Raw genomic sequence first — 216305 nt, 5'->3', positions numbered from 1 at the left:
AATAAATGCGTAAAATAAATAAAACCAATCATATATTATATGATTGGTGATGTTGGGGATTATTGAAAATATGATTTCCTCCAGAAACTAACGCGTCTGTTGTTGGATGTTTTGGGGACAACATCTTTTTGAGTTTTTGATTCAGTGATCATTGAACCTCATAGAGCATCACTCCACACGATTTGCTCTGGCTCGCGCAACCAAAATGAGATCATTTGAATATTTGAAAAACCAGGCAGCTATCGGGAAACGTGTCTACTTGACCGAAATATTTATAAGGAGAGTCGAAGTAATCCGATCCATATTGTCCGCGAGGTCGATAGCCCTAGAATATGATTTCTATATTTTTGAACAGTTGGAATATTACCCCGGTTGTCATGGAGTCTAACTAATAGTTTTTCACGACGTCGGGGCACGCGTCATGACGACCTTGACAGTTTGAAATCGACATTTTTACGCAGCCGATTGACGTTAGACATGTGTTTCAGAAACGTGATAACGATGCGACCGATCAAAGACTACCGAAAATAATTCTCTTTCTTGAGAGAAAGGAGATAAAAAGTAGTAATGTGGCGAAATATAAAGTATTTCGAAATTATCGATAAAGAATCAGTCAAAATTTCTCAAATGCTACAATTATCTATGATCCATGGATGGAGGTATAAACTCAAGCTGAATAAAATGCCAGCTTTACCTCGGGTTATGCCAAACTCACCCGGTGACATAACATTTCTATGAAATTTGAATATGAATAAGGCGACACGTTTCATATTTGTTACATGATCCAGCATTATAGAAGCCTAACCTTGCGCGTTTTTTTTTATTTAGGTGGTTTAGTGTGTTGAATAGACCGCCGTCGCATTTGGTAAACCAGCTGCCAAATCGTCATCGCAATATTTTATGAGAAAATTCAATGAATTTTACACAATGTCATGAGACAGTTTTTTGACGCCGTAAAACCGTTGATATAATCATAGATTTATACATGGATAACTAGTATGCATTATTTAAGGGATCCGTGTGAGTGGATGTACACTACGTCATCAATATTGGCGTTTCTAGATAGCAATTACAATTGTGAATTGTGAATGACGTTGATAGATATATTTCATGGCGCTTTTTTCTACCAGATAGATTTTCGTGTCTTTTTGATAACAGATACATTTGCGTGATGGGTGGAATTACAGAATTTTTTGTTTAGATCGAAGCACCTGGACATTTCGGTTCCGATCTTCCGACCAGCCTGAACCGGCAAGTGACTGGTTGAGGTTAATTTGGCTGCTTAATTCAATAGTACATCGAAATTTTGGAAATAACTACAAAACAAGGTTGAAGATCATTTTCTATATTTTTGGGCGTTTTCCACGTGTAAATAGTCCGATGATAGTTTCGTAACTGTAATTTTCTTTTGGCCGTTATAATTATGTTGATGTAGAAGAAGTCCTCTAAGTTAATAATGCCCCGTAACGAGGAAGCGAAAGATAGGCCTGCGTGAATACGCAACGATGCGTTAAATCACTGATAATTGATACCGCTACCAATGTCGTAAATTTGGCAAGTCGTCCTGAAAGAAAAACTTGGGGAAAATGTTTATCTGTTTGACTTCGTTCAGGTATATTCATAACCAAAGACCCTAGAATTAGTATGATGTAATTCTGAGAAGTAAGTCTATTATAATCTGTTCAACTTTTGCTAGAGGTTTGAAACTGTGTTTCTTTCTAGTGGAAACACGGTTGAATAGAAACTCGTCATGGAAATATCTTGAGAATAGCTGAATTGTATGATTTATGAACCGAATAATTCCTACTTAATTCAGAATTGTAATGATATATTCAATGATATTTTCCGTTGCACTTATAGTTATCGTTGTTTTATAATCTGTTTGCGACGTTTATTATCCTGCTTTGCATTCCTATTTATGTCAGCATATATCAAAATATATACTTATTCATTTCGTCATTTAAATTTACAATAGAGTCACAGGAACCTTATCATGTATTATATTGTATATTTTATATACGTAGATTAAACTTGAACATACTATTTATCATTGTGTCGAGCTACTAATTTTGATCCTTATGATCCGATTTTTACATTCATCCGATGTCAAAACAAACGATCATGATTACTGAAACGGCAAAACATACAGCTGGTGGATCAGACAATGCCAGTGTGTCTGTCAAAATAGGATCTTTGTATAAGTGTTTATAACGATGAGTTATACGCGGGTAGCAGTTTATGCGATAGTTGAACATTTGATCTGAAGACGTGTATAGTAACATTTCTTGAAAATGGAACGGGTGAATCTTCTTGCAAACTCGTGTCAGTAAATGTCAGGATACTATTAGATATTCTTCGGTGCCATGACAAAATAAGACACTTTTTCTTTGTGATCTAATCGCGTTTTCCCGGAATTCTGATGCTAGGAGAAAATAACGAATACCACTTCGAGTGACACGACTTTTACGAAGGGAAAATGTGAAGGACACGAAGTGAATATATTTACAAACGATTGTATTGTGTTTCATTTTCTCAGTAGTCCCACGCGCGTCCTAGGGTTTGATCCACACAAGGAAACTCGACCAATTGAATTTCAACATGAAGTCGATCCTATACATAACTTGATATAATAGTATCTGATCCACGAGGATTTTTAAAACAGCGGACAAGAGAGTCTCGTTTTTGGAATTTCCTCTATATGAAAAAAAACTTTCGATTCAATGATTTATTCGTCATGCCATAATCATACCGTGTAACAGAATGTATACAAGCAAAGTATGATAAAACATCGAGCTATCAAATTCATCAGATATTCATTCTTAAACAGTATTCTGTGATAGCTCAGACTAATATGCTGATTAATGTTTAATGAATCGAAGCAGGCTTGATATTGTAAATATATACTGAATGTAATGACTTTTCATCGCTTAAAAAGTGAATGTCTGCAAGCAGACTTTGAATTTTTTTGTGTATCAATTCTGTGTCACCTGAAAGCAGACGAGATTCCAGGAAACAGACGGTTTACCTTCAAACGTCTCGGTACAATCTCGATCGCAGAGCCTGCGTAAGCTTGCGGGGATGTATTTTCTAAGCCGCATTATTCAACGAAAAGGCGCGACAGCGCAACCGTAAAAATATCTCGAGCTGTCAGTCTCGCATGAAATGATCAACAAAGCATCAACAAGAAAAATATCTCCTATCATCGCGCTCACTATTCATTAATCAACTAAAGATAAAAAATGTGTTTACGTATAGGTTTAATTGATGAACACGTGTCTAACATTTCTGTCGCTGATTAGTGCCATATGAAAGAGAGGCGAAACGAAATTACCCGTTTGATAATCATCAACAATATTTCAATAAATACAGGGTTATGAATTTCTGAAACCGCGTTGAAACAGTCAAGGATTTTTCTATGGTTTCGGCGTGCAAAAAATAGAAAGTGATCTTATGATATAAATGTCTGAATATATTTGGATTAATGGCGACCGTATAATTATTGTCGGGTCGTGGAACGCTACATGTCATTGCAAGGTCACAATGAAAGGTCACGGAGATGAGGTGCTCTTGTCGAGTAATCACCACGCCCTTTAATGCGTGTCTTTATCTTAGACATTCTTTTTCTCCATGTTCATTACCTACATACATAAAATCTAAATGTCACGAAACTATCATGATATATTGTCACGATTTGCAGTACTCTCATATATATTCATCGTCATCGCTGCATGTTCGCCTGCGGTTTAGATACAGGGTCTTACAGATTATGGTGTACGGTGAAATATCCTATGATAAAAAATCCTTAATCTTTTATTTCAAACTCAGACACACCGTCTCGTCTGGGTGGAGAGCGCGTCTGTCTGACCGTCGGTGTAAAGTTATCGTTAGAAACTGTCGTCTTAAAAGGTTCGGGAAAACCTTCATTTCAAGTCATCATGAATCGCAGTTTCGAATATTCATAGACTGACCAGGGGTGTATCTAAATTTGCGTGTCACGACACTTTTCGATGCTATCAAAAATACATAACGTATCTTGATGCTATGTAATGTAGAAAAAGCTCCATCGAGCACGTCGAACGTATTTTCTCAACGTGGCGGTGAACGACATCATTTTTTTGTTGACCCGAGAGAATATTGTCACTGCACCAGATGAACCATCACTCAATCACACGCGCCCGTCGACTTATTCACGGAAACACTCGAATCCAATCTCGGTACTCCAAATAACCGCCGTCGTCATCACAAGCGTCGCGCGCGTTCTTGCGTCCTTGACGCAAATCCGAGGGAAAAAACCAAACGACAGTAATGTAGTTACCATGGAAACACGTTTTGGTACACAGGGGTGGTATTGATTTACAAATCGAAGGTGAAACGATACACTTCTCTAAATAATGTTATGTAACCATCCTCTGTTAGGGACCCTGTCGGCATTTCAGATAGAGGAATGTTGTCGGCGATTGGCCGAAAACGAAGCACCATGTTTTTTTTTCTTACTTTTCATAGATGATATAACATATCAACATTAAAGAGGCACAACTAGAAAGAAACTTTGATTCATCGCTAGGAAAATAAAATCAAACTATTGATCAACTATTTGATATAGCCGTGATATTGAGTTATTGATTGATCTTTATTTTATAAATAATTATTTGTGAATAACCTCGACCTTATACCCTGAATAAATCTATGGCAAAGATCTACGCGCTAATATATATTTTCTCCATGATTTGCATCGAATTTTACTTTGCATTTATTTTTTGCGATGTAGGTCAGCTATGATTTTTTCATTTCAAAAATCTGTCGTGTTTTTCTAACAACGAGGACACAGCAGCTAGATAGCAGTCGAATCCGTCATCCGCCATATTCTGGATTTGCATAACACCGAGACAGCATTAGGAATAAAAAACAAAAAATATCCCCTATTATGCGTACTTTTTGCCTGCATTTATTTTCTTTTTTCCTTTATCCATCGTGGCTGGCTCGTGTCTGCAGAATCCTGACAGATCCGCCGGGTAATATATCATGGAAGCCATTAGGGAGGCATTATATTGCTGAATAGTTTTTTCTATTACGCAATTTTGCGAAGCAATTGCCTGGCGTACTCCCGCTAGGCGATGGACGAGGGGAATTTTCGAGCAGGTTTTTTTATTGGCAAATCCTTTTCGACGTGCCCGCTGCCGCGTTGGCAGCTAGCGACAAATACGAGCAGTTTTAAGATACATCAATTATATGAGTTAACAAGATGTAGACGAGCCCGATAGCTGTCAATACTAAGGAAAGATTGCAAACGACAAAAATTGCCATTCAAGCAAACTATAAAAAGTGACCTTGCGTATGCGCGCGATTGCGTCTGCGTCTGACCTCAAAAGCGACTGTGAAGGTCGTCGGTAATGCATTCAGATGAGATTGATGGCGTTCGATCGTAATAACACTGAGGTAGAGAAACCGAGCTGAAAACTAGCTGGCGTCGAGTCAATGGGCGTACAACTCGATCGTATTGACGTCACATAGCGCGAAAAATGACTGCACTAACGTGTAGTACGTATTTTTGTTTTGTTTTTTTTCCGTCGAAAACGCTTAGAACTAAGTAGGCCTAAGTTTGGCAAAAAATCAAAGAGATTAGTCTTAATGAAGTTTTGGTCACAATAGAAGTTTATACGTATATCCACCTGGTCAATGCCATATTTGGATGCAGCAACGTATCGTACGTATACAGAGAAGAAAATTACTCCTAAAAATACTATTCATGATTGCGAATAATGTATAAGCAATGTACTTGTATAGCCTTAAAAACTACTGAGATGAATTGATTCATTCAGCGCGACTAGAAATAGATTTTCACATCAGATTGATCTATTGGATGTTAGGAGATCAATATAATACGGCTTGTTGGTGAATGTGCACCTCGCGTCTGCTCGTATCGACGACTATCAACTCAATAATACCCGTCGCTATGATACGTTACACCCATTGATGATATACGTCTGATAAAAAAGACCAACGCCAATGAGCCCCGTGTTGGGCTTAGCTACAATCCTCCCAGAAATTCATTACCTACACTATGAGTTCTATCGTGACCTCATAAGTTCCATGCATCACGATAATATGCAATGATACATTTTAATTCACGATCACCACACTTACCTTGAGAACAATTATCATCATTATTTCTGAAATTCGTTGTTATCGTCATCATTGAATTTACATCACAAGAATACACTCTAAGTCTTTTACGTTTATTAATTCATGTCGATTATTCAAAAATCTTACGGGCATTGGTCCGAGATTAGTAACTGAATATCGCGTCTTGAACGCTAACTGTTTGTATCTTCAAGTGTATGTAGTTATTTACTCGCAATTTCCATTCTGTGTTGTAAGTTCTCCATGTCATTTAATTATTCTCTGGTAAATTGATTTCAACCTACATGATTTGGAGAACACAAACTGTCTGTCTCCGATTAATTATGATATTATGTTAATTTTGTCATAAAAGTTGTTGTAATACTTCGACAATAAAGTTTATATATATATATATGTATATATATATATATATATATATATATATATATATATATATATATATATATATATATATATATATATATATATATATATACAACAATCAGAAGCGACAACAACAAATACTGATGATGCCGTGCGCGATGCAACAACGCATGTTGGTCGCATAACACGTGAGTGTGAAGAAACTAGAAGTTCATCTGCCGATCCCTTAAGAATATGAAATGTAATAACACTCTATACATATACTAATATTTCATTTTGTGAAATACCCAACATGCGTTTTCACTTTTTTCATCTACGTATACATTGCACAAGACTTTGCGTGCGACAAACGTTCAAGGGTAGGTAAGCACGTGTCGCTACTAATCGTCCTTGTCATTGAACCAGACGTTCATATCAGCTGAAGAATCAATAATGGAATAACAGTTGGACAATATAGGACGGGAATCTATGGAGATATGTGCGAAAACTCAATAACAAACAAATGAAAAAATATATATATTTCATATTCATTAATTATTGAATTCACACGACTTGCTTGCGCGTTGAAAAAAATTTTTGTATATATTTCTAAACCGGATGTGTTTATATAAGAACTGAAAAACGCTTCACTTTTGTTGACCGCAAAACTATTGATGGCCAAGACGGTTCCAAAGGACTGAAAATGTCAAGGCGAGTTCAACATCGGGGATACAACAAAATAGGAATGTCATACGGCACGCCTTTGGTACGATTTAACCTGCCAGTAACCTCATCTTGAAATAGCTGCAACAAGGATTCATCTAAAACTAGTTAATTCAATAAAACTGCATAAGGACAAGCTTAATTATTGATCCCATGTATTTATACATTTATTTGATAAACTGTTCTTATTGCACTACACAATGTGGAATTGAAGCCGTTTGCACATAGACTTGATAAGATTTATACACGTGGAAAAAGACAAAAAAACGAATAGAAAGATATAAAAACGGACAATATGATCTTAACCTTCTATAAATGCAGTTATTTCCAAATCTCGATATGTATTTCGTCAGACAACAGAAGTAGAAATGATAATCCGAACCTGTTAAACGTTTGTCGGTTAAAAAGAGAAATACATCTTTGTCGATTCGATCGACTATTGTACGTCGATTTCCGATTCCAAATCGATCCGCTTCCGGGCAGGTATGGGTCACACCAAGTAGGAATCGATCAAATCAAATGATTCAGAGGGACAATCGTTCTTATTTCAATATTCAAAAGAACAACTGTTACTGTTAGACAGATGACTGCAATATGGCATTAGATAACAAACACCATACACATCTATCACTTCCGTATACCTAGTTTATAGAGATAGGTAGAATCACTGGATCTGAACAAAAACCAATATGGATATATTTATTCGAATGCTGCCAATGAACAAGGAACGTGACTTGAATGTTTTTTGACGCCTTGAAAAATAACGCATATATTGTTTTGTCGACAATGAATAATATCATACTATGAATTACATAAGTAACAAAGAAGTAACCTTGGATTGCACGGCAACCAGTCTAGATAATTAAATGATTATTAATTAATCAGTTAGATAATTATTACATTTATCCAACAACAAAATGGGACTTATGAAATATATATATCTAATTACAAAATAAACGCCAAAATTCACAATTGTAATTGTTATTATGAAACGCATATATCGACGGCGTAATGCACATCCACCCACAAAGAACCCCTTAAATAACGTGTACTAGGTATCACGGTTTTTACGGTTTTCAAATCATACTTTCGCATTCGTATTGGTAAGACCTGGTTTATGACCGACAAGCGATCCCTGGCCGTTCGCTGATTTTTTTTCTATGCCGCGAATGTCTTATTTTGCAATAGAGCGAGCAAAAATCCCTTCTGCGACTCAACCACTTCGTCGCGACTCAACCACAATCCGTTTACTTGAGAATTTATTTGTGACCCTGACAGTGTAAAACAGATGAAAATGTTTTTTTGTTTGCGAGAATCGTTTTGATCTTTTTTCTAAAAAGTTATTTTCTTAAGGAGAGACCAGATCGTAGCTATGACCTTGTTTGCAATACAATTTACCAAGAAAAGCCAGTTCGACTTGAAATCGTAGTATGCGTAAACAACAAAAAATTAAGGTGCGGTCAAGGGCACCATATCTACAATTGAATAGTCCTTTATGTAAGGTATTCCTAACTACCCAGATACTAACAAAACCTAGTGTCATCATATACTTTCATTGACTGGTGTTTACAACCCGAAAACTTTCAAATACCAGATATTCTTCAACGAACTTTTGAACACAGGAAAGATATGTGTAAAAATTTAATTCCCTTAGTTGACAGAATTTATCTTCAGACCTATGTTATAGGGGAAATCCCAGTATAGGCCTGACATTGATAATACGTATTCTGATTTCTGACGACATATGAATACACCTATCAAACGTCAAAACATAGGCCACATAATTTATCACGGATCTCTTGAAAATGATCATTCAATTGAAGTGATAATATTTGATAGTATTTGATTTGATTTTGATAAGTGACCTCGCGATGACACCATGTAGATCGAGGTTGAATTATACACACACATATATGTGTCTGTCTTTTAATCACACGGGTGCTGTTATGAAATTCCTGGGTCATCCACCGGCTACTGAACGATTAATTACTTCACCAAGCCTTTCATACATATATGCGTACATGCATTATGATGGTCAAGGCTGGTACACGCAGCACTGCTGTATGTCACCTTTCGGAGGTCATCGATCGCGGGGACATCTCACATTAGGGTTACTTTTTGGTCATTTCTGTGGCATAATCGCAATGAAACAAGTGTAATCTTAATTGTTTCAGTCACGGAAACGTTTCGATCTTCCATTAGTTGAAGTTCGACAGTCATCGCGTTTCAGTATCGAACCAGCGAATAACAAAAACTATTATGCGCGCATGCGGCTGACTCGCAACTGAGTCAAAATCTGCCTAGTATTTTATCGCAGGTTTACAAAAACTAACCTTGACATAAATGCTTTTATGGAGTCATTCGGCAGACAACACCCCGATGTCATCTAGTGCGCTTCATCGACATTTCACTAGCATTTTGTGCGCAAGTAATTGATGTAAAAGTTACGATATCCGTATTATGATTTTTACGATACGTTCTGTGGTCAACGAACACTCGATCTCGGTGCGTCTATCGCCGTTGGTTCATCGAGTACTCTTACTCTCAGATTGCCTGGGACCTTGAGAGAATTTTCCGATGGAAAATGGTAGAGTTAGTGTTGGATCAAGAAAGCAATGCACTGCCAGACATACGTACAAGGTCGACGAATCCAATAAAAGGCGATGTAAATTTTAGTTTTGTGTTTGAGGGTTGCGCAATGTTGACGTGATCAAGATGCAACCGAGTGATGTGGCTACAAAAATGAATGATGATGGATGCACATATCGTGTGTCTGGCACAGTTTACTTCGACGTCAACTATTTTTAAGCTGACTAATGTATCTAAGATTAATTGAGTTATGCAATGTCGTCTGCAATGGAACATCAGACGATATATTGCCACACAGACTAAGGTCACGTATGACCTTGTCGATCGCTTGACAAACAGCCGCGGTGGCGTCGTTAAAAAGTCTACTCATTCTTAGTCTTCAATAACATATTTTGACGAAAACAACTTGTATTCTTATATTCTCTGCGGGATGAGGCATGGTGACCTTGGCTTGGATAAGCAAATAAGTGACTGGGTTTTGAATTTTGTCTTGATGATCTGACATTGTTATTTTCAAATTATATTTGCATGGATAGCAAATCTCTGACTCAAATTCTATCCATAAAGCCTGCTGTCCCATAATAACATACCGCCCTATAACTAGACGTCAAGATGTCGCAGGCTAATATGGAAAGCAATATATATGTACATTATAAATATGGGTCTAGTGCACTATTTAAATGTAACGTGAACAATAGTTTTATTGATAAGCTGGTATGATGAAAGTAGATCAAAATAGATATCCTGTTTTTAATTCTTTTGGCAACGCGACTTATTTGTGCTGCATAGAATTCTAGTTCAGGTTTTTCAAGGCTGTATACATGAATTTGTGACATATTTTTCATTCAGAATTGTTATTGATTCGGTGAACAGGTTTTTAGTCTGTGTCGAACTATATAGGCCCTATAGTTCGGCACAGACTTAAATGCTATAAAAAGGCCGGGTCGTCTGATTAGATCTATGTGCCCTTTCATTTTTAATCCGAGGGGCCGCCTACATATTCACACGTTCGGTCATGATGCGGTGGCAAATTTCTCAGTAAGTACCATGGACACCATCGGTCAAGCGCTTATTTCCATTGTCCATTTTGACCAAGTACGCCGATGTCAATGCGCGGTCAGGAAAGTTCTGACCCCTAAGGTCGAACAACACTCTGGTTATTAACTCCTCCTCAGTTTGAATGTCGTATACACGTATATTGCGGTGGCAAGTGTGTTTGAGTGCATATATTTTCGCTTTGTTCTGCGGCCTTAGTTCCTGTGATTCAGATAGATAGATTTATGTACAATCTATCGTATATGAATATATCTAAGTACGTAATACCATACGCCAAAACAAGTTTCATGACTTCATTTGCTTGCGAAGCTGTCCCATTTTTACGCCAAGGTGAAACAAACGACGATTGATCTTTTTCATAAAGTCGCGCGTGTGTCTGTTATCTAGTCGCCCGCGTCTGCAGACAGAAAGAAAAAAGAGAATGATCTATGGTGTACTTTTTATACAAAAATTGTTTATTTATTTACACGAACAACTACGATAGAGATCCATAAACGAAGTATGTTTTTTTTCACCAACATTCGACAAATCACATCATTATTACAATCGTCAAATTCCGTTAAATCGTTATACAATATACACACACACACAAGTTCTTATTTATTGACGCGTTGATCTGCACTTCATCGAATGTAATAACAAGCCTAACCCTGCTTCCGTTAGATGACACTCACGCTTCAAATGAATTATAATCATCATAATCATAATTATCACCCTTACTATTAGTGTCGACTTTTTGACCATTTCATGGACAATTCTATAACGAACAACGAAAAAATGAAATGTTGTTTTAAGCGGTCGGTTGCCTATAAAACCACAGATAAACTTACTTTTCGCTATCCTTATATATAATATGTAATGCATACAAAATGCGTATATACAATTAGTCGATGATTCCCAAGCAGCATCACGTCTAGAGTTTTCTTAAGCTAAATGACAATCTCGTAGCCAAGACAATAAATCTTTAGAAAACGAATTTACAAGCAAAATTACTGCACGAAGCCAACTTCGTCGGCCATTTTATTGTAAAATAAAAAACGAGGCAACCGACCCTCAATAATTTCGACTTAGTCGCAGTGCACTTTTACACATTTCATCCCCAGTAAATACAAAAATGCTGAAATGTTTCAAGTAACATTTGATTAGAAATTGGTTCAATACATTTGTGAGAAAACACCGCAACGATTAGATCGTTTTGGATAGCGCGAGATTTCCAGTTCATTTTTTTGTCTCCATCTTAGATACCGTATTATATACAACAGCATATGCAACACGAAGCTTGGCTATAGACAAATCGACAGAACCGATACGAAGGTTATGCGGTATCAAATACCGACGCGCTCTGAATCACCGAGAACCACGCGATGTAACATTTACCCGGAACCCGCCGGATATCCTCGAAAAATTGAGCTGACCGAATTTCATCGTACATGTACAACTCGTATACTTTTTTTTCGGTAAAGCCCGCTACGTGCATTTCATAAATTAAATTCATATATGTACATATTGGTCGATCACTTAGCATTCTTCAATAAACTCAAATTCGCTCGACTTCTTTTCATAATTGATAATGAATGAATGTCATCGTATTTTTATTGTGTTTTATTTGCTTTCAGAACAGTGGGCTGGTGGCCAACACTTTCAAATCAACGACGCAAAGTTAACCTAAATTACGCACAAGCTGTCGTTTAAGCAGTACAGACCTTGGCCGTTTACAGTCGAAACCTGAAATGTTGGCTTATCGCGTTTATATATTTACTCTGCAGAATCGATTGTAAAAACAAAAAAAAATCCTATTCGTAAATACGGATATAATTCACTGACTAAAAATAGGCGCAACAAGAAGCCGCACGTATAATATTTTACCGGGAGAAGCATTTCATTAAAAATGATCTTTAGCACTTCTTAGAATTACACGCACGAGACGCTTCTCAAAGAAGAGATTAACAAACTCTTTGCTCGACATCTCTCTCTCCCCCCTCTCTCTCCTCCCCCCTCTCTCTCTCTCTCTTTACAAATGTATTCAAAATAAACATTGCACATGAGCAATGTTACCGTTTACAGGGCCTTAAATATCACCGGAGAGACGCATTTTATATCAATCTATAAAAAATATTCTTTTCGCCACAGACGCCTGTCACCGTGTGTAGAGCCATTAGGGATCATTCCGAAAAGCATCTTTACAATATTCAATATTACGATATCGCTTTGACGAGGCGTCGATTATACGTTGTACGTTTAAACAGTTGAAAAATTGTGAAGTCAAAGTCAAATCTTGTTCACTGCCAGATTTCTTTGCGGTTAAATGAAATGCTGGCTAATCTATAAAACATATTATTTACATTACGTCTAAGAAAATTGCGAAGCAATCAAACCTTTTTTTACATCGGTCGTTTCAACTATGCAAATATGCGTATAACTGACCGATCGATAACATAAGCATCTAATTTTGGAAATGATTTTTATAATGCCCTTCGCTTCATGTAAGCAGAAATGCGTGCACCTGTGCAGTTTTTTCCTTGTTTGACAATGTATCGTCATTTTCTCTACGACAAAAATCACCACCGTTCACGCCACATTATTCTAGGATTGTGGAATGTATAAGGCTGCAGGCGTGATACATTTTTTAACAATTTCATTGTCATAATATTGTCATATAAACGTGCGCGCACGAGCAACGTGCCTCGCTATGAACGCTGTTTCCGTAGCGCTTGGAAATGTTCATTCATTTGGCCCATTCTGGACCCATTTTGAATGGACCAGCTATAACCTCAGAACTGTCGCTATGTGTAAACTATAAACTTTTCAACATTTCTTTGATAAAAACGGCTACATCCATATTGCCGGTTATGTGTCGACAGAACAAGTGCTCGACCATTTTCGGTTCTATACTGTAGAGGGTGGGCAGTGACATCAAGAGTTTAGAATAATGCATGACGTCATCGCGTCGGGCAGCATTGGCATGTCGTTCTAAGCATCCCAAGGCGTTACGTCTTACGCGCTCGATCAGGTCCAGATTCTCTAAAAATGCGGCATCTGAAAATATAGGAAATTCGACATGCGATAAACAAGGCGAAGTCAACGCACCATTGTGACGCGTACATCTGACCCAATGGCCTTCGAATCAACTGACCGCTCATAACCGAACGGTTTTCAATGACATCTATATCTATCTACAAACACATGGGTCAAGCAGGGTACATGACCCTGCTGGCTGAAATATACCAGCGACAATAGCCAACGACTAGACATGCTATTAACAATCGCATCGAAATTCAATACGGTCACCTATGGTCATTTGTGGCAGCAGCTTTTGTCGCCAAAGTACGGATAAACTGGCTATACCGCGAGTTGCAACAGTCAATCGATGTTATTGAACGCCGGCTGATATTGGCGAGGTTTACCGCATGCTCGCCGTGAACTCGGTGAACTTTTGAATTCGCCAGAAACACACGATCTGCATGAGGTGGGGTAGAGGGCAGGTCGAGTTGATATATATTTATATATATATATAATATATGCAAGATATTTGTTTCAATGAGTACCTTGTGCATGACGTCATTAGTGGGGAGGTGAACCCGCAAAAATTTCCGTGACATGATATGACTTTTATACATTATATATTATTTCAAGAAAGCTCAATCGAGCAAAAGTTAGAAACACTTACCATTATGGAATAAAATGGAAATTCTCATGAGTTCGTATTCTTGACTGTCCAAGCCCATGCTTTGGTACTTTCTAATAAGCCCTTGTAGAACTTCGACAGATCTCATGGTCGGTACTGTATTGGGTATGTGAGTACTTTGTGATGGTGACTGGGCGCGAGGATGATCTGGTGACTCTGGTCGCGGAGACTCCACCGATTCTGGACTGACGACGAAGTGGAAATTGTTCTCGGCCATGTACAACAACAGTAATCTGGACCAAGAACCGAGGATCAATGTCACCCGATCATTTTGCGTCAGTAACTTATACTCGGGAATCGAATCGGCAAATTGCACAATTTTCACTAACCAGTCGCTGACGCGTGCGCTTACTGGAAACAAGTTCTTCTTCGCCAGACGAACCTTAGCGTTCGGATTCGGGAACGAATCTCCGATCGAGTCACTGCGTTTTTTATCTCGGCTGCGCAGCAAAAGTCCTCGTAGTAAAGAGTTTGAATTGTTATCTTCATCTTCGGGCGGGAAGGATGACTCCCGATAGCCTTCTCGGCTGCATTCGGGCGACGGGCCGCGCGGCTTACACGACAGGTCCATCGGTTCGTCCTGTTCGGAATCCGTGCATATTCCACTATCGGCGTCTGTTTTGTCGGGACTAGGATTTTCTCCGCGACTAGCCGTTCTCACTTCGAACGAGTCCGATTCCAAGGCCGCCCGTTGATGGTAACTGATAGGAGGGGATACCTGCGACTGATTATTATTCCTTAAAGACATGTACATACAAACAGCGTTGGACATGTACATTTCATTCGACGCTAAGATACTACCATCCACCATTTGAATGTTATTCGTATTCCTTTTAGAGGGCAAATGTTCAAAAGGTCGTTGGTGTCCCGGTGATTGCAGCTGATAGCCGTCGCTTGGTTTCATTAATTGCGAGTGCATCCTAGTATTGTCTGTCATTTCGATGTCCTGGGAAACGATTCCCCGGGATGAATACGACCGACACGTGTACGGTCCATAGTTCGACGGTATCATGGGCCAGCCTTGATAGGGAAGGCGCCCGTCCACAGCAGTAGTCGGGACCGGTCCCGGGTATCTTTGCGAATTATACTCGATACTATTCTGAAATCCATTTTGCGGTTGGGGAGGTGTTGTCGACTGGTTTTTTCCTCTATTGAGCAGGTCGGAGAGTATGTTTGTTCCACAGTTCACCCCGCCTCGGTTCGATGACGGGTCCATGGCGATTTTGCTCTTTGGAAAACCTATCTTGACCTAAAATATACAAAGAATTAGACGGTGGTTAAAGTTAACACGGATGCGAAGGGACAACGCACTTTCGGCGATATTTGTTTTACGCGTAAATATCTTTTAGCTTTTTGGAATGCCATCGGCAGACAGGATGATTAATGCATCGCCTGGCCTCGGCTCAAGCGCAGCCAACACGTGTGATGCAATACTGCGCTATATTTTTCGCAAGGTTACTCGCAAATAAAACAAACTATTTCTCAACCTAGTTCAGTAACAGGATACGTTTGTAAACAGTCTGTGTATAAAAGGCCGACCTTGATTCTGCAAACGACCTCTTCGTTCACGGAGTAAACAACGATATAGCATAACTCGCAGGGGTGCATAAAGGACGGTCGAGAAAAATTCGACGTCGAGTTATTACTCTATTCAACGGTTTCGCTAAGTTTAGTTATGCGGAGTAGTTTATGAACTACATCCACGGCCTCATTATAGCGAACAATCAGATATAGAAAATATCGTCTAAAATACATTGCGTTGTATTGGTTTGTTTTCGTGCTATTTTCAGCTTAATTCCGGGAAAATATCCCGGACTTTAGAAAACGTACCACGTGTATTTGTGTGGCTTGGCGTTCAATCGTAGCGTTCAATCTATCCCAATCTAGTTCTCGACCAAGGTCATTGGGCGGGTGTCATATTGTAATCTTTCATACGAGTATCAAATCATGAGAAATGGAGGCATAAGGCAAGCCCTATTTTTGGTTGGATTGCATTTAATAATAAACTTCCGTATCATAAAAAACTTATCTACGAGTGAAATTCGTAGAACCCAGACGACATTCCTGACGCATGATACATCGCGGAAGTGGTTTTTCCGAGAGAGTTGCGCCCACGAAGTTCTGAGATTGTACACTCATGCGAAATGATTGCTTTATATATATATATACATATGAATATAGAATTTTGTATCAGGGTTATAATCAATTAACGGTGCTCTCATTCTTGTTCAAGTGCACAGGCTACAATGACCTAGGTAAAGTGCGAACCGCAATATCGATTCTGTTGCAAAACACTTCAAGAGTCGCTAACCTTTCCAAGGCCATAGGATAATGCAATTAGAATTTCGCATTAATATTTCCGATATATTTTGAGCTGCATATAATCATATGAATTTCGTATACGAGTAATAAAAACATTTCTCAAAAACTGCACATATACTGAAAGAGATTGAATGAAAAAAAACAATTAAACGAAACTGCCTGCGGCGCACTTTTCGGGAGGGGTATTCGAAATATTTTTAGAAACACAGAAAAGACGCGTGGCATATTACAATGAAATGGGGAGAGGTCGCCTGGGTCACAGAGGTTAACTGTTGAAGGGCACGAACACAAAGATCCCACACAAAAACGATAATCATTGTTCGCAAGATGGGAGGCAACCTTACACAAATTTCACATTGTCCTATTGAATAAAGATGTCATACGTACGCCCGGAGTGAAGCGCAAAACAGACGGTGTTCGAGAAAAGGTGAATCATCATATATGATCATCGAAAGATAGAAATGAAAATACGATCGGTTCCATTTTTGAACTCCATTGATACACATGTCAAACTGACTAAAGAATATTTCTATAGGCGCATTATAAACTGCAGATCTCGAATGCGATATGATAAGAAAAAACAATCAACTTCAGATTATTAGTTCACAGGCTTACTAGTTTATCTGTTAATAGTGTAGCATACACGGGGAAAACAAAGATTTTGTACGAGGAAAATTGTTAGCACCTTTATATATGATAGAATTTGATATCTTAACTTATCCAAATATTAGATTAGAACAAAATCATAATTCATTGCTATTGGTAAAGATAGAATTTTACGTTTATATTATGCCATTTTATTTTGGGCCCTTAATTTACTGATAATTTCAAAAGTAGAACACAACAAAGTCCAGCGACTGAATTTGAGACATAGAGGTCATCCAAATAAAAAAGTACACTTACCGATGAAGCAATTTGATACACTTCTGAATAAAATAATCTATCCTGAATCCTATTAATCCGTTTAGGAGTATGTGATTAATTGACAGTAGCCAGCGTCAGTGTTATCGACCTTTACACATTATTTACTCGTTTAGGTCTGGCTTGAAAACAATGGATCCCATGTTTCTAGTTCCTATAAGAAAAGGCAGCCAATCCGGCACCGTCATGAATATGTATTCCGTGACGTCAACAATCGTGCCGAGGACATTGAATTGGTAGGGTGAGTGACCTTGGGAGAGCGAACAGACTGAAGCGGCTCACTATTAATAGTCCACGGCGTCGGAGCGACTCGTACCAATCAGCGCGTAGACAACCATTTCCGTCGCGGGGACCATCTCAGCACGGTCGGCTTATTCACGCCGTAGTATTAATCGAAAATTATTGCATAAGTATTTATCTCGTAATAGGGAACTTCAAACATATCAGAATTTGACGCATAAATCATCGAAACTTTTCAGAATAATTAATATAACGGAAAACAGGTCGATAGATGCTTGGATTTTCGTTCGTTCGATGGAGTTTTAAAATCAAAGTTATTGATACTCGACGAAAATTAGGATTTTGGTTTATTTCTAATTTTCTAGGTTTCCCCAAAACCTGTTTGACCCAAATTATCATTTTTTTCAAATAACCGATTTACAAAATTCTGTTTACGATTATGTACGATTATTCAAAAATAACAATCTTTTCATAAAGAAATTCAGACCAGTGACGTATTGTCAGTTACCGAATCGTCAGGAAAAAATCTTTATTTCTAGAGAATTGTCGAATTGTTTCATATAAATTTCGAAAATGAGTAACCGGAAAGAAAAAAAGTCTAGAAGTTTAACTTTGTTTTCGTTTAAGTAACATAAGTATGAATGAAATATATCAACAGCGTTTGATTAATTTCCCTGGTTTGAATAAATACACTTACTTGCGACGAAAAAGTTGTATTGCGCGCGTCTTCGTTTGTGTAAGAAAAACATGATTTGAATGTTTCTGACTGCCAGGTGAATGAGAATGGAAAATTATTATCACGGTCACAATCCATCATGTTGATGTCGTTGATATGTCTCTGATGAATCAGCGCGCATGCAGGTCGTGCTCGGTGCTCGGGCTAAGATTCAAATGTTTTTGATTATAGTTGCTTTGTACATATATATATATATATATATATATATAAGTATGTTTGCATACGGATTTTAAGACTAAACGTTGTCGTCGGAGTTATAGTTAGTACTGTTGTAACAGCAGAAGCGTTTCTGAGTTCGACGACACCAGTGCGAGGGTGTTGTTGGGATATACTAATATATAAATATGTATATATCATAACATTTCCGCATACTAAAAAAAGTTCAAAAATGGCACTTTTAAATTGTTCCTATCTCAACAGTCGTGTTGAAATTGTTCTGATAAGTTTTTAGTGTTTATTCTCAATAAAGCGCAATCTAAAGGTTTTCATATGGATATTCATTCTGCGTCACAATTTCTTGCCACGTGTTTCCCTTTGGCAACCGCATGGCTGAGGGTAATGCCCGACGCGATGAGAGGGAAAAATACATCTACGCTGCTATATCGATCAAGATGGCGCCACTTTTCGAAAAAAAAATTTTCCACGTTATTCGTTAAGGATCAGTTACAGCTTTGAGAAAAGCTTTTCGGAAATATTTAGATTACACAATATATAGACTTAATATTGTTAGACCCAGGAAAAATCCAGTACAAACTTAGACATATCGGTACAGATCTCCCTAGTAAGTTACGATATCAAGTTTGATAAACTCAAATCAAAAATATTTGATAAAATTGTGCGGTAAATTATATCCAATGCGACGATCACTGGGTTATAGCGGTTTTCATTCGAACCATCCAAGCAGTGTGAGTTTGCTGTTGGTGATATATGATGCCGTTTTATTTGCATTTTAACACGATTTCAGGCGTAATGTTCGATTTTTAAACAGGAATTAGTGCGGATTTCTGTATAAGACAAAACATTCATTTCCAGCGAATCTCACAGTCTTCTGTCGTCTGTCTTTAAACGAAAAATATTTCATTCACATACTTTTTGGGCCTATTACAGATCTGCGAGACTCGATATTTTATAAGTTTATAAAAAATACGTATATTAAAATCTCACTAGGTTACCTGACTATATCATATGTACCCATATGCATCACGCCATTAGAACGCTAATCAAATACTCGTTTCAAGGGTATCGACCCGACTTTCCGAGATCGAATTGTATTGATCGAAAAAAGACATTGACCCTTGAATAGCAAATAAGCGTAAGCCTGTATATATATATATATATATAAATACCAACCTTTTCGCGAATTTTGTGATTAGCGTATAGCAATAGATACGCTTCGTTGGAATCCGCTGTGAGTTCTTTTAATGTTGTGAAAAGGAAAGTAGTATCTCATCATAAATTGCCCTTGGAAATAATTCAGTTCAGACTCAGATAAGCGAGACACAAGTGGCCTTGATTTGTATGTCACGTGTGCCACTCAATGCACTGAATATAGCCTCGATTTCGATGTGTTCTAGGATAAAAATACGTTCTGAGAAGAGTAAAAAATTGCCCTCTATGACGTAATTTGTCCTTGAATCATTGGTATGATAATTTATGGTAAGCGGGTTTTTGTGGCCATTTCAGAGACCAACTGGGTCAACGGTGATCGGTCTTTGTTCGGACGGAAAAAAAGCAGAAGCTAGGCCATATAACGTGTTTTTATTGATGTCCCGTGTTACATCATAACAGAATAAAGGCGACATATGCCCCCCAAAACCTGCAAAAACTAAGGGGAACAATGACTAAAGGACACACATTTTGCTCCACATAACCAAAATGACAATACGAGCTTAAAACTAGCAGCTGCCGTGTCGTCAAAGAGTAGCTTTTGGCTAAAACGAAAAAAATAATAACTCGAAAACAGCTTGATGTGCCACGTGATGTAATGTAATTTATCAATAGCCTTAGTAGGCCTGGCCTACTTGAACGCAGTCAAGGGTAAATAGGGTAATTAATTATTTAATCCTCAGATTAAATCCATCTAATTTTTGTTTTGTAGCATTTCTTCATAGTTAATTCTCTAACCCCGAAAGAAATGAATTCGGCAAGAGCTACAAGGGTCCGCTATAAGCCTCATTCTGTTGGCACCGTACCCAAATATTTGATTTGCCTATTGAAATAGATATGTAAAATGTAATATACAATGTAGATTAATCAAACGCAATTTTCCGCCAAACAGTTGTTTTTTCATTCACGCACGTTCGCGGCGACATCTAAACAAATTTGAATTGAAACGGCTAAAGCATACACATCGCCATCTATACGTTTCCAAGCTAAATATGTTGTCACGTAGAATTACGGTATCAGGCTACGTAACGTCCGCGGAATGAATCTGTCAAGTGGGCTCAAAAAGTGTTATCTATGTATACATTTTTTGCCGCCTGATTAATTAAGAATTCCTATCATCAAACGTCATATAGGTTATTCGATAAAAATTCGGCTTTCGAAATTTTTTTCAATTTTGTAGTGGTGTTTTGACTCTCTTGATCCAGATATGAATTCATAAACGAAACAATTCAAAAGTTTGGTTCGTGAAGTTCAATTGACGAGTGACGAATTGACGAAATTTCTAAGGTAAGTTGTTTGACGAATGGACGAAATAGACGAGTTATGAAATCGTATTTGGGGGTTTTCTGAGGCACTACAGGCGGGGCCTGTTAGGAAATGAAATACGTGCTTTAAACGTATGACTGAGTGCGGGCCCGGTGATGACAGCAATTCAAGAACTTACGTCAAAATAAATAGGCCGGCAGTGAGTTAAGTTATTGAAAATGAAGAAAATAAAGACCACAGGCCTGAATTTTACAAGAACCTTAGCGACTGATATACCACAGGTTACACTAGGATCGTAGAGCGACGGAGATCTCTGTGGAGACAACCACTGCCACTAGTGAAAGGCCTGAAAAGTTATGTAAGAATACCACTCGTTTCTATTAGCAACTAAAAATCGGTTGCTTTTATCGTAATTTCTGGATGTTTTAAACACTTACAAAAATGATTTGAAATGATAAAAATTGCCGGAATAAACAAATAGGATAATGGAACAAAAACGTTGTTTGGAATTACAAGTGACGGAGCAAGGTCGGAACAAATTATGCATCGCTTTCATAGTTTTCAATGGATTCGGCTGCGCTGCCTCTATAGGGCTGTTGGCTATGGGAACATACATAAAATTAGCACTGGAAGAAAAGATAAATTTAGTGGATAAGTACAATAGCGACACGCTTCCTTGGATGGTCATTGCAGTTGCGTTGGCTTCATTGATTATCAATGCGTTGGGATTCGTTTTGGGAATATTGACACAAAACCCCGAAAGACGCAACACGATAAAACAATTTCTGTTGCCGTTTATTTGTGTCGACATCGTGCTGGCAATTTTCATATTCGCATCAGGAATGTTAGCCTTCGCGCACATCCAGCACCTTCATCATTCATTTACCCACGGAATTCTGGATGCGATGAAGAAATACAAGACGACGAAACATATCAAAATCGTAATTGACCAGACGCAGATGGATTACGAATGCTGTGGCGGTGAGTTCTATACCGATTGGTTCAACGTACCGTGGGTCAGCGAGGTGTACGTCGACATGCTGTCAACTTATGCGAAGAGCAAGATGGCCGATGGAAAGTTTTTGCCGGATGACGTGCCTTTCAGTTGCTGTAGCGTGAAATCTAGACGTCCGTGCATTCACCATCGAGTACAAGAGAACAAGTATCACCACAATTACGACTATCGAAAACAGACAACGTTACACATGAGGGGATGCCGCGATGCGATTATGACTTATTTCGAGCAAATGTTGCTGACCGCCGGCGGAATAATCGTCGGCATATTCGTTATTCGTGTAATCGGAATATTTGTGGCTAGATTCTTGCAAACCGCCGTCGTCTCGGCGCTGGAAAAAGGTGATCCAGAATGTCCGTCTACAGCTTGGCTCTTCGGAGCGTGTCCGACCAAAAGTACCCCGTCAACCGAAGAAAGAGAATTAGACGAGCAACGCAAGGGATTGTTTGACGACATCGATGAGATAGACAGCGAGTCATCATTCGAAGTGTACGAAAAGCCATCGCAATCAGCTTCGAGCAGTAGGCGCATCAGTTACAAACCGATATCGGTCGGGTTCGATTTAAACCGAGAATCAGCGAAGAGTTTGAGCCCTAAACGATCGAGTAGCATTCCAACCACACCACCTCCACCACCACCACCACCAGCAGCAGCGAGCATACGCCGAGCTAGTAATGCCGCAAACGGTGGCTGGAATTAGATTTTCTGAAAAGATCAAGGTGTAAACAAATTGTCGAGTTTCTGTCCGAAATAAGATGTAATTATCGGATGAAGCAGAAATTAATAAATCATTTTACTTCGAATTAACAGGTTTTTTTCCGTGAACTGTGAAGATAAGCTTTCAGGTGTGATTTGAAAGATTCGAATGTACGACAGATAAAAGCTGAATATTCTGTAAGTGCAGGAGCAAGGTCGTTTCACTAGTTGATTATATGAAGAATATTTGAGATAAGACGATAATTCTTTAGAACCTGGTGGTCAATTAGTTACACCTTCAAGCCAACCGATATTGGTTCTTTAGGAATGTGCAATTGTCATGTTAGAGCTGGGAATGCGCCAGGTGTTAGGTGAAAGCAACCAGTTAGTCCGGATCACACCTGAGTCCGCCTTCATACGTAAACCACTCGCTTGATACAACGCTGTGACAAAGCGAGCTGACCAAACTAGATGAGGATCAGTACGATTTTAACAAAGCCGTAAGGTCCAAAGAGCAGGATTTTTTTAGACATTGTACCTATGATGGAACCAAGTTCACACGATCTTAAGTATAGTCATTAGTTACAGCTAAAGCTACTCAAAATTGGCGGACCTCTATCCCTAGCCTGAAATCAACTATTCAATCAAATCTATTTGTTTATTTGTGACACTTCAGACCAGACATATGCAGTTCAATGATTGAACTGCATACGTAATGAGTTATATACATTCACATTAGAAATTCATAACGCAATCTGAATTAAAATCTTTTCAATCATATATTTTCAAGTCATGCATATTTGTCTTGACGAACATCGGGCTGGTGGGAGTTGTTTGCTGATGCACTATCTTCGTCAGGAGTTCGTCGGTACCAGGTTTATGAATATAAAACCAATCGATCTTTTAAAGTGTCACAAAACTAATTGCGATAATGATTCAAATATCATTTGGGATTGTGAACAGCGAACTTAAGACACAATCATGTCTAATACCGGTTGGATTGTTTGTATACTCACATTGTTTATCGTATCGTCCAGCGCCGATAAGTTGGACGATGAAATAGATACAATCGGCGACACCGCCTTAGCAAAATCACAATCGGCAGACGACAAGGAAGTTATAGTTGTTGGTAGATTAACGATCGATTGTGGTATCATAAAAAAAGCCTTCGACGATGATGATGATGACGACGACGATGATGATGATGATGATTTCGATGAAGATGATGTCGATGATGATGTGTTGTTCGTAGGAGAGCGTTCGTTGCGCAAATTCCACGTTAAAGGTAAAACGAAGAAAGGCAAAGATATATCAGTCGTGGGGACTTTCGCGATCGCTTGCAAGAAAGCGAAAAAAATCAAAGTTCACCGAATATTGAAACCCGGTGTCAAGACGCAGTGCAAACCCGGAAAACCATGTCCGGCCATTGCTGTAATAAAACCATGTAAACCGGGGAAGCCATGTCCATCAATTCTACCAATCGTTAAACCAGAGGTTGTCCCTGTGACAAAACCAGGAATCGCACCAGGAATCGTACCAGCAACTAAACCAGAAGCAAAACCAGCAAATGTATCAGCGACTAAACCAGCAGTTGTACCAGCAACAGAACCAGCACTTGCGCCTGAAACTAAACCAGGAATTAAACCAGCAACTACACCAGCAGACGTACTAGCAACTAAACCAGTAGTTATACCGGCAACTAAACCAGCGGTTGTACCAGTTGTACCAGCAACTGGAGCAGAAATCGTAACAGGAACTAAACCAGTATCAGCAACTAAACCAGCAGTTGTACCATTTGTACCAGCAACTAAACCAGGAACTGTACCAGCAACTAAACCAGCAGTTGTCCCGGTTGTACCGACGACTAAACCAGCAGTTCTACCAGTTGTACCAGCAACTAAACCAGGAACTGTACCAGCAACTAAACCAGCAGTTCTACCGGTTGTACCAGCAACTAAACCAGCAGTTCTACCAGTTGTACCAGCAACTAAACCAGCAGTTCTACCAGTTGTACCAGCAACTAAACCAGTAACTGTACCAGCAACTAAACCAGCAGTTCTACCGGTTGTACCAGCAACTAAACCAGCAGTTCTACCGGTTGTACCAGCGACTAAACCAGTAAATGTATCAGTTTCTAAACCAGCAGTTGCATCAGCAACAGAACAAGCACTTGCACCAGAAACTAAACCAGGAATTAAACCAGCAACTACACCAGCAGGTGAACTAGCAACTAAACCAGAAGGTGTACCAGCAACCAAACCAGCGGTTCTACCAGTTGTACCAGCAACTAAACCAGTAGTTGTACCGGTTGTACCAGCGACTAAACCAGCAGTTGTACCGGTTGTACCAGCAACAAAACCAGCAGTTGTACCGGTTGTACCAGCAACTAAACCAGCAGTTGTACCGTTTGTACCAGCAACTAAACCAGCAGTTGTACCGGTTGTACCAGCAACCAAACCAGCAGTCGTACCGGTTGTATCAGCAACCAAACCAGCAGTTGTACCGGTTGTACCAGCAACTAAACCAGCAGTTGTACCGGTTGTACCAGCAACCAAACCAGCAGTGGTACTGGTTGTACCAGCAACTAAACCAGCAGTTGTACCAGTTGTACCAGCAACTAAACCAGTAGTTGTACCGGTTGTACCAGCAACTAAACCAGCAGTTGAACCGGTTGTACCAGCAACTAAACCAGGAATCTTACCAGCAACGAACGCAATCAAGCCAGGAATCAAACCTGGCACGTCAACAGTTGAACCATTTACCACAGCAGAACCTTGCCAGCCTATTCTGGGAACACCGTGTCCACAGAATGCGGCAACAACCACACCACGACCAACTGGGGGACCAATCGTCCTCGGAACGACACCCGGTCCCAACGGCAAAATCAGAAATTGAAATGGCGAGGCAGAAATACCGAGAGGTAATTATATTCATATAGGAATTAAAGTGAGGTATAAATTTACCTCTCTATTTAGAATGCATTGTATTCCTCTAGTCGTTATGTATGTCAATGATACTTGACATTCATTTGCCGCCGTTTGGTTTGTCGACCCGAAAATACCCACACCCTCAAAGCGTATAGAGACTCCGTACGTACTCGAGATATTGATCACGGCATTGTTGTACCTGCGGCTCCTTGAAAATAACGTGTCTGATATATCGAGCGAAAATGATAATTGACACCGTTTTGAAAAACACACGAGAGGTTCCCCATGGGATAGATACATATATATGCAAAATACGTGACTAGATAGAATGAAGCTTATCTCATAATTTATAGAAACGACTTAATCCTCATTAGCAGGTTTTTTCTATCATCTAATTTGCCCTGTTCTCTTTTTATCCCCGCAGGTAATGAAGAATGAAATATACTAGAGCATATTCGAACGCGCAATAAACCAGTGATAAACCTGTTATATGTACGGTGTATCAATAAAGCAGTAACAACCTACGGATTTAAGTTCATTGTTTTCAGTATGCTCAGGATCCATGGACCTTCGCCCCATATATTACCAGGGGCGGATACAAGGGGGGGATCCGAGGATACTGGTACAATACCAGCCTCGTGAGGTCCTCATACACACGCACGCCACTCGAATCAAATTCAAGAGAATTCGTGAAGTTCTGATTTGTATTTGTATATATACTTTATTTAATAAACGACTAAAGCTTGGAAATGTATAAGTATCAATGTATCAAAAAGAAAACAACTGCACACAAAATGTATGTATACATCCCCTGACCCCCGACCCTCCGTATCCCTTTCATCAGCCCTAAATACTTAACACACGGTATATTTCATATACATTAGTAACAAAAACTTTATCATGGCATCCGATGAAATAAATAGTTCACAATGGGTAATGTATTCCGTGTATTTCTTAAGGTGCTACATTTGGTAATGTATTCCGTGTATTTCTCAAGATGATACATAAATCAACATCGGAAACCAAACAAGAGCAGTTGCACAATATTCTGAAACTACGAGAAAAAAGAAAGTAGATCTGCACGAATTGACATCGCTGGCAGGCTACCGACATCCGCACAGTTCTATCATCGGTAACAAGACGTTACAAGAATATTCGTATTAATGGGCGTATTAATCGAGGGGAACTCTTTCTTCGCTATTTTCAATTACAGTGGAATCTCGTTATAAACGAATTTCGGCGAACCAGAATATATGTTCGTAAGTTTGAAATTATTAGAATATTGTCATATTTGGGACGAGATTCTAACTTCTAATAATCGTTATATCCAAGGTTCCACTGTATATCCGACTTAGTAATCCACTGTGTATCCGACTTAGTTAGTCAACAGAAACCCACGATATCAATTTAAACAACTGCTATTGATTTTTTCTTACGTTTCGGATGAAATCCTTCCACCCATCATCAGAGTTTATTTGAAATTTTCAACGAAAAAATCAATAACAGTCGTTTTAATTGATATTGTGGGTTTCTCTAAACGATATTCATCAAGACTGGAAATAGACTCAACTATTTACAAATCTACTCGAATCAAATTCTATGAACTCGGTCCCAAGGTTTAATGAACTGCGTCAGTGAATACGTTATCAAAAAGTCTCACATGTTCATCAGCGCTCTGCGGCTTTTTTTTAATCAGTGCAATGCCCTCATGTTCACACGAGAAAAGTTGAAATCATTTTTACCGAAGCACATTGTCTCGATACCCGGACGATAGAACATTTCATCCACCAATCAAAACTGTTTTATTGCTATATGAATACTGTATTTACACAACCGAACAGGACCCAAACTCCGCCAAACTGCAGAGGATGCACAACCGAAAATGATTCATCAATCAGGACAGCTTAAAAATACACGTCTGCCATTGAAATACTCCCTCCGTGCCCTTACCCTATATCCGAAGCCTGTCCCAGACAAATCCTCAGGGAGGTCGAACATAATTTTGATAAATACACATAATACCTGCCTTCAATTGACGCAATAATTACAACTAATATTAGAACTAAGTGTTACATAGTTAGAATTAGTCGAGATATTATTGCTCGATATTTTTCAGAATTTCTCGAAATGATGATTTGTGAAGAAACGACATTAAATACAACACGTATAATAACGTATAATAATCGAGGCAGAATTTTTACAGCACTTATTATCACATAAACCAGGATCGGTCAGGGCGTATTGCCAACAGAATATTATAACACAGTAAACACTCTATCTAGTGAAAAGGAGAAAGTCAATTTTACATATCACCTCATGTTTACTGAAGCATCCCGACAACAATTATATTTATTTTCTTTTTTTTTGTAGCTCCCAAAAACATAAATATTTTACAAGAAATTAATTTTCCGTATGAAAGAAAATCACACAGAAAAATAATCAATATTCATCTTTATCATTTTTCTGGATGCCGGCCATTTTTTTCTGTGCGATTTTTTTTCACACAGAAAATTAATTTCTTTTAAAATGATTACGTTTTTGTAGCTACAAAAAAAAAAACAATTGTTGTTGTGATGCTTCTGTAAATGTTGGCTATTTAATGCGGTTTAACAGCAGTTCTTTCGGCAAATCATTTGTTAATGATCCAGATAAAACTAGGATCTTAATTATTTCTACTAAATTCAAATGTTTTAACAACGGTTTTATAGTCTCAAAAACAAAATACTGCGATAATCAACTGTGATTCAATTATACAGTGGAACCTCGTTAAAACGAACTCGGATTCATCGGATATGACAAATATAGAATTGTGTCCCGAGTAAGGAAAATTTCATTAATTTCATACTGGATACAACGTTCAATCGGTTAGAACGAACATATTTTTTGGTTTTTTTTTGGTCCGGTGAAGTTCGTTGTAACAAGGTTCCGCTGCATTTCATTCTTCTCAAGCTCAAATCTGATCCCGATTTATAGCGATTATGACTGGAATAGAGGAGCGAGATACGCACTGCTCTATACTTGAAAAAGATATACTCACATACACACTCTCTCTCCACTCTCTTTCCGGCACAAGTGTCAGACAGATCAAATATTCAAAAAAAAAATATTCACCACAACCGACTGGCTGTTTGTATACACAAACCAAACAGTTTATGCTTTCATATCAATGATACAATGCAGAAAAATATATTATCATCATCTCGAAAACGGATGGAAAGAGTCGTAATATCTTCTAGTGCTATAGACCTTTATCAATACAGAACGCAAGCTTTACATTAGTTCCTGCCTAATCCAGTTCCAAATCTGAAAGAATTCTCAACACTGAAGAGCATAGACTGGCCTCGAACTAATTTGGCTTAAATCTTCAGACTAGTCTTACATCGCGAAGTTAATCGAACTAATAGAAATTGTTGTAAAATTGGGCTTTTGCGCTCAACTCGTGGATCAGATAAAAAGACGCACGTTTTTTTTAAAGGTGACTGCTCGATCATTCACACTGTACTGTAACCTGATAAAACCTATAACTACAGAGGACGACAGGCTTCAGCCGTGAGTGAATGTTATCTCACCTTACATCAATCATGACGAAATAAAAACGTTCACGTTTTACAGACTTCACCACGTTAAGTCATGTCATAGTCAGAAGCAAATTTCAAATGATGAATCTATGGAATTGGTACAATTTTGTTCAAGATATAAAGCATCGCTTTGAAATTACGTAACGTCACATCCTTGCCTGACTCGTATAGTAGAGTAATGAATAATTACAATGGCCTTTTATTGAGATCACCGAGTTTTACGATATTTTTTTCTCACATTCTCGTACTGCGTTGACTTGAGCGGGCTGTTAAACATTGCATTCAGTAGAAACACGCAGCAATCAATTGAACAAATATACGTCAATAACACTTGATGTAGATCAAGAGGGTTTTGTTCCGATTGATCTGAACTGTAGGTTGATGACATTGCAAGGCCATTCGCGATTAGGGACCATCCACAAATAATCAAAATTGTGAAAATACATGTTGCTTTGGAAAATGCGGTTCTTCCGTGATTGGAAATCGTTTTCGTCGGATATAGTCGAATTCTTTTTAGAAATCCGATCATTTCTGAGATAATCAAATCTGATAATTTCGTGAGAACCATCTTCTTAACGTCTGAATCAGAATTCATTTCGTAGGATTTAACTCATTGACTTGTTTTGTGCGCGTATATTACTGGGTTAAATAGAGAGATAATATCTGATGTAGTACACAGTGAGTTTTCATGAATCATTCTACAAATTATGAAGAATTTTGTTCTATGATAATAAATAATAAGTTTCATATAGCTCAGGTATCCTAACAAAACAGTTCAGATTTGCCTCACCAGATAGTGATGTCTGAATAGAAGTGTCTTTAGATGAGTGTTGAACTGCTTTTGAGAAAATGAATTAATATCAGTGAAACTATTAGGAGTTCAATTAGCATAACGGGATAACGCTCTAATGCCAAAGGTTTGAACAGGGGTACACAATTTTTGCGTTGATGAGCTGAACAAAGATTTCGAGCAGGTTTGTATACATCCAGAAGTTCAACGAGGTAATTTAGAGTCAGTCCTGTTAAAGATTTTAAGGTAAATAGCAGAATACGTACGCATTAGTCGGGCACTAGAGTTTTCAAGACGTTTGAGTCTTTAAAATGTCTTGCGTAGGTTTATCATCGAGTTACAATTATTGCAAACGTGATAGAACCAAGAGACTGGAGATAAGTGTTATATAATATAGGAATATAATACGACGTTATCACAATATTCGATAATATTACAACTAGATTTAACGACATAAACAACGAAGAAACATATTCATTAAAAAAAAAACGCATACAAAATTATGAAAAATTTCAGAGCGAGTTTAAAATCAATAATGAAGATCTAAAATGCATCCAGTCCGCTTCAAGAGACCATATATATTCCAGCTTTCTTCCGATGAAGTATAGATATCATCATTATCATCGTAGGGAAAGAAGGAGCATTTCTCGCTAGCTTCGTTAGAAAAATCTTCAATTTGTCGATGAAAACTAAGTATCTAGTAGACATTGATAAGCACCATTAATTAGTCGATCAGAAAAAACTTGAATTGATAGTCATCGATCGTACAGAACTTTCCGTATGGAAGAAATTTTTTGACGAACTACGGAAATTAATTGAATACCTTGAGGTAGACTGTCTGCTACTAAATATAGAAGGTATATACGATTACTTCATTGATTGATATTTTTATAACCTTTTAAGTAGATTTTAAGTAGAAGGCATTGATCAATATCTACAGCTACGCAACTATAAAAACATATCACTTCTACGTCAGATATTGCATGACTGTTACTTTTGATCAACACCCATAGATTCCTAATCATAAGTTCAATAATAGATACAGTAGAACTCGCTTAATCCGGTTAACCCTTTCAGTGCGTCTACAACGCAGTGCGGTGTATAAAGCAGTGATAGATTTTGCTAGTACACCGCACTGCGGTGTATTGATGTAATTAGTAATTATCTCTCTTGAAAAATGGCAGCACCTGTCAAACATAGTGAAATACTAGTAACTAACGATACACCGCGCCGCGGTGTAGACGCACTATAGTGCTATTCCTGTTATTCAACACACTAGGGTAGAATTTTTTTAAATTTTCAAATTATCTCCAGCACTATAGGGTGTTGATAAGTCAGCACTGAAATGGTTAACCTGTAACCAACTATCGTTAAATAATTCAGATTCTGAGAAATCTGGGCAGTAATCCGAATTAAGTGACTTCTACTGTATTTTGATTAATTTCAGATCTAAATTATTTATGGGTTTGGCATTATCAAATAAATTCCCATTAAGCTGTAGAACTGGGCCTAGTTGCACACCGGTATTTGCTACTAGTCTTAAGTCTTGAGACTTAGTCTCTAATTGTTCGATTGGCTATTGAACTAAGATGGTTTTTAGACCATTCGTAAATGTTAACCTGGACTATGCAACTGGCTCCATTTGAAAGCTGCGATCACACTGGGCATAAACTACTCACTCGATACAATAGAACCCGCTTAATTCGGATCATTTGGGACCAAAAAAATTCACCAATTTTAATCTCGATTAATAGTAATCTTCTTGTATGGTAATGAACAATTAGACTGCAAATAATGTCCCGATTAGAACGAAATCCGAATTAAGCGGGATTAACTGAATAGATAATTGTGTGACAAAGCGAGGTGCGTCACTTCTGGAACCGCAGCAAGCGCGCACGTGCAGTTATTTGACCCATGCTAAAATTTGGCTCAGGCCTGGTCTGACGTTTTTGGACGGTCCTAATTGGACCCCGAGTCAAACGGACGCGCGCCCATTCGATGCTTAGTCTAGCGCGGGATCGCGGCTATAATATTCACTGAGATTCATTATTCATTTACGAAACCGACAAATGAATTTCATTACAACCCCCAACAGACACATTTCTTCGAAACTCACACGCGCGCTCCGTATCAATCTTTGATGAACCGATAATGCTCCGTAGAATCGATGATTTTATTTTCGACGGCGTGCATCGTTCGTAGGTGGCGCTTATAGTTACTGGCGTGAGTGAAGAATCGATGGCATATTTGACACTCGTACGGTTTGATGCCGAGGTGAATGCGTTCGTGGATCACTTTGTTCTGATTGGTCGAGAACGGTTTGTCGCAGTACGCGCATTTGACGATTTTCGCGCCGCACAACAGCGGCGTCGTCTTTTCCATTTTATTGTGCGAGTTTTCTAAAATGAACTCGGAGACCAGTTTGAAACCGTTTTTGTCTTTCGACGGAAGTGGTGGTGGGAGCGGCGGCGGCGACCGTTTGGCGTTCACCCTCCGCCGCGCCGGCCGCAGTTTCGCCATCGATGACGACAATGTTCGACAACGTCGCGGTCGCGTAGAGGTCGGCAGATCTTCATCCTCTGAAAAAATCAATGATGAAAATATAATATAGCTGCGAAGCAGCGATAACGGGTTTTCTGCCTTGCTCGTTTAACGGGGTTATATTGGACCCGCTTTTTAGCTGACTATTTATTCCCTGACATCTACGTTGTTTTCCCTGACTTGATCAGTAAAGAATCCAATCAATTAAGACAGTCAAATACGTAAGACATGAACAGAAACTGTTTGAATTTACTCATGATCTAGCTTTCTCACCAAATTTAACAAACAGTTAGTACTAGGTATACTATGCCTGATGTGTGATGTACTACTGCATGTGTGATGAATGTGGTGTGGATGCTTCTGGGTGATACGGCTTAGATAGACTGTTTCAGTCTCTCCGTGTAGCCCCATTATCCTGTTACATTTTTCTTCGTCTAATCATACTTATTATATCGTTCAATAATGTAACATCGTAAATGAAAATAAATTTCAATTTCAATTACTACACTATGAGTAAAAAGTTCCAGAAAAGAGACGTTCTTTAACAAACAGGTGAATAAAAAAAGAGGTTTTCCGCCAAAATGGTCAGAAAACCCTAATTTTCAAATTCTTGGTGTGTATGCATCAAAGAAATGGAGTCTCTTTTAACTTGTTTAATAGAAATCACATCATTCGGTTTTTCTCCTCAAAGGTAAAGATATTCATCGAATTTTTGATGCGAGAAAATGAAAACGTATAGCCCTAAGAAATAAACATTTCATAGCGTGATATACATCTTTAGCATCAAACCGATCCATAATACATCACTGGCTCGGAATAAAATAATCGGAGAAGTCAATAAAATTGAGTAGCAATGCTTACTTATGGATGGAAAGAATATTGAAATATTCATCGAAACCATTACATAGCCTGTCAGATTCGTACTGAATTTGATAGTAAAATGTCGTATGAATCATGCTGTGGACTGTGTACTGACTCTACTATACGACAGACACACGTCTGCTGACTGACTGCGTTCGCTGCATCTAATGCCACGTCGTTTCACAAGTAAACCCTTTATCATCATTCATTACAGATTCAAGTGTGAGACGAAGCGTATTGAGTGAAACATTAGAGGAGCAGCCATCGGAACAAATCACTAATCAATGACACCGAAGAGAGGATGTATATGCGCGTCGTGTGACGTGGAGAAAACTGCGTCGAAGCCGCTTGACTTTTGATCAACTAAGAGATCCGAGCTGTACTGGTACACAGCAGGCGGCATCACGCTGGGCCGTACTTATGTCCGGTAACCCGGACATATTCCCAATCCAAAGCTAATTAATTTTTCCCAATTTGACAAAAAAATTCCCAATGAACTGTTTAAAGAAATTATTTCTATTTGTTATGATGTTGTAAGCATCGATTTTCCCCAATTACGCTAATAACGGACATAAAAAATCTTTTCCAGCGTGATGCCAGTGTACAATATGTATAAAGGCACAAAACAGTGCGAAGAATTTGTAATTTGACTCCATTAAAACCATTACAATAATGCTTATATACATTGATACCTAGTTTGCATTATTTAAGGGATTCTGTGTGAGTCAATGTGCACTTATGTCATCCATATTAGCATTTAGAAATAATAATTACAATTGTAAATTTTGGCGTTTATTTTGTAATTGGATATATATCATAACTCTCATTTCATTTCATAGTTATTTTTGAGAGGATGTGCGCTACTTCATCCATTGAAGAAACCCTCCAAAGCACTAATCTTATATGAATTGAAATAGCCTAATTGAAGTCTGCTTTACTTGTCCCGGCAGGATTAAGACCTAAATGGGCTTTTTATCGTTATCAACAAATATGCCCGGGAAAAAAAGACGTAAAAAGCCTGCAAAGCGCTGCCATTATTTCAGCTTACGACATAATCAGTAAACAGACAATTAACGAATTCCACCCGTCCATTACATACAGCAAACAGTTGGTCCGTATACTGGCAGTCAATTAGCTAGGCATGTAAACTTTTCCCCCGGCAAAAATATGCCGGCTGGGGGGGAAAAAGGATGCAATATGTTGCACTTAGTCTGGTAAAACAGCCCACTCATCATTTCTCTTCTAAACATCCAGAATAACTACGAATTATAGGAACTGTTAGCATCGGAGTCTTATCATAGCAGATCCCGTATCAAGGTTTCATACTTGATGTACGTAATCTGGATGATGGATAACGACGGAATAGATCTACAAGGAAGAAAGAAATAACGATATGAAGATGGAAAAATGAATAAACCTCAGAAAACCAGTTCAGAAGTTTCAGGCGAACTCCCGAAGACTTCGACCGATCTCAATTCAAAGCCAGGAACGGATCTAGGAAAATCGGAAAGCCAGGCCCAGACGGAATTAAAGGCTAAAGCAACCACTAGCGGGGTCCCACCCGCGTCGTAAATATATTTTCGAACAATTAATCCTAAGAGATGCAGATTCCGAGAATAGGACGAGCATCGAATTTTTCAACAATTTCTGCATGACGAAACGGGCCCGAGACCGCCCCTGAAAACCTCTCACTGATTTATGAACGCCGATACGAGCTAATGATGAAAACAATACTCGATAAATAGGGTCGTAAACGATCGTAATGAATTCTCAGGCGAAACAAAGTCCGACGCGATAATACAGCATTCATACATACATACACTAGAGACCAGTCATTTGTGAACGTAATTAACTAATTTTCATACACGCAAATTAGCCGCCGTAATCGGCGACAATTTGATTACGAGATGGAATAATAGCGCTTTAGTGATCACGTTATCAGCTGACACCACGCGTGATCGAGTTTCACTGCGGCTCTCTCGCGGTAACGCCGGTTGAGAGAGTGAACAGGTATTCTCCGCTGTCAACACTCCCCACTGTCTACTCTATTGGTGCATACAAGACGACAAATTCGCCGTTCAATTCAGATATTTCTGCAGTGAAGATGCATCTGACTTTTAAGCCACATCGAAGTTGGACGGTGCATACTTCATCAGTGCGGCCACTTTCCGCCTATTTTCAAATCCCCTGATTTTTCCACACGATTAAACACAAATTATCTGAGAAATCAGCGAAATTTCTATGTCTAAATTGTTACATTGATAAAGAAACATGTGGTCAATAACAATAATCATATTCCCTGAGTTCTCCAGGTTTTTGTAAAATTTGTAAATTCCTCAAGTTTTCCTTGATTTTTTAATAGTTTTCCAGGTCAGTGGCCAACCTGTAGCCTGCATATATAAATTTTTAGATTCAACCTACAAACAGAGATTCAACCTACACACGCAGACTCAACCTACAAACAATGATTCAACCTACAGAGATTCAACCTACAGAGATTTACCCTACAAACAGATATTCAACCTACAAACAGTGATTCAACCTACAGTGATTCAACTTACAAACAGTGATTCAACCTATAGAGACTCAACCTACAAACAGAGACTCAACCTACTAACAGATATTCAACCTACTGATTCAACCTACAGATATTCAACCTACAAACAGATATTTAACCTACAATGATTCAACCTACAAACAATGATTCAACCTACAGAGATTCAACCTACAGATATTCAACCTACTGATTCAACCTACAGAGATTTACCCTACAAACAGATATTCAACCTACAGAGATTCAACCTTAACATGATTCAACCTACAAACAATGATTCAACCTACAGGGATTCAACCTACAAACAGATATTCAACCTACTGATTCAACCTACAGAGATTTACCCTACAAACAGATATTCAACCTACAGAGACTCAACCTACCTGCTTGTGTCCAATGCATACTGTTGCTGGTCGGTGATAACTGTGGCATAGGCGACTGCTGTAAAGCACCTTCGATGATCTCCTGACCGATGTACTGTTCTTGTCCGATATTCTCGTATAAAAAATCGCTATTTTCGTCGTCGCTGAGACTCGCGGCGACCGACGGTTCCTGTTTAACGTCAACGATCGTATCTCCGACGTTTAACTCGGGAACGTTCGCCGCGATCAACGCCGAATTGTCATCGTCGTCGTCCTCATCGTCGTCGTCAGCGCAAAAATTCGCGTACGATTTCAAACGCGTTTCCGACATGGTGAAATCGTCGCGGAGAAGCGGACGATCGACCGATAAACTCGGTTCGTCCGTCGTCGTCGCCGCCGGCGAGGTTACCGTGGCAGACGGACGTCGGCGGCGTTTATTTTGCGAATGGTGGCTCGGGAATGACGATTCTCCGCTGGCGTTCGAGTCGGTTTTTAAGTTCGATTCGGAATAAACGTTCGGTAAATCGGTATCGGCGTCGCGAGGTTCAGCCGTCGTTACAGCCGAATCGTTTAACGTTTTTCGCGATTTTTTCTTTTTCGCGTATTTTCGTCGTTTTCGACATTCGCCGTTGCTATTTTTCTCGTCTATAACGAGTCCGTTTTCCTCGCCCGTGAAATCATCGTTCCCTAGAAAGAAAATTTTAATTTAAGAAATCAATTATCATCATTTTTGATAGACAGGGTCCCTGCTGATCGGTTATTCCTGGATATGAGAAGTTTTCAAGGAGTTTTAAAGGAGAAAATTTATGAGGAAGTGTCTGCATCACTTTCATATCCCAATTACTGTAGACTCCTCCTAAATCGCCACTGTTTATCTCAGTTAACTGTTGATTTGGTGGTTTTGTAAGCAATTTTTTTTTCCTTAACACTACAAAACTCCGTTTTTAATTTGGTAAAAACAATCCTGGTCTGAAATTTAGCGATTTAGGGGTTGCTTACTATACAACTACAAACTAGACTAAAATTTCTAATGGCCTATCAAAATTGAAGTCTTAAAGGAGTTTCGTGCATTTTGCTCCAATTAAAAGAGTTTCAAGCACCTTAAAAGCATTTTATGTTTAGAAGGAGTTTTAAATAATCAAGGAGTCATAGAGACCCTTATCCAAAGAAAATTGGAAATAACTTCCGATACTTACTGGTTTGATTTCGTCTGGCCTGCCATTCCAACCAGATCGGCTCGTCAACACTGATCACAATGTCGGAAATAACATCAAGACGCTTTTTCAAACATTCCCTCAAATCTTCGTCGTCGACTTGGAAAGGAATGGCTGATCAATTAGAAAGAATTAGAATTACATGACTCATCGACACTTAATTATACAGGACTAATGTGTGCAGCACTATTCCCATTGAGCGTTATACTTACTGAGTAACATTTTCCTCAACAGTATGAGAGCCACTGCGTTCAATGAAAACCTATTAAAAGAATTTTACTAAAATCTGAAATTTGGTCCCAACAGGTTTTCAAACTTCCAATTTCTTGTGATCCCAACATAAATAAAGACAGGAATTTGTCTGAATCAATCAAAAATTTCAATACATTTTTAGAATTGCTAAAAAAACTTGTTGTTAAATAAGTAGGCTGATACAATTTATGACACTTGATTAATCACAGGCCTGCTGCAATGGGTCCTTTTCTACTTCCTACAGCCGCACTAAGGGCCACCTATCTTTATATGAAAAATACAATTAATCCTAACGGGATTCGCAATTCTAAGTTCTAATTACCTCTAGCAGATATCAAAAACTTAACACGGACTAGGTTTTACTAAGTTTGAATAGTCCCTAATGCTAAAGCGTAGGTAAGCGTAGTGCAGCCAGACTAACTGTCAAACATTTTACTTAAGTTTTCGTATATATCAGCGGTAACAGCAGCGACAGGTAACTTTCAGACAAAATAAGCCATACCAGTTACTCGAGCAAAATATCACATACACATGCGAAAAAGAGAAAAATGATTTCAGTCGAGAAATAATACTTTTTCTGAGAATTTCTTACCCGCAAAAAATTCCTTGAATTTCGCCATTGTCCACGGTAGTTCACCGATTTAACAACGGTGGCAGCACCATACGGTTGGAGAAATTTTTAAAGCCTGTACATTTGGCATCTTTTCTGCATTATGATGTATGACCTTTTTATACCCAATTGTTCTCTCATTTTTTTGTCAGAATAAAGTAATATCTCATCTTTTCCTATACTCTAACCTTTACCCTCCGCAACTATGGTAATGATAGGAGAGTAATAACATTATCTAGAAATAAATCGCAAATTTTCTTAAACTAAGGAAATAACTCCTATAATGTTTGGTTACAGCAATAATCATAAGTACTCATCCCTTCAAAGAATATCAAATATCAATACCTTTCAGCCCTCAGTGGTGGAGAAATCAGTCTGATCAAATTGAAGTCATGAACATTTCAAACGATTTCCAGGAAAAACCAAAACAATAAAGGTTAGTTAATTATAAGTTTAAAAAAAAAATTTATTTCAAATTTCATTAACATGCATTACTGTTGTCAGAAAACATAAAAATAAGAGTATGTCTAAACGAAAATATACACTTATATAATATGCTGGCTTTGACATAAACACATTTAGTTTTTGAAATTTAGACCTACAAATTCTCAGGTAAATCAGGCCAACACAGACGAATCTATCATCCAAGGTGTTTTAACTTCCGAGTGTTTGGCTTGATACAAATTACGGCTTTTTTCGTGAACATGTACATATTGCATATACAAAAATAGAAAACATATCTTCTATGTACAAAATAAAGGAAATAAACCAAAAAAGATTCACAACATTGTAGAACACAATTTTTACAAAAGTTTCGAGTAAACTGCTAAGACACCAGCTGGATAGAATATTTCTTAATCATAAATATAACAGTCACACATAGATGCACGGACTAGCACCAAACACTACTTAACACGTATCCATTTTACGTTTTATGACAAAAGTTTCATCTCGCAGAAAATAAACGAAGGTACAATAATGAATTTGAAACATGAAGACCAGCTACTCAATGACTTTTCATTGACACATGAACTATTGTTTAAACACAATTTTATTTGCCAGATTTCTATTCACATAATTCAATTCTTACACTGTGAGACAACTGTACTGTTGATAGTAAAATTCAGTGGTTCAGTAAGCAAATTTGTTACATTTACACTATCACTACAGGATCTTGTTACACTAACCAAACTCAGCTTCTAATTCAGTAACCGCCTAATTGGGTAAAAAAAATCCTGGTCCTAAGAGTGTAACGATTTACAAACCAGACAAAAATTTCTAATTACCCGTTTCTCAAAATTGAAGGAGTTTTAACCAATTTGTTCAAATCAATGCAGTTTCAAGCGTCTTTAAAAGCATTTTCCATTTATTAGAAGTTTCTAAGGGATCAAGTAGTTATAGGGACCCTGTAAATTAAAACAATGAGATGCCACGCACGAGAGATTGACTTCTGAGTCGATGGAGCTGCTTAAAATGTCAATTTACATCAATGCTAAGCCATGATGAGTTGATAAATCTCTTTCGAGTTCACCGTTTTCGGTTCGACGCCGTGTTTGAGACGTAGGTGGCGCCTGTAGCTGCTCGATTGGTTGAAACGACGGAAACAGATCTTACACTGAAACGGTTTAACGCCGAGGTGAATTCGCTCGTGTACGATACGATTCTGATTGCTCGTGTGCATCTTCGAACAGAACCGACACTCGTACTTTCGCGCGGCTTTTTTACCGACTTTCAGCGTGAGCGTCTGCCGCGGCGTCGTCGTTGAATTTGAAGCTGAAAATATAAGACACATCCGTCGTTGTAAGAAAAAGGATTTCTCACTGAACAGAAGATTAATCCTGGGCAGAATCCCCTAAAGTCCAGAAAATATCTGCACTTTTCACATGTAAGACATATTTCTCAATCAAAAGAAGTTTGATCGATTGAAAGAAAATTTCAAACAAACCCAATAGTCATAGAAATGAACCGATTATAAATGTAAATGCAGTTGGGCCAATTTAAAAAGAAACAAGGTATGATTTTTTTAAAACTTCAGGCCCAGCTTCAATCATCCGAACCATCCATGAATTAATTAACACGCGGGATGCCTCTGGGATGGAATGGCTGGTCGCTGTATCGAATGATTTCTGATCTACTGAAACTTCGTAACACAGATTTCTAAAAACCCAATGAAAATTCAAATACCTGATTGATGAGTAGGTTGTGGTTGTTGATGTTGTTGATGATTTGAATAAGATGGCATTGCTTTCAACGCGGGCATCGATCTACGCTGTTTCGGTTTCGGTGGTTTGATCGGTTGTCGACATTCGTAGTTAAACGCCGCGACGTTATTGAACACTGGCTGCTGTTCGGTGAAATGAATCATTTGTCGTTCGCCGGTATCGCCGTAAACGAAACTACCGAACGTCTTATTCGCGTCGTCTTCATCAGCGGCAGCAGCTCCACTTTTATCATCGTCGTCGTCATCATCGTCGCCGCTGAGATCGATTACTTCGTGTTTCATGTCGATCATTTGAGCGGTCGGGAATGCGGAATCGGAACCGATCTGAACGCCACCGCCGATGAGAAACGCCTGCTGCTGATCGAACACAGTTCGCGATGGTGGCGCCACTGTCTGATGATAGAGTGGATAGTTTTGATCGATTATCTGAGTAGAAGAATGCGCGCCGTCGGTCGACATCAAATGATAATTGTTTTCGCTACAATGAGGAACATTACGGTTATTGTCGCCAGTAACCGAAGCAGACGTCGTCGCGCGTCGACGTTTTCGTTTCGTACGAAGTCGACGACTCGTAAACAACTGCGGATGTTTGATAGATTTGTCACTAGGTGGGGTCGGTGTTGTTGTCGATTTGACAGTATCGGTGGCGGGATCGTTTTGTAAATCGGAAACTAAAACAGATTGATGACCGAGCGCCTGATTAGAGATATTCGATTCCGATGTTTGTCCAGTAATGAGAATCCCTGATTCAACTGTTGATTCATTAAATGTGTTGATACACAACTCATCAGTTTGCGATTGCTGCTGCTGCTGCTGCTGGTGTTGCTCTAATACTTTGCACGTGTTGAAATCTAATCCCTCTTCAGATTTTACAATTCCAGTCATGAAACCTGGAATTAAATACGCTTTCAAAGTAAACATCGCAATTTTAACTATCGACTTCATCGGCCCATTCTTTGCAGTTATACTCATATCAGTAAAGGACGCAAGACTCAGTTCCACAGTTTAGACTTGACTAATCGGTCATCTTTTTCAGGTACAAAATAGTCCTACCTACAGATATCTTTAATTGTAGTAGCTTCTAAAGGAGTTATTTCACACAAGAAATAGCCTAGTACTTTTAATTGGAAATGAACTAGACATAGGGCCTATTTCTAATTTTATGAGTATTTCGATATTTTTGGGAGTAATTGAGGTCTTAATTCTAAAAAGAGTAGAAAATAGCTACTCTAAAAAATAGTAGCCATAACCAAATCAAGATTGAGGGCCGTACCTAGCGGAGGCAGTTGGATATATTCAAAACATTGAAAATAAATCGTTAACATTTTCTTTCTGAGAACTCAGGAACTGGCTTCAGATAAAATACTCAATCTCTGACAGAGCATCACTAATTGCCCAATATTCTTACCTGGTGAATGTCTGGCGCGTCGATCCTGCCATTCTAACCACGTCGGTTCATCTACCTCGACGACTATATCGGCTATCACATCCAGACGACTTTTCAAACATTCTTTCAAGTCAGCCTCATTCACTTGGAATGGTATGTCTGTAAGGAATTAAATTTTAGAGATGTAAAAAATCTTAATTGTACGTTAAAACTAATCGTAAGGCCCAGGTATATTCTCTTATTCAATTGTACAAATAGTCTTTTTACCTAAAAGCATCGTAAGCTATAGTGAGATTATCAATCATCTAAAATCTGAAAAAAGAGAAAAGTGCGTCAGTTTGATTTCGTTATTTATTTTACGACATTGTGGATAACTCAAATTGCACCATAGGGGTAAAAGTGCAGATCCGCACCTCTCGTGATTGACGCAATCTGCTGAATGATAGAATCCAGGCTAAAATCTTTCTAGTGAAGATATCTAAAATTAACTAATGGCAATGTACTGAATTTTGAATCTGAAACATTGATATTTAATGTAATTGATTGAACCGTTTACGCGGAGAGGTGCGGATCTGCAATTTTACCCACCATAACATCATTTATACATTATAGGATTAAATATGCAATATTTTAACAAAACAAAACATTGATAAATATATTCAATTCTCTCTCTCTGACACGACGGGCTGAAGAAAAGAATTAATATTCAGAAAGAGGATAGGGCTCTAGAGTCAGAGAGGAGTTAAAATGAACTCGACCATGACAAATTAGCCACAGTTCCATGCCCATATTGCAATTATGATTTACATTGCCAACACTCAATAAATATAAATATAATGACAAACGAATAATACTTGAGTCTTGATTGATTTAAATTTGGTTGAATTGATAGAAAATTAGGGCCTAATGATGTCATTTTCGACAGAAAATTATGCTTTTTGAGGGCAAACATGGCAAATGCGAGATCGTACCGGTTAAACAGAACCTTGAAAAGGATCCCACCAGGTTACAATCAATTAAACACTCCAGAAAACATGTAAATTATCATCGTTCTTGTGGATTTATCGCTTGTTTTGCTTTTATTTTATTCGGTTATTTCCGTATATAATACGGAAATTGCCGAACTTGTCCAGCAATTCAATTAAGATTTATTACTTTCTGGGTTCCAACCCCTTTAGACTTGGACCCTCGACTCGTCATCGCAATACAAGTCATCATCATCGGTATCATCATTAGTTCTAACGGATAGAACTCCGAAAACCCTTAGTTATCACTCGTAATCGCGGAAATCGTGAATGAACCCGAAAAAGTGGTGCTGCCCCCATCGGGAATCGAGCGAACTAATTGATTAGGACAAAGAATCTGACGCGGCGCGGTGACGTCCTCTAACATAATTAAAACTGCTGGTAATGTCTTTTAAAATTTACTTTATTCGAAAATAATATCACCGTGAACTAGAAAAATGTGTACAGAGTTCGACGGACGACGAATTCTCTAAATTGATCGCTAAACGTGGCTGTAATTTGATGTTGATCCGAGCGAAAAATCCTGGCGTCCCTCCGCGTACCCACCGCCATCATCGACGCCATTTTGTTACACGCATCTCGTAGTAGAGAGAGAGGTGGCGTCATTTATTTCTCACGAATTTATGTAAATTGTTTTTCGTTGTAGATTGATTAAATGAGTATTAAACACTACCATGATGCTTCTTGGTAAGTTTTCTTAACCATTTGACTCGTTAATTGTCTTTTATTAGTCAAAAAATGTTTTAAAACGAGCATCATTTTTTGGATTTTAAAGTGAAAGATCACAAACAGAGGCTTGTAAACTGGCTCGTTACATTTTACTTCCTGGTTGTTGATGATCTCCCTAGAATACAAGCCAGTTTACGAATTCTATTCTTTATGAAGCAGAGTATTCCGCTTCAGTTTCACTATCATTTTAATCAACTTGTGAAAATACTAAAATTAAATCTACCTGATAATGAAAAAACAATGAATGCTCGTTTTTGTTGCAAATAGACATGGGCCCAGTTTCACAAAAAAAGTTAAACTCAAATATTTGGTGTAATTGCCATTGGTTACTTCATGTTTTCAATGAGGACAACAATTCAAACTTAACCGATTTAAGCTTAAACTTTTTTGTGAAACCGGGCCCTGATGATTAGTTTTAATCTACGATTTAGATTTTTTGCATCTCTAAAATTTAATTTCTTACAGACATACCATTCCAAGTGAATGAGGCTGACTTGAAAGAATGTTTGAAAAGTCGCCTGGATGTGATAGCCGATATAGTCGTCGAGGTAGATGAACCGACGTGGTTAGAATGGCAGGATCGACGTGCCAGACATTCACCCGGTAAGAACGTTTCATTTCACGTAAAGTTTTTTATTGAAACAGGTCATGGATAGAAAAACATTAATGTTGAAAAAGTAAAAGAGCCGATGAATTTGACGCTTCACTCTGAATGTATAACCTGCTTATATAGAAATAGAAAATAAAATGTCAAAAAAATATTTGGGGATTTGCGAGATTAAAACCTCAGGGAATTTTGTGTGGTAAAGCATGAACAAAATTAGGGAAACAACGCAGATCAGACAAATCTAGAATATATTGGGGAAAGGTCGAAAAATGAATACTTTGACATATTTTGTCCAAAAAAAAGTATCGACAAACTTGGAGGATTCATATGATGCTATTGGCCAGGCTTTATCAATATGTGTTTCATGAGATACGAATCAGTTGTAGTTTGTGCGTTCGTAAAGAGAGACATTTTTCAAATTTTGTGCCCCAACATAAAAAGTGGGGGAAAATTCAGGGAATATGACAAATTTTTGCCAAAACTCAGAAAATTTGGAAATGCCATTGCCATTTCATCATCAATGTGTGATTCATAGAAATGTATTAATTAATAGGTTTTTATATTTTAATCCCAGAAATATTCTTGAAAGTGTTAACTCATGTTTCATTCTGATTCAGGGCGTTCGTTACGACGGAATGTGAAATCCGAACCGGAGATTAATAATCACGAACGGGCGCTGTTAAAACGTCGTCTCAGCGACCCGACACACGAACTCTACCACCAGGAAATGGAGACGAGCGTCTCCGCGTTCAGCGACAGCGATACTAAAGCTCTGCAGGAGTCGGAGTTCGCTGCCGGTGCCGATTTATCCGAACACGACGATAACGCGTTCGAACAGGACGAACCGAACGTCGGCGAAAATAATGAAAACGATCTGACAATGCCCGTGGCCGAACACGGCGATGGCGAACACGACAACCAGGCGCCACCTGGTGGTGATTTATCAAACGCGTACGACGAACAATTAACGTCTGCGGTGCCGAAAACACCTCGTCAGTCATTCCCTCACCAACAATTGCATTCGAAGCGTAAACGTCGACGAGCGTCGGCAACGATTACGTCTCAACAAAATCAAAATCTCATTGACGCGGAGAACGTCGTGTCATCGCTGAGCTTCCAGGGTCGCGTGCCGTCGAATTCGGGTAGTCACAGCAGCGGCGGCTACGCGATGTCGGACGTCGACCCGAATTCCGGACTTTACCTGTCGCAGTACGATAATCAACAGATGCTAGCGGCGTCGGTCGGCAGCGTTCACGTGAAACCGGAGGTGATCAGTCTCAGCGACGACGACGAGGAAGACGAGGGCGCCGATTACAACAATTACATGTACGACGAAACGGGGCAGCTGCTGCAACAGCAGCAACAACATCAGATGCAGCAACAGCAGCAGCAATATTCGGAGCAGATGATGCAGAATGCCGCTCTGTATAATCCAGCGATGACGCAGCGTACGCCGAGACAATACACCGCACCGAAACGACCGAAACAAACCAGCGCCAGACGTCCGAGACAACCTCACGCCAATAATCCTATGCCTTCCACGTCGTCCGGTATTCAACCACCACCTAATCAAGCCGGTAGGTTTCGAATTTTCATCCTTTACTTTCATTATTAAATACAGATTTCAGAACAAGCAGATTTTCTTATTTTTGTCCAGTATGAAATAGTGACAGTTTTACGCAATGGAATCTATGAGGGGGTCTTTAAAATGCGTATCCATTGGATTTGGACATGGTCCCCACAGAACAGGGAAATTGGGAAAAATTTGGGAATTTTGAAATAATAATTCCCGGTTTGGAAATAATTGGGAATTTGAAAAATTTTCCTCAAATCAGGGAAATATTTGGGAAATTCATTACATTTCATACATTGCATTTGCCAAGGGCAACTTTCTTCAGCAGTTTCACTTCAAAATCACCTTTATCAACCAGTCACCAGTAAAATATAGACTGTTGAATGACGATGTGTTCATTTCCATTTGGGAAAATTGAAAAATCACCCATGAAATACTTGGGAAAAACTTGGGAATTTTGAATTCATACTACTGTGGGAACCATGTTTGGAGTTTCAAAATACTAGGGCCATATCCACTTAAAATGAGTTTGTTCGATGAGTGCAGTGGAAAGTCTAATCTTTAAACATTGCGCAGAAGTTTGTTACCGTAAGAATGTTTCACACAGCTGAGACCATTGATGGAATTCCATGGAGCTGAAATTGTAAATGACATGACACTCAGTGGGATTGAAATCTGATCTTAAGGTTGTTCTGGAATCTGTACGATATGGTCTGGTGTACGCCTATCAGATAATTGAAAATGCATCCATTCCATGAGAATCAATCTTATGGTCGGAACAAGCGCGAATCTTCTGATATTGCATATTTTGCTCGAATGATCGAAAGAAAGTAATTCTATTAAATATCATTTTGTCTGATTCTGGATAAGCGTACAAGAGCCGTATAGCGGTCTATCAGAAAGCAATATCTGTTCGGTATCTAAAAGAAAATCGAAATCCAAAATTGATTCGCATCTCGGGAACTAAGACTTAATTGACGTGGTATTTTCATTAATGCGATTTCACCGAGCTGGTATTTTCGATAAAGCGCAAATATTGCTGTCGTAGACCCTTTTTTAAGCGAACCATCAGCTATCAAGATATTAACTTACATACGTGATTACTCCTACTGTGTGATGAATAAACTGGAGGAAAAACTTAAGCATTAGACAAATATTTTTATAATAATCACCAGTTTACAATTAGTTATCGCGAGTAAGAACGCTGTATGTTTGATGGCGCTCACACTATCCTATCTCGGAAGTCTTAATCTCAGTTTAATGGGAAATGTTTCGATCTCTCTGTTTTACGTGTGCGCGCGGGAAGGTGAGTATTTGATAGCTGATCGTTCGATCGACAAATCGTTATATATCGTTCTCTGCTGATTTAATAGTGATGATTTGTCATGGTGAAAAATCATGCGTTTTCGTCATTATCATCTGAACCTCGATCGTATCGGCGGATAAAAATTGCAACAAACCGGACGCAGGCCGCGGACGCGGGTCGTTTTAGTGTTATCGGGTTCGATGAAACGCCGTTGAAAAAATTTGGAATATTACATTAGAAATCGACCATCGATTTGGAGGAGAAAACGTCTTGAGCCTGTGGGTCGAATTATGGATTTGAATTCCCTGGTTCGATTCTCAACATCGTTTATAGAATCGCGCCTCGTACAATTTTTATCCCCGATACGAGGAACACATATTTATTATTATGCAGTAGTTTTGATTTTCTTGTTTTTGTTCCTGCTGGAAATGAATTTGAATTTTCAGTGCGTGCGTCGAATAGTAAACAATCGTATCCCACGCGCGTCTCATTCGTAGATTAAAAAAAAAAAAACAAACCGAATAAGTGAATTTTTAGCGGTGACAGTTCGCGATACCGTACGGATATTAGTGAAAGCCGCGTGAGAATCTGGAATACAGCATCAGATTATTATTAGAGCGGCGAAAGGATTAACGAACGGAAAAAACTCGCGGCGTATTATACACTAGCTTCGACTTAGTTGTTGTTGCCATGGCGATCGTTAAGTATCCGTAAGAACGTCATTCTCGGGTGATAAGAAGTCAGTCGCGTTTTCGCGTATAACTAGGGTTTCAACCTGCACGTACGGATCGGGTCACGGTTTTAGTAAACGACTTTCTTCGGGATTTTCTACTTTCCCTCGATCCCTCCCGGTTGTGGTTGTTTTACGTATCTAGGGTTGATTTTTGTATCCGAGGAGTTGGTGTTGGTGTTTGCCGTGTGTGATGGTGATAAGAATGATGATGATGATGACGATGATGATGATGATTTTTTTCGGTGGTCAAGAGAATCGGATGATCGGATGTATCTTGTAATCATCGAAATTTTTCTTCTGATCGTTGCAGGAGGCAAACTGCTGCGATTCTACACGCAGGTGACGTACATCGTCTGCTCGATTTGCCACAAGACGGTACGGAAAACGAACGCGACGCGGCACATGGCGACGCACTTCGACTCGAAGCAACACCAGTGCAGCATTTGCTGTAAGAAATTCCGCCAGAGCAGCGACCTGAAGCGCCACCTGTTGATCCACATCGGCTTGAAGAACTACCAGTGCGATATATGCGCGAAACGGTTCAGTCAGCCGGGCACGCTTTATCGACATCGGCGCACCGTTCATCGATAAACATTGAGGGACCGTTTGGCAGATTTTTCGTCTTTGGTTTTATTTTGTATGCGGAGAGTTTTTCGACGGATGAAGCGTCCGCGCCGCTGCCCATCGGCGTAACTCGTGAAGATCGCGGCGTCCGTTGGTTTTTTAGGTGTCGGTCGTTTCGTTGTATTTTGTTTCATTTTTTGTCATCTGAGATTCTATAAATAAAAAGATTAGAAAATGTCTCTCATATTCTGGTCGTTGCTGTAATTTACGCGTTTAGGTAAACTTTAGGAAATGGCATCTGCATAATTTATGGAGTCTAGAGAATGTCGACCTGAAAGCCCGTATTTTGAGTTAATAGTTATAAAGATTTTATCCGTTTTACCAGAAGGTGAAACTGATTTTCTAAACGTTACTTTTATAACATACGACTCCGAAAATTCACGATTTAACTAATTTGACAAATGACGCGGAGTTAATTTTGTTGACGGAATAGATATATACGTGTAGCGAATGTTTTAAGTGCCGAGTCATAGTAAGACACTAAACTATCCACTTGAGGAATGTTTTCTAATTAAGAATATTGTATTTCGAGTTATCGGTGGATAAGATGTATTCAACTTTGACTATTTCTAGGTCAAGATATTCTCGACGTGTTCGACAATTTCCAGCCGTTCGGTAAAAAGCGCGGCCGGCCGGCGCTGCTCGCCGAGCACGAAGACCCGCGGCGTCGACACGCGTGCACGATCTGCGGCCAGAGGTTTCATCGTCGCGCCGGTTTGCAGAATCACCTGTCGATGCATTTAGGCTTGCGTTTGCATCGTTGCGAATTGTGCGGCAAATCGTATTCGCAAACGAGCACGCTTTATCGGCACAAACGGAAGGACCATCGACTGGAATTGCATTTCCTAAAGTAACTCGTTTGGCTGCGGAGAAACCGAAAGAAAAAAACATTCCTATCAGTTTTAGTTCGTTCTCTTTCGGATGTAACTTGATCGAACACTTGAGCATATAGATGGCGCCACATTCGTCAATGTCCCTCTTCCTGAAAATAAAATCCCAACAACCGGTACAAACGGCAATCAACTGTAATGTACTCATCAAGAGTCTCGTTTCCTTGCAGGGTACATATTCGTGAACCCTGCTACGGCTGCTGCTGCTGCTGTTTTGGCTAAGAAGAGACCGCACGGCTGTCAGATCTGCGGCAAGCACTTTCATCGTCGTACGGGATTGCGTAATCATCTATCGATGCATCTCGGCTTGCGGCCGTACGCGTGTACGGTGTGCAGTCGAACGTTTAGTCAAACCAGTCATTTATACCAGCACCGACGCAAGGAACACGGCCTAGTTTTTTAAACGCTCTGCGTGCTGCGCTGATTGTATAGTTTTATTAAACGCTCTGCGTGCTGCGCTGATTGTATAGTTATTATCGATGTCGCGGTGTTACTTTAAACAAAAAAGAAATATCGAGGATACCGGTTCAAACATTTCGCAAACTCTTAAGGCGATTACATTTTGGGAGAATGTGAGAAAGAAATAACAGTTGAACCTGTCATTTATACCAACACGGATATAAAGGACGCATCTAGTTTATTTGAACGGTGCCTTCTAGGTGCTACTTTGATTGAATAGTTTGAATTTAATTGATGTCGACGTTGCGATGTAATTTTCAGTAAAAAGATATCGTGGATGAAATTTCAAACAATTTACAAACTGGAGGCAAAATCCGACTTGGAAGAATGCGTCGAGGAATAACGATCTTTTCTATAAAATTCAATAAAATGTTAGCGTTTTTTAACTGATCTTTGTTGATTTAATCGATTACGATCAATTTATGTATATCGTTCGCTATAAGGAGGTCTTGTCCGTGACACGATTACACATTTTTACCATCTGCCCCATGAATATACCATAAACTAGGGGAAGTTGTATCCTTAGCCTTATTGCAGTGATTGGATGATAAGACATCCGCCTTAATCCCATTTATTCATTGCAAACAGAAGGCTGGCTGTGAAATTTGCGGCTGCCAATTTCGTGACAAAACTAGATACGGTAATTATTTGGTTTTGTATCTAGGTGTATAAGTGCAATATTTAAGAGGAGACATTTTGACACACATCGCGACGACATTGAACTCTATACAAAAATATACTGTTTCAAACATGAGATATAATTGATTTAAAAAAAACAACCTTAAAACTCTAATAAAACTAGTGCAGGGAGCTTGAAAGGTGTGACATTTTTCGAATTTCGTCTTTCGAATATAATAAGGTTGTTCACTTTGGCTTGTTACAGGAATTGGACGACCGTCGAGCAGCGCCGCTGAAGATTCACGTCGCGATATCGCTCCTAATCCGATATATTCGATGGAACGTAAATTCGGCTGCGAAATTTGCGGCCACCGATTTCGTTACAGTTCGAATTTGCGCGATCACATGAATTCGCATTTGGGCGTGCGGCCGTATCAATGCGATATCTGCGAAATGTGGTTCGGACAGTCCGGTACGATGTCGCGTCATCGTAGGAGACATTTTAAAGACCGATCATGATTTGAAAATGAACTTCTTGCGATTGGTGGAAATTTTGATTTTTTTTTTCGGTCTATTAATAAGTGTAGCATGCTCAATACATCGACGCCAAAACTTAAACCGAGATCTGTTTTCAATAAGTGAGATGAACTGAAAACGTCTTTGTGGTATCACGTATAATAAGGTTGTTTGACTTGTTACAGGAAATGGACGTTCGGTGACCAGTGCGGAGGATTCGCGGCGTATTATCGGTCCAAATCCGATATACTCGATGCAACGGAAATTCGGCTGCGAAATTTGCGGCCGTCGGTTTCTTTACAGTTCGCATTTGCACGATCACATGAACTCGCATCTCGGCGTGCGGCCGTATCGGTGCGACATTTGTCAAATGTCTTTCGGACAGTCGGGTACGATGTCGCGGCATCGTAAGCTTCATTTCGACGATAAACCGGCGAAGAGGCGAACTTCGCGTAAATAATGACGATGTAGCGGATTTGCGCGTCGGAACCAGCTAGCGACACTTTAAGAAGAAAGCGGTGCTTAATAACGTTTCGAACGATAAAACTAAAATTTTTGCTCGGGTTGTTTTAGACAAACATAGTACAACGAAGGAACTAAAGCCTAGCGCACATCGACACTGCGATTGGAGACAACTAGTTGCTACCGAACGATTACCCCGCGCACGTCGAAATCTAGTTACAACCGGTCAGTTGCAGCAACTGCATGGCGCGTGTCGATCGTCGAGATCCAGAGCGCGCACATCGACGGATATGACTGCGATTGAGTACAACCAGTTGCTCAAAAGTAGAACATGGGCAACTGGCTGGAACTGGAGATAGATCGACGCTTACCAATCGTAAGCTCGCTCACATCGACACATCCAAGGAACTGATCGTATCCAGCCAGTTCCTCTCATGCGCCGAAAACTGCCTTGCAACTAGTTGTCTCCAATCGCAGTGTCGATGTGCGCTAGGCTTAAAGATGCCTGCCTGGCTTGGATAGTTGTTTATTCTGCTGGCTTACGAACTGAGATTCGCATAATCGTATCTGACCGAACCAGATCTATTCTTAGGCGCAGATATATGGTGGCAGAATTTGTTATTCTCAATTTTACACTACATGCGGATCAGTTTGTTGCCCATGTTTATGACATATGGTACATTTTTGCGGGGCTCATCAACTAGCCGCGTGGAACATTTATGTCTGTTCGTCGAACCAGTTGACGATCTATACGAGACACTTCATTCGTTCTGCTTTAAATATACATCTGTGTAAATTAAATGTACCAAGTTTGCGTTTAATATTAATAATCAATCTCGGTTAATTATGTCTTAGTCTTTTGTCATTATGGAGTTAGCAAAGCTTAAGTATGGAGAGAACACGGGGACGAGATATCTTTCTAATTGCCTTTTGTTCAACGTTGATGATCTAACAGGTTGTTCACTTTGGCTTGTTACAGGAAATGGAGGATCGGCGAGCAGTGAGGGAGACTCGCAGTACGGAATAATTCCCAATCCGAATCCGATATATTCGATGGAACGCAAGTTTGGCTGCGAAATGTGCGGCAAGCGGTTCCGCGACAAATGTGGATTGCGCAATCACATGAATATACACCTCGGATTGCGGCCGCATGTATGCGACATTTGTAAAAAGTCGTTCAGTCAATCGAGCGCGATGTTGCGCCACCGCAAAGGACATTTTAAGTTCGCGTTAGTCCAGTGAGAACCTCCGTGAGATAGATAGATTGTTCGTATTTTTTTTCTACGGAAAGGAAGTTTGTGAAATGAGCTGCATGAAAAAAATGAAGTGCGCACTCATATCTCCGGAATATCGTTCAATACTGAAAGCAGCTTAGATCCCCCTGAATGAATCGGAATGCTCGTGCGAAACTTGACGATTATTAATTCAGATATTCATCGTTTACCCCTTGTTGTTGTAGGATACGGTTTGATGATCGGTACGTTGGGCGATTCGACCGCGCAAGAGGGCCTTGTCGGTCCTAATCCGATTTATTCGATGGAACGCAAGTTTGGTTGTGAGGTTTGCGGCCGACGATTCCGCCATTCGAATGGGTTAAACAACCACATGAATATACATCTCGGATTGCGTCCTTATATATGTGACATTTGCCAAAAAACGTTCAGTCAATCGAGCGCGATGAAACGTCATCGTAAAGGACATTTTAAATCGGTGCCGTTTCAATCTCCGTGAGAAATTTCATTTGTCCTTTTGTAAATATTACAATATAGATACATTTTAAAAAAACATATATACCGGTATTGTATAAAACTCCTAGTTCTGCTGGTGAGTTCAACATAAAATAACACGTTTATGAGTTCACAAAAAAAATTTTGACTTCGTAATTTATGGCAGTCTTGTTGCGTATTGAGTATACATGAAATCATCGGAGACCGAAGCCTATTGTCGCGAATAGCTCTTTCTTCAAGGGGAAATGTCGGGAGTCATTTTAACTGTGATCTGATGCCTATTGCATACTGCATGGTATAAATATGAAACAGAAACTTCTCGCCGGCCTTGTAACTGCCTGGTGTTGTGAAACATGAATTGCTGTGCGCGATGTCATGGTAACTAAAGAAACATATGCGTGCGTGGGCAAGATCTAATTCTTGTTTCGATGTTTTTCTTGTTACTATCGTGTGCACTAGATTTGACATCTTTCACTTTGACTTGTTACAGGAATTGGAGGACCGTCAGGGAGGGCCGGGGATTCGCCGTATGACACGAGTCCTAATCCGATATATTCTATGGAACGCAAGTTCGGCTGCGAAATGTGCGGCAAGCGATTTCCCGACCGAACAAAATTGCGCAATCACATGAACATACACCTCGGCTTACGGCCGTATCAGTGCGATATTTGTCAGATGACGTTTACAGAATCGGGCAACATGCGTTGTCATCGGCGACGACATTTTAAGGATAAATCTAATCAATAACAACATCGAACTTAATTATACGACTGGTAATTAAGCGATCGCGATTACGATAGTTTTTGCAACTGCGGGTTTTTCTTTCTTAAACTATGACATGAAAAAAAACTTGCACAATACGCGATGGAGAAAAGATGTGATGGCCTTTTCAGTTTTGATGTTTCATCTAATTGGTTGTTCACTTTGGCTCGTTACAGAAATTGGATTTACGGCGAGCGGAGATGGAGACTCGACGTACGCTATCTGTCCTAATCCGCTGTATTCGATGGAACGGAAGGCTGGCTGCGAAATTTGCGGCAAACGATTTCGCGACAAATCGGGATTGCGCAATCACATGAATATACATCTCGGATTGCGTCCGTATAAGTGCGATGTTTGTGGGATGGCGTTTGCGCAGGCCAGCAACATGCGATGTCATCGTAGGCGGCATTTTAAGGACAAATAAAATCGACGGCGGCATTCAGTCGAGTACAATTAATTCTTCGCGATCGTGATTGCTTTTGATATGATGAAAAAACTAGTTCATCTGCGGACTCTAATTTGTTTGTTTTTGGCTTTACGTCGCTTGGATCTTGGTTTCCCAAGACTAACCCTAACCCAATTGGATCATTCATTTAACCTCGCACGGGACCAGGGCCTTTGAAGTGTTGCCCGCACACTGTAAGCAGCCAGTTGGGCTTGAACCCACTTTTCACTCAGCATTGATAGTGGACGATAAAACCTGGTGCAAAATTCTTAAACTTTGATGTTGAAATACTTTTGGTTTTAACAGCGTGTTCAGCAGGAAAAAGATGTGATGTCCTTCGCAGTTTTGATTTAACGTCTAATAGGTTGTTCACTTTGGCTTGTTGCAGGAACGAGATGGTCGCCAAGCAGCGCGGGAGACTCGACGTCGTACGGCATGATTCCGAATCCGATGTATTCGATGGCGCGGAAGTTCGGCTGCGAAATGTGCGGCAAACGATTTCAGACGTCGTCCGGATTGCGCAATCACGTGAATATACACCTCGGCGTTCGTCCGCATCGATGCGATATCTGCGAGAAATCGTTCAATCAATCCAGTGCAATGCAACGTCACCGCAAAGGACATTTTAGAAATCAGTCGGACCAGTGACACCTAAAAAAAACCTTAGTTTATTTGTATCTATTACTGTGGCTGTACATCAATTTTTTGATGTACTTAAACAGATTGCTACTTTAGTTCGGTAGTTGATCATTAAATAGTTGATCTTTTAAAGGCTGGGAATAATGTTATGGTTCATGTTCGTATTGCATGGAATCGAAGGAGAAATAAGATATTAGAAAAAATCGAAGCGCGCGTTCACATCTCGGAAGACATCTCATTCAATACTGAAAGCGGCTTAGATCCCCTGAATGAATCAGAATGCTCGTGCGAAACTTGACGATTAATGATTCAGATATTCATTCATCGTTTACCCCTTGTTTGTTGTAGGACACAGTTTGATGATCGGTACGTCGGGTGATCTGACGGTGCGAGGTGACTTTGTCGGTCCGAATCCGATTTATTCGATGGAACGCAAGTTTGGTTGTGAGGTTTGCGGCCGACGATTCCGACATTCGAATGGTCTAAACAATCATATGAATATCCACTTGGGCGTACGGCCGTACGCGTGTCGATTCTGTCGAAAAACGTTCAACGTCAAAAGCAATTTGTCGCGACACGAGCGAACATGTCGAAATAACGTGAATTAGAGAAAAACGCGCGGTCGGTTTAATCAATTCGATGAAATAAACCAGTAACAACGCAGATTTTCGATTTTATTTTCCCTTTCGTAATAAAACCCAACAACTCGCATTCGACTGAATCCTCGTCAGAAACGAACGTTTTCGATTGATTTCATCGTTTAATTCTTTAGAATACTTTACACAATTTTATTGTGGAGTTCTCGAGAACGTGCGCAAATTAAGATTTTCTCCTTCGTTCGTTCGTAAGCACAGCTCAATGACCACTTATTATGTAACGTAGCGGTGCTCTAAACGCCTCGAGGGACCAATAATCAAAACAGTTGGACATCGAAAAATGAACTACGACGATGAACAACTAAATTGATAATATATTCTCGATACGAATTATGCATGCGTCGAACTGGAGCCTGAAAACTGATAAAAAATGAAATATTGCCGACCGATTTTAAAGTATTTTGCTCATCGTACGTACATTGATTTTTTCAGGCTCGTCGGTCGGCGCGGCGGATGTTCCCCTCGTGGCGCGGTTCCCGACTTTTCGCATATCGAAAGAGTACGTGTGTCAATATTGCGGCAAAGTCAGTCGGTCGGACGCCGATCGTCTGAAACACGAACGCGTTCACCTCGGTCTCCGTCCGTACGAATGCGACGTCTGCCATCGACAGTTCAGTCAATCGAACAATCTGTATCGTCATAAACGTAACGTTCACATGGATCAATCGGCCGATCATTATCAATCGACGGATCATTATTGAAGCCACAATCATGCTGAAAGTTTTTATTTTCAAATGATCGCGCAGAATTCCTGCTGTTCAGTTTTTCATATGGAATAGTAGTAAACTCCTAGAGTTGGATGAGCATGTCAGCAGGGGCCAGTTGTTACTATGGTATTTGTCAGCCAGTTATCTACAAATAGAATTGTGTGGTTGCAATCGAATTGATCAGGGGCGGCAATTGCTTAAAAGTTGGTCAAAGATAACCAGCGGATTAATACCATAGTAACAATTAAAGGTTCATCGTTATTATGTCAAGTCAACTATCCACTGGTTAACTCTAACCAAATTTTTAGCAACTGCAGCCTCTGATGGTTAACTTCAACAACAATTTTTCAAGCAGCTGGGCGAAGAATTTTCCGACGATCCTATATTGGAATTATATACCGTACGATTTAGATCAGAAGTGACAAATTGCCTCGACAATGACTGATCAGACTGAACAGAATGAATTATATAGCATTATGCCTTTGCTCGGTTCAGCTGCCGTTTAGCAAACAGTTATTCTGGAAATCGATAGACGAGTAGATGAGTTGTTTACTCAGAATAGAATTCGTGTTTAATCATTGACCGGTGGTATAGGTGGGGTAAACTGAGTACATATTCGATCTAATCAAGAGTTTTAATATTCGAGCATTTACGAGTTGATAATAGATTTTAGTTGAAATCATCGTTTTGAGTGTTTTGACTGGTACCTTATAAGGCTTAGTCTATTGTAATTGATTATTTGAACGATGATTTCACAGCGTTTTCTCCGTTTGAGCGAAAAGATAAAATGATTGTAAATATCGTAATTATCGCGACAAGTGATTATTAGTCACGTAATTTAGTCACGCGCAATTTTGATTTGGGTTTTAATCACTGGTTGATCGCATTTGAAAATCCGGTTTGGAACTGAAAGAAAATATATATATTATATAAAGTGTTGTTTATATTGACTCATTATTGTGCATTGTGTAATTTAATTCAAGGTGAACATTATTGAATATTAAAAGAAAGTATCTTTTTCCTAATTGATGAGTTTTCTTAATTAATTTTTTTTCCCCGATTTTATGATAAAATGGTGTCCAATATGAAAAAACAGCCAATTAAACCTTTCGAAAAAAAATAGCAGCAACCGCAGTTCAGGCGTCCCTAATAGTAATGTATTTAACACTAGCGCCACACTAGTGGAGATGACCTAAACTGCGGTTTAGACCGATCTGTTTCTTGAATCGCGAGTACATGTGTTTTTTTTGCTGTTTTTTAGACTACCATCTGTCTGATTATCAGTGGCCGGCTAGTAGTGGTAACCCTCACAATTGTCGATACTGCGGCAAATGGATCAAGAACAAGTCGCGGCGTATCGTACACGAGCGAATACATTCCGGATACAAACCGTTTCAGTGTAATATGTGTAATAAATCGTTCAACAGATCCGACAATTATTATCGCCACATGAAACTGATTCATAAACTGAAGCGATGCCCGGGCAGCGAAGGGTTTCTACCGATATAAACCGGGTCGCCCGTACGACGAATGAGAACCTCGCGATATTGTTCTCGATTTTTACGAACAGTTTTATGGACCGCGTGTAATTCAGGCTTGTTGAATTGCTGCAGAAATATCGTTTCCAAATGCCAAACAAACTGAAAGTCATTAGAATCCCTTGCTACGATCATCTTGTTTCATCAATTTTATGCCGAAAATTCTCTATTGACATCGAGGACGAGTGTATTATCATCGATCATCAGAAGTGATTATTTTAAGCACTGAGTTTCATCGCTCGGTATATGTAAATTAGTTCATTTATCCCTAACGAGAAGTTAGACGCTTTTACCTTATACGCAAAGCGATCTTTTAAGGAAAACTGAAAGTTAACGGTTTCTGAATTAATTTAATAAATGAGTTATGTTAATTGACTTTTAGTGGTGTTTATCGATGTGAAACAACCGGCGATCGAACACGCTCTGAATAGAAATCCGTCTTGAATCACACGACTACATGCGTTTTCTTGCTGTTTTTTCAGACTACCCTCCGTCGTCGTCGTCGTCGTCTGTCCCGCCGCACGGCGATAACTCTCACAATTGTCGATACTGCGGTAAATGGAACGGTAGTCATTCGAAACGCATCATACACGAGCGCGTGCATTCCGGATTCAAACCGTTCACTTGTAAAATGTGCGACCGATCGTTCAACCATTCGGGAAATTTTTACCGCCACATGAAACTGATTCATAAACTGAAACGATGCCCGGGAGGAAAAGGGTTTCTACCGATATAGAGCCAAAGGTATGGGTTATATGTACTGGAGTGGTTCCTACCAGGCGACGGAACCTCCTCATTGTCTAATTTTCAACTTCGAGAATGATCTATAAGAGTCGTATATGCTGTAAATATGGTTCGATGGTTTGAAGCTGGAATGTTATTCGTTATGGACTGGATGAATAATCATTTTCGAGTGCGAAGATTTTCATCACTTGATCTGGGTTAATTAGGTTTTCGTGTCCTTGACTAGTTGAAGTTAAGAGGCTTTTAAAGTTCAACTGTATTCTTTTCCTTATGGAAATATGTAACGCTTTATTCAGTTATAAATGTCCTAATAATCTGTTGGACAGTTTAGTTAGTTGCGGCGAGCAATAGATATTTATTTCCATTAAACACATATGATATATGTTTACTGTTATGTTATCATAGTCGGAACAGACTAAGCCTACACTGGGGTACTGGCAGTGCGGCAAGGGAATTCCACAATAATCCACCAGGTGTCAGTATACGGTATGATGTCAAAGCTGTCTTTCTTCTCAAACTTAATTAAAATGTCACAATAATTTCTCAAATTCTATACATGGTGTACGAAAACTGCCACATAAAACTTTCAAGTTTAGAGTTTCTCTAGATTTGTTATTTGCCTAATTTTTGGGATAGCTCGTGTGCCAGTGCCCCATTAACCAATGTCTGATGCTTGTATGTACTTATAAGAATATACTATATTCAAAATAAAAAATTTCTTTTTCTTAAATCGAACAAGTTTTGTTAGTTATTTTGGTTATTATCATGAGGAAAAACTAACCACGTCTCTGACAGGAATTATACCCTTGAATTCGGACAACACGTGTGTCATTTTGCTGGGTTTTTCTAGACTACCAGGTTTTCGGTCCCGTTCACTGCCCGGGCAGCAGTAACCTTCACGCAGTCGACCGATAGTTCGATTAACGTAATGAAAGCCAGTCACACCGTACATGTCCCCAAAATCAACCATACAGATGTAAAATATGCAACGATCATTCTAGCGATTTGGAAATTTAAACTGCCTCGTGAAACAAATTGGAGTGCGGCTGTCGACCTAAAGGGGTTTCTACCGAGTTAACCCACAGTGGACGATTAACAGTTTATACTGACCCAAGTTTCAAAGTTTTTACTTACCGTAACTTCATGGAAAAAATGGAAAAAAAAGTTTTCTAAATAGGTTTCTCATAAATAAGCCTCAAATAAGGGAACAAATTCATGAACTACCTCGAATTATCGACCACGTGTATGTGGATCGTATTTAGGCTCTTATGATTTTTCGACTCATGCAGATATTTTTCGCATATTTTCAGGACAATTGTTTTTCGCGGAGCCGTTCCAAGCGGTCGCCGCCGTCGCCACTGAACGACGTCGTTACCCGTGTCGGTACTGCGGCGTGTTGAAAGCCAGTAACTGGCATCGAACGGTCCACGAGCGAATCCACACCGGAATCAAACCATTTCGATGTCAAATTTGCGGAAAATCGTTCAACAGATCGGAAAACTTTCATCGTCACATGAAACTGATTCATAAACTGAAACGGTGCCGCGGCGTCGAGGGATTTCTACCAATATAGACCTCGAAATAAAGCAACGACCTTGATCTGATCATAAGCAGTCAAGTCTGCAATTTTGCTATCTGGAACCTTTTCGATATGAGTTTACTTACAGCCGCGACCAGTTTGAAATACCGCAACCAGTTCTTCAATAGACTTCTCTTAATTCCACAGCATTTTCCTCCGTTTCGGGTTCACTCATTCACGATGCTCTTGCGTTAAAAACTATGGCCAATTAAGGTCATGAGCGTGCAGTAGCAGCGGGCATAGGGCCTAATATGAATCACCAAGGAAGATAGAATATCGACAGTATAGTATATTACAGTATTGTAGGTGAAGAGCTGTTATGGTTTACAGGGTTAGGCGCTGAATCGGTGAAAATGAAGTCAAAATTTTACCAGATAAGGCGGAAAACGAAAAAGATGCGATACCTGACTAGGCGATATTTATCTATTGTAAAATAGGAGCAAACGGAAATTTTATTATTTTGCCGAAACTGAACGGGCTACCAGATCGAGTCCTAAATGGACTACTGGATAGACTGCGGAGTCCTAAATGGACTACTGGATAGACCGTGGAGTCCTCAACGGGCTTCCTAATAGACTGTGGAATCCTCTGTATATATATATGCGAATCGTTAGGAGGCTTTTGATAATTCTCTCATTTCGATATTTTTCGCATATTTTCAGGACGAGCGTTCGTTAAGCGACGATTCAAACATTTCCCGTGTCGGTTTTGCGGCAAATCGAGCACGAGCAACTGGAATCGAGAGGTCCACGAGCGAATTCACTCCGGGTATAAACCGTTTCGGTGTCAAATATGCGGCAGATCGTTCAACAGATCGGGAAATTTCAATCGTCACATGGAGCAAGTTCATAAACTGAAACGATGCCCGGGAAGCGACGGGTTTCTACCAATGTAGATCTTGACTCGATGAATATTTCGTCGTAGGAATGTTTTCTCAATCAATTTGACCAGTGAGTCGACAGAACCTCCAGGAGAATAGCTGTTCTTCATATCGATATTTCTTTGTATTCAATGTGTAATCAATAAAATGGGCTTACTGGTTTTATATCCAATGTATAGATTGTTATATCTGGATCGTTAAAAACGCTGTTTAGTTCATTCAATGTTGATACAATTTTTTAGACGAAGTTGTCTATTCTATCAGCCAGTGCTATGATTATGAATTATAAATATTGTAATTCAGGCTTCAAAAAATGATACCTTGTTTCTCATTATGGGTCGGGTCATTTCGTAAACTGCAATGAAAATTTGTAATCGGTTCATTTCTATAACTGCTGGGTCTGATACGGTTACCTTGATCATGATTTCGAAACGGTAATGTACAGGGTAGAAATGCAGTCGACCGTGTCAACTTTTTAAAGCTCAGTAGAAATGAGAAACAAGGTATTAATTTTCTTGAGACTCATGATCGTTGATTATTTTTGATTTTTGAAATGTGTTCGAATACAACGTGAGGGTCATAAGATAACAATTTACGAAAATAATTTTTCCAGTTATAGAGTATGTGTTTTATTTATTGATTCATTATGAATAAAAAAAATGTTATTTATTGATTCATTATGAATAAAAAAAATGTAATTGTTGTTTCTAAATTTCTGCGTTAATTTAGTCTATTTTGATCGATAAACGACGTAGTTTGTAGTCATGAAAAAACAGCTCTTGAAACACTTGAATTACCGATGTTTTTTATGCCCTTCGAAATCGCGACTTCATGCGTTTCTCTTTTTGCTGTTTTTTTCAGACTGCCAACTGTCCGATTATTATCGCGCGCTGGTAGTCAACACGTCGACCGAAGAGGGCGCCGGCGGCGCGCATAGTTGCCGATTTTGCGGCAAATCGAACCCGAGCAAGTCGCATCGTATCATACACGAGCGCATACACTCCGGATATAAACCGTATAAGTGTCAAATGTGCGCACGGTCGTTCAACAAATCGGGAAATTTTTACCGACACATGAGACTCGTTCATAAACTGAAGCGATGCCAGGGAAGCGACGGGTTTCTACCGATTGAGTCGTTGAATTAGGAGATCGATTTGTTCTATATATATAGCCCTTCTTTACGATTCGACTCAAAAGGATGATTTATGACTTAACAATTTATGATCAAACGATGCCAGCAGGAAAGTACGTTACAGGGATTGCAGATCATTCGAATGTTCTTCTCTCTCATACCGGTATTTTTGGCATATTTTCAGGACGCTCGTTAGTCGACCGGTTGGCGGACGCGTGGATCGCGTCAGAAGGCGACGCCGCCGCCGACGCCGCTGCTGCTCAGTTCCCGTGTCGTTTTTGCGGTAAACGGAACGTCAGTAACGCGCATCGTATAATCCACGAACGAGTCCACTCGGGAGATAAACCGTTTCGTTGTCGGCTTTGTCAAAAAACGTTCAATCAATCGGGAAACTATAGACGTCATTTACGCAACGTTCACGCGGCGGAACCGAAAACAGTCGACTCCGTAGAGGTTTATTGCTTCATCGAGTGAAACATTTGATAAATTCTCGTAGTATATGAGTGCAGCTGCGACTGGGTCTATGTATATGAGTGCAGCTGCGACTGGGCCTACGTATATGAGTGCAGCTGCGACTGGGTCTACGTATATGAGTGCAGCTGCGACCGGGTCTATGTATATGAGTGCAGCTGCGACTGGGTCTATGTATATGAGTGCAGCTGCGACCGGGTCTATGTATATGAGTGCAGCTGCGACCGGGTCTATGTATATGAGTGCAGCTGCGACTGGGTCTATGTATATGAGTGCAGCTGCGACCGGGTCTATGTATATGATGAAGCAGTTTAAGTGATCGCTTTTTTTACCGAAAACATCGAGAAAAGCCCAAACTCTGGTCGGTCAACGTAGGAAATCAGCGACCAGTCTCCGATTTTTGCGGTGTACTTGATCGTAGACCAGTCGTAAGCCGATCGGACATATTCTATCGGATTCTATCATTTCTTTCGGATCGAAATGGATTTTATGTGACCTGAGTGCACTTACGACCGATCGTAAGTTCGTAGCCAATGAACGGCGATGTATGCATCACATGATTTAAACACTCGGTTCAATGATCGTGGTCAATTGTTAAGTGTAGCTAAGATCCAATAAATGAGTCTTGGCCGAATCGACCTCAGTAGTGTTCTTAAGAACCAAATAGCAGACTATAGGATCGGATCTTAGCGCGTCATAGCGCGACCTGTTAGGCTTAACTTACATCGTTTTAGGCGCTTTCTGAGACTTTGCAATATGTCCCACAAAAATAGCCCCAATGCACCCTTGGATCTAACTCATCTATTAGATATTCCGGTGATGTGTTTTTCGTCTGAATATTTTCAGCGACGTCAACAGATTGGAGCCGCCCGAATAGCGCCGCGTATAAACCGACGAGAAACCCGGCGAGCGAAGACGACGGCCAGGCAAGCGTCGCGGACGCGAATCCGATGCATCGATGCGCGTACTGCGGAAAACCGCACGGAAACCGATACAATCGCATCGTACACGAACGCATACACCTCGGTATTAAACCGTACGGCTGCCATGTCTGCGGTCAAACGTTCAACCAGTGCGGTAACTACCGGCGCCATCTACGCGTGTTGCACTCGATGGCGGCGAAGACGATCGACGGCGAAGAAGTTTACGTGTTCCTTCAAAATAAATCGTGCGGCAAAGATCAGACGAAACAAGGGCCAAGGTCATGATCGGAAAAATAGTTGAACTCCAGAAAGTGATCCGTGTAAATGTTGATGGATTTATTCTTGTAAATAAAAATGTGCGTATTGTAGGAAAGAAGCAATATTTTTTGATTGGGAAGTTGTGCTGTTATCAACAGGCATTTATTTTAATATTTTGTTCAATTTTCTATTTTTCTAAGCGATGCTGGTGCGATGTTTTTCTAGGTATGAATTTTTCTGAAGATTTCATCAAATTTTGTCCGAATAGGGGATGATTACGAATGAAATCTATTTTTTTTTAAACAGATACGCCGTTGCTTATGACAGAATCTTAGTTCAGATGATATTTGGTTTTACCATTTTGATTGCTATAAAGTGAATGGGTTGCTTTTTAAAGATGTGCTTTCGAATGCCTGACTGATATTTTCCACTGATACTTTCTAGCAGGAAAAGTAAGATGAGAACTGACTCGTTTTTCGCCTCTTCCAGTTGTGAACCCCTAGTTGAATAGTTCACGTGTAAAACCCGCGGAAACACGTTCACTCGAAGTTATAGTTACAGGCGCCACCTATGTTCCGTACATTCGGTCATCGTTGATTGTCAATTCGAAGGAGTTAAATCAGATCGGTGGCCGGCCGAGGACCTGAGGAAGAATTATGTCGCGGAACAAATCATAATCATAATCCTCATTAATCGGATGCTTTCAGGAGAACACTCGAGACTGCTGAGGATTTTTTCGTGACTGTTACTGCTGGAGAACCGGTGATCAATCAATTCGATCAATCAGATTTAAATATTCTCTTAAGATAGTGGGATGATGATATATCTTTGATTTGCTCACGTATTTTTCAGGTAGCGAACCCCGGACGAAACAGTGTCGGTTCTGCGGTCAACTGTGTCAAAGCAATTCGTATCGTAAAATCCACGAACGCATACACGTCGGAGATCGTCCGTACAAGTGCAAAATCTGCGGCAACACTTTCACGCAAAGCTCCAGTTACCGGCGCCACCTACGTTCTGTACATTCGGTCGCCATTGATAATGTCGATTCAGAGGAGGTTTATCGTATGATTTTCGTTTGAGGTTTTCGATAAAACCGTCACAAATCGTCACCCGCAACTAAACATAGTCCTTATATAGCTCTCGATATCAGCGACCGGCTGTATTTCCTCGAGTAACCGATCGAATATCGGATCCACGGTTGTACTTTGTTGATTTCTCACCATCCAATTGGCAATAGATCGGTCTGACACAGCATCTACAAACGTGCAGCGACGGGAATAAATCGGTTTAATTATGACACTACTCAGGTGTTGTCCGAAACAATGCGCTGTTTCCGCGAAAACCAGAACGCCACCTACTCGATGACGGAACTATTCTTCAAGTTCATCCGGTAACACGTATAACCATAGTTGTTTTTATCGGATGACTTTCCGGAGGACTCTTTAAAAGACTCTCGAGGAAACTTACCGAAATGTTTTCAGTAGCGCGATGATGTTCGATACGCGGTGGTGGTGTCGCAACATTCATCCGTATATCTCTTATCGCTTCATCTCATTCTCGGTGTTTTCACGTTTTTCAGGCAGATCGGTCGTCGCTCGGTCGGATGATAAGACGCCGCACACGGAGGAAACGTGCAGTTCTTGCGGTAAACCGAACTACTGCAAGTCTCGTCGAATCGTCAGTAGGAAGGTCGTGCCGTATGTTTGCCGGTTGTGTCTACGCGGGTATAATAAACAGTGGGACACGAACGGCCAGGTGTTCAAGCTTCATACGATTATGAACACGAAATACGGCTATTGACGGCGCTATTTCATCGGACCGCGAACATAGTCTCAGTTGTACCCCCTAAATATGTATATAAATTCCGGATTCAAACCATTCACTTGTAAAATGTGCGACCGATCGTTCAACCATTCGGGAAATTTTTACCGCCACATGAAACTTATTCATAAACTGAAACGATGCCCGCGAGGAAAAGGGTTTCTACCGATATAGAGCCAAAGGTATGGGTTATATGTACTGGAGTGGTTCCTACCAGGCGACGGAACCTCCTCATTGTCTAATTTTCAACTTCGAGAATGATCTATACGAGTCGTTCGTATATGCTGTAAATATGGTTCGATGGTTTGAAGACTGAATGTTATTTGTTATGGACTGGATGAATAATCATTTTCGAGTGCGAAAATTTTCATCACTTGATCTGAATATGAATATATAGCATCTAAATATGTATATAAATATATATATGGATTCGCTCGGACTGATCAATTTTCTAATGGTTATTTTCAGAAGGGCCGCGATTCCCGTTGGTAATCGGCGCGGACGGCCTGTATCACTGTCGTTACAACTGCGGCGCGACGTCTACACGCCGAACGAACTGTCTTCAACACGAGCAAGTGCACACGGCTCCGACTCACACGTATACCTGCGTATTGTGCAAACGATGGTATATCAGATACAGCAGTTTAAAGAGACACATGCGCCTATCGCATAATCGTTGAAATTAACCGATCGTTCGGTTTATCGTCTCGACTGGAAATGAGCGACGTTTATCGGCGTTAATCGGATTTATTCGTTCGCCGGATTATCGCGCGTTTTGTCGCGTGGTCCGATTAATCTCATTGTTGTACTCGTATGCGTGTTATTGTAACGTCATCTTTGGGGCGAAAATCCTGCCATCGAATTCCCGATTGTTCGGTTGAATGTGTTGCGTGATATTAATGATAATACTTCAATTGTTACTTTAAGAACTTTACAGCGGTTGCCCCCTCTCCTTCCCACCAAAAATTAGGGGGAAAAAATTTACATTAATTGATTGTACGAACAATGACTAAGCTTTTCAGTGAATTGATCGAAGTTTGTTTTTGCCTATTTTCAGGGGTCGCGCTTCGAACAATTCTGAATGGCAAAACTCTGTTTCGACAGCCAGATAACACATTTCACTGTCGGTTTTGCGATCGACCGTCGCGACGCAAGGATCACTGTCTCAAACACGAACTCACTCATCTAGGCGCGCGGCCGTTCAGTTGCGATTTCTGCCTGATGAGATTCTCGCAGAGCAGTAACTTGTATCGTCACGTCCGTAACAAACATCCTGACGTCGATGTTCACGCCCTGACGACTACTAAACAATAGGACTGAACTAGCTGACCAGACTCGCGTCCGACCGACCGACCTTGAAACTGACCCCGTCTTGCCCCGCATGAAAAAACCCCGAATCCCTGTTAGCGTTATTTGTCTTGCCACCGATTGAAAAACTGATGAAATTTTTTCCGGCTTTTTTCAGGCGGCGCCGAGTTGAGGTCCCTTTGGAACAGCAACGATGAAACGGGGCATCGTTGTTACGTATGCGGGAAATTGTCCGGCTCGGCTGCTGACTGTCGTAAACATGAGAACACCCATACCGGTGTTAAACCGTATTACTGCGCCCTCTGTTCAAGGTTCTTCGTTCAGTCCAGTAGTTTGTATCGTCACCAAAGACTCGTGCATAAATTGTCCGTCAGTCGACCTTGAGAAAGATTTTCTATGGTTTTTTCCTAGATTCCGAACGTTTACATGCCTAACACGGCACGCATAAGATCTTACTTAACCAGACTTAAGCTGTTTGGACATGTTCTATATCTTAAGACGATCAGATCTTACGTGACGTGAGTGTACTTACAACCGCCGATGAACAGCGATGTATGCATCACATGACTTTAAGCGTCGTGAGTGCAGCAAAGATCCAACAACAACCTCGCGACGTGACATCAGCGTTCTTAAGTCTGAATCGCAGACAATCGGATTGGATCTTAGCGCGACCTGATTATTGCTTTTACGCGTGACAGCTTCTTTCACGAGCAATTTTTCGGACTGATCTCCTGTGACGAAGTCTAACAACTATTCACGTAATGCCGGGAACGGAAAGCGCGTAGATCGGTCGACCATTCTATTCTTGTACATATTGACATAGCCAATTTTTGTTAGTAGGCGGCGCCGCTAGCGTTGTTCGCATTTGGCTGATGTTGTTTTTTCTTTCTTTTAAAACAGAGAAAAAGATTTAAATCCTCGCTAGAGATACACGCGATATGTTATTATATGTGTTTGAGTGAGTGATGTTGTGATGGCACTTTCATCGTTTGTACTTTCAGAATACCGGCTCGAATGGCAACTTTCTGAATACCCGCGACCGACCGACCGTACAAATCCATCGACGACGCGAGTGGCCGGCGTAAAGCCGCGTTACGCGTGCAGCATGTGCGATAAAACGTTTTCGACGTTGTTCAATCGGAAAGCGCACGAGAACCTGCACGCCGGCATCAAACCGTTCGGCTGCGGCGAATGCGGCCGTTCGTTTTCGCGTAAACACCACTTGGAGAATCATATGAACTCGTTCCACAATATACACAAACAAATACAACGCTTCTAGAAATTACACGGGTAACGAGAAAAAAATATACGCATTTCTTTTTTGTAGCTTGAACTTTTTTCAAGACTCCCTCCCCTCACTCCCCCCCCCCCTCTACAAAAAAACATGAGTTGCCTCTCAACTGTTCTCTTGAAATGTATATATACAAATATTTGTTAGGCTGCAGTTTTATTCTGAGAAAAACTGATTACTATTGAAATAAGAATTTTTTAACTTGAGGACTTAACCGTGATTTTTGCTTTATTTGAAAGGTAAAGGGTGAAATCTCCTGAAAACTGTTACTGATCGTATTTTATTTGAAAAAGGCTGTTTGACGCCCGCCACTGCCACGACTGGTGGTAACCAGCGTGTTATTCTATTTTTTTTTTATTTAGGTTAGTTTTTATGCTATGTTAACTTTTACTTGAATTTCTTAGCAAAAGAAAATGTTTTAGGTATAGAGAAGGCTATAGATAGTAAAGAAATTAGTATTCTAATGTGGATCATCTTTGCTACGAACTTCAGGAGACCAGAAAAAGTCTTATTGTAAACTCATGTTAATCGATTTGAACTGTTAATCGTTTGTAAATGGAGTACCGGTATCTGTGAAATAATGTATCTGCAAATATTATGTAAAAAGAAGATATTTTCAATAAATGGTCGAGTTATCATATAGAATTAAGTCTTTCAGTTTCAGTTTATTTTTTACTTAAAAACGGAGGAAAGTTTTTTTTGTGATGGCACCATGATCAAAATAGAAGAAGATTACGATATCGACGTTTTGCAATTGAACAAAAAAACGAAAATTTTTCCATCCATGAAACTAAAAGGACATTCCTGTTGATATTTTTCAGACATTGGTGGCGTGTACCCAATTAGTTCGCTAGCGTGGAATTTAACCAGGCGTGTAGAGCAAAATCCGTTACGACCTCGCGGTTCGTCGCCGTCTGCTCGTCAAGCTCACGTTTGCGAAATTTGCCATAAACATTTCTCGTGTTCCGGAAACCTTCGCACGCACGAGAAATTGCATACCGGCATCAAACCGTTCGTCTGCCCGATTTGCGGAAAAGCGTTCTCTCGTAAACACCATCTGCAAGGACACGTTATACTTCACGTGAAATTTTAATACTCGCGCCTCGATTCGTGAATTAAGACATTTCATTGTAGACCCTTCATGTATTGTGTCGTGTTAAGAACTTATTTGACAAGATAGCTGTGCGTTTGTGGGAACCCATCGATGTCTGTGACATTTCGTGAATTAAAACATTTCATTGTAGACCCTTCATGTATTGTGTCGTGTTAAGAACTTATTTGACAAGATGGCTGTGCGTTTGTGGGAACCCATCGATGTCTGTGACATTTCGTGAATTAAGACATTTCATTGTAGACCCTTCATGTATTGTGTCGTGTTAAGAACTTATTTGACAAGATGGCTGTGTGTTTGTGGGAACCCGTCGATGTCTGTGACATCTGCTTATTCTTACCTCCTCCATCTAGACATTATTTCACTCCATTAACCCTTTTAACTAAAGAATTAGCGACCCTATTTCAATAAGTTAACCATCATTAATATAGGTTTTCTTATGCGCTTGTGTCCTTTCAGGCCAAGTTGGTACTTATCTAGAGCGCCGTATCAGAGATACATCGGCTAGATCTGCAGAAATCAGCAGCGCTGAACTTCGCCATCAATGCCACCAATGCGGCCGGTATCTTCCATCCACGCACTCTCTTACTATTCACATTCGTTCTCATAGCGGTGAACGACCCTTCCAGTGCCCGGTTTGTCAGAAGTGTTTTTCTGACAAAAGCAATTTGCGACGACATATGCGCACGATGCATTTCGGTTCTTTTTGAACAGATCTCGGATTTTGCGAAGAGATTATTTCAAATGTTGTTTGTATGTATGTTTGTATGTATGTATGTATGTATTTATTCAATGGTCACAAATAAATCATAGTTTTTAGCTTATCTTTTTGAGTTTCCGCTTTTATTTTGATCTTTCGTTTGAAATCTGAAGAAGCTCGTTCAGTGCAGTTCATCGAATTCGGCGTTACCGCTATTTCCCCAGCAGCGAAATGAAGGAGATATTTGTTTTTCGTTTTGTGAATTCCTTAGCAAATTTGTTAAATCGCTTTCCGTTTGTTGTCGTTTCAGAAGTGATCCGGCTGTTGTCGGCAAAAACGACGGAAGTCTACTCGTGTCACTTCTGCGGGAAGACTTTCCAGCCTAATTATGTCGGCAATTATCGGCGCCATCTGCGGGTGCATTTAGGAATTAAACCGTACCAATGCCCGAAATGTAATAAAACGTACTCTGACCATAGCAACATGAAGAAACATGTAGAAAGATGCGACGGAAAAGATACATGTAGTTTTTAACAGTGCTATATACATCCACGACATTTCTGTATGTTAATGATTTCATCGACTCAAATGACGGTTGTAGGCTACAACAATATAATTATACAATACTATGTACGAGATATAGCTCCCCTGCTTACTCGACGATTGTAAAGCTTTGATTTGAAGACCGAACCACTTTCATTGATTTGAAGACCGAACCACTTTCACAGGCACAAACCGCACCCGGCAGTAAATGCACAATCATTCGAAACCGCTTCGTTTGTCTACCCGTAATACAGGATTGTAATAACTGGAATATGCGAAACTATATCTCTTTAAAATTTCTCTCGTGTTTTGCAGATAAGGCAACCTACCGATGTCCTTACTGCGCGAAAGAAATATCGAAGTACGCCTCGAATTTCCGGCGACACATGTTAACACACACGGGGGCGCGTCCGTTCAGTTGTCCGTACTGTCAATTGCTGTTTTCGCGCGGTGAACACTGTCGACGCCATATCCTCGCTATACACCCCGGTCAACCAGTGCCGTCTTCAAACCGAATGAATATAATGTCGTTCTCTCCGAAATAGTTGTCATCCTCCGATCTCTAATCACGACCTCGTGCGGAATGGATACTTACTTAGCGACTTAGAAACGATTAGGACTTCACTACCGAAAAATACTTATTGATCATTTCGTGTAAAAAGTGAAATAAAATTTTTTTTTAAAGAATAGTTTACGCATACATATATTGTTGAAGTTGTTTCAGCGTTATCTAATGATAGCAGATGAATTGTTTTTTTAGATCATGTATCCTTTCATACTTTCGATATCAATTTTATTACAGATAACATAATTATAAACTAGAGTCAACTGCATCTGTTTAACTGTTGGCTTTATCATCTGAAGTATTGCATTTACCGTTGTAAACATACGTAATTCACGTGTAAATATATGCTTTCGTTCTAGACAAATCATAATCGAATAAAGATGAAGATATTATCCGTATATACATGAGTTATCGTTTTTCACTTCGTGTTTTGTAGGTTTTGCAGGCGGCGAAAATCCCTATAGAAAATCGTGTCCGTTTTGTCATAAAGTCGTCAGTTCGTCTGCTTCAAACTTCAAACGTCATGTACTGACCCACACCGGATCAAAACCGTACAAGTGTCCGTACTGCCAGACATTTTTCTCGCGGCCTGAAAGTTGTCAACGTCACATTCGGGCCGTGCACGTAGGACACCGTGTGCCCCCGTCAGGAGAGCTCAGCATAGCTGACGTGACAGTTCTACTGCAGACCTGCATGTAGTCCCCGGTATGGTTCAAGTTATTCGTGCCCTATATACGGAACAGTGGAATCTCGTTTAATAACAGCAAATTCAGGGGAACAAATAATCTGGTCATAACATCTGCTATGAAATTAGTCAAATCACGGACTCTAAAAAATGGAGTTCATGGTCAAATCTTCTACTTCCACGGATTAAACTTCCGGTCTGTGACGAGATTCCCCTGTTTTCCGTGTCATGCATTGTCACGTGGTTTCGGCGGGCGATCAATATAGTTGTACTCATTTGTGTATTTTGATATTTTTAGGCGTTGAAGACAACAGGACCAAAGTTCGCGTGTGCCCTTTCTGTCGTAGAAACATCGTATTGTCCGGGTATAATTTCAAGAAGCATATATTGACGCACACGGGCTTCAAACCGTACGGATGCCCGCACTGTTTTACGCAGTTTTCTCGAAGCGAAAATTGTCAACGTCACATTCGTTCCCATCACCCCCGCCAAATGATCCCACCCGCCAGCGAGCTGGTCGTCGATCCAGAAATTGTAGAGATGATCAACAGGATATCATCGACCGAACGACAACGTGCACCGACAACAGGGGTTAAATGAACAAACAATATCCACCTTCTATATCCGCTTTACGTAAATCTTGAAATGCGTTTCTAAAAGAACTGTCGTTATCGATCGTTGTAAGATAGAATTCCTTTATGCGGCCTTTGTATTTTACTGTTATCTTATAATGAAAAATAAATCTTCATCCCTTTACCTATAAAATGAAATAACTTTGTTTCGTATGTTATTCTTTTTGGGAATAATCTAGTTCGTTCTTCGCCCGTCTGGTGACTGTGCACACACTATAGCCTACCTCCTTAAGTTTCTGGCGCGGATCTAGGGTCTAATTCAGGAAGGTTTGCACACGCAAATAGGACATATCATATAATTGAAAAAGGGCACAAATAAACTCATTTTTGGAAATATAGAGAAAATTAAAATCTTATTAATTCAAATTTGTTTAGGTATCAGTTTGATGTATTTTATTTCGTTTTGCTGTAAAAGTTTCTGGTCAACTTGACATTTTTAGGCGGGGGCAGGCACCCCTGCACCCTCCCCTTGGATCCGCCCCCGTTTTGTCATATTTGAATCATGTAATCCAAAGAATTATGCTATGATTTCTCCTGTTGAATACGTAGTTTTTTCAAAACTTCTAAAATCTTTTCCCAACGTTATTCTTTTGCAGTTACGAAACCGCCGAAAGTAAAGAAGCCTCCGCCGTTGGCAAATTCAACTATGGCGCCACCTGTAGGTCGTATGGCGGATGATTTATCACTCGGCGATCCGGTGTTGGTGATCAAGTGCCCGTATTGCCCGCGTCACGCCCCGCGGATGAATATGATAAAACACATTCGGACGCACACCGGGGTCAAGCCGTACGGTTGTCCGTATTGTAACAAGCGTTTCTCGCAAAGCGAAAATTGTCAGCGCCACATCCGAAGCATACATCCATCACAACCAGTCCTCTCCGGACGTGAATTGTGTATATAAGTCATCTTTGAACCAACATTTTGAACAGGGCTTAAACCAACCTTTCTAGTTAGTGAAAATTACAGTGGAACATTGTTAGATAGAACTTCACGGACAAGAAAATCTTTTCGTCATAGATGTAATTGATGGCAGTGTAAAAACAATTTGATTATCTTACAGAGTTAAACCCCGATATACCGCCCATATCGGTGTAGAGCAATTTTGGCGGTATAGATAGTATGGCGGTTTATCGGGGGTGTTTTACTATATATTTGTATAGAGATGTACATTGAGGAAGCCTGGCAGTAGGCGGGGGTGGTGGTATATTGGAGGACGGTATATCGGGGGTTGACTGTACTTGTACTTGGTACGAAATTCTCATCCTCCCCCGGCAGGGATTCGAACCTGATGGCATCGAGATTGCCACGGCACGAAACCCTGCCATAATCGACCGTGTGCGCAGATACATGCGCAGTTCAGATGATGTGATTTTTAGCCAATCAGAAATCCCGTTTTATTTTAGCCCGGGTTTTCCCATTTATAGTTCATCCTTGAAATTTGCCTCAACGATTATACAACGAGCAATCTGATTGGTGCCGCCAGTTTTCGTTCGGAAAGCTGCGCATGTACCTGCGCACCCGGTCTACTGATGCAGGGGTTCGTGCCGTGGCTGAGTGTAGCGATGCCATCAGGTTCGAGTCCCTGCAGAGGGAGGAAGGAAATTCTATGTACAATTGAACCTCGTCAATACGATTCGGTTTATGACGAACCTCCGTTTGTTACGATGATTTCCAACATGTCCCAGACAATATATTCATATCAATAATGCTTAGGATAATACAAGTTTAATGACACCAGTTAAATGCGACAATTTCACTTTTGCCCACACGATTCGTATTAAAGAGGTTGCACTGTATTTTTCATTACGGATGAATCGTTTTATCCGAGTTCCACACGATCATTGTCAACTAATAGAATTACAAGGACCTTCGTGTTACAAAAAAGTTGTCTTTATCTTAAAAGGGAAAAGCGGGAAACATTCAGATAAAGTGAATACATATGAATCATTTCACTTTTATATCCGTTTTAAAAAGTGCACTTCAAGCACCGAAACAGTGACCGCACCCGCGCAAATATTGTCTTTCTTCTTGGCTGTTCCTTATTGATTGCGACATCGATAAGGAGGAATCCGCGTGATTGCTGGCGATCAGAACGGGAACGATCTTTTGAAACATTTCGTCGACGCTCGATCGGGCGAATACTCCCGGGGCTATTTCAAATTGGCCTTCGAGTCTGACGTGTTCGCGTAGACCTCTGGCGAATGAGTCGAATTGAGACCGAGTGACGCATTCCGGCGCCCGTCTGCGCTGAGCTCTGAAAAACATATAGAAAACGCGAGCATGAAATACGCTATAGTATAATCCGCTTAATTCGTATCATTGGGGACCAACAAAATTCACCCGATTTACAGGATATTAATCTGGATTAAAATTCATTTTCTTGTTTAATAGATTAATATCCGGATTAGACCAAAATCGATTCGAATTAAGCCGATCCGAATTAAGCGGGTTTTGTCGTTTTAGCTAAAATTGTACATCATTTTATCGAATCCCACTTTGCATTTAAAGATAAGATGTAACTTTATTTTATTCCGCTTGGTGGCTGCGCGCTTGTGGAAATTCTATACGACTGTATATATACTGTTCATTTAATTACATGATCCAATATATATTCTTAAGTCAGTTAAATTTTCATTTAAAGACGGATGATTTTCGAAATGAAAAGTTCGCATTTAAAATTTTGGGTATTGAAGGAAAGAGAAAATATTACAATGCCCAAATCTTTGGATCTTCGTTCAATTCTTTTGAAACTTTCACAAGAAACATAGCCGGGTAAGGTTCATCCGATCTGGCTTTTACAAGACGAATCCAGACGTTCAGTAGATTGTTCATGCTGTTGACGCAGTTTTCGCTGAATACCAACAACACACCGTCGGCCCCTCGGTAATACTGGTTACCAGTCGAATGCGGTTCACTGTTCAGCATGTCAAATAAACGAACCTTTTAAATAAGATCGAAATAGTTAAGGGGCTGTCCATGAAAGACGTGTCCACACAAAAGTATGGAAAATCTGACCCCCTCATAAAATATATATCATCTTGAACCCCTCCCCTGTTGTCCGACGGACAGTGGGTCTTAAGTTTCACACAAGATTTGATGCAACATGAAAAATTTTAACTTTTATTAACTTATTTACATTTATTCCCTTATTAACCCGGTATTATAATTATAACTTGTAAAGTTCTGGTAACTAGTCATAGGTGATTTTACCTATACTTTTAACCACAAAAGATGTCCCTAACTAGTGAACGATGTCCCTTTCAAGATGGACACCCAATCAGAGGAACCCCTCCCCCTTGCCCACAAAAGTCAAAAAAATCTAAACCCCCTCCCCTACAGCGTGGATATTTTTTATGGACGGCCCCTCGTCAACAGCATGTTTGCGATTGCAATAATAAATCAATTGGATAATGTATTTCTGCAAAGTTATCTGAGTATTCGTTTGTATTTCGTTTGTATTTCAGCGTTATAACATGTATATCATACCTCTACTAGTTTGTCTTGTTCCCCCAAAACAGTCCTGAACGATCTAACGTGTGATTCGGTTTTCGGCGACGGTTGGCTGCGGTTCTTCGACGGCGCGTCGACGACGAAATTACGAAATATTTGTGTTTTACCGACGCCTCGGTCGCCGACGAGGATAAGCTTCCTGTGAAGCGGTCGACTTTTCCATCTTATCCGTTCCGCCGACCTTCTGTCTTGAGCATACGACATCGCGCGAATTTATGACTCCGATTAGACACGAAATAACTTTATGAATACGCTCACTTTTCATTTACGTAACTATAGTATACAGTAACATCAGTATGAACGAGTATTTGATCTAGTTATTTTCACCGGGTTTTCCAGAAACTGATAATGAGTGCACGACCTAAACACGATACTACGGCTTTATCTCTGTCAAAATACCAGGGCTTGCGAGCATAAATCATCGTCCAGTATCATATTTAGGCCCGTCCCGTTCTAATCGTATGACGCCAAAGGTTCATTGCTTTCTTTATATAGGTACCGACTATCGATATCAAACATTAAAGGTCAATCGGTCTGGGGGTAAAAGCACCAATATCCAGATTATTGAGAAGGCTAAAAATCAATTTTGTCATTTATGAATATATTATATTAAATTAACTTATAAAAATAAACGATACAGAATAATATACTTTTCCTCGATGTTGGGTGATTTCTTTGAATGCAGGGTGCGCATTTTTCACAACGTTTATATTAAGAAACGTCAGGAATGTCAGCTTTTCGAATGGACATTTAGATAGACCTGGAGCCTGAAGGAATTTCGATCACACTTAGGACAAAAGAGCGCTCTCACTACCCAGTGGAAAACGCATGTGCATTACCAAATGTTTGTACTTTACACACGATGGGACATCATATGCGTTCGTGGTGTAAAGGTTAGCATCGTTGCCTTCCAAGCAGTGGATCCGGGTTCGATTCCCGGCGAACGCACGGATATTTTTTCTTAATAAAGTATTATTTTCTACTTAGCATGAAGTATCTTATTTTTTCGACGAATAAAATGCTCAATTTATAAAATTCAATTACAACGTGAATATATAATATATATAGTGATAAGAACAGTATGAAATGATTGTTTAATAGCCATCAGTCTTATACGCGTCGGTAATGAAGTTCTACGTATATTCATACACATCATATACCCTATAAGGCTAAAGAAATGCTCCCTTGTTTCTCCTTTCTGCTGAGCTTAGCAGTTGTTCCGGCCGGCCGCCAATCTACCCTGTAAATTACTTTTTAATAAAATCATAACCATGCTTACAATTACAGACCCAGTTATAGAAATGAACTGATCAAATTTCTATTGCGGTTTACAAAATGGCCGATTAGGAGAAACGAGGTATCATGCTTTAGCCTAACTACATGCATCTAAATTATATCTTTCAAAAACAACGAATCAGCGAAATTATGTTGCGCTTTCGGGTGGCTCCTCTTCAACTGTCTGTTGTTGTTGTTCTTCCGCTTGCGTTTGCGTTTGATCGGCTGTCGTTTGCGCGGGGCCATGGCTGTTTTCATCTTTTTCTAATGTACTCATCACGACATCGTGGCCGGTTTGATATAGCGCCGGAATCGTCTGTATATATTGAATATATAATTAAGTATATCTGAAAGATATCTGTGACTTCCATGTAAGTGTGCTCCTACAGAGTGGCTTCACGAAATCTTGATTAATCTCTTTGACGCCGAAAAAGCGTTATGATAATGTTCGCGTTGTTTAAAGGGTTCTGTGTGCGTCGATGTGCAGTACATCATCCAAATAACGATAACAATTTTGAACTGTTTATTTTGTAATTAAATATTCATAACATCAGTTTTATTTTTGATAAATTTTGTAGTCATTTTTAGAAGATGTGTTCTAACTAATAAATTTTGATCCTTGATAACTTATACCATTATCTGTTGTCGACAATATTAAGCAATAAATACGTTATTTTTTCAAGGCGTCAATAAACTTTAAGTTGATTTTCTTTTTCTAATTCACTGCCTTGACAACTTACCGATTCGTGTCTGAACTTGTTGATCAGTGGATCGGGGTGTTGTTTGCCATCCCCGTTCGTCTGTAAGATAAACATTTAGTTGATATTTCCTTTTTCATTTCAAAATGACTTTAAATGGCTTGCGGGTCATTGCCCTGCTGTGCCTGCGGATGCCGCCCGACCTTACCTCATCTTCTTTTTCGCCACTCTCCTCATCTCCTGCTTTCTCTTTATCGCTGTCCTCATCATCTTCCTGTTGATCTCCGCGATGCTAGAATGATAGAGTGAATGAAATCTCATAATACAGAAAATAACTGGCTTATTAAATGATTATATCTTAATCAAGCTGTTATCATAGTTTACTTTGATTGCATTTTGTGTGTTAAGGGTTGACTGTGAGCATATTATTTTCTTTATTGCATTTCTCTCTTTTTTCTTTTCTCCTCTGAGGGACCTGTTTTATACAAACTATTCCTTAGTTTCTACAGGCCCCTCCAGGTCTAATTTACTGTATTTTGTATTATGCTTTGTACACTATGCTGTAAATTATATTTGAAAAATAAAGTGTTCAAATCAAATCAAATAATTTAACTCCTCCGTTGCCTCAACCGTTCGTACTCGCGCAAATTGATCAGTAAAATTCCTCGCGTTACAGGTATATCTATGTCTACAAACTTACTGTTACTTCTTTCGGTTTTGGTTTCTCATCAACCAATCGTCTGTGGCCATTTTTGTTATCGCAGTTACAAAGGTGATTGCATTCCTTTGAAAAAAAAAGTTTGCTCAAGTCTGCGATCAATTTATGTTTAATTTTGAGAAAATTAGGTCAATTGCAATTTGGCAATAGCCTTATATTCATGCGAGTTAATATTACTGGAAATCTATGCTCAACATTAGAGTTTACAGTCTCTTACTCAATATCATGATTCGGGCCTATATTTGTGGCCATCTTATATTCTATAACGGCTTATTTGACCCACAACCCACTGAACGCCACACAGGGCATTATTAGCGGGTTCGATGTTTATTTTTCCCAATTGGAGAGATACCAGAGACGACCCTTCGACCAAGAAACTCTGTCGCCACCAAGATTCGAACCCATTGTCCTTTTTTGATGGATGATTGTCGGGCAAACATGACGTACACAAATATGACATTTTCACAAAAAAAAAAACATAATCGTACTTTCCTATATACTTGTGAAAATTGGGCACACGTCATGTACTTACCATGATGCTATCGTGGTGACAGTGATGCTGAGGCTGTTGCGAGTCCTTTTTATTCCTCCTTTCCACAACTTTCGTTTCGTGTCCATAGCCCAATCTTTGAGCCTCTTCTGAGTCAGACGACTGTATAACTCCTTCGTTTATCAACCTGCGAATTCTTCGCCTTTCATCTTCCATTAGTTGTTTCTCCTTCTTTTCCTCCATTTCCTGTATGGAAATATTTGTGACGTAATAATGATAATGATAATAATACCGTCATCAGGTCTATTTTCTATTACTTGGAGTACGGATCCGAGAATTCTGCAAAAATCATCAAATTGAAAAAAAGCTTTTTGTTTTGTTTAAATATCCGTCTTGATTTTCAATCTAGTAACTAATTGTTTAAGTTCTGTTCGTCTTAAATTTCAATCTCGTGATTTGCAAAGAAGTTAGTTTTTTTTTTCATTTCTCCCACATCAGAAAAAAATTCAGCACAATTCTATTATTCTTTATTTACGATTTAAATTACATTAGAAAATTACAGATGATAATATGGTAATGTATTAGTCGATAGGAGAAGTTAAAAACGTGTAACCAAAGAACATGGCCCTGGCACTCATTTTTCATTTTTTTCTGCAGTCCTTCCAAAGTTATGTGGAAAATACTCAAATGATTATTATGTTTATTGTTATTATTATGTACTATTTGGTGATTTCTTACTTTTTCGATTGAATAAACATATAAACAATACTCACATAATATTCATCCCTGACCCTCTCTTGCAATTGTTCCATATATTTTTGGTCGTTCATTCTGACAATATCTGAGCCCATCAAATGAATAAGCCGTTCTCGTATAGCCGTCGCTTCGAATGAACTGTAGATAAAAGAAATTAAAAAAAAAACTACCGGGTAATTCAACTGACGGAGCGTTTTAACGATCAACGGGGACCTCTGGGGTATGGGCCCAGCCTTTTCTCTACGCTATTCTGCTCGTGGGGCCTGCGGGTAACAAAAATTAATGACGTATAGGCGGGCACATAAAATACAAAATACATTCTAAAACAGGGTTTCGTTTTAACCCGAATACCTTATGGATAAATTTGGTATCGGAAATCTTAGTTACTCCTCTGAAGGTTTTATGGCGTTGTCACCTTGACACTAACACCGCGCATAAGCATACGTCACTTTCCTTTAGAAGTCTGACTTCTAACGACTCGTTCCAAATAAAGAGCAAAAAAAGAAGCGCAAAACAAATCACAGCAATAAAACATAGCAGAGCGTAGTTTCGATCTACGGACCTCTGGGTTATGGGCCCAGCACGCTTCCACTGCGCCACTCTGCTGATTGATTCCTTACCAATCGACACTGTACGAAGACGGGTCAATTTTCATATCAATCGGTTCCAGATTCGAGTATTTATGTTTGGTTTTTTCGAGGTCAAAGTTCTTTAACAATTTCCTGATGATTTCGATCTTTTTCTGTTGTCCGAGTTCGCCATCACCATCGATCACTGCACTTTCTTCGTTAATATCAGCCATTGTGAAAAGTTTTAACAGAAACAAACGGATTCGTATTCCAACTAATCCCCTCCTCGTCGAATCACCTTATATCGATTATTGTTACCAACTCAGTTTTTCGACGTGTGGAAATAATACAAATATCAGCATATATAAACCTCCCGAGTCAACAGAAAAATGATCGATTACATATGACACATTTCGTCAAGTTTATCACGCGAGATAAAATTCTTGTAGAAAGAAAAACTACCGCGGGCTATTACGAAATTATTTTTGATTTCATGAAATTCATTCGTTCAATCCGTTGATTCGTGTGTTATCCGTAGTTTCGACGTGGTTTCGACACGCGTGCGTCGTGAACCGATTAAGATGTTTGGTTTAAAGAATCGCCTTTCCTCCAAACTTTTTTTCGTCGCACAGTCCAGTCAATGATTTTCACAATATCTTCTATGCCCGGTTATCTAATTATATCCGAATCCCACGGATGGCAACCGCCTCCTTAGACAATAATCAATGAAACAATCGCAAACAATACTAATGCTAGTTTCACATTGCGTGTGTCTCGCCTGATGCGACAAAGAAACACTTTACACGACGCCCGAGAACCAATTTACTAAGTCAATACATACATATGTATCGAATACCCGGAGAACGGTATCAATGCATAATTAATTGACCCGATTCCGTCAATCTAATTCATCGACTATGTTTTCTAATCTGGTGACTTCGATGGTCAAAATTGCCGTCGGTGTAAATCGCGCGGAGAATAATATGCGTCTGATGAATTAGTTACGACGTTTTGACGCGCGTTGTCGTTGGTCACTGTGGTTTTACTTGTAGAAAGGCTGCTTATTTGCGGCGTCTGCGCTAAAACTATCGACGTGACGATTAAATAATTAATTAATCGTGCAGTGCAACGTGTAGATAATGAAATTCGAAGTCATCCATAAGCCATGAGTACTAGTGCATAGACGTTGACGAGTCCCATCGGTGTAGTTTTTACGACTGTCAACATGCAACCTCCGCAAGCTTACCCCATGTCTTAGGAACATTCGATCATTCCATCGCGTGTGCTTAGTACGTTTTTCAGTATCAATAAATCCAACGATTACTGGGTTTTGTCACACGCGAAGGTTCCTCGAGAATGTGTCACCCGCAATATATATATATATATATATATATATATATATATATATATATATATATATATATATATATATATATATATATATATATATATATATATATATATATATATATATATATATATATATATATATATATATATATATATATATATATATATATATATATATATATATATATATATATATATATATATATATATATATATATATATATATATATATATATATATATATATATATATATATATATATATATATATATATATATATATATATATATATATATATATATATATATATATATATATATATATATATATATATATATATATATATATATATATATATATATATATATATATATATATATATATATGTATATATATATATATATATTGCGGGTGACACATTCTCGAGGAACCTTCGCGTGTGTAGGGGATTATTACGATCGCTGTATAATTTTCGAGGCATCCGTGGTACTTATCCCGGTGATTTATTATAACTAGGCAAATTTATCCGATAAAAGCAGACATTTTTTTAATCGACCATATCTAAATGGTTCGTTACACCCCACGCGCGAGCCGAAATCAACAAATATTATACGTAAAGAGATTCTGCGTGTAAACCTAATTTGTTTTTCTGGTCGCTTCAGGGAAAAAATCAGGGGTAACCGTAGTACGTATGTATTTGTTGGTAATGAATAGAATGGCGGCGGGGCGGTGGTGACGGCGGTGGCTGGTTTATATGCGCAGACAGGAACTTAGTTTTTGTGTAATTATCGAGAAATATCGCTGCAGCGCGATAGACGTCCATTTCCGTTCAATTCCAACCGACAAGAATTCGCGTCATGACAGATCGATGCAGATTTCGTCTACGTTTTTTTTTTCTTCACATTTGTGCTAAAAAGCTGTCGCTTATTTATAAATAACCGACGCAAATAGGGGAAAACGTAGAGCGGAACAGCTCTCAATCTTAGCAGTGCCTCGGTTGAGTTACAACCAAATTTGGGTTTACATTTACACACATACCTAACATGTATATATCATATAAACAAGGCCATAGAAAAATCGAAAGTGTATATATTCAAATTCTTTCTAAAGGCCGGTGTCAGGTGACTGTATGTTTATTGTTTCTTTCAAGATATTTAATAACCCTTTTTGATTGGCGTTTACCCGTAAAACGTAATTATACGATTATTGGACAAATCGTATCGATTCCTTCACAGAAACGCCTGCCGAATCCCGATATTCTTCAAAGCAAGCTGGTGGCGAATACATTTTTCAAACGAGTGACACCATGAGTTACTCTCGGACTGAGTATCAGGGTGTATAGTGTATAAGCCGGGGTGTCGTGTGACGGCGCTTTTAAGAGGATAATCAATACGGAAAGGATGTTGCAATAGAACAAGCTGGTGAAATGGAATATGTTACAGAAATAGTGCTTATATAATGTTCAAATTACGAGGTGTCAAGTGAGAGACCGACATTTTAATAGCAGGCCCACTGTTGAGGGTAACGCAACTTATAGAAAATGGCATAATCCACGATAAACTAGGGGGTCTGGGGTCCTCCCCGAAAAATATTTGAATGTTTTCTGCTTTTTGGTACAATTTCCAAGACGTGAATGGAGTCGTGATGCTTATCAGTGCTTTCTAGAAAGTTTACTGCTTTGAGACGTAGTTTCCAGGCAATAAAGATGAAAGAAGAATGGTGATGCCTTTTTGTTGAAAATTATCTTGTAAAATTGAGCACTTTTCTACTTTTGGAATTGATAGGGACAACCCTTTTTACTTTTGGGAAAAAAATGGAAAAAAAACGAGATTTTCGCGACGGTAGCGCGTGACTCCGTCTGAATCCGGCCTGAACTTTATACAGGCACGGTTGGTCGCTGTGCGCATGCCTTATATTATAGTAAACACATTAAAAAATGCATGTTAATGTATTTTCGTATGAGACAGGTTTTTATAGAACATTTTAGTGACATTCAAAAGTGTGACTCTTTGTCGATCAGTCGTCTAAGAAAGCGAGAGGCCAAGCAGAACCAGTTTTCTACGTAGGCCCTATGAAATCATTATGACTCCCCTTAAAAAATATCGCCCTTAACTCGGGGATGAATTAGCGTTGAAGATTTCGCTGTGCCGCAACATTTTCATAGATTAGTAATAATCGCATTATCGTGTGTGTTTCCTTTCGTGTGCGTGTGCGCAAGCTAGGCACCAGCACCTCCCTGGGGCTGCGAGGTATGAACGAATCGCGACTGCGCCATCTTGCACATTTGCGACGAGAACTGAATAACGCATTGCGATGCCTAATATTCGTCAATGGATGATTTACCGCCGAAAGCAAACTTACTATATCTGTTAATTAATATAGATATTACACTAAGTTAACTTAGTATAATATCCGACGTATGTCTATTGGAAGCATTTGAAAAGACTGTGTTCATGAATTTTTCAATGGGTCTTTGAGGTTCCGATATCTTTTTTTAAAATATTACTCGGATGAAAGGCTTTTTCTTCTTTGATCCTTCGGCGCGAAGCCTGATATTATTCTGTCAATTTCGAGTGCATTGCCGCAGGATCAAACTAGAAAACTAAGATAGTGATTGCTCATCAAAACCTAAAAAGTGCTTACCCTTCTTCAAGGTCACCCCGCGATGGACAAGCACTGCAGTACTCTGACATTTTCAATACTCCTCAGTAAATCTGTGTTGATATCCGATCTATGCGTATTCGCGACTAACTATTATTATAACAAAACTATTGCTAATATCACCGCTCGTGCATCAGTACATATATGACTTCGAACCCAGGAATTCAGCGTGAAATTTAGAACATGTAATCGTAATTAGATCTTGTTAAACTAGTCAACAAAACTGAGGAGATACGTGTATTATACGTTCAAATTTGTCAAATGTAAATTTCGGACATGTTTTATCTCGCAATAAAGATAATGAATCGATAACAGCTTGAGAACGTGATGTCATGACCTCGAGATAATATATGACTCTTCTGGAAAGTACAACACTGCGCGAATCAGGCCGATGGTTCTAGATACATTTTGATATGGAACCAAGTTCATTTAAAATTGCAAGTTGTTGAACTGGCTAGAAAATCCAAACTAGTTTCCATAGACATAAAGTGAAAATTTCAAAGTAAAAATTTCAAGCGTTCTTTTTCAGAACACGTTTTCCCAGAATTAAACATATCGTTTTCAACATTAATCCGGTTAAGATCCGGTGATAGATGTTATACGATTTACAACAAACATTACAACATTCCGAAAATCACAGGAATCCGATGCACGAGCGTTGAATAATTGAAAACCTCATAATAGAAATTGAATAATAGAAAACCTCAAATATCCCTCTTCCAGAAATACCGAATAATATTTTCCCATAGACGCGAATCGTAATATAATGTAACACCGGATATCCTCTGCACAATTTTACCAGTTACTCCCGTCAACACATCCGATATAACTGTCACCAGGTTAGCAACAAAGCAAATCTATCGATATCTAAGCCAGTAAAAAATGGCTTCATTATGCTTCGGTTCTTCCAATACAAAACCTTTCAAAATAAGTCATTCATTTGACATAGTGAAGCTATTGGCGCTGATTATGTAAAACCTGGTTTTGTTTTTTTTGTCTAAATCGGCGGCACGACAGGTTGCCCGAATTTCATTGAAACAGTTGACTAATGTATACACATCTCAATTGGAATAGGATAATAAAGATATTTCTAAATAGCATAGAATTTCGAGACATTTATAGATTTGGTTGTTTAATGGCGTTTCTCCAATCACTAAATATATATTTCATTGACCTGGTTTAATAGTCACCAAGGATTTGTGAATTATTGGCTATGATTGATGAAGTAGCTTTGTGCATTCTCGCCAGAAGAAAAGTTTTCCGTCAGCACACGAGGAAGAATTGTAACTCGAAGTGCGGCCACCAGTTCCACTTTGTTCACCGACTGGAAACCGTTGTGATGACAAGTTGAGTTCGATCTTACATATAAGGGTTTTACATATACGCAGGTTCTTGGTGAACCATATGATATCCGCACATCACTCATTGCCAACATATCAAAGGTGGAATTGGGCAATAAGGCGGTCCTTGTATACTTTACTGATGATAGAAAATAAACTATTTTAACAATAACGACACTATACCGCCTTAAGACCAATGGCCGTTGATACAGATGTGATTAATACACATACCTAATTAATATTGTACGATGCATGTCGCATCGGAGTCGAGGTCATTGTAGCTGGAACAAACAATACGAGACAACATCTCACATCCACTGACAGTCAGTTATTGTGTCTATCGATGTCTCATGCAATACGGAATATCATGAAAGTTATGATGAATCATGCCTGATCCAAGAAGTTGACAGCATCATATTCGACTGAAAATTCATTCTCTAAGGTTCGTGGTTTATTTGAATGTCATTGATAATGTATGTACAGAACATAACGTTTCAGGGCTAGCACATTTTCGTTAAAGATTCTAGCGCCGATACCGTACGGTACGAAATTCGTTCTGGTACCTGGAAACAACTCGAATTTCAAAGGAGCCCTCGTTAAATTGCCATCAAAGCTCCAGGTCTAGCACTCTATTTTGTCGGTTGGTAGTAGCTGCAATTTATTGCATTACGTATATATACGGCGTGTATATGATCAGATTGATCGAATGGTAATTGCTGTCGATGAAGTTGTCATAGTAAAGGCGATGGATTGACTTCCTGTGTACGCAGTACAATCAAGGTAGTAACGTAGGGCTTGTTAATAACGTTGAGTGATCGACATCAATTCACTGGATATTTAGCGCACTTATTCGGGTGTCATAGCGATTAATCCGTATGGCATCTGATTCGTATTTTACGCCGACGTAGAATTACACAGGTTGACAACACGCCGCCGCGGCGTATCACAAATCATCCGCCAGCAAACGATTTTACGGGGGTGGGGGGGGGGGGAGGTTTCCGATTTCGTGAAATCAAAGAAAACATTTCTCGTGAAAAGTGAATTGGAGAGATTCTCATAAACATCCTTCGTCATTAGCTCTACCTGCATGAGAGTTTAATTTAACTGTTGAGATGGACCCAGAAATTCGGAAATGCAAAAAGATAGATTTTTACTACGTACTTTACTCTGCTTCCCGTGTCAAAATGTCAAAATAATTCCGAAAAGGAACATTTATACAGTGTGTTTAGTTTTCATTTCACTTTATATCAATAGATTGTGAGAAGTGCGTAAAGCCTAATACAATGATGTAAACACATATTTCCCATATCGCTTAGAGCCATAGGCTCTACACCCCAAATAAACCACATGTCAAACGACTATGTAGAAAGAAATTTCCTTCTAAAGCTATTGAAAAGAAAATACTTATAGTTCTAATTAAGTTGACAATACAAACTAGTCATAACTCAGTTCAACTGCGCCGACATAAACAGGCAATACAAATAATTTTCATTTATCGAAGAAAAAAATAAAGAAAAGAAAAACGTCCATAGAAATGCAGTGGATCTGGTTTCCATATTCTAGTCCTTGTTTTTGCGTCATAAAGATTTAAAAAAAACAGTGATAGCTTGTTTTATTGCGGCAATGTGTGTTTAAGAGTGTTTCGGATAGGCTGTCGTTTCCATGGTGAACTATGTTAGTTGTTTGTAATGCTATTCTCTATTATCCGCTGCGATAAATATTTGATAAGTTGATTAATACAAATGACTGACTCGTAAGGAACGCTACAGATGTGGCAGGTATTTGGGGAACTAAATAATGATCACACGAAGAAACCTCTTTTGGCTTTTGTTTTTCATTTAGTAGGTATCCTGATGATATTACCAACAGACTTGGTTAGTTCGTTGGTTCAAATAGCTTGATATATACTAATTTCCATTTTATTCGATCGTGGGATTTTACGTTCGAACTCTTTTTGAATACCAATGAATTGTTAACGTCTCCATGAATTGAGGTATATCATTACACACATATACTTGAGTCTAGCGATTTATACTTCCAATCAAAGACGTATCTAAACTAGATTATGTACGCCCATGTCCCAATGTAGGGCTACGGTGCCCAACAATATCTTCATTTTCAAACGAAGGCACCTGTCATTAATATTGGTGGTGCGACTCGTCGGTGGTCCGTTCATGAGTGTCAGTTAGTGGAAAAATGATAAACTACTCAGTCGACTAACTTAAAATCACTTTTGGGATCCAATTGAACTATCGTTTTATCAAATGAATGGTCATATATATCCCGGATATATATACATAACCAGCATATTGTATCACTTTTCAAGAATATTCAATGCCAAACGGAAGAGTCGTATTTGAACTGTTTTTCGTTAAAAGAACCTTACCTTCGATCGTCTCCGCCGATATATTCAAATCGTCCGTGTCTCCTTTCAATTTGTATTTGAATGCGATCGACCTCGACAACAAGTTTTTATTTTTATTGAACAGCGCGGTATAAATAAACCCACAGTCTGATCCTCGAATACCATAAAGAACGCGTTATTTTTCGTATCTCTCTCGATGAGACGGCACTGTGAGGATCTGGAAGGCGCGTTTCAGTAGCGTTGCCGCGTAAACCCGAGTATTTGTGACACATCTATATTGTTTAATCCCTCACGCGATGATGCGAGTTTGGTCGTGTTTCCTTTTTTTTGATTCGAGACTTGAGGAGCATTTTTCTTAGCCGGACACAGGGTATAAAAGTAACGGATGGGGGGGGGGGGGCGCAGCCGCGTCAGTGCGCAAACAGTGTGCTGACAAAAGACATATTCTTCAGTAACAATTTCAGCTGGAAAAAAAAGATGTGATTGTAAAAATATTTCATTGTTAACAGGGCGGATTCAGGGACCCCTGTTGGGCTAGCAAGGGCATAAACGAGGGGGGCTGGAGGTCCCCCTAGAAAATTTTGAAGATTTACAGCTGCTTGGCGCAATTCCCAAGCAATAAATGAAGTACTGATGAAGTTAAGTGCTTTCTAGAAAATTTATTGCATTTAGGTGTAGTTTCCAAACAATAATGATGGACTGAAGGATGGTGTACCTTTTTCGGTTTAAAATTGTCTGCCCTTTTTATCATCTTTTCCGGAATTGATTGACGACCGAATGTGCCCTTTTGTTTAGTATTATCTGCCTCGTCTTGTAAAAATGTGCCACTTTTCTACATTTAGAATTGGTAGGGATGAATAACTGTGTCCTTTTACTTTGGGGATGAAAATAATTTTGAAAGGGGCACGAACTTAATTTTCAACGGTAGCACGTGCCTACCGTGGACCGTCTGATAACGCGCCTGGTAAAATGCTATTCAGTATGAATAAGGACAGTTATGTTCAAAATATTATCTATTGGTCCGCGAGTTTGGTGGCAGCACCATACAGTCACCTAGCGAAATTTCAGCGAACTAATATAGTTGCTACCCGGCGGATTTCGCCAGAAGATAGTATAGTGCTGCCACCAAAATTCACCTTGATTCTTACCCTGGCATGCATTGCATGGCTCTGGCACGTGAAGTCACATGATCGTCAAAATGGCGGACGGACTGACGGATAATCAAAAACGATTTGTAAGTTGATTTTTTGAACCGATTTTTTTGCAATTTATCATAAGAACATCTCCTGAGTATTGATACTCAAAATAAGCTCAAACTAGGCCCATACCTAATCCGAATACATTTTTCGATGACATTTACAATGTGATCAGCAGGTTTCTTATGAAGTCAAAAAAACATCTAAAATTTCAGTTCGAAGATAATGGCTATTTGATCATCGAAGATTTCCTGTCGTTGAAAGATGTTGATGCCTTAGAGAATGAACATTACAAACTTATTGAAGAGATGAATCCGGCTGAGCATTCAGCTGTATTCAGTCCGACGCATCAGGTAGGCCCTATTTGAAACTCAAAAATGTATTGACTTATGGAATTTGTCTTGAGAATTAACCACAATCTTCACTGCATACCATGACTACTCTATAGTCTCAAGTCTAAATAATCATGACCAATTTCATAGCATTTATTATTGTTGAATGACTTTCAGCTTGACGACGATTACTTCCTCAATTCCGGTGACAAAATTCGATTCTTTTTTGAAGAAGATGCGGTCAATGAAAAAGGTAGAATCAAATCAAATTTTCAAAGCTTGTTCATACATCGATCTTTGAATATCTTTGTTAAGTTCATTATTATTTATATCAATAATAGGAGACTTAGTGGTGGATAAGCAGAAGTCGTGCAATAAAATTGGTCACGGTAAGCTCATGGAAAATATATCTGATTAATCAAATTGAATGTTGTTTGTTATTGATATATGAAGTTCTATTTTTCAACCTGATATTAATGGAAACAATGGCCGTTTTATTTACAGCTCTACACTGGCTGAATCCGGAGTTCAAGAGGGTAACGTTTAGTGATAAAGTTCAGGTAATTAAACCACAGCTCCTTGTAAATGAATAACGTAATAAAATAAGACAAGATTTAAAGTAATAAAATGATATTTTGTATTATAATCTTCAAATGTTTTTCAGGGTATCGCTAGAACTCTGGGGTTCGTTCGCCCTTCGGTGGTTCAGAGTATGGTTATCTTTAAGGTATGTCCGTTAACAATCTTTTATAAAGTTGAAACATACAACTTTACTCTTATGGTTCACAATCAAAGTCCGTTTACTGAAAGAGGTTTTTTCTAATTCCTCTAATAATTTTTTCTGTATTGTGATGTGATGTCTTGTTTCTTTTTCAGCAACCTGGAATAGGCGGAGTGGGTATGTGTTTAGAAATATATTCGGCGTACGCAAATCAGAACTTCTAGCACCCACTCTGTTCAATACCAGTAGATGTTGTTCTCAATTTTTCAGTGAATCCTCATCAAGATCTAACTTATCTGTGGAATGACCCTCCTAAACTAATAGGATATTGGATAGCTTTGGAGGATACGACGTTAGAAAACGGATGTCTGTGGTTTATTCCAGGCTCACATAAAGGTCTGAATCAACTTCGAAGTTTAAAGGATGTAAAACTAGTTTTCCGTTTCATTTGTATTTTTTTTCTGTTTTAGATGGGTTACGCAATGATTTCAGAATGGTTCGAAATCCCGATCGAAAATCCGTCAACGAACCATTACTGAAACACACCGCTAAGCAACCAGAATTTGAAGAGTCGAAATTCGTTCCTGGTCCCGTTAAAAAAGGTACCAGAATTTCTAAACTTAGTCGAATAAATATCAATAACCGTTCAATAATTTCTTGACTTTATAACAATTTGAAGGAACGCTGGTTCTGATTGATGGTTACGTAGTCCATAAAAGTCACAAGAACACTTCGAAAAATTCAAGGCATATTTATACCTTCCATGTCACGGAACAACATGAAACGAAGTGGAGTAAAGACAACTGGTAAGCCCACATGGAGGCATAGTATAGTACACACAGAAAAGGATACCTTGTTTTTGCTAATCAGGACCCTGTTCCACAGTTGTGAGTTAGAGTTAACTCTGAGTTAAAGCTAATTCATTTTAGATGAGTTAACTCAGAGTTGAATCTTAACTCGGAACTGTGGAACTGGACCCAGCACTTTAGTAGACCGTGATGAAATTTGTAATCAGTTAATTTCTATAACTAACGGGTCTTTGGGTTAGCCTGATCATGAAATGTACAGGGTATATAGGCGACCAGCTGGGTCATTTTTAAGTTCAGCTGAAAGGAGAAACAAGGTATCAATTTTTGTCTACTGCACCCCTGAATAATGAAATTTGAGTCAGTGAAATCTATTGTATTTCGATATTTTGTAAAAAGTGCGGGTTCATAAAAAAAATGTGCGTACAGAAAAACATTTAGTAGAAAAACATATGTCGAGTTAAACTCAATCGTCTAGCGTAATCTAATCCCGAACAGGGTGTGGGGAGTCATTGTACAACTAGTGAGCAGAACTAATGCGTGCTAGATGTCATGATAATAATACCCCGACAGTCAGGCTGAACTCAGATATCGGAGTTAGTCGACTATTTGCAAACTTAGTGAAACCAAATGGGTCAGTTTAATACCCCGAACTGTAGGATGAATGAAAATGTGCTGTAGTTCGGACCAAGTTCGAAGATGGCCGGCACTGAAATGTTTAAGATCAAACTATAGTGTCTTCGATCATAACCTTTGACTAATAGTCGATTAACTACAAAAACCGAAGTTAAATTCACACCGTGTATTCATACAACTCTCCTGTTTCACACGGCAGAGAAAATGTGCAAACAAATTTATGTATGACGACGATGTAATGTATATTTGTTGCAGTGCAGTCATTAAACCTAGATATTTTTTCTATATTTCACAGGTTACAGCCAACTGAAAACCTCGGATTTCCGTGCCTTTATGACGAAAAATGGTGATTTGTATGGATTGAATAAACGCTCATTTTTAAATGAAATCATTCTCTTGTTCGACCTAATTATACGGCATGAAAAAAGGAAAACAGAGTTTTTGGGGAATTTTATTTCTCTATACTTATCGCTATATACATTTATGTTGGTAAGACCTTATCTGAAAGGTAGCTATCCACATATAAAATCAATGAATTGTTGTTGAATTAGAGTAAGTTATTTCAAGAACAATACGGCACGTCACGGAACAGCTGTATAAACTTCAAGTCTGTCTACAGATACAACAGTTAGATGTGTGAGCATGTATGTATTTTTCATACAGAATGGGCTTTAATTAAATTACCCCGATCAATGTGACGCAGTATAGCATGGCAAGTGCCCAGTAAACATGTTTTGTGTAAGTGCACAAATACACAAACCAAACATGAGATTACATTTGCTAATCATATAGAATTTTTAAAAAAAGATATACGGTATGATACGCTTAATTTCGGATCATTTGGGACAATATTCATATGGTTATCTGGAAATTCGGATTAAAAGTTGTTTTCTTGTACATACGGAATATTAATGAACAAATCAGGTAGATAACGACCGGATTAGACTAAAATCCGGATTAAGCGGATTTGACTGCTAACAAGTGCACTTAATCTGTATCAGTGGACTGGTGATTTTTCGGCGGTGAAATTGAAAATGCGAATAAAGTGAAAACCTATTTGTGACACATACCAACCGATGTTAAATGCACCGTCCTTTCAGTTGATTTACGGGTTTAACAAGAATTAAATGGGACTGAAGCAAAAATGCGTAATAGCTATAAGTATGGATAAATTTGCTGGATTAAGAGGACTTGACTGTAGCTTCATTTCAGCATAAGTTGAACATACTCTACAAGTATAACATTTCATTAGCGAGTGGAAATGCCCAAGTCATGTATTTGTGCTATTCAACCTTTAGAACAAGACGATCACAAGCATCATAGAAATCTTATCAGATCTGAACAGCTGCATTAATCGTTAATCTATACCTGAATATGTATATGTTTCTTTCACAAAAGCATGTACACAAAGACAGGCATTCTTTTTCACAAAGACACGTGTATTCTTGTAGATTCAATTCCTTCAAAAACAATTTATTTTGAGGAAAAGGCTTTTCACGGGTAAATGTTATCATTCTATTTTATTACAATAAACATGTACAAGGCAAGCTTTGTTAATAAGACATAATTTGAATGGTCTCACGTCATCTTTTCTCTGAGATTTTCCATTGCAATGTTGACATAGTAATCAAGATGGCTTCCTGTGAAAGAAGAAAAAATTTTCAATATTTCCTTAGAGTGAAGATGAATTATCTGGAGTAATTTTTTGTCATCTTTTATGTATTGTCTATGAATATAAAGTGCACCCCTTTTTACATCGCAGAAAACTGCTCTCAAGTCAGTGAAACTTTACAAAGATTGATTTTTCTGATTGACAACTCATTTTAAACACAACTGAGTAAAGCGGAGTCTGCTGTCCTAAAACAGGGTGGCCGCTTTTATTAAATCAGCTTTCCCCCCGACTATTCCCTGACATATAAGTTGTTTTCCCTGTCTTTATCTTCTAAGAATCCAATGAATTAAAAGAGCCAAAATATGTTAAACATAGACGGAAACTGTTTGATTATGCACATGATCTAACTATCTGAACAAATTTCCCTAATTTTTCACAAAATATTATTCCCGACTTTTTTAAAGAAAAGAAAATTCCCTGGCTTATCCCTGATTTCTAGGTAAGCGGCCACACTGACTTATATCGATAAGTAATAGAATGAATCTTCATTATGCTGACCTCAGTTCTGATCGTACGACTGCCTTGATCTGGACACGTGTTGATGTAGTGATTGAACAATAAACTAGGATCATCGACATCTAGCAATTCATCTGCCTCTAAACTTGCCTCTAAACCCTTAACGCCTCCAAAAACGATAAGTAAATGCCTGAAAAATAATGTTAGTCGATAATCATTTTCAATTCGTGATCACTTGAAAATTTAAGTGTTGCCTGGTTTAATTAAACAAACATTTGATTAATTTCATACCGGATACAAAGCAATATCGGCTATAACGAACATACTTCATCAGAGGACCTGAGAATATATCTTTATTGCGGCCGATATTTCATTACAAGCGTGTGTACACTGTAGTACAACAACATTCAAAAAACTCTCATAATGCATCACTGCTTCACTCAGAATGTCAAAATCCTCTCAAGACTTTTCAACATAATTTTGATATCTCGTGAGTGTGGCTAAGGTTTTTAGTTACTGGTAGAATTTTCCAAGTCGGTAATTATCAATGGCTTACTGGAATTGCGGTAAAGATAACTCGTCGGCTGATTGACCCCTTTCCGATGTGCCGATTAGACAGTCATATCCGTTATCGCTAAAAGGACAGGCTGTGAAGACTTCGCTGAGACTTTTGGCAATCCTAACAGAATAACCCCAGTAGAGACCGGCGTTTGTCCTCGGAGTAGTAGGCGCCACAATTTTGCCCGTCACCTTTTTCTTCTCCGCTAAAAAAGATCAAATTTTAGTGTGAAATACATAATTCGGTACTTTTAAATCAAATATGATTTCATAACCGGAATACATTGGTTTAGGCGTTGGTTGAGCAGAAACGTATGTTTATATTTATTGATCCAGATGCTGCAGAAGAATCACGCAGCGTAAATGTTTATTCAATAGCTGCTCTTTAACAGGTAATGACATCTTTTGTAGTAAATCAATGTTGCGGCAATCTATGTCCGGTTTACAGAGTTAGTTGCCATGGAGAAGTGAAATTTTCAGCTTATTCCTGATGTGGATCTTATCTGGATAATCATTTACATTCCACCTGTATGTAATGATACACGCATGTAAAATGTGAGGTTTTCCCATAATCTCGTTGGTCCCCGCTGATCTGAATCAAGCGGCTTTGACCGCAGCAGATCTCTCGACTCTTACCAGCAGTTTTATAATCATCTATTTTCACGGTGACTCTAATTCCGGGCTGGACGCATCGATCAACTTTCACTTCTCTCTAAAAAATAAAATGACAACTCGCAATTGAAAAAATCGTATTTTCTCGTTAAAAAGAAAAGAAATGGCAAAAAAGATATTTGGACGAGTGTGTCTGGGATTGAGATCCTTTGCAAGGGATCAGGCATTCTTTGAAGTGGGTGGACCTGAAAATCGAAATGGGCACTCAATTTGAAAAGGGAAGATTTGGCAATGCGAGGGCTGCCAGCGAAGCATTCGTGGTGCTGGGGGGCCCTATCACCGAAAATTTAAAAACAAAAATGGGGCCGCTACTTTGTGTCGTCTTTTTAATATTTTCTTTGCAAAAAACATTTGCGACGGTGTCGTCCACACCCTAAATCTGTCCTCGCACTGCCACATAGCGGGATCAAACTTAACGTACCTGATTCCAACCTACATCGACCAGAGATCCTTTGTTATCTTTTACCGGTTTATTCAACACGACGCCATCGCGATATTCACAAACATCCTCGGCTCTCATGTGATGGGGACAGTCGAGTGGATTTAACAAACCTGAAAACATACAACAAAATATCGTAGCGATGAGTCTAATAATAATAACAAGAATAATGATAATGAAATAATAATAATAATAGTTTCTTGTATAGCGCTTTTCCATATAAAAGCATGCTCAAAACGCTTATATCTCCAAGGCGCCATGAAAAAAAGCCAAGATTTAACTGTCTTTTAAAACTGTCCAGGGATGAAGACATTCTGAGGTTGGTAAACTGTTCCATAGGTTTGGGGCGGAAACAGACCAGGCGCGATAACCCATATTAGAGTTAGCATGATTCACAACAAAGGAGATTGAATCTGAGGATCTCGTCGATCCAACGTATTTAACAATATAAAACCAGTAAATAATCTATAAAGAATAACTGTATTTATAATCTTTCTTTTATCTTATCATAAGGAATTTGATTGATTTGATGTTACGCTCGTTTATGGTTTGTCACTAAAAAACCCACCAGTCAAACCTGCTGGCAACGAAATAGCGAGTTTGATTTTGAAACCATGAAATTGAAATTATTAGTGGGGAGGATCCTGCCAGGCCATGATTGCCATAAAAAGTAGTACACTGAATGGGGTAATACTGAGGTTCCCACTTCCCCGGGCGGTCTCCACAATTCAAAGCCAATATGAGCTATAGTCAAAGTCTTTTACATAACGCCGTCCTTTTTTAATACCACTGCTCACATAACACCAACGTTGTTAGATCGGAGAACATGAAATGAGTATGAATATACTATTCTTGACAACACCAAATTTTCTATATTTTTGCTACGTTTTTTTCAGTCACGATGAAATGTTTTTCAGATATGTTTTCGTTGAATATGGAGTATGATAGCAAGTAGAATAAAGCTCCAACTGAGAAATCGTTAGGCCTATGAAGAGTGCATATGTAATAAGACACATGCACATGGTTTGCAATATCTTTTTACACTGCCTTGTTTTTTCTATGCAGCTGCATTGTAATGATTAAACATTATCAATATTTACAAACCGATGGTGTATTGTACTTTCCATCAGTTAACTGATTGCCACGATAAACCGATATGTAAGCCTGGCGAACTAAAGCTATGCGCTGTGTATGCGAATCTGCAAGAGTTAAAGAAACTGTTGATGATATCCAAAAATGTTTCACAGTTAAAACCAACCTGGCAGTAATTCAAGTTTGAATAAAATTCGAATTGAAAAACTCGACATTATATTTCTTCTTGCTACAGGGTTATTACGGGTTTCCCAATTTCATTTTCCATAACTTTTCCATGCCCAGATTAGAAATTTTCCACACCCCTTAGTTAGGCCTACGATCGCCAACCTAGATTAGGCAATGTAGGCCCATTCGAAGCAAATCAATACCATCAACTAGGCGTTTTCGTAAAGTTTGTCATCAAATGTGTAGTAAGACATTTAGGCTTATAACCTCAAAAAATGGAAGGACAATTCCTATTTTGAGGCCATTTTCTGATTTTCCACAACTTTTCCATAGCCATAGAGATAAAAACAAAATTTCTATAGCTTTTCAAGGGCCATTTTTCAAAACATTCCAAAACCGGTAAGAATCCTGTTATCAAAAGAAACAAACCACGGTAATTTCATCAGTGTTTGTGAGTTTTTAAGCCAATATCTTTTAAGACATTTCACTGCAAATGACATAGCGCATAAACAGCTGATATTTTCATTCAAGCTTAAATGATATTTGATAGATCATCGTCCGTAAAACGAAGCTATTCATCAAAACTGTTGAAGCATGTCTTGAAATGTACACAACGTGTCCTGACTGACCAGTACTGCTCATCATAGTGACCATTCATTCATTGACAGATTTGAAATGAGTAAGTTTTTTTGCTGGCACCCGCGATTGAGATTGCTCAGAAAAACAATCAATGCTGAGCGTTGATATCATTTCGTATCATTATATCTCAGCTCATAAGGCAATCAAACAAACAGTGACCGAGATCTATATTTAGACTATCTTATTTCAAGCGACTACAAGTCTGTACAGTGCGTTCAGTGTATAATGAGTAATTTTCAGATATCGTATATCTCTGTCTATCTGCGGGTAATAAATGTATTGTCAAATCTTACGCTAGGAGAATTACAATTTTTTAGCTAGACGCCCTCTACTGTGCAGTAGGCAGCTTTAGCTTTTAGTACAGAATACAAACAGATGTGGACGAGTGCTGATCAGAGTGCTGATCGCTGATCAGATGTTTGCCAGGAAACTGAAAATACTTTATCAGCAAAAGGTACGTTTTAAGTCAAATGCAATATATAGAAATACATACATATATTCTGTAAACAGATAGAGATATATAGATATGACATCATGTATATAGGATTCGGTTCAAGTTCACTGGTATCGAACTAGAAATTAGTTCATTTTCAAATTACTCGACTCAAAATCAAAGGGAACAAAAGTGAAATAAACGTCATAAAAGTGTCAAGCCATAAAGCATTTGGGAGGTTTCATGATGAGGACAGTTTTTTCCCGGGCTTTTTAAGGTGTCCACTTATTGCAACAGTATCAATCGAACGAACAGCCGTTTTTCGAGAGGATTTAAATGCACATTTGAAAATGTGATTATACTGAATTTATATTCCATTTATGCATACGACGTATGCCAACAATAGCAACATGAATACTACTTACTAAACCTACAATGTGCAGTGGCTGCATAATATTACTACGGAGACCTAGATTTTGCGAAGAGGATCGAGAACATCAACTATGTCATTGTGACCATTATTGGGTCAAATTACCACCTCCGTAATAACGCAAACTTAACCGATAGCATATTGGTAGTGGTAATAGGCGTAATTGATTACTCCAAGGTTGTTTTACTTGATGAACGAGAGTGGATTCGTAGGATGAATTTCTAGCTCGCAACTCGGGCAATGTAGACTTTTATAGAAATGCTTCACAAGACAACTTCGACAGACTGAAACATGATCAAATACATTAAGCGTGTATGTTCCGAATAGCAGCGCTGAACTTCAAGCATTAAAATCCCCGAAGTACTTGTCACATCCCAAAAGGGCACTCGATGTACAGAAAGGCAATATTAGGTGTTTAGGGAAACTGAATGCTATTGTTTTGCTCAGTTAGTTGACAAACTAAGAATTCATCAGTTTGCTTTTATCTACATGTCTTTGAGCGAAGTCCCGTCGGACACTCCGCTAACTAACAGTTCTGTATACATGTACCATCTCCTAATGCCAGGGACAGTCGGCGTTGGTAGTTCCTTTAGCGAAAGGACATTTTACCAACCAGGAAATTATTCTACAAGTCGATATAACCGTGTAAATCTTACGAACGAAAGCTTGATGAGTTTCTACTAGGTTTCTACTAACTAAACCCGTGACAAGTACGTTGGTCTAGAAATGGGGTTTACAAGTATTAACCCCGAAACGGTCGGACAAAAACTTTTCAATATCTACTGTCAGTTTTTACTTATTAACTCTCAACTGAGATCAATATCAGTCTACCAGTCAGACTAGTCAGTCAAGCGTTGCGGTCTCAATAAATCTTCAATTTTTTTGTGATTTATGTATATATGTCCATGACGTATGCTATTTGTATGTATTCAAATTAAAAATCACACAACTATAAGCACTTATAGTTCGCTTATAGTTCTATGGTGAAATAAGGCGATATGATCGCGGTCCGGTATCACACCCAGATTTTTGGCTAAATGAGAGCACTATATATCTCCCTTTACAGATGGTTTTAAACAAGGCCACTTTTCAGAATAGAAGTCGATGATTCGATTTCTTAGTAGCCGGCGATGAATCGACGTCATTATCATTACCCACGCTGGCAATGCTTAAGCATTGTTATTTAGTTGAGCTTGTTTATGTCGAATCCCACACAAGATTTTTATAGCTTACATAAAAATTAAAACCCCAAGGTAATTTCGTTTACTAAAGCAATGATTCTTTTTCTCCCTGAATTATCACGTTATTTAATCACCTGATGCTTCTACATTTTTGAACGGCTGAAACAAATCACACAGGTGTTGCCGGATTAACAGCTGGATATCAAACTGCTAGGGTTTCGTCAAAAACTGTGTATCTAATAATTTTCGTCCAATCAATTAATCAATCAATCAATCAATCAAGGAATACATTGTTAACCAATTCTTCAAATTCAATATAATGTTTATAATAAAAGTTATGAAAATTCCAATTACTAATCAAAATTACTAATCAATGAGTTAAAAACCATTTTACTAATCATGTGTATAAAATTACTAATCAAAATTAACCATTAACAAATCATGTTGATATAAATTACTAATTCAACGAGTTGACTGATTAACCAATAGAGAAGAAATCACCGATCATCGTATTTTTCGATGATAGTGATGAAAATCGTATTTTTCAAAAGTCAGGTCGTAGCGTCGTAATGACGCATGAAAACTACGGTGATATCATAGGGGTAGGCAGGTCTGCGGTATTTATCAAATTGGTGTCAAGTATTTCTGACATACATTCTTTCACGTTTTCAAAATAGATATCGGCGTTTCGATCAAGGCAATCATCTGGTCATGTCTCCTTAGATAAGCCATACACACGCATGCTTACAAAATTAGACTGTAGGCCCAATGCTCAATCTAGTGGGATAGATGATTGGATACCGCTGGGCTTGATCAGGTATAGGATATTCTGAATTTCTAATCAATCTAATCTAGGCTAAAAAAAATTATAATACCTCATTTCGCATTTCTGCTGAGCTTAAAAGTTGATGCGGCCGGCTGCCTATCCACCCTGTACATTACTTTTTGTAAAATCAATGATCAAGCTAACCATAACAGACGTTTGGCAGTTATAGGAATAAAGTGACTACAAACTTTATCGCAGTTTACAAAATTTACCCGGCCGATTAGGTGTGAAACAAGCCCTGTATCATTTACTTTTTGCCCTAATAAAATTTGATGATCATTCAGTAAATCTCGCCTTACATGGTCAACTCGGATTTTAACTAACTGAGACATTTCAAACTTCCTAACGTATTTTCCTATCTTTTAAGATCAGCAGCCTAAATCATTATACACGATTTTAGTTTTGATTGATCGTTTCGCTAATACTTACGCCATCTTTGAAATAATTTGCACCGAAAGAATTTCGTAAAGCACTTTTAGACTCAATCGAAAGTTATCAACAATTTCGCCGGTCTCAGTTTGTCTGAGCTGGACAACGTTTACTCTATTCAAATCTCGGGCAACATAATAGAACGATAACCACACTCAAACGTGGTGAACGGATAATAAGATAAAAACCCACTATTTACAGATTAAATGAATTTAAAAACAAGAATTTATTTATTCAATCTAAAATATGAAGAATACACGACGTTTCGATCTCACCCTAGAGATCATTGTCAGGTGTCACCTGAATAAATAAATTCTTGTTTTTAAATTCTTTTAATCTGTAGATAGTGGGATTTTATCGTAAAATCTGGGGCATATTATAGGCCTGTAAAATGCGAATCGATCATAAAATATGACGAAAATTTCCGCTTTTTATCTTTCTAGAAAATGTCGCTGCCGAGCCGGTTGAAATTCCTAATGATCGTCGCGATAACGATACTGGTCGTGTGTTTATACAGAGATCATCGTTCGCGACATCATCAAACGAAAAACACGATCGTCGCGCGAACGATAAAACCGACGAAAACATCGGTTAAACAAAAAACGCCGGTTAAACAAAACGTTAATCCGCCGCGCGCGGAGATCGAGTTAAACGCCGAATGGATGTACGAAATACCGGCAACCGGCGAGAAGAAACGCATGCACGTTCACAAACCGCAACCGGGATTTCTCGTGCCGAACGTCATGCACTATACGTGGTACGACGACCGGCCGAATCGTATGAACTTCCGTTTTCACCACATGCTCAGTCTGCTCAGCGCGTACAAGAACAACAAACCCGAAGCGCTTTATCTGTGGTACGAGACGATGCCGCGCGGCCCGATCTGGGCGCGCACGTTGAAACTGATACCGAACGTGCGTCCCGTGCATCGACCGGGCCCGACGTCGATATACGGCAATTCGATTCGCGTTCAAGAACACAAATCCGACGTCGTTCGCTTGGAAGCGGTGCTCGCGTACGGCGGCATCTACACCGACCTGGACGTCATCGTGCTCAAATCGATGGACCCGTTGCGCAAGTTCCCGATGACGATGGGCCTCGAAGAACCGATGATGCTTTGCAACGGTATCATCATCTCGGCGCCGCAGGCCGAGTTTCTAAAAATTTGGCACAACGAGTACAAAAATTTCAGCGACGCTCAGTGGGCGGTTCACTCGGTCGTCGTACCGGCGCAACTAGCTAAAAAATACCCGCAACTGATACAAATCGAACGAAATAGCCTGCATCGACCGAATTGGAGACCGGAGGAACGTAAACTGATGTACAACCCAGGTTCTAATTACGATTACAGTAAAAACTACGCCGTTCATCTTTACTATCGATGGCACAACATCGAACATAACGATAACGACATCAAACTGATCAACTCGACGATGGGTCGGATATTTCGACAGACGTTGTACGGCTCGCCGAACCTAATCCCGAACTAATCAAAAAAATGCTTTAACGAGCCGAAGCTGGGCGCATTTACAAACAAGGCTACGGTGGAACGTCGTTTTAACGACCTCAGATATAACGATTTATCGGTTAATACGAACCTATAATTTCGTACCAATATTAATTGCTTTCATACTGGATATACCGAACTATCGGTTATAACGAACAGATTTTCTCATCCCCTCCGTTGCAACGAGGTTCCACAGTTTTTCTACAAATGCATTCCAATTTGTTGTTATAGATAAATTCTTTTATTATTTGAAGTTGCGAAATAAAATCTATCCCACATATATTTTAGATACTGATTCTTATGATATCATATACGTATGTACTTTGTGTTGATTTATAATACTGATTTCCAGCATATGTCAAGTGTAGCTGTCCAGATGCTAATGTTTTCCATTTTCATCTTGATTATTGCATCACCTGGGCAAAATTCTCAAAATCTCCCCATTCTGATTCATGTGATGACAACCAATTATTGCTCCAACTGCCCCAGAATTCATGTGCTTCAGAGCAGATTTATTTGTCGCAGAGAAGAGTCTACTACCGGTATAAATCCTTTCGATGAACGGCCATTAACTTCAAAAACTTAATATCAAAAATGCTAAACCCGTATCTAAAGCTACCTATGCCCTGTTTTTCCATCAACAATGATTCCAAATTTGTATAAAGAGCAACTAATTTGTCACCATTATTTTCCATACATTAGGATACCGGAACTGCTACTGTGGCAAGTGAGGATTCTGCAACGATCGGTCAGGTTCGCTATTGGTTACCGAGTAACTGCGCTTCAATTTCTTCTACATTTTGGTTCAAATTCAAATTGAGTTTTCTCATAAGCGCCGTTATCCCGTTGCAGACGTTTTCTTCGTCAACGATAAATAAATGATGAAACACTGACCGGCGTATTGTAGATCTTTGTGTCGTGGAAATAATGCTTTCCTCAAATACTGCGGACATTCCAAATACTGTAAAATACGCGCCAACTGTAGATTCGCTTTGCCTTCTTTTTGTGCGGAAGTTAGATCACCATCTTCAGTCCTAGAGGAAATCAAAGTCAAATGTTCTTATAAGGAGATTAACTAGTTGTACTGCAGACTCTCATAACTATACACCTGGGAATCGCGCAGAAAAACTCGGAAACATTTCTTTAGATCAGTTCGTTTCTTGTCGCCTGGTAAACTTATAACCCAGAAAATTGACCTTTAGTAAGAAAGCCAATTTTTGGAAAAACAAAATTTCTTAGACATTGGATGATCTTGCGGATTCCGAGGGTCTAGTGTAATTATCAAATCTATATCTCGGAAAGCGACGATTCATTCACGTATTCTTCTAGAAATTCATTTCGAATAATTTAATTTTCGCGTATGAATACTAACTTGGTCAACGTTCCCGTTTCGTCGAAAACTATTATTTCATCCACGTTGAAAACGACAGCTGAACGAGCAATCTAGAATATACACATGTACATAGCATACAATGAAACACATTCACTTAGTGTATACTTAACCGAAAGATGAATTCTCAAAACGATTAATGGAATATTATATCACCTGTCCGGCCAGATATGTGCGTAGCTCAGTTGACTGTGCATTATCTAATATCGAACCAGGAACTGCTATGCTTACTGTGAATTGTGGCCCTTGAAAATAAGCCATACCGATTAACAATTTTGAATTCGATGATTTTGACCGTAACAACCAATACGAATGTAGCGATGACGCCTGAATTTCTATGATTAAATACGAAAATCTAATTCAGTACCTAAAATGAATGTAAAATCCCACAGTTGTTGAAAGACTAAAATTTGAATTCAAAATACAGTAGACTCTGCCCGAGTAAGATCCAATCAACTCCGATTACTGTTCAACTCGGATTTTTGTTGAAATATTTTTTGTTACACAATTCATGAAATACATAACATCCAACTCGGATATCACACAAGCTGATCACATTTTCATGGTTCCAAGAGACCTGACTTCAGCTGAGTCTACTGCACTAGAAATGTTTCAGTACCTACGACCCTTCTTCAGTCTAAACATAACATTTTTCAATGAAGAAGACTCATATGACTCGTTTTTGAAATAAACTTTATAGTCTTTCAATAATGTGGGATTTCACATTCCAAATGACGAGGTATTGTGATCTTACTGATTCAACAATTCAATACATAGCCTATAAAACAAATTATGACTAGTTGTTGATTATAATCTTTACCCTTCCAATGAAATCGTCATTAACAATTGATTGTTATGTAATTATGGCCAGATCATTTGTCGAATGATTAGGCCTACTCCAAGTTCCAGCAGAGAACAAGAAATTCTGCTCATTCATGACATCTAGTATGAAATTACTTTATTTTCGGTGAAAATTCACAGATTATTCTGTATCGGATGCAGCAGTTATAGAAATTAACTGATTACAAATTCTAGTGTAGTTTACAAAAGTGACCTGGCTCTATTCTAGCTTAAATTTTGATAGCAAACTCTGATGTGGTAAACTGACAATGGAGGATCCCGTTAACCGTTAAAGAAACTCTCTAAAATCATAAAAAAGTTATAGGACTGGTACTCTACAAGGAAGAATCAACAAAATCCATCATAATCCTACCCTTAGTAACTGCAACTTCTTTTTCATCGTTTGCCTGTTTTTCAGCTGCCTCCTTTTTCCTGATTTTCGATTTTAATTTCTTGATAAGTTTCTCTTCTTTCCATTTTCTTTTTTCGGCACGAACTGAAAATTGAGTTTTGAAAGGATTGTGACGATTTTCATCGAAGTTGATTTCATCGATTTACGACGGTTTCAGTGTACGACAGTGGAACCTCATTATGACGAACTTCAAAGGGCAGGGTTTAGTTTCATGACAAAGTTAAAACTCTATTGGTTACGTCATGTTTCCAATGTGTAAAACTAAAATTAGAACTCAACTATTTTAGCTTTAACTTTCTCGTGAAATTTAACCGAGAAAAGAAATTCCTTAAAACCATTACTGTTGGATTTGTTGTTTGATAGATCTGATATGATCATGTCTTCCCGATACCAGCTTTTAGTTGTTATACAGAAGTTGGTTTTAATGATAAGGTCCCATTGTAGATAGGTCACAATATCTTACTTTGTGTATTCCATTTTTTCCAAGCACCTCCCTAAGGTTTGAAAAAGAAAATACAGTAATCTCATTTAACTAGCAGTTTCATTTATATGCCTATATAGTTTAAATACCAGTCGTTGTCATGGGTTGTTTGGGGAACGACGGCTAGGTAGGCTACTGGACTAAATGCCTATAGCAGGCGCCTAGTAAGTAAGCAATGTTTAATTGCTACTGTCAAATGCCGATTTTGAACAGGTTCTAAATATTGCCGCGTCAAATTTACTTAATTTCTTCAAAAACGTGGTATTCAAAGAAAAAAAGCATCATTCAGTAAAATATTGCTGTTCCAACGCCACTGACTGTTGGCGCCTACTGTGATCCATCATCATTTTTTGTTTTTGTGAAATCGACATCAACACATCTAAACATCAGCAACACCAAGGGGCTATACTCTTGACTTACTACAGAAAACACGTTTTTAAAATCGTGTGAACTTTTTTGTGCGCTTACTAGTTAGGCGTAGTAAGTAGGGTGGTAGGCCTATAGCGAGTAGAGTAGTGTAAGCTGCAGGCGGCAGTGCAGCGTTTAGTGGTTGTTGGCTAGTTGGTGGGGGTTGTACTCAACTGCGACTGGTTTGCATGTCAAATATAAAGGCCGATTGCATTAAGGAATGTTTCATTTTAATAATGTTACCGATGAGTATGGGTCTGGTCGTTCTATTTTTTCTGTAACGTCCGAATCATTCTTTTGCACGTCGGTTTTACTTTTTTTACTGGAGGCGGCCATTTTGAAAGTGGCGCCACTGTACGGTTCAATTAGTAATCTCACTATTATTGCGGGTTTACATTACAGAGTATCTTCAGCTATTTTATTGCACTAAAAATCTACATCCGATAACACAAATGCAATAGATAACTATTTGAATAAATAAATTCTGGTTTATGATCCGAGAAGCTCATATGTAATTCCATCCTCCAAACCTTCTCCTCCCATGGACTAATTTTGCTCTCGCAAACCATCCGACAAAATGAAGTTGATTTAAAACATAAATTATATTACAAGAAAACATTTATTCAGAATCCATTCAAAACTAAATTTTTTACAAACAGAATGTTAATAAATCATCAATTTAAAGCGACATTATAATTTGAGATGTTGATTCCAGATCAAATCAATTCGCTATTGTCTGTTCTAATAGCCTCCTCGGTATCCTCCAAAGCCTCCACCTCCACTGCCACGACCGAATCCACTGTAGCCTCCACCTCCTCTACCACGACCGCCGCCATAACCTGAACCGTAACCGCCTCTATCACCACCACGGTATCCTCCACCACCACGGTATCCTCCACCACCGCCATAACCTCCTCTACCGCCATAGCCACCGTCATAGCCTCCTCTACCGCCATAACCCCGTCCGCCGCCATAACCACCGCCACCTCGGCCACCATAACTATCACCTCCGAATCCACCCATTCGAGGAATCTTTGCGCGTGGTCCATCTCGGTACGATGTATTTCTGAAAAGAGGAAATTTGGTTTTGCTGTCGTCGTCATTCTCTCTCGACCGGGATTCGAACCTGATGGCATCGCGAGGATGCCCTGGTATGTGAAACCCTGCCTGATTAGTCTTAGTGCGCAGGTACACTCGGCACTTAGGCGATATGATTAAAAGTCAATCAGAAATCACGTTTCATTTTAGCCCAGGTTTATTTCCAGCTATCCATGAATCCATGAATCTTCATCAGTGATTCTATGATTCTATGAAAGCAATCTGACCGACGGCGCACGTTTTCAAGCGGCTAAATCGTACGTGCACTTGCGCACTCGGGCTAGTCAGGTAGGGTTTCATGTCAAGGCTGAGTCTAGTGATGCCATCAGGTTCGAATCCCTGCTAAGGGAGGAAGCGTCATCGTAGAAGATAAGCGCCGGAGGTAATCGTGAACTTTCAGCTTGTTTTATCACTTACCGATCAGAATTTTCCTCCTCGATACCGAAACGGCCGGCGTTGGTTTTCGACAGACCGCGCACGACTTTCATGAGTTGATCGTCGAGTTCGCCGGGTTCGGACACGGTTTCAGGTTCCGACGTCGCTTTCACGATCAGCGACTCTAACGCCGGCCGCAACGCGACAACCTTCGCTGCCGATTCATGAGACATTTTCAGATTAATCCTACAATTATAATAATTGGAAATCGGAGTTACCTTCCATTTAGCCTGCTTCTAACTCTTTAGTCCTTCGTGTTTAAATTGGATCTAAATGATTGAAGTGTTTCGAGTCCAGTGACTTTTTGTGCCAAAAAAGGTTCATTTTTGGTGTGAATTCTGGGGCTTAAAGCTTATTGAAATTCAAGCCTGATTTTGACAGAATTCACACCAAAAATGAACCTTTTTTGCCTGTTACTTGACAATATATTAAAAATCTGAATTTCAGACCAGGAAATTTGAGATCTGGATCAGGGATACCGGTATGTCGCAGAATTTGGGCTGGAAACATCGGCAGGAACCGAGTTCGGCGTTACAGGTACCTACCAGCCGTCTATTTCGATGTTTTCGCCGTCTGATTTTACGACACGTCCGCCGAACATCAGCAGTTGTAGAGGTGTGACCATTGTCATCTGTTTACAGGACACCGCTCGTGTTCGAATCTGTAGCAAAATAGAGAACGTCAATCTCGTTCTTCAAAATATCAATCTCTATCTTTAAAATATCAATCTCGTTCTTCAAAATATCAATCTCTATCTTCAAAATATCAATCTTTCTTCAAAATATCGATCTCTTTCTTCAAAATATCGATCTCTTTCTTCAAAATATCAATCTCTTTCCTCAAAATATCGATCTCTTTCTTCAAAATATCAATCTCTTTCTTCAAAATATCAATCTCTTTCTTCAATGGTATACAGTATTTCGGGAAAGTTTTGTTCTAGCATAATCATATACAGGAAAAAAAAGATGATAAAAGGGTAGAATGAACAAACCTTTTCACCAAATACGAAGAATGGCGACTGAAACTTGATGTCACGGTTATTACAATTGACCGACGATTTGTGCACGAGAGCCGCTTTACTTTCGGTCGTTAGAACTTTTCGCTTTTCCTTATGAAAACAGACGTTTGGATATAATCCCATCGTCAACAGCGTTATCACCATGTCCAGTTTAGTGTCGGGACCGTTGTAGTTGAAAAACTGTGGCGCCAAAGATTCTTCAGGAAAACCGGCCATGATCAGTATGTCGCACAGTTGCCGCTGGAAAAATACAAGCATAACAATTATGTTAACAGGGTCAAGGCCAATTTCCACCAATTTACAAATTCCCTAAGTTTTCCCTGATGTTATATCGCAAAATTCCCTGAGTAAATCCGAGGAATTTCTAGGTTTGTAATTTATTCATCTTTTTTTATGAATCATGTATTGATAAAGACAATAACTTATCCAAATTCCCTGACTTTCCCTGATGTTATATCGCAAAATTCCCTGAGTAAATCCGAGGAATTTCTAGGTTTGTAATTTATTCATCTTTTTTTATGAATCACGTATTGATAAAGACAATAACTTATCCAAATTCCCTGACTTTTCCAGGGTTTTTTTTTTGCAAAATTTGTCAAATTCCCTTAATTTTCCCTGATTTTTCTGATTCCCTGAGTTTCCCAGGTTTTCCAGGTCAATTTCGCCACCCTGGTAAATACCGTAGGCAGAAAAGCTAGTCACATGATGAAATATCACATTCGCATAAATACTGGTATATGAAATCGACAAATGAATCTACCTTGGCTTCAGAGGTCATTGATAAAGTCGACTGGTTAAGGGATTTGTGTTCACAGAATCGATATTCGGCATCTTCCCCACCACATCTGAATAAACAATCACAAAACATCTTTATTGAATATATTCGCGAATATCAATTTTGCCGAAACCATTATTTATACAGGCACACATTGCATCAACACAGGCTGTCACTATGAAAATATACATCGCTGCCTACAGAGATTACTCACTCACCTAGCTTCCTCCCATGCCTGAAATGCGTTGAGTAAGGCGACGTGATCACTACATCGCGAGCCGGCTAATGACTTATGAACCCATCCGAGACGACGTCGATCTGTGGGCGTGATAAACGGCTCGGGGAACGTCGTACTCGCCGCTATCGTACACATCGCATCTCCACAACTAGAAATAACAATAGATAGCAACATTTCTGATTATGTGACGATACGTAGTTTTCGATTTTTCTCTTTCCTCGACTTTTCTTCGACTTAGTTATAACAAAGATGGAAACCGTTCGATCAAACTGCTGGTATCTGAAAATATTTCCCTGAATTTTTCCCGACTATTTATTCCCTACTTTTCTTAAAGAACTGAAAATTCCCTGAACTTTTCCCCGATTATCAACTTTTGATTACAATGATTACAAACAAATCTTTGAAACAGGGCGGCCATAGTGACTCGGCCCTACTTACTAAAATATACAGCCATAAATGATCATTTTGCCTAGTCTCGGTTCAATGGGTAACTTGGCCAAAATACGTCCCAGCGGTGTCAATTCATCATTACCATCAAGCGCTTTCATCTCTGAAAATCACGATATGAAAAATCAAAACATATCTAATTTGTCGCACTCTATCAATATGTATGAGATATATACTATTTACCTCGAAGCAAGGCTTCGGCTTCAATGACTGCATCGATGGGTGGAGGCTCGACAGCCTTCGACAAGAACGGCCCGATAGGTCCGAGACGTAACAGTTTAATAGCCAGCGCTAACTCGTGTAGCGGGGTTCGGAATATCTCCGGTGTAGCGTGCTGGTCTAACCTAAACAAGAAAAACTTCATTTTTACATTTGAATGTCCGAGAAGTTTTTGAAGATCTGAATTCAACGCGATAAAGTTACCTTTCGTAACGCGCTCTGCTACACATGTGAAAACAGAATCCCGGTCGAACTCGTCCGGCCCGACCTCGTCTCTGTTCTAGATTAGTTTTCGAAGCCCAAACAGTCGCGTAATTTGTCATGTTATTGTGCGATGTAAACAGCTTCATTTTTTGTCTGCAGACGAAAATCAGCGGTTAACCTTTTCAGTATTCCCACAGTTACATAAATTCAAAAATTCCCAAGTATTTCATGGGTGATTATGCAATTTTTCAAAATGAAAACGGGGTCTGTTCCATCATACTACAGGGATATCAACATTGTAATGGTGACTGGTTGATAAAGGCGAAGAAAAACCGAGTTGCCCTTCGACAAGCATTTGACATCCCAGAACTAAGCTCGTGAAGTGTAAAATAAATTTTTTAAAAGTTTTTGCCGATTTCCAGGTTCTGTGAGAAACATGCCTCTTAACTGACTGTAGTAGAAACTACGCACAATAAGTCGTGATACTCAAAAGGTTAATTATCGATGCTTCTCTCGTTTGAAATGGAACAAAATACAATGAATGAAGAAATTGAAAGGAACTCACTTGCAACAATCAACGACGTAAACAACATCATTAATTGTAACGCTTGTTTCTGCGATATTCGTTGATAAGATGATTTTCGTGACGCCGTCCGGAGCCGGTACGAACACTTTGTGTTGATCCTCGCGTGGAATTTGCGAATGCAGCGGTAATACGCGGTATTTAGGCGTACCGAACTCCGGATGCATCGTCAGATGTCGGTGCAAAGCGAAAATGAGATTCCAGCCCGGGAGGAATATGAGCACGGCCCCGGGTATGCCTAAACCTTTCACGTATCGCAGCAACGCTTCGATCAATTCAAACGACAACTCCTTCTCATTCAGCATCGATAAAGCTCTTCTAGTTTGATCGGAATATTCGGAACTGATTATCATATTACAGTTTTCTTCGCCTGAAATATAAAATACCGATGTTCAAATGGATGTGATGTATTTGCAAGAAGGAATCGAGGCAATGAAAAATCCAGACTTTGAATTATTTTCAAGTCAAGCTCGAACTTTTACTACCACCATTCAAGTGTTTAGGCTGGTAGAGTTGAGCAGGCAATAAAATATCATTAAAGCACTGAGTTTGATTTGACGGTTCATTTACGATTATCTATTTTTAAGTGGATCTTTAGTCATACAAATACACATTTACCCATATCATCACCGAAATCATCGTCATCCTTGTTGCCACCACTTTTCTTTTTCCTCTCTTGCGGAGGAGGGTTAAAATTCAACATCTGAATGCAGTCTTCAAGGAAGTAATCTAGAAATCAAACAAGAAATCGTCGATAAGAAATGGAATCAGGATCCCTACAGGGATGGTAATGAGTTTTAAAGGAGAAAATTTCAAATTCCGAGGAAGAGTCTGCATCACTTTCATATCCTTATTACTGTAGACCATTAAGTTGGTGGTTTTGTAAGCAAATTCTTATCCATAACGCTACCTCAATTCGGTTTCTTATTTTGCTAACAGTCGAATTGGGTCAGCATAAATCTGGTAATGACTGTAACGATTTAGGTGTGCGAACTAGACAAAAATTCCTAAATACCTATTTCTCAAAATTGAAAGAGTTTTAAAGGAGTTTTGTGCATTTTGCTCAAATTGCAGTGGTTTCAAGCACCTTCAAAAACATTTCCGTTTAGGAGTTTTTGAGAAAATCAAGGAGTGTCGTAGGGCAGACCGTGGGAATTCATCGACATCCAATGAATCGAGGATCGGTGAAAACGAACCTTGCACCGGGAATACTCGACCGTGGACCTCGACGACTTCAACTCTGCCGAAATATTCCGTAAATAAAGTCGTGTCGACCGTCGCAGACATCAGAATCACTCGCAGATCGGGAAACGCACGAACCATATCGCGCAACAATACCAACAGGAAATCAGTCTGGAAATTCAAACAGTGTGTTTATAAGTAATTATGGGATGGGATAAAATTATGACGAGAATGTTTCGTAAATATGAATGGGCGCTTACGTTTATGTCACGTTCGTGGATCTCATCGACTATCACATGAGACACACCTCGTAGACCATTCTCTAGCTTTCTCAATAAAGTACCTAAAATTCATCGAGTAAAATCATATTTCCATTACAATACGGCGGCTTCATGTTATAAGTAAATGGTGTATTCAATTCCATGAGCAATCTTATTGATTGCGTAAGACTAGTCTTTACGTTTAAGCCGATTTCGAACTGCAGGGCTGAAATGCTTAAATTCATTCAGCTCATGTAAGCCCTTACCTACGGTACAGTACATGATCGCGCCATAAGGTCGCGGCATAGCCGTCTCAAAGCGCACGCTATAACCTGTACTGATACCCAGCGGTTCATCTCTCTCTTCAGCAACCCGTTCAGCTATAGAAACTGCACTTATACGCCTCGGCTGAAATGGAATAGAAATTTACCCAATTGTAACTTGGAATTACTGGTTATCCATTCTACCCTTTAATCTAGGATTGTCTGAAGGGGGACCCCTGAAATTGGATTTGTCACCCTATTTGAAAAGTGCAGATTTGACCAGGTGAGTGGTGCAGAATAGATCATCAATTTTTGAAAATCTAGGGTAATCAGGGACTTTTCTTGCCCTTTTCAGGGCATATTGATTTATTTTTCGTCTTCTATTTTGGTTAAATTTTCCTTCCCGCAAAAAATTCCTAAACTCTTAGAGAGTAACGAATTACCTGCGTTATGAAAATATTACAATCAGCCCCCGCGTCGTGTTCGATGTACGAATCTAAGATGAACTGCGGAACCTGCGTCGTTTTACCGCAACCGGTTTCACCTCGGATCAGAACGACGCTGCTGTTCCAAATCGTATCGAGAATCTGTTGCTTCGAGTGATGTACGGGTAATTCACGGCGCGACGCTAACATCTGAAACAATTCCGAGGAAAATGAGTTTGAAAATTTTCTAATTGAATACTACCGGGTAATCAAATATTTATGACATATTTATATTCATTTTTCAAGAATAAGATCAAACTTATGTAAATAATGCTGATTTCCTAGAACAAAAGCTGGGAAGCATGGCTACTATTGCGGGACATCAAAGCGGCGTTGAAAATCAATCAATTGATCATGATGATGATGATATATCATCAAACATTATCCCTAGGCTTTAGTCGAGTATGTGCATCAGTCATCTCTCACTGGGTAGAAGTGACACGTGTACATTCAAATCACTATGACAAGGAGACGGTCCTAATAATTACAACTGGTCGGAAACGTAACAGTTTTGCCCCAAACTATATCTATATTGCTAGGCAGGGTAAAATCAACGAGCTAAAATCACTGGGCCTACCCACAGATCCGCCCACACCTGCTGTTGGTGCTATGTTATGCTAACCTTTTTCAACTGTTCATTCGAATTCAAGCTGTCGCGATAATTCGCCGACATATCGAGACTTATCTGATTCAACGGCATCTGAAACGAGGAAAAATATACAAACGCGACGTTCAAACGTGGAAATTAAACCCGATTACCGCCGATTTTATTCAGATTACTCACAGACGCCAACGGTCCTTCGTCGATATTAGCTCCGGACCACGGATTCCAGTTCGGCTGCGGTGGCGACCACGACACCACTCCCGATCGAGTATTTCTCGGTGCCGAATCGAAATCTTCTAACAACGTTTTAAGCGTAATCGACGTCGCTTCAGATCCTTGAGGAGGCTTGAATAAATCACATCGTTTGATAAATGGTTAATCACGCACAAAATAGAATTCTAATATCTAGATTAATCAGGGTGGCCAATTTTAACAAATTCTTTGAATTTTTCATGTCATAACTCTAAATTCCCGAAGTGAATCCAATGAATTTCTTCGCGTGGTCAATAAAAATCCAAATTCCCCAAGTTTTCCCTGATTTTTTTCCATATCTTTCTGATTCCCTCAGTTATTCAGGTCAGTGGCCACCCTGATTAATTTCTCGAATTTCTGAAATTCTAAGATATAATTTCACTCACCCGAGAAAACGGCTGAATCCCGAAACCGCTAAGGACCTGGTCTAACTGTTGTTCTAAAGATGGGTCCACACAAACTTCATACGGCGCGAGCTACAAAAAACGACGAAACGAAAGTAAACTTTTCCCCAAAACTCTAACCTCGCAACTTAGAGAGTTCACTTCAGAGATTAAACAAACCTTATCGGAATCTTTCTTCTTCATCTGCCCGTCGTATGCTTCGATGACACCGAAATGGTACAACTGTCTTACCAACGACAACGCGCAGTTCTTGCTAGCGACTTGTTTGTTGGAGCCGTGCTCTCGAGCAGAAATTTCTACAAATGAACCAGCAGAAATGAGTTAGTTATAATCAACGGGAAATGCGGTAAAAACTCGCAATGAACTCACTTCGATTGAGTTTTTTCACGAAGATCGATAATTCAGCGATAAAACTCCTGAAACGCGATGAAATATGAATGTAAAATATTGTCTACGACACGCGAAATTTTGTTCGACTTTGATGATAATGGTTCTAAGCTCGTAATCTTCATCGGAACCGGGTCGGAATATTCAAACTTACGTGATCTACACTGCTATTGACTGCCAGACTATGCATGTATCGGCGCGTGGATCCAGCTTTTAATACGAGGAAAATGACATCGGAGCATTAGAATGAAGAAACAGATATTCATCAAATCCATTATACCGCAAGTGATATTCACTTATGGTATTATGTTGTTCTTTTTTCTTTTTTCTTCATTGTCTATTACCCTTCCTTCATCGATGTGAATTTTAGTAGTGTCATTCTAAAACTCCGATGTCATTCGTCCTTACATCAGACCGCAGTTTTAACCGGTATATGCGCGTATACAATAAAACTTCAGAAGTTGGAAAATTTTACTTCAAACAATCGTAAAATATTTCCAAGTTCAAGAAACAATTCATATTTTTTTTTCTCTTCTGGCCGGCATTTAAATCATTCAGGAAACAGTTCCACAATTGTCGATTAGAAAATTGGATCACACTAATATGACCAACGATTGTGGAACTGGCTCCAGATATAATTTGATTCGAAACCCAGTGTAACATCAAAAAAATGAAATGATTGAGCCAAAAATGGGCTCTCCCCCATGTATGCGGACAGGGTCTGTAGCATTTTGACCGAGTAAAAAATCAGCAATTTTAAAGTTTTTTATAAGCGGGTTCGATGTTTCTTTTTCCCAATGGGGGAGAGACCAGAGAAGAACCTTCGACCAAGTAACTGTTGTCGCCACCAGGGTTTGAACCCATAAACCCTGGATTGACGTGACCAGTGACCGGTGGCTTTAACCACTCGGCCACTGCACCTCTCTAAATTCTAAAGTAAATAAAATCGCAAAATTATCCCCCAATTATCAGCACTAATAATGTACTTTTTAGCACTTTCAGGATTTCACCCAAAATATAAACACCGATCAGGTCCCATCCTCATTTTATAGTTAATATACAGATTATCCAACGACACTTTTAGAATTTGTCAGACTCGCTACAAACCCAAGTCGAGGTACATTCAGTGTTTTATCCTTTCTATGCACTAGTGATAGATTTCTTTACCTGTTATGATCCGGGCCGACCACAGTATATTTATAATCTCCGCCTTGTTTGCTCATCTGCAGAAACTGATGCAGTTTACTTTTCGCGTTCTCCAGTGTCCAATTACCATGGAGACCGGAGTTTAGGTCTATTTCTTCCGACTGAAATAAAGTTATAATTTTCAGCATTCTCATAAGCATAAGCTCATAAATACTAGAGAGTAGGATTCTAATGACTTACTGCCTCAACATCTTTTCGATCGGCCATTTCTTCGGCAAAACTACGTTGAAATGGCTGCGACCCATGACCTTGGAATCCGCCAGCATTTCTGTCAACTCCTAATAATTGAAAATTTTTAATCACAGTTAGTAAAACCCAATCAATGAGACCACTAACATGGATATGGCCCAAATAAATTAAACAACAATGAGTCATAAAATAATCATAACCTTCTTGCATATGAGGCGGCATGTTAGCATCTGCTGGTAAATTTCCGAAACTACCTTCACTTCCAGGTTCAGGTCCACCGGTTGGTGCCTAGAAAATCAGATTTTTTTAGAATGTATGGTTCTGATAATAGTCCAGTTTCAATAGAAGCCATGTACTAATCTCCCGAAACAACAAGGGGTAGGCTCATTAGGTCATCTTGTAACAAGGGGGCATCTAAGGCAATGATCTGGAGGTTACAGGACGAGTCTGTACTAGCATTCAAGTGAAATCGCTGCCCACAGGGGAGTTGAGGGGCGTGTCCCCCAAAAAACTTTTTGGAAAGAAGTAGTTTGAATACCAGACACTGTACAAGTTGTTTTGGGAACAATAGCTAGAATCTAGATGCTAGACTAAGACACAAGCAAACCACCTCTAGGAAAAAATTGCATGTATATACGAGTCAGAAAATGTTTCTCAATTGCAAAAGGAGAATCAGGAAATTTTGAGGCTGATATTTAATTTGAAGGCGTGATATATAGAGAGATTTGAAGACTGATTTATTTACAATGAACTGCGGTATCTCTTCTTGCTTGATGTCACCGATACGAACGAGATATTGAATGAAATCATTGGCCGCGTTCGCTTGTGAGTCTTTCTTGTTCGTCGAGTTTCCACACGCCACATAGTCATAGGAATCAACGTGCAACTGAAATCAAAGAAATTGAAATTTTCAACACACCATACACAAAGATCTTTTTCACTCCATCAGTACTGATTAACTAATACTCTAAAAAAGTGCTGGAGATTATTTGAAACAGTTACACCCCAGGATCCAGTTCCATAGTTCTGAGTTAGAGTTAACTCTGAGTTGAAATTAGTTCATTTTCAATGAGTTAACTCTGAGTCAAATATTAACTCTGAACTGTGGAACTGGACCCAGGTTGTTACACACCACGAGCATGCCACTGTAGTGCTTCTACACCGTGGTGCGGTGTATAGTTAGTTACTAATATTTCACAATGTTTGACAGTTGCTGCTATAATCCTGATATTCCTGTGGGGTACCAGCAATACTACTGTGGCAAGTGAAATTCCACCATTGCAGTGTAGACACACTAGGTTCAAATAGCCTAAATAACGTACATCACACATAAAACGTTGTCGATGCTTGGATCCCGTCGGTCTTATGTTATAATTCGGCGTCAGCTTTTTCTTGCCAAGCCAAGCATACAAGAATTGCTTTACGTCAGTCATTGTCTGGCTGTGGCAGCTTCTTAATCTTTGTTGTAACTAATTCAACGGATTCAGAGACAGCAAGAAGACGGATAGGTCGGATATTGATAAATAAACCGACATAGGCTGGCTAAACAGAAACGATTGAATGTGCTAAAAAGAAAAATTAAATAATCATGTCCAGCACAGAAAAAATGAAAAGCTTGATCAATAAATTTCAAATACAAATCACTATCCAATACAATATGTTGAAAAAGCTAGCGAAGGACGGCTCCGAGAACATGCAAATGTGAAGGGCATCCATACATTTCAAATTCAAAATTACTTTATTATAATTGTTACATTCTAGTCGAGTCAGCGGCCAGAGTCGTCTATTATCCAGTTGGAGAATTTTTGCGGCACGAATGTACTTAAGATCATAAAAATTGATCACTGACCTGGTCGTTAAAACTGATCGCAGACCAGTCATAAGCCGGTCGAAGAGGTTCTATTTCTTATGACAACTGGTGGATTTCAGTGCGCCGCGGCACACGCCGACACGGTAGATTTTTACTGGGTTCAGCTTAAAACGGTTTGAAGTTTACACAGTTTGAAGGTTTGATTGTTATTTTCAACCAACCAACAGAACAGCAATAAAAGAAAAATTGGAATCCTAAATTGGACGGGTACCGATCGGATATCTGAAATTACAAAATCTGATTTTGCCAAATCTCTGGCCAAGGCACTATATTTGGCCAAATGTCAGTGCGTCGGGGCTGTCATTTGCATTTTGCCCGCATCGTCTGCACCGACAACGGTACCGACATTGTGGATCAGTTAACCGATGATGATGATACCAGAGATCGCAATAGGAAATAAGACAAAACAAAGTTGGTATATTTTGTGAGTAAATTTTCTTCTATTTTTGCATAACAGCTACTATACACAGATAATTCATGCGATATCGGTAACGTGGACTTTCCATTTTGCACGATTAGGCTACAGTTTGTCGCGGTCTTAATGTGTCGTGATGACGTACACACTGTTCATAGATTAGAATCGCTTTCGCTGATTTATCTGAAAACAGAAAACACATTCAATACCGATTCAGATAGGCCCCACACGTGCCACGGTGTCAGCGATAATCTCCAAAAGCTTACCAAACGTATTCAGGCAAAAACAGTACTACTTTTGTATTTATATGATTCAGGGTATTTTCTCCCAGGTAAATTTTTCTTGAAAGAAATAAATATACAACGGACAGCAATTAATGAAAACTGTGATTTTACTTGTTCGAAAAGACAGTTCGAAATCTATACTCACTATCGCGCATAATCAGGAAAACCAATGTGCCGAAAAGACCAACGGCAACCAACGAACCGACCACAGTGGCAGTGATAGCCGAACCACTTAATCCACCTTTAAAAAGATAAGTGTTTTAAGTTTCAAATGCCGATCACACACACACACATTTTATGTACTTCGATTCCCGATTTCAAAATCAAACCCCCTGTTTCGTTCCCGGCGGTTTTTAAGGGACGAAACCAAATCAAATCAAAATAAATCAAATACAATCTACCAATCAAATGGGTAACAGGGTCAATCCCTATTTTAAGAGCCCAATTGTTTGTCTCCCTACGATTCAATCATATATGGTAAATCTTTAAGTAATATTTTGCACAGGGCATCATTCTCTACTGTGACTGGTTGTAATCCGACCAATGTCCTCCTCACCTTTATCCGGAGTGAGCTTTTTTATGAAGATTAATTTTCCTAGATCGACATCTTCGACGAATAGCTGAAAGGTATTGAGTTGTTTCGGGTTGGTATGGAACGTGCAATTCAGCCCGATAACCTCCTGGGACTCGGAACCTTCTTGGCACGTGGAACATTCACCGGAACTAACAACACAGTGTCTCAATTCGAGTTTGTATCCGAGGAAATGCGGTGCTGATATGACAACCTCACCGTCATCCGTTTGAGCTAAACTGACGCGGTTCTCCAAGTGTTCTAAGAAATCTCCATGATCTGCGAGATAATATATATATATATGCCAATTCTTCATTGGAACTACAGTCAAAGTCCGCTGTAAACGCCCTCATCCTTTTAACGCCACTGCTCATTTAACGCCAACATTTTTATCAGAGAACAGATCTGCTAGATCTTACCCAAATGCAATGAAAATACCAATCCTTACAACGCCAAATTAGTTATAACCTCATATGTTTTTCATTGCTCCCAGCAGTGGCATTATAATAAAGGACTTATACTGTATACGAGTTTTATTATTAAAAAGACTTATTGAACAATTTTGCTCATGGTTTTCGTTTGTTTGAGGTAGACCTACCCAGAACTTTCAGTGAAAACTCCTTCTTAAAAGCTCTTCCCGGAAATTCAGCTTCGCATTTGAATTTGGTACCATTCGATTTTTCATCAACGGTTATCATCATCAAGGTAGTGCTCCTCATTCCTTGTACCCGATGAAAATTGCTAGGTATACCGAGAACGTTCGTTCTGGTTGAATCCATTTTAACCCACGAGTCCGTGTCTGGTGAGGTGGGAGCCGTTGCCAACCGATCATACCAGGCCATATTTACCGGTTGCGGGTAGCTGATCGCAGAACATTTAGCCTCTAGCGATGAGCCGACTAAAACAGTATCTGACGGTTGGATCGACAATTTCAAGTCGTCCGGTAAATCTGGCATCAGTGAAAAAGAAATGAAACACAATGAAATCGATACCAAATGGATACAAAACAGATTTTGAGAAATTTATCATTGATTTCACGGTCATCGATTTACGTTGGAGAACGGGAAAAATTATTCTGGAGAATTATTGTAGGAGCTACATGAAAAAAAATTCATCCAACTTGATCTCCGTGCGGAGCTAGCAGAAACTTACAGGAAACCAAAATAGTGAAATTGAGTGCTGCCACGCCTTCCTCTTTAGACGTTGCCTCGCATGAGAAATTACCAGACGAGGTTCGCTCAATGTTGGGAAACGTCACTAGAAGCTTATTTCCAGTCCTTTTTTCCCCGATGATATCGCCTAACGGACGAACCCACGTAAAATTCTGATCGGTATTTCGACTGAATGTATATCTAACGATTTTGTCGTCTGCTGCGAGTCCAGCAGATGCGTCAAACGTAAGGGCCAGCGACGTGTTCTCCGGGACCGATATCAGAGCACCATTTGACGTCAGTTGATATGTGACGATCGCTTTCGGCTCGACCGTCATCGTCAAATCGATAGCAACTAAATATAAGACATGAATCATGAATAAAAATATTCTATTCACCGAAGACAAAAACGGTTAAGTTTGAATTGTTGTCCTCATTGACAACATGAATTAGGAGCCTGCATGAAGTAACCAATTGAACCAAAAATTTGAGTAAAACTTTTTTTGTGAAACTGGGCCCAGGATCCGGTTTTATAAACTAGTATTAACTTTAAACCGGGGCCTAACTCAACTTCATTCATCTTCAATTGAGTTAACCCCTGGGTAAAAAGCTAATACCAGTCTATAAAACCGGGCACTGTACTTATATACTCACCTGCATAGGTCATGAACACAAAAAATAAGAAAGCCCGAAAAGCTGATACCAAAGAAATCATTTTCATCCGATATCAATTCTCCTGAGTTCCAAGGCTATGCGACCTCTCTTCTCTCATTTTCACTAGTGTTTCGCTATACACCTTGTTTTTCATACTTAGATTGCCGTAACGATTTGTTTTATATTTGGGATGTCAGATACACTTGTTCGTTCATTACTAGAAACACCATAAAAACGTTCTGTTGCCAATATGTATACATTTATAATGCTGCAAACAATGAACATGTGACGGCTTAAAATCTGTACATTCCTTCACGAAATCAAAGAGAGAGCTTCGATAGCTCTTGCGATATAGTTATGATGAAACGAATATGAACCAACGCCATAAACACAGTAGTTAACCAAATTACCGTTATCTTTTTATTTGTCAATGAAATAACAAAAGTATATCGTTTAAACATGTCAATATTGCATATCAATTCACACACATACTCACAACGAACTTTGGCAGTTTTTCACATTCTCAAATTCGGACACATACATAAAATGCCATTCAAACACATTTATAAACATATAAACCTACAGGAAAAATACATTTTCACAGGTTACGGGGAATGAAAGTTTCTTTTCAGATACCGTTAATCAATTTCATGATTGAATGTAAAATGCATTGGAAGACCACGTTCATATATTATGACGTGTACATGAGCATGTACATCAAACATGACCACACATCTCGCGTGCAAAAACTATGAACTACCGATACATTAACTAATAATAAATTAATATCAATATGATATCAATATCAAATATTAATATCAAATTCGTTCTCATCGTGATGATGTATTTTTAGCTGCCAGACTCTTTTGCAGCATTTCTATCATTCGATCTTTCTGTATAAGCTGCAACTTGAGCTTCTTGTTTTCGTCCAATAATTGGTCGACTCGCGATTTGTTCTCCTTCGCGATATCTCGAGGTTTCGCCGGACTTTTCTAAAAGTATCGAGCAGAAAAAGCGATTAACGTAGAGTTTCTGGGAATATTCACACAGAATATGGATGTATTGCAAGTCTTACAAAATGCGTTTTACACAAACGATTAACTTATACTCAATACCTTTGTCTTCTTGTTCGTAAATACATTGCTGTTTTGCATCTGTTCAATGGATGGTCGATCTGCTGGTTTTACAGCCATAAGGTGTTCGACCATCAGTGCGATACCCGACCACTGCTCCCTGAATATCTGAGTGACTTTCGGAAGTTTTTTCAATAGATCGGCTCTTTCCATGTATGTACTGAACGGGTGATACAACTCGAACAGAATCACTCCCAAACTATAGATATCGGTCTGTAACGCAATGAACATTAAAACTCTAAAACATCAAAGATCATTTGAATGAAAGGAAATTAGAACGGTTATTTGGATAGAACAGTTACTCTTCAGGCTATGTAAATAGAATTCCACAATAATAACGAAAAATAGTCTGTTAATGTTACTGGAGCTAGTACCGGTAGTTTATTCAATGTTTCGACTGTAGACAAATAGTCATCTTCAGGAATACCAGCAATATCAGTATTCCTGAAGATGATTATTAGAATATAGTCAAAACGTAAAATTGATTACTAGCTACAGCAACATTTTCCGACTGGTTTTCCTTATTGTGGGATTCACTATACATTATCGTCACAACACGAATACAGTGTTCTATCAATCGTACTCTACAGGTTCTCCTAACCTTCTTATCATACGGTTTTCCATGTATCTGCTCCGGCGAAGCGTATGGCTCTGTACCGACACCCCCGGTGTGTACAGCGGTCACAGTTGAACAGTTCATCGACTCCAACATTCCACGCATCGTTGCCAAGCCGAAATCACCGATTTTCACCGTCGGAATTTTCCCCGGATTTATATTCAAGAAAATATTGCGTGGCTTTAAAAGAAATAACAAGAAACTTTCTTATTAGACGAGGCATAAATAGAGGATTTTGCAGTTCAAATATTCAATTTGACAAACATGAATCTTATACTCCACTCTTTATCAAGGTATCAGCTTTTATCATCTATCAGCTAAACCTTAGCTTACAAGTTGAGGCCAATAATCAAAACTGTGCCCAGAACATACCTTGATATCCCTGTGAATAAATCCTTTCGAGTGAATAAACTGCAACCCGGATAAAACCTGCACAAACAATCCATTCACCATTTTCTCTTTGATGCAATCAAAAACATCTTCTAAGCACAGAACAATAAAGAAGTATATAGTTCTACTTGAATAAAACATGAAGCAAAGAAACACAGGAAGAAGCAAGGAAACTTACTGCTTGACGAAGCTACATCCTGATTCCGTTCCAAAATCCAATCACTTAAAGTCAGATCACATAATTCCATCTGTATGTATAAATTTAACTGCCCCTGCAACAAATAATAAGTTAAATGTGATACCATACATACATTTCTCATAGCAGCTTCTAAGCCATTGTCAAGTAGCATTCAGAAATTCACCTTCAGCAAAAAACTGGAGCTGTTTTGAACGGAAACAAGTTGTAGTTTCTCGTTTTCTTCGCGTTCGATCGACGACTGATCTAACGACGGATCGTGACTGTGGCTTCGTTTCGGTCCCGATCGCCAACGTGGCCGCGGTTTCGTTTCCAGGACTTGTTCCTTGTCGTGCGCGCAATGCGGCACATTGTTGTGAACGTCGACGTGACATTTAGGCTCGTAATCGATAACGACGTTCGATTGAAAGCGCCCGTGTTCCACTAATAAACGATTCTCTACGTTTTCGATGACATTAATTTCAGCGATTTGAGATCTATTTTTCAGACCATACAGCAATTCGTCGTTACCATCACGATCATAAGCGATTGTTTCGATGTTAGGATTCCGTTCGGACAAATTATGTCGATTTGGATGACTAGTAACTATAGCAGCCAAGCATCGGTCGGCGAGTGATCGCTGATCACCATTGGACTGAACTTCTACGACGCATTCTCGTGATTCCGTAATCTCGGAACTGATAATAACACCGTTACAATCAGCAGTCGTAGCGCATTGAGATTTCTTCAAAAGCTCAGCACGACTCAAATTTAATCTCGATACATTTTGACGTAATCTAGTTTCGTTAATATCGGCGACGGCAACCGACGTCTGACGAATTTCATGAAATTCGATATCCATTCTCGATTCGGAGCATTGTTCGCGATTTTCAAACTTATTTTCGAAACCGTCATTGTCGATTTGATTCTCCGTGTATTTTTCATTGGAAAGAGATGTTTTATATTGTTTTTGATAGCGATTGATATCTTTACTGTTGTTGACCGTTTTTATCTGAGACGCAGAATCGCTGAAATAAATACCATTTGAACTATCGCTGGCATTGCCATCTTCACTGGAATACAAAAAGATATTCGCAATCATATATCTACTGGCAGTATAAATTGCCACAAAAATTATAATTTAATGGTTAGAAATTAAGTCTTACCATTGAATAACAGATGATGTGACACTAGAAGAAGGCAGTGGATATGCTGAACTTGTACCTGAAAATAGGATTTTAAGCACAATTTTAGTTCCAGTTTCATTGACTGGGCCTGAAAGTTGTATCCCTCAAGACTTATCCTCCACCTAGCCAGAATTATCATAATCACTTAAAGAAACTATTTAGAATTTCCCGTTGTGTCACTCTATCTATTTAACTCACCCATGATACTCACCATCTCCTAACGTGTCTGACTTGTTTTCAAACTCTAGCCAGGCAGTGTGGTAGCCAACAATATTTCGATGTTTCAAACCGGCGAGTATTTTGCTTTCCTGAATCACTCCCATCCAATCATCTAGCCGAGACTGATACAGCTGAATCTTCTTGACGGCGTATAACTGTCCGTCCAAGCGACTTTTTACCTGTAAGATTCAAATATTACAACGAAGTAAAAACTATTTGTGAAAGTCTGGACAGATTTACTTTTGGAAACGGTCCGAAACTCACTTTGAAAACGAATCCAAATGCGCCCTTTCCGAGTCTTAATAATTCCACGAAGTCATTGAAATATCTCGAAGAATTCATTGACAGACTATCGCGACGATTTCGTAGACTCAACTGTTGAAGAGCGGACGGACTATGAATTCAATAGAGAAATACAAAAACCAAACAATGAAAATAATTTCTGACTATTGAACATATAACTATAGAACATCGAATCATCAGTTCATTTACCTCGGTGCATAGAATGTATTGACTCTGGTTTCATTCAGATGCCGGTCATCCTAAATATGAAAGTAGCGCTATCAGAATTCTCCACACCCGTAAATCAAATAAAACTCACTTGTTGAAAGACGGCTGGCTGCCTTAATATCAGAGTCCAGTTGAAAATTACAATATGACTATTACTACTAACCTTGTGGAAATTATTGACTGCTTTGTGCATTAAACTTGAAAACACAGTGAGATACTTCGTTCGAATGCTCCTCATTTCATCTAAACAAACTATCGGAGCCATATTGTCGAATCTTGATAGTTCGTCGCACAACACTGCAACAGAAAATTTGAGTTCGAATGTACTTTTTTGAAAGATGATATTGCTAAGAAACTGTAGCGCATTGTAGAGCACTGCGTATACAACCACCTCCAGGACTGAGCGAAGCGGTAAACCAGCCCAAAATCATTTATAGTAATCTCGGTACCTTTGAACAGTTTTTGGCTCTGACTTTGGTCGGGTATATGAAGGGAGCAGATGTATTCGAGCAGTGACAGCATCATCAGATGACTGGAGCCTGAAGATGAAGGAATGCATGTAGCTACAGCAGCTGCATTGTTATCAGCAGCTACATCGAAAACGTCATTATCTGTATCCCTGTCCCAAACAAGATCGCTTTCTGAAAATACATGAAACATTTATGATTGATTCTCCTGACACTGGACTGTAAAACCGGCTGATTGCACCGATATGTCGATGTTAATTCAAGATGCGCAATAATCTAGCACATAATCTCTATAACTACTCTCAGGATTTCTCTCAGGACTCTGATTTTGGCAGTTTTCCGAGGGTACTAGATTTTTTGTTTTGATATCAAAAATTTTAATGATTGCTTCAGATTATTACGTGCCATGGACGATATATTACCGGTACCAATCTCCTTTCCCCAATTCATCATGATATTGACCCGGCCATCCATGGTCTAAGTGCCCTGTAAACTGTATACATCGGAATCTATTGGCCACAGGTGATCCGAAACTTAAGTAGAGTCTACTGTAGTAACGAAGAAATTCAAAATTCAATGTGAAAGAAATTTTTATTCAGCTTACCGTCATATTCCTGTATGGTGGACGCCATCATGACCAGCTGATGAGAACTCTGAGAGCTGTGTGGTTAGCGCACGCTTCTAATTCCCAGAAGCATTCATCAATCATCTAACCTTCCCCTGCAAAAACATAGATATAATAATGATGGTTTGCAGTTCATATGGGTAGGGGAGGTCTCCAGCTAGGACAGAATGGGACATTCTCGCTTCGTGTCGATAGACCAATATCTGAATGGTATTTTTGTTAAATTTTCAAACCATCCATACTCAAACCATTGACTCAATCACCTGATGAAGCTTCTACACATTAGTAGCGAAAGCTCGTGCGTCAAATAAATAGTTAACCTATACAGTACTACTTGTCTCGTTACTTATTTTAAACCATACATAGTCTATCATATTATAATATTTCACACTTTGTTGTAACATGTATATATGTACAAAATGTCTGTCAGTCGCACAGTCGCAAACAGTGCACTTGTTTATGCTGAATAAGGATGTTGTTGAATTTGAATGAACATGAGGCCGAGGGTCTGTGGCCAGAATTTGTGTTGACGTGATGCCATGAGTTTCGGTTGGAGGCAAACTAGCCCTGGCAAGCGAGGATGGATGAGTGAGAGGAAACTGGAATACGAAATGACAAAAATCAGTTTCACTTTCCATATTATCATATTATTAAACTGCAACAGGAATCATCCAGCGTGCAGGCCCAGGCCATCGTCACCTCTCAGTTCTTGAAAATCTTACTAAGTTACAAAACATGGCTCTGACTTAAGTAAACTTTACCTGGATAAGATTATGACTTGACCGAGGGAAATACGATTCACCGTGCAGCCAACGATAGTGGTCTGGAACGATCGAGAAAACCGGAATATTTTAGATATTATTGCAACATCGCAACAGCCCGAGAGCGACGACCTTGAGACAGTAGGAAATAATTGGAGCCACCCGCATTATCTGACCGAGCTCGATGTTCGTACCGTCACGCCTGGTTGACTGGCTGAACGGTAAACGCGTTTTTTTTCGCAACCGAGAGCACACAAACGACTTGCGTACTACCCTTGTACAAAGTGAATCCAGAAAAAAATTCAGCGAACTCCAGATGCATTTTTTCGGAAAGGAAATCATACGTCTTGCGGTATTAACATATGCGCTTGTTTTAATATTCAGCACCCGCGTCAAAGGTAAGGCCGATTCAGCACTAATTTTTCACGGGAGATTTATCAGGATACTGATTGCAAAATCTAATATGTTTGATTTTATATCTTATCTCGTTTTCAACAGCATTTATTTTCCTGAAACTCAATTTGAAACTATGAGGGATTTGACATAGCACGTCCTGGAACCTGACACAAATAAAGAAATACCTGTGTTTTTTTCTCACTGCTGTTTAATCTTTCTAAAGGCGTTTTTCCAGTCAAACAGGTTTTGTTTTTATTGTGACCAATAATTCTTTGAATAGTAACAATGCCGATATCGCTAGTGTGATTATGTATAGGGGCTTGAAAACGGTTGATATTTTCGACGTGATTTGTAGGCCCTATTGCTCAGACATTTTTTTCAGCGTTAATGAATTCATAGGATTACGCCCTAAATGTATTCATTTCTTTTGTCATAAATATTTTGGATTTAAATAGATGCAAATTTATTACAATTTTAATTAAAATTTATTAACTAGATAATTTGGCCTGTTACGCACGGTACTAAGACATTGACCTACTTCATGGAGGGGAGATTACGGAGGCTTCGATCAAAGCTGATAAGGGTTTTCTGATATTTCATATTGTAGGCCCGGAGTAAGTCGCACCCTTCCATCCCACGTAAAAGCAAGATAAAACAAACAAATAAACAAAGAATAAACCTTCCAGTCCCCATTCATTATTCCAGGTCCAACGACATTGACATAATTTTCTGGCTTCTTCCATCTAAACATTTCAGTATTCGTCAGATTGTCTCTTAAAAATGGATGAATTATTTTTCAGATGTGAACGGAATCAGATGTTATCAACAGACTTGTGGCCATGGGTGCGCCGCTATTCTCGGGGGGTACTGTACGTTTGGAAATTATTGCACGGTAAATAGATATCCAATGAATCTTCTTCCACCCTCCTAAATATACTAACGGCCGACGATTTCTGTCTACAATATGGTCCGTTTTACATCTTGGAGTCATCATTTGACAAATGATAACCGTACTCCAAGCTCCAAGCTAGCTCATAATAAAAGAATATTTTACAATTTTCTAGACGCTGACAGGGACTATGTACAATACAAAATCGATCGTGAAGGCTTGTGCATACGAGTGCCAAAACAATCGCGAATTGATTATGAACAACGACCAAAGATTCACTCTGAAATGCTGTAAATCCGATTTGTGCAACACTAGCGCGAATAGCTATAGTTTAAACAAGTTTTGGTTTTCAATTGCGGTGATAGGGACCGTCACATTCCTTCTTTCGCGCTATGATGCGTGACCTCAACGGCTGGCACCGGACCGGGAAACTCCCCGGCGACTGGCCTCACTGGACCTAGTGTCTACGTAAACCAATGTCAAGAGGCTGCAGGATCAGTGTGCTTACTTTCAAAGTGACTGGTGTCGGCCACAAACGATTTGAAAAGACTAGAACGAGAGCTGTCTCAAGCCGTTCGTCGGCCCGCAACGCCCCGGCGGCGGGGGTCACTGAACTTGGGCCCAGGACGACTGAAGCCGTTGGTTAGGACATTTTAAACGATTACGGTTGTATCTAGATAAAATTTTGACGTTTATGAATAAATTCCTATCCGAAGATCATGTTTTCTTATTTGTCAATGGGTCGTGCACGGGCGGGTTGGCAACGACGGACCCGACGACCATAGAACTATACAACACCGATTTGCAAATATTCGGAGCTACCCTATTTGGGCCACCGCAGTTAGCAAGTGCTGCCATCTAAACCCGGAAGATTTATTTCTTGGGATTTTCCCAAGAACCATAACTTCATCGAGGGGCCATCGATCGAAGCCACTGAAGTTACAAGATAATAAGTTTCCTCGTGATGTCAACTTATTATTTGTAGGTCACTTAAAAGAACGAACTTTAGAAAAGGTAGGGAGACATACGTGGTTAATATATTCTTTTATTTTTATATGATATATGGATGATACCACGACCACACTACAGTTACACCACACAGTCTGAGTCTGGACAGTCAAAAGCGATTTTTCTATGTAGGAAGTCCATTTTACACCGACGCAGCATTATTGCAGTCATCATTATCCCTATCTCGGACCAATTTTGCCGGTCCCAGTTTGCGCAGGTTAAATATAAAATTACAATATATTATAGCGATATTCGCTACAATAATAACAATAGCGATATTCGCTACAATGATTAGAAAAATCTATTATTTCTCACTCTTGATCGTATTTTGACTTTTACAGATAAAAACCCGGAAAGCTGACGTCTAGAATTTGTACAACTTAAAAAGATGGAAGGTACATATACCATTCAACTGGGAAATGCAATGTATTGTACATTTATTTTTATACGGAAACCTTTTTACTGTATATTTTTTTTCGTATCTAACATTTTTGCAATGTAAAGAATGGAGTTAAATCTTATTTTCAGTTCAAAAAGTCGATTTTTTAAGTGAACTTACTTACTCGAAAATTCGGCTTTTTAAACTCAAAATAAAATGTTGTTGGCAGCATTGCTGTTCCATAGTATCAAGACTACTGTAACCTATGTAATGAGCATGATAAGTTTTGCTCTTGGATTCACAGCACATGTACTGACAAAATGCCACTTGACATTTGATCAGAAAAAAAAAGGCTTATGGTGTTACATAGTTCAACTAGTATCATGTTTGATGATAGTATTATTTAACACTTGAATAGATTGTTTTTGCAATATACACTTGAATAAATTGTTTTCGCGAAATAATCTAGAAGAACCTGAAATGTTCATTAATTATGTTGAAAATCTAATTTAATAAGTGGTTTCATTATGATTGTGATAGATTCTTAATAGACTACCCCTTCACATTGATACAGGCGAACACTTCTTTACGAAGGACATTTTTACTGTCACTGATGTGATGAAACAGGATTTCAGTCAGCATGGATATATTCTTATCAGGTAATTAAAGAAATTGGCATTCCTTAGGCTGGATCTACATTAGGTTACCGGTACCTACTAATTTCCTAGCCAATAAAATAACCTTAATCAGTTGATCAATTCTAATAATGATAACAGTACTAATGATAGTGGATATCATGTGTTTTTGAATCACATGAAATCGTAATTCCAGACATCACTTAGAATGGTACGATAACCACACTCAAACGTGGTGAACAGATGATAAGACAAAAACCCACTATTAAAAATTATTATAGTCGGGTTCGTCAAGATTCACTAAAATTGATCATTAACAAATGATATATAAAAGATGACCAGTTTATTTTACGTCCAAATATATTTATATATAAATCCTGTACATAGAAGTATGAATATGTAGATAATTAAAAATGGAATTACTAATGCCATATATTTGAAGACCAATACAACCCTTTAAATCCCTATAACATACTTGATAATATACCATATAATATACCCTATAATAGAATTAAAAGAAATCTAAAATCAAGAATTTATTTATTGAAACAATCTAAAATATAAGAACACGACGTTTCGATCTCACACTAGAGATCTGTATATATACCCCTGTTTTTAGTCAATATCTCACACCTGACGATGATCTCTAGGGTGCGATCGAAACGTCGTGTTCTTATATTTTAGATTGTTTCAATAAATAAATTCTCGATTTTAGATTTCTTTTAACACTTAGAATATGATAGCGGTAATTGATTCTCAGGAATATCTTGGATAAAGAAGAACTCGATAAACTTGAAGTCGCTCTGAACAAAGATGACGGTATCAGAAAACATGGTTTCAGTGTGAGTACCAGTAGGCCAGTTTCTCAAAAGTTGATTAGAGTTAACCAGTGGATAGTTGACATAGCGATAATTAAAAGTTCATTGTTAGTATGGTATCTATCTGCCCGTTTTCTTGAACCAACGTTTGAGCAACTGGCCCCAGCAGAATGCTTTATAATAGCATTCTTCTGTTATAAAATGGCAGAATCGAATGCAGTCTCTTTGAATTCACTTCAACTAAACTTACAAAGAAGTGATGAATTTTCGAACAGGTTGCTGACGGTGAGGGGAGGAATAGTAAACTGTGTTTGTGGAATCATCCTGGAACGGATATCTCCGGAATGGTCGGACGGTCAGAAAAAGTTGCTGGTACTGCTGAATCGGTAATCTCTTACATCCACCGGAAGTGATACAGTTTCGAAATACAGATAATTATGAAATTCTAAATCCATTTAGATTCGGTCATTAAACTTCACGGTTTCTACGTTTTACAGCTGTTAGGGGGCGAGGTCTATCACTATCATACAAAACTGATGATGAAAGAAGCATTCACGGGAGGAAAACATGTCTGGCATCAAGATTACGGGTAAGTGAAATTCAAGCAAGTGAAATTCGACAATTCTGTCGACGGAAAGCTGATTTATCATTGTTACAAACTTGAGAACCTATTATAAGCAGCTTAACATCATGATACACCTCAAGAGTACTAAAATCAAAATATCAGTGATCCAAGAGATACTGGTGTACTGAAAAACTCAGCGAATCAGAAAAATTTTGAAAAAAATCATGGACAACCTCATGGAATTCATTCAAGAAATTAAACTTAGAGAAAAAAACTTAGAAAACTCGAGAAATTGGATATCGATGCTATCAACTACGCATTTCTTTATCAGTAAGCATTACATACTCCATAAGATTGGGTTTCTTTATATTTCTTAGTTATTGGTACAAAAACGGTTGTTTATTTCCGGATATGTTAACCGTGTTTATCGCTATAGATCGCTGCGATCGTTCAAATGGATGTTTACAGGTTCGTTGAAAATCTTTTCGAATATACAGCGAGTATTTTGACGACACGAATTAACGTCGATTATTTCATCGTAGATATTGGATGGGTCTCACAAATGTGGTCGTATCGAACATATAATGGTCGGTGGACAGACAGGTGCCGATACGGAGCGCGTCGATCAGCTCAAGAAAGTTTTAAAATTACGTCATGTTGAAATGAATCCAGGTAATACAAGATTTGGTTTTAAGTCAACCCAAGTAAATCTTAAGCTGAAATACACTGAATTTCTAGATATAATTGGATTGCTTTAATTTTGCACATTTTACACGTAGTCAATTCTGCTCTATTTGGATTGGGTTTATATGGGTTTTTGGTGGTTCTGTTAAAATTTCAAAGTCCCAATCATATATTCGTACTTTCTGATATATTGGCACTACTTTTTGAAAATATAAATATCTATTTTTGGCCTTTCTATCGTAAAACGACCTTTGAAAATAAGATATCCTGCTAGGGTTTTATTATACACTTAGTTGCATTCAATGATAGCCATTGTTGCTGTACATTGTGTCTGAAGGCATATATGTACATACCTGGTAGTATATGTCAATTACAAATAGCAACTCAATCAGCGTTCTCCACATGCTGGAATTTTAAAGGTGCTGCATTCATTGTTTAGTGTATGTCATTCTGGCTGCGGAAGAAGCGAGGCTTTTGATCAACCAAAGAATGCAGAAACATGAGCTTGGGTGATCAACCCTCCAAAACCATGAGAGGAGTGCTCACCCCTCTAAAACCATGAGAGGAGTGCTCACCCCTCTAAAACCATGAGAGGAGTGCTCACCCCTCTAAAACCATGAGAGGAGTGCTCACCCCTCTAAAACCATGAGAGGAGTGCTCACCCCTCTAAAACCATGAGAGGAATGCTCACCCCTCTAAAACCATGAGAGGAGTGCTCACCCCTCTAAAACCATGAGAGGAGTGCTCACCCCTCTAAAACCATGAGAGGAGTGCTCACCCCTCTAAAACCTGTTGTGGAGAACACTGCTCGATATAATAGAAATTTATCATTTAAGTAATCCCGATTACGCATAATTCAGTAAAAGATTGGCTGTCTATTTAGGATCCGAATAAAGCGAATAAATTGAATTTTTGAATCTTTGATGTTCTATCTATACTCAGGAGATGCGCTATTTTTCCACGCTAATCTGCTTCATAAGAGCGACGTAAATGATAGCCCCAGTCGTAGGTGGGCATTTCTGTGCGCATATAACCTAGCAACCAATGATCCAGTTTACGAACATCATCATCCTTTTTATGCACCACTTCATAAGGTAATCAGTTATCGGTAAATCTGTCCAATATCTGAACCCTTTAATCGCAGAATCCATTTGGGAACTTTTGGATATCTTGGGTCTAAACGACAGGGGCCTGATGCAGAAGTTTTTGGTGTTTGACCCCATCCTCAGTATCCTTGGTAAAAAGAAATATGCAAGCAAAAACATTCTTTGTTTTATACATTTTTTGATAAAAATATCAAAAACTTTTTGCGTCGGGTCCCTGTGGGTCTCAACTTTAGTCCAGATCTGTGATTTTAAGTACCACAATAACTCAATTCAGCTGTGAATTTTTAAGTTTGAACAAGTCCATCTACCTTGCGGTTAAAGGGTTAGCATATTTCCATTAATTCATAACGTTAATCCTAATTAGCCTAGGATTAACTTCTTGCTTCTGCTTCTCGCATGGCTTTCATGAATTAACGTATAACCTGAATATACTACATATTGGGTAATTGGTTCCAGTCAAACAATACTTTCATTTTATGGGAAAGCGAAGGTTTATGAGCTAGGGAACAAAAAGTTATGGATACTTCATTCTCTCCCACTTTTTCAATTGTGCTTTACTGGGGGTACTGCTTCATACATGTACATGTTCGTTTGGTGTTTTTGCTTTATAGGTGATGCGTTGTTTTTCCATTCAAATTTGCTTCATTCGAGCAATATAAACAACAGCTCGTTCAGACGTTGGGCTTTCTTAATCGCCTATAATAAAGCGACTAATGACCCGGTAATAAAGCACCACTGTCCTCAATATACTCCACTTGACAAGGTATTCTATCAGTCTGTGGTTAATACTATCCTGTAAAACAGTAGACTCCTGCCTTACGAGTAATTTTGGGTCGAGTTAAAAACCAGTTCAAGCTAGTTGATTGAGAGGTTAATTCGGTTAATTGAACTTTCCAAAAAATCTTAATCTACCAAATTGAGCAGTTTTCCTAGTTGGAATAGCATCGAGTCTACTGTATATTTGACTTTACAAATAGATTTAACTTAGATAACTTAATCTTTACCTATTTGTTGCATTGGCAAAGAAAGCTGCTTTCTAATCTAAATCAATTATATTTACTTATAATTTAACAACTGACTGTTCATAAGTTAACATATGCAAGTTCATATATGTATGTTCATTTTATCTTTAAACTGAACTGGCTAAAAACATATTTTTGTCGAGTCAACATGACATTTCAAAATGGTATCATATACAGTGATAGCCTTATTCATAAGAATAATTAAATTAACAACCACATTCCTATCATTCAGGTTCCAAATTCGGCAATCCGTGAGTGCACCAATTTCACAGATTTCACTGGGAAAGATTTCATGGATCCGTCACAAGATAAGACTATCAAATGCGACAAGGCAGAAGTTAATGAGAAATAGGACGTCAGTGCTTAAAACTGTACAGGTTAGGTTAGGTTTTTTGTTAAACGGCAACAATTTTACACTTATCGGTATCAATTGTGTTGTATTTTGTTTTTCAGAAATCCTAGTCATTTCTTGGTGAGAGTTCGTATTGGAATTCAGCCTCAGAGGTATTGAATGTTGATTGCTATGCACATCGTAAATGCTTTATTAATCATATTGGCTTGTTTGAATCTAGTTCAAAACCAGCGATTGTCTTTCCAATGGAACAGGTTTCTTAAAAGCTGAAAATTAACCTTGTAACATTGTAGCCTGTCAACTAGTATTACATACAAGACTCATGTAACGCTTAAAAATATAAAAGTATATATTGGAGAGGGAACAAATGTTGATAGGAATTTACTATGCATAAAAATAACCTCTTAAAAAGTGTTTTGTATATTATTTTCCTTTTCGGTAAATGATTGTATTTATCCAGGTAGTATCACCAGTCTTTCAAATAATTATTCAATTCAACGATTTCAAATTGTGTGAATATAATTTATTTTCCATTTTGCAAGTGGAATCATAACAATTTTATAATTGATTAAAAATTAAAAAATATAGAAATTCTTATAGTATACTTGTGTCATATTTGGAAGCACCTTTGTAAATTCTAGCTATATTTATATATCAACTCGCATAAATAATCATATTGCATTATTACTAATTCAATTACCGGTATTCATTTCGTGAATATTTTTATTCGGAGTTTTTAATCATCCTGAGAAAAGAAAAATGTATATGAAACCCTGGTCGGGTTGTTTCAATGTCATCTCGATCAAATCCCCAACAAGAGAGGAAGGCATGCCGCGAATTAGATTTTAAACAGAATTCGTAAAACATATATGATCAACATTAGCGGAATAATGTAGAGAAGCAGTATTTTAACGTAGCTTTTTGACGGTTTGTCGCTCTTCGGTATCGGTCTTGTTTTCAATGGGTACAGGACTCGATCCCACACAGTTTCGATAGTCCGTCGAGCTGGCGGCCATGAATGCGGGCCCTGCAGTCGATACTGATACGGCGTACATGGACCAAAATATAACTTCATTGCGAATTTCGGATCACTGAACAACATACCACCTACAAAGTATACATGACAGCAAAATACGTATAAAGAGGATGTATTTTTGATGATAGGAATAAAGCTAATGAGGTATTCAGGGGCCAATTGCTCAAAAAGTTGGTTAAAGATAACCGGTGAATAAATATCATAGTAATGAAGACATTTTAATTGTCACTGTGTCAACAATCCACTGGTTAACTCTAAGCAACTGGCCCCTGATTATTTAATATTGAAATAAATGTTCTAGCGAATTTAGAAAAACTTACGGATGTCAGGTTTACATCCGATTTGTTCGGCGAGACCGTCGAGAAATGGTATCCAATCGACTTGTATCGTGTGACGAGGCGACTTCACGTATTTCTTCGACATTGATTCGTGGTACTGGTTAACGTCATTCCACATTTCTGTTTTACTCGGTAGTTTCTTTTCTCCCTGAAATATACCAAACAACCTCGACTAACAGAATCCCCGGGAAATCGTCATCACTGAACGTGAACGTGTTAAACCATTTTGGTATGAATTATCATTTGTAAAGGGTATCCGTAAAATTGCCTGGTAATTCAGGATAAGTAGACTCTTCCTTACCTTGAACACATGCGTGGCCCATCGACACTGTAATTCCGATCCTGGCATTACTGATCCGAGTGGCTGAAAACACCCGATCACGGCTAAAGTCGACTGTTCCAGATCCGGTGGAAACGTATTCATAAACAAGTCGACTTTATTTTCTTTCACGTCGAGTACGGATTTCGTTAAATACGGAAAACCGAACGCGTAACCGGTTGCGTAAATGACGGCGTCGATATCGTCGACCCGCGATCCGTCGTCGAATTTCACGCCGGTCTCCGTGAATTCCTCGACGTTCGGTCGGATCTGAACCGCGCCGCAGATGATGCGATTGGCGACATCGTCGTTGACGGACGGATGCTGCTCGGTCGGTCGATGACTCGGTTTCAATCTGTACATCTCGTGGTCGAATCGCCGATTTACCTCTCGTTCGAACAGCCAATCGATTACCGACGCCGGCAGGTGGGATTTAATCGTTTCCACAACGCGCCGTAACGCCGATATATCGATCGGGATTCCGTTGTCGTGAATTCGATTGAAGATCCACGCTCCACGCCTCGTACTCAAATACACCTACAATAATATTTTACGAGAAAATGTAAAAATGCGAAATGTGGAGAGGTGTTAACTGCATTGTAAATGCTATCTACAAAATTGCCGAGAAAAAAGATTTCCAAGGAGATATCACTTTAGAGAGGTGTTGTTCACTTAGGGAGGTGTTACTGTTTCTTGTGCTTACAATACTGCAATAATTGCCACTACGAGTTATCTCGTGATGATCCTTCTTATTCACTCTCTGGCTCACAGGAATAACACAGTTTCTGAAAGGTTGCCAACGCGAACAAGCTGCTTCATTATCAATGCTCATTGGTCAATTTTAAATTTCAATGTAATATGACTTTGTTCTATAGGCAACTACAAGATAAGTATCAACTGGGGGCAGCATTGAATTTCCACAGTGGAACGAACACGTTAGAGTAGCATGAAGGGCTAAACTATCCAAAAAATGTTGTCAACATCAACGGTTACCTGTTTCGAGACTCTAGATATATCTACAGCCGCGTCCAAAGCCGAATTTCCAATACCAATGATAACGACTTTCTTATTTTCAAACTCCGTCAGTGAACCGCGATAACTGTGGCTGTGTAGTCGTTGACCTCGGAATTTGTCTTCTCCGGGGAATTTACCCCAGTAGGGCTTCGCGTGGTGACCTGTGAAAGAGAGTATTGGATACATTAATTGCAAAATTCCTATCTAGCTTTTCTGTAACTGAATTTGTTACCAGGGGCAAGATGCTCAAAAGTTGGTTAAAGATAACCAGCAGAAATGTAGTACCATAGTAACAATGAACTTTTTATAGTCACTATGTCAACTATCCACTGGTTAACTCTAACCAACTTATCAGCAACTGGTCCCCAGGACCCATTTCCACAGTTGCGAGTTAAGATTTGACTGAGTTAACTCACTGCAAATTAACTAATTTCAACTCAGAATTAACCTCTTACTCATGACTATGGGACTGGATCCTGGACCACAGTTGTGAGTGAGGGTTAAATTTGAGTTAAAATTAGTTCATTTTCAATTAGTTAACTCTCCAGTCAAATCTCAACACAGAATGTGGAACTGGGTCCAGGTCTTTATTGATTTGCCTAAACCAACTTTAATCAACTAGACCCTGACCTGTACATAACATAACAGCGTCAAAAATTCTCAGAGTTTCTTTCCCAGTTTTTCGATCCAGAATCGTCACCTTCCATTTTCCGGTCGTGGCAAAATCTTCGCATTTGTCGATGAACTTTACGTCCATGTTGAACTTGATGTATTTGCCGAGTCCGAAATGGTTCGCGTATAAACGGAAATATTGTAAAACGTAACGATGCGGCATAAAGTTCGGATATTCTGGCGGAATCGGAAAATCGCTGTAGCTCATTATCTCCTTGCTCGTGTTAATCACCGTCGATCGCATGACGCAACCGACATCTTCGGTTTGCTGTTCGCGGAAATTCCACAAGCCGCCGATGTCGTCAGTCCGTTCGAAACACTCCGGCTCCAGTCCGTTCTCCAGACACGATTTTATAGCCGGTAAACCGCTCGCTCCAGCTCCAACGATGCAAACTAGTTTTTTCGACGACATTTTCCAACCCTTATTTACTTCCTGTCAAAAAGTATGAAAATCGTAGTCTTAATGAGTATGAATTAAGTGAATTAAACGTTTTTGTTTTGGAAACTTTTGATGAATTGAAGACCCGAAGACGAAGTGATAAAAAATCATATCACTTGGTCTACTAGTTAAAATAGATCGAGAGAACATACCTATTATAACCAGCCCCAATTGTTAATCGTCGTACTGAATAATGCCATTCGACCAAACTGCCGATAAATTGCCAAAATTGGAGTGCAAAAATGGGGAAAAATCAGGTTGACGTCATATAAGTACAATGTGCGAGATTGGTAATTAGCGCAATCATTTTCGGTTAGAAAATTTCAAGGTCGTACGGTTATGTACTGGTGTACCAGAACACAAATTCAACATGGCGGTTATCAATGGATTTGGGTGCGCCACCGTACAGTACGGATGATTGATCATCATGATTATTAGGGTTATTGAAATTCTTGTTTCGGATATGGAGTTCTATGAATTGCTGAAACACTACGTCCGTGCTTTGAGTTCTATGGCCGGTGCTGTGACGATATAAACAGAATACCACACTAATATGTCGAGAAAGATGAAGTCCGAAGGTTTCCTTCTTTCTTTCTTCTTTCACCAACGCCGCGCGCTGCAGCCTCAAATTCCTTAAAACTAAAAGCCTTTTTATGAACCAGCATAATCAGAATAGATTAGCTATTTAGATTATATAGCCGATTAGTATCAATTATCATAACCGGCTATGTTGGTTGATAAAAACGCCAGGTAGAAATTATCCAATTATCACTCAGCAGCCACTACCGTGAACACCATCATTTGGATTAGAGAATCGGCATACTTGCTCGCCGAGCAAAGGCCTTTTTATGAACCAGCAAAATCGAAATAGATTAGCTATTTAGATTATATAGCCGATTAGTGTCAATTAGCATAACCGGGTATGTTGGTTGATAAAAACGCCAGGTAGAAATTATTCAATTATGGCCCAGTCAGCAGCGACTTCTACCGAGAACACCATATCGGTTGGATTAGATAATCGGCATACTTGCTCGCCGAGCGAGTATGCTGGGTATGCTAATCGATTATGATAACCAATGTTCACAAAAATGACGGATTATGACATAATCCATGCTCATAAAAAAGTTCTGCATAATCGTGTTCACTAAAAAAGGCCTTAACAATTTGACTTCCGGGTCGCGGTCAGAATCAATTAACCCTTGCATACCGGGGTCAGAATCAATTAACCCTTGCATACCGGGGTCAGAATCAATTAACCCTCGCATGCCGGCGCAAGATTAATTGAAACCCTCGCATGTGGTAAGAATCAATAAAAAACCTCGCATACCAGGGACAAGTTGCTTACAGATAAATACTATGTCAACTATCCATTGATTAACTCTAACCAACCTTTGCGCAACGCCCCTCGCATGTTCGAGCTGTGAGAAGGAGTAGGATTTAGTTCATGATGCGAGGATTTCAATTAAACGAGACGCCTGCAGTTTCATATAACGGGAAAAGAGTGTTTCATCCCAGGAGTTTCACAAATAATTGTTTTATGAAACTGGACTCAGGAAACTGGCTCAGTTTCTTAAGGCTTTCGTTTTCTGAGTCAATCATTATGAAACTGATATTATGAAACTGAACCTGTGGGATGGGATTTATGTAGACGAACTGAGTCTATGAAACTGCTAGCGTCTTTAATTACAATTAGAACAACACAAAAAAATTCATCTTTATTTCAAATAAAACCAACAGTCCATACAAGATCACGTCCCTTACAATATTATACATACATATACATAAACCCAGACAAAACGATAACAAATGCGGTTACATGGAGTGCGTAAGATATCTCATGCCCTTGATCCATTTCAGAAAGCCCGTCATTAATCTTCAATTTCAATGTTCAGTAGGAATGAAAATAAGATACCCACTATATAGAAATTAAGACACGACCTCAAGAATTACATGAGGTGTGAATAAATAACTAGAACATCGAAAAATATAGAGGGAAGAACAAGTTTGGTGAGAAAGTCTAGAGAGAGCAGGTGCTTAGGTTGCATGAGGTTTAGTTATTTTGTGCGAAGGCCGTTCTAGTTATCTATTCATTTATTTTGTTTATATTGGTGTTCTTAGTCTTGGCAAAAAAAATTCTGAGTTCAATGATCTAAATGTGTATATACCGTCTGAATCATTGAGGCCAAACTCTACTTCTACCAGCAAAAATGAAGTTACGGCTTTGTGAAACGAATCATGGGATAAATTCATTTAAGCCATTGACAAGATATGCCCATGCAGGCCGGCACAATTAAACAATATTCATTTGGTTTAAAACCTACAAGAGGACCATTAGATCCTGTAAGCACATGCTCAGTTCTCCTAAGTTTCAAATGTTAAAATTGTTCGAGAAAATACGTTCAAATATTAAATGTTCACCACGTATGTTCGCTGACTCTCCATGATATCATTAGTGAAGATCGTGCTAAATATCTGACATATCTGTAAATAAATGGCAGCACATCAATCTCCGGGTATATGGTGTATTGCTCCCTCTTTATATCAGATGGCGTTATTGCATCCTGTTCCTGTCAGATGGCATATTAGTTACCAAAACTAACTTCGTTTAGTTCATCCTAGTCATCCTAGAAAAGAGAAAATTTGTGCCTGCAAACTGAAATAAACTATCATTAAAACCTATATTTCGGTGACGTATTGACTGACTCACTATTCCGCAGTTGTAGTTGATGATTGTACCACAATTCGATTTCTTCTTAGTATACAAATGTACTTCCTCGAGGAAACCTAAATGTAAATAGGAAAACTTTATATGTTTCTGAAGTATCTCCAAAAAGTATATAAACAGAGTTGATACTTACCGTAACAGCGTTCAGAAAGCAAGCATTGGCATTACTCGATCTTTGATCAACTTTCAAACCGTTCTCTTCAGACTTCTGATCGACTTCTGGGCGACTTCTGAGCTCATCAGATACTGAAGACAAGTAATTCATTCACTGTGTGATACTGGCAAAAAACCTGTTATCAATGATACATTTACAGCCAAACAGCAAGTATAGAAACTAGAATCTGGAGAGATATTTACCGGTATTTGTTTTGAAATGTACAGGAATCCAAATTGATGGTCATCATTTGAAAATGTTTGGTGAACTTTGAACCGAGTGTTTTGAGCTGTAAATTCTGGTGCTGGGTGGAATTTGATTCTGTAAAGAGAAAATTGATTATTGAAATACAGAAACATCGCGTGTACGTGTCTGCATGCTACAATCTGAAAATTACTATCTTTATTACCTTAATCTTTAAACTAGTAGTTTGATAAGGGATGCGCCAACGACACTTCCTGCAAAACATTCGAACGAGAAATATAGCAATATTGTATAGAGTAGTATATTTTGAGGTAATCATGAAATTTGAGCAATTTGAGGGATGAAAAAATTCACCATAGAGCCTGTGGCGGACAAGGCAAATCTCATCTGTTGACTGCAGAATTCTTCAAATTCGCCATAGCTCTGTCCACTGAAAATATGTATTATAAGGACATTGATAACTCTGACCAGGACGTAAATGTTAGAGAACTCACCTCTTCTGATCACTCTAGTCAAAGTTACAGATGCTGTGATCTCTTCAGAGTTATTGATTCCTGAAATTATAAGCAAAAATTGAATGGTTCTAAAAACGAATTCTGATGATGTTCCACAAACGGGTTTTACCTGCTGCTGCTGCTGCTGCTGCCGCTTCCACTGCTGCTGCTGCTGCTTCTCCTGCTACTGCTGCTGCTGCTACTGAAAAGAAAAAGAAACAATAATCAGCGACAATAGAGCAACATCTCTCTAAATTCTCTATCAGTACAGGATTTCTATAAATTTGACTGCTGTACTGATTTCAGTTACAAATACATGTTACATTGTGTATACAGAGAACGGATCACTGCATTACTTCATCCTGTGATGAACAGTGATTTAATGTTCTCTCAACTTCACTAGATTCCCATCCGTCTAACTAAAACATCAGAACATTTCAACCTATCTAACCTCCCGACCCTCCCTCGCCCCTTCCCTCCCTCCCTCCCTCACCCCTTCCCTCCCGCCCTCCCTCGCCCCTTCCCGCCCGCCCTCGCCCCTTCCCTCCCACCCTCCCTCGCCCCTTCCCACCCGCCCTCGCCCCTTCCCTCCCACCCTCCCTCACCCCTTCCCTCCCACCCTCCCTCGCCCCTTCCCTCCCGCCCGCCCTCACCCCTTCCCTTCCACCCGCCCTCGCCCCTTCCCTCACTCCCGCCCGCCCTCGCCCCTTCCCTCCCCCTCACAGCCCATCCCCTCCCTCACTTCCCCACCCTCCCTCGATGCCATCCCTCCTAACCTCCCGTAGTGCCCTCCCCAATGTCAACCCTCTGTCACTTCCTATGACAACTCTACAATAAATAAAATGCGATTGCCATTTTCCACGATCATATCAATTTCATAAACCAATCGAAATTCTTAATCAATTGCATCATTGATGAGACTCAGAAATACTTTCTTTACCATTATAGAGGCATTCAAATTGTCGTATACCGTTTCACGGCTTGTTTCAATGAGGTAAACCCGGACTAAACCTATACAACTAACAATGAGAAGGGCAAACTCAAACCATAGAACTATGCACAAACCGAGGACTCTAGTCCAGGCACAAACCAAGGACAAGAATGATGACTGATTTAGCTATAGATCAAAACAAATAAAGCTTTTCATGTTGCTTCACGAATTCATCTCGTTATGAAACCATTGTGGACCAATGACAGTTGATAGTCAGATTATACATCTCCATACTTTCTACTAGAGGCTTTATATCAGAGCACGTTGTTTTATGGAATCCTATTCAATGTCTTGATAATTGATTATAAACTCCTGATAAAAATCATAGAACTCGTATAAAATGTATACGTCATAGGAAACTGTTTGATTGAGTTTCTGGTTAACACTTAAACCCAGCGGGACAAATAAAACTCCGGCCATATTTCATTATTTGCCATCTTTCTTTTTCACTCTTTTTTTTCATTTTTTTGTGAACGTTTTAGCACACAGAGTTTTTCTGTTATTTAGTGCTTTATGTTTTTGAGTCGAGGTAGGAATAGACCCCTGCCCGCTCGCTAAGCCAGCAGGACACTAAACCTTCGAATTGCTCTCGGACCCCACTCTTTATATCAGCATATGCTGTTGAGTTCTTAAGTTCACAGGTTCGATATGGCTTACATTTTTTTTTCTATTTTTTGCTTTTTTTATTTTTTTCTCATTTTCTTCTCGCCGGCATCCGTCAGTACCGACTGGGAATAAGTGACAAGAAAAAAATCTTTTAGAGACAAACAGCAATACATTATATTAGTTGATATATTGAATCCATCAAAGTTGCCAATAAAACCAGTAGTAGTAGCAGTAGCAGCACTGATATACAATATTGTATACAGATTCTTTCCTTTACAACGTCATTGGTTCCACATAAATCATTTCATTTTGACTAATCAGACATGCGGTCACACACATGATCACATGAATCAAGTCAAATTTTACACTGAATTGGTTCAAAATCTGTGTACTCAATAAAATCAGAAATAATGCATTTATTAATGCACAAAGATATTCAGAAATAATTCACCTATTACGTTAAAAATATACCGCTTATTCGTAACCTGATATGATCGTGAAAAATGACAAAATATGTAGATTGTCACTAAGAGAAAGAGTCTACCATTTCTGGTGAGATTGTTATATTTAATTATATGTGAAGAGATACATATTCACATAAAATGGAGTTCTTAAAAAACCCCAGAAAGGATCCTATTTTGTAAAATGTTGCTAGATATATGAAAAATACTCTGTCTTTGTCAATCCATGTCATCATTGTTCAACCTAAGAATATAACAGTTTATTTCAGAAAATGTGTCCCCTTGTTTTTGATAACACTAGGATAACTAATTATTAAGAATATCTTTCTTCAAATAGGAATATCTATGTCGCGTACTGCTGAACGAAAATTAATTGTATCAGAAAATCTATAAAAGCGATTGCTTCTCTATTCTACGTAATCAGTTCCATGCTCTTCAAAAAATGAAAAGAAGGTTTGTCTTCGAATCTGCAGCTAAATAGGAAGCAACAATGATTGTGAGTAAAACGTGACTCGACACTCGAATATTTTCTAAGTCGTCTACAGAAAAACAGAGAGTTGCTGCTGACAGTGTTTTCAAAAAGAAGCAGTAGTTTCAGCAGTAATTATTACGTAGATAATTGTTGTTCAATTGAATTAAGCCGCGTTTCAATTGCAGCCACGGTGCTTTTTCATATCATTCAAAGTTACTCGTTTGTGGATACCTTGAATAATCACCTTCAAATTGGGACATTCCCATTCAAAAATCTGGGGCACCGTTTATGTCATTGTAACACGGCATTTTCCAAAAGTCTCGTGTGACGCGATGCCTAACAGTAAAGGCGTTTTATTCTAATTAATCCTATATAGGTTATTAGAATACAATAAAAGGGTGCGACACATTTTCTGAAATATGGTGTTGTTCAAGACAAAGAATATCTACCATTCAACCGACAATGTACCTGACCCTAAACCACCATCTCCCAAAAACCCTAAACCACCACCTACCTAAAACCTAGACCACCTAAACCTTCCTGCAAGTCATACCACCACCCATCTCTCCCTGACCTGATCTCTCCTCCCTGGCAGCCCCTCCACCCTCACCCTCCACCCTTCTCTCTCTCCCTCCCTCCCTCCCACACCCCTTCCCTCCATCCCCCTCCCACACCACTTCCCTCCCACCCTCCCTCACCCCTTCCCTCCCTCGCCCCTTCCCTCCCACCCTCCCTCGCCCCTTCCCTCCCACCCTCCCTCTTCCCCTTCCCTCCCTCCCCCCAACCCTACCAACCCTCTCCAAACCCCACGGTTAGATAAGTTGAAATGTTCTGATGTTTGAGTTTGACGGATGGGAATCTAGTGAAGATGCGAGAACATTAAATCACTGTTCAATCACAGGATGAAGTTAATGCAGTGATCTGTACTCAGTATCTGTACACAATTGTTACATGTATCTGTAACTGAAATCAGTACAGCAGTAAAATCTACAGAAATCCTAAATCTTTGGATTTACGCATCTGATATTCACGAAGGAACCTGATTGATAACAGTTGTGTTATTGATATCAGAGACCAGTTTCATATTGATTGAAAAAACGTATTGAGTGTATCCACAGTAGGAAACCAATAAAGCTGCTTTATTTGTTTTTGTATCAATGAAATAACAATCCGATAACCAAAATAACCCCTTAGCAAATACACACCAATATCAGTGGAGGCAATTGGACGGATTGAAAAAAATTATAGATGCAACAACACACTATGATTTCATTTTCAAATATGGTTTATGACACTATAAAACTGGTCCCTTTAATCAAATCAACAACTGATAAACAGGGATAGTGGTATGAAAAATTATACTTATCTTGAACTTCCATTCAATGATTCATTGTTGTCCTGTGATGAGTCCAAGGAGTCTGATTAAAACAGTGATTTTTCTTTTCCTGTGCTATATCCGAATGTGTGATTAAACCGTAATTTCTCAGTTGCCCTGTGCTGAATCCAAGAAAGTCTTACTGTAACAAAGTGATTCCTTGTTATCCTGTGCTGAATCCAAGAAAGTCTTACTGTAACACAGTGATTCCTTGTTATCCTTTGCTGAATCTAAGAAACTCTGATTGTAACAGAATGATTCCTTGTGTGCCTGCCCGAGCTGACTCCGGAAATCTCACTAAAAAAATAAAACCCATGATAGAAAAATCTCAGAACGTTTTCTTTCCTTAGCAAAAACTGCAGAATTGACAAATTCTGAAATAAAACTTACCAAATTGTTAGCTTTTAATCTGTAGGTTTCATTTTTTCAGGATTGCTTCGTGTAATTTTAGTTCAGGTTCCTCCCGAGTCGAACATGAAAGAAAGGAATACCGTTATGAAAATTCACGTGAACAGTTTCAACCTCATTTGTTTTTGAAACTGATGCAGAAAACATTTACGTCTATTTTCAATATTTAATGACATAAATTCTTCATGAAGAAATTACGTATTCAAAATGATACGGAATATGGACAGAATGAATTCACACGGAACCAAAGCTAATTCACATTTTTAAGAATCATTTCAGAACAAATTACAACGAAATGAGACGAATTTTAAAGTCAAGAAATATGGATACCCACAATATCTGATATGAAATATATTTGCACCATATTAACAAATGTTATAAACACTTACCGAATATTGAAATACTGATTTTTGGGGTGTGAAGGGAGGGTGGTAATGTTTGGAATAAGGTGTGGTTTTGGTATTCGTGTTGTATGTTGAAGCACGCCATTTTCCTGCTGCGCTTTAAGGTCAAACCCGCAGTGGACACGATGACCACATATACGTCATAATGTTCCAAATTCGCGCGACGCGCATGTGTCAGATATCTATGTATAGAAAAAGTCAATCGGGATCGAATCCTGGCAGAGTGACATAGCCTCAGAGATCGGAAGTCTGAAATCGACCCCATTTATCGGTCCTCTTTGATGCCTATAGCAATTCGGTTACTATCCTGATGATGATAAGTCGTGAATTCTGCAGTTTTTCTCTCCCGGCAGCTGATCCCTGGTCAGTATTGGGATATGGATAATTTAAGCTACAGTTCACGCCACAACTTCAAATACGAGTCCCTGTGGTAGTACCTCCTTTCTTCGAAATTTCCATGAAGAAAATCATTTTTGATGTTACCACTCTAATTTTTACATATTTTTGTGCCGAGTTGGTACATATCGTGGGTTTCACGGGTTTCGAATTCCTGAAGATGACGGGTTCCCGACCACCCATAACGGTGAAAATTAAAATAGGCCGCATACGCATGTAATAATAATCACTTTTTCGTAACGAGATAGGGTTGGTCCACTCATTGAAGTCAAGCAACAATGACGCAGGCTGTCAACAATTTTGTTATTTTCGATTAATGGACCGGTTCTTTTAATTCGATTTCAAAATTTCTCGCTTTTCTCAGCTGGCTCCGAGAAACTTTTGGCACCGTCGTTTATAGTTACTACGAATGGACGGGTAGTGTATATAGCACATGTAATATTTCGATTTTTTTTGCACGCCAAAGCTTATCGGACTGTGCCTAGGCCGTGTCTAGACAAAGGCCTAATAGATAAAAAGTGCTGCACCTGTTGTTCTTGTAAATCATTTGTGTAACCGATTTCATTTTAAAGTACGTAAGCAGAGGAAGGGACCCGCGATAGTGACGATTTTTAGGCAAAATAACGACACATGAATGACGAATTAAACACGAACGTTAAGGCAAAAAACGCAGCGTTCTCGAAGACGATTACAAAAAGACCATTATGCCAGACACTACGCCAAGCCGATTGCTATCAGGGTAGTGGACAAGGACAAATTCAGTGCCACTAGGGCCGCGGTGGGCGCGATCCACTTTTCCAATTTTCTGCAATTGGGCAATCTGATTGGTGCTGCAAGTTTCTCGCGGCCACCTGCGCACCCGGTGTGGCTAGGTTATTGTATCAAGTAACGGTATGCCATTCACGCTCGATCCTGCTGAGGGATAGTTAGTTACCTAATCGTTGGTGGTAAGCTTTTTATAATCGGATGGGCTTATACCAACGTTAGGGATGACAAGGACCAAAACACGGTTGAAAAAAGTAACACTTCAAAAATATACTTTCTATTCACTTCAGTCCACAATTAATGGCTTAATTCACAAACTAACACAGGTACCTTTCGAAATAATCCAATTTTATGTATGTTTCGAGTGGTTAATCAACATTATTTTGAGAAATTAATTAATTTCTCCACCAATTTCGCCATTGGCCGCCATTTCTCTGTATTGCACATGTGGCATGATAAGACAAGGGGACCTACAAGGATTTATATAAAACTTCCAAGACGAAACGACAATTTTTATTTTTGATGGTTTTCCAACTTATATTTCAAATCTTCGTATTTTCCATAATAAATAATGAAATAATAAATTCTGGTAAAAGAAAAATGTGAATAAGTGTTGATTTCTTAATTTTTTTCAATTTCGTCGTTTCGCTTCGTTAGTTTGTGCTGTTGTCCTGGCCTCAGTCCACAGGTGCCAGCACCTCCAGTAATTTTCAAAATGGCAGCTGTTGACCCGACGGAAATTTACTCTCAGTTTACGGCCGATTTGCACATGGATTAAGATCGTCAGGTGAGGTGTTATATGTATCAGACAAACTACGAATCTGTTGTGCGTCGATTACAACAAAAATTAGACGGATATCTTAAGAGACAATGAAATGCCAGGCAAATTACTCGTCAGTCAAATTGGCTGACAAAGATTTCATACAAAAATGACCTTCCCATTCCTGACTGTGGTTTGTGAAAATATCCGATTGTGAAACTAAACCTCAGACAGGTTACTGACTAGCTGAGGGATGTCCATCATACAACATACGACGTTCGAGTTTGGCAATTAGTGCGATGATTTTCGGTTAGAAACTTTCAAGGTCGTCGAATATTTCCACAGTCATAAATTGTAATTTGTGTTTTTTGTAGTAATTAATCTCTTAATTAGCAAAGAATAGCTAAAAATATGCCGGATTTTGGTCACTTGATGTCGTATATGGGGCTGGTATTTATTTTACTATTTTAATTTCCAGGTTTACAATTGTCGCATGACAAGAACAATTGAATTATGACTTAATTTTGACAGAGACGTTGTCGTTGATATTTTGTTGTAAGTGGATTGTACTGTACTATAGCGGTGAGCCCCGATAATGAACGCTCTCATAATTTCCGAAATGATCAAGCGTATAATATGCTGGAGATGGAAGGCATCGTTCGTAGTGTTTCTCGTTCTTATACTTATTGGTTCTCGTAAGTCTGTTTATTGTGAAATTTAACTCTTGACTTTCTAAACTCTCGACTTTACCCTAACTCCAAAATCTTACTTAAACCCCTTTTTCTAACATAAATTTTACGGACATTTTTTTAAAATGAATTATACAGAAGAACCTTGTTAATACGAATCTTCTGGGCAAAGTGTAATTGTCGTAATAAACAGTTTTGTATTATCCAAGGTTTGATTGATATGAATAGTTATTTGGGACGTGCTGGAAATCATCTTAATAAACAGGTTTTGACATCCTGTTATACCCTTGTTACAGGGTGTAACAGGCAGCATTACAGATATTTCGATACAGAGTTACAGCAGGTTTTACAAACTCTGATAGCCTGTTACCCTCATGTTTCAGAGCGTTCCACCTGTGTTACAGGGCTCACGGACTGTTACATAGCTTTACGGGTATTTGCCTTGAGCTACGAACAATCATCTCAATAATTGTTCGTAGCCACACACTGGTCTGTGGGTACCTAGCTGTTGTTCCTAGGGAACCCGTAACAGACCAGTCTGTGGGTGTTTTATACAGGGGTCTAATGTGACATTAGATTAGATAGAATTGCATGGCTCATACATCCTTATGGCTTTCCAAAATGATGTACAAGCCAATGTTATATGTTACTTGCAACTTGATGTTAAGCATTTCTTTGTCCTATTTTGAGCCTTATATCGACTATTTGACTTATACATATTGCCTACTTTTTTGTTTAGATTGGTGGTTTAGTGGATCGCGTAATCGCCGTAAAGTACCCGTGTTATTGCGTTATTTTAATAGCAATGATCACAATGAACGAGGTGTCGGTAACGAAACATTGATTTGGACGAGTGGTTTTAATAACGACAGTCAGGCCGATCAATATTGCAATCCGTCTGAAGCGCCGGTGAAAGGGGCTGAAGGTAAGTATGTTTATCGGATTTAAATATTGTTTTGCATAGTCGATTGCTTGATTAAGGATCGATGCAAAACAGCTTTACTGACTTACTGGTTTAGTAGATAGTGAAGCGTAGTAGAATGTGCTTAATTCGGATAATTGGGAACAAGTTTGGTTAATGAGAAATCTGGATTTAACCGATCAATATTAAGCAGGGTCTATAGTATCAAAGCAAGGAGACTATTCATTATGAATTGCAATAGAACATAGAGTACCAGGTATGAATATGCTGATTTTTTCTTGGTGCTTTATCGATATTAAGTTTATATAATTAAGTCTAAAATTAAGTTCATATAAAAATTCTCTTGGATTCTCTAACACTTTTCTTGGATCCTGTTATTTACCTCTTCCTCTGAATTACAACAATTCCTGCTTGGAGAGATTCTTGATCACAGTCCCCAAAGTGATGAGTTATCCAAGATTGATTGTAGTTGAATTAGGCCTATAATGTTTTTCATTCTATGAATTGTAGGATTAATGGTGCGTATGAAGAAACTGATATCGGTGCACGTATTTATTCGACACGGCGACCGTTCCCCTATACACAACCTTAAAAGGGGCGGACCTGTGAAACTGAACTGTAAAATAAACCTCACCGAATACTCGCATCACAAAACGTTACATTCGTACGTCGACAATCTCGCGCGAACTTCGAAATGGCGACACAACTACGACGCGTTCCGCCACACGGATACATTCCCGAACAAAAGCGATTGCGGCGACGGACAGCTGACGCCGAAAGGAGTCGTGCAGCTTCTCGATTTAGGTCGTTACCTCGGCAACATTTACAACAAAGAACTCGGATTGTTGCGGCGAGGTTTCCTACGCGAGAACGTGCTGATACGCAGCACGAAGTATCCGCGTACGTATCAAAGTTCGCTGGCGTTCTTGTACGGATTTTTGCCGAATTTCCGTGTACAGGATTTGTACGTCACCGAACAGCAGACGGTTTCGTTTTGCTCGACGAAACATTTTCACCGGCCGTGTTACTGCCACGCCGTACGCAAATACCACCAGCTGATCGCGCGCGAGTTGAAGCAACAAAATCGCTCGGCGTCGCAACGGTTGCTGCTCGAGTTGGAGCGCAAGTATCAAATCACGATCAAAGAAACGGACGCGACCGCTTTTCTCGACGCGGTCATGGGCCGTTATTGCCACGGTAAACGAATCGACGTCGCGTGTTTGAATTCGGGTTCGTGCAACGCGGCCGATCTGATCTCCGATCTGTGGAAGATCTCGAACAGCTACATGCGACGACAATTGCGCAGCGTCTCGTATCAACGGTTGCAATTGTTGCTGATGCATCCCGTGCTGTACGAAATCGCGCATCGCATGAACATGAATTCGCATCTGCCCGATCATCGACAGGTGAAATTTGTCCTCTATTCGGGACACGACGTTTCGTTGACTCCGCTGCTCGTCGCGTTGGGCATACACAATACAAAATGGCCGCCGTACGCGTCGCGTCTAGTATTAGAGCAATATCTTCAAGAATCGCCGACCGGTCTCACGCATCAAATACGAGTGCTGTACAACGGCAAGGATATGACTCGAAAGGTTCGCTTTTGTCAAAAAACGTCGACGTCGTTTACGTGTCCGTTGAGTCGATTTATGAGGTTCGTCGGCACCGAAGGATTCCAGCGATATTTCGGAGTGGACACGTTCACCGCTGCGTGTCAGTGAAGCGTTTAGGATCTTAAAGCTTTTTCTGCGGTCAGAAAATCTATCAGGGTTCCTACAGGTCCTTAAATACTACCCTAAAATTCAAGAAATCAAAAATTCTAGGGGTATGAGACCCTAAAATCAAAATTCTGAGCTTCCCCTTAACCAAATACATCCCTAAGTCGGCGTATTAATAAATTCATGATATCATTATCCTTTTTACATTTTCATGAAATCATTCTGTTAATCGCGTGTAGGAAGTGCCATGCATGAAAATTACTTGAAACTGGATGCCTAATATTTTTTCAAACATTTCCCTAAAAATTCTGAGTTGACTGATCTGTAGGAACCCTGTCTATAAAACCCTTCATTTTTAAGTCCATGTTTTTCGAGAAGATAACATCCAGATATTTTTCTTATGCATTTGAATTTCAGTTTAATTTTATTTACTTTAACTTCATCAGGGGACCAGAAAATCTGTTTTTACAACAAGTTTCTCATAACATTCGTAGGTACAAATAGAACCCTTTCAATGCTACTAGTTGTACACCCTGCTCTGTTTACTGTTTCTGTAGATAACTTTTTCAATGTAAACATAATGAAATAAGTTGCATCAAAAATTCATGACTAGATTTTATGAATTTTTGGTTGCATCAATAGGTTTATCTTGTCACGGGTTTCTTTCTGGTAGAGGGTATTTTAACTCCCAGTTTATTTGCACTTTACACGAGTTATGTTCATAGCTTTTTACAGTTTTTTCTCTTTACACAGGTGCTTATTTATATTTTATTTTATAGGCACTATATTTGTTGATTCTATATGTAAGGAAGAAATCTAATTCATTGATTTGTATTTGTATCTATTGATTATGTATCACCATGTAAATAGACTGGTTACTGGTCTCTATCTTCAACCATATTGAATGGGACAGGCAACCTGTCTACCATGTATACCGGTCCTTTCTCGCTTGCCAGGGTTTTATTGCCTGCTGCCTAAGCTTAAGCCAACACAAACCTTGGCCACAGACCCTTCATTTGGTCTATTACAATGCCCAAGATTTCTTGGGCAGCCAGGTTGCTGTTCAGCGGCCACCAGTTCATGTAATATTTAAGCCAATTAGATGCGTTGTTTTTCACCTGCTGATTTGCTTTATCAATACCACGCATCTGATTGGCTAGACATATCTGGTGGCCAATGAGTGGCAACCTGTCCACCCAAGAAACCTTGGGCGGTGTAGATAGACCAATGAAGGGTCTGGGGCCAGTTTGTTTGCGTGGGTTTCGGCAGTAGGCAATCAAACCCTGACAATGAGGATGAGGTCAATCATTTTTTGTAAATCCTCTTTAAAGGATAGCATCCAATCTTTTTAAAAAACCTTGAGTGGAGGTTCACAACTATTTAAATGTGTTAATTTCTGTTGTACCTAGTTTTTCATGCAATGAACTAAAACTTGACACGACATGAAAACCGTGTTCTATTCACGCCATCTGACTGATGGGTTGCCAGTACTAAGCATACTAAGCTTAAATGCCATGTATTCCTTTAACGTAACACTGGAAGCAGCAGCTCGAATTTAAAATCTCTAAAAAATACCAAAACTATTTATGAGATTATCAATATTTTATTCATCAAGTATACCTGTTGTGTGTTGAATAAAAATTCTTTAAAATAACCCAAAAATTAAGTTCTTTCGTTAGTAAGGATCTGCCTTCTTTTTTCGGCTCGATATTTTGCCCGTTTTCATTTTAAGATTACTGGCAGGTTTCGGCGACGAGTCGACAATTGATTCGGCATCTTTCCACAAGCAAAGTAACGAGTCTTCGGCTCCGGTCACCAACGAAGCATTCGAACTGTTCCAAAGTAATCCGCGTACGAGATCGTTATGTCCGCCATTCATGGACGAAACTTTCGAAATATTTTTCTCGTCGAAGTCCACATCGAATAGCAACGCGTTGCCATCGCGTCGAGTGCTCAGTAAACGCAACTTATCCTCCGATTCGCTATAGAAACAATCGACGAAACTCTCCGATTCATCGGTCGCCTCGTTTTTTAGATTTAGAATATCATCACCTTCGACGCCGTCCCAAATATGTAACGAGTTGATGTCCGTAATGCAGTACAGATTCTTCGATGTTCGCGTGTACCAGTTCATTTCGTATACGGCCGATTCGGCGTTTAACGTCATCAGAAGAGCGTCGTCTTCGTTCTGTTCGGCGATATCGAACACGCAGACGAGTCCGTCGGTGGACGCCGACGCTACGTGGTTCGTGGAGTCGCGGTGAAATCTCACTCTTGTGACGTCGTCCGAGTGCGATTCCTCGTAATATTTCAATAAATCGTTGGCGTTTCTCGCGTCCCAGAATAACAGGAACGAATCGTTCGTGTGTTCGATGGCGTTCGTACCGACGCATAACGTCGCGTCGTCGGAGCTGATGTCGCAGCACGAAAATGTTCCGAATTTCCCCGTGTAACCAACGAACGTTTGTACCGGTTTATCGGTACCGTTTCGCACATCCCAACATTTCAGCGTATTGTCCCACGACGACGTGTACAACAGGTTTGGATTGCGGCGGCCGAATTTGACGCCGGTTACGACGCTCTCGTGCCCGGCGATGCTGCCTAATGTGGTTAAATTATTCCACGTAAATAAACGAATCTCGTAATTCGAACTTGCCGCCGCTATTATCGGATCTTCCACAACTGGCTGAGCGTCCATACACAGAATGTAATCGGGTTCTGTTTTTTGCAGCGAAAAAGCAGATTTTTCGGCTAATTTCAGATTCTGCATATTTCTAACCATTATAAAAATATTTGTAACAACAAGGAGTCTGATATCTGGAAACTATAGAGTTCATACGACGGATATTTATTCAATCTATTTGAGATTTTTATCACACGTGCTTGGGGGATTTCCCAATAGTTAGTATTTCCGGGTTTGTCCTGTAGATTACAAGTTACGGAAGTTACGTAGTGGGGGACGATGTTGATGATAAAGTAATTTGTTCATTATTGTCGAAAAAATAAACAAAAAGTAGATCAAAAAGAAATGTAAGAGAGATTTTTCATGAATAATTGAATCAATTTGAATTAATATCTTCCAGTATTAGATGTACTGAGTAAATAGTTCGTGTGACAACTCTAAATATGGCCGCTAACAACGAAGGAGCTTTTGATATTCAGGCGATTACTGACAATTTTAAGGCATGTCGGCTTGACGATAACATATTACAAATTGATGAATATGTAGAGGCTTACAGCGAGTTGAGTAGGTATGTGTCAAAATCGGACTTCATGTGTCTCACAGCCTCTTTTCTTCCGAAATGTAAAACGTTCTGAAATTTCAGCACAGGTGGCAGCACCTTCTGGTCGTCATGGTTGAACTAGCTTCTTTTACCCCATATGCAGGGTGACCTGCAGGTAGGGGAGAATTTGACAAATTTGCAAATAGCCTGGAAAATTCAGGTCCGCCACATGAGATTCATATAAAGATGATTCGACCTATAAAATTTGATTTTATACCAAAAAAGAGATTTTTGGGATCCGACTTCTGGAATATTGGAAAACTCGGGAATTTGTTTAAGTGGCCACCCTCTAATGGTCGAAGAAAAATCGCTGATTCTATATTTGGTTATTTTTCAGGATATTCCCCTTGTTGGGAAAAGTTTTTGGCTTTGTCTCATCGGACGTTCACAGCAAAATACACATTCTTCGAGAACATCGAAAATCGTCGATGGGTGAACACTACGCGACGATTCAGGGAATGATCGCGTACGAAGTTGAGAATAATCTCACCGAATGCAAAATAAACAAACTTGATAACGGATCGCGAACTCTGCTGCGTCTCCATCGCGCTCTCGATTTCATAACGAAATTCCTGCACGAGGTTCACAAAGCCGAGGACAACGCGTCGACCGGCGCGATCGCCAGTGACGTCTACACGGAAACGTTGGCGAAATTTCACCCGTACTTGGTGCGTAAAGCCGTCCAACTAGCGACGTACATGCTTCCGGATAAAAAGGGTCTTGTCGCGAAGATGAAAAAATACGATTACGAGAAAACGATCGAGATTCTGAAACAGTTCGACGACGCGGTGAAACCGGTCTACGAGACAACTCAGAGTCTCTACACCGAACGTAATTTGTTAAATCTACCTTAACCCTTTCAATAAAGACTACTTAATACCTGATGAAAGTGATGGAGATAATTTGAAAATTATGAAAAATTCCACCCTCGTGTAATAACGGGCCTACTGCTTTAGTGCAAGTACACCCCGGTGCGGTGTATTGTTAGTTACTAACACTGCGGGGTATGCTTGCACAGTTACTGATATTCCACTGTTTGACAGGTGCTGCCATCTTTCAATAAAGATGAAAAATGATTGATTACAACCGGTAATGCATCAATACACCGCGACGCGGGGTACTAGCAGAGTTCATCACCGATTAATACACCGCACTGTAGAGTTGCCACACTGAAAGGGTTAAAAACGTTTTTAAGCAAAGAGGTTTTAAAATGTTATATATTTCATTAGAAATGATTTTTTGTGTCTTATGTGTGTAGGTAGTACAGACAAACCTTGTTTATTCTATTTATCTGATTTACATATTTTATAAAAATTCATAGAAATTATATATCTTGCAATGATTTTGGGCTGTAATCTCTTCTTTTCTGTCGAATACACAATTGGGAAAGAGATTCAACTTCTCGTGGGGTAACACCTTTCGTTTTGCAGATCAGTTATTTTCGTCACTTATTATGCATGTAACGTACTTCAAATGGGGCCACTTAAAGATTTGATCTCTGAACATAATTCAAACTACATATCTGAAGAAAGCATGTTGCTTGTGCTACAAAAATTCAAACCTTTTTGTAAATACTTCATTGTATTTCAGAATTTTGTTAAAGTTGACTGCCTAAACTAAATATTGGTTGTGTCAGTAAATTTTTTTTTGAAGTTTCACAACATTGTGTTGCCGATTAGGGCAATATTCGACTATATGTCATTTTTATTTGGTACAAGATTTGAGCTCAACTTCACTAAATGTTTTATTTTAGAAAGTGCAAACGTTTATATACTATCGGTTTTCGAGATTAGTTAATGTTATTGTTGTATATGAAATTATGAAATGCAGAATTTATGTAAAATTCCTTGACTAATTGAAACTATTACAGAGAGTCTCATTTTATACTTTGTTTTGAAAAGCTATCGGCTTTATTTGTACATCGTATTCCTAGTATAATAAATACTGAACTATATGCTTGAAGAAAGTCTTGACTTTCATTCATTTAGTAGATCTTGGAAAACCTCTTGGGTGGATTGTAGTACATCAGTTTTCTCCATAGCTGTGGATAGGTTCGGTATTCACTCCTGCAAATTCTATCTTGTTATGAAGAAAATCCCGTAAGTCGAAAAATGAAATGCCCTGTAGATATTGGATACAGTTAACCTCGTCTAACTCGTGCAAACTGGAATTGGCAAAATTGGCCCGAGCTAAGTGAAGTCCAATTAAAAGGATAGGAAACTTATGTTAGCAAAACACAAACCTTATTTTTTTTTTGACAAAAGAATCAGTCAAAATTCCGAGGTAAGGCGAGGTTTTACTGTATGTTTACTGCCACGTATCGGCTATCATCCTATAGCCGTCATCAGGGATGATTATTAAGGAATTTTCTTTCGGAAATTGTGTTTTATCTCGCACAATACTATCGCACTATCGCAGTTTATCAGTAATGAACAGGTTGAAAATACAATAGCACAAAAAGTTCAAGTTCGAGAGATTTGTTCTGTCCATAATATAGGACTCGAACGGTTATTCGTTGAATGGATCTACAGTGTAGTACTCCCGGACTCAGTTATCACGACCTGTGAATTATACGCTTCGTTTACAGCTGGCCGGAAAAAAAACACGGATAACGATAAAAATACGCTTTTCGAAAAATTGATCCACGTAAAGGTCCGTGACATACGCACTTAACGCGTGTATACGGTGTCGAAATAAACAGAACATATTTAACTCTGAAAATCACTGATCCAAAGATATTTTACATTCATAAGAAGATGGTAATTCGAGGATCGGGGTTGTTCGTGTGTATTTTAGTGGCGCTTAGCACTGGTAAGTAAAATATTACGATACAATTTGAAATTTTCATCTCATATTTCTGGCTTATTAGCAAAACCCACGGGTGTTATTCTGTAGCCCAGGAACTATACATGTATACAGACTTCGATTCAATACGTTTTCGGGGTTTATTGAGGGCCTATATAGTACCACGTTTCCATTAGCCAAATTCGTTACTAATTTCGTAGTCCAATTTCGTTCATCGATCACAGGAAGTGACGGCCACTCTCTGACAAAACGACGACTGGACAGTTTTGATGAGATGATAAACCGTTTGCTCGGTAGAAGTGCAGGTGACTTTGAGAATTATGGGAACTGGTGTGGACTTGGTGGCGAGGGTAAACCAGTTGATCCGATCGACGAGTAAGGGTTAATCAATTCGTTTCATTTGCGTTGCAATAGAATTTCAATGGTTTTTACTCTCTCTATATATAAACTTTGTAGTAATTTCGACAGATCCCTATAATATTTGTATAACGTTATCTATGTCGTAAATAACCGTGGTGAAACGCTATGCCCGTGTCGTGTCGATGTATAGAGAATCCCACACTGATAAAACGAGAAAGATGAAGTGCGAAAAGTTTCCGTTAAGCTAATTTATTGAATCGAAATTTCGACTATAACCCACTGAAGATTCCTGATCATTCCTGTGACTATTAGGTTATAGTCAAAACGTCGGAATCAACGAATTAGTTTAAAGGGAACTCCATCTCGGACTTCATCTTTCTCGTTATATCAGCATGGGATTCTCTATATCTCGCATACATGTTATTATCATTACTGTGAAAATGGATGATATCAGGAATGATTGTGTAGGCTATTACCCTATTATACTACAGATCATTTCATCATTTTCAGATGCTGTATGCACCATGACAATTGCTATAAGGAAAGCCGCACCGGGACATGCCGATCACATATAAATATTCTCAAATTGCCATACTTCCTGAAATATGAATTTGAAGTTGAAGATAAAGTCATCAAATGTCGTAAGTTAATATCCAAAACTTTGGAAACATTCGTCGTAAGGATGAACAAATTCCTGTAACGTAATTGATTTAATTGTGTGTAAAGCCTTTAGTTTTCTTTTTCGTTTTCAGTCGACGACGAAACGGACGTGTGTCCGTACACGGTGTGCCAGTGCGACCGTCAGGTGACGAACTGTTTCGCTGAAAATATCCATCACTATAACGAAACAAACAAAGACCAAGATCTAGCGACAACATTCGTCGACGATCTGATAAAAACTTATGAACAATTGAAGAATATACACTTGAGTGATATATATGGACTTCTGGGATTTGGAGGTTATTACGTAGAAGAATCTTTTGAATAGACGCTAAAAATAAACGCTTGCAATTTGCACGTTATATAAAACACGGGGAAATTGTGTGTTATATTTTTCATATCTAAAATGAATATATTATGACGATGATACTACATTGTATAGCACAATATAATTCGGTAACAAATTAACTGATAATTTACTAATTTGATTTCATAATCAATCTAAACCATAGCGCCAATCTTGTAGGCAGGCCTATCAAGAATGGCTTTTCTAAACTGATGACCAATAATATCGTACTTAAGTACGAGGGAAAGAAACGAATAGAACAAAATCATACAGTTTTTCGATTGCAACATGGATTTTTTTTTATACCGATTACAGTGTTATACACTAACTATTGTCCCCATCTGACGACAGCTGATTAATCATTATGGCTTTCAACTTGTCTATATTCGCCTCGCCAAATATCGATGACGAAGCTTCCTCGTCAACTAACGACATCAGGTTTTCCTGGTTTTCACCATCGCCGATGAAGCAGTGCGCGAACTGCCAGTCACATTTGCAGAATCTTTCGTCGCAGTGGGACAAATTATCATCTGCAAGAACAATTACAAAACCCAGTTGCAATCGCATTTGAAGAACGAACTTCTAGTGTGTTACAATATTCCTTTCATGATTGATTTTAGTACCACCCCACTTACTCCTGTTTTTGGATAGCTGGCAAATATACCAGACCGAAAATGCATTTTCAAATGAAATCTTGGATATACGTATAAATTTGTTTGAATGAGAAAAATCCTAGAGCAAGCCTTACTGCAGTTAGTTTCAACACCGATTTCGTCGATGTTGTAATACTTCCCGACCTTGTGATTCGAACAGACGTCAAGTTTGCGAATATTCTCGCGACAAGTATCGTGTAATACGCAACAGGTCCTGTAATAATCGATCGAAGATTCCAAATTAAGAAAGATACCTTCTGCAAATCTTCATTGATATAATAAGAAGAAAATCTAACATTTATTTTGTTTGTGACGAGAAAGCCCACAATTGAAGACTATATGTATGGTGAAAAAATGGCGAAAAAATCATTGAGACCAATGTTTCGACTGTTTCCAACAACAGTCGGCCACTGCTCTAATAAGGTGGAATGTGCCACCATCGAAATGGTTCCAATAAAGTTTGAAATGTTGGGATTTACTCATATTTTTATCGGGCTTAGTACGATTCAACAACTCGGTTTTCCTGTAAGGCGATTACAAACATTGTTTTAGCCTTCGAAGTAAGCACTAGCGCAGACCGGAGTGAGAATAGTGAATTATACACACCGGTTATGACCGTTCACGAAGTTAGGTTTGGAACAAAATGGGTTACTGCCTTCACTATCACCTCCGAGTCTCGTAGCATGTCTTAAAAACATCATTTGTAGCAAATCGCTCATCGGCCGTGATATCCTAGTTGGTGCACCTGAAGTTATTGAAACACCGTTATAACCTTAAAACCTATTTAGCAGGCCTTAAATCCCATGTACTCACAATTCGCGGAAGTCAGCACAAGAATTACCACCAATGCGACAAGGATGCGTGAGCTGGCCATTACTGACACAAATCGAGAACTCGATCCAAAAATATTTGCCTGAAAACGAAATAAGGAAACGTCTAATATTTCTTCGGCGTGAATGAATTTTCAAATCGAATAGATCATCAAAATCTTATAAACTAATCATAAGTACATGATAGCACAATGCAAGGGTAGAACTACTCGACGGGGAACAAGTGGCAAGTGAGGATGAGCATTCTGCCCGAGGAGGAAAATATAGTCCGTATTTGATCTGTTTATCACAATTCCACTATTGTATTCGAATAATTAATAGATGAATTCTTCGAGATTTATCGTAATCGCCTAAAGTCAACCGACTTGAAAACGGGGACCACCTGTTTACCGACGATTAATTGTGTCTTCAGGGCGCTACCGATCTACGAAAAGATTATCTATCACTCTTGTCGAGTAGCGCACCGTATATATCTATACGCTGGCAGGTAGTCCCCGCGTTCCGGCAGTGCGATGACACACCTGCCCGGGCTTGGTAACCCCACAGACACGTGTGTGTGCTAAGTTTTCGATATAGTTAACAATATTGACTATGTGATAGATAATCATCGTCTATTACTATCACGAATGCGTGTCTGATGGTGAAATTTAGGTTCAAGTCGAATTTTTATATTTACATGTACCCGGAGCCTAAATGGTGAAGCTTATCTGATTGCACTGCCTGCGAATTCTGTGTGCGAAAACAATTTTAGAGAATCAATTTGAAATTAGTTTTTTGTCCTACTGATCACGCTATATTCATTTGTATTTTAATCCTACGAACATTCGATATCCCCATAGATAAAACTCCCCTCTGGTAAAATCCCCCCCCCCCAAATAATTAATTTGGAAATAAAGAAAATATTTCAATATTTTACAAAACTTTAATAGAAAAAACTTCAAATTCGTGTTGGTCAATGTCGTGTTGGTCACAATATTTACCTTGGATTATCTGTGACTTTTAGCAAGTTACATGCATCTAAGATGACTTTATCGTAGCTTCGAAAATTCTATGAAGAAATATAGTTGAAGTAATATTGAAATATCTATGTACATGTGTATTCCTAAATATTGTAATGAAAAGTATTATCTAGTTTTTATCAAAGTTTGATAGCACAAACTGAATGGAGAGGGGGGGGGGGGGTTACCGGGGTTAATACCTGTTTTCGTTTTCTTACTCTGGCCAGACGAGGATGACGTGGATATGAATTTATTTGCCTGGTAACCGATCGAAGGTTACGGGTCATTTCTCTCTCAGTTCTAGATAAAACGATGACGATTAAGTCGAACTATTTTAACTGTCGTCGACGCATTAAACAGATCGACAGTGAAAATACTATTAATTGTAGCCGTCTGGTGAATAGAAAATACACAATCGCCGACGAAAATTATCTGATAACGCCTCGGCTTCTAGAATTGATGAAAACTCAAAACACCAATCGATGAATGAATGAATGGACTGGGCAATCAACGTTGGCCATTTACGCTATAAAAGTTGTTTTGTTTGAAGCAAACAAATCTCTATTGGGGATTATAAAATAATTCAGTCTTATGTAACTAAATGACAGTTATGTATCGAAGACGATTTGAAGATAGTACGCATAGCGAAGAGAAGAAAAGGAAGCCGCTCTCCTTTCGTCGTCCAGGAAAAGAATTGCAATGTTTTATTTACAGGATGGTGCTCGGCAAATAAAAATGTAACCGTAATCATGGCATGGATGGATGATTTGGTGTTAAAGGGATTATCAGGGTGTAAACATTGGATTAAGCTGGATTAATAGATGTTTACACGCGCTGTGTTGCTAACTCGCGGACATCGGGGGCCGTTCCGGCTGTTGCGTCATGATCCTAGTCTGTCAAGGGCTTCTTGACTTTCCCGAAATCGCCTCAAGTCCTACGAATTTCAAACATACCTTATACAAGGCAAACCAACCATACACAAATAGCCAAGTACTAAAAATTCTAACACTTAAGATACTCTTCGCAATGGAAATGAAATCGAAACTTCAAAGAACTCTCTGCATGATTTATACTTTCCACACTTAACTATTCCTCATAAACCCATAGCTCTATATATCGTTATGGGTCTATTTCCTATTGAAAACTATCTCGGATAATAGAAACGATACTGATTTGTTTATCCTTTCATTTCAATGTTTTTAACCGTGTATTCTGTTTTCGCTATGTTGCCGCGATTACGCCGTCTAGTCTAGACCGCGGAGGTCGCCATGGATTAATATTGCAGTAATTTAGTAATCAGTTAATTGATTACACACAGTTTAATTATGAAAACAGCGCCTCTATTGTCAGCAATGATTAATATGTTTGTGTTTACAGCTATACAGTTGGCGTCTTTAATGAATATAAATTGTTTTAATTAAACGTTTGATCGTTGTTAGACCGTAAAACGAGTCTCTGAAGCATCTTGTCACAGGGTAAACTTTTTTTTCAATTCTAAAACCTAAATCCAAAAAACTCGGAACTGGTATTACAGTGACTTATATAAGTAGAAGTACAAATTATTAGTTTTCTATCTATTACAGCGATGAATTTCCATATAAAGAAAAGAAACGGATGGTTTGTCACATTCCCTTCTCTGATTTACTTGTGTTCATAGAAAATATGTAACCCAAGAACATATCTAGTTTGATCACTTTAAACAAGAAATAAAATACACGTAGTTGCATTTTGGACAAAAAACTACTTGAATGCATTTGGCCACTTCGTTGAAATTATGTCATGTGAATACAACGTTTAGAGTCAAAATTACCATGGCAGATATGACAGTATTTTTAAGATAGATAGAAGTAGAGCGTAATAATTTATTTTTCTATAGTCCCATTATTTAGTGAGTAAGTATTAGGTTCAGATGACGAGCTGTTATAAAATGCGTGACTTGTGGCGGTAGAAAACATTCTCTTACCCCAGATACAGGCCCAGGGATATCACAGGTGAGATTCTCCTCTTTAATCAACCCCATGACGCAATGACAACCAATTCACTTCTCATCGTTTACCGAAGGGGAAGAAAACTACGAAGGGAAATTATTTATACAATTGTCACGAAAAGTGAACCTCAGGGAACGAACGTGAGAAGCTTGAAAAAAAGTTTTTTGGCCATTTTATTAAGTCGTTGTTTGGTCTCTACCTGTATATATGTGTGAATTAGAATTAGAATTTCCAATCCAAATATGAAATGACGTTTCCATTTAGGAGCGATCATGGACGCATAAACTAGTTTATACATCAAAACTATAGTTTATACGATTTTTAAGGAACATCTAAGTGCAAGAAATTTCTCCAATCTTATTCATTTATTCTCATTTTTAGTGCGTTTATTTTACATCAACTAAATGTTTTGCTACACTACGAGTCGTTTCTTGGAATATCTCATCAGTTTCTGTGGCTTTTATTGCGCCACCAAGCCAATGCACAGGGCGTAATAAAATCAAAATATAAAACATGTCATGATGATATCAATGTTTATCAAAGATATCCACAATGATAACGGCTTATGCTATATATATATATATATATATATATATATATATATATATGTGGCTCCTTTGTCCAGGAATGCACTTTTGAACGTTATGTAAATCGGCGTTCTAGGGTTTTCTCAATGCCAAGGGTTTTATAAAACATGATCAAAAGGTTTTTCAATGAGATATATATATCTATATATCGTCGTCTCATGATTGAGTTCGTTTCAGGGTGCATCCAACAATACGAATCATGTGGATGAGTTTTGAATTCTATTCCAAGGGACATTCATTTCTACTATTTTCATGTCTTTTTGTTTGGTACTTGTCTTTGCGCTCTTGTTGTCTGAAGAAATTATTGTGTAAATTGATATGCGATCGAATGAAAAAGTGTGATCGTGTTCCCGGAAAAACTAGCTTCCGAGGGCTGAGCCGGTTTATCGGTATGCGCATAGCGACAGAGTCGAGCGACCGATGGCACTTGTGGGGCGTCGGAGCCGCCAACACGCGCGACCCGTAATTACAGAGGAAACATCTGTCTAAGGTCGGATACGTCAGTGTCCACACGTGCGACCGGCGCGTTGCTCGTCTCTGATTGGCGGATAGAGTATCGCCCGCGTGTCCACACGACTTTAAATATCCCCGAATGTACGCCCATAGGACCATAGATCTTACAACCACCAAACCCGCAAGAAAATCCATACGAGCTCCGCGTTCTGAACAGAATCTGAGAAAATAATAACAGTTTAGGAGATTTATAATATGACAAACTCAGTTGGAAAAATGGAGAAAAATGACAATGACGCTAAACCAAAGGACAGAAGGGTATGTCATATCATATATCATTTTTTATGTAAATAGTTACTGATTAATGGAAGATATCTGACATATCTCAAATCACTGCAATAAGAAATAATTAATTCAAACCTAATACTATTGACTTGCTTTTACAATATCTTATACGCATGCATACCAACTGCTTTGAGAGTAAATCGTTCATATCAATTCTAAAAAATCAGTTCAGAAATATGATTTTTGTTTCTGCTTGAAAAGCTTCACCAACAAACTCACGTTACGTACCGGCATACGTAAATTGTGGGAAATATTAGAGACATAAGGCTGCGATGTAGAAATCGGATTAAACCAAAATGGCGGGGATTAAGATAGCATTTTAATCCGTGTGACATTGTGATCTATATATATTTATTTATTTGCAAATGGCAGATGGATGCATTATCATAGATAAACTCTTTTACAGGTCACCAAACCGATCATCGAAAGACGAAGACGTGAACGAATAAACGGAAGTTTACGAAATTTGAAATCTATTTTAGAGATGACTTTCAAAAATCAGGTAATTATCGATTAACACAATATCACTCCATCATTTCGTTAGTAGACGTACCAACTTAGCGCTGAAGTACAAAGTCGACAAATCCCCAGATAGAAAACTCGTATCATATAAGATTTGTCAATGACGTAATTCGTAATTAAATTCGTAAAGTCGCAAGGTATTTATGCTATGTTTTGATTTTAGATTCCACGTGACAGTAAGATGGAGAAGGCTGATATACTCGAGTTGACAGTGAATCATTTGAGAAATACGCAGAGACGTCAACTCTTCAGCGCGGCAGCCACTGATGCGTCAGTCATGGAAAAATATCGCGCCGGATTCTCCGAATGCGCCACCGAAATCACTCGATTCTTATCGGCGGTAGATGGCGTTAGCGACGATCTTCGGACCCGCGTTTTCGGTCATTTGTCAAACCAAATGAACGCTATGATTCCGCAGTACACGAGTGTACACTGGCAACAGGCTACTGCCCGTGTCGGACCGAATATGAATAACGTTTACAATTTTCAAAATGTCGCGTCTCCTGTGACTTTTTCCGCCGAGACTTCGCCGCAGAATCACATTATCTCACCCCCACTAATGAATTACGCGAATACAGAATCGAAATACATGACCGCACCCGCTACCGCGCAAAAATACAACAGACAGTTATTCGCATCGTCTGCGAATAGTTACACGAATGTAAATATGGCTATCGGGCGACCGATTAGCTCTCCGAATGACGTAGTGCAGAAACAGTCACCACCAGATCTCCTTAAAGACTTATCCAAAGGCAACAGCGCGTTTAAACCGTTGATAAAATCAGTTAAAGAGGAACCCGGTGTTATCATTAAGACCGAACCACAGGACGACAACGTGATCAATAATAACGTAAATGACAATGAAAACGTCGATCGTTTCGCCGGCGACGATCAGAACGGTAACCAGCAAGTTAATGCTGAAGATAACATGTGGAGACCGTGGTAGCTGATTTATATTCAAAGATGTTGAATATCTACTTAAACACACACAACTTATACTGCTGATACAATGTAAAAAGTTATGATTTTAAATATATATAAATACTTATTGAAATAACGAGTTATTTTTTATAATGGTCTATCAACGAGGTATGGCTTATCGTCTCCGTTGACGTCCTCGTGGTAAACATTATATTGTCCTGGATGAATTAAGGCAGCTTACCTCCAACTGGTTTCAGTAAAACCCATATATACTCTTGCATGATCGTTTTGATACATGGGATGATTATCACACAGCTTTAAAGTGTAATAAGGCATGAGGATAATATTGACGTGAACTGGCGGCATATGGGCAAATCTTTCAGAACTACCTGACTGACAGATAGATACAGTCTACTAACTACTTATATTAGTAATATAAATCAGGGTTTCCTGAAGAAGTTCAAAAATTCAAATTTTATTCGATAGAATTTATTGAAATGAAACCACAACGTTCCACTGATGAGTTAGTAGTGGATAAACGTCGTGGTTTCATTTCAATCAATTCTATCGAATAAAATTTGAATTTTTGGACTTCGTACAGTTTACAGATACCAGTATCCCTATATAAAAAAGAAAATTTTATAGGGATACTGGTATCATCCATCCTCCATCAAATTGTGACAAGCCCCTGTGCAGTTTACACATCGTTAACATATAAAATCAGTTATATATTCAACTACTAACAGTTTTAAATAGTTATATTATTCCCATCCCATCTATGTATAAACATGATGAACGATATTACCATGCCCTCGAATCATCTAGAAAGTTCCAGATCCCGTAACAGATAATATTTTGAGACTCGTTTGTTACATAACAACCGTTTTATTCCGGTAGTTATTTGACCGAAGACTAGAATTTCTTCCAGTTCATGACCCGAGAAAAATGGCGACGCATATTCAACATTTATTACCAAATATAGCGTATGTTCCGCAGAGGATGCATTCATATCCATCCACAAATAAAACTCCAACTTTGAATCGGAGCCGTGGGAAGCTCACCCACGCAGAAATATACTGGAAACTGTACATTTAATTGAATAAAATGCGTGATGAATTGAAATTCTTTAGCCATCATTTCAGTAGCTATAGGCCGAGCATCATTTGTTGTTTGAGAAAAAGGATCAAATTACAACCGAGTTTCTTTTATGCGAAGAACCTGCTTCGTCTTTTCATCCTTTAATGTCGAGGTTTTAGAGCTATTCGGGGATGATGTTTAGCTATTCAGTCGTCCGAATACCAATGCATCTTCCCCAGCCTCCTTTTGTTGCGGTGCGAGCAACTTGTTACGCGTTTTCTCGACGCTGAATAGAGCCATTAAAATTTCGGTGATTCGATGAACATCGGCCGCGTGTCGGCATCGTGCCCGCCGCACGGATTTAGAGGATGGCCGCATCCACCGTATCCAGGTACATCGCTACCTCTTGTAGTAACCAGTCAGGGCGTTGTGTAAGATTTGTGTAACGCGCCATTGGGTGGCGAAAACATACGGTTCTTTCCGTCGGTAATTAGGGCTAATTTCGGGCGGGGATCATCTCACCCTTGTGAATGTCCGACCAGATGTTTATTGGACGATCTATTGTGCTGGTAAATTGGATAATAACACCCGTTACGTAAACGAGGGCCGAGTCAGATCACGAGAAGCCAAATGATCGAGAGACTTCTGACCGTAATAACCTCGATCAAAACTCTCAGATCGACAAGAAAAAAAAAGATTAACAAGAAAAAAGGTTAAAACAAAAAGAATGAAAAATCATGTATTCTTTTTATTATAAATCGGATTTGTATAGAATATAAGTTGAATTTAAAACCGTGTTTCATCAACAATATTTATACGACGATGTTTTTCTGTAGGCAATTATCAACACTGAGGCCATTTCTTTTAAGATACCATGGTTTTAACCTAATCGTGTTTAAGTGTACGATTTTACTTCGAATATATCACTAAAATAACACAGAAATATCGTCTATTTTTATGAAAATAGGCAGGAGTTTTACGGAAATTGATACAGCTTAATACGCGATCAAAAATAATTTGTCAAATTCAACTGCCACATTCCCTTGAGATCCTGTCACCATGATTTCTATTGAAAGTTAGTTATTAATGATGTGTCAATTCAATAAAGGCTCTCGCTGTCGTGAGATAACAGACGTGCTAATTTCCCGAGAAATAGCCATCACAGAACCGGAAATATTTTTATGCACATTTTGTTAAAACTATCTTCGCCTTCCACGCACATTTCCACTATCTACAATCTGCGTAGCAACCATTTTTTTGTTTTTACAAAATCACTGATCTGTATACCAATCAATTATATAATAATTGACTTAAGCGTAGTTAGAGTTGATGGATGTTTTCTTTTCGGGCCGACTTGATGACTTCAACGGGTCGAATCATTCAAAGTATCGAATCGAACAAATACATCGATTGTCAGTGGAATTCTTTGGAGCGACATTAGAACAAATTGACGAACAAAGCGAAACCGCAAACGACACAATAAAATCTTCGTTAGCGAATAGATACCGAATGAATCGATGTAAAGGTTCGATGTAAAACACGAATTAACGCTTTCATCGATAACAATAGACGTGTAAAAAGGCGAATGGTTTCCGTGTAGGCAGAAAGTGATACATTTCATTGAAATCCCTAATGAGCCAACAAATCAACCCTTGATAAATCCGCGTTGATATTAACACCCTGCAGGTATAAGTGACGCCGCGTCTGAACTAATAACATTTGAAACTGCAGCCCTGACGCGCGGTTGCTAACTGCGGAGTTACGAGGCGCGCGTTCCTGAAAAATCGTACTCATATTACGTCAGCCTACGAGCGATTTAGAGATGATTGCTGGCGGAATTTTTGTGACCTGTATAAAAATGTCCTGCCGTCGTGTAGCAAGTCGGCCTCTACGTCGTAGCGAAGTATTGTATTCTCTGATTCAAATGATTGATTCGCTTATTATCGTAGACAATTTCCTTGTAGGGGATTGGTTATTAGGGTTTTCTGACTTTTCAACAGAAAACCCTATTCCCTCGGTAAGGGTTTTCTGATCTATCGGCGGAAAACCGAATTGTTATATACTTATTTTCACTCTCCCGACACAGATGATTATTCGAAGACGTAATAAGAAAACAATAATCCTGGAATCCTGAACATAATCCGCTTTATCCTCAACCATCCTCTATGTAAACATATAAACAGAAAATGCAATATTCTTTTTCATATATAAAATTATAACATTTTATTTCAATAACAAAAAGTAGACTTTTAACGTCTTTAACAAGAATGGAATTCTACAATTCATATTCACAATACACAATAGCATAATCTGTATTTATACATATGTACAATAATTTTATCATCACACGATGCCATGATGGATGGGAAAGTTTTTTGGAAGATTCTGAGTGTCTCACCACGGGCGCCACATGCTGGCGTAATCAGGAATGACGGGTAAGGCATTCATGTTTAAATTGTCTCGCGCAATCTCGACGCAATCACGTGGTTCACTCTTGACCGGTTTGAACGCGCTGTCACCGGACGAGGCGACTGATAAATTGTTTTCGTTCGATGCTCTCAATCTGAGCGCGGGCACTTTCTTCACGGAAAAGTTTTGCTTAATATCCGATTGGGCATCGAGTCCGTGCATCGCGCTAATCTCCTTCTTCACCAATGGCTGGGGTGAAAATGTGCCCTTAATTACTTTGAATCTGTTTACATTTACATCGTTATTGTCCATGGGTTTCAAGCGATTTTCGAATAATGGCGTTTGCCTACAGCCACCATTTATTAGTCCGGTCGCGAAAACATGCGGCGGTGTCGCTCCCTGCTGCCAGTCAACTGGGGTACGAATCGATTGACACGCGTACTGTTGGTGAGGTCTCATCGTAGAGGCATGGCTAGAGAGATGGTTCAGAACTCTCCCGCGAAGTTCATCACTGACTCCGTCGCTTGCCGTCAAGAAGCGACTGATTTCGCTGGCGCATTCGCTGAATCCTGTACGGTACTTGTCCATGACGCTCGGGTCGTAAGCGGCCATGGTTTGTAAATGGTGTCGTTGACTTAGACGCAAATGGTTGACAGTCAACTCTAAAATATCCGCTTTCTCCATTTTACTGTCACGTGGAATCTGTTAAACGGAAAGAAAAAACATTTAAAATTCAAATTGATTTTTAAACAAAAGGGAGAGGTCGCGTTCACTTCAATGAATATGTGAAATACCAACCTGGCCATGAAGGACTGCTTCTAAAATAATCTTCAGTTCTCTCAAACTGCTATTTATTCTCTCGCGTCGACGTTTCTCAATCACCGGTTTCATCACCTAGAAAATAAAATCATTTTGTCACATTATATATGTATTTCATTATTCAGTCGGCATAGATAATTAGTAAATAGGACAATATGTGAATATATTCGCTCTCTTGTAAGTTGTCAGAATATCATTACATACCCGACGATCCGATGGTTTGGGTTCTTCAGATTTTCTGAACGTGTTCGTCATTTTGAAATTAGCCTATTCGCTCGAATGACAGATCGAGAATATTCCGGGATATAAAACTGTGAGAGATGTGTACTTTTCGAGCTCGTTCGACAGATTGATGCCAAATCTGCGGATTCCACTCGTATTTATACCCGGATCCGACGCGCCGAAACGGTCTCGACCAATCAGATTCGAGGAACGTGCCAGGCGTACGCGCGTACATTGCAATGGTTACCGAGTCAAGACAGCTGTGCGCAAGCAATTATAGGCTACGCGTGCTCGGCTCTTTGTTGCCCAAAAGTGGTGTCACATGACACCCGGACTGTCGCTAGGCATACCGATACAGCGGTACATGAGGTTTCCTTTACAAATTCCACGGGTTTTTATTTCTCGCTATCGCTTTCAACGAATATCGACAAATTTGTCCTCGATCTCAAGTTTCATGTAATTCGGAATTAAAAATTCTGACACTAATTTCGATACGAAGAATTCCCATAATGATTTCGGCAAAAGACGGAAATTGATTTTTCCTTAACTAACCCGTCTAACTTTCATTCATATTCTTAAGCTTTATTGTCAGTCAGTGTTTAACAGTCAAACTTATGACAAATAACATACATTTACTAAGATGGTAGTAGCAACATTTTACAGTCCGAGAAATCCGGAAGAGCACACAGTGCTATACAGCTAGTAATCGAGTTGTCCTACGGATTCCATAACTTTTAAACATCTTGAAATGTTTTGAACGTAATATGTTTTGGCCATTAAAATTATGAGGAGTTATTATGTATAAAATACTTTCTGGGGAATGTTATAGAAGTTTTCCCGCTTTTCGTCGATATACAGTCTGGGTTATTATGATCGCCCGGTGATTCCGATTTGTAAAAACTAATTAATCTGCCCAGTAACATCACAATAATCATCGTAACCAATTAATAACAGCGCAACAGGCGCCGGTCACCGTAATTTGTATGTTATCATCAAACAAATTGTGTTGACCCTCTCATCACCACACGAGTCTAATGCGGGAATGAATGCAAAAAAGAAAGCGATCTGAATGGGAGTACCGGTTGTGCTTATAGCTGTATTCTAAGGTGTAAAATTCATGATTATGTTTTTAACTTCAAAATTATATCGAGAATACAGTTGAAAATTTAAGGTGAAAATTGTGATGAGCGTTCTCATAAGACCATATGCAATACTTCTTAAATTGTGGGTATTTAATATCCCAACAAGTCCATTTTCATTGTTCCGCACCTCTTTGGAGGAAAAATTCTGACTGTCTCCAATGTTCATATCCAGTTTTTATTTCCTAGCGTTTCAAAAACACCTCTGTCTCTTCAAAATTTCAGATTCCAAACACAGACCGTTAAAATAACAAACAAATCCCGCCTGAATGACAACAAATTGTGAGTCGATAATAGTTGTTGACAGCGACTGGCGATTGTTGTGCGCGCCTGCAGAAACTTCCTAAGCAGTACTGTTACATAAACATCGTAATTACACGTCCCGACTGTGGGATACACGCTCTGAAGGAATGCCAAGAGACAAAACATGACGACATAGCTAAAATAAAAACTTAACTCATCAAAAATTACCCATCATAACATAATTCTTATTCTTGTAATATAATTGCTTTGATAAAATCCATTGTTAAAAGCGCTTTTAGTACATTTTCAGCAGTCAAAAACAACTACCCGCAGCTGTTTGTCGATTTCAATTCTTAATATAAATGTAAACATCTTAAAAGGTTCGATTCACGTTCACAAAATGTAAGCCTATTTAATGCGAGAATAAACAATAATTTCAATCATCGCGTTATCTTAAATAATATGGACTTTTATGGAGGACGCCGTATTTTGTGTCGTTGTTAAAATCGGTCGTTACTATGTATAGAGATACCCCCGAAACAATCGTGCTCCGATCCGGTCCGCCCGTGGGAGACGGCAGCCGACACGCGCCGGCCACGCTGCCTGTACAATCATCGCCAACAGACGGGCCTCGACTACCGGAATCTCACAACTACCTGCCACCAGCACCAACGGTCCCACCAGCGTTGATAATATGCCCGGCCTGTGTGTCGCATTGGGAATTTAAAAAAAAAAACGCTTTACAACGCCATAGTTACCATACTGGCTACCATCTAAATGTTACACGATACAACACGCCCCGTGTGCGTGTCCCGACTTAGTGAAATATAGGCTTAATCAAAATCAAAGTTCAAGTAAAGAATAAATTCGGGTAAGATATTTTCTTGTTGATTCCATAATTATCGATATACATTTGTATACAGTATTTATAGTTCATACTCTATTATAAAATAAGGATGTTTTTTTAAATTGACCGTGAATTATGTTCGCGGCCTGATGTGGGTAAACGCTAACTTATCAATAAAAAACGAACTTTTGACTGTGAAACGTTGTATTGGACCATCCTTTATTTCCGCTTGTTTCGATCCTTCATCACATAATGAAAACTTATTTTTCTATAACCCGTATATACATTAGATAGATAATGAAATAATAAACAAATATGAAATAAATTGTCGATTACAGAAATGAATCCAGTAATATACCAGGAAATGAAAAAATCATGCCTTAAGTTCACAAGGAAGTTTAAACGGGATAAACACCAGCATGACAAAATATATCACTATCATCGGTTGTGTGCCTGTCTGCTGGGAACTGTTTGACTATAGCCACGATGAGGCTGTTGACAATTGTTGCCGGGATTTGCGTCCTTTTCTTTTACTTCGTTTTCGTACACGGTGCAAAAACCAAAAATGTAAGATGTAGAAACCGAAACAACGACCCTGTAGATTGGTATGTATGTAAATGTATGAACTATTTTTGAAAATGGCCATTTTCTGAGATAATGATTTAAGTATTGGAATGATTTCATTGATCGCTTTCTGAAACAGAACCGTCATTACAGACTTCTATCACTTCTATCACCAACTGATAATCCAAGCGGTATACTCTATAATATGAAGTTGGAGTCATCGCGCCTGTTCATGAGAAGCAAACAAGGGTTGATTTGAAATGATAATTATTGTGTTACTTGTCAATGAATTATAGAGGTGCTGATAGTTTCCTTACGATCTTCTGATAGGTTTATAGTCTACAAAATGCCAATAAATTCCGTTCCGCAAAGTAGCGCAAACAGCGACGGATATGACTTCTATTACATGGATAGTGTCTCGAATCAGTTCAGGTTGTCCGAAACGCCGATAAACAGACTCCAGCAACCAGTCGGGTACACGCTTCAACAAATATACCTTAACTCAAATGTAAGAAATAATTGCAAATATTGTTAAGTGATGTATGTTTAGTAATATATTTCTACCTTTTTCGTAAGCATAATTTAAGCATAATTCAGAATCTCATTAAGAATTATCTTTTATTGAGGACATACATTGGGCGATGTATAACGATCAGAAAAAATCAAAGTTAGACGAAAATGACGAACATGCACACCAAAAAGGCACGTATTTTACGTACAACTCGAACCTTTGTTACCTGAAATCAAGGAGGTGCACCACCACCATGCTTCAATCGACTCAGTAGAATATTCTTTAATCACGATGAGTTTGACGATTGTTTTTTTTTTCGTAAACAATTCTTTGATAGGAAGAACCCTTGAAATAAAATTGTTATTTTAACTTTCAAGGTGTTGTAGCGTATGATTCAGCGACTGGTTTTCTATTGGTCCATAGCGTACCGAACTTTCCGAACACGAAAACGTATTCGTATCCCGCGACCGCCGCCAGATACGGGCAAATAATGTTGTGCATTTCGATGAATCACTATCAATTTGCAGACATAGGTATTACTGATTCGAATTAGATTTTTACTTTTCTAATGATGGTTAAGATATAGAGTCATGCATACGATAATACTCAAACAAATGACCTACGTATCTAACATATGCTCGTATATTGCCAGGGCCGTATTTAGTTTTGAAAAAGTGCCGTTTTGCAGATTATTTCCAAATGTTATATCCTAAACTACCCTTTTTCGGGTATCTATGCCCCATCAAAATTCAAATGCTAGGTACGGCCCTGATTGCGAATTTCAAAATGACAAATAAGTTTTATATTCATCTTTTTTTAAAGAGAAGATGCTGCAAGTGACCAACCCATACATATATGGCAGAAACGTCCCGCCGAAATACCCTTTCCTGTTCCCTAACGCCTTGAACCGCGCGAAAAAAATTAACGATGAATTTTGTTTTTACGAAACTGTATTGACATCTATTGACGGGCAGTCATTCCATGCCTTTTCGAAGGGAAGCGACGTCGTTGCAGGTTTGCCATCGTTTTTCATATAACGTAACTTTCAAATGATTACAGGATTATCAAATAAACGACAATCATTGATTGAATATTTCCAGAATTGTACGAGGAAATTGTAGCGCCGACACTACAATCTGACTTGAACGTTGAAACCTGGAGAAAAGGAGCCGGTGGAAAATTGAAATCGTCCAAATGTGACAAAGATTACAAAGTCAGTCCGCGTTTCATTTCATTGCTTCAAAATTATACAACTTAAAAAAATGAAATTCCTACAATAACAAGAATAGGAATCAAGAATACGTGACGTTATTATCAACCATTTAATGTATATACGTTTTACTTTTGCAAAACTATTTAAACAGGACTCTGATTATATACATATCAATCTGATCGATGCAATTTACTAAAAAGAATGGCTTCGTGGTTCACAAAACATTGGTGAAAATCGTCACAAAATGCAGATATTATTCCTTTCAATATCTTACAGGTTTTTAATGTCATATCGATTAAGATTGGGAACCATCAATTCAGGTATTCTAAGGACCATTCAAAATGGGCGGTGACACCTACTAAAACCAGTAAGGGTGGTTACGTATGCATCGGAGACCTGAACAGAATGGTAATTATCTATCAACCTTGCGACCTAAACTAAATTTGTACAATAAATTTATCGAAAAACTAACATTCGATACTTAAAGCCTTTGCTTTGGTTGTATGTATTTTAGGAGTCACAGAAGTATAGGGGTGGAGGAACTGTCTGTTTTGCTGCGACTAATCAGAAAGTCTGGGAAACTTTCATCGGAATCATAAACGAAGTACAGCCGTGCGTGCCGGTGAAATACTGTGAAGGCTGTAAACGCGAAAATTCAGAGCTTATCTTTTAGATATGTGTGTGTGTGTGTCATAAGAAATGAATTTGACCACTTCTCTGATTGTCACGGAATAAACAGCCATCAGCTACTTATTTAGATAATCAAGTAAATAACGTAAATGTATATACGCTATTAACACTACTTTTTAATTCAAAATACGCTATTAACACTACTTTTTAATTCAAAGTAGATAGAAAATGGTTTAGTCTGCACACGAAACCATGCACTATAAAATTGCTCTCTGCTGATCATTCGTCAGTTTATCATATTTATATGCTTCAATAAAATGCTCATCGTGTCCTATACAACGTCTTTTTGTATACGATCTCGGTTTCAAGTGTTGTTGCAAGGTATTTCTATCTGGACCAACGGTATCTTGGTGGTTTTAGGATTGCTTTTATAAATCGACAGCTTGCAATTGGTCAAGTCAAACTCTCCAGTCGCTACAGTACACCCAGGATCGGTTGGTCGGGGTGTCCGGTAAATAGGGTACTTTCTATCGAGCGTGTCTCCCAGTATGACCCGGGCGTCGTCATCGCTACGAGGAACTGGTAGTCTAAACGCGCGTGCTTTGCGATGTTGCGAACTTGTGATCGATTTCGGGTTTTGTTCGATTTGGTAATGGTCGTACATGTTGAAATGGTAATAGTATCCGATATTCGTACTTCTGCTAGCACGAGTCCTTTCAGGTCGGATCGTAATCTTGCTGACTATGGATTTCGCTTCGTCTGATGGCGCAACTTCGTAATTATATGTAGCGGTGACCGGCAATTTAGAAAAGTCAGCTGCATTGACGCTGAAACCGAATGCGCAACCATAATTCACATTCTTCAGAATTCTTTCCAAATCTACGATATTTTGAGCTGATAGAATTGCTCTATTCAACACATAACGAGGAATTTTGCGTCCGGTTTTCGGGTATTTTGGATACAGAGCGTTAGCAGTTTAGAACTAAACCAGTACCGGTAAAAGCAAAAGGCAGTGTTACCTTGAAGATATCCTGGGTACGAATAAGCCGTAAATCGTTCTTCTTAAGTGCACAAGGAAGTTTTAGCGGGATAAACACCGGCATGACAAAACATATCCCTATCATCGGTTGTGTGTCTGTCCGCTGGGAACTGTTTGACTATAGCCACGATGAGGCTGTTGACAATTGTTGCCGGGATTTGCGTCCTTTTCTTTTACTTAGTTTTCGTACACGGTGCAAAAACCAAGAATGTAAGATGTAGAAATCGGAACAACGACCCTGTAGATTGGTATGTATGTAAATGTATGAACTATTTTTGAAAATGGCCAGTTTCTGAGATACTGATATAAGTATTGGAACGATTTCATTGATCGCTTTCTGAAACAGAACCGTCACTACAGACTTCTATCACTTCTATCACCAACTGATAACCCAAGCGGTATACCCTATAATATGAAGTTGGAGTCATCTCGCCTGTTCATGAGAAGCGAACAAGAGTTGATTTGAAATGATAATTATTGTGTTGCTTGTCAATGAATTATAGAGGTGATAGGTTTATAGTACGAAATGCCAATGTCGGGTACACGATTCAACAAATATACCTTAACTCGAATGTAAGGAATAATTGAAAATTCAGTGATGTATGTTTAGTAATAAATATTAGTATAATAACGGTATTTCTACTTTTTAATTCAAAGTACTCAGAAAATGGTTTAGTCTATACCCGAAACAATTGAATAAACTATAAAACAGCTTTTATTGATAATTTGCTTTTATCGTCAGTATGAATATCAGGTGACTAAAAAAAAAATCATGTCCACGTTGCACAAGGAAGTTTAAACGGGATATATAAACATCATGCTAAAATATATCCCTGTCATCGGTTGTGCGTCTATCGGCTGGTATCGCGATGAGGCTGTTGACAATCGTTGCCGGGATTTGCGTCCTTTTCTTTTACTTAGTTTTCGTACACGGTTTAAAAACCAAGAATGTAACATGTAGAGACCGGAACAACGACACTGTAGATTGGTATGTATGTTAATGTATGAACTATTTTTAAAAATGGCCATTTTCTGAGGTAACGATATAAGTATTGGAATAATTTTATTGATCACTTTCTGAAACAGAACCGTCATTACAGACTTTTATCACTTCAATCACCAACTGAACCCAAGCGGTATACCCTATAATATGAAGTTGGAGTCATCTCGCCTTTTCATGAGAAGCGAACAAGAGTTGATTTGAAATGATAACTATTGTGTTGCTAGACAATGAATGATAGAGGTGCTGATATTTTCCTTGCGATCTTCTGATAGGTTTATAGTCTACAAAATGCCAATAAATTCCGTTTCGAAAAGTAGCGCAAAAGACGACGGATATGACTTCTATTACATGGATAGTGTCTCGAATCAGTTCAGGTTGTCCGAAACGCTGATAAACAGACTCCAGCAACCAGTCGGGTACACGCTTCAACAAATATACCTGAACTCAAATGTAAGAAATTATTGCAAATACAGTAAAGTGATGTATGTTTAATAATATATTCTACCTTTTTCGTAAGCATAATTTAAGCATAATTCAGAATCTCATTAAGAATTATCTTTTATTGAGGACATACATTGGATGATGTATAACGATCAGAAAAAATCAAAGTTAGACGGAAATGACGAACATGCACACCAAAAAGGCACGTATTTTACGTACAACTCGAGCCTTTGTTACCTGAAATCAAGGAGGTGCACCACCACCATGCTTCGACTCAGAAGAATATTCTTTAATCACGATGAGTTTGACGATTGTTTTTTTTTTTCGTAAACAGTTCTTTGATAGGATGAACCCTTGAAATAAAATTGTTATTTCAACTTTCAAGGTGTTGTAGCGTATGATTCAGAGACTGGTTTTCTATTGGTCCATAGCGTACCGAACTTTCCGAACACGAAAACGTATTCGTATCCCGCGACCGCCGCCATAAACGGGCAAATAATGTTGTGCATTTCGATGAATCACAGTCAATTTGCAAGCATAGGTATTACTGATTCGAATTAGCTTTTTACTTTTCTAATGATGGTAAAGATATAGAGTCGTGCATAAGATAATACTCAAACAAATGACCTACGTATCTAACATATGCTCGTATATTGCCAGGGCCGTATTTAGTTTTGGAAAAGTGCCGTTTTGCAGATATTATTGTTATATCCTAAACTACCCTTTAACGGGTATCTATGTCCCCTCAAAATTCAAATGCTAGGTATTTGCCCTGATTGCTAATTTCAAAATGACAAATAAGTTTTATATTCATCTTTTTTAAAAGAGAAGATGTTGAACGTGACCAAGGCAGGCATATATGGCATAAACGTCCCGCCGAAATACCCTTTCCTGTTCCCTAACGCCTTGAACCGCGCGAAAAAAATTAACGATGAATTTTGTTGTGACGAAACTGTATTGACATCTATTGACGGGCAGTCATTCTGTGCCTTTTCGAAGGGAAGCGACGTCGTTGCAGGTTTGCCATCTTTTTTCATATAACGTAACTTGCAAATGATTACAGGATTATCAAATAAACGACAATCATTGATTGAATATTTCCAGATTTGTACGAGGACATTGTAGCGCCGAAACTACAATCTAACTTGAACGTTGAAACCTGGAGAATAGGAGCCGGTGGAAAATTGGAATCGTCCAAATGTGACAAAGATTACAAAGTCAGTCCTCGTTTCATTTTCATTTCATTGCTTCAAAATTATACATCTTAGAAAAAATGAAATTCCTACAATAACAAAAATAGGAATCAAGAATACGTGACGTTATTATCAACCATTTAATGTATATACGTTTTACTTTTGCAAAACTATTTGAACAGGACTCTGATTATATACATATCAATCTGATCGATGCAATTAACTATAACGAATGGCTTCGTGGTTCACAAAACATCGGTGAAAATCGTCACAAAATGCAGATATTATTCCTTTCAATATCTTACAGGTTTTTAATGTCATATCGATTAAGATTGGGAACCATCAATTCAGGTATTCTAAGGACCATTCAAAATGGGCGGTGACACCTACTAAAACCAGTAAGGGTGGTTACGTATGCATCGGAGACCTGAACAGAATGGTAATTATCTATCAACCTTGCGACCTAAACAAAATTTGTATAATAAATTTATCGAAAAACTAACATTCGATACTTAAAGCCTTTGCTTTGGTTGTATGTATTTTAGGAGTCACAGAAGTATAGGGGTGGAGGAACTGTCTGTTTTGCTGCGACTAATCAGAAAGTCTGGGAAACTTTCATCGGAATCATAAACGAAGTAGAGCCGTGCGTGCCGGTGAAATACTGTGAACTGTAAACGCGAAAATTCAGAGCTTATCTTTTAGATATGTGTGTGTGTGTGTCATAAGAAATGAATTTGACCACTTCTCTGATTGTCACGGAATAAACAGCCATCAGCTACTGATTTAGATAATCAAGTAAATAACGTAAATGTATATACGCTATTAACACTACTTTTTAATTCAAAGTAGATAGAAAATGGTTTAGTCTGCACACGAAACCATGCACTATAAAATTGCTCTCTGCTGATCATTCGTCAGTTTATCATATTTATATGCTTCAATAAAATGCTCATCGTGTCATATACAACGTCTTTTTGTATACGATCTCGGTTTCAAGTGTTGTTGCAAGGTATTTCTATCTGGACCAACGGTATCTTGGTGGTTTTAGGATTGCTTTTATAAATCGACAGCTTGCAATTGGTCAAGTCAAACTCTCCAGTCGCTACAGTACACCCAGGATCGGTTGGTCGGGGTGTCCGGTAAATAGGGTACTTTCTATCGAGCGTGTCTCCCAGTATGACCCGGGCGTCGTCATCGCTACGAGGAACTGGTAGTCTAAACGCGCGTGCTTTGCGATGTTGCGAACTTGTGATCGATTTCGGGTTTTGTTCGATTTGGTAATGGTCGTACATGTTGAAATGGTAATAGTATCCGATATTCGTACTTCTGCTAGCACGAGCCCTTTCAGGTCGGATCGTAATCTTGCTGACTATGGATTTCGCTTCGTCTGATGGCGCAACTTCGTAATTATATGTAGCGGTGACCGGCAATTTAGAAAAGTCAGCTGCATTGACGCTGAAACCGAATGCGCAACCATAATTCACATTCTTCAGAATTCTTTCCAAATCTACGATATTTTGAGCTGATAGAATTGCTCTATTCAATACATAACGAGGAATTTTGCGTCCGGTTTTCGGATATTTTGGATACAGAGCGTTAGCAGTTAGAACTAAACCAGTACCGGTAAAAGCGAAAGTGTTACCCTGAAGATATCCTGGGTACGAATAAGCCGTAAATCGTTCTTCCGCGACGGTAAGTAACCCACGCGGGTTAACGTTCTTTATCTTGGCACTAATGACGTAGCCACGATCTTTTATCAGCGGATTTGTATCTTCGTTGTGAGCGATCATCGTCAGATGCGAGTTGACGATGTGGACATCGCTACAATCGTCAAGCGGTTCTAACGCCATGAATGCCTCGATTTCGGCGGCCATATGCGAAACGAATACGTGAAGAAACGGGATACCCGTCGCGTCCGAGATACCCCGCATTTCATCCAGATATTGCGGATAGGTGGCGTTCACTGTTTTAACGTAATCGGTATAGATCTGTTTACCTCTTTTCGTGGCAACGAATGGTATTAGAACTGCTTTCAGGTCTTCGTTGAGGCGATAGAATTCGAGAATTCGCTCTTTGAAAGTTGTTCCTATCTCGCGAGCCACTTCGTAGTGCGTTCCCTCAACATAAAGCACAGGTAGTGACATTGCTGAGGATACGATGGGAACCGAAGAAATAATGAGTAACAGTGATGTCCACAATTGAGCCATCTCTGCGACAAACCTTTTTAAGATTTCAGATTCGAAATATCCAATGTTTATAATTCGGTAGCTGGGTCGATAATGAGTTCTCCCAAACAAACACCTCTAGCTATTTCGTTCCAAATGCGTATACATAAAATAAGATAAGAAGCGCAGGTTATCTTATCAATACAAAGATATTAGTAAACATTTCAAGGAAATAACGTGATAGACATTACACGTAACAACGCTTGATTCTATTTCACAAGAAAAATAACAAATCTTACAAACAAAATCTAGGTCAATTTTTGGATGTGGTTTATGCACATATTGGTCCTGACCTTTATTACATTTGGGATGATATGAACGTACTGGAGCAAACCCGGCATAGTATGTAACGCTCGCGAGTACTCGTGCTCTGGCAGGTGAGTAACTGTATCCGGAGCAAACCGTCTATCGGCAATTACTACACTGGCAAGTGAATGCGGAAATCGGCCATTATTGCTCCGGATTGGATTACTAGCACTGAAAACTCCCCTTTTAATCTTGGTAAGGTTGCTGCGCGATCTATTCCGTTAATGAAGTAGAAACATGAGTATTTGTTGCATTATGAATGCATCACCAACTGTTAGCAGTTTTTGTATTTATTGCGGTTAAAATAAATCATATTTAAATGGCCTTCACATAAATCAATAGTATAGAATTTAGAAAAATCGAATCCGTCGGCGCGTCAAGTCATCGATCGATCGATTAAACCGCCCACCCCACAAACAAACCAATTTAAACCACCGCAACAATTATTCACAATTCATTTTGGTAAATGCTAGGTCAGGATAGGTCATGGTGAATATGCCTATTCACTCATCACTGTCCGAAATAGACTAAACTTTTCCGGCAAATAGACATTTTTTAATTGCTCTTCATCCTCATTCAAATTTGATACCATCATCGCAACTTGAGACTGGAAAAGTTAAAAAAGTGACTCCAGTTTTGTTTAGGCGTTATGATTATGTACCTAACCTAACCATAACCCTTATATAATAGGGTACACTGAACTGCAGTCGGACCAAAAAAAGAATCTTTATTTTTATTTATAGCTTGATTGATGATGATATTTTTCAGTTTGTTATGATTCATCAATGAAATCTTGACCACAATGATCGGGGGCGTGTTCATTTATAATCACAAGGGCGAGATCCTCATATCTCGCGTCTACCGAGATGACATCGTGTAAGTATAACAAATCTAAGCCCGTTATTGAATTCCTACGGATTCAAGCAGAATCTCTATGACTTCTAGATTCCAGAAAAAACCCCTTCTAATCAGTGAATGCTAGTGAAAACTATGTCTAAATCGGTACGGTTTGGAACTAGATTTTTTTACCCAATTTGGCAGTTACCAAATTAAAAACCCAGTAATGGTACTGGTAGTGTAAAAGATAAAAAATTGCTTACAAAACCGCCAACCAAGATAAGCAGTACTGATCTATGAGGAGTCTACAGTAATTGGATATGATAATGATGCAGGTGTCCTTGAAATTTGATATTTTCTCCTTGAAAACTAATATCCTTATATCAAAAACGGTAAAAGTGCAGAGCTGCACCTCTCGTGATTGACGCAATCTACTGAATGACAGAATCCAGGCTAAAATCTTTCTAGTGAAGATTTAAAATTAACCAATGGCAATCGCACTGTTCTGAATTGCTGATGACATATTGAATCTGAAACAATGATATTAAATGTAATTCATTGAACCATTTACGCCGAGAGGTCCGGATCTGCACTTATACCTCAAAAACTTATATCCAGTAGTGACCGATCTCTAGGGACCCCGGTCCAGGCTATAGCTGCTGAATTTCTGTTTGTTTATTTCAGGCGTAACGCGGTGGACGCTTTCCGCGTAAACGTAATTCACGCGCGGCAACAAGTTCGCTCGCCGGTTACGAACATCGCTCGTACGAGCTTCTTTCATATCAAACGCGTGAACATATGGCTGGCGGCGGTGACCAAACAGAACGTCAACGCGGCAATGGTGTTTCAATTCCTGCATAAAATGGTCGAAGTGATGCAGTCGTACTTCGGAAAGATCTCCGAAGAAAACATCAAGAATAATTTCGTGTTGATTTATGAATTGCTCGATGGTAGGTGGTTTTATGAACAAAAAATACTGATACCGGGTATTGACTTTCTCATAAATTGGGTAACTTTATAAACATTAGGGCGAGTAGTGAATTAATTTGATAGTAAATTCATCATCTTTTTTCTGGATATTTTTGTTGATTTTTGTCTTCAAGGAGTATGGTACATTTGCTCATTTCATTTTCTTTACATTGATAGAAATCTTGGATTTTGGCTATCCACAAAATACTGATACAGGAATTTTGAAAACATACATCACCCAGCAAGGCGTTAAATCACAGGTAATATATAGCTGCTGGATATGCTTGACATGTTACTCTTATGAATCCCGCAATTCTTAAAACTTAAATAAATCAAGCCTATTTCAATTTAGTATGCCCTACTGTTGCGAGTGGGAGAACATGACTGTGTCACTTACTTTCATATTTTTTTTTTGTAGTCGAAAGAAGAAACTAGCCAAATAACATCTCATGTCACCGGACAAATCAGTTGGAGAAGAGAAAATATTAAATATCGTCGTAATGAACTCTTCCTTGATGTCCTCGAATCGGTCAATTTACTGATGTCACCACAAGGTAAATAGAATTGATAATAAAATTATTTTTATATAGTGCACCTTTCTATGGTGGTCCCATGCTTAACAAGCAGTCTCCTTGAGAGAAAACTGTCCAAAACGGCAATGTTTTAAATCCGATTCGAAAAGTACTTTCTTGCTTGATTGAAGTTGTGTAGACTAGATAAAATGTGCTATAAACTTCCATTGATATTCCGAGTAAGACTTCTGATGATTTTGATTTCTGGTTTTAGGTCAGGTACTGAGCGCACATGTCGCCGGTAAAGTGGTCATGAAGAGTTATTTAAGCGGTATGCCCGAGTGTAAGTTCGGAATCAATGATAAACTCGTCCTCGACAACAAGGGCAAAAGTTCCAACGATGAACCACAAAGCAAACAGTAAGTTGTCAATGATTCTGGAAAAAATTTCCTCGATGTTTTATGTCAATTTGGGGTTTTTCTTCATGATACTTAACTGACTAGGTATTCAAAGGCAGCCGAGTCAGTTTTCAACTCGGTATCATCTATTTTATAAAAATGCGCACGAGTTTAACGATTTCGACCGTTGAAATTTCAGATTAAGCAGCGGAAAGACGTCAATCGCCATAGATGACTGTCAGTTCCACCAGTGCGTCAAATTGAGCAAATTCGAAACCGAACATAGCATCAACTTCATTCCACCTGATGGCGAATTTGAACTGATGAGGTAAAATAAGAATAGACCTTGACGTTGAGTAGTTACAATCAATTTCTGCAAACTCTGCCTCGCGCGTTGTGAATATCCCATTTTGTCTGCCGGGTTATCAGGGAATGTGGCTGGAAATGGTGATATTGTATCAACATTTTCTTCAAAATTGTGCCTGGAAACTTTTCATCGTTTAATTATTTGTATGAACAGTTGTGAGATCTAGTAGATTACTGAAATTTTACATGACATGACTACCAGAATTTTTGTATTTTTCTCCTGGAACACTTTCGGAATTTCAGTTGCCCTGACGTGTAATAATATAACGCATGTATTTTAATTTATTATTTTTGATTGATTTTTAAACAGATATCGTACGACGAAGGACATCAGTTTACCATTCCGCGTGATTCCGCTAGTCAGAGAAGTCGGACGCAGCAAAATGGAGGTGAAAGTCGTCGTGAAATCCAACTTTAAACCATCGTTACTCGCGCAGAAAGTTGAGGTAATCGATAAATAACGATACTATTAATACGAAAGTTGCGATCTGAAGATAATATTTTGAACGCGTATTTTAATATTGGTTCTAGGTGCGTATCCCGACTCCTCTCAATACTAGCGGCGTTCAAGTGATCTGCATGAAGGGAAAAGCGAAATACAAAGCCAGTGAAAACGCTATCATTTGGAAGTAAGTCTCGTCGGTATTAATCTCAGTCGAAGTGCTGCGACAGTTGTACTTATCGTAAGTTCTTTTATTCGCGCAGGTTTAAGCGAATGGGAGGCATGAAGGAATGCCAGCTTAGCGCCGAAATCGAATTACTTAATACGAACGATAAAAAGAAATGGACTAGACCTCCTATATCAATGAGCTTCGAGGTAGGTTCGATGGAATAACTGTTTAATTCGTCACATAACTGAAGTCACCCCTAAACTCATATTTTCGATTCAGTTTATTGAGTGTAAGTCGTAATTTCAATAAGTCTCACAGGGTCCCTACTACTCGCTTGATTCTTTTAAAACTCCTTCTTAACTGAAAATGCTTTTAAAGGCACTAAAAATCTATTTAAGTTGAGCAAAATGCCCAAAACGAGATAAACAGTAGGCTACCGATTAAGGAGTCTACTGTTATTGGGATATGAGTGATGCTCAGCTGACGATTCTTGAAATTTGAACTATGACGACTTATCAGAGTTTGACTCTATCTCCGGTATTAATCTCACACCATCGATGCTTCTTTCATTCAGGTTCCGTTTGCGCCCTCTGGATTCAAGGTTCGCTATCTGAAAGTGTTCGAGTCGAAGTTGAACTACAGCGATCACGACGTGATCAAGTGGGTACGATACATCGGAAAGAGCGGCCTTTACGAAACTCGCTGTTAGTGTCGGGAGTTGCTCGGACACCGCGAGTGAGAGAGACAGAACTTTAAAAAACCCAACAATGATGTTAGATATAGAAACAACAGTCGTATTCTAAATTGGTTTGTGCAGGTGATAAGAAACAACTTCAGATTTGACATGACTTATGTAGCATTTTTTCGCCGGATTTTTCACCCTCTGGCGGACGCGACGATTCTGTGTGCTGATGTGACTTGAAAAAAATTATTGTGTCTGATGTTTCTCTCTTGCTGAAAATGTATTGTGTAGTACATCATCCCTTAACTGACCAGGTGATTACCATCATTCATCGAAAGTGCGGGTCCTTTCTTAAATAATTCATAGTGCTCATAATCTAACGAATGAAAACTGCCTTCAAACCATGCAATTATCTCCATATACCCATAAGCACCTCGTTACTTAAAGATATGAAATATAATATACATAATAAAAATGATAATGAAAGCCAGTTTCCAGTTAAAATAGTTGTGAACTGGGTTTTAACTCATATTTAGTTCAATCGTAAATCTATGTTAGTTGAAACTATATGACGTATAGAAATATAAACGATACTTTGATCAGTTGGTAGAATATGAGATATAATGATTGCAATTGGATTTGTATTCGATTTTGTGCTTTTTGGTTTACCTTACCGCCTCTTACAAACCCAGTTGCCCTAGGGCTGATTTACGCTTCATCCTTGTCAGTACTTGTACTCAGTTGTTCATCGAGATATTCAATTGTTTGGTTTCTCTTCTACGAGCCTTCTAGCAGCGGATGGAACAAAATTATTCTGGAACCTTCTGCCCGAAAGGTCTTAGAACTATCTCAAGCATCTGCTGTAATATAAGTAAAGGCTACCTATTTAATGATATATCTATCTATACATAGTGAACTGTGTTTGTACATGTAATATGTAAAGTATATAAATATAAGTCAATGTAAAATAAACATGGGTGATTCCTGTTAAACTTTTGTTTTTCTTCACTTGGCGAGGAATGACAGTAGTTCTGCTATACAGCATGCAGTCTAGTGAAGATAAATTTAGAAAGGAACGGGTGGATAGTCACTGAAACCTATCCATGGTTTGTCATATGTCTTGAGTGCTACTTTTTGGAAAAAGAAATAAAGGCTTCGATTTGTGCTTAATTTTCACAACAATGTCAGAAAGCGCTACTTATTGAATACAGATTATCTGAAAAATATTAGTCAGTATTGGTAATGTGGATACTCCCTTGGGTGTTGATTAAGTCAAACACGCAACTGAGCAATAAACATGTCCTAGTGCATGACAATGACATACCGTAATTGAAATTTATCGGTCCCATGAGATCAGAGAAAAGTGCAAACTACTGCGTTAGTAAAATACTGATTATAATTAATGGTGTGTTGGTCCTTGTGGTCTTCTGGAAGACTGAATATTCTCAGTAGAAGGAATTCTGCTTTCAGAGATGGAAGAAATTTCCATAAACCATAACAAGAAAAATCCCGCAGTAATTAGACTCGAAATCAATGTTAAATCAATTTATCTTTATTTTATACATTTCACTTTTTTGTACACAGCTTCATTACATTTTCGAACTGTTCTGATGAAATTCTATGGAACAGCTTTCAAATATTCATTATTTTCCGATTTATTCAGATTTTTGTAAAAAAAGAACCTCTTAAAACTGAAGTAAATAGGTCAACAATTCTTCATTATTATCAATCATACGTATCAAACAGATCTGTAATAATTACATTAACAGCCATCGCAGTTCGGAAGCCTACCACAATTCAAGAGACCTGCAGCACTGAATGGGATTGAGCAGTTTGTTTCACAATCCCAAGCAATTTCCAGAACTCGGTCCCAGAACTGAACATAGTTCATTTCCGATTAGTCTACTCGATCGTAACCCTTACAGTGCGACGTACAAATCAGTGATGGATTTTGCTAGTACACAGCATCGCGGTGTACTGATGTTTCAAGTAATTAGCTTAATCTCCATTGAAAAATGGCAACACCTGTCAAACATAGTGAAGCATTAGTAACTAATGATACACAGAGCCGCGGTGTAGATGGCATGCCCGTTAATCAACATGGGTGGAATTCTTTTAAATTCAAAATCTCCAGCACTTTTGGGTATCAATTAATCAACACCGAAAGGGTTACGAAGTGGTCCTCAACGCGAAAAGTCAACAAGCCAGACAATGAACACTTAACTTGTTTCGATCTTAAAATTTTGATTAGAACTCGATAACATTACGAGGAAATTAAGACATACCCAATATACGTTCAAGAAATAAATGAAAACTTCTGCCAAAATATTCTGGGGCTAGAAAGTTTGTTATGACCAAGTTTGGCAAAAAAATAACTCGACTATGATATAACTATAGTAATCATTCTAATCTGAAGTCCAAAGTGATTGATAGCAAATATTCATCTTGAAATGTGGAGGAAATGTTAATACACATGTATGAAATGAGCAATAACTAAGTGACCAAAGCCCAATTCCATGTTGTGGGATAAAATTTGAATCTATGAATGTTAACATTCGAAAATCAACAAATTCAATTCCAAGTGTATCATATCTAAGCCACTTCAGTAGAAATGGGGGTCGTATTGGTCGTGTAATTCACGAGTACCCTGCGTAGGCTGAGAATGCATAACTTCCAACACACAATCGCCACATAACAGACTTCCAAATTTACAATATAAGTACGCACACTTCTTTTCCGCGAGGAAGTTTTTTCTCGCGTACCAAGCGAAGATTTCGATGGCAACGAAATCGCAATCGTTCGGAGTTATAGATCTTTCGCGATAGATGGCGTCGCGGCGTGAGAAAAGCTTTACGCCACGAAGAGACGAAGACCTCGGACAATCGCCCGAAGTCGCAATCGCCTCGGAACTTCGGTAATAACTTCGGATTCGACGACTGATGCGCGAAGACCCGAAGGGGTCGCAATCGCTTCAGAAAAAATCCGGAAATACGCCGAACACCGGCGGAGTTAGTAGTAGTGAGAGCTATTGATTAATATGTACATCGTTAGTGAAATGAAGACCTCGAAATAGTCGCAATCATTTCAACGTTTGTAAGTATTCGCACAGGAGAAGACCTCCGTCATCGAGGTCGCAATCATCCTATGCGCTTTTAAAACAATCAAATATATTTCACACATTCGAGAACACAGTCAGGCGCTTCAGACGAAGACCGATAAAAAAAGGTCGCAATCGTCGTTTCATCCACACGTTCGCGCATTTTCAATTCGTCAGAATTGCTATGAAGTGGAGAGGAGAAAAAAATGACTGCGCTTAATCAAACGGAGGAGGAGCGTCATATATCAGCTTAACAAAATATACATTCTATATATTACATGTTCCGAGACAAATTATCGACTAATCCGCCCCGTTTTCAGCACATGGCAAACACAGCAGACGCGCCAACCGTTATTAAAGATAATATATCCGTGCATGGTCTTAATTTGAACTGATGACGTTGAAAATTTAGAACGCTTGAAGAGCATAATAACGACACAAAGCTAAAAACTTTGGAGGCTTTTGTTTCTGATGGAAAAGTGTCCGAGATTGAACGACCAGTCGCAGAAGTTTACTTTGCTGTACACAGAACATAACTGAAAATCTTTATTGAATGCACACACGCACACACTCACTCAGTGATGACGCCAACCGATCTAGTCCAGATACGAATGCATTTATATTCGCATAAGAACCAAAAAGCCAGAGAAATGCATAGACTCTTTGTGAGTCTAATTATGTACGGCTATACAATGCACTTATCGCTCTGAATCGCAGACTCGATTGACGATTTACGATGAAATGGATTAACAAGTAACAAATGACCATGAAATGCGGACACACTCCGTTTAAACATACACACCCGAGCACATAACGAGACACTGTTCATCATTGGATCGTCCGCGACCACGGCAACCAACGTTAATAATCGATAATTTCTTTGTACAATTTTCGTTTACGAATTTACGAACCGGTACCCCGCGAGAGAGAAGAGGAAAAAAACGCATCATATTACAATAATTCGCATCAATTGATAATTTCGGTTTAAACGTTCGATAAAAACTCATTTAAAACAAACCAAATGCAGGTTAATAATAATAATGATAATAATTATGATTATCAGAAATAGATTTTGAACGGCAGCGAAGAAGAAGAACTTTGCCTTTTTACTCGGTGGTTTCGATTTCACCAACGTTTACGCGATCGGGTGCCGCGTGCACCGTGAACCCCAGGAAACTTTTGTCGACTTTCTGCATCTTCTTTTTCTTCTTACCGGCAGCGATGGCCGCGGCGTTTGCGGCGGCCATTGCCGCCGCTTTCGACTTGGCATCGTTGTCGTTATTGCGTAACTCGCGAGGAGTAATGGCCGGGGCCGGACCCCACATAGCATCCTGAAACAGAAAACAGTTAGAGCGTGATATTGTGACATCAATTCTACGATATCGTCAGAAAATTGTAAATGCAAACAAATAAACTAATAACAGGGCTGCCAACCTCTGAGAAATGCTATCAGATCAACAAATTGAAATATGAAAGAAAATGTTAAAATTAATCAGTAATCAAAAATAAGACCCTCGGTAACGTCTTTCATATTTCTGTATGCATCAAACAAATCAAATCAGTATTTCTCGTTATAAAATGGTAACGAATACCGCAAATCAGGAACAGTTGGCAGCTCTGTGATACAGTCGAGAAAGAAATACCGAACCCGTGCACGAAAGCCATTCGATAGATATCATACCAGTTACCTGCGATATTACCTATAATTTCTCAACACAAATATTCATCCCGAGCCTCTCCCGGTTTCGTGCGTTATCGAATATAACGTCGAGTAAAAGAGGCGAGTGATATAAAACGAATCAAACCCCGCTTGTACTCGTTTTTTTTTACCATAGTCTGGACATAGCTCATAGGGATCATATCGACGCATGATATACGAACGAGCCCTTACTACGGTAACGCAAATGTGATTCACCTCAAGTATAATAGAAGCGAGGTGATGTCCACATTACCTCCTTCGACACTTTGGCGTGGTTGCGATGTTTACTGCGTCGTTCGAGGAACTGCTTCGCGAAGTTGTTCGCCTCCTTCGTCTCGCCGAGGTACGAACGCACGTAGTCGTGCACCTCGTACGGGGAATCGACTTCCATCAAGAACGCAATAAACGTCGGGACTGAAATGAGATGAAAGCCGTTGGTAGAATGGCCACATTCTGACGGGGGAGAACAGATACTAATCATCCTCACACCTATGATGAGTTCGAAACGTCATGTATATATTTTGATTGCAATTCTTGAGAAATTAATTTGTTTTTAATCTTTAAAATCTGTATAGTGGGTATTCAACTTATTGAGATGAAAGTTAGGTTACAGCGCGATGGTGAACTGGAAATTTCGATTAAATTTCACATCTAAATATTAAATAACTATTGTCTTACCATCGACGGATGTCTGCATGCTGAGAAGCATATTTTCACACCACTGATGAAATTCGTCTTTAGGTTTCTGAGTCGACGCTTTAAAAAGTTTCTGCACAGCCTCCTAGAACAATATATAAGCGTTTACTCATCAGGGTGGCGCCATTTTCCACCAATCTTCAAATTCCCGCATTTTTTTATGATACAACACAAAATTCCCCGAGTAAATCCCAAGGGATTTCTTGGTTTAGAATGTTACAATTTATTGATTTTTCATAAAATATCTGAATTCTCCGAGTTTATACGGTTTTGCAAAATTAGTTAAATTCCCCGAGTTTATGCGGGATCTTTTTAGATTTTCTGATTCCTCGAGTTTTTCTGGTTTTCCAAGTCAGTGGCCTATATAGTGTTGGAATATGTAAATACATGAACCCGGTACATACCTCTTCTTTCTGAGAAGCTTTAGACTTTTTATTGCTCTGCTGGTTCGAGTTCACTGCATTGCTCGTGTTAGTGTTAGATTTTCCCAATGATGGGAAGTCACTGCGCAATGAAAAATAAATTGAAATCAACCGATTAAAATCCTGTCAATCCAAAAATTTAGAGATATTCCCTCTAATTGGGCAGAAGACATACCCGGCCCCGGACATCTTGTTCGAGTTTTTCTTGTTGACGGTGTTCACGGCATCGTCCCAGAAACCTAAGTTCTGAGATTTGGCGGCATTACCCCAAGCACCTTCTTGCGCCCAGGTGGCCGAGTTGGCAGAACTGCCCCAAGCCGTAACAGATGCCAGTGACATAGCTGCCTGCAATGGAAAATAAGATTCAATTCGTTGAAGTCCACATCCACCTATGTTTAAATGTTTTGAATCAAATCTCATATTTGTTCATGACTAAACTATCAAAATGAACGAACTGTTAGTATATATTAATTACCCTAGTTTGTTGTTGTTTCATTTGTCGGCCTCGTTCTTTTTCTAACTGTTTCGCCTGTTCTTGCTGTATTTCCATTAATGACTTAGCACCATTGTTACTATCAAAACAATCAATCAACAACACTCAAGACTACTGGTTGTACCTCTGGTACAAAGTTTTTCCAAAGAATTTTTGAAGACCGTAATTACGGTATTATCAGAATTAACAAGACGTTGGGATAAATTGAAAACTAACAAATCTACCTACATAGCTCGTAATCATTCAACAAGGCGTCTTGTTAGTACATACCTAGCAGCCACTGGTGATGCAGGTCCCCATGTTTTTGGCTGTTGCTGCTGCTGCTGATGGATCTGTTGTTGTATCGCATGCACCTGTTGTCGCTGCTGCATTTCAATACGATTCCGCTGCAATAAACAAGATTGGTATAAAAACACGCACATGGATCTTTGATGAGTTTCTTTCATAAGGTCATATGTAATCAAATGAGTATGTGCAGTAAGTGCAGATAACATTTCTCAGCCAATTCTTAATATATATTATTGAAGATTTTGACTTTTCGTGTCATCATAAACAACTGACACGATAAAAACTAATCTAATCTTGATGCTTATCCCGGGCAGCCACTTTCCGACAATTTACAAATTCCCTGAATTCTCATTGTCATAACAGGAGTTTTTGCGTTTAATTTGTGTTAAAATTTATTCATTTTTCATGAACCAAGTATCGATGAAGAAAAATAACACATCCAAATTCCCCGAGTTTGCCAGGCTTTTTTTTTTGCAAAATTAATAGTCAAATTCCATTTTCGTACCTCCTCTCGTTCGAGACGTTCTTTTTCCTCTGCTGCCTGTATTTGAGCTAACGACGACGACACTGACGACGTACTGGTCGGTATCTGATTCGCCCACTGCGCACTAGATGGAAGCTGCAAATACACGCTCAATACAATTCCAACGTTTACACCGGGCAGGTCAACGACGATATTCAAACCATCGATGAAACAGAACGTCCGTGTTGTGACGATATATGGAGAATCCCACACTGATATAACGAGAAAGATGAAGTCTGAAAAGTATCTTAAAAGCTAATAATTTATTGATTTGAAGTGTTCGACAATAACCTAATAGTCATTTTCCGGAATGTTTAGGAAACTGTAGATAGACTATTAAGTTGTAGTCAAAACGTCGAATCAATAAATTATAAGCTTAAAGGAATATTTCCGAAATCCATCTTTCTTGTTATACCAGTATGGGATTCTCTATATAACGACATTTAAATTATTCAGAAATATTTGATGGATCAGCTTTGATCGATTTTGTCGTGGATTAACATTTTAGTCGTATGTACATAGAGGCAGTCGATACAAACATCTCGAAACATGTGTTAGTTTTTGTTTGTTTGTTTTTTTAAAGCGAATAAAAAACGAACGAAGGAATATTCAACAACGAAGATTCAAACGAATTCTGACAGCCAACAAATACGTAATAAAACCCACGCCGTTATTGTTATTCCTGTTGTTACGAAAACTGCCGACATAGATACGCTGAAAAATGATCCGATGCAGCCGTTTATTCATATCATTCTAAACACACAAGACGATAGAATTCGTATATAGTAGCTAATATACCAGTGCGAGCCCAACTCATAGATAGCTGAATAAAACTGACGTTTACAAGTGGAACTCGACTGAATTTTAACGGAGATCAAGCTATGTATAATTTGTTTTTGATTCATAGGATAGATGCGGCATATGTATACTGACATCAACTAAGAAATCTACGCTAAAGAACTGGGGCCGGTTTTATAGACTGGTATTAACTTAAACCCGGGGGCTAAATTAATTCATTTTAAATTGAGTTAGCCCCGGGTTTAAAGTAATACCAGTTTATAAAACCAGGCCCTGTATTTTAGGAAGAGACCGCAATGGCTAGCCGACTAACCAGGAAAATTTAAATATTGGCCAGCCGACTAACCAGGAAAATTCCATTCAAAGTTCAGCCCGGTCCATCCCAACTCACTGTCAACCCAATAAATTCCACACTACTAAGTTTAAAAGCTAAACCCGTCTTCCCTCTTCAACCCAAAAAAAACTTTTTTCTATCTATCCCATGAATATCCAGGAGAATCGATCCTAACTTAACCCTAAACACTCCTCCCGGTCCACCCCGCCTTAAACAGCAAAAATATGTCCATACTTGGATTCTGGATAACTGTTGTTGCTGTTGCTGTTGGCGTCTCATCACTTCTTGTTGACGTTGCATTTCCTAAAATTTAAAATGCGCACTTGTTTTACTTCATACGTGTGCACGACAGCATGAAAATCAATAAGTGCAGATCGTCGTCGATATCAATTCATCTGTTCCTCCATCGATTTTTGTTCAAGATCAAAGATAGTTACTGTTCGACCCCAGCCCACCATCCCCCGAACTTCAATGTTTAGGTTTTGTGCATACATGCAATAATACATCACAGATATCCGTGTCATGATTATGGTTACAAAAGAATAGCTAAATGATATGAACAAGACAATCGTTTCTTGAATATCTACACGTGATTCCTTTACTACGAATCATCGGTTTTGGATTCAGTTCTATAGTCGTGTCGTAAGTTGAATTTGGCTCCGGAATGAAATGAAATTGAAATGAATTTTGACACCATTACCGTCTAGTTGAAAATGAGCTCGCTCGCAAGAATGGAACTGGGATTCCGAGATAAATAACATCCAAGTTGAACTCATTAAGCAGTTGAAGCGGAAAGATCAGTATATCGAACAAACTGAAGAACCTCATTACACCGAACACCGAAATCACTACGCTGCTGGTATTTCTAATGTGAAATTTTTCATCAATTATATCAATGAGTTCGTTTTAATGAGGTTCCTGATGTTAAGCAGTCATCGAATCCGCGCATTCAGAAAAATCACCTACGATCACGCAGAACCATTCAGCCAATCAGTGATTGCGTAGGACGCAAAGATCAAGCGAAGAACTCGATACATTTCATGCCGAGATTCCACGATGTACGTACCTGTCGCCGACGAATTTCCTCTTGACGTTGAAGTTCCATTTCAGCTTTCTGTTGCTCGATCTCTTTCTGGCGTTCTGAAACGAAATCAGAGTTGAAACATAATCGACAACATCTCAACTCCTAAATCAGTATGTGTACCTCAATAAACCATCAATTCAGTGGATTTGTAAGCAAATTTTGATCCTCTACACCAATGAAACCGATTTCTAATTTGGTTACTGCCTAATTGGGTAAAAAAATCCTGCTCCCAACTGTACAGATTTAGGCTGTTTTCATTACAACTACGAACATTTCTTACTCCCTATTTCTCAAAATTAAAGGAGTTTTGGGCATTTCGCTCAAATCAAAAGAGTTTCAAGCACTTCAAGAAGTTTTTAAGGAATTTACGAGTCGTAAGGACCCTGCACTAACTAAACACGCACCGATCTCTTGTTGTTTTGCGAGTTCGCGTTTTTCCATTTCGATCTGTTTCTGACGTTGTATCTCGCGTTGTCGATCGTGTTCGCGCTGTCGATCGTGTTCTCTTTGCCGTTCGAGTTCTCGTTGAATTTTCTCCTCTTCCTGACGTCTGCGTTCTTCTTCCTCCAGTTGTTTTCGTCGAGCTTCTTCCTCCTGTTGTTGTTGTTGAAGTTGGCGTTGTTGCTGTTGCAGCAGACGCTCTTCTTCGAGACGTTTCATTTTTTCGCGTTGTTTCTCTTCTTCCTCGCGTTTACGTCGTAATTCTTCTTCGTGTTGCTGTTGTTGTCTTTGCTATAAAAGTATCGCGCACACACTTTAACAGGGTGACCACTTTCTGCCACTTACCGGTAACAAATTCCCTAAATTCTCCCCCAAGTTTTCCATGTTTTCACAGAAAATCCGAGAAATTTCTTGGTTTGAAATGTTACAAATAATTCATTTTTCATAAATCTCATTAATTTAGAAATGCGTGATCAATAACAATATCTGCTAAGTTCCTTAGTTTTTTCTTTTTAGCAAAAAACTGTCAAATTCCCTGATTATTTATACGATTTTTCTGATTCCCTGAGTTTTCCAGTTTTTCCAGAGTCAAACGACATAACATTATAGAGACTGGCTCGAATTACCCGCAATGTGTGCCTCATGTTATAGAAAATATTGAGAAATCATGTCTAGATAAAATCAAACGATATAATAATTCCCTGTTATCTAATCTATTTTTGCTTACCTTCATTTCTAGTTCAATCTGTTGCCTACGAGCCGCCTCGTCAGAAGACTGAAAACAAAATGAAATAGAAACGTTCATTCCCGTGAAATCAGCAGTTTCAGTTCACCACTTTCGATTCATACCTTTTCGACTTTTTCTCGTTGCAGGCGTTCGACTTCCTTCAACGTTTTTACCTTACTCGGATCGAGGTCCCAAATACTTCCACCAGGCCCACCGGGCGTCGCTCCGGCCCACATTCCTAAACCAAACGATAAAACTTTCGAACATCACAAACAAATTGTTGCACAATTTTACCGTTACTGAATTGAAACCCCTTAAACATACCTGAAGTCGAAGTGGCGTTCCAGAATGACTGTAAGAGATCGTTTGCTGGTTGCTGACTGTTTGAAACTGTCGTCGGCCTTCAAAAAAAAAAAATACAGAATTTGAAAATGCTCGCAACCCATTTACTACATTTCAGCCATGATTGATTGACTGAATAGTTTACTCACCCAGCAGCAGATGAGACAGGCTGTTGTTGTTGAGATTGCGGCGGCTGTTGTTGAGATGGTTGATGCGGTATTTGTGAAACGGGCGATGGTTGCTGTGGAGACTGGGACACCGGTTGTTGTGGTTGCTGCAGTAACTGATCAAGCTTCTGTTTCATCATCATCTGCAGCATCAGCTGTTGTTGTTGTTGAGAGGCGGCGGCGGCCATTTTTTCCGCTGGCGTACCGGGCTGTTGTTGTATGAGCTGCATTTGTCTACAAAAATAATAGAAACCTGAGATACAGCGATGATTGAACTCAGCTATCTAATTCTGATGTAATTCGTCATTAGGGAAAGGACGGCTATGTCCTCTCCGGCTGATGTATTCAGTGGGGTTCCTCAAGGCTCTTTACAAGGCCCTACATTAGTTTCTATCTCTATCAATCTATCTGAGAGTAAATGTTGATACTAATTTGATACTTGGATGTAAACTATATATGAAGATAAGAAATATAGATGACAGTTTAGCACTCCAATAAGGAAATGAAACGACAAATGGTCATAAATATGGCAGTATTCCTTGAGCCAAACTAAACAATTTTCAATAATTGCTGTCATTGCGAATATTCATGAAGCAGCTGTACAAAAACCTGTTATCGCTGCTTTGCAGATATTTTTCTATACTTCCTACTTTGAAATACTAACCTGATGTAATTCTGCTGTTGGAGTGCTTGTTCCATTAACAGCTGTTGATAGTAAGGTCGTAGAGCTTCCGGTAGCTGACTCAACTGGGCTAATAGTTGCTGCTGCTGAGCGGCTTGTTGAGCGGCAGCTGCAGCTGCCATCATTGATTTATTTGATGCATCTGATGACGTCACTGGAATTGTTGGTGATGGGGCAGACTGGAAACAGATTGGTGGTTTTGTAAGCAAATTCTCATCATTTACACTACTAAACTCGGATTCTAATTCGAAAACCGCCTAATTGGGTAAAAAAGATCCTGGTTCCAAATGTCCCAATGTAGATGTAGTTTACTGTACAACTACGTGCTAAAATTTCTAAATAATTTGTAGGGACACTGTATCAAATATACAATAACTGAGTCTGAAATAGTGACAACCAGAATGCTTACATTCGGAGGGTTGGTTGGTTCTGGAAGGAATGGAACTCGTCCCCACTGCTTGATAATTTCACCTGTAATACGAAACATGAATGCGCAATAAATGAAATGTTTTCGGAAAAATTCCATCGAAGTATGAAAGTTATAATAATCAAATACATCTGAAATCGTTAATCGCAAATCAAACTCACCAAGTGGTCGGAATTGGACATCACAGCCACGCTTGACTAGTAAATTCATCGTGAAGTATCCAGCACTGAACCATTCAGCCATCTCAGTGTTACTGAACGGCCCTGAAAATATCATCGCTCAATGATAAACAACTTCACTAACATTTTGTATAAGATGATTCAGTTCAGTTATAAACGAGTAAAAACAACTTACCTTGCACTTCACCTTGAGGGTCCCTGTAAAACCATTTTTTAGCATTGATGTGATCCCACGGTAATGCTCCGTCATTTTTCTCCTCCTAGTTTTAAAAAAATTCGTTTTAAATTTTAGGGTGAATTGTGGACTAATGTCTATTTATTAATGGATGAGACCTGTTTTTCTGGGATATTTTGCTTACTTTTTGGGATACATACCTCATTTATGTCTTAACAGAATGCCAAAAATCGTGGACAACAACTGAATATCCGATATATTTCCAGTTCTGTACCAATTAGATGCATTGGCAAAAAGACTCCTTAAGTCCAATTGAATGAGAGAGAAAATCCTCCATTTTGTGAAATTTCTTGAATTTTTACATTGTCACCATGCCTACGAAATGAAGTTATTTTTCTTGTGGGGTCTCAACAACTAAATCAGGGTGGCGTAGGCATGGTAACAATGTTCAAATCCAAGAAATTTGACAAAATGGAGGATTTTCTCTCTCATTCAATTGGACTTAAGGAGTCTTTTTGCCAATCCATCTAATTGGTACAGAACTGGAAATATATCGGATATTCAGTTGTTGTCCGCGATTTTTGGCATTCTGTTAAGACATAAATGAGGTATGTACCCCAAAAAGTAAGCAAAATATCCCAGAAAAACAGGTCTCATCAATTAATAAATAGACATTAGACTAAATGTAAAACCAGACTCAATCAGTCAATCATAGAACTGAATTGTATTGTTCATCTGGGACCAGTTGCTCAAAAGTTGGTTAGAGTTACTCGACATAGTGACAGTTCATTGTTACTATGGTATTTATCTGCTGGTAATCTTTAATCAACTTTTGAGCAACTGCAGCCCCTGTCTGTTAAAGTTTGAGACTATTACAGACATATTGTTATTAATACATACAATAGACTCTTAACTCAAACAATAATCTTGCAACAATAACATTGCAACAGAATGTGAATTGAATTCAATTGCTCAAATTATTGCATAACTCGAAAATCACTGGTCCCGAGTGCGGAGAGTCTACTGTACAACAATTCCATGGAAAAAATCAAAGCACCAACTCACATCAGCAGTAAATGTGTCCAAAAGACTTTCAGCTGCCGCCTCTAGATGATCAAACGCGGGCTCCTCCGGTTCGACTTTCTTCCGTAAATCGATTGAATCCGTTGTAGGTTTTGCGCTCGGCTGCTGCTGCTGCTGCTGTGGAGACGACTGACGAGGAGCCACTTCTTCCCGATTAAGATTTTCCGACTGCGTCTGCCTCGACGGATCCTTCACGTCCTTCGATTCTTTCACCGTTGTTTTAACCGCGTTGTTTTCGTTATTATTCGCCTGTTTTTGAGACGCCGCCGTCTGCTGATCACCGCGACCGGATTGTAGTTGTTTTTGTTGAGCGTTAGTCGCGGATTTATTGTTGGACGTGGTCGCGTCAACGTCCGACGTCGTTTTCGTCGAGTCGCGTTTCGTTTTGCCCGATTTCTTCGACGTCGAAGCAGTGGTTTTATTATTGTTATTTGACGACGAATCCACAGACGCCGGATCTTTGTCATTATCGACAGTCTTATGCTGCTTGTCGTCGACAGGTTTTTTCTCCGACGAGTCCGTAGTCGACGCCGATTTATTACGACTGTTTTTATCCTTAGATAAAGGCTTCGCAGCCTTGACGTCCGAAGGCTTTTCACTCGGACTCTACAATCGAAGAATGCAAAAAATGTTTAGTTCTCAAGGACAGGGTCCGTTCAGATCAGTCATTCCCGGCAACACAAGAGTTTTCAAGGAGTTTCAAAGGAGAAAAATTCCAAATTTCGAGTAAACAATTTTCATCCTTAACAATAATTTCGTATTCGCTAACCGCCTAATTTGGTTTAAAAAAAATATCCTGAGTGTGTTTCGCACAAGGGTCAGATGAAAACTTACCTTACTAGATTTATTAATAGCACCATTAGATTTATTTTCCCCCCTATCGTGATCCTCGTCCCCGTTCTTCTGCTCTTCGAGGGCGATCGCTTTTGCGTCCTACAATCAGAAGGAAACAGACTTTACGTGTACGGCCTCCAGGATTTACTCGCCGATGGTATTTCAGTGTGGCCTTCTTCCGCGTTTTCCCTCATCTTTCCATGTGATTACACAAAATTCCCCAAATGAATCGGAGAACTTTCTATGTACGTTGCAATTCTTTCATTTTACACTGAATCACGTATCGATTAAGAAACACATGGTCAATAGCATTATCAAAATTCCCCCGAGATTTCCAGGTTTTTGGTCAAATTTGTAGATTCCCTCAGTTTCCTTGATTTTCTTTCTAGATTTTTCCGATTCCCTGACTTTTCCAGATTAGTGGCCACCCTGCTTTCATCTGCGTTTAGAACGATCCGAATCAACGACTACAAACCTTTTTCGACATAAAAGCACCGCTGGAATCGAACGTACCGATATCTTCATCATCGGCATCAGGCATTGCCCAGTCAGGCATGTCTGAAAAATACGCACACGCGTTTTAATCCAATGCGATAGAGACGAACGAGATCCGTCGCGATAAAAGTAAAACATACGCACCTTCCTCTTCCCAGGAATTACTGTTTCTACCGTGTCGCGAGTAACTACCTCGACCGGTGTCCTCGCTGTAACCTCGATGATACGAACCCTCACCGCCGCGTCCTCTTTGTTCCCGCCAACTACTACCGCCGTGATTACCTACAACGATTACAAATGAGAATAAGAATGCAATAATGACGAAACCAATTCCATGGCACTTAAACTAAAGCAGGTTTCGATAAGATATGTTGCTGTTTAGCGATTACTAACTCTCTGCCAGCCATTTCTATCAGGTTCTCACAGATTTTGCTATTTCGGAATAGGTAGCGAATTCTGGTCCAGGGGCACCATCGCTTGCCAGGGTTTGATTGCCTACCGCCGAAACTCGCGCCAAAACAAACCCTGGCAACAGACCGCAGTATATGAACTGGTGGCCGCTGAATTTCTAATACAACTTGTGGATAAATCCTGAGCTCCACAGTATAGAGGGTAAAAATATTTTGTCAAGACACTTGATAGAATTTTCACTAATTTTCATGATTTTTCAGAATTTTTTTGAAGTCATCCACATTTTCACAATCATCCGACTCCAGCTGGTCGAAACGTACGTGCCATAGGAGTATTCCAGAATTGGTAGAAACACGAATAGACAAGGTTCCATTCTACTCACCCCATTTGTCATGCGATCGCGATGGACCGGCACGTCTCCAGTCGCCGCCCTCGTCGTCCGGATCTTTCTCGACGGATTTCGCGACGTCTTTATCGCTGCTCTTATCTCTCCAGTTATCCTGTACGGACGTCGACCGCGAGAACTCGGTTCGTCGCGGCGATACGAGATCGTCATCGGTGTTTCCGCCGCGACCCGGTGGAAACGTACGTTCTGGAAATCTCTTCTCGCGTCTGAAATTTATCCGCATTCGGAATCATTACAAAAACAATCGATCGGCAGAAAACTATTCACAGAGACAGTGACTGGGCTCATTGAGAGAAACTCACAATATCAATTTAAAGTTTGATACTTAAAGTGTCAATGTGTCAAATCATCAAGACTGGAATTAGTTTTAACTATTCACAAATGTCTATGGATGAAATCAATCAGAAACACGCTACAGTATTCTCCACTCACCCTTCCTCCCAACTTTCACTTCTCATGAACGTTCGACCTCGGCTGAACGACGAGCCATCGCCGACCTCATCCAAAGACGTTCCGCGCCCGTAAAAACCACCTTCCATTCCACGTCCACGAGCTATCAAATGAACATTAGAATATTATGAACGATTTTTTCAGAACGTTAATTTCTAGGATCCTGTTCGAGGGTTTCGATGTAGGTACCTCGTCCTCGCCCCCTCTCAACCGGTGCACCGCGACCGCCTCCGCGGGTCGGTGGAGCTCCTCTACCCATTATACGTAAAACTGCAGCACTATTTACCGACTGTGTCATCATTCTCTGAAAACGAAAGTAAATTTCGGAAATAAGTTTTATCCTAGAAAAAATTCAAAGAGCTGAACAGCGGCCGATAGCGGGTTCCAGGGGGTTCTAAAACGCTCAACTCGGGTTCTAAAAAATGCCGATGAAAGCAAACACGTTGATTGAAACATTTTCCGACGAGATTTTGATCGGGCGACCACTTCTATTTGATTCGCTTTTCCCCTGACTATTCCCTGACATGCACGTTGATTTCCCTGACTCGCTCTGCTAAGAACCCAATCGACTATCACAGTAAAATATGTAAGACATAGATGGAAACTGTTTGATTTTACATGCGATCTAGCCGTCTCAACAATTTTTCCCAGATTCTTAGCTTTTTGTTACAAATTCTCTGATGATTCCCTAACTTTTTCAAAGAAAAGAAAATTCTAACTGGAACTAAATGGGCCAATGCTTGATGGAATAATGGAACTTCGTATTTACCTGTTCTTCTTCTGTCAGCGGAATATACGCCATCGGTTCGGGAACCAGTTCGACGACGATAGTCGGAAAATTCCGAAGCGATTCGGGAACTTTCTTGTGATTTTCAGGGTTGAGCAACGCCAACATTTCCTCTCTACCGTAGCGGTACTCTGCCAGTTTATACTTGGGCACGCCCGCAGGTGACGGAGGGGGCGAGGTGACACTGTTCCCATCGGACAGCGCACGAAGCCTGGAATAATAAACGCATAAGAAATTTTATAATTGGCTGATGAATTTTGGTATTGTAAAACTATAGATCAGCTCGTTTCTTTTTAGTACTCACCATTCAGGACCAAATTTCAAAGTTTCTGCCATCTTTCTATATACTATGTGATAGATATCTGTAAAGAAATATGAACTGAAAATAATTGAACTATAAAGTAAATTGCTGTGGCATCCAACTGACGCCCAACCCGACTCCAGACTCATCAGGGCCAGATTTCAAAAAAAGGATTCACTGTCATTGTTATATCAATTTTGTTTCCTCATTAATTCAGTTTACCTTGAAATTGATTCAGATTCAAGCATGATATACTGAACTAAAAACTTTAGCTCATCATTACAGACAATGAATGTATACTGAACCTAGCTACATCTAGTATTATGTTGAGACGACCTACTTATAGACCAAAAGGCCTTCTTTCTGCACAGTTGTGTGTAATAGATAAAATATGATTTCTCCTTTTTGCGAAACTAACTGGACCCCAAGAGCCTGCCCTCTAGCTCAACGCAGAATGTAAACTGGATAGATGCGACAGCTAAGTGAAGGGCATCCCAAAATGTTGATATCCCATAAACTGATGTTTAAACAAACAAGTCCTATCCATAAGGGAAATTTTGATGGAACACATTATTTCATTGAATTGTCATTAGGCCTTTTTATCAGTTAATCGAACAGAGCAAATTAAACAATTTTGAACAAAAAAACGACTCCACAGACCAATTTTAAAGACAGTTTCTTATCGGAATGTATTCTAATTGTTAGACTAATGTAAATAAGAAGGTTGTCACGAATGCATGTAATCGTAATTTAGGCCTAGCTAACGCGGAAGACAAGGGACCCTGCGAGATATCGACTCGGCGGAGAGCGTGACCAGGCATGCCACCAGTTCAGGCCGTAATTTCAAGCGGTTGACAGCGGTAACGCTCGCAGGCTGACGGCTATCGCAGATCCTCGCAGTTTCATCATTTTAGCGGCGGTTAACGCCGATCTATCAGACGCTGAATTACCGGTGAATAAACGATTTTACGACTGCTTGTGAAACACGAAGATTTCCTTTCCGCACAATATGGCTGGGTTATAGCTGGTACTCGTCGTGACGTCACGGGTGTCGCGAAAACACCCGGATTGAAAACAAAATTCAAGATGGCGGCGCCCTGTATTACCCATGACGTCACAGGCGCGTAAACAATTTTAATTCGGGATGAGGCGGAAAATTGTATGAAAGGAAAAAAATTATCGATAATCAAAATTGTATGGTGAATTTATTAGAGAAAAATTTCCAAGATTGATAACAAGATGGCGGCGCCCGGTATTACCCATATGACGTCACGTCAACGCAATTCGAATTTGCCTTGACTATTTTAAGTTGAAAGTAGGAGAAAATTGTAAAACGGAAAAATTAACTTGGCATGTAGAATCAAAAATTGGTAGTAAATTAATTACAAAAATTGAAAATGCCCGGATTGACAACAAGTTTCAACATGGCTGCGCCCGTCATCGTTTGAAAAATTACCAAAAATTACTTTTAATTACGATTTAAACCTCTCATTAAGAAGACCCAACTTTCACACCCGGTAAACATAATGATTCGTTTGATGTAGTCTTTGGTTGATATCTCAAATCATCTTAAGATTTAGATTTGAAGTAAAAATTTAGAGTTAACTATGAAATCATCATCAATCAATCAGATCAATTCAAATTCAATCAAGAAGCTTTGCTTTTTTGTTGACTGACAAATGTCACAAAGTTGTTCTAGAGTATAGGTGACAAAATTCCGAGACCAAAATCCCTTTCATCATCATCATCTATTGATGGATCATATCGACTTTAGAAAGCCTTTTCGGCCCATCTACATCTGCTTCAAAATTATTCAATAGGCCTATCTCATTTTGATTTTGATAGATGTTTCATTCTTATTCAGGTTGGTAGATTCGTAATTTGATAAATGCCCTAATTTTCAGTGAACAAAAAGCCAACAAGGCATGACTGCATTTTTGCATCAGTTGTTTGAATGAACTAACCCGCCTGAACTAACCAGTAACCTAGTAGAATCTCAAGTTGTTGGAATTGGTGCACTCCATCAAAATGTTGCCTTTTCTTTTCTCCCAGGTAAATTAGTTTTCAAACCAAAATAACCAATCAACAAAACTAACATATTATTTATAATGAACAGGTTTCATCTTGGTCAATTTATTTGATTAATCGTAATACTTCTTATCTGATGTAAATATCCATTATTTGTGTTTTTGGCTGCATTGAAAAATTCATGACTTATTCATCATTTCCTAGGTTTTCAAAATCATGCAAAAGATCAAGAAACAAAATCGTGACGAACGAATACGCCAGCGTGAATTACAAAAACGTCGAAAATTAAACCAATCGGCGGGTAACAGCGCCGGGGATGGCACCAGCGACGCTGCCAACAAGATGCCCGCAAATGGTCGAAAGCGCAAACGAACTGAGGCCGAAAAAGAAGAACTTCGCGCGATTCGCAAAGAGCGATACGTGAAAGCTTGGATTATTCTGATCGTAGCGGTTATCGGATTTTTCCTGATTCCACCGATATCAATCTTGATTAAGGTAGAAATTTGGTATTCTATAGGCCTTTTTATGAACACTCGATTAGTATATTCGAGTATGCAAAACGTTTTTATGAGCATGGATTATGTCATAATCCGTCATTTTTATGAACATTGGTTATCATAATCAATGAGCATACTCAGCATACTCGCTCGGCGAGCAAGTATGCCGATTATCTAATCCAACCGATATGGTGTTCTCGGTAGAAGTCGCTGCTGAGTAGGCCATAATTGAATAATTTCTACCTGGCGTTTTTATCAACCAACATACCAGGTTATGCTAATTGACACTAATCGGCTATATAATCTAAATAGCTAATCTATTTCGATTTTGCTGGTTCATAAAAAGGCCTTATGAAAAAGCAAAGATTTTCGTTAGTTTAAGAGCGCTTTTCCGTGACATCTGTCTTCGTAATGGGCGGCCAAAAATGTAGAAATGTTGCCCCTCACTTTCACTATCAGCTGAGGAAAAATCTTCAAAAGCATTTCCCTCAATTGTTAGTATAGGTCTAGTATTCAATAGACAATTATTTAAGATTTAGACATCGCAGACATTATGATTTGAAGGGCACATGCCCACTTTCATATCATCTTTCATCTATCTCATAATTGAGATTCATGTTTATCGTACACATGTTTATGTAGTATTGATACTGTTTAATTTTTTCTGTGCTCTACGCAATGTAATTTTGTTGAGCAAAATAAACTAACTGTAAATTCTTTATATCAGGTTGCCGCTGACAAAATCGAAAACTATGGAAACAACTTCACATACGAGCCGTACGTGTTTGATTTCAACGAAGTTTTGAAAACACGCGAAGAGAATATGAGAAAATATACATATCTTTACAACGTGGACGGCATCGATAAACGACAGAAATTATCTCTACGAGAATTCAACGATGTTTATGATGGAAAATGGTATTGAAATATTTAAGTCGAATTGGCAATTTAGAACTTTAAAAATCTGATTCAATTGTGCTTTTAGCGGTATTTTTGTTATCACTCTAAAAAGAAAAAAGTTAAACCAGTCTCAAAGCATGCAATGACAGGTGACTGGGCTGCCCTTAAGTATTAGACAAAGTTCAGCAGTTTTAAGAAGAATTTTAAAACTTATTTTTTTATGAAAATTTATAACTGCAATTTATCTTAGAATATTATGCAATTATGTCTTAGTCTGTAGATTTTAGCTTATAATTTATTCTCCAAGTGTTGTTAATTATTTTTTTATCAGCTCATATTCATTTGATACCGTTGTAAAGCTTACTGTTTACAATTTGTAGGAGTGCGCTATAAAAGAAAATAGATTATTTGTATTATTATATAAAATGCAGCCCAGCAATTCAATTAATACTATCATACTAATGTGCTTAATAACTCCATTTTCTAAATAATTTAGGCCAGTAATAGTCACAGATGTCATGCCAAAATGGCAAGCATTTAAACGATGGAATAAAAAGTTCTTTTTGGATAATTATGGAGATGAGAGAATTGCTGTCAAAGCAGTAGCGGTAGGTTTACTTTTATATACCTTCAGAGAAATGAAATTTCTCATTGGAACCATCAAATTTGTTCATAACAATTCTCACAGTTATATTCTGAGTGGAATCCGATATTTTATTCCACTGCATTATGAATTGATTGTGTATCATTTTCTTTGGGTAAATATCATTTGTTTGTGTACTTTTCAATTAAAGGGTGATTTAGATAAAGCGGAGAGTTTAGCGATGCCGATGAAATTGTTCTTGCAACATTCCGGAGAGGGCAGAAATAGCTCGTGGACGTATATCGAAGATGAATTGTTTTTGCCGAATCGAAGAGAATTATACAACGATATGGGACAAATTGTGAGTCAACGATTTTCATATTTTCAATCAGTTAATTATCATCAGAATCAACATGAAATAATTAACAGGGTGGCCACTCACCAGGAAATCAGGGAAAAGTCAGGGAATTTTCTTTATTTCAAAAAAGTCAGGGAATTTTTGTAAGAATTAAGGTAGAAATCAGGGAAAGTCGGGGAAATTTGTTGAGATTGCTAGATCACATGTTAAATCAAACATTTTCTGCCTACGTCTTATGTATTTGACTGTGTTAATTGATTGGATTCTTAGCAGAATCAGAGAAAACAATTTACATGTCAGGGAATGTCAGGGGAAAAACAATTCAAATAGAAGTGGTCACCCTGATTAATTTAAGATTAAAGAATCTTTCATGAATATAAGAAAAGTCGTAGACTTATTCAACTTAACTCAGTGCTATCAATCAAATCAATAAAAAATAATAATCATTCATGTCTGAAAATGTTGATTTTAAGATTTTCAATAGTTCGTTTCTACTTGTAGATTTATATGTTGGACGACTATTTCGAGTTGTTTCCTAAAGATATCCGTCCCTGGAACGCGATGCTACTGTGGGGAACTGCCTTCTCCAGGTCATCACTGCATATTGACCCTTATAATTGGACCGGCACAAACGCTGTATTCAAGGGACGCAAGCGCTGGAAGGTTAGTCTATCCATTCTATAAGGCTCCGCCCTTCGTTTGTTCCATGTACATGTTCTACCTGAAGGCACAGATGAGACCCTACAGTTATCCACAATCACACAAGCGTTTTTGACTTGGGTGAAATCTGGCCTGAACCAATCGTTCACACTCAAAATGTGTCCCTGCTTGTTTCACACAGGCCAAATTGAGCCTGACCAGAAATGTCAAACTACGTCAGTGCCAAATTTTAGTATGTACTATCATATTATTGTGTGGTTACTTGCCACAGTTTATATTCAAATGAGGGCGCAATTGACGTGTAAACGTGCTTTCAAATCGAGCACGGGCCAAATTTGACTCCAGTCAAATCCAGGCTAGTTTAACCCGAGCCAAACATCTCTGCGTGATCACTGCATACAATTGTGGATGATGTAGGTTTGAAGTACAATTGTGTCCCTATGCAAGACACTTACCTCCATTGCCTCTTTCCACCACGGAGACGAAAATTGAGTACTACTCGCTCTCTGAACGATTAGCCGTTAGCGTAAACAATTTTAAAAGTGAAATGAATTGCGTTTGTTTACCGTGAAATTAAATGTCTCAGTGTGCTGGTATTATTTCAGTTATATCCACCTGGACAGGATGAATACCTCTATCCAGTAGAAGGGCGCAAGTCTAATTTTCCTCTGGACTGTTACAAATACAACAGGTATGTACTAGTGTACACCACTTGCGGGTAGATTCACGAATTCAGCAATATAATTAATGCATCAGCATTCTGAATGCAGCAATTCTGTGTAAAAGAATGTTGGTATTATTGAACTGTGAAATTTAAAAGGCATGTTTGGGAAGTTAAGTCAGTAAATGTGTTTGAATAAAGTTTAGTGATAATCCTTGATGGTAAAAACAGTACAAATATCATTTTCTATTGTGTAAATATATTCATTGTTGCAAACGCGTTTATTGGGAGATACATTTCCCGGCCTCTTCAGGCATAGTGGCACTATGTTTTTGCTATAATGGATTTTCAACCCAAGATTTAAGTTAAGTGATGTCTGTAGTTTTGACAGTTGTGTTGTATTCATTTATCGTCTCCTATTTTCAGCCCGATTGATGCATTCGGTTTTATTGACCCTAATAAGTATCGCAAGTTCAAGAAAGCAAAGGCAATCGAATTCGACCAACTTCCCGGAGAATTGCTGTTCATTCCAACCGGCTGGTACCATCAGGTATATTTTCTGCATCATCGTCGTCATCATCAGATTTCAGTGAAAAGATAGCGTTAAACTATTTTAAAGATTGTTACAGAATGTCATCATAAAGTTATGATAGTTACCTAGCTAGTTACGATGTATTAGTTTGTTTCTTAAGAATTCATTTTAAAATGTTGGCCTCATTTACACAATACTTTTTCATTATATAAGTTTGAAACTCACTATGTATATTCTCAATTTAAAATGAAATTAAATCTACATGCTTCCTGTAGATTTAGTTGACTTTTGCTGGAATATTAAATGTTCTCTCTTTTATTGGATCGTGTAAAATTTGGAATGATTTCTATTTCAGGCGTTCAACGTAGAAGAAACAGTTGCCGTGTCGAGTCAGTTCATGAACGTCAACAATTTCAAGGTCGTACTCGAAGAAATTTTCAAAGCTGGAAACTTACCGCGCGACCGACTGCCGCCGAATTTCGATCGTATTTCGCCCGAGCAACAGGTGCGCGTCGTCATGCAGAAATTGCCGTCGAAAATTCTGAAACGCGGGCGCGAATTGAATAAAGATCTGAACGAACAAATGAAGCATCCGCCAGAGAGCAAGCGTTATAAGGGGAAGGTGATGCATGAAGAATTTTAACCACGCAACAAGGGTGATTTTTTTCTGGTTGCGTTTAACGATTGTGTTTTAAAACATATCTTTGATTTAACATTTAATACGGTGATAAACGTCACGAATATTTTGTCGTTCATTTTGCTACTAGTCTAGTTCGTGTTAATTAATAGTACATATCTTCGCAAAACTTCGCCTTTACACAGTTTTAGAAGCTCTTTTTGCCATTCCACGAATATAAGGCTAAAAATGATACCTTGGTTCTCGTAATCAGCTGGGTCAACTTTGTAAACTGCATTGCAGTTTGTAATCAGTTCTTGCTGGGTGTTTTTGTAGCTTGATCATGATTTAAAAAAAGTAATGTACAGGGTAGATAGGTGGCCAGAAATGAGAAACCAGGTTTCAATTTATTTTTGACTTATTCAGTTATTTTATCATGTTTGTTATACATGTACCCGGTATTGTGTCAAACGTTTTTAGTTTGACACGTGTTTTCTTGTACATATGTTTTTTTAAAGTTTTGTGTTCAGTCTAGGTCTAGTTGTATTTTTGTCGTGTGTTAAGAATGCTTATATTTGTATTAAATCAAAATGATTGTTATTCTTACATTTTAATGCCTCCAGCCATAACCAATTGTTCAGTGTTTTCATACTTGAATTGATGTATCCATATGCCAGTTTTTCAATTAGTTAAACTAGTCTTACATTGATAAACGATCTCACAATTGACGATACAGTAAAGCTCGCCTTAACCTGACATGATCAACTCGAACAAAAACGAAATAATTTTTCTGACTACGTAACATACAGTCAAACACTGATATACTGCCTCCCATTTACTATCACCCCGCCTACTGCCAGGTTTTCTCAATGTAAATCTCAATACAAATACATAGTAAAACGCCCCCGTTATACCGCCATACCCTCTATACTGCCAAAATCATTCTGCACCGATGTGGGCGGTGTATCGGGGGTTGGCTGTATTTTCATATCCGTATCTCGTTAGACCAATTTTGCCAGTGCCAGCTTGTCCAAGTTAGGCGAGGTATACTGTATTTGAAATTTATACTTTGACGTTTTAAGATAAAACGAAAGCCGAGAACTCATCTGTCTGTCTGCTATAGTGCTCTGGGCTATCGTTGTAAAGTAGGCAGTTATGTAAGCAACACATCAGAAAATTTGCAATCAAAAGAATTAAAATATTTGACTCCAAAATGAATTTTATATCAATCATCTTAAGGATTATCTATCTAAAAGTCATTTTGCCAGTCAGTTGAAAGTTATGTCAATTGATGATAATTTTTTTTGTATGTGAATCTGATTTAAAGGTCAAGTGCCCTCTGAATAGAGTCGTTATTTATATACTAAAGTATCATTCGGAAGGTAAATCTCAAAAAGTAGGAATTAGTGGGCACTTGACCTTTTAGTCGATGAATATTGTTTCTACGTAAATGCAATCAACTTCTAAAATACTGCTGTTTTTTTTCTATCTGACGTTGAAAACATAGTCGAATTTTCCGACTAGGAATTATTATCAGCTGTAACTGTATATCATTGGTAAAAGTCGTCTGATATTGTCGTTAGAAAGTTTAGTCATTTTAATCAGCGAAAAATCAAAATATATCTATCTTTACTCTGATTTGTGGTTTTGTGTTTCTCGGTTTTCTGGGAAGAGTATAAATCCGGCGCTTCGACGAAGACCGTGGCCGTTTGATGAGATATTTTTCATGTAGGAAATTTCATTTTGCTGTCAAGTTTTATATTCTCGTTTAAATTGCGAAAAACGATTCGTCTTCATTACAGCAGGTGCGCGTAGTCTCATCTTGTCGACAGAAGCAAGCGGTTCAGAACAATTAATTGCCAACATTTTGAAGAAGTTTCGAAAACATTAGCTCGTAGCAACTGAAGCCACTCAGGAAATCACCCGCCCTAAGATTTTCCTCGAATTATTGTTGGTTCTTTTTTTTCTATCTATGCGGCTTGACAGGTGTAAGAGGGTGACCACAATTCTACAACACACGGAACTTATTTCTTTCGGGGGAAAACACAGGGAATCTAATAAAACAGGGAAATGGAGTTTATTCTGCACGCCCATTTTCATAGCGAATTGTGTTTCACGATCTCCATGCCTGTCATCTGGGGCCAGTTGCACAGTCGTGACTTAAGTCCAAAAGTGGTCTTAAATCTTAAGACTGGTCTTAAGTTGTTATATTAGCTATAGAGCTAAGTTGGTCTTAGACTGGTCTTAAGTCTAAGCCGTGACTATGCAACTGGCCCCTGGGGCCCAATTTCACAAAAAGGTTTAACTCAAGTTTTTGGTGTAATTGTCATTGGTTACTTCATGTTTTCAATGAGGACAACAATTCAAACTTAACTTTTTTAGGCTTAAACTTTTTCGTGAAACTGAGCCCAGAACTTTACAGCTTTACAATCCTCGTTTCATCGGACAAAACTTATTAAAGAGCTGCTGATAGTCGCTGATAGTTATTGGACTAGCTTACTAAACTTGGGTCTTTCAAGATAACAACTCGCTGGTCATTCCTACCGCCATTCATCAGAACACAGGGAAAAATCTGCTTTTCTCTCCGGGAAAATACATGGAATTTGAAAGTGGATTGAGAATGGTCACCCTGGTGAAGTCATTGTATATATATATAAAAACGACGAAGCAATTCACAGCAATCGAGAGTTGCGCTCCGCATCAACGAACACACGCGAAATGACTACAAGATAAACACAACGTTTCATAATATAAAAAGTGCTTTATTCATTCATGTGCATACATTTCAAATTTCCTTTTCGACATCATTTTCAATATGAAGCGAATTGTAATTAGCGCTGCACTGACGCGGAATTTTGAGGGGATTATTAAAAACACCACATAGCGAAGGACGAGGCGCAAATTCCCATACTCTCGACATCATCAATATCTATAGGGAATTTCGGTTACTATAGCGAATCTTGGGGTATTACGAAGCTATATATCTACGTATATATAGATAAAAAGTTCGGATTGAAATCTATACATATAGTTTGGTGATGACTGGAAGTTGGAAATGCACATAACGAAGTTATATTGAGCGTTTCGTTGATGAGTCTTAGACTGTTATACGCGCGTTGACGACGTCTAATTCTCTAACTGGTGGCTTGCTCTTGTCGGTGCGCTTCGTAAGCTTTCAGTATGAAGGCTATCATCCGTAAAACGTGGTCTGAGTCGTTCATGGAACCCTGCTGTTGAACGCTGGCCAGGTACTCTTTGAACGCATTCACCTCGTCACCTACAAAAAACGATGTAAAACGAATCATTCGCGTGCGTCCTTGCATAAAGCATGCGAGGATGATGCATCTTATCTTTATTCAAAACAAAGAAAATATAGAAGTTGTGCGGAACGATTAAACGAAGTAATCTGCACTCATTTCAATTATAATTCGTTTAAAACTTTTCGTCAGTCTGGAAATGAATGCAATGATTGGCTGTACGAATAGACACTTGCCTGCGGGCTAGAATCATTACAATTTCATCTATATATGCATTAGGTTACTAAATCGGGAACAAAAGTTTGGGTCGTTTATACTTTTTCTTTGATTTTGGGCAAAAATTCATGTTCGATTAGATAATGTCCGTGAAAACATGGTTTGTGCGCTTAAACCGCGTTCGATATTTGGGAACTATGGCAGATGGTTATCAGTTGCCAGTAGCTATGGAGCGCGCTGTCTTATTAGAATTAGTTTCTTTAATATACGACTTTTGCGACCAGACCCCCTTTTGATTATCGTGATCGAAGCGAACCCGGCAAGGAGTAACCGGGCTTGTCTAATACAGCGTAATTTTAAAAACGAAATGTCTCATTTAGAAAATATTTCTCGTCTAAAAAAACGTGTACTGAGAGTAATCATAGCGAAGTTTTACTCGATACTTATACGAAACGAAATCAGCCTTTATACAAAGTAAATTATATGGTTTATATGTTACTGCATCGCCCGCGGTGGAAATAACTGATAAACAGGACGAGATTTTATTCAAACGAAATCGTCGCAAATGATCCGTTTATTTGAATAAACATCAAAGACACGAAACCAGATCAATTAGTCGTTT

General features: G+C 38.9%; 32 protein-coding genes, 1 long non-coding RNA gene and 2 other non-coding genes across 51 annotated transcripts; 18 read left to right on the top strand and 17 right to left on the bottom strand.

The window, feature by feature from the left end:
* Nucleotides 1–11294: 11294 nt before the first annotated feature.
* On the bottom strand, nt 11295–20232 carry LOC141909086 (uncharacterized). 4 transcript variants are annotated; one of them, XM_074799450.1, is made up of 4 exons: nt 18030–18155; nt 17762–17933; nt 14519–15785; nt 11295–13887 (listed from the first exon to the last, which is right to left on the bottom strand). In XM_074799450.1, the coding sequence occupies exons 3-4, from the start codon at nt 15750–15752 to the stop codon at nt 13646–13648; spliced, it is 1476 nt and encodes a 491-aa protein (XP_074655551.1). In that variant the 5' UTR covers nt 15753–15785; nt 17762–17933; nt 18030–18155; the 3' UTR covers nt 11295–13645. The 4 variants fall into 4 exon arrangements, with proteins under 4 accessions (XP_074655551.1, XP_074655552.1, XP_074655549.1 ...); XM_074799451.1 differs by lacking the exons at nt 17762–17933; nt 18030–18155 and adding an exon at nt 20106–20232; XM_074799448.1 differs by lacking the exons at nt 17762–17933; nt 18030–18155 and adding an exon at nt 18717–18884.
* Nucleotides 20233–22009: 1777 nt separating this feature from the next.
* Nucleotides 22010–23122, top strand: LOC141909232 (peripherin-2-like). Its single transcript, XM_074799620.1, has one exon. It carries the CDS (start codon nt 22010–22012, stop codon nt 23120–23122), a length of 1113 nt encoding a protein of 370 aa, XP_074655721.1.
* Nucleotides 23123–24099: 977 nt separating this feature from the next.
* LOC141909231 (uncharacterized) lies at nt 24100–26569 on the top strand. The gene is made up of 2 exons (XM_074799618.1): nt 24100–26038; nt 26470–26569. The coding sequence occupies exon 1, from the start codon at nt 24100–24102 to the stop codon at nt 26011–26013; it is 1914 nt and encodes a 637-aa protein (XP_074655719.1). The 3' UTR covers nt 26014–26038; nt 26470–26569.
* Nucleotides 26570–26787: 218 nt separating this feature from the next.
* Nucleotides 26788–38825, bottom strand: LOC141909088 (uncharacterized). The gene is made up of 5 exons (XM_074799454.1): nt 38790–38825; nt 38158–38207; nt 37928–38059; nt 36753–37418; nt 26788–32992 (listed from the first exon to the last, which is right to left on the bottom strand). Exons 2-5 carry the CDS (start codon nt 38165–38167, stop codon nt 32544–32546), a joined length of 1257 nt encoding a protein of 418 aa, XP_074655555.1. The 5' UTR covers nt 38168–38207; nt 38790–38825; the 3' UTR covers nt 26788–32543.
* Nucleotides 38826–39370: 545 nt separating this feature from the next.
* LOC141909087 (uncharacterized) lies at nt 39371–43506 on the bottom strand. Its single transcript, XM_074799452.1, has 5 exons — nt 43387–43506; nt 42683–42727; nt 42437–42574; nt 40992–41918; nt 39371–40580 (listed from the first exon to the last, which is right to left on the bottom strand). Exons 2-5 carry the CDS (start codon nt 42690–42692, stop codon nt 40300–40302), a joined length of 1356 nt encoding a protein of 451 aa, XP_074655553.1. The 5' UTR covers nt 42693–42727; nt 43387–43506; the 3' UTR covers nt 39371–40299.
* Nucleotides 43507–43551: 45 nt separating this feature from the next.
* On the top strand, nt 43552–67934 carry LOC141909230 (uncharacterized). Its single transcript, XM_074799617.1, has 18 exons — nt 43552–43821; nt 44087–44127; nt 44635–44772; nt 45394–46353; nt 56619–56885; nt 58155–58400; nt 58914–59151; nt 59581–59654; nt 60486–60688; nt 61506–61589; nt 62624–62744; nt 62951–63226; nt 64084–64443; nt 65271–65483; nt 66001–66118; nt 66711–66867; nt 67347–67503; nt 67708–67934. The coding sequence occupies exons 2-18, from the start codon at nt 44115–44117 to the stop codon at nt 67932–67934; spliced, it is 3852 nt and encodes a 1283-aa protein (XP_074655718.1). The 5' UTR covers nt 43552–43821; nt 44087–44114.
* Nucleotides 52769–53699, top strand: LOC141908388 (uncharacterized). The gene is made up of 3 exons (XM_074798425.1): nt 52769–53190; nt 53249–53309; nt 53417–53699. Exons 1-3 carry the CDS (start codon nt 52825–52827, stop codon nt 53686–53688), a joined length of 699 nt encoding a protein of 232 aa, XP_074654526.1. The 5' UTR covers nt 52769–52824; the 3' UTR covers nt 53689–53699.
* On the top strand, nt 66935–71467 carry LOC141909229 (vascular endothelial zinc finger 1-like). Its single transcript, XM_074799616.1, has 4 exons — nt 66935–68821; nt 69663–69887; nt 70469–70651; nt 71080–71467. Exons 1-4 carry the CDS (start codon nt 68524–68526, stop codon nt 71184–71186), a joined length of 813 nt encoding a protein of 270 aa, XP_074655717.1. The 5' UTR covers nt 66935–68523; the 3' UTR covers nt 71187–71467.
* On the top strand, nt 71404–73978 carry LOC141909228 (zinc finger protein 711-like). Its single transcript, XM_074799615.1, has 5 exons — nt 71404–71428; nt 71511–71645; nt 72197–72384; nt 72744–72810; nt 73674–73978. Exons 1-5 carry the CDS (start codon nt 71404–71406, stop codon nt 73976–73978), a joined length of 720 nt encoding a protein of 239 aa, XP_074655716.1.
* On the bottom strand, nt 73473–77147 carry LOC141909098 (uncharacterized). The gene is made up of 3 exons (XM_074799468.1): nt 76564–77147; nt 75788–76017; nt 73473–75331 (listed from the first exon to the last, which is right to left on the bottom strand). The coding sequence occupies exons 1-3, from the start codon at nt 76789–76791 to the stop codon at nt 75058–75060; spliced, it is 732 nt and encodes a 243-aa protein (XP_074655569.1). The 5' UTR covers nt 76792–77147; the 3' UTR covers nt 73473–75057.
* Nucleotides 77148–77242: 95 nt separating this feature from the next.
* Nucleotides 77243–85159, bottom strand: LOC141909095 (uncharacterized). Of its 3 annotated transcripts, none has more exons than XM_074799465.1 (7): nt 85087–85159; nt 80542–80662; nt 79811–80014; nt 79261–79344; nt 78769–78852; nt 78603–78662; nt 77243–78178 (listed from the first exon to the last, which is right to left on the bottom strand). In XM_074799465.1, the coding sequence occupies exons 1-7, from the start codon at nt 85134–85136 to the stop codon at nt 78011–78013; spliced, it is 771 nt and encodes a 256-aa protein (XP_074655566.1). In that variant the 5' UTR covers nt 85137–85159; the 3' UTR covers nt 77243–78010. The 3 variants fall into 3 exon arrangements, with proteins under 3 accessions (XP_074655566.1, XP_074655564.1, XP_074655565.1); XM_074799463.1 differs by lacking the exon at nt 85087–85159 and adding an exon at nt 81145–81463; XM_074799464.1 differs by lacking the exons at nt 79261–79344; nt 85087–85159 and adding an exon at nt 81145–81463.
* Trnag-ucc (transfer RNA glycine (anticodon UCC)) lies at nt 77464–77535 on the top strand. Its single transcript has one exon. It is a non-coding gene; the product is annotated as a tRNA-Gly (tRNA).
* On the bottom strand, nt 81059–81130 carry Trnam-cau (transfer RNA methionine (anticodon CAU)). The gene has a single exon. It is a non-coding gene; the product is annotated as a tRNA-Met (tRNA).
* A 4805-nt stretch (nt 85160–89964) lies between the features above and the next one.
* LOC141908076 (phytanoyl-CoA dioxygenase domain-containing protein 1-like) lies at nt 89965–94009 on the top strand. The gene is made up of 11 exons (XM_074797888.1): nt 89965–90043; nt 90221–90358; nt 90515–90590; nt 90679–90726; nt 90842–90897; nt 91002–91064; nt 91214–91235; nt 91329–91454; nt 91529–91660; nt 91738–91864; nt 92796–94009. The coding sequence occupies exons 1-11, from the start codon at nt 89996–89998 to the stop codon at nt 92848–92850; spliced, it is 891 nt and encodes a 296-aa protein (XP_074653989.1). The 5' UTR covers nt 89965–89995; the 3' UTR covers nt 92851–94009.
* On the bottom strand, nt 94001–106870 carry LOC141908074 (28S rRNA (uridine-N(3))-methyltransferase-like). The gene is made up of 11 exons (XM_074797884.1): nt 106777–106870; nt 106108–106138; nt 105606–105728; nt 104549–104637; nt 104375–104445; nt 103897–104036; nt 96280–96410; nt 95823–95898; nt 95185–95392; nt 94671–94818; nt 94001–94140 (listed from the first exon to the last, which is right to left on the bottom strand). The coding sequence occupies exons 1-11, from the start codon at nt 106867–106869 to the stop codon at nt 94084–94086; spliced, it is 1167 nt and encodes a 388-aa protein (XP_074653985.1). The 5' UTR covers nt 106870; the 3' UTR covers nt 94001–94083.
* On the top strand, nt 98444–103312 carry LOC141908075 (uncharacterized). 2 transcript variants are annotated; one of them, XM_074797887.1, is made up of 3 exons: nt 98444–98650; nt 100918–101057; nt 101939–103312. In XM_074797887.1, exon 3 carries the CDS (start codon nt 101942–101944, stop codon nt 102983–102985), a length of 1044 nt encoding a protein of 347 aa, XP_074653988.1. In that variant the 5' UTR covers nt 98444–98650; nt 100918–101057; nt 101939–101941; the 3' UTR covers nt 102986–103312. The 2 variants fall into 2 exon arrangements, with proteins under 2 accessions (XP_074653988.1, XP_074653987.1); XM_074797886.1 differs by lacking the exon at nt 100918–101057.
* A 286-nt stretch (nt 106871–107156) lies between the features above and the next one.
* Nucleotides 107157–118405, bottom strand: LOC141908469 (ATP-dependent RNA helicase A protein-like). 3 transcript variants are annotated; one of them, XM_074798531.1, is made up of 25 exons: nt 118105–118405; nt 117528–117668; nt 116983–117070; nt 116774–116871; nt 116555–116694; nt 115370–115416; nt 115160–115296; nt 114983–115072; nt 114525–114689; nt 114363–114440; nt 113699–113890; nt 113259–113400; nt 112993–113075; nt 112747–112903; nt 112169–112279; nt 111533–111920; nt 110968–111120; nt 110728–110888; nt 110536–110647; nt 110078–110245; nt 109845–109929; nt 109058–109324; nt 108612–108727; nt 108049–108252; nt 107157–107599 (listed from the first exon to the last, which is right to left on the bottom strand). In XM_074798531.1, the coding sequence occupies exons 1-25, from the start codon at nt 118213–118215 to the stop codon at nt 107275–107277; spliced, it is 3759 nt and encodes a 1252-aa protein (XP_074654632.1). In that variant the 5' UTR covers nt 118216–118405; the 3' UTR covers nt 107157–107274. The 3 variants fall into 3 exon arrangements, with proteins under 3 accessions (XP_074654632.1, XP_074654633.1, XP_074654634.1); XM_074798532.1 differs by lacking the exon at nt 118105–118405 and adding an exon at nt 117915–118034; XM_074798533.1 differs by lacking the exons at nt 116555–116694; nt 116774–116871; nt 116983–117070; nt 117528–117668; nt 118105–118405 and adding an exon at nt 115542–116543.
* A 3751-nt stretch (nt 118406–122156) lies between these two features.
* LOC141908308 (eukaryotic translation initiation factor 2-alpha kinase 1-like) lies at nt 122157–127925 on the bottom strand. The gene is made up of 14 exons (XM_074798298.1): nt 127811–127925; nt 127029–127144; nt 126407–126598; nt 126121–126254; nt 125940–125989; nt 125712–125841; nt 125440–125626; nt 125208–125265; nt 124229–125114; nt 124045–124138; nt 123849–123958; nt 123462–123656; nt 122843–123073; nt 122157–122719 (listed from the first exon to the last, which is right to left on the bottom strand). Exons 2-14 carry the CDS (start codon nt 127057–127059, stop codon nt 122558–122560), a joined length of 2460 nt encoding a protein of 819 aa, XP_074654399.1. The 5' UTR covers nt 127060–127144; nt 127811–127925; the 3' UTR covers nt 122157–122557.
* A 101-nt stretch (nt 127926–128026) lies between these two features.
* LOC141909058 (uncharacterized) lies at nt 128027–129766 on the top strand. Its single transcript, XM_074799394.1, has 3 exons — nt 128027–128208; nt 129007–129098; nt 129271–129766. Exons 1-3 carry the CDS (start codon nt 128127–128129, stop codon nt 129496–129498), a joined length of 402 nt encoding a protein of 133 aa, XP_074655495.1. The 5' UTR covers nt 128027–128126; the 3' UTR covers nt 129499–129766.
* Nucleotides 129767–129964: 198 nt separating this feature from the next.
* LOC141908012 (L-proline trans-4-hydroxylase-like) lies at nt 129965–136321 on the top strand. 4 transcript variants are annotated; one of them, XM_074797776.1, is made up of 11 exons: nt 129965–130109; nt 130445–130498; nt 131057–131141; nt 131878–131959; nt 132211–132321; nt 132433–132524; nt 132878–132968; nt 133043–133172; nt 134127–134278; nt 135545–135689; nt 135766–136321. In XM_074797776.1, the coding sequence occupies exons 2-10, from the start codon at nt 130492–130494 to the stop codon at nt 135662–135664; spliced, it is 870 nt and encodes a 289-aa protein (XP_074653877.1). In that variant the 5' UTR covers nt 129965–130109; nt 130445–130491; the 3' UTR covers nt 135665–135689; nt 135766–136321. The 4 variants fall into 4 exon arrangements, 3 of the variants coding, with proteins under 3 accessions (XP_074653877.1, XP_074653876.1, XP_074653878.1); XM_074797775.1 differs by lacking the exon at nt 134127–134278 and adding an exon at nt 134902–135053 and having other exon boundaries at nt 129966–130109; nt 135766–136320; XM_074797777.1 differs by lacking the exons at nt 129965–130109; nt 134127–134278 and adding exons at nt 130199–130320; nt 134902–135053.
* LOC141908011 (flavin-containing monooxygenase 5-like) lies at nt 136185–139787 on the bottom strand. The gene is made up of 6 exons (XM_074797774.1): nt 139635–139787; nt 139002–139476; nt 138351–138532; nt 137340–137894; nt 137021–137186; nt 136185–136771 (listed from the first exon to the last, which is right to left on the bottom strand). The coding sequence occupies exons 2-6, from the start codon at nt 139453–139455 to the stop codon at nt 136503–136505; spliced, it is 1626 nt and encodes a 541-aa protein (XP_074653875.1). The 5' UTR covers nt 139456–139476; nt 139635–139787; the 3' UTR covers nt 136185–136502.
* Nucleotides 139788–142192: 2405 nt separating this feature from the next.
* Nucleotides 142193–143115, bottom strand: LOC141909026 (uncharacterized). The gene is made up of 6 exons (XR_012619663.1): nt 143060–143115; nt 142920–142995; nt 142771–142819; nt 142565–142682; nt 142341–142453; nt 142193–142266 (listed from the first exon to the last, which is right to left on the bottom strand). It is a non-coding gene; the product is annotated as an uncharacterized LOC141909026 (long non-coding RNA).
* Nucleotides 143116–150022: 6907 nt separating this feature from the next.
* On the top strand, nt 150023–154642 carry LOC141908347 (2-phosphoxylose phosphatase 1-like). Its single transcript, XM_074798361.1, has 4 exons — nt 150023–150051; nt 150176–150392; nt 151126–151311; nt 151819–154642. Exons 2-4 carry the CDS (start codon nt 150293–150295, stop codon nt 153027–153029), a joined length of 1497 nt encoding a protein of 498 aa, XP_074654462.1. The 5' UTR covers nt 150023–150051; nt 150176–150292; the 3' UTR covers nt 153030–154642.
* Nucleotides 154642–155944, bottom strand: LOC141908348 (WD repeat-containing protein 89-like). Its single transcript, XM_074798362.1, has one exon. It carries the CDS (start codon nt 155806–155808, stop codon nt 154702–154704), a length of 1107 nt encoding a protein of 368 aa, XP_074654463.1. The 5' UTR covers nt 155809–155944; the 3' UTR covers nt 154642–154701.
* Nucleotides 155945–155947: 3 nt separating this feature from the next.
* Nucleotides 155948–158201, top strand: LOC141908349 (ceramide-1-phosphate transfer protein-like). 3 transcript variants are annotated; one of them, XM_074798364.1, is made up of 3 exons: nt 156138–156277; nt 156648–157141; nt 157354–158201. In XM_074798364.1, the coding sequence occupies exons 1-3, from the start codon at nt 156153–156155 to the stop codon at nt 157371–157373; spliced, it is 639 nt and encodes a 212-aa protein (XP_074654465.1). In that variant the 5' UTR covers nt 156138–156152; the 3' UTR covers nt 157374–158201. The 3 variants fall into 3 exon arrangements, with proteins under 3 accessions (XP_074654466.1, XP_074654465.1, XP_074654464.1); XM_074798365.1 differs by lacking the exon at nt 156138–156277 and adding an exon at nt 155948–156056 and having other exon boundaries at nt 156648–158201; XM_074798363.1 differs by having other exon boundaries at nt 156648–158201.
* A 724-nt stretch (nt 158202–158925) lies between these two features.
* On the top strand, nt 158926–160465 carry LOC141908871 (phospholipase A2-like). The gene is made up of 4 exons (XM_074799129.1): nt 158926–159121; nt 159340–159490; nt 159986–160116; nt 160228–160465. Exons 1-4 carry the CDS (start codon nt 159067–159069, stop codon nt 160461–160463), a joined length of 573 nt encoding a protein of 190 aa, XP_074655230.1. The 5' UTR covers nt 158926–159066; the 3' UTR covers nt 160464–160465.
* A 340-nt stretch (nt 160466–160805) lies between these two features.
* On the bottom strand, nt 160806–164982 carry LOC141909227 (uncharacterized). Its single transcript, XM_074799614.1, has 5 exons — nt 164926–164982; nt 161948–162047; nt 161741–161879; nt 161230–161348; nt 160806–161011 (listed from the first exon to the last, which is right to left on the bottom strand). The coding sequence occupies exons 1-5, from the start codon at nt 164980–164982 to the stop codon at nt 160806–160808; spliced, it is 621 nt and encodes a 206-aa protein (XP_074655715.1).
* Nucleotides 164983–171249: 6267 nt separating this feature from the next.
* Nucleotides 171250–172344, bottom strand: LOC141909226 (transcription factor HES-4-B-like). The gene is made up of 3 exons (XM_074799613.1): nt 172288–172344; nt 172063–172158; nt 171250–171966 (listed from the first exon to the last, which is right to left on the bottom strand). Exons 1-3 carry the CDS (start codon nt 172336–172338, stop codon nt 171250–171252), a joined length of 864 nt encoding a protein of 287 aa, XP_074655714.1. The 5' UTR covers nt 172339–172344.
* A 2620-nt stretch (nt 172345–174964) lies between these two features.
* Nucleotides 174965–177495, top strand: LOC141909377 (plancitoxin-1-like). Of its 2 annotated transcripts, XM_074799822.1 has the most exons (8): nt 174965–175139; nt 175429–175606; nt 175725–175800; nt 175987–176142; nt 176432–176623; nt 176710–176822; nt 177099–177230; nt 177337–177495. In XM_074799822.1, the coding sequence occupies exons 1-8, from the start codon at nt 175021–175023 to the stop codon at nt 177493–177495; spliced, it is 1125 nt and encodes a 374-aa protein (XP_074655923.1). In that variant the 5' UTR covers nt 174965–175020. The 2 variants fall into 2 exon arrangements, with proteins under 2 accessions (XP_074655923.1, XP_074655924.1); XM_074799823.1 differs by lacking the exon at nt 176432–176623.
* A 313-nt stretch (nt 177496–177808) lies between these two features.
* LOC141909225 (beta-alanyl-dopamine/carcinine hydrolase-like) lies at nt 177809–178428 on the bottom strand (the record flags this gene model as incomplete). Its single annotated transcript, XM_074799612.1, has 1 exon — nt 177809–178428. A coding segment is annotated over one exon (612 nt), but the record flags the coding sequence as incomplete, so codon positions are not given.
* Nucleotides 178429–179322: 894 nt separating this feature from the next.
* On the top strand, nt 179323–181814 carry LOC141909378 (plancitoxin-1-like). Its single transcript, XM_074799824.1, has 8 exons — nt 179323–179479; nt 179767–179944; nt 180062–180137; nt 180321–180476; nt 180762–180953; nt 181040–181152; nt 181436–181567; nt 181674–181814. Exons 1-8 carry the CDS (start codon nt 179361–179363, stop codon nt 181800–181802), a joined length of 1095 nt encoding a protein of 364 aa, XP_074655925.1. The 5' UTR covers nt 179323–179360; the 3' UTR covers nt 181803–181814.
* Nucleotides 181250–183440, bottom strand: LOC141909375 (beta-alanyl-dopamine/carcinine hydrolase-like). Its single transcript, XM_074799821.1, has one exon. The coding sequence runs from the start codon at nt 183333–183335 to the stop codon at nt 182121–182123; it is 1215 nt and encodes a 404-aa protein (XP_074655922.1). The 5' UTR covers nt 183336–183440; the 3' UTR covers nt 181250–182120.
* A 352-nt stretch (nt 183441–183792) lies between these two features.
* Nucleotides 183793–189026, top strand: LOC141908826 (AP-2 complex subunit mu). The gene is made up of 11 exons (XM_074799044.1): nt 183793–183854; nt 184428–184535; nt 185181–185446; nt 185643–185725; nt 185884–186019; nt 186252–186396; nt 186575–186703; nt 187052–187187; nt 187273–187370; nt 187447–187558; nt 187927–189026. Exons 2-11 carry the CDS (start codon nt 184462–184464, stop codon nt 188059–188061), a joined length of 1314 nt encoding a protein of 437 aa, XP_074655145.1. The 5' UTR covers nt 183793–183854; nt 184428–184461; the 3' UTR covers nt 188062–189026.
* Nucleotides 189027–189590: 564 nt separating this feature from the next.
* LOC141908068 (GRB10-interacting GYF protein 2-like) lies at nt 189591–206384 on the bottom strand. 3 transcript variants are annotated; one of them, XM_074797871.1, is made up of 29 exons: nt 206326–206384; nt 205379–205436; nt 205057–205285; nt 204477–204591; nt 204270–204390; nt 203814–204043; nt 203165–203302; nt 203001–203083; nt 202526–202624; nt 201674–202297; nt 200609–200693; nt 200416–200517; nt 200237–200298; nt 199810–200006; nt 199128–199379; nt 198961–199037; nt 198759–198874; nt 198637–198684; nt 197873–198200; nt 197451–197524; nt 196619–196687; nt 195235–195348; nt 194712–194827; nt 194424–194520; nt 194124–194293; nt 193931–194030; nt 193509–193611; nt 193084–193244; nt 189591–192462 (listed from the first exon to the last, which is right to left on the bottom strand). In XM_074797871.1, exons 2-29 carry the CDS (start codon nt 205408–205410, stop codon nt 192238–192240), a joined length of 4167 nt encoding a protein of 1388 aa, XP_074653972.1. In that variant the 5' UTR covers nt 205411–205436; nt 206326–206384; the 3' UTR covers nt 189591–192237. The 3 variants fall into 3 exon arrangements, with proteins under 3 accessions (XP_074653972.1, XP_074653973.1, XP_074653974.1); XM_074797873.1 differs by having other exon boundaries at nt 192362–192462; nt 193047–193244; XM_074797872.1 differs by lacking the exon at nt 196619–196687.
* Nucleotides 206385–206846: 462 nt separating this feature from the next.
* LOC141908341 (bifunctional arginine demethylase and lysyl-hydroxylase JMJD6-like) lies at nt 206847–213812 on the top strand. The gene is made up of 10 exons (XM_074798351.1): nt 206847–206892; nt 207221–207239; nt 207608–207898; nt 208628–208818; nt 209297–209408; nt 209595–209744; nt 210243–210404; nt 211007–211092; nt 211489–211612; nt 211950–213812. The coding sequence occupies exons 3-10, from the start codon at nt 207620–207622 to the stop codon at nt 212235–212237; spliced, it is 1392 nt and encodes a 463-aa protein (XP_074654452.1). The 5' UTR covers nt 206847–206892; nt 207221–207239; nt 207608–207619; the 3' UTR covers nt 212238–213812.
* The last annotated feature ends 2493 nt before the right edge of the window (nt 213813–216305 follow it).

This window comes from Tubulanus polymorphus, chromosome 7, assembly GCF_964204645.1.
Source record: "Tubulanus polymorphus chromosome 7, tnTubPoly1.2, whole genome shotgun sequence".
In the NCBI taxonomy this organism is placed as follows: domain Eukaryota; kingdom Metazoa; phylum Nemertea; class Palaeonemertea; order Tubulaniformes; family Tubulanidae; genus Tubulanus; species Tubulanus polymorphus.
Note: the sequence above shows the minus strand (reverse complement) of the source record. Positions and strands in the feature narration are given on the sequence as shown.

Excerpts from the sequence above, each read along its gene's own strand:
- LOC141909226 (XM_074799613.1), bottom strand. The coding sequence starts at position 172,338 with ATGACGAACACGTTCAGAAAATCTGAAGAACCCAAACCATCGGATCGT. Across the intron at positions 172,159-172,287 it reads CCAAACCATCGGATCGTCGG|GTGATGAAACCGGTGATTGA; the intron begins GTATGTAATGAT and ends TTTATTTTCTAG. Across the intron at positions 171,967-172,062 it reads AAGCAGTCCTTCATGGCCAG|ATTCCACGTGACAGTAAAAT; the intron begins GTTGGTATTTCA and ends TCCGTTTAACAG.
- LOC141908308 (XM_074798298.1), bottom strand. The coding sequence starts at position 127,059 with ATGATGGCGTCCACCATACAGGAATATGACG. Across the intron at positions 126,599-127,028 it reads CACCATACAGGAATATGACG|AAAGCGATCTTGTTTGGGAC; the intron begins GTAAGCTGAATA and ends ATGTATTTTCAG. Across the intron at positions 123,074-123,461 it reads GAAAACCGTATGATAAGAAG|ACCGATATCTATAGTTTGGG; the intron begins GTTAGGAGAACC and ends ATTGCGTTACAG.
- LOC141908388 (XM_074798425.1), top strand. The coding sequence starts at position 52,825 with ATGGAGTTAGCAAAGCTTAAGTATGGAGAGAACACGGGGACGAGATAT. Across the intron at positions 53,191-53,248 it reads GACATTTTAAGTTCGCGTTA|GAAGTTTGTGAAATGAGCTG; the intron begins GTCCAGTGAGAA and ends TTCTACGGAAAG. Across the intron at positions 53,310-53,416 it reads ACTCATATCTCCGGAATATC|GATACGGTTTGATGATCGGT; the intron begins GTTCAATACTGA and ends TTGTTGTTGTAG.
- LOC141909058 (XM_074799394.1), top strand. The coding sequence starts at position 128,127 with ATGCATTTTTTCGGAAAGGAAATCATACGTCTTGCGGTATTAACATAT. Across the intron at positions 128,209-129,006 it reads ATTCAGCACCCGCGTCAAAG|ATGTGAACGGAATCAGATGT; the intron begins GTAAGGCCGATT and ends ATTATTTTTCAG. Across the intron at positions 129,099-129,270 it reads CGTTTGGAAATTATTGCACG|ACGCTGACAGGGACTATGTA; the intron begins GTAAATAGATAT and ends ACAATTTTCTAG.
- LOC141909378 (XM_074799824.1), top strand. The coding sequence starts at position 179,361 with ATGAGGCTGTTGACAATCGTTGCCGGGATTTGCGTCCTTTTCTTTTAC. Across the intron at positions 180,138-180,320 it reads CGAACATGCACACCAAAAAG|GTGTTGTAGCGTATGATTCA; the intron begins GCACGTATTTTA and ends TCAACTTTCAAG. Across the intron at positions 180,954-181,039 it reads GGGAAGCGACGTCGTTGCAG|ATTTGTACGAGGACATTGTA; the intron begins GTTTGCCATCTT and ends GAATATTTCCAG.
- LOC141909232 (XM_074799620.1), top strand. The coding sequence starts at position 22,010 with ATGGGAACATACATAAAATTAGCACTGGAAGAAAAGATAAATTTAGTG.
- LOC141908341 (XM_074798351.1), top strand. The coding sequence starts at position 207,620 with ATGCAAAAGATCAAGAAACAAAATCGTGACGAACGAATACGCCAGCGT. Across the intron at positions 207,899-208,627 it reads CGATATCAATCTTGATTAAG|GTTGCCGCTGACAAAATCGA; the intron begins GTAGAAATTTGG and ends TCTTTATATCAG. Across the intron at positions 208,819-209,296 it reads GATGTTTATGATGGAAAATG|GCCAGTAATAGTCACAGATG; the intron begins GTATTGAAATAT and ends TAAATAATTTAG.
- LOC141908347 (XM_074798361.1), top strand. The coding sequence starts at position 150,293 with ATGAACGCTCTCATAATTTCCGAAATGATCAAGCGTATAATATGCTGG. Across the intron at positions 150,393-151,125 it reads TCTTATACTTATTGGTTCTC|ATTGGTGGTTTAGTGGATCG; the intron begins GTAAGTCTGTTT and ends TTTTTTGTTTAG. Across the intron at positions 151,312-151,818 it reads GCCGGTGAAAGGGGCTGAAG|GATTAATGGTGCGTATGAAG; the intron begins GTAAGTATGTTT and ends TATGAATTGTAG.
- LOC141909375 (XM_074799821.1), bottom strand. The coding sequence starts at position 183,335 with ATGGCTCAATTGTGGACATCACTGTTACTCATTATTTCTTCGGTTCCC.
- LOC141908074 (XM_074797884.1), bottom strand. The coding sequence starts at position 106,869 with ATGGCCGCCTCCAGTAAAAAAAGTAAAACCGACGTGCAAAAGAATGAT. Across the intron at positions 106,139-106,776 it reads GACCAGACCCATACTCATCG|GGAGGTGCTTGGAAAAAATG; the intron begins GTAACATTATTA and ends TTCAAACCTTAG. Across the intron at positions 105,729-106,107 it reads GAAAAAATGGAATACACAAA|TTCGTGCCGAAAAAAGAAAA; the intron begins GTAAGATATTGT and ends CTCAATTTTCAG.
- LOC141909088 (XM_074799454.1), bottom strand. Across the intron at positions 37,419-37,927 it reads GGCCAGACGAAATCAAACCA|GGAACGATGATTTCACGGGC; the intron begins GTAAGTATCGGA and ends TTTTCTTTCTAG. Across the intron at positions 32,993-36,752 it reads TATGCATTGGACACAAGCAG|AGGATGAAGATCTGCCGACC; the intron begins GTAGGTTGAGTC and ends TGATTTTTTCAG.
- LOC141909086 (XM_074799448.1), bottom strand. The coding sequence starts at position 18,836 with ATGATGGATTGTGACCGTGATAATAATTTTCCATTCTCATTCACCTGG. Across the intron at positions 15,786-18,716 it reads ATACAACTTTTTCGTCGCAA|GTCAAGATAGGTTTTCCAAA; the intron begins GTAAGTGTATTT and ends TGTATATTTTAG. Across the intron at positions 13,888-14,518 it reads TTCCATTTTATTCCATAATG|ATGCCGCATTTTTAGAGAAT; the intron begins GTAAGTGTTTCT and ends CTATATTTTCAG.
- LOC141908349 (XM_074798363.1), top strand. The coding sequence starts at position 156,153 with ATGGCCGCTAACAACGAAGGAGCTTTTGATATTCAGGCGATTACTGAC. Across the intron at positions 156,278-156,647 it reads GCTTACAGCGAGTTGAGTAG|GATATTCCCCTTGTTGGGAA; the intron begins GTATGTGTCAAA and ends GTTATTTTTCAG.
- LOC141908871 (XM_074799129.1), top strand. The coding sequence starts at position 159,067 with ATGGTAATTCGAGGATCGGGGTTGTTCGTGTGTATTTTAGTGGCGCTT. Across the intron at positions 159,122-159,339 it reads TTTAGTGGCGCTTAGCACTG|GAAGTGACGGCCACTCTCTG; the intron begins GTAAGTAAAATA and ends CATCGATCACAG. Across the intron at positions 160,117-160,227 it reads AGATAAAGTCATCAAATGTC|TCGACGACGAAACGGACGTG; the intron begins GTAAGTTAATAT and ends TTTCGTTTTCAG.
- LOC141909087 (XM_074799452.1), bottom strand. Across the intron at positions 41,919-42,436 it reads ACGCGCCAGACATTCACCAG|GTTTCATGACTGGAATTGTA; the intron begins GTAAGAATATTG and ends ATTTAATTCCAG. Across the intron at positions 40,581-40,991 it reads ACAACCTACTCATCAATCAG|CTTCAAATTCAACGACGACG; the intron begins GTATTTGAATTT and ends TTATATTTTCAG.
- LOC141908348 (XM_074798362.1), bottom strand. The coding sequence starts at position 155,808 with ATGGTTAGAAATATGCAGAATCTGAAATTAGCCGAAAAATCTGCTTTT.
- LOC141909098 (XM_074799468.1), bottom strand. The coding sequence starts at position 76,791 with ATGTCGTATGCTCAAGACAGAAGGTCGGCGGAACGGATAAGATGGAAA. Across the intron at positions 76,018-76,563 it reads AACAAGACAAACTAGTAGAG|GTTCGTTTATTTGACATGCT; the intron begins GTATGATATACA and ends CTTATTTAAAAG. Across the intron at positions 75,332-75,787 it reads GATCCAAAGATTTGGGCATT|AGCTCAGCGCAGACGGGCGC; the intron begins GTAATATTTTCT and ends TATGTTTTTCAG.
- LOC141909227 (XM_074799614.1), bottom strand. The coding sequence starts at position 164,982 with ATGGGGTTGATTAAAGAGGAGAATCTCACCTGTGATATCCCTGGGCCT. Across the intron at positions 161,880-161,947 it reads TGTGCTGACTTCCGCGAATT|GTGCACCAACTAGGATATCA; the intron begins GTGAGTACATGG and ends CAATAACTTCAG. Across the intron at positions 161,349-161,740 it reads TTCGTGAACGGTCATAACCG|GACCTGTTGCGTATTACACG; the intron begins GTGTGTATAATT and ends CGATTATTACAG.
- LOC141909231 (XM_074799618.1), top strand. The coding sequence starts at position 24,100 with ATGTCTAATACCGGTTGGATTGTTTGTATACTCACATTGTTTATCGTA.
- LOC141909377 (XM_074799822.1), top strand. The coding sequence starts at position 175,021 with ATGAGGCTGTTGACAATTGTTGCCGGGATTTGCGTCCTTTTCTTTTAC. Across the intron at positions 176,823-177,098 it reads AATGTGACAAAGATTACAAA|GTTTTTAATGTCATATCGAT; the intron begins GTCAGTCCGCGT and ends AATATCTTACAG. Across the intron at positions 177,231-177,336 it reads TCGGAGACCTGAACAGAATG|GAGTCACAGAAGTATAGGGG; the intron begins GTAATTATCTAT and ends TATGTATTTTAG.
- LOC141908012 (XM_074797776.1), top strand. Across the intron at positions 132,322-132,432 it reads TTGCTGGTACTGCTGAATCG|CTGTTAGGGGGCGAGGTCTA; the intron begins GTAATCTCTTAC and ends TACGTTTTACAG. Across the intron at positions 133,173-134,126 it reads TCATGTTGAAATGAATCCAG|GAGATGCGCTATTTTTCCAC; the intron begins GTAATACAAGAT and ends ATCTATACTCAG.
- LOC141909229 (XM_074799616.1), top strand. The coding sequence starts at position 68,524 with ATGGCACTTTCATCGTTTGTACTTTCAGAATACCGGCTCGAATGGCAA. Across the intron at positions 69,888-70,468 it reads TTGCGGAAAAGCGTTCTCTC|AAATCAGCAGCGCTGAACTT; the intron begins GTAAACACCATC and ends CTAGATCTGCAG. Across the intron at positions 70,652-71,079 it reads TATGCGCACGATGCATTTCG|GAATTAAACCGTACCAATGC; the intron begins GTTCTTTTTGAA and ends GGGTGCATTTAG.
- LOC141908826 (XM_074799044.1), top strand. The coding sequence starts at position 184,462 with ATGATCGGGGGCGTGTTCATTTATAATCACAAGGGCGAGATCCTCATA. Across the intron at positions 186,020-186,251 it reads TTTACTGATGTCACCACAAG|GTCAGGTACTGAGCGCACAT; the intron begins GTAAATAGAATT and ends TTCTGGTTTTAG. Across the intron at positions 187,559-187,926 it reads CTATATCAATGAGCTTCGAG|GTTCCGTTTGCGCCCTCTGG; the intron begins GTAGGTTCGATG and ends TCTTTCATTCAG.
- LOC141908076 (XM_074797888.1), top strand. The coding sequence starts at position 89,996 with ATGATCGTCAAAATGGCGGACGGACTGACGGATAATCAAAAACGATTT. Across the intron at positions 90,359-90,514 it reads TATTCAGTCCGACGCATCAG|CTTGACGACGATTACTTCCT; the intron begins GTAGGCCCTATT and ends AATGACTTTCAG. Across the intron at positions 91,865-92,795 it reads AAGTGGAGTAAAGACAACTG|GTTACAGCCAACTGAAAACC; the intron begins GTAAGCCCACAT and ends TATATTTCACAG.
- LOC141909228 (XM_074799615.1), top strand. The coding sequence starts at position 71,404 with ATGCACAATCATTCGAAACCGCTTC. Across the intron at positions 72,385-72,743 it reads GTCACATTCGGGCCGTGCAC|GCGTTGAAGACAACAGGACC; the intron begins GTAGGACACCGT and ends TGATATTTTTAG. Across the intron at positions 72,811-73,673 it reads AGAAACATCGTATTGTCCGG|TTACGAAACCGCCGAAAGTA; the intron begins GTATAATTTCAA and ends ATTCTTTTGCAG.
- LOC141909230 (XM_074799617.1), top strand. Across the intron at positions 59,655-60,485 it reads CAATAATCCACCAGGTGTCA|GACAATTGTTTTTCGCGGAG; the intron begins GTATACGGTATG and ends GCATATTTTCAG. Across the intron at positions 67,504-67,707 it reads TAACTTGTATCGTCACGTCC|GCGGCGCCGAGTTGAGGTCC; the intron begins GTAACAAACATC and ends GGCTTTTTTCAG.
- LOC141908075 (XM_074797886.1), top strand. The coding sequence starts at position 98,612 with ATGTTTGCCAGGAAACTGAAAATACTTTATCAGCAAAAG. Across the intron at positions 98,651-101,938 it reads AAATACTTTATCAGCAAAAG|AAAATGTCGCTGCCGAGCCG; the intron begins GTACGTTTTAAG and ends TTATCTTTCTAG.
- LOC141909095 (XM_074799463.1), bottom strand. The coding sequence starts at position 81,326 with ATGGCTGATATTAACGAAGAAAGTGCAGTGATCGATGGTGATGGCGAA. Across the intron at positions 79,345-79,810 it reads GTCACCACGATAGCATCATG|GAATGCAATCACCTTTGTAA; the intron begins GTAAGTACATGA and ends TTTTTTTCAAAG. Across the intron at positions 78,663-78,768 it reads GTGGCGAAAAAGAAGATGAG|ACGAACGGGGATGGCAAACA; the intron begins GTAAGGTCGGGC and ends TTTATCTTACAG.
- LOC141908011 (XM_074797774.1), bottom strand. The coding sequence starts at position 139,455 with ATGTCGTCGAAAAAACTAGTTTGCATCGTTGGAGCTGGAGCGAGCGGT. Across the intron at positions 138,533-139,001 it reads CGCTGTTATGTTATGTACAG|GTCACCACGCGAAGCCCTAC; the intron begins GTCAGGGTCTAG and ends TCTCTTTCACAG. Across the intron at positions 137,895-138,350 it reads TATCTAGAGTCTCGAAACAG|GTGTATTTGAGTACGAGGCG; the intron begins GTAACCGTTGAT and ends ATATTATTGTAG.
- LOC141908068 (XM_074797871.1), bottom strand. The coding sequence starts at position 205,410 with ATGGCAGAAACTTTGAAATTTGGTCCTGAATG. Across the intron at positions 205,286-205,378 it reads TTGAAATTTGGTCCTGAATG|GCTTCGTGCGCTGTCCGATG; the intron begins GTGAGTACTAAA and ends TTATTATTCCAG. Across the intron at positions 203,303-203,813 it reads GCGATCGCATGACAAATGGG|GTAATCACGGCGGTAGTAGT; the intron begins GTGAGTAGAATG and ends TAATCGTTGTAG.
- LOC141908469 (XM_074798531.1), bottom strand. The coding sequence starts at position 118,215 with ATGACTGACGTAAAGCAATTCTTGTATGCTTGGCTTGGCAAGAAAAAG. Across the intron at positions 116,872-116,982 it reads GCCGCCTCATATGCAAGAAG|GAGTTGACAGAAATGCTGGC; the intron begins GTTATGATTATT and ends TTCAATTATTAG. Across the intron at positions 109,325-109,844 it reads CAATGACCTCTGAAGCCAAG|CGGCAACTGTGCGACATACT; the intron begins GTAGATTCATTT and ends GTATTTTTCCAG.